General features: G+C 39.1%; 1 protein-coding gene across 4 annotated transcripts; it reads right to left on the bottom strand.

Moving 5' to 3' along the window:
* Positions 1–124,142: 124,142 nt before the first annotated feature.
* Positions 124,143–273,515, bottom strand: MPDZ (multiple PDZ domain crumbs cell polarity complex component). 4 transcript variants are annotated; one of them, XM_015242682.3, is made up of 49 exons: positions 270,522–270,689; positions 268,308–268,441; positions 267,877–268,006; positions 247,855–247,927; positions 245,513–245,679; positions 222,545–222,754; positions 221,928–222,067; positions 220,896–221,109; positions 220,091–220,219; positions 218,298–218,507; positions 215,586–215,700; positions 215,155–215,243; positions 209,862–210,045; positions 208,945–209,034; positions 206,243–206,352; positions 203,651–203,797; positions 202,602–202,766; positions 200,522–200,707; positions 199,211–199,420; positions 197,066–197,182; positions 195,952–196,119; positions 189,718–190,002; positions 189,334–189,457; positions 180,937–181,135; positions 174,379–174,483; positions 171,315–171,407; positions 164,859–165,036; positions 161,951–162,061; positions 157,355–157,453; positions 154,129–154,291; positions 152,194–152,390; positions 150,869–150,960; positions 150,563–150,653; positions 148,452–148,532; positions 141,394–141,486; positions 141,233–141,307; positions 139,905–140,079; positions 138,546–138,691; positions 137,747–137,830; positions 137,380–137,573; positions 135,836–135,983; positions 133,224–133,310; positions 132,241–132,331; positions 131,310–131,353; positions 130,389–130,511; positions 129,022–129,126; positions 128,342–128,454; positions 127,418–127,541; positions 124,143–125,536 (listed from the first exon to the last, which is right to left on the bottom strand). In XM_015242682.3, exons 4-49 carry the CDS (start codon positions 247,868–247,870, stop codon positions 125,390–125,392), a joined length of 6,234 nt encoding a protein of 2,077 aa, XP_015098168.1. In that variant the 5' UTR covers positions 247,871–247,927; positions 267,877–268,006; positions 268,308–268,441; positions 270,522–270,689; the 3' UTR covers positions 124,143–125,389. The 4 variants fall into 4 exon arrangements, with proteins under 4 accessions (XP_015098168.1, XP_072815526.1, XP_072815527.1 ...); XM_072959425.1 differs by lacking the exon at positions 157,355–157,453 and having other exon boundaries at positions 270,522–270,697; XM_072959426.1 differs by lacking the exons at positions 157,355–157,453; positions 267,877–268,006; positions 268,308–268,441; positions 270,522–270,689 and adding an exon at positions 273,365–273,515.
* Between the last annotated feature and the right edge of the window lie 14,843 nt (positions 273,516–288,358).

The raw sequence follows: 288,358 nt of genomic DNA, 5'->3' as shown, positions 1-288,358 counted from the left end.
TTGGCATAGAAATGACAAATGGAAAATGAGGCGATAAATGGAAAACACCCTGTGAAGTTATGAAGCTAATGACAAGGTGGTCATTGGAGATCTTAACAATAAACACTGAAGCTATGGGATGTGGCACCAGTAAAGCCAGGGGAGAGATAATGATTCATAATGATTTCTTTTAGATCTTGGCCTTTGGTATTAAATGTCTCTAAAAAGACTACTAAATGGATCACGTTACCAATGATAATGTGCCCATGACAGAAATTGATCATAAAATTAAATCTGACATATTTGACTTATACTGTTAATAAGAGCTTATTTACTTATAAAAATAACTTTATTGATAGTAAAATGATTAATATCATGAAATTAATGAAGTACAAATATAACAGAAAAGGACAGACAAGTTGAAACAAATAGTAACATCATTAAAGTAATAAATATGTATGTGATACCACAATAATTAGATTTGAACGATAAACACTGGTACTAGTTAGATATTCTATCAAAATGAGAATTTATTTTCCATTAGTCATGACAGCAAAGGCAGAGATCTGCCATGGTTATCATAGAAACAGAATAGTTCTATTATAATAATAAACTGTAAATAACCTATAATCTTTTGAGACAAGATTTGTCTGAGAAATAGTGGTAATTCTCTTCCCAAGATTCCTGTAAAATACTGAGTGCCCGAATAAATTACTGCTTGTCAAACTGAATATGGTTATGTTATTAAATACAACGAGCTGTCACAGTACATCTGTTTTTCTGTCTGACTTTTCTAGGGCATTTGAGTTCCAGAACTGACCAGTAAGAGAATAACAATCCTGAGTTCATTTTATTGTCACAGAATAGGCTATGCAATATTGAACTACAAAAGAATGAAATCGCCTAGTTGTCTTGTTTTCCCTCTTCCACATAAAGAGCTTATGTGATTAATGCTAATAAGCCTTGGCTCTAACCCTAGGTCATAATAGACCAAAAATATGAGTTATTTTTCCCCAAGAAAACATCACCTAAACTCTAATTTCCCAGAGGAATCCTCACAGTAATTCATCTGAGTCCCATGCTCAACCCAAAAATGAGGCTGTAAACTCAAGGTTGAATGAGATTTACGAGCACTTCAACTACGCTTATAAATAAGCCTAGGTCACTAATTTCCTAGCGGTTCTAAGTTGACAGAATTACAGCAGTCTCTTCACATTGTCTAACTTTGATGTTCTATTTTCTCTTTTCTTGGCATGATTATTGATTGCCCAGGTGTTTTAAAGTTATTACCAACTTTAGATTTACAGTTACAGCGGATGGTTGAAAAAGAAAAGATAAATTCAACAGTTCTACCAATCTGACGTCTTAGACCACTTGTTTAAACTATCAAACTGAAGCTACTCCCCCAGTATCTACCCCTGGTCACATGTAATCCATCTAGCAGTGGCTCTACCCATAATGAACCGATTATTAACAACTCCGGCTAGCATTAAAGGCCATAAAGTCCAGCTCACCTCATGTTCAAGCCTGAGCTTTCATTTCTCCTGTTGTGTGTACATTTCCCTCCATGTAACTGGCTAACTCATTCTCTGATCTTGCTTCATGATTTCCTCCTTACATGGACCTTTGTTCATTCAGTCGTTATTCATTTTTTTAAGTACCAAGTATTGTGTTCATTGCTGGAGCAGCAGTAAGGAGCAAGGAATGTAACCGAGTAGGACCCTATTGTCCTCGGTGACCACCTGATGTCTGCAATGGTGTTTCTAACTGCCTAACTGCATAATGGTTTAAAGGGTTTTTCTCATGCTCCTGCTGACCAGGGTTAGGCTGGAGAAGAGGGAGGCTCGAGTGGCCCCCCGAATCCCCTTGTGGTGCTGTGTGAGGGGATCATGCTCAGTGTCCTTCCTTTGATCCCAGTGATCTCCTCTTGACCCCAACACCTTAGAAAAGGCAGTTGGGTGTTCTGCACATCTTGTTGTTCATAACTTGCCCCAACTGCACATGTCTGCAGTTGTTTTTGGCCCGTTGTGGTTTCCTTGTGTTCTGTCTGAGCTGCAGGCCTCAGCCTGCAGCAGGAGGTGCCAGACCTCAGCCTGCTTTAAAGGCTAAAAGCATTTATCAATCTGACTTTAAACTGCACAAGTCTTTCTGTAGAGCTCTTTTTCACAGGCCCCCTTCCTATGCACCCTTTGCTCTAGGAACAAGAATATTAAGAGAGTCCCAAAGCCAGAGGTGAACTTCATACTCAGCAGAAGGAAAGGGACCATTGCACCTGAAAAACAATTTGCTAGCCTGTATATGATCTCTATGGAACGAGCTCCTTGAACTCTTGAACTTTTACTATAAAACCCCCTGCCTTCTCTCCCCAGCAGGCTCACAGATCTGGAGGCATTAGCCCACTGTGACCTCCCTCCTTTGTTTAGCAAAGAAATAAAGCTGCCTTTTCTACTTCATCCAAAACTCTGTCCTCGAGTCTCAATTCAGTAAGCCGGGTACAGAGGCTGTGTTTCAGCATCAGGAATTCAAAAATTTTACTCTAATATTTTAGTGGAAATTTCAAACAAAGAAGAAGCAAGTTGCAACATAATGTGATACATTTTTTCTCTCTTCCAAGTAGCCCTCCCTTGCCCCATTTCAGCAACAAAAATATTAAACATTTCTCAAAATCAACTTCTAAAGGAACTTATACATAAAGCCTGGCCATGTAATCCATTCTATTATTATTAATTTGTTGAATTATTTTGTCATAGGGCATTCAGTACTAGATTTTGCATCCCAAGCAATGTCCCAGTATACTGTCCTGAACTTGAAAACATTCGACAACATTCGAATACTTGTATGGCCTTTTTTTTTTTAATGTTGCAATAGCGAGGAACAGATTTCAGCAGTCTTCCCCTTAGAAATGTTGGTACGCTTGCATTTTAATATGCTTGCTATTTGATTTTAGGACAAAGCAGGGTATTTTACAAAATTTAAGTCAGGGTTTAAAGTATTTTTGCAGGTAAATTAAAAAATTCACCTGTCTCATAAAATGTGTAGTGGTCTAGAATATTTGTGCCTGTTTTACTTTTCTTCCAATTCAAACCGCATTGATTGTGTTCTTTGAGTCCAGTCTTTCCCTCCATTTATAGTATTTGTGCTGCCACTTCTTAGACAATCCGTCTGAGCACAGGCAACAATGTACTACTTTTTATCTTGGAATTCTTCATCTTGTACAAGTGACTTGTACTCCTTGAGTGTAATACAAGTCACTGCTCAAAAAGTACTAGGGCTTCAATCCTGTTTCAGTCTACCACCATGAGGACACTGAATCTTCTGGTTCAGGTCCTGATTAAGCACTTTAAGAAATACTGATACTTCATTAAGTCTTGCCACCACATGAATGAGTTATAACCTTAGCCATCTGCTCTTAGGTGGTTCTACAGAATTTCTTCAGTTTCTTGACAACATGAGTAACTTTGAATTATCAGTCACTTAAAAGCGAGATGTGTTATTCCTGGAAGATTTTCTAAAGAATATGTAATTATCTAGTACTGATTTTTATCCTTGGGAAAGCCAAACAGAACTCTAAAATGTCCTTTATGTGAACTATGCTTTATCATTGGCCTCACTTAATAGGAAAATTGGAGAGACTGCCTTTTAACATGCTTTATAGATAACATGGAAGGTTGGACACTGTTCTACTATCTTTTATGAGGACAGAAGGCAGCAGTATCCCATCTATCAGTAAATCTGTGTTTCTTCTAAGGAGCAAATGTTATCACTCAGAGGCAGGAAGTCCAATGGTCAAGGGTAGATGCTTTGCAATTGACAGCCTGGGTCCAAATCTTGTGGCCAATACAGATATGCTGATGTCTTTTTTGCCTCCTTTGTCAAACAAGTGGAAAGGTAGGTCTTACCTGATAGGATTATTGAAAATGTTAAATTATATTAAACACAAAAGGCATTTACAAAAATATAAGAGTAGGCACTTCCTGTTAGCTACGATTCTTAGGAGAATAACATATTTTGTAATTGATTCTGTTTTCTCTTTATTGACTTCTAAGAAGAGTAAAGCCAAATGCATTGCCTTTCTGACATTTTGTGACTGGATATAAAACTTTCTACTTATTCTTCTGCCTTTAGTCTCACTTCATCTATAACTCTTTGTCTAATTTTGTTCTCTGTTTGTGGTAGTGCATAAAATTCCATGTAACTGTATGCTCCCAGAGTTTCTGATAGAATTAGGGACTATAAAAATACGTGTATACATAATATAATTTCATTTGGAATCTTTTGCTACTTTAAAAATATTCTTCAGAATAGAGACTGGAATAGACAGCGACAGGAAGAAGGAGTAAGTTTTCTGGGAATGTTCTTCTCCTTGACTTGCATGGTTTCCCTGTGATTATCCATTAAGCGGTAATTTTTGTTCATTTTTCTGTATTGAGTCATACTGTGCATTAAAAAGGTTTAAAAAGATGTTGATATTACATATTCCTTATTCTTTTGCGCTGAGTTTTCTTCAAACCTAATAAAGGACCGTGCATTTTCTCCCTTCACATTCAGGTCAGCTGCCTCATTTTGCTTCAGGCCAGTTCAAAGGCTGATTTCATCATTTAAAACATTTTCAGTTGCAAGTAACAAAAAAGCAACTCCAACAGACTTAAACGATGAAGGGAATTTTTCTGTTCACCTAACTTTAAAATCCAGAGGTGGATATCACGTTTCCAACAAGGTGTTAACCAGGGCTTCTGCTGCTGCTCCCTGCAGTTATTTTTCAGTCTGCTTTTGTGGACTGTGGTTTACCTTCTACCTGGTTTCCCTACTGACTGCAAAGTGGTTCCCAGCAGCTACCAAGGCCACATGCTGTTTCAAGTTCATTCCCAAGCAGTATGAAAAAGCAGCATTCCTGACTTTCTCTCTGATTGGAACCACTTAGATAATGTAACCCCTAAAGTAATCACAGTGTCAAGGAAGATAGCTTTACATTGATTGAATCAACAAACCAACGTCATCTCAGAAGCTAAGCCAGCAGCAACTCCACTTAAAGGGCATGGGGGTTTTACAGTGAAGACCATGAAATGGTCATAGGGTGGCAAATCAATTTACACAACACTACTTTTAAATTTCTTGCACTTGTGACATAAAACCATTTATAGTGACAGATAATGCCCTTATTAGCTGTTAGAACCAAGAGCAAATTACTTGAATATGTGACTAAGTCATTCATTCCTTTATACAGCACAATTTTGCTTGAAACCTCTAGGTAGACAGCTATTAGTATCTGAGTCTTTGGGACACAAAAAGCCCAATAACTGGCTATGGTAGAGTGGTGGCAATGGTGAGCAAGCGGAAAAAACCCAAAACTAGAATGCACATCCATGTTTGCCCAGTGGTATCAAAACAAAACTTGTGGAACTCCCCCTGTGCAAAGCATCAAAGAAATTTCCCCTTTCTTTACAATTGGCCCTTGAATTAGCTCTGAATCATGTGGCCTCTGTTATAATTCAAGCACAGCTTTAGTAACTTTTAACTCAGAACAAATTCTTAAGCCATTTTACGTACTTTCTCTGGATCCAAATAAACATGATCACAAAATATGTTACAGATCAACAACCTCCTAATAGCCTTTACTAATTACAAAAGAAGTAACTATTAGAAATCAGGCATCTTTTAATACCAAGTTAACGGATGATATTTCAACAAATGATTGTTTCTATTTTCATACGTTAACTTCTAGATAAACTCAAGTATCAATCAAAATAAGTATTCCCCTCAAAGGAAAACTGCAGTTTATATCCTTGCCTACACACAATCTCCTGCAGGTTTGAGCTTAATTACATGAAGGCAATAAATTAACGTTTGATGAATCAGCATTGTTAGAAGTTCTGAGTTTTTCTAAACAACTCATTTTTATAAAATCTCAGCATTAATGACCCATGGATCTTAATCGGTAGTATAGATATTGTCAGAGATTTTTATGTCAAAGTAAAATAGAATGATTATTCACTGATACTTAATAAGAGGAAAATATAGTTTTTAAAAATACTCATCTTAAGTTGGTTAGTTTTTTAAAAGTTACTTTCTTTTCCTTTAAACTAATGAATTATTTGTTCTCAAGAAGATGCCATCTCTATATGCTGCTATAGTACACAATACTGTATTCTGAGTGTTTTTTCAGTTTCTCTAAGTAACCACCAATGAACAAAATCATCTCTGGCAAATACTATCAAACTTTTCACTGCTTGCTCAAGTCAGTGTTCAGATCAAAGTTCACTACCAATTAAACATACAGATATCAGTATCTCTACCTACCCCTACCTACTTTCAACTTTAAATCCAATCCTGGAATAAAGATATTAACCATGGAATTATTTTCTCTTGACATCACTGATTAAATGGCACATATGTTGAAAGTTTTATATTTTTTCTCTTTTCACAACAGCTACTTTATCATGCAGTGGCAGTACGTGGTAGAGTATTTTCAATAAATGGCCTGTTTCACAGAATTTCATAATACAGAAAAAGCTTTGGTGACTAGTGATAATTTTAATCCTCCTTTTCTATTTGCTTGATTGCATTATTGCATTTTAAGTATAATTGGATCAGTATGGCAAGGGGTGGCTAAGAGTAAGTTTTTTAAATTGGAGTCAATTTTGTACAATATTTGTAGCACAAATTTTGGCCAAAGAATGAATTATTATTCATCTTTGTCAATGTGATAAGACTTGAACTTCTTTGTATTTCTACTGAGATTTCCTTCTCATTTTTTAAATAACTAAAAGTGATCAATCAAATGGGATTTTAAAACATGGAACATCATAGGGTAGACTATTACATTTATCAAAAATTTTCAACAGTGATCCTATTCTCAGAGCTTCTTTTTTCTAATTAATTGGAGTGAGTTATTTTTGATTATTCTAGTCACAATTTCCTTTTTGGCTTATAACTTTTCCTCTGCCTCACGAAGTTACCTGAATTTGTACAAAATTAATTTCATGTTAAAAATATTTATTTCACATAAGTAAACAATATGATATAAACAGACTTTTTTGGAACTTAAGCACCTAGGCACAAGCATATCAGCTTATAGAATTTACTCATATCTTATTCAAAGGCCCTGCTCCTCTACAGTGTTCCCCTGCTCTGTAAATGGCACCAACCCTCACCCAGTGGCTCAGGCCTACAGATTTGGAAGCACTACCAGTGCATCTCTTGCTCAAAGTCCTTATTAAAATGTGACTGTTATTATTATTAAGGCAATGCCCAACCTTTGTCCCAGATTGCTTCCTCCGATGCATTCTTGATTGACAACACAGCAAGCTTATTATAAAAGCAAATCTGGTGATGTTAACTCCACCCCCTTATTAACTGAATATTCTTACATAGCTCCCTATAACCTACAGAATAAATTGGTCCATTCTTCCTAGAGTAACATAAAGGACCTTTCATGAAGCCTGTCTCTCCCATCTCATCTCTCATCATAGTGCACTCAAGCTGTTTGTCTCAGCCATCCAGCTATCCTGGGCTCTTTGTATTTCTCTGAATGGACCAAGTTCTCCTGCTTCTAGGCTTTTACATATGAATTTCTCTCTTCTTAGCTTGCTCTTCCCCAACCTTCTCTGCCTCATTCATTTTTATCATTCAAAACCCAAGTACTCCTTCCCAAAATCCTTTTTTGACCTAAGTCTGAGCTAGGTGGTATAGCACACAGTGGCTCTCCTATTAGCATTTTTTACACTGATAACCATCTGTTTACTTGTCCATTTCCATTCTTAACTGCAAGTTTCTTATGAGCAGAAACTGTCTGTTGAACTTCACATACAAATAAATCATCAAGCATAGAACCTGATACATATATAGGCATTCAAATGTTCTGAAAGGAAGAAAAAAAGGAAGGGAGAGAGGAAAAATGAGTTTGTGTAAAGCTCCTGGGTTGTTAAGTATCTGGAGTTATAATCTTGCCCTGCACCTGGGAAAGCCTTGATTTCCTAGGGTGTGAAACAGAAAGGACCCACAGGAATTAATTCTGATATGAAGAGTGGAACGAAGTACTCTTCCTCCAGGCTGGAAGATTCTCTGCAAAATACCACCTCAGACCACCAAATCCAATTCTCCTACCCAATGAAAAGACCACTACCATTCGTAAGTGATGCTAATATAGTCCCTGTTGCAAAGTGCTTCGGAAAAGACAAGGTCTAACGGCAGACCAACACCCCAGGAAAAGAGCCCTGGGCTGGCACAACCCTGCACAACCATGGACTTGCCTGTGCCCCAGCTGTTCCTCTACCAACCACCGTTCTAAAGGGGTACAAGACGCTATTAGGAAAACAGCAGTCAGTATCCCCAAATCTGCCTCATTTCCTTAATAACAAGAATATCAGCCAATCAATTAAGGATAATAACACACAATTTCCCAAAATGATTAAAAAAAGATTTTTCAGGAAAAAAAATGTTCCGGCTAATTATAAACACCCTAACGATGCCCAGAAGTTCCACCTGTATTCTACTTCAATTATTTCTGATTAAATTTACTCTTAAGGACCAGCTTGGATGACAAAAATGTGAAAAAATTTAGTCCGTTATTGTAATATAGTAGATATCCATTGCTCTAAACAACTACCCCAAACTTACAGCTCAAAACAACAAACATTTTTACCATGCGGTTTCTGTGCATTGGAGAATTGGAAGCAGCCTACCTGAGAGGTTCCGGCTCAGCATCTCTCCTGAGGCCGCCCGGCAGCAGTGGCTTGGGCTGCAGGTATCTGAAGGCCTGATTGAGGCTGGAAGGTCCACCACAGAGATGATTCACTCACATGCTTTTGGCAAGAGGCCTCAGTTCTTTGCCACATGGACCTCTTCACGGGGCTGAGTATCCTTACCACACTCCTGAGAGTCAGTGACGCAGGAGAGAGAACAAAGAGGAAACACAAAACCTTTAATGACCAATTTTAGAAAATGGCATATAGTCATTTCTGATAAGAGTCTGTTCATGAGAAGCAGGTCAGTCAGACCATTCTATACACAAAGGGAGAAGAATTAAGCTCCCCATTTTGAAAAGAGGAGTATCAAAGAATTTGTATACATATTTTAAGACCAGCACATATGGTTAATATTAAAGCAATATTGTTTTTTACTTAAGATTAACACACGATATTTCAGTATCATGAAGTCTGCTTTTAGAATGAAACCATCAAGTGATAACATGCATTCTATGGGAAGATAGACTTCAAAATGGCATTTTGAATACACTTCTAAGCATGTTTCTGCCTCTGTTTGCATTGAGTGATAAGGGGGGAAAAAGTACCATAGCTGTTTACTCTTTATCCTCAGACTAAAAACAGCATCAAATCCATTCAATCCTCTATGCTCCTCTCTTACTTTGCAGTTTAAAATATCTGTATGAGATTCAATTACTTGACAGTAAATACACAACAAATAAAAAGTAACCTGAATGAGACTTCCCACTATTTCTGGTTGCAGGGAAGAAGTACGTTCGAAGTAAAGATTTTAAACTATCATTTCCTCCTCCCTCCTTCTCATGTTCTATCTTCTTTCCTTTCCCCTGCTCCTCTCCCTTCCATAGGAACCAAGATTTCAGCTGATATACCCAACAGAAGGGGAGGATGCTAGAATTTCTTGGGCTGCGTTTCAGCTGTCCTTAATTTATTTTGGGCATACAAATTAAGAAACCTGCTTGCTGGCCATGCATTTATCTTGCCCCTGAGGACATTTTTCTTTTAACCATTTCTAAGCTCCCTGCAGGTCGGGATCCCGGTAGAAACTCCGACCTTTGCCACCCATAAGGGCAACTGCACAAGTTCTGCTTTCCACCTATACTCTGTTGTCTCAGGTCTTTCCATCCCCTACAGTATCAGGGAGCTTAGTTCTGAATAGCATCTCCTCCAGACCCTCTGCACAACATAACTGGCTGGTGGCTTTTCTCATCTTGGTGTGGTATCTCCCCTCTAACATGTTAAATTCTCTAAGACGCTCAATCCCTTCCTCCTCTATTTGCCACTGTTTGGGCTTTTCTACTAGGGCTAGCGTAGGCCTTTACTTGTTCCAAGCATCCAAGAACTCCGAGTCTTCCCAGTTCATCGTAACAGCATGTCAGCTGTATTCTTCAGAGTTCTGGTCAGGACATTAAGTCCCATATCACTGTAAAGCGTCTCCACAATGATAAACTCTCTCTAATTTAATTTTGTTTTCCTTGATCCAACATTCTTAAAATTCAGACTCATACACATTCTGAACTCTGGCTTCATGTTAGGTCTCAATCTCCGTCAGCAGAAGAGCCCTTTCCACCCCTTCGCGTCCCCATGGCGTCCCTCGCCAAGTAATTTTTGTGACTTTACCTCAGTTACTGGCGTGGTGGCAGGAGCAGGGCGGAGAGGAGGTCCTGAGGCGTTAGATGTTGTCTCACAAGGCAGAGGCCTCTGCATCCTCTTCAGGTGAGGGAGGAGAATTAGGTTTAATTTGGGAAGGATGGGCTACTTTCGTAGGCCCAGAGGATTCATGGGAAGATGGGGACTTTAACTTTTCAACACATCAACCCAGACAGCTCCATCCCAGCTCTCAGGGGGCCATTCATGCCCAAAAAAGGTCCTGACTATGACAGAACAGACATGAATTCTCTTCATGCTTCACATCTCCTCAAATCTCTTCTCTTTTAAGTAAGTCCTGGGCCAGGTACTTAGCGTTTTCTTCTGGGTTGCAGAAGATGAGAAACTCTTTGTGCGGTCCAAGAGGTCCTCTGGCTTGCACAGCCTTTGCTGATTGGTGATTAATCACCCTCAGGCCATCATTAGCTTCTTTCAGTGCTTGATTGCCTTCAGCCACAACTGTGCACCCTCACAGTCCTTATAACTACCACTGACCCCAAACCTATCACAGGTAAGACATCCCACCTGCCAGTGCATTCACTGACACTTGTATCCCGTCACTCTGCGGCACTGAGGAGAGCTGGTGCAGCACAGGGGCTGTGATTCTGACTTTCATCCAACCAGTGGGCAACCCAGCCCCAGTATGCTTTTATAATGTGCTTCTTCAGACAACCTCTGGTGCCAAGTGTCTTGTGTCAAGGTCCCCTCAGAAACCGACTCTGAAACAGAGAAGTGGATACATGTGGTTTCTTGGAGTTCTGTCAGGAACACTACCTGCAAGGGAATGAGAGAAGCAGGACTGAGCAGAGGGAAGTTTGAACTGCAAGGCAATTGCAACAGAGACTGTGTCTACCCCACCAGGAAGCTCTGGAGCTGGAATAGGTGTTTCTAAATTGTTCTGAACTGAGGCAAGAGAGCCCAGTCTGCACCCCTGTTTCAAAGAGTCATTGCTGTGGGCTGACCTGTCTCTGCAAGGGGCGCAACCATGGGCTTAGGGGGTTCCTTAAGGAGAGAATTCCTGAAGAGGGAATCACCTGTGTTCTGTCTTTAGCCAATACAGCAAGCAGGTGCGTGAATGAGAGCCCTTTGGCGGGAGGAGGGAGGAGACAGATCTGGGTAAACTATGCTGAGCTCCCTGTAATGGACACAATTTAAGTATCATAGAAGTTAAGAAGGGAATAAGGAAGCTTTGTAAATAAAGGATAATGTAGCATAGATGTAGAAAAGCTACATAGAAAAGTTTTTTGGTAAGAATGAATAGTTCATTTAGACTGGAATTTAAAAAGCAATTGAAGCCATAGGGCCAAGATGGCAGAGTAAAAAGAAGCTCCTAGCTCACCCTCTCCAACAAGAGTGATCTCCACGGACCGCCCCCATCCACTCAGAACACCTGCTGAACTTTGACAGAACATCACCCTCTTCAAAAGACAAAATTTGCCACAAATCTGGTAGGAGAAAAGGAAAAAAGAAAGAAGAAAAAGGAAAATAGTGCAGGACCAGTCCCGCAGGGAGGGAGCAGCAAGAGAGGAACAGAGCTTGTTTGCTGGGTCTCCCTCCTCCAACGCAGGGGCCAATGGGAAGGAGGGGGAGCCTCTAAGGCTCAGATCTGCCCCTAGCACCCCTTGACTGACAGAACTGAGTTAAATGGGCACAAAGGGTCCCCGCAACACCCAGCCCTAGACGCGAGCCAGGAGCCAGGACAGGCCACCGGAGCCCGGCATAGGCTGCCCTGAGGCGGCCCTGGGTGACTGCAGGGTGCTGCGCATTGTGGCTGGGACGGGATACGGAACAGAACAACCTCGGTCCCCCATAAATTACAGAAAAAACAAAAAAAGCAAAGCAATACTGATGGTGTGCCCTGGGGGGAGGGGCGCTGTAGCCTTTGTCTCCTCAGACCCTCGGCGCCATTACTGGCGCTTCTCAGGAGAAGAGAGTTGGGGCGCAGCCACAGCTGACACATTCTCTGGTGCGCGGCTCCCAGGCGGAGGTGGGGTCGAAACCTGAATCCTTACCTAGGGGCTCCGCAACCTCACAGGCGGGACTGAAATTTGTTACAGCCCCGGTCTGCCCGGGTGCCTCTATGAACCCATGCCGCTAAGACAAATGAACGAAGAGCGGAGTTCTGGAACACGGCAGGGGCGAGGGCAGATGCGGCCCTTTTCTGCGAGCCCGCCTACAGAGCACAGACCTGATGCAGCGAGGGAGCAGCACTGAACGGGGGAGTGCCCCGCCCACCTACCACGCAGGACGGCACCGAGACGCTGCGACGTCAGGGGGCGTGACCCGCCTGCCTACCACTGCCTGAGAGGCGGCTTTGGGAGGGGGCGCGACCCGCCCGCCTATGGGCGCTGGGAGCAGCACAGACTGGGGGCGTGACTGGAGGGCCTCTGGAACCATCCAGTGGAGTTCACGCAGCAGAGTGAGGGCAGGAGCAGCGACAACCACAGAACAGAAAGGAGGCCCCGCTCAACAGCGAGGGCAGGCTCTGGCCACCACACCACCAGTCACACCCCCAACCAAAGGGATAACAGACAAAAGGCACAGAAGGAAGACTTGGCAACCACCCATGCTTAAAAAGGACCTCTCAAAAAAATTAAGAATGCAGTGTCTCCATGGGAACACATCCACCTTTTTCTTTTTTTATAAATTCATTTTTATTTTAAATTTTTTTATTAATTTTTAAAAATTTGTCTGAATTTGATTATTTCTTTCTTCTGTTCTTCTGTTATTGATTATACTGTTTTCAAATATTTTTTCTTTAATTTTTTTATAATTTGTCTCAATTTGATTTTTTGTTTCTCTTCATTTTTTTCTTCTGATATTGATTATACTGTTTTCAAATCTTTTTTCTTTTAATTTTTTTTAACTTTTAGTTCTGCATCTGCTTTAGATAGATAGATAGACAGACAGACAGACCAACCAACCCCTTCAGGACCACAGTAGTAACTAATACTCCATAATCCACAGTGCCAGAGAGATATAAGCAAAATGAAGAAGAGGAACCACTCCCAGTTAAAAGAACAAGAGAAATCCTCTGAAAGAATGATCAATGAAATAGACCTTGATAATCTACTAGATCATGATTTCAAAAAAGGAGTGATCAAAATACTGAAGGAACTAAAAGAGATTGTGAATAGACAGAGAACAAGTCAAAAAGGAAACTGAAACTATTAAGAGGAGCCAATTAAAATTGGAAAACTCATTTGCTGAGATGAGAGCTGAGCTTAAAGGCTGTAAAAGCAGACTAGATAATGGGAGGAACAAATAAGTGACTTAGAAGACAGTACAACAGAAATCATCCAATCAGAACAGCTGAGAGGAAAACAAATAAAAAACAATGAAAACAGCACAAGCAACCTATGGGATAATATAAAGTGTGCCAACCTATGCATAATAGGGGTCCCAGAAGGAGAAGAAAGAGCAAAGGGGATTGAAAAGGTATTTGAAGAAATGATGACTGAAAACTTCTCTGGATGTTTTGAATGGCCCTGGAGATCATCATTCTAAATGAAGTAAGCCAGAAAGAGAAAAACAAATACCATATGATATCACTCATATGTGGAATGTAAAAGAAGACAAATGAACTTATTTACAAAACAGAAACAGACTCAGAGACATAGAAAACAAACTATGGTTACCAGATGGAAGAGGGTGGGAAGGGATAAACTGGGAGTTCAAGATTTGTATATACTGACTAATATATATAAAATAGATAAACAAATTTATATATTCTATAGCACAGGAAACTGTATTCAATATCTTGTAGTAGCTTCCGGTGAAAAAGAATATGAAAATGAATATACGTATATTCACAAATGACTGAAGCATTATGCTGTACACCAGAAACTGACACAACATTGTAAACTGACTATACCTCAAAAAAAAAAAACAATTAAAGGGTATATGTGAAATATACCAGAAGTTTAGTGTGTATAGTTAGAAATAAGGCAATTGGACCAACTTGTGAAGGGCTATGGTTATCAGAGGAAAGAGTCTGGGCTCTATTTAGCTGTCAATAGGAAATGTTTTTGAGTTAAAGATGACATAAAACATTTTTCTGATATTTTCAAATTTAGTCTAATGATGGCTCAATTTCAGTTGATAACACATCATTATATATTTTAAAGATGTTTCCAATACTTTTACCTTCTCTATTTCCTCTTCCCCTGTACGTTATGTACATTGCACACTTCTTTAATAGCAGCAAAAAAAGAGCTGAGCGTCTGGCTGCCTTGTAAGAAAGGGATTTGCATAGAAATAGCCTTCTAGGAACAATATATTTGACAGTTTGGAATAAGCAATAAGATGTGATGATTTTCATATTGTTCCTCAATTATCTGAGAAGTAGAAAAACCATTACTTGAGTCATTGAAGTTAGAATGAACGTTAGAGAATTCACTCCAGGCAGAAAATGTTTCTGTCGGCAGGATGCTGAAACAGTTGATCTCATAATTATGTAACTCCTCATTTCTATTTAGCTAAACTTTATTTAAATTAATATGACTTTTGCCTGTTCCCTTGGAAGACCAACCTCTAAAGACATTTGGTAGCTACGCAGTGTAATCTTACAGAGCACTTAATGAATTCTTCCGTCTCCTGATTCTGCTTTTAGTCCAGGATGTGCTGACATAACTTCCTATAACTCCATCTCTGCTTTACTTCGAAATGCTGTGATACTCAGCAATCTTTAAAAACTGCTTTCTAAATGGTAAGAAATGGGGTATTTCAACATTCTGAGCAAAAAAGTAACAATGCCAGCAAGTTTACTTTCTCAGACTTTTTCTCATAACTTGAACCAAAGCATGACCCTAGTTGGAATATCTTGACAAATGACCTGCTTGCTTTACATTTATTAATAATAATACCGTACATGTCAGAACAAGGTTCTTAGGTTTGTTCCTCTCCAGATTTACGATTTGTTAACATCACTGACCTCAAAGTTATACTATGCGAAGCTGTCTGTATTGGTTTATGAGCAGGACTGTAATTTGTCTTAGAGTATTGCATTCTGAAGCTACAATGTGCCAAGGAAAGAGAACTTGCACACATAACTTCAAAAAATGGAAGACTATCAGAAGGGGAGTGGTGTGGGCAGTCAGTCAAGGACATAGGCAAGTCTTTGATTGCAAGGCAGCCAGAAATGAATAGGAAGAAATATTTGCATGATCTTCTGAAGCACTGAGTGTATTCCTGGTCAACTACCAGGAAATCAAGGTCCTTTCTGGAGATGTTTTTCATCACATGGGCATAAAGGCAGAGCCACGCTTATATGCATGGTGCTTTACAGCCCGTGAGGCACTTTCACATATTTATCTCCTTTGGCCATTATGATAACCCCATGGGACAGGAAGACTAGGGATAATTCCAGCAGATACAGACAGAGAAAGTGAACCCACACCAAGTTATCCAAGATGAAATAATGACTAAGTGGCAGAAGAATCTATACCTCGCTCAAGACACCTCTTCTCAAACTGTGCTAATTTCATTCTCCCGGGCCCTCTCTGATCCTGAGGGTTTAGTTACTTGCTTGGCTTAAATTGTAAGTTAGTAGAAAGGGCATATCTCAGATTTCTTCCTCCTTATCCTTTGAGAAATAACCCTTTAAGTAATAATTTCGTGTTTTGATTACATCACTCATTTCAAGATCAGAGACGCAAAAACTAAATCAAAATTCTCAACTTAAAATGAAAACCACCATAAAGCACCACATCTTATGCACTGTTCTTTCCTAACTGTGACTCATAATCGTAAGTTTTCAAAACAGCTGGCCTGGATGCATCAAAACTGTCAGTGTCATTAAAGATTCCAAGAGGAGGTGAATGTTTTGGATTAATAAAGGAAAAGAAATATGGCAACTTAAATGCAATGCATGTCTAGGCCCTGAATTAGGTAGGAAGAAAACACTGTTGGAACAACTGGGAGACATTTGAATAGGGACTTCACATTTGACACTGCAGTGATGTAAATTTGCTTGAGAGTGACGATGAAAAGTAGCAGAAGGCCCTTAAAAGCCAGATGATGAAGTATATAGAAGTGAAGCTTCACGATATCTGCAAATTACTTACAATGGTTCATTACAGTGAAAATTATACAAGTATACCCAGATATACAGACAGACGTAAGTGTGTGTGTGTGTGCGCGCACGGGGAGAGAGAGAGAGAAAGCAAATGTGGCAAAAAGGCAGCAAAGGAGTCCAGGTGAAGGATGATTTATGGGTGTTTTTGGTACTACTCTTTCAACTTTTCTGTTGGTTTGAAATCTTTCAACATAAAGAGTATGGTAAAAAGAAAATAGAAACACCACCACAATAAGGTTATTTTATGAACTATTAATTTGATTTGCTTTCTACTAATTTTGTATAAATTATCAATAATACTTGGAAATTTGATGAAGGTGCAACAGTGTTGGGTTTCTGCGCAAATGGGCTAAATTCCCCTATGCCTTGGGGTGGTCTTACTTTATATTGTTATTTATAGCAGGAGTATTAAGCTTTTACTTTAGTAGTAAAAAATAAAGGACGGGAAGAAAGAGGAATAAGAAAAAAAAAAGGAAAAGAGGAAAAGCATATTTCTGTGCTTTCATTTTTCAGTTCTACATCTAGCTAAATTTCAGCCATTTTTCGAAAATCATCACCAACACCATTTACTACAAAACGCCATTAGTAAAAGGCCTCTTCTTCCTGCCTTTCCCTCTTTCTTTCTTCTCCTGGGGTCCTCTGTTATCTCATGACACAGTCCACGTGAGACTGGGCCTGAAGTCAAGTGGTTAAAAACTCTATTGCCAGCTACTGTTACTGAGGAAATTGAAGGATGAGGGCTATAACCAGACATTTCTAGCTAAATGCTGGCAGTATTAGATCACACCTCCTCTTCCAGCAATCCAACCTCCCTTCATAGGTCCTGGAAACTTTTTCTTTTGTAACTGAGAAAAGAAAAAAACAAAAAAAAGGAAAGGCCCAGAAAAAAAGAAAAGGGAGAATGAGTAGAAGGCTCTGTTACCTGTTCCCTCTTCAGCCTCTGGTCAGAGCTTGACAAGTATTAAGTGCTGAAATGCATACGTTTTTGAAACACTTCAATAAAAAATGTGGATTCCCTAGGCATAAAAAGGGAGCAGATGAGATGACTGGCACAGAGAGGGAAGAAGGGCCTCTCTTGTACCTCTGAATGGAAGCAGGAACCCCGTGGGCATCGTGGAGAGAGGAAGTTTGGGAATGTGGAGAAACAGCACTGTGACCTGAACCCTGGCACTGTCATAACTGACAAGGCTTTTCTAAGTAACTTTACAGGTAAAGGACAGGGACTAATGGAAACTGGAGCAAAAGGGAAAGAAGAGGAAGGATACAAGTACATGCCTGCAGCTAACAGAATCATCTGTGCTCACACATTTGTGGCCTCCTCCGCGGAGGTCCTGCGTTCATTTTCAGGAAGGCCAGCTATAGAACAAACATTTGTGCTACACTGATTTCTCATAGGCAAGAACTCTGATCCTGTATAATGGCTGAGTGTTATTTTTAACTCAAGTTCCCGGTGGGGATTTGCTCTTCCCACCCAAATAAGCCCCCATGACCCCATCACCAGAGGATTCAGAGAACAGCAAACCCTGTTGGGAACTCGTCTTCATCCGAAAGCGGAAACACACACAGCTCTCTAATAAGGTTGAGAGGCCAGAGAGCTGCAGCCCCCACCCCACCCCCCAGACATTACTACTAACAAATTTAGCAGGCAGTCACTATTCGGCAGAATGTACTGAAAAGAAGACTATCCTCTAAGAGACATCACTCTTTAAATAAAGCCTTCTTAAATAAAGACTGTACTTAGAGCAGTCGCACAGTCGGAAAAAAAAAAAAGGAACTCCTGGGGTTACAAAGAAGGGTCTAAAGCAAAAGGTTGACATCCCAGAAGAGACAGAAGGTGGAACACTCCACATTAACACAATAACCCAAAGCCAGAAAAGGAACTCTTCCTTGAAAAGTAGTACAGCATATGACCTGGGGGACCCAGGGCTAAGAAAAGAGCCTCTACAGCCAGACAGCCTGGTTTTGAATCCTCGCTCTGCCATCTTTCATCTGAGCGGCCTCAGAGAAGTTATTTAAGCTTTCAGTGCCTCAGCTTTCTATGTACTACAAAAATGTGAAACTGATTTATTAAATTTGAGTCTCCATTTCACGTTTGGTAGGATTTGGTGTAGACTTGAAAAATTACCCTTTCCTGACACTAAGCTGTTTTGGCTGGATAGAAGATTAAATTATATGCCTAAATGTCTACAGTGTGTGGCAATACATGGAAATTACCACGGAGAAGGGGAATACTATGCCGGAACTTCTGGCGATCCCCTTCTCTCTTCCCAGGGCCTTCATTTAGACCTTTCCAAGGTTGGGATGTGCCTGAGACAAGGGTCAGATGCATTTGGGTGCATATGAGTTAGTCTCTGTCTCTTTAGACCTTTCCTATTTTCAACCATATTTGGCTTTGCTTTCATTACATAAATTAAATAGATCTATTCTCCCAATCTTCAGAAAGGATGGAAGAGAAAATTAGCACAGTGAGATTCTGAGTACACGCTAAGTAGAATCAGATACCTGCTGACTGAGTTTAATACAAAGTCAAATATCCTACTGTTACAGTTACGTCCAGCTGCACAGCAAACCAACCCAAAAGTTAGTGGCATAGAACAGCGACAGTCATTTATTAGTATTCTCTTCCACAGATACGAAAGTGGACTCAGCAAAGCAGCTTCCCATCACGTAGTTGCTGTCATATAGCGGTGAGGCCGAATTCATCTAAATGGCTTCTCTCACTCCCCTGTCTGGGGACTGAGGCTGGCTGCTGCTGTGCCTTCAGCTGGCGCATACACCTCAGCACCTCCACGTGGCCCTCCACGTGGTCTGGGCTTTGCAACGTGGAGGCTAGATCCCAGGAGCAAGAGTCTCAAGAGGCTGAGAACCAGGCAGACATTATATTGTCTATTTTTTTCTCTACCCCCAAAACTCACAGTCACTTTCACTTCATTTTACAAAGACCAACAACCCCTTTCCATGATGAGGAAAACAGACTCCATAAAACCACCACAAGGACAAATACGGCATTTAAACTTTTCAATGGATGGGATTTTAACAACACAAATGTGAGGAAATAAAGAACCACCAAGACATCTAAGAAAACAGGAAATTTGGGATCTTTAGAAAACTAACAGGGCTTACACAGTGTACGTGTGCACGTGTGTATAAACTGCCGACAGAGTTATGCATAAACTTGGGCCGATTATTGTTATTGCTATGCAGCTTCATGAAAGGACATATTTTGGCCAGATGATCTTCCCTTTCCTCTGTATTAAGTGAAAAAGGATGAATTTGCCCAAGGCAAACAACTTTTTGAAGAATATACCATTTCTATAAATGGAAAAATATATGATTCTGGGACTTCTGGAAAACAGTGGCAAGAGAAGCATCAAGAAACCCTTGTAAACTTTTAAAGAAATCGAACCAATTTGCTAAGAAATAGCAGGGAGGAAAAAAATAGTAAAATGCCAAATTTTGATAGGAATAGATATGATGCTACACATTATGGATAAGGTTTATGAATCATTCTTTTCTGAGGCCTTCTCCATCATTTTCATTTGGCCATCTCTTTGGAGGCATTTAGACCCTCCCTAAGCACTGGATTTGGAATTTTAGTTCTGTGGACTGTGTTGGGCCCAATTCACATTTTACGGCCCAAACGCCAAAGAAAAATTCTCCCCTAGGTAGCCTTGTTTTTCAGTGTTGAAAGCCTCAGATGCAGTAACCACTGAAATGAGTCACTGGACTCCTGTATGGCCTGGAGAACCTATTCAAGAACACACCTAGAAGCAAGTCCCCAAATCTGCTAAAAACTTGTTATGCAGGATCTCTGTTAAGCTTGTCACATGACAACCCAGCTCCAGGTCTAGGAGACAGCAGTCAGGGCAATTACAAGGAAGTTTGATGTAAATCCTCAAAAACTGTCTTGCTCAAACTATTGGAATAGAATATTTTGCATTCAAAAACCCACAAGGGCGTTAAAAAAATGTAGCAATGCAGGAGAAATGGAGCCAAGTGCTGAGATGAAACCCTTTCCACCCAAACATGCTAACTTTTAGAAAAGGCAGGAAAATATCTACTTTGGATACAAATAAGACTAAAAACAGATATTGGAATAAATAAGAGAAAAACAAAGCAATCCAAAAACAATAAAACAAAATTACAGTTAACAGAACTTAAAATCAGTGTTGAAAACAGTAAATAACCTGAGACTGTGAAACTTCAAATGGAGATTGAAGAGGATAAGAAGAAAGAGAACACAGAGAAGGGCGATGCTATTAGTACAGACTGATAAAGACGACAGCCAATCTACAAGTAGCAGGTGCGTGCCCCAGAAAGGAAGAAATAATGAAAATCTAATAAGGAAAACTCCCAATTTGAGAAAGAGACCTCAAATTGGAAATTGAGAGGGCTCACAATATTTAAGAAAAATAACCAAATAGAGATTAATTCCAACACACAATCTAATGAAAGTTTACATTTTGAGGATTACGAATACATCCTGAAATCATTCATTTGTATTAAAGAAAAAGAGACTATATTTTCACTTCAATAATAAAATTAGAACAAATATTTATCTTCCAAACCACTGAGAAAAATAAAAGCAGATAAAGCATTTTCTAGCAAGATACATATTAAGTAAATTTACATGACAACAATAAAATAAATTACAACATAGGTTGACAAAAATAAGACCGGCTAGGTCAGACAGGCTTAAAACTGCATCCAGTAATTTGAAACAGAGGGACCCTCAGAACATAATGACACTAAAAGGCTTGCACTAACAGAAGAATAGATAAGGTCAAGCAAGCATGGATATATTATTATCAAAGTAGAATTACAATAAAAAAGCTTAAACCTGGAAAAATCTGTTTTATGTTGATAAAGTCCCTTGAAACTTAAAGCAAAGGGAAATAAACAGGAATACAGCAGAATTTTATCATGTTAAAATCACAGTAAGTCATACAGGTAAAATACATAGAATATCAGGATGTTTAAATAATGGAGTGATATCAAATTGTTTATCTTGCAGACAATATTCCTCTTTTTGGAAATATTTTGTATCATCTACAAATACTGATTATATAAGATACTATAAAATATGTTTTAAAATTTATCTCCAAATAATTTATTTATGACATTCTCATATCACAACTAATAATGATGGCAGTCAGTAATGCACATAAAAGAGGAAAAAGACAGAATTTTGCTAAAGACTGAACACTCGTAAATAATCTCCAGAAGATAACTCAAGAAGATTAGAAAATAATCAAAAGGAATATTACAATGCAAACCAGGGCTATTGTTGACTATATCCACAAACAAATTTATGCCCTGAAATGCTTTTATTACAAAAATAAAGAAATTCCTTTTTATTGTCCGACTTAGACCAAAAGACAGAGACTTACACAAAGGACAAAAGGTCAACCTGAGAAAAATGTGAAAAAGGCAATAATAAAAGATAAAAAGAGAAAGAAATCAATTACCAAAAAAGTAGAAGCGGGATTTATAAATTAATCTAGGAACTGGGGAGAACACTAACATAATAAATAAAGTCCTAGTAAAACTAACCTAAAAGAAAACCAAGAATTTATAAAAGACACAAAAGGAGAACTGAAGAGTAAAAAGAACAATTTTAAAGTTATAAGAAAATACTAATATAAGAATCTGTCATAAAAGAGATAGAAGAATCTCATGTGGGAAAAGTACATATGGAAAAAATAAAATAAAATAAAATGGGTATTCACAATATCCAGGGCATGTATCAGTTAAACCTCAAAAGTCCATATAAAGTGAAACAGGAAAATAATTTATAGGCTAATAAGGAAAAAAAGCAGACTTGTGTAAATAAAAATTCCATTCACAAGAGTCAAGATCCATTCCTAATAATACTATTAAAAATTGGGATAGGTTATTTTCTCAACATCAAAAATCTATTCAAAATAACATTATATGTATAAAATTTATTAGACTTATTCCCCATATAATAAGAAATAGAATAGATATGTTCTCTATATCTTTTGTAGATAATACTGCTTTGATGATATGATTAACAAGGCATGATACAAAATTAAAAAGCATAAATTATTGAGAGGGAGAAATATAATTATATGTAAACATCTGCATATGGTTTGACTACATCTCTAGAAAACCCAAAGATAATAACTAAAATCTGTTAGAATTAAATAAACAAATTCAGCAAGGAGACAGAGCAGTCCTTTCCAAACTTAAAAAAACTCCAATACATTTCTGCTTTAAATTTTCTCCTTTCAACAGGGCCTGCTTATTAAAATATGCATAGATGTGGGGGAGGCTACAACAAATTGTTGCCTGGGACACATACAAAAATTAGGAAACTTGATTAGTTTCCTAGAGCTGCCATACAAATACTACATAGTTGGTGACTTAACACAACACAGATTTATTCTCTTACAGTTCAGGAGGCTAAAAGTCTGAAGCAGGACCTTGCTCCCCATCAAGTCTCTAGGGAAGACTCCTTCCTTCCTCCTCTAGCTTCTGGGATTCTGCCAGTAATCCTTGGCATTCATTGGCCTTTAGTGGCTTCACTCCAGTTTCTGCCTTCATCTTCACGTGGCTTTCTTCCCTCTTGTGTGTGTCTGTGTCTCTACACCTCCCCTTATAAGGACACCTGTCTTTTGGGTTTAAGGCCCTTCCCAATTTAGTATGATTCCCATCTTAACATGATTGCATCTGCAAAGACCCTATTTCCAAATAAGGTCCCATCCATAGGTTTTTGGTGAATCTGAATTTGGCAGGGGAACAGTATGCAACCCAGTACAGAAAGCATTCCTAGGTGGTGGTCAAAAAGGCACACATTTCCAGTTATAAGATAAATAAGTCCTGGGGATGTAATGTACAGCATGGTGACTATAGTTAACAATATTGTATATTTAAAAGTTGCTGGGAATAGATCTTAAAAGTTTGTATCACAAGAAAAAAATTCTTGTAACTATGTGTGGTAATGAATGTTAACTGAATGTACTGAGGTAATCATTTGACAATATATACATATATCAAATCATTAATTTATACACCTAAACAAATATGATATTATATGTCAATTATCTCAATTTAAAAAAAAATCCCTAGCCTGCTTCAATTCCACCTATTTTCATGTATATCAATCAAATCTCTTGTCTTTGAAACTTGCTCTCAGTTTCCATCTAACCTCAACTTATTCAGTAAGATCACCTACACTTGTATTATTTACAACAGCCTGGATTGTGACCCTATATCTGGATGGAAGTTCTCACATTTGCATATCAGGGTCAGAAAAATGCCACTTTAAGAAAGAGACAACACTCTTTTTTTTTTTTTTTAACTAGTGAGTCTTATCGCTCACCATGCATCAGAATTAACCTGGTGATATTTTAAGAACACAGTTGCCTGCTTCACTCTGACCTCCCAGACTCTGATTCTGTCGGGTGGAGATGGGGCCTAGGAATCTTCAAGAGCCCACCACCCTATTTGATTCTAATGTACAGCTGAGGTTAAAAGCCACTATCCAATACTTTAATTGTGTCTCCAATACAAATGAACAGAATTATCATTCAGGAAATGTGGTCAATGTAGATTCACAACAGTAAGAAAACACATAAACTTAGTCCATATAATTAACATATAAAATACATTCTATGAGTATATAAAAAGTACTAATAACTGTATACTTCGTTATATATATAGGACACATTATACTATATATAGTATACATTATACTATATATAGAGAGAGAGAGTATACAAAATATATAAACCCATATGCATATGTATGGCATTAGACTGATGGCCCCAAATTGCTGATCATCTATTCTAAATAAAAATTCAATATAACAAAGATGTTAACAATCAGCCAAGGTTATAGGGTTGGATTTAACAAATCAATGATCTGTGACATACTCTAGGAAATGCTGGTACTGAGGGAGGGTGGAAATCAATGATAGCTTCAGTCCTATGGAAGGTGTTTAGCATTAAGATGGACTGTAAGAGGGCAGGGAAGGAAAAACATAGTCATGTTAATATGGCCTAATAGTCAAATCTTTTATTTGCAGAATAAAAAGAATTAAGTATTTATAGCTAACAACACTGATATATCCCTGTCCTCTAGGAATTCAGTCTAGCGAAGGAAGCAGTCATGCAAAACAAAATAAATATTAAAATGTAATGTATTATATAAAAGTAACATTTCAGAATATATTAACGCTTAAAATGTGCAAACCTTCTGATCTAGAAATCTCAGTTAGGGAACTCTAACGAAATACAGTTCTGTGTAAAGATAGTTGTACAAAAATGACTGTGTGAACATTACTAATGGGGAGTGGGGAGGCAAAGAATAGAAAAGAGAAAAATGAAAATCACTGGTAAGGGGCAGATTGAATAAGTTATGGAACATTCATCCATAGAAAGACTGAGTAAAAGTCATGAAAATAAAGCATATTGCATGACCATAAATTTGTTACAAATATGAAAACATTTTAACTCATTAAAAGACGGAAGAGTTCAAAGCAAGCTGCATTGTGTATAATGCATTACCTTTTCCCAAGTACACATTTTTGTTTGCTTCTGACAAAAGATATATGTATTGCTTTTGCAATTTAAATATTTAATAAGGTAAATTTAAATAAGAGCACACACTGTGATAGAAAGGGACGCTTACTGAGGCACGTATTATGAAAGCAATTATGTTATGCAGTTATATTTCTATTTCAAATTGATTGGGACTGTTGTGTAGATACCAACAGAATCTTCAACTGTTTTTATATCAGTATCAGCTGAGATAGACAATAAAAATATAAAACACCATTTTCCAAGGGAATTTGCATAGGAGGGGAGATGGAAACCTGCTTGAAAATACTTTATTTGGTAAATTGGTGATTTTTACCCAAGATTGAAATCATATGGGTCTCATTGTTCTTTCTTCCAAAATATACTGTTGTATCTGCCTTTTTCATCAGGACTAAACCACTAGATTTACCATTGCTGTGATTATAATGCATTGAGAGTCAAACACATGAGCAATTTACAAAAACCCATGAGGGATTTACACACATATGCTAATAATCTCCCTTATTCCAGAAGCTTCAGTCCCTCCTCAGTCCTGAAAGCCAGCAGTGGGCCAAAGAGATTCACCTGAGAGCATTAAGCAGAGAAAGAAACAGAGAAGAACCCCAGTAATTGCTCTATGACAGGTGCTTATTCGATCAGAGGTTTTGCCCAGCGAGTGCTTAAGTGCACGTACATTAGCACCTCACCAGCTTTCTTCAAGGCGTGGCCATTTTATCACAGAATTCCAGTAACAAATTCGAACAGTCCATTGTTGCTTCCATAAAACAACTTAACATTTTATACAATTTTGGAAGCTGATTATTTAGTTTTAAATTTGTAACATTAACTCATTATTAATGTGGGAAATATAATTTAATCAGTATAAATTATTTCCCATGTATTATCCTATCAAACAATTTTTAATGGACATGCACGAACAGACCCCTCCACAGGTGGTTTCTGTTGTTTTTGTTGTTGATAATGCTGTTGCATGCTTTCTACTGGATCAGTTCTTAAAAATCAGAAATCAGTTATAAGTCCTAAAATCAGAACTAGGTTTTATAAATATGCCTTATTACAAGACAGTGTCTTTTTTTTTTTTTTACAGTAGCAATCTTTCCATTTTTAACAATCAAATTACATTGCCTTCAGAGAAATTCCAGCCGGTAAGCAGAATAGAATATTTCCAGGGAAATGAGGAACTTGCATAAATATGGGCTTGGCTTCCAAGTTAAAGCTAATTCCAGTTTCATAAATTCAATTTTTGTTCTCTGAGGTCATGAACTTACAGTAAAACCAAAGGCTAACTTTAAAGCAATATTAAGCCTATATATGAATTTGGATAAAATCTATGCAAACATGAGTGATTTCCACTGAATTATACTATATTTGCAAGATAGGGTTAAAATCGCTATTTTGGCACCCATTTCAATGGGTTTGTACCCATGAGGGCTACATCAAATAAAAACCTCTGCCCAAATTCACTCTGGAGTGAGGCTGTCAGATTTCATACAGTTTTCATTGCCAATAGCAAGGACTTCTCAGAGTAGACCACAAAGTTAGCATTTTTCAGAGCTGAAGCTTACTCTTAAAAGATATTCAACATTGGAACAAAAAGTCAAACACCTATGTCCAAATCAGCTCAAATATATAAATTTCATATATAGAATACATTGGTTAATTATATTTGAAGACAATTTTAAAAAGGTTTACATTGTTTTTTCTAGTACTACTTAAGAAGAGCCCAGGACTTTCCAAGTAGCTTATCTTGTGAATCACACAACAGTATTATGAAATAGCTCTAATTCTATCTTATAGTTAAACCAAAACAATTATTAGTCAAAGGGTACAAAATTTCGGTTATAGGAATTGAGTATGTCCTAAATCTAATATACAGCATGGTGTCTATCTTAACAATCCTGCACTGAATACTCAAAAAATCTACTGACAGGGTAGATCTTATCTTAAATGCTATTATCACAAAATAATGATAATAAAAAGAAAGAAATTTCTGGACACGATGGACATGTTTATGGCATAGATTGTAATGATGGTTTCATGAATGTATACTTATCTCCAAATTCATCAAATTATATACATTAAATATATACAGCTTTTTGACTGTCATTCGTGTCCTTATACTTCAATAAAAATATACATACAAAAAATAATAAATAATAATAATAATAAAGCAGGACAATTTCAGGAACCTTTGTAAGAAACACAGCAAATCTGAGTTGTAAAATGCAGAACCACAACTTGAGAATCTGTTTCTATTAGCTTTTAACTTTCTTTTAATAAGTCTATGATTCCATTCCTTAACCTAAAAGAAATGGAATTCTGAAAACACCAGCCTATGCCAAGTATACATGTTTTTGATCCACTTTAAATGAGGTAGTGTTTGGATGGAACACAGAGCCAACCTTAAGGAACAAATAGATAAGAAGAGAGTGAACATTAAAAATCTAATTAAAATATTGCATAAAATGTTAGCGCAAATACCCACAGGGAGGGACTGTTCAGAAGAGAAAAATTCAGTTTTGGAAGAGATGGCCTAGGCTGCTTTGTGTAAAATGTGATGTTTCCGTAACTATACGGCTCTCCCAGATTAAGAGAGCCCAATTCTAAGATCATCCCTCAAAGTGTGCCTTCCCTCTCTCTGTTCTTCAGTGTGACGGTCCTCTCCCTCCACAGTTCTTGGGGAATTTAAAATCTAAGTAGTTGATTCACCACCTGACAAATGTGTCTCTACTCTGCCTGCTCCAAAATGAAGTTCTGCAGAAGAAATGCGATTCAAAACCCTGAGCAGGGGATGGAATAACTATCAACTTGAGGTCTAATCCTCAACTTGGACTTGAATTTCCAGAGGAAAATATTCAACCAGTCTGGACTTGAACTTGTTGGTCTGGTTCCTGCTATAAGGTAACTCCAATATCTGAGTCAGCCTAAAGGAGCTACAAAAGCATGGGCATTAAGTAGAATCTGGTTACCCCAGACAGAATCCCCATTCATTTGAGCTGTCTGGAGTCAAAAGCAACATCCAAATCCAAAAAACACATACACAGTTCAGATTCAATAATTCTACAGATGTGGTTACAAAGTCGAGTTAAAATTTTAATTTTTTTTTCTTTCCTGTCTAGGAGGAAGGGAAGTTGTTCAAGAAGTTTAATGAAACAAAACAGAGAACTAAATTCACAGGCCCTAGGCATTTTATTTACATACATACATGCACACACACACACACATACACACATATATATACATGCACATATATAACCTGGGAATTCCTTGCACCCAAGTAAACTATGATCATCCAGGCTGAATGCACTCTGACTGATATCCAGTGCACCACATGCTCAGCAGACTTTCAGACCTCAGAGAAAACATGAGTACTCAGGACATTTATCTCCTGAATCTGGGTGGCTTCCACATTGGCAAGAACTCAGTCTCAATCTGCTAAGAGAACGAATAAAGCACGTAAGACTTGACTTTTTAAATAGCTATACCAGCCAACACCTTTGTTTGACATCCAACTTAGAGTGGAGCCTGTGGCCTTAACATTTGGCTGTATAAAGAGAAAGAATCCTTTTCTCTCTGAACTCTCTAATTCATCATTATGGCTCCTCTGTCAAGGCAAGCATTTTTTTTTTTCAGGCCATTTTTAAAGAACTGTTTCACTTGGTTTCCCCTCCCATCTCTCCCCTCCATTATCTTCACTTTCCACTCTCTACTTCCAAACTCTTGTTACAATTCTCAAAATATCATACTAAATCAAGGAAATATTTTGGGGACAATCTGAGGGGACAGTTATACAAAAACAGTGAACATGTGATTTCTGTAAATGACTAGATTATTTACATCATCTTCCAAAACCACTTGTGGTAGTTCCACAAAGAGTTTGGAAAATGCAACCTACTGTGTCATCTCTATCCAGTGCTGTATCTCTGTTCATTCTATATTGGGGCATCTTCAAGGTGCTCATGGTCCTCTGTTCTCTGTATATCAGGCAAAATGGGAGTGAAGTATTTCCTGCCTAATTCATTATGTGAGCTATTCTATGTGTTTAGAGCAATCAAAATTTGCTAAGGGAAATTACTAACATTCTCCAAAGATTGATAAGTGTATAGAAACATTTCCAGAGTCATTTTCTCTTTGGGGATTTAGTTTTATCTTGCTTTTCATTCGCATGTGTATAGAAAGTGAGAAACAATTCTACGTGTATCACTGGAAATACTGTTAAAGGTGAAAAAAGTTTATAGAGGATGTACAAGATGGATCAAACATTTAATGAGCACTTTCCTCACATCTTTCAACTTACTATAGGTTTCTTGACAAATTCAGTAGATGTCTCTGGACAGGATTCTTTTCTTAAAAAAAAATACACTTGTGGGAAATGTCCAGATAGATCTTAAGAACTCAGGTATGTAATATAGAGATGCACTGTAGTACACAGGAAAGAATATCCTGTGTAAGAGTTAAAAATTTATACAAAGCACCTTGTAGATGGTCTACCTTACATGGCATCTATTATTTTTTAATTGAAGGATAATTGATATACAATATTACATGGATTCAGATGTACAACACAGTGATTCAGTATTTACATATGTTACAAAATGATCACCACAATAAACCTAGTTACCTTCTGTCACCATTTATTATGATTACCAGCTCTCTCTTAGTTTTTAAAACTAGATACAATCTATTTAGATTTTTGAATTACTTAGCTACAGCTGAATAACTAATCACTCCAAAACTCAGTGACTTAAAATACCAGTCATTTCTTATTTTCCATGAGTCTGTGGCCCAGATGTGCTGTTCTGCTAACCTACGCTGGGCCCAGCTGATCTCAACTTGTTGCTGAATGCAAGTTAATGTGTTTGAGGCACCATGAGGCTGAACAAACCTAACTGTCGAAGTCTGGAGCAGAGAAAGGTTTATTGCAAGGCCAAGCAAGGAGGACAGGGTGGTTTATGCCCAAGAAAACCCCAAACTCCGTGAAGATTTCCAGCAAAGCATATTTAAAGGCCAGGTAAGGATAAAGAAGTTGTGGAATATATACACAGTGGAATAAAAAATAATAAAAAAAATGCCATTTGCAGCAATATGGATGGACCTAGAGAATGTCATTCTAAGCGAAGTATGCCAGAAAGAGAAAGAAAAATACCGTATGATATCATTTATATGTGGAAACTAAAAAAAAAATAAATAAAAGAAAGAAAGAAAAAGAAAGACAAATGAACTTAGTCACAAAACAGAAACAGTTCACAGACATAGAAAACAATGGGGTGAAAGGAGGTGGGAAGGGATAAACTGGGAGTTTGAGATTTGCAGATACTAATATAAACATAATAGATCAACAAGGTCCTACTGTATAGCACAGAGAACTATATTCAATAGCTTGTAATAACCTACAATGATAAAGAATATGAAAATGAATATATGTATGTAAATACATGACTGAACTATTATGCTGTACACTAGAAACTGCCACAACATTGTGACTGACTATACTTCAATAAAAAAAAAAGAGAACAAAACCAAAAATAACGGCCAGGTGAGGCAAGAGGGGGTTGCAAGTTAGGTGCCCAGCTGGTGCACAATTCTCTGACTGATTGATAGTGAGGGAACAGGGCAGTCAACACTAGCAACCCCTAGGTGCCAGAAGGTCTGGGGCCACCTGCTCAAGTAGTCAACTTCCTCCCTTTGATGGTGGATTTTAGCATCTGGAAAACTCAGGGACTATACATGAGATACTATTAGCTGGGTACTTCAGAGAGAAGCTTCAGCAAAGGATATGAGGGAAGGGTCTGTTCGGGGAAGGTCCCACAGGGTCCTGCTCGTTTATAAGCTGGGCTTGTCCCTGCATCGGCATTCAGCTCACAGGTTAGCTGGAGGCTCAGTGCTCTAAGATGGCATAAGCCATGTGACGAGACTCTGCTCCACCATGGCAGTCTCTCTCATGGCAAAAGCAAGGGTCGAAGAGATTGAGTAGAAACTTGGAAGACCTCTTGAGGCCTCAATTTAGAGTTGACATGCCAACTTCTCCACCATCTGCTTTGGCCTAAGGAAATGTTAAGACTGGCCTAGATTCAAGTGATGCGGAACGAGACCTCACCTTTGTGTAGAAGAGCTGCGAAGTTAAACTCCAAATAGCAAAGATACAGAGAGGGGCAGACTGTCAGGGTCATTTTTGCAATCGACCTACTAGTTGTTCTAGTAACAACGGACACAAAAATTTGTAATAAAATTTGTGAAGCTTCCATATGCTATTTGAAATAGTGTTCTTTCTTACCAAATGTCAAGATTCCTCAAGCTTGAGCGCTCTAGATAGAAGTCAAAGCAACTTAGCAGTTCAAGCCCATTAAGTTTGCTTTCTTATGGCTGGTTCTTTTTTTTTTAAGGAAAAAATGTTTCTGAAAATGTATTACTATAATTTAGCCTCCATATATAATTTACTATATACTTTTTGGTGAAAATTCTCTGCAGTGTCTCATTTGTTGGGTTTTGGGGCAGTTATTACCTATAATGGAGCTACTGACTGCTAGAAGGTACCTGACAAACCAAAAATGTGTTGGTTAGAGATGAAATTTTATCTCTAAATAGGAACAGAAATTTCAAAGTATAGCATGGGCTTTTGCATGGAAATATGTATACTATCCTTTATATAATCCTTTACATTCTTTTAATACTGTCTTTTAAATGGATGCCCACAAGTCCTCAGTTTCTGGACCCACAAAAGGATGTTGAGAGCAAAGAAAAGTGCATCTCCTACAGTTCACTTTATAATGTAAGGAAGCCTAAGTCAAGGGACTCCAGAATTCTTCAAAACCATTGAACTACATTTGTTTCCTTTGGCCTCAAAATACTGAGGCAAGGCCACTGCATACAGATGGTTGAGCACAGTGAACTTGCAATGAAGTCCTTCACGACATCCACCTCTTCAAAGTTTACTGTATCAATGATGAAAGAATGAAAATCCTTATTTTGAACCTCAGGTCTTCTCGGCAGGTGTAAATCTCAAGTGTGATGGCTATTTCTAGAGGTCTGCTGATTGCTATAGGCAAAGAAATTGCCAAGGCAGTGTCGCTGTCTGAGCCAGCCAGCCAAGGAAGTACGTTCTCAGCCCTGGAAATCCCACACAATGGTCTTATAATCCCTTTTCTCAAAATGTCAGTCAGCTAAAAGAGATCTGAGTGTTTCAGCAACATCCATAACACTGACTGTAGGGCCTTGAAATAAGAGATTTATCTCCTTATCTCTTTATTCATAAAAATACATTGAATGAATGCATTCATGAGGCCAAATCTGCACATACACCACATTATGAATGAAATAATTCTTGTCAAATTATTCAGAGGCATTTTGTGGGATTCAAAGAGGGAAACGTCTACCCAAAGATCAGTGAAACATCAAGGCATGACCTATAAAAAGTCAGTAAACTTCTGTGCATTAGATAAGAACTGTTTATTTTGTTCCTTCGTTGACAAGATGATGATTTATGGCCCCAGTTCTCACATCGTCAGCAACTTTCATGGAAGGAGAAGAGGGCTATTTCAGGATTGCAGTCAGTATTATTTTTATTACAATGTATCCCGATGTAGAAAAGTCTTAAATCACAATGGTGAGTAAAGCTTTTTTCTTCACGGAAATCATGAAGAATAAAGGCTGGCCAGTTCTCAAGATGCTACACCACACACAAAATACCAAGTGTTTTATCCAGACAAAATTTTGCTTGGCAAAGAAATTTTATACCATTTGAAGACCTTTGAATATTCCCAAAGAGATGTACAAAAATAGGAATTCCTCCTTAATGACATTAGTGTGCACAGAGCAGATGAAAACCAGAAGCTGGCTTGACTCAGAGACAAGAGCAATCTCTTTCAATTGTTGCCAATTCTTCTATGACCTTCTTCTAAGTTACAAAAGAAATGTCACTAACTCGAGTTCATGACACTGGTGACCAAGGCACTGCTTCTTATTTTTCTCTTGCTCCTGGTTACAAATTATCCACTACTTCACCAATTTCTTTCAGATTGTGGCTTCCTTTATTAAGCGGTGCTCTGAGCTGCATTCAAAAAAGTTTTTTCCCCCAAAATAAAACGAACTTATTTACAAAACAGAGACAGACTCACAGACATAGAAAACAGACTTTATGGTTACCAGGGGGAAGGGAGGGAGGGAGGGATAAACTGGGAGTTCAGGATTTGCAGATACTAACTACTGTATATAAATTACATAAACAACAAGGTCCTATTGTATACCACAGGGAACTATATTCAATGTACTATAATGGTTTATAATGAAAAAGAATATGGAAAAGTATTTATGTATAAATGAATCACTATGCTGTACACCAGAAATTAACACAATATTGTATATCAACTATACTTCAATTAAAAACAGAAAAAAAAGTTTTAATGTGGCAACCCACGATTTTTTCAAATTTCATGCATTTCAAGTTGAAAATTCGCCTCACGGGGAAGACATGTAGAAGTCAATATACCTTCAAGGTGGGAAAATGTCATATGTAGGCAAGTCCATTGGCTTCTTTTTTCCATTGTCAAGAAACTTACCATCTGTGAGTGGTACCTCACAACAGTGCTTCAGGAATAGGATATGTAAGTTTCTTCCCCATTTCTCCTTTTAACACTTTCTAATTAAGCTGACCAAATGCAAATGAAGACAGATGTCCCCTAGCATAATGTCAGGATATGTATAATTCCTATAAACGGAAATCTATTGTACCACATTGTAACATCATAAAATGATGATTACAACTGTATCCAAATTATAGAGTAGCTTCTCCTACCATAGGATGATTGTTTGGATAAAAAGTTGCTTCCATAGCATGATTTGATACAAAAGTAATTTATTTCAAAAAATAATTTTCACTGAAACAAGAAAGATATCAAAAGAAAAAAATATGTATAAGTGAATGGAGCTTGTGGACCACTAATTAAAAACCTCTGTTCTAAAACAGGACCTCTATTCTTGCATTATATTTTCAAAGTTTTTGAAGCAAAAAGGGGCTTAAATTCTCATTTTAATAAGCTCCCCCCTCTGTATTTGGCAGCAGAACACACCCTCTATTAACTATCAGGAAAAGAATAATCCTTTCATTTTAACCTGGCTTACATCCACATCTAAGGAACTCTTCAGTCCTTTATTAGCTAAAGCACAGTATTAGCTGGATGTTTCCAGGACACTGCTCTATACTAATAATTGATAACCATGATAATGACTATGTGGTTCATAAAATTTATAAAAGATCAGTGAATCATTTAAAAAAAAAAAACCACCCTGAATTATGCACAATGTATTTTTAGCTTGGAAACCCTTGTGATTTTAAATACTCTAGCATCCTCTACCAGCTAATGTCTTAACCAGCCAGTGCAACTTAACCCTTTCTCCTCTAAGGATTACTTCTGGGAAAAAGCACCTAGCACATACTAGCTTCTTTTTGGATATCCTGCAGATAAGCATTCTGCAAACATCTTAACCATGACCTCGAGTAAGGAATGCATTTTATTTATGTATCTGAAACACTCATGTGCATATGTGTATAATTTAACTACATTAGCCATAAAACCATTCTTATCATTATTAAGTGAAATACACTCTAATATTTTCTATTAAATGCTTGTCTATTACATTATGCTTCATCTATTATATTTCATGTTAATGACAGTAAATTTATTTAACCCACCAATGGGCTGCAACCTACAGTTCAGATGATACCAGCCTAACCCCAGAAGAACATGTTTTTTCCCTGCAAGAATTTACTTGTTCATATGCATCTCTAGAGCTTGTCCTTTGAAAAGGAGGCATCTTAATTTTCCTGAAAATTTACAATTCTCAATTAACAGGAACATTCTACTATCCAGGGCACATTATTCTTTAGACAGTCAACCTTGACAGAATAATTATTATTATTATTGCTAGGAAATTTGTATATTTCATTCTAATATTTACAATAAGCCTGGCATGTAGGATGTTTGATACCCACTTTGCATCTGAGGAAACCAAGGCTCAAACAAGTAAAGTAACTTGTAAAATAAATGACGGTGCCAGGGCGTGACCTCAAATTCCTCTGACCCCAATGCCTCAAGTGGTCATTGCCCTCACTGCCTGGCCTCTGACTTGGCTGTAACAAATAGGCAACTGCCATTTTCATGGACACCCACGAAATAAATCTTTCAAACACACAGGTTAAAGAAATAGGATTTCTCCTCTGTTTTGCTATTCATTTGCTCAAGACCCTTTTATTGAAAATTCTGTTATGCACAATGATGATACACAGAACACAAACATAGGGACCCTTCCACCAAGAGTGTTAAAATCTTCTAGTTAAGCCCCATGATGAAAAGACCAGGCAAGTGACCTGGGAGCACAGAGAATGACTGACTTGTGGATGAATTAAATTTTTCAAACATTTGTGACTATGACACATAGTGAAAGGAATGACACTGGGTCTGAGCCATGAATGATACAAAGGATTTCAATGGGAGAAAAAGAGGCAAGACTATTTCCCTATAGAAAGAGCTTCAGACAAAGTATGAAGTCTCAAGCAGGGAAGTGGGAGAGACCACTGAGTGTTTAGGGCCTCTGAGCAGGCAGCCCCGTACGGGAAGAGAATCAGAGAGAAGGATGGTAAAGTGGAAAATGAATTCGGAAATTCAGGAATCAACCACATTCTTCAAAGGACTGTCTAAGAAGCTTGTGCTTATCATTCTCTGTTCCTTACTTTTTCTTTTTGTCTTTTCTTATTTTACAAACTTCACATAAAAATAGGTTTCCAAAACAAATGACAACCTACTGAAAGGGAGAAAATATTTGCAAATGATGAGACTAACAAAGGCTTAGTTTTCAGAATATATAAACAGCTCATACAACTTAATAACAAAAAAACAAACAACCCAATCCAGAAATGGGCAGAAGACCTAACCAAGCAATTTTGTAATGAAGACATACAAATAGCCAATAGGCTTATGAAAAATTGCTCAATATCACTAATCATCAGAGAAATGCAAATCAAAACTACAATGAGGTATCACCTTACACCAGTCAGAATGGCCATCATTCAAAAGTCCACAAATGATAAATGCTGGAGAGGCTGTGGAGAAAAGGGAACCCACCTACACTGTTGGTGGGAATGTAGTTTGGTGCAGCTATTATGGAAAACAGTATGGAGATGCCTCAAAAACTAAAAGTAGAGTTATCATATGATCCAGCAATCCCACTTCTGGGTACATTTCCAGAGGTAACTCTAATTCAAAAAGATACATTCACCCCAATGTTCATAGCAGCACTATATACAATACCCAAGACATAGTATGTGTTGAAATGCACTGTGAGTAAGCCTGTATATGTGTGTGTACACCGTTACATATATTCACCTATGTTTCCAGGTTTTACAGCCACTCTGTATAATGGTTCAAGTTTAATTATTTGAATATAGCTGTATTTGTTGGACTATGCTTTTTTTTTTTTTTACTAGTTGAAGACTGATGGAAGTAGAGTCAAAAGCTATTTTTTTTTACAGAGGAAACTTTTTTTTAATCTATTTTTATATATAGTAACTAACATTTGCAAATCTCAAACTCCCAAATTTATCCCTTCCCACCAACCGGGTATGAACTTTATGAAATCAGGCATTATTTTGTCAATGATATCCCTACCACCCAACGCTCTGTAAGCATGTAGCAGACAGTTAGGATTTGCTGGATAAAGGACTACTTGAATTAGTATAGGTTTCAGCTGGGATAGCTCTTTTAATAGTCTTCAGAAGTGTGAACAACTGTAAACCTCTCAAAGGGATAAAAGAGACCGAGAGAGAGACAGGATTAATTACGTGTGCTTTCATTTTTCCGTATTTTAGCAAACCAATTAATAATTTAAAGCTAACAGATGACCCACCACAGAGATGCTTACTATTGTGAAAATTACAGAATTTGTAAAATAGGATTCTCTGTTCTTTCCACCTGCAGTGATTCTACTGTCTTTATCTTTGCTGCCCTCCTCTGGAATCTTTATATCACCTGGTTCTCCTTTTCAAAGGATATGTACTTTATACTTACTGGCCTTTAGAATAGAACTATAGGAAGAAATTCAAACTTTTAAATTTCTATTTCACAGTGTATTTTAATCCAATTTTATAGCTCAGCTTGGGGGGAAACAGCAATGTAAATAGTCACATAGGCTATGATGTTAAGTAATGTGCACGTAGGTCTATATTAACTTCAGACCAGCCATTTGAAAATAAGTCTGTCTTATTCCAAAGCTGATTCTACCAGCTTCCAGGAATCTGCTCTTTGCTTTGTTTGGAATTCCTTTCTTCATTATCTCCATATACGCAAATCCCATCCATCCTCTGAATCCAAGTATCACCTTTCCATGACGTGTTTCCTCACTTTCCCAGCTGGAATTAATTTTTCATATCTCTACTTGAAAGCCCATAACAACTGTATCTCAGTCATTTAAAATACAACCTACAGCTTTCTAACTTATCTTGTAATTATCACAGCATCTCTTAATGAACTATAAGCTATTGAATATAGAGTTTATATCTGATTTATGTTTTAAATTACTGCAAGATCTACCTAAACATAGTATGTAATGTATAAATATGAATGGATGAAAAAGTTAATGTAATTAGCATTACATGCAGCATCACATCAGACAGAGCCAAAAGAAGACTAATTTAAAAGCTGGTAAGAGTTTAACAAATTACTTAAGGTGCTTGCTGTCTACTTTTAGACACTTGAAAAATCAAGTGAATGAATGGATAAGTTAGAGACTTTGGAATAGCTTCTCAGTAACTTCCTGCAAATAACAACTGCATCTTCATTTTTGAACTGGGAATATTAATTTCAGCAAGTAGACTTTTGCAACTGTTTGTCATTTAAGTAGAGTTGTTGATTCTCTGATTCCTAACAGTTCATTTAAATTATCTGAACATTGCAGCAGCTGAACGTAGAAAGGTTTTTAGACTTGAGCCAATTGCAACACACAAAGAGATACAGAAAAATGCTGAAAATGAACACGCAAAACACTGAGTATAATGCCTCCCACATAAAAACTTGCTCTTCTTTTCTCACTTTTGTAATAAAATATATTCCAAAGCATTAATTGTAGAAATCAATCTCAAATAATTCTTCAAGGCCACCAATAGCTGCTTAATCATAAAAATGCCTCTAAAAAGAGAAGGTATCATTACAGAAAAATGCCCCAATTCAGTTATACAACAAACTAGTCTTTAAGAGAAATGAATCATGTGTATGTTACGTATTGGAGTAATTAGGTGGGACATCCTTGAGGGACAATAAAATTGGCAACTGTAAGCTACAGAGACCAGCATTGTTTATACCTCTGTTATATACACTCCTCTTTCAGAAGAACTATAAAATACTTATGAGACAGTGACAAGCACACATTCTCCCAAACACATGGGCCTATAGGTCCCCGAAAACTTGAAAACCAGCTCTTTTAGAAGACGATTCAGTGGTCTGTTTTCTGACTGTCTAAAGATGGGTACCAGCCTTTCAAGAAGACTGTGTAAAAAGAGAAGGGGCACAGGTGTTCCTATTTTGAACAAGATAAAACCCAAACCAATGACCTGAACAGCAGACTGTGAGGTCAAAGCAGTGTTTGAAATGCAATGAGATGAGAACAGGTCATCTAAAGACCAGGGAGAGCAGTCCCTGGGCAGGAGAAGGGCAGGGACGGAAGGACAAAGGGGCGGGAGACCTGAAGCTGCCAGGAGATGTCAATCTTTCTTTATCTCCTGAAACTGCGGTAAATTCCTAGAGACCAGTTGAGGGCTAGATTGACAGTCCAGGATCTCTGGGAACCCCAGATACAAACAATGTCTATATCCACTAGTGTAATCTTTTCCAAGGGCCTCCATCTGTAACTGAGCAGGACCCTGTGGGGCCTTCCCGAGGACAGACCCCCTCCCCCATAGCCTCTGCTGTAGCTCCTCTCTGAAGTACCCAGAGAATGGTATCTCATGCATATTTCTTGAGTTTTTCAGATGCTAAAAACCACCACCAAAGGGAAGAAATTAACTACTTGATGATGGAGAGCACGTGGCCCTCAGACCCTCTGGAGCCTAGGAGGTGATAGTGTTGACTGCCCTTTTCTCTCAACATCAACCAGAGAATTGTGCACCAGCTGATCAAACTCCCTGGGACCCCTGCTCCCTTACCTGGCCTTTAAACATGCTTTGCTGAAACTCTTCTGAGAGCTCAGGGTTTTCCTGGGCATGAGCCACCCCGTCCTCCTTGCTCAGCCCTGCAATAAACCTTTCTCTGCTTCAAACCCCGACGTTCCGCTTTCTCTGGCCTCAGTGCATCTGGCACACAAACTTGCATCATCAGCACATGCAGCCCTCAGGAGAAGGTCTGGAGGCAGGGCAGAGGACTGGTGCGCCTCCTTCAGTGACACAGTATGCGAGCTTGCTGAATACTGAGAGTGGAGCAGGAGTACCTGCAGGAACCCATCCATTCTCTAGGAACTCTGTGAACGTACAGAGATGACTGGCCGCCACTGGAGACAGGTCCCAAACCTCCTGTGTTTTGAATTGCTTTCAACCATGTATGTAGCAAAAGCCACATGCCATTGGAGACAGGGCAAGAAACACATCCATGTCCCAGAGCTGACCTTTGTTTGCCAGGCAAAGCTGACTTCCTCTGGGGGAGGACAGGAAACACTTCCATCCCCCATCCAGGGCAAAGACCAGCTGTAGCTGGGAAGGAGGTAGAAATCCCACTTGTGCAAAAAATTCTGCCCTTTTCAAGGGCAGTACTCAGCTGCCAAACAGCAAGGGGAAGAAACTTGATCACACCCAAGATCTCCCACCTACAGGTGACAGAATTTAGGTGACATGATGGGGGAAGCAGGCAATCTGCTTGCATCTCTGAGTACACCGGGAGACACGCAGGAATGATGAGAAAACCCTACTCCTGAGGCTCAGATGTACAGGACCTGCCTGAGACTGACTGGGGAGCAGGACAAATGAGAAACCACCCATGTTGCCATCCTAAGTCTTGCACTAAATAATACAAAACATAGTTGTGCAGAAGAGGAGGGTGAGAGCACGGAGGAGGAGCCCTTCCAGGATGCAGGTGTGCAAGGCCCGCTGAAGGTGGGGGTGGAGCAGAAACACTGAGAAACACCCTTCTCTGGGATCCCAAGCCCCACACTAGCTCAACACTGGAGGATATCCATTTGCAAAGTGAATGAACCACAACTCTTAGCTCCACATGTACAAAAATTACCTCAAGATAGATTATACAGCCAAATGAAAGAGCTAAAACTATACAGCTGCTGGGAAAAACATAAATAACTTACAAAATTCAATAAGAAGACAAAGAAATCAAAGAAGATATAAAACTGGTAAACAAGCCCATAAAAGATGCTCCTTTTTAATCATTAGGGAAATGCAATTTTAAAACCACTCTGATACTATTACCCAACTACTAGAATTACTATGTAAGAAAAACTGGTCATACTAAACTTTGGTAAGGGAGTAGAAAAAACTCTCCATCAGTGCTAGAAGGAATGCAAAATGGCAGAGTCACTTTAAAAAACATTTTTGTGTAAACATACATTTACTATATAACCCAGGCATATACCCATGAAAATTGAAAACACGTGTCCATACAACAACCTGTGTGTGACTCATTTGCAGCAGCCTAAGCTCTAAATGCCCCAAACTGTAAACAATCCAACTGGTGAATGGCGAAACTAACTGATTCACCCATAGGTGGAATACTATTCAGTAATAAAAAGGTACAAACTAGTGATAAATGCAACAAAATGGATAATTCCTGAAAGCGCTATAGTAATTTAAAAAGCTAGACCCGCAAGACATAGACTATGTAACAGTGTTATATAACATTGTAGAGACATCAAGACAAGGGGAACAGAAAACAGACCAGTGGTCTGTGGTGGCTGGAGATGAGAAAGGAGCTTGACTGAAAAGGGGCAGAGGACAACTAGAGTGATGAGAATTCTGTATCTTAATTGTGGTGGCCATTTTACACCTGTACACATTTGTCAAACTCATAAATGGACTTTTGTGTGTCAATTATGCCTCAGTAGAGAGAAAAATTAAAACCTTCAGTATTTAACCCTATTCACTCAGGGTTATGATCCACTGCAACAGTAAGCAAAAAAAAAAAAAAAGAAAAAAAGAAAAAAGAAAGAAAAAACTGCACTCTTCCATGTGTAAAAAGTTGCTGACTATCCAGCTGTATCTGAAATTTCTTGGTCAAAGCCTTGTTCTCATTGGAAATGGACCAGGTGCATCCTGATTCCAAAGTCTACTTAACTTGAGGAAGCAGGTGTAACTTAACATAGGTTACTTTTTCCCAGAAGAAGGAATGAAGGAAATTGTCACTCCAGGATGTGCAATTGCTTAGAAAAACTACAGAAATAAAGATTAGCAGAAAAACAGGGAAGCCAGTTGGTAACATTCTCAGCAAGAAAAAAAGTTTAAGATAGAAGTAAACTTCCTTAGCTTTGTTCTTTCCCATTATCCTGGGGCAAAATAAGCTCCACCCAGCCCCTCAGACTAATTTGGTACTGTGCGTGTTTCCTTGAAGGTTTCAGCAAAGCAGTTTTTTAAATGGATGTGCTTTCAAGCCCTGTGAAAGCCCTTAAAAGGGAAAGCAGTTGGCCCTACAGAACAGGTCTTTGATTTTATATTAATTTATGGGGAAAAAGGTAAGCTAAGCTCTTACCCTCACGTTGGCTGCTGCACACAACGCATTTGAGACAGGGAGCTGGGAGGCGGAGCTCTAAGAATCCCTCACAGGGCTCTCTTGAGGCGGGAAGCCCCATAAAAAGACCGGCAGGACCCCTAGGCAGGCCCCCTGCTCTCCTCCCAACACCGTCAGGTTCCCTCGCCAGGAAGCTCTATCTCACTTTCTGCCTCTAAACCGGCTTACACCTAGAATTCTATTGGTTCCCTGAGCTCACTCCTGATTGGTTATTACTCTCACTTCTGATTGGTCCACTTCCATAACTTCTGATTGGTCCATTTGTAGTACTTCATTTGCATGGAGCTCACTCCTGATTGGTCTATTTCTACAAAGCTTGTTCCTGGTTGGTCAACTTCTGTTATACTTTATTTGCATGTGATGTTGCAAAGTGTAAAACTGGCAGCCTATAAAAGGCCTGTGTAAACCTACAGACGGTGTCCAGAGCTTGAAATGTTAATTTCTCTGGGCCCTGGGCCTGCTGGCATAATAAATCTGAGTTCTCCAACTCTCTGCTTGGTCTCTCGCATGGATCCAGGTTGCTGTCACAACTGAGCTGTAACACTGAGATGTAACACATTTTTCTGCAATACTCTAATTAGAGGAAGACCCTTTGGTTTCTTAATTATGAAAGCACCTACACATTTGTGAGCTGTCCGAGTTCCAATCAGAGTTGATCCAAACAGAACGCATTTATCTAGGGACATGATGTGGCTGGATGTGACTGCCAGCAAAAGCTTAGGTGGCAGAATTTATTATGCATGTCCTTTACTGTGAACTCCTTTTCAGTAGTACCTGATGGACTAAAAACATCACTTGCCAAGAAGTGCTGATTTATGCTTATAGATGCCCTTACCGCATCCCAGAGTTAATTCCTTTCTCCTTTGTTACTGGGGAAAAGGAAAATAAGAATTACCTCCGTTCTTAGTCACTCGAAGAAAAGATTTTTGATGAGAGAGAGAAAGCATGATATAAGCAAGATTTTTATTAGTGAAATAAAAAAGTAAAAGATAGTACACTCTCGAGAATTGGGAGTGGGCCAATCCAAGAGAGGAAAAATGGAGCCATTCCCTCGTTTTTCTTGTTTTTATATCCTGGTTTCGTGATTGATGGATTGATTGACAACTCAGGTTCCCTGTGCTCTGGTTGATTGACAGCTCAGGTTCTTTGTGTTCTGGATTGTTCTTTTCCCCTCCCTCTCCCCCTGCCCAGTGCTAATTTCTATCTAAACTATCTGACATTTTAAGATGCCTTCTCAACTTTTTACATCTTTGCTGTTTTTTTTCTTCTGAAAATACCTTATCTGTTTTTCTTGTTGACTTTAATATAAATTAAAACTGTGAAATCACTAAAGAGGCTCCTTCCAGATCGAAGATCCATGAGCATATGAGATAAACTCTAGTAAAATAACTATATTCACCGAGCAGGTATCCAAGTCAGCTGAAGTATTAAGAGCAAATTTTTCTGAAGTAAGTAAAAATAATTTTCAAAAAGGTTTAAAAAACTCTGAATGTAAGTGAAATACACTTTTTTAGATCACCTTGAAAAAGATGATCACCTGAGGGAGATTTTGATACATGTGATGTTTTATTCAGTTCACTCAAGCTATTTGGGGGATTGTTTATCAAAACCAGTAGGTATATATCAGATAATATTTTGTAATATAATGTCTGTCTTATCACAAGATGTATATTTGTGTTTCTCTTTTCTTTGGTGTCTCTAGATTTAGCATAGAAAGAGCTATAATAAGGAAAAGAACTTACTGTATCAGAATTAGTCAAGAAGTCATTACTAATAAATATTACTAACAAGTCATTCCTTATCAATGTCATCAGATGTTCTAAAATGACTTAAAGGTTTCTGACAAACTTGTTTTTAACAAATGATGTATTAAGTGGGACATTTAACTCATCCACATTTGGAAAATACTTCAGTTATGTTATATTCCATTCTCTGAAATCACATGTCATGGGGTTATTGATAAAATAGTCTCTCATTTTTTTTCCCTTTTGATATTTGTCACAGCTTTGTTCATAATGTGCAACATTAAAAACAGATTAAGTGCTTAACATAATAGAGTAGCTTCAAAAGATCTGACACATTCACAAAATAGAATGTTACAAGTATTTTATAGGTCTATAATTAAAGTTACGGATATATGTTTATGATACTTTGCATAGTGAAACAAGCAAGTTACATAGTAGTATTTATAATAAAACACAATTTGGGGAGAAAAATGTGTTGTGCACACATGAGAAGGGGAATTCAGAGGAAGAATATTTAAAAGAACAAACACTAAGTTAACAGCAGCCATCATTTGGTTGTATTCTGGGTGACAGTTTCTCCTTTTATTTAAATTTCCTCATTTTTATGATGAACATATAATACTTATATAGTCAAAACAAATAAAACTGACTAAAACCTTCAAGCTAGACTCTTGGGCAAAAGAAAATAACTGGAAACTAATATCCATTTAAAATAAATACAGAAAGCCATCTTTTAAATCTGTAAATGGTATAAATATGCTGGATGATTTACCAAGAAACGGCAGGCAGTATTTTTTTGTCCACACAGGTAAAACACAAAATCTCTGAGGCAAGAGATACAGTGTAATTGTGTGTGTCTCTGGCTTCCTCGATGCCTTCAATTTCACTTTCTCAAGGTCAATATTCAACAAAGTACTTAGGTTCCAATGTATCAGGAGTAATCTTTATGCCAATGCCTAGGTGGCTTCACTGTTTTCCGCATAAAAGCATCTGAAGTCCTTGAATTCTTTGATAGCCTCTCCCCTGGATGATTGGGCAAACTTGTTGACAAAACAGAATACTTCATTTGAATATCTTACAGACTAAATATAGAACAGATCAACTTTTTAAAAAGGAATGTGCTTTTTAAAGAATGTTTGAAATTTCCTCAATGACAAATACTCTTGGATCTCTGGGGTAGTAGGAATAGTCAGTAAAAAGTAAAAGTAGTTTAATCCACATTGTAAAAGTTCTCCCTCTACTGACCGACTCTGATTCACTTTAGGTAATGATGACAATTACATGATAACCCAAATTTCCCACCTTCCGAGCTGCGCATTTGTCCTAAGGCTGTTGCTGAACAACAGAATTGCCTCAGGTGACTGAGCCCCTATGCATGAAATTATTCTCAACAGCCTGAAGCATAACAGAATGTTTTATGTGACAAGTTTAAGAAATGTTTCTTATCAGACGTCACAAGAGTCACTTTTTATCTCTGTTGCCAATCTGATCTGTCTGGTTTGAGTGTTTGTAAGAAACAAAAAATACTTTCATCATACTTGTTCTGCTTCTTCCAGATAGTGTCAAACCAATACATAAATAAAGTTGCTTTTTAAAGCACAAACACCTTAATTTTCACACCATCCACTGAGTTGTGCCATAGACATTTACTAACACCCCCTTGGATTATTATAAACTTTTGAAGAAATACAGAGTCAGACCTTGTCACAGAACATGAGCTGCACAATTACATTGCAGGTAACTAAAAAAATGACTTTTTGTTAACTCCTGGAGGATATTGATTCAATGCTTGACAAGATTCAGAAACGTAGGAACACAATTTGGAAGAATCGTTTAAGTACTGACTCTGCTCTAGAATTACATAATGCCTTTCTTCAGAAACCTCGGAGTATTTCCAAGTGTAAACCTGTCGAGACTAGAATAACAATGGGGCTAACAACTGAGAATTAACAGAGGCCCACGGGCATGTGCGCTGTTTTCTTCATTATAATTTGCGAGCAGGTGATTTACCTCAGGGACTTTCAACAACATGCAGTCAGGAAGGCAGGAGGCAAACAGCATCTGAAAGAACTCAACTGAGTTTCTTAAGCTCCTAGTTATGACTGGTGTCAACTAAACTATTTTAATCTTGTCAATTTTTCATACATTTATTCAAATGTATACTAGGAAAATATCCATGAAGGGAGAAATCGGGTTGACCTGGTAGTTTTCATTGTCAAAATTTCCCAGTGTGAGCTGGCATGTCAGCTCATGATAGTTAATAATACACTTGCATGAGTTTTTCTAGATGAAGGAAAAGTAGGAGAGAAAAAATAACAAAAGGAAAAGGCAACAATACAAAAAATAAAAGGGAGATGAGTTAGAATGGAAGTTGGTGCCTGTTAAATTTGTGATTGCTAGTTTGGAAACTTATAAAACAGATTTACCTGGTCTCCTCGATGACTTTCAGATTCAAACTCTAATTTGATTTATTCTCTTTTTTCTGTTTCTCTCTCCTCTAATCAATCTTTCCATTTCTGACTATAGGAAGATGTGAGGCATGGAGGTCATTTGAAGTTCGAGGAAGAATGTGGTCAAAGGACTGAAAACAAGGAAGTAAGAACAGATATTTTATATGATGAGCAAAGAGACCTGACTGTAGCAATCAATTCAGGCAGATGAATGGTAGAATATTACATTAGGTAGATATGAGACAGCTCTAGAGCATTCAACCCCTGTATGATGAGGATTTACACCTCATCTACTGTATGAGTTTTCCATTGCTGTTACAATACATGACTACAAATTCAGTGGCCTCCAACAATATCCATTCATTATCTGAAAATTCTGTAGCTCAGACGTCCACATATAGTGTGGCCCAACTGAGTCATCTGCTTAGAGTCTCAATGCATGAACTCAAGGTGTTCAAAAGGCTGTGTTCTTTTTCTGGAGACTCGGGGGGAAAATCCAAGCTCATTTAAGCTATTGGCTGAATTCAGTTCCTTTGTGAGGAACTGAGTCCCTGTCCCTTGCTGGCTGTCAGGAGCCTGTCTTTGCTCCTAAAGTATGCCCCTATTTCTTCTCCTTCCTGCCACGTGGCTCCCCCTAACAGTGGCAGGATAAGTCCTTCCCACTCTTTGGATCCCTCTGACTCTTCCGTCTGACACATTCCTCTGAGTCCAGCCAGAGAAATCTCTCTACTTTTAAGAGCTCATGTGATTAGACTTGGTCAACCCAGATGATCCAGGATCATCTACCTATTTTAAGGTTCATAACCTTAATTGCATGTGTAGATTCCCTTTGCCAGGCAATGTAACATATTCACAGGTTTCAGGGATTTGGCCAGGAGCATCTTTGGAACACCACTATCTAGTCTACCATATGCAGCATTCTCAGATTCCCTTGGCCACCTCCTTCTTTCTCTCTTTGTCAGTGTCCTTCCTATTCCCCATTTGGACTGAAATAAAACATCACACCAAGGCCACCAATGTCAGGCTACCTGAGTGACTCCCAAGGGCCCATGTGACACAACGTGAAATGTGACGAGTACTCCTATACAGTGGATCTTTCTAGGGAAGTCACCGGTGCAGGCTGACCTACCTGCTAAGTGACTCCCTTGGTCCCTACCAGCCTCCTGTGAAAGCAGCGGAATGGTCAGGTATCAAATCACATTGCTTCACATCTTTGTTAGCTTCATATCCTTTTTTCCTGCATCCTCACCACCCTGGGTTTCCACCTCCCAAATAAAATACTAGCCCTCTAATTCTTGTCCAAGGCTCTTCTTCCCACTGGGCACTGACAAAGACTTCCTTTTTTAACTGTCCCCTTCATAGAGGGAGACTTTAGTAAGACAATGTTTGACCAACTGGCCAAACTGACCAGAGGGACCTCTCTCCTAGAAATATAAAACTGGACTGATAAATGCTAATTTCAGTCTCAGCTTATAGACAAAATTAAGGTGATGCAGATTATCACATTCACCAAAAAGCAGAGGAGGCTGGCCTGCTAAGAGAGAAAACGAAATCAGACATACAGAGACAGCGACCAGAGACCAGACCTCAGAGGGAGAGACTGATCCACAGGCAAATGGAAGGCTCACCTTTGTTCCCAAGGAATTTTCAGTGTCTCTTTTCAAGCCGTTGTAGTGAGATGCACTTGTATCCTCGCAAGGATTTCCTCCCCTTGGATGAAGTTAGTTCGAAATGTGGTTCTGCTATTTGTCATTGAAGAGAATATTCCAGTTATTGCTGCTGGGTAATAAACCATCTCGAAACCTAGTGGTATAAAATAGCCATCTTACGGTATTCATAGATTCTATATCCCAGGATGTTAAGACAGGACTCAGGGAAGACGGCTGACCTGTGTTTCACAAAGCCAGGGCCTCGGCTGGGGAGACCTGAAGGCTAGGAATGATTCAACAGATGGAGGCTGGAATCGCTTGCAGGTGTCACCATCACGTGTGTGGAGAAAGGTGCCTGCTGTCAGCTAGGGCCACAGAGGGGCTGTCGGATGGAACGTGCAAACACAGCCTATGAGTGTGTTCCCTCCGCATGGACTGGCTGGGCTTTCTCACCGTGTGGCTTGAACATTCCAACAGAACAAGGAAGTGCATGACATTTTTATGGTCTAACCTCAGGAGTCACATAATGTCAATTCCGCTATTAATATTCTAATGGCCAAATTAGTCACAAAGCTTGACCCAGTTTCCAGGGAGGGGAGTATCGACTTCACCACCTCACAGGGGAGGGGTGCCAAGGTCTAACTGTAAGAATAACACGTGGGATGTGAGATCTTGTTACAGACCTATTGAAAGCTACAATCTGACACGGGAAGTGCCCCTACAACACTAAGAAGGCTAGAGCCAGATGCTGGAGGTTTTGGTGCCAAGAAAGAGGTTAGGAGGACATCTGGGAGTCAGTGAAAAGTGGCGATTTTTGACCAGAGAAGTAAGGTGGGTACAGAAGACCGGCAGAAGGTGGAGATGGAAAGGATACGAACTGTGATCTCCTCAGATTGTTCCATTTAATATGACCAGGACTTTTTTTCCCCCCACATCAAAACCGTACTTTATTTTGTAAATGTTGATCCATTATTACTTCCAAGTTACGGTATTTTTCAGCCTTCACGTGTACAAGCTGAAAAAAAAAATTTAGTTAGATGGGGACTGCACTGCGCCTGGAAAATAAATTTCTTAAACTCCATATATACCTTTTAAGGCTGCTGGGTCCCTAGTCCATCTATGAACTCCAAGGCTGCCAGTTATCGTGTGCAGCATACCGTGCTTTGAAGGCAAGTCAGACTGACATTATCTTGGTCTGCATCAAAAGCATCCCCAGTGATTTTGTGTTACTCCACTCATACTGCTTCGTAATAGATGCAAAAGTTAATCTGACCCTGTATGGCACAGTATGAGTGGAGAGAATCCATCAGTAGGTACCAGGGTTTATGGAATCAATTGAAGGCTTGTTTTATCCTATTGGAAAGATGATTTTCATTATCTGTCATAGCACTGACTGCACACAAAGTAAGGACTACTCCCTCACTCCCACTTAAGCTCTGCATTAAAGGGTTTCCACCCACGGGAAGTTTTGGCAGCAGTGGAAAAAATCTGAATACTTGACATTCTCACACACATACAGTCTACGTGCATTTTCATGTTTAGAACGAAAGCTTAAAAATCAGTAAGGAAAGGCAGTGGCGTAGATTATTACAAAATTCTTCATCAAAGAGAGCAGTCCAAAATCCTTCACCAAGAGCATTACCTCTTGTTTTTCTTTTTGTCAAAAGACAATTTTTACCTTGCTACAGAAATATACATTCTAACAGCACGAACTTATAACATGGTATCTAAAGACTTTTAAAAGAATCTAAAAGAGTAACATGAATTAAAGATACCACATAGATTTTTTTTGTAGCCTAAAAATCTCCTAGTGCATTTACTTCATCCATTTCAAAAGCTGTTTACCCAGGTTTGAATTTACTAGAAACTTCTCTGATTTTTTAAGCCTCTGAATTGTATTTGTCCATTTTTTTGCTTAATAAAAAGGAATAGGGAAAAATTCAGCCTTTCACCTCCCTCCCCAACTATCCCTCTTACAATATCACAGGGAATGAATGATTCTGGAATAAAACAAAGGTTAAACCCACCTTAGATTGTCCTATTCAATATTTATATCAAAAGAGACCTATTGTTCTATGAAAATACATTGGTTAAATGGGCTACATGGAAGTCATATTTCATCTCTTACAATAACTCTCAAGTTTTCATAAGGGTTCCCGTTTCGTACACGTGCGCTGGGGAAACCTGCATAGTCCTCACTTCTTAAGCCACTTCTCAGAGCAGGCACACCGGAGAAGAGCCCCTCCTGTCTGTTTCACATGTTTAAATATTGTCTTTATCTTCTGAGTGTTTTATACTTCTTGGAGTCTGGGACAGCAGCTTCATGAAGGTATTAAAGAAGACCCTGTTGAACTCTTGGTTTTCATAGAGCAAGAAATACCTAAGCTTGTTGCGATCTCTCAGATGGCTATTTACCACACATGCTCCCTCTGATTATTAAACTTTTGAAGACTTGGACAAAAATTACAAGTGTACGTCAAGTTAATAAATGCACAACCTTCAGTAGACACATTAGGAGATGTATGTGTAATCCTCAGTTATGTTAGCAAGAATCAGATATTTGCTTCATCTTTAGCGGACTGTGACGGAGACATTTAATGTCATTAAATCACAAAGCAGGAAACTAAATTGTGAATAAGAATATTGGTATCTTCTTCTTTTCTTATGATTGTTAAGATGTACTATATGTTAACATGTACTACATGGCCCCAAATTCCGTGCCCTGGCTTGAGTTTTCCATTTGTAATTCCTTATAAGCGCCAGACTTTCGAGCACGGTTTTGTAATGGGAAAGAAATGTATAAACAAGCCATTGCCTGCAGTACAGAAGCAGCACGACCTATGGGAAAAGCGTAGTTGGGCTCATCTGTTCTCCTTCCTTGCTGGGTAATCAGAAGCGAACCACTTCCTCTTGCTAAACCCCACTTTTCTCAGCCAAAACAGGGGTATAAGACCCCACATCCCACTGAAGAGTGAGTGTGTGAACTCAGTAATGCCCTCCCCACCTGCAAGGTGCTAGCATAGCGCGTGGATGCTAACAGGGATTCCATAAATGATACGTGAGTTTATGTGATTATGATTGTGTTTACCATGAAGAGATGTTATACATTCATCACAAAAAGCTCACAGATACCTACTGCCTAGGGGATGGGACAGTACCCACATGGAGCTTACATTCCAGAGAACAAGACAGAAAATGGAGAGATAAGTAATCCAACAGGATGGCTTGTGCTGTCTGCTTCCTGCCGTGGCCACCTTCCCAGCCTCGGCCACAGAGCGGCGCTCCTCAGCCTCGGGCCATGGGATTCCCCAGTTTTTCAATTTGTAACGAGGCACCTTGTGTAAAGCTGTGGAAACCAGTCACTCAGGCTCTGGTTCGTGGGGCAAAAATAACACCGACCCATCCGCTACGGCACGCTCTCTAAGGGCTCACGCGTGAAACGCGCCGAAGGATGAGTCACTGGGACAAGAGACAAACTGGAGAGACAGAAGCCACGTCGACCCGCCTGCCAGAAACACGAGACAAATGTTTATGGAAGAACAGATGGAAACGAAGACTGGCAGCTCCTTGTGTCCTCAGAGGGGTCTCTGTGCCTCTGAGTGTTTGTGCCACTTTGCACAAACCGATTACAGATGTGGGAGGAACAGGAGGCTTTATTTTCTGTTTCAGACAGTTCAAAAAGTGTAGACATCATGATCTAATTACCATCTTATTTCTGAGGTCACAATGTTAACTCATAATTGTCAAACCTGCGTATTTTTGCTGTGATACTTTGCGGCTACAAATAAATAGCAACAATATTTAGCCTGATCCAGACACACACACAGGAGACAACTTGATTTCTCTCATCACTGCCTTCAGGGCGCTCTGCAGGCTCCCCCTCTACACTCCTTACAGACAACCCCTCTGTCCGTGACACATTTGGGTATTAAAACGCCCAGTCTCAGGGGGAGGGTACAGCTCAAGTGGTAGAGCACATGCTTAGCATGCACAAGGTCCTGGGTTCAATCCCTAGTACCTCCATTTAAAAAACAAAAACAAAAAACTACTAATAAATAAATAAATAGACCTAATGGCCTCCCCCCTAAAATTTTTTTTAAAATATAAACAAACAAACAAAACACACCCAGTCTGTTCCAATTTCACTCAAGGCAGAGTCTGTTCATACGTTCGTTCTCCATCTGTTTTCCTGTGGAGAACGAGGAAAGAGGGCAATATCCCAGACATTAAGGCTGGGATAACGGGGCACCTGGGTGGGTGGGCTCTTTTGCATCTCTGACATGGGCAGTGTGCTCAGTGGCTGACCGCTTCAAATCCTTTCTCCACTTGGGTACATCTCTGGCCACTTACAGCTAAGGACGTGCAGGCAGGACCCTCTCAGTGGCTCAAACGCCCAAAGCATCTTTGCCACACCTAATACGGATCTACGGTTTACCCTACTATGAGTCCCTCACTCTCCACGTACGCCTGTTTCAGCCAGGTACCACTTCTCCAGCTAACAGCAGACACCAATTTCAAATATGCTCCAAATTCCTGGATATACTTGTCAGATTCTTCTGAGAGAACTCTCACCAAGCTCTACCCCAGTGGCTTCACAGAGGCTGGACGGTGAGATGCTAAAGCTTACTCCTTCCCCCCGGCAGGAAAAAGTCAGATTCTACCTTTTACGGACACGATCATTTCTACACTGTATTCTCTTAGAGCTTCCCTGATTTTAGCCTGGATGGGAGTGGGGACCAAGCCAAACGATCTGATCATGTGATCAGTCCAAACCTCTTCCATTCCCTACCCCTACAAGCAGAAGAGAAAGGTCAAGGCTCTCTCTACTCCTGAACACTCCTTTCAAGGGATCCGCCTCTTGGATTTCTAGACGTGGACAGTAGTCCCTAGACCAGTTCTTCTCTTATTAATAAGCTCTGGATGCTTGCATCTAGCAGCTAGCTCTTTCCAGAATATGGATATGTTACCATCTATTGTTCTAAATCTGAGGCTTAGCTGAAACTCCAAAATAGCAAAATAATTCCACTCCATATCCTATTACACATCACTGAGTTTATCTGCACTATGATCTATGTTCAGATACCAATCAAGGATTCTAAATGTGGAACTCTAGTACAGGTGCTCAGAAGACCTACCTGTATTAACATTTCTTTAAAAAGGAATTTTCTGAATAAAAGTCTGCTTGCAGATCTTCTTGGCAATGGATTCCCATTTTCTTCTGTAGTTTCTTTATTTTTAACATCAGACAGAGAAGCAGAGGCTCACGGAAGAAAAGTAAGAAAAGCCAAAGCAGAGAATGTGAATGAGAGATTCAGAATTTTTACACGATCATGTTAGCCTGTTATTCTGAATTCATCACACCATTTCCCACCCCCCGGCTGATGTATGATGTTTCTTTCTTTTCATGACATGGCCTACATCCTCCTTCAGTGGGTGTGTGTTTTACGAGTATTTGGGGAGGAACATACGTGCATTTATCCTGAATAACAGCAGAAATAATCTTCTCGGGGCTGCATCCTTCTGTTCTGATACAGCAGGTTGTTCCCAGCTGAGCCTCAACTGGTTTGAGATGCAGACCCTGGCTGACTGCTGACTGCTTGGGATGATGGCCTTCAGGCATCACTTTGCAAAGGTTGACAAGCCTGGGGACAAGAGAATCTTCTAAGATTTGTGCCAGGTGCTTGGAGATTTTCAAAATACTCGACACTAAAGGGTAAAAGGCATCAATCTCTCAGCCTAGTGGCTAGGTCAGACTCCCATCAGAGAGGTCTGAATTTCTTAGGGGATTTTCCTAACCAGTTTGTAATTTCCTTAAACCTGCTAACCTTGAATCAGACAACATGTTTGCTTTATGCATGGCTGTCTAACACCATAGGCTCTGCAGTTGAGTTGGAAAGGCTATAAATAATGTTTCCTTATCTTGAGCCAAGTATCTTGCCTTCCGTGGATAACTAAAGGTATTTAAAACAACAACAAAACACGTTTCTGTACTTGATTATGACATATGGACAATGGCTTGTGAAAACTCTTACCCTATTAATACAGGAATTCTGTTGTACTTGTTTTATGAACCAGGCCCTAAATAAGGGGAACTGAAAGGGTTAAACATGCATTAGCTGCAGAATTTGTTTTCATCCACAAGGAATAACAGTGATCACAGGGCTTAAAAAAACTGTAACTAATTCCGTGTCTAAGAACAAAAATCTCTACTTATGTTGGGGGGAAGCTCAAATGACCCATATGTCCTCAGACCCCACCAACCATGAGGCAAAATGAGTGAAAACTAGATAATATTAAAAATCATTACCTAAGTCTCACTACTTCTTGGTCTTTTCTTGTCCAAGTGCACAGCCTCAGCTCCCCCCGCAGCCCCCTCCCACCTGCGTCCAGTGTCCTTTTTCAACTTCTCCCTTGTAATAGCTTCACTATTTTTACAATATAGGCTCTTTTTCCCTCCAGTGTAGCAAACAATAAGGTCACTGAGAACTCCCAAGATTTACACTTTGCAGTTTCAACCACACAGAGAGAGATGAGGCCAACTATCTCTTGAGCCAAAGTACAAAATCTAAAGGCACAGACATACTGGACCAGCTGGGGTCCTAACCAATCCCCGAGCCAGCTTCCTGCTGCCAGGGAGTCAGCCGCCCTGGAGTCTGTTTCCACGGTAGCCTGAGGACTGTGAGTGTGCACAGCATTTCAGTAAAAGTGGGAGATCTTTCCTAATGAAAAAATAAAGACTGAAATTTTCAGTTTTACTTTCATTCACCTACTATTTGCCAGACATTTTACTAGACTCTGGGGCTACTACCATTAAAAAGAAAGACAGCTCTTGTCTAAAAGAACTTACATGTTATGGTAGAGAATGATAAACAAGAAATAAAAATTCAGTGAAATGACAGCTATCATGAACTAAAAAAAACATGCACCGTGCTAAACATTTATATACATTATCACCTCTAACTTTCATAAACCTCAGTAGAATCATTTTACACCTGCAGAAAACTGAGCAGTGTAGCTGACCCCAAGCCACACAACTAAGAAAGCACAGATTGGAGATTTCTGAGAAAGGTGTGCTTGACAACAAATAATGTATTTTCTCCCAGTTCCAGAAGGCTAGAAATCCGAAAGCAAGGAGTGGCAGGGCCATGCTGTCAACAAAGTCTGCAGGAGTGGACGCTTTCTTGCCCCTTCCAGCTTCTCTCAGCCCCAGACATTCCTTGGTCTGTGGCAGCGTAATTCCAGCCTCTGCCTGCATGTTCACATGGCTTCTCCTTGTATCTTGAAATGGCCATCTTTTTAGAAGAACATTATTCATGTTAGATTAGGGCCCCACTTTACTCAAGTACGACATCATCTTAACTTAACCAATCCTACTTCCAAACAAGGTAAAGGGTAAAGACTTCAGCATATCGTTTTGGGGGTAGACACAATTCAACCTGTAGCAGTAAATAACTCCAAATTGCTCTTTAAATTCATTGTACCAATGTTCGCTTCCAGTAACAATGTATTAGAATTCACTTTTTCAACATGCTCACCATTATTTGATTTTATAATTATGTCTAATTTTATGGCTACAAACAAGCGTTTTTCTATTGCATCCCCGTGACCACTAATCAAATTGAACATCTTTTTATACATACAATGGGCATCCTGGTTTCCTCCCCCGTAAATTGCTTGTTTCATGTTCTTTGTCTATTTCTCCGTGGGGTTGTTTGTCATTTTTTATTGATTTGGAGGCGATCTCTATCAGTTTGGGAGAGTAATGGTGGCTACTATAATGCTGTATTTTACATATTTAACAATCAAAACTTAGTATTTAGTGCAACCAACTTACTCTACTAACCTAACAAGGCAGAAATGAAAAGTCGGGGATGGTGAAGTAACACACAGCATTTGTGGTTCACCATCAGACACACACCCCCCCACAGACAACCGCACACTGATTAATTATTCTTACTCCCGAGGTGAAACTGATGCTTCAGGCAAGTAGGAAAGCTTCACATGATGCCAGGTCCGGAACCAGAGGACCCATGGAAGGATTCTCGTGACTTAGAATAAGATTAAGGGGAGGACTAAGACAAGCCTCAATAACTGGTTTCAACAATTTCCTCTAATCTTCATATAAAACAACACTCTAGAGCTAATGAAACAATATGAGTGTCAACATGCTAGAAAATACTACGTGTATTTGAATTAAAGACTGGAATCATTTAAGGAACCACTTGGACGAAGCCACCAATATGAAATCTGAACTTTGGCAATAGATAAAAGTCAGCTTGCCTTTAAAGTATATTCTATTTGCAAACATTTGGGAACCTGACTAGAAGAGAGAATACAAAGGAAAATCTCTAAGAGTAAAAGATGGTTGTCCTCACATTGTGTTCAGCAGGATTTCTGAGATACTGATGCTTTTTAAAGTACAGTCTGTTCATTCATAAAAGTAGTGTGTACACATAGGTATACATACAAGTGAATATGAAACTACACAAATACTAAAAAGTATGTGCAAAGTCACACTCCTTTAAGCCAAGCACGTTTCTCTCTAGTTTTTTCTAAACATAAATTCTTATTTGTCTATTTCTTTATTTGGTTGACAGGTATAGAGTTAGTCAGGATAAATTGCTCATTATACTGCAGTAACAAATTAACTCTGATAGCAAAGTGTCTTAACATAACCAAGGCTATTTCCTGTTAACTCTGTATGTTCAATACAAGAGTACTTTGCTCTACCCCTCAAAGTCTCCTGCTGGCAGAAGCTCATAACAAAAAAATGTAGTTTCAGAACCCCTTTCAGAGTATAGTAGCAATAGTAGAGAATCACACAGAGGCTCTTCTGCTCACATTTCACAGACAAGCATAAGTCAATGGCCCCACCTAATTCCAAGGGATTTGGGAAGGGCACTGTCCCTCACACCCAGGAAGGAGGGAGAACTGGATATTGGTAAGCATTATAAAGTCTACCAGAGCTAATACGCTTTGTGTTCTTTTCTTTCTTTTTCTTTTTTCTTTTCTTTTTTAATTTTTATTTTGGAGTGGTAGTGTTTTTCCTTGGTAATAGTTTCTGAGGAATTTGGCCTTGTATCTTTTTATCTTACGCAACACAAACTTGTCTTAGAATCCTTAGGAATTTCCATGTGTAATGTTTTGTTGACACTTTTTAATCTAAGCATATTACTTCCTTAATTCCTTTCTGGAAAGGATCAGCTTAATACGGTAGGGATGTAACTGACAGATAGGAGCAGAAAGCAGTTCTGGAAGGTAACAAACAAGGGAGTTCTGTGGTCATAACCCGTGTGAGCTTACCTCTTACAGAATTTCAGAACCAACATTCCAATGAAAGTTCCTCAGCCTTGAGATTAGAAAGCAATGCACTTTAATTTATTGTGAATTTGAACTTTATTCCTCCTGCACTAACGTGGTCATTTTCACTTGTTCTTACTTTTCAATAAGTATATAGCCCGCTGTCCTTTCTTGAAAGAAAGAGCAATTAATCAGCCTCAAGAAAAACAGAAAATCAAAAGATATACATGGGCTGGGAAATATCATTTTCAGGTTTGATAATATCAAATGTGCATTTTCACACCTTTGGGAGGAAAAAAGAGGATAAAGGTAAAATCAAATTTTAAAAAGAAATCTGACTTTTGATCTGTTCGATAAATTTTGAGAATTTTTGCTTTGCCATATGTAAATGGAGAAGCTTGACAGAAATTCAGAGCTTTATCACTGGACTCATGAGCCTGCCTAGCATCTTGTAAGGGATGTTTCACTGTAATGTTAATCTCTGATGTATATACATTATTTTTATTTGAGGAGAGGGGAAGATATAATGTATTTATCGTACATTGATGGGCTTTGTCATCTGAAACTTTAAAACATTCTCAGTTCAAACAAGTTGTTTGGCTTCATGGCCCAGTTCTCATGCCATCTCTACCACAGCATCTTAGAACTCACTAGAAAAAATGGTACGTTCATTCTCCTGTCAATTTGAGGCCATTTGCAAACCAACACCTTCAATAAGGACTTTATTATTATTATTATTATTATTAATAATAATAATAATTTTTTTTAGTAAACTAGGTGCTTGATTTTCTCACTATTTGATTTTTAACCAAAAAAGTAGAAAGCATGTTTTATTTCATGGTAAGGAAATCACTGTGTTCGTTTCCTATAGCTATTGTAACAAATACCACAAACTCAGTGTCTTAAACCATCAGAAATCTATTCTAAGTTGTGGAGGCCAGAAGTCTGAAGTCAATTTCATGAGATAAAATCACAGTGTCAGCAGGCCCTACCTCCACTGTAGGCTCTAGGAGAGAATTTATCCCCCAACCCTTTCAGCGTCTAGTAGCTGTCGGCATTCTCTGACTTTGGCCACATCACTCCAATCTGCCTCCCTGGTCACATGGCGTAGTTCCCTGCCTTGTGTGTCTTATTTCCCTCTGCCTCTCTCTTACAAGGGTCCTTATGATGGTATTTAGGACCTACCCAGATAATCCAGGATGCTCTCCCCAACTCAAGATTCTCAGCACATCTGCAAAGACCCAGTTTCCAAATATGGCAGCATTTACAGGTAGCAGGAATTGGGGCTTGGACATATTTTTAGGAGCCTCATCAGCTTACCACAGACCCCAACCCTTGCCCAGCTTGGAGCACAGTCCTGAGGACACAGCGGGTACTTGGGAACACCTTGAGGGCAGTATCTGTCTGTCTCTCTGGTTGCGATGCCCCTTCTCTCTACTTCTCCTGGCGTACTGCCTCTTCTGTGGTCTGACTTCTTTGTACACCATCCAAGTCAACCTAAAATGACAGTCTTTGTCCTCGGGACTATGTAAGTTTCCACCTTGGTCTCCACAGATTACTAATTCATTCCCTCAATGGCCTTATTCCAAAACTCAGGAGAGACCACCCTCCTTTGCATCTGGTACTCACTATTCGTGAAGGCAGCTTAGACCAGGAGGAAGAGCTCAGAACTACAGATTTTGAGATTCTCTCTCAAAGAAGTGGGGGTCAGGGGGAGATGTGACTGGTACCTCAAATATGGTGGAGACACATGATAAGACACTTCTTTCATCTTTGGTGTAGGAGACTAACTTCAGTCTACAGGTGGGCTACTCAGAGTTTTAGGATCTAGATTCGAGGAAATTTCCTGAATAACACCCCTTTCCTTTGTTTCCTACAAGTCACTTCCAGAAATCTGGGAACTCTTTTTTCTGGGTACAATTTGCTGGGCACCACGAGGACTGAACCTGGGGGATACTATGTGCTCAGGGCAAGACATCTGATGTCTATCCCGTTTAATCTCTGTCTCTGATACATGACATCTTTTGACAAAATACGTTCCTTCTAGTTCTAATTTTCTAGTCTCAATAGGAGAATACTGTATCATTCTCCACCAGTTTGAACAGCTCCAAACTAATATAAATATATACTTTTAATGAGTAAGTAAGTAATGATATTAATTTCTAAATGAATGCATTTCATCGTGTCTGCAAAGTACATCACATGATGCATTGTGAAATCCAATAATAGAAACAAACATGAAAAAAAAAAACCCAGAGAAATTCTATTTTGTCACTGCCAACAGCCTGGAAATCCCCTTTAAGAAATATTTTAAAATTGAGATAGCAGCTGGAAGCATTCAGATATTTCAAAATACTTTAACATTCCTTATAGTCTGCCATTTAAATAAGATTTTTAATCATATATTTTAAAAAGAAATAAAGAGTGAATTTCTTAGCAAAGTGATTCTTGGAAAAATTGCCTTCTTATTTCTAAGCAAAGTAGAGATTATAGATATTTGGTTCTGGGAAAGCCTTCTTCTGCATCTTCAAGAAAATCTCTCTGATTTGTGCCTGCTCCTTCCCCCATCCCCACTCCCATGTAAAGGGAGCATCGGCAGGAGATAGAAGGTTATTAATGTCACATATAACGAACCAGTAATTCAGTAAAAAATGTTTATGGCATTTCCGCTTAACATTTTATAAGCATTTTTGCCTGCTATTTTACAATTTGGACTTTGTTCTCCCAAGAGACTCATCAGCCTTTTCCTTAAAATGCTTCCATCCTTTTTGTTTAACTTCTCACAAATTTTCCCAGGACATTCTTCCGCTCCCTAAAAGCAGAGACATTAATTTTAGGGAAGTTGGGTTAGTGCTCCCTGTGAGAGTTGTCCTGGGTATTCAGCACAGAATATCTGCTGTCTAGTCGAGATGGTGCCTCGTTTGAGGTCTGCATTACTTTATGGTCTCTGTTTGCCTGCCTCTAAATTGATCATAAAATATATGTTACACGAAGCTTAATTATCATTAATTAAGTACGTCCACATCCTCACATGAAAGATAATACTTATGATTAAAATTTGACATTTATATGTTAGTTATAAATATACTTTATGAGGAAAGTACCATAAATTCTTTGAGAAGAGATAACTCTCCTGCCAACATTTTCACATTTCTCTCCAATTTGGAAACTTCAACAAAGACTGATCTAAGAACGAGACAGATGACAGTTTAAGGACTCTGACTAAGGAGAAGAAAATCTGGATTTGACAACAGGTATCTTTTTTCTGTTCTGAAAATTCTGAGTTCCTAAACGTGCTTCTCTTTCAAAGATGGAATTAGGTTACTATTGGGAAATCCTACATTTAATGAATAATAATCCATGGCAGTCAAAGTGTGCCTTTGGGCAAGTGGGATTAGGGACGTGATGCCCGACGGTTAGTCCACATCAGGCTGGAAGGCATACGCACTGTAATTCTAACAGCCCCGTTCACACCTGTGTTTCCATTTTGTCCCCCTGGAATAGGCCCTCTTCCCAGGAATCCCAGGTTTGTCTGACTAGGCAGCATAACCCAATGGCCCTTACGTTCCCAGTTTCCACCTGGTTATATTAGTGAAAAATTAAAAGGAGCCTGTGAAAACTTGAAATCAAATATATCATGTATGAATCCTCTCTCTATAAAATGCAAATGTTCCTATCAAATTAAATAGAGCCTTTAAAAAAAAATGCCCTTCAATGGCTTATGCCAGAAACTTGGAGGTAGAATGAGCCTGTATAGACAGGCAGGAAGACTTTACAGTGTCCTTGAAAAACTCTGCCATTTGGCGAGAAAAATAATCCAGAAAAAGTTTTCTATATTTTCAACATTTTATACTAGAGAAGAGATAGGTATTAACTCCTACACTGGTCTCCATTGACTAAGTAACTCCAGCTTTTCAACATTTAGATAAGAGAGGGGGCAGAGGGAAGAGGGAGGGAGAGAGAGAGAGAGAGAGAGAGAAGGGGAGGGAAAAAAGGAGAGGAGGGAAGAGAGGAAGGAAAGACCACAGACTGAGCAGTGCGTCTTATCCTCCGTTCTGTCCTCAAAATCCCAGATTGAATGATCAGGAATAAATCTTAACAGAAACCGATGGAAGGAAAATGTGGTATAAAAATGCTCTGCTAAACAGGACGTCAGTTTACAACTGTTCCAACACTACATGAGAGCCCTCGTTCCTTGACATCATTATGAATTCTATTTTAGCTTTAAAATTGATATACAGAAATATGTTGCATTTCTATACAATAACGAAGTATCAGAAAGAGAAATTAAGGAAACAACCCCGTTTACCATCATATCAAAAAGAACAAAACACCTGGAATAAACCTACCTACAGAGATAAGAGACCTGTGCTTGGAAACCTGTAAGACACTGATGAACAAAACTAAAGAAGACACAGACAGGTGGAAAGATATGCCATGTTCTTGGACTGGAAGAATTCATATTGTTAAAATGACCACACTATCCAAGGCCATCTACAGATTCAGTGCAATCCCTATCAAAATACAAACAGCATTTTTCACAGAACTAGAACAAATGATTACCTATGTTTGTAGCTAATACCAATTTTTGAGGTAAAGAAGCCATTCCAGGTCATGTCTCTGACCTTTCTGAGATTGTTCTGAGTCCAGCAACAGGTTTCCCAGTTATGCAGCTGGGAGACATCCGCAGTCAGCTCACTCCGAAAGATCAGGTCTAAAGATGAGTCCACACCATACAGATGCTAGGAGACCTCCAACCAAATGTATTCATTTAAAATGGGAAATAAGTTCATAAGCAGCTAGTCCATCAGCTGTACACAGCACCCATTCCCTAAAATGAGGGGGTCACAGATGAGTGTAAGAAGTCCCTTGGAGATTTGAGAACTTAAGAAAAAGGAGTTCTGAATGGCCTAGAGCCTCAACGTACTGAGTGGGATACAGTCTGTAATGGGATCTGAACAGATGACTATGATTTAATTATTCTGGCTATGAGCAGACTAACAATATCTTTCTCTTACCATCATCACCACCTTGGAGCACTTTCTATCAGGGAATACTTGGAATACAGAAGAGCTCCTTTTTGCCTTTTCAAAGGCCTCCAAGTCAAATCCAAGATTCACATTCTTCTTGACCTAAATGAATTGACTTGTTAGTTCTGTCATTTATTTGGGGGAGTTTCCCACACATCAAGTAGCCTGTTAAGCAAAATTTCCCCCTAAAGGGCAGCTTTCTGGGGCTGATGGATAGAATACGCAGGTGGGTAGAAATTGCAGAACTAACTGACGGATGACAAATGCTTCGCTGCTCTGCCCTGGGGCCTGATATCAAACAGCAGGTAACACATCTTGGCTCTTCCTTTGTTCCTTTTTTCCACATTTTCTTTGCCAAGAGAGAAATCTGTTTCCCCTATGCCTTTATAGTTTGGTGTTTAAAATTTTTCTCTTATTCATTTCCAAACCCTCTTAAAATTTGTCAGCTTTATTTCAACTTGTTAAAAATACTGGCTTGTGGTTGCAGCTTTACATAAAGCAGTAACTGGCTTCCAACATAGATAAGGACAGTACCTAAACACCAGTCCGAAGCAGAAATCTTCCTGTACTGGCATCAGAAGGCCACATGCATTCTCAGGCCTGGCCATAACTAGGCGATGAATGCAGGTTAAAGCTTCCGGTTTTCAGCATATCCTCCTAATTAATTATCAGAGAACCCAATAGAGCGAACATTATTTTTAGCACTTCCAGAAAAGAAACACAATCTCTGTTTTCAGGATGGTTGTTAACTCTTTGAAAAGGCAAGACATCCACACGTGAAAAGGTGAACAAGAGGAGAGTGAAACAGCCTATTAAGAAGCCAGAATAGATTTCTCCAGGCATTACACATTAATATGATACAGAAATAAATGCTATGGAATCCAGATGACTTCAGGGGAAAACCGTAAGCAAACTCAGACCACGTTCCACTGCTGGTCAGACTTGAAGGGTGGGTAGGATTCAGGAAGGAGAGGACAAGGGTGAACGTGGGGATGGGTGAAAGGATTAAATGGTGTGAAGAGCCGCGTTGGCGATGGACATGTTCTATATAAGGAGGGTGACTTTCTCAGTCCGAATACACATGGAGGTCAAAGTTAGAATGCTGTATCTCATATCTTCTAGCACATTTGAATACTTCTTCCTTTGTGTTCTTGGGAACCTTTTTAACAACCTTACAATGGAGCATATCCTATGGCTCAAAGTTTAGTTTTCTAGGTTTGTTCCTCAGCTCACGTGAGGCTTCCGAGAAGCAGGGGCTGTATTCTTGTCTCCACTCCCACAAGCATCTAGCACAGAACATGGTACGTAAAAGTCATCTACTTAGATGCATGAAAGGAGGTAAAATAAATACTGATAGATTTTTCAATTTGTATAGACCATTATTTTCCTGTAATTACTGGAGTTCACATTCTCAGACAGTCAGGAGATATCTGAAGGGTCTCTAGTTTCGAAGGAAATCTTAACTTGGCTTTCCACTAAAAATGGGATCAATTGAAAACCGTATTTGAAAATGTCGAGTTAAGCAGAGTTAAATGGGTTTTTTTTTATGCGTTCATTCACAAATATTTCTTGAGTACCCACGAAAAGCAGGGCAGAGTTCTAGGTGATAAGGATAAGCAGCTAGCAAAACAGATTTTAAAATTTCTGCCTTTGTGGAGTTTATATTCTAGTAGAGAGAAAATTTTAAAAAATTAATTACAAGTTCACATATGTATGCGAGTTTACAGAAGTAGCCCAAATTATTCACCTCTTTCCCTGTCTACGTCTTTTGCTTTGCAGCACCGCAGCACCTGCCAGCTCTGAGGCTGGGCTTCACCACGTGGCCTTCTTTGGCCAACAGGACATTAGCAAACTGATGTGAGCACACTGCACGTCTCGCCGGCTCTGGCTTCTCTGTGACTGTCAGGAGACTCTGCCTCTGCTAGCTGGCTGGAGGATGAGCGGCCCATGGGACAGAGCTGAGACACTCCCCGGTGTCCTCCTACATCACCCAGCACCCGGGAGACCCACAGGTGTGTGACTGTGCCTACCCGGGCAGTGACAGAGAGACACGGGGGATGAGGGCAGAAAGGCAAAGGGGACAGGACTGACCCAAGCTTGCAGAGTTCTAGGAATCCTCAAAGCCTTGCTAGGCTCATAAGCCTGCGAGATTCCAAAAAGGAGATTCAGAATTCTGCAATTCCTCAAATGTATTTCATGACCCAACACTTTTTTTCTTCACAAAGGATCTCAAAGCACTAGAGCTCTGTTGAATCCACCTGTGGGGAGTTTTAATCTTAAGGTTCCAGGCTAGGCTGAGATGGAACTGCCGGAGACAGGCTGAAACTAGCATCCTGACAACATTCCAGAAGATCCAAACATTTAGGTGGAGTCTGCTCCACATTGTGCCCCTCCCGGCTGTGTAATCTGACATGCAGCAGATATACTGGCTTTTTTCATTAGAAACAGTTTCATATGTGGCATAATACATCAGCATATAAAGGTTCCAAATGAAATGAAGTTCAACCAAGAAAAAAAAATCCAACACTGTGTCAAAATACACAGAAGTTATAAATCACTAAGCCTTACGAGCTTTCCATTAATTTAAAAAATTTTAAAAAACACAAGGGTAGGTTCTCCAGATGCTCCTAATCCATATCACTTGGATGAAGAGCCAACGTTTTAACCTGTCTCCACAAAGAACATCTCATTTCTGAATAAAAGTAATGGAATTGCTGCGATGATTTTAAAGCTGGATTAACATTTGAGTGACTTACATAAAAATGCACCTGGCTATTGATTTGTTACAGGAAGTACCATCTCAGTCCAAAGTCCCTGATGCCAGAGAGGGTTTGCTGTCTCTGTTGAATTTAAGACCATGTGTATCTGCATGAGACAAGAATTTTCACTCATCCTGTATTATATAACCCCAAATGCCCCTCCTTCCCTAACGTCTTCATCAGACCTTTTCACCCCAACTCCTTCCTATCACAGCTACTTCTTCTGCGAATAAGAAATAGTTTTAGAGGCGAGAACGTATCGCATCTCCACCCAAACAGAATCCACTGTGTATATGACATTTAAATTTAAAACCTCTTGGCCCATAGCAAAACCATTTGATCAGTTACATTTTCCATATTTTCCCCTTGTCCCAAGCTATGTGAAATAATGTGTGTAGAAACATCTCGAAATACTGTAAATTAAGCATTTTGGAAGGAAACAAGTTTTCAAAACAGTATATCATACACACTTTTAAAAACCACTGTGTATGTGCACGCTACCTGTTTGCAAACTGAAGTGGCAAATTCTCCTTTGCCCCCTGAAAGGTCCATATTTACCCCCATCCCCCGCCCCGTCCTGTGACGGATCATGCTCCTTCGTGTCCTTTTCGGCAGGCCAGAGGGAGATTTTCCTGCTTCTGTTCCACGAACTACCGGCAGGGAAGACTTACCAAATGTACATAAAATGCCAAAAAGCATGCATAGGAGAGAGGGCCCAAAGCAAGTCCCAGAGACTCTCCTGCTTTCCCACCTTCCCAGCACGGCTTATGTTTCCTGCGAGCATGGAGCCCACCCAGCCGCTCCACGTACCACGTGGCACCGCATCCTTCGAGAGGATAGAACGCGATTATCTACTGAATCGACTAATAGATGTTTACAGATTACCTGAGAAGCCCTGTCTGCTAGATCCTCAGAGATTCCCCAAAGAATGGCACCCATCCTGGTCACAAGACGAATACACTCTAGCTGGGGGAATAAAGTAGTACTTCTATGTAAAAAGTACACATTAACTGTTCAAAATAAATTGGGTTATTCAGATACCAACACTACAGGAGTTCAGTAGAAGAACTATTACTTTGGGACGAGTCAGGCCATCAGGGAAAACCTCAGAGACAAGGAAACTTGCATTTCAACCTTGCAGCATAAGCCTAAATGCAGTTAGGTAGGCAGAGAAACGTGGGGCTGAACATAAGCAAGGCTTTGGAGGAGCATACATTCCTCTGGAAAAAAAAAAAAAGCCTGCATTAAGTGATTAAGTGTATCAGGTGCAGACAATAACAGCTAAGATAAAATGTTTACATCCCAGAGGAAAAAACAACAAACAAGTAACAAGCAATAAGCACCATCACATCAAACTGTGACAAGTATTAACGAAGAAAACAAAAGGAGTGACGGCACGGGGGAGGGCTGGCGGCTCCCACCAGGAGGGTCGGGGAAGGCTGTTCAGCGGGGCCCCTGACCTGGGACAGCGACTGCAGCAGAGAATGAAACGCGCAGGCAGGACTTCCTCACGTCTACGTTGTGCGACTCTGGTGTCCTGGGGAATATCAAAGGGTGACTGAGGAAAACAAAACAAAAACCACCCTTTTCTATAGAGATTCTTTTTGGAGATTCGTAACACACTGTCGTACATTAAAGACATCCGAGAATCCTCCAGGAAGGAGACTCTGTTTGACTCAGTGGTTCCCCAACACGCCTGGAGGTCGCAGTCCTCCCTTTCCTGGTGGCAGCGTGTGCCTTGCAGGGGTTGGTGGAGTGGAGGGGCAGGTTGGAACATAATAGCATTTCTACCATGGACTCTCAAAATACTGCTTAACGCTCAGTGAAGACTCCAGTGGAAGAAAACGGAACAGGGCTGCCTGTAGTGGTGCCACGTGGCGGCCCCTTTGGAGTCTGACCCCGAGTGAACAGGAAGCCACTGTAACTCGTGAGCAGAAAACCGACCAGGTGAAAGTGTGTGTTTTGATACTGCTTCCCTGACAGTAAAGATGCCGAGTGGGTTCAACGAAGGAGAATACAGAACTAGGCAGACTAGTCAGGAAACTATCTTTCTAGCCTAAGCAAGAACGCTTGAACCAAGAAACAGCAATGGGGATGAAGAGAAAGGGACAGACATAACAAATCAGGAAAGAGACTTGGCCAAACAGTGGACATCTCATCTGGGCCACACGAGAGACACTCAATAGTGAGTCAGAAGCCGTGGGTCGGTACTGGGGTGGTGGGACAGGAATAGCTAAAGAAAATGAAATAACAGTCCGTCAGCAAACAAAGGGACAGAAGGAGGAAATGGTGAGAAGGACTGAAACAAAGTACAGGTCATGATATGAATGCGCTAGAGGGGAAGCTGTAGGACTCTGTTATTCATTCTATAGGCTGTAAGCGACCAGGATCTTCTTGGTAGGAACAGTGTGAAGTCTGTTTTAGTAAGTTTCATGGGGGTAAGAGTGTGTGTAGGATTGACTGGAAGAGAGAGAATGAAGAGAGAGCTGCTCAAGGTCAATGTCAAAAGTCCAGGTGAGAGATATGCAGTGCCTAAGAGAGAATGGAGGCTGGGGAGTGGAAAGAGGAAGAGCCAGGAACGCTGTCTCACAGGGACGATAGGAGAGCTGGATGGGACCGAGTGTAGGGGAGGCAAGCACTGATGGGGAAGGAGAGCGGAGCATGACAGCGTCTTCATCAGAACTGGGAAGGTAAGTTAGACAGTGATAGTTACGGGTGGAGGAGATGGCCAAGGTGCTGGAGTAGAAGGACGCATCGCCCACCCTCTCCCGTGAATACATCAAAAACTGCATCTACGTACAGAATGAGTCACACAGACTACCTACTGAACGTGGGCTGAAGATCTTTTACTTTGGAAAAATAAGGAGGATCCTCACAAAAACAGGTAAGAAAAAAGAAAACGGGAAAGGAAAATTAAGGGTGAAGGTAGCAGGTACCTGGCAACAGGTTCCACCTGAAGATGCTGACTTTGACGATCGGTGGGCTATTTGGGACGAGATGTTCTGCAGCCTCATCTGAAGTGGAAGCGGGATCTCAAGCCGAGAGGTAAAGACCGCAGAGAGGATTCCTTTAGCAAGAAGAGCACAGGACAAGACTCTGCCCTGACTCCACCACCCCTACTCCACGTGACTCTGAATGTTCCTTCTCCTTCCTGTGACTCAGAGTCTTCCGCACTAAAATAGGGACAATAATAATACCATCCTCATAACATTGTCATAAGGGTTAAGTAAGTTAGTATACGTGAGACACCTAAGACAGTATCTAGCACACAGCGCTTCCTAGGACCATGGCAATTTTGTTACCTTTATTGTTACTATTATTATTCAATAACATAGATGAGAAACTTTATAAGCAATGAACTAGAGCAATGATCTTAAAATATTCTCTTCCTACTCTCAGTGCCGAGTTGTATGAGCCTCCCCATTCTTCATGAGAATGAGTAAATAATGTTATTGCTCTGGAGTTTATAGTTTGATTTTTAAATCCAGGCTCAGGGAAAAAATTGCCTTGTAAAGTCATGATACACTACATTGCTGCCTTGTGTACCAAACAGTGTTATCTTCTCTGTAATAGCTGACTCACTGGGCCATTATTGTAACCTATGGCTCAGACCTAGATTTTGCAGTCACTTTAAAGACAATTCAAGACAGTTAAATCGGGATAAAACTGGAGGTTCGGAGAGATGTATCAAAAAAGTGTCACTTTACTCCTGAAGATTTGATTCCCATTGTTTACACTGTTGACGATCATCAGACTCAGCTCAGACACCGTAAGTTAGGCTTAGGGAAATTTTAGAGAAATAAGTTCTCCAAAAATATATGACTATGAGAATAGTAACCATTTTTAAATAGAAAATCCCACTTATTTTACGTCAGAATGTTCACCAATTATTGTTGCAATAAAACTGTAGAGATGATTATGGAGTTTAATGAAGCTAGCCATGAACTGCTGCTTTAAAAACGCATGCCCGTTAATCCAGCCTGTCTCTCAAAGTGATCCTCCACAAAGGAAGGGATTATCTCGTCAGTGCATCCTGTTCTGTTGTGCAGTGAGGATGCTTCATCGGTTCAACTGATGATGGTTTTCTGGAAGCAGTTAATACCCTGAAGAGGCATGCCGGGATGGGAACGGTGTAGTTTCTCTTCATAAAGGGAAAATGGTAGGTTCATGTGTCTTATGTGCAAAGACCTCAAAAATGAAATTGCAAGACATGCTTTCGGGTGACTTTTTCGTGTCTGAAATGTTTTAAATATGTACTTTCAATGAGGATTCAGTTCTTTTACTGAACTTGCTTTGTCACCAATAACATCTGTTTAACATTCTGATGAAACACACCTGTTCTATTTGATGTAGATGCATGTAGATTAGATTAACATCTGTAAAGGTCTGAGTCGGAGATACACAGGAGAATTTTTTAATATTTCAACTTTGTTATCAAATGCATGTAGACCATAAATTTTTTAGCAACTATAACCAGGTCATGTAAATAGAGAGAGATTTAGGCAAAGAATATTTTCCATTGTTGACCACAAATTTTTTTTTGCAAAGATCATGCTTCTTTCCTCTTAGCTGGTACCATGAATCAAAAGACCTTTTCCTTGAAATTCATAAAGAGCATAAAGATAGCTTGGTGTTTAATGTTTGAAACATCTGGAGCCAAAAGAAAGTTGCCACAACATAGAATTGACCATACATTTTGTATAATGCATAATCTCTACTGAGCTTCAGTTTTATTTAAAAAAAAAAAAACCTCCCTGCAAAATCTAAATGGAAGATTCTTTTCCAAATCTTCCAAAGATGCTGAATAGGAAACTGATAAGCTTACAGGTACAGGGCGCTGGGCTGACTAATTTGGTGGGGCTAGTAGTTGAGTCTGAAGGGGGGCCTCTGGGCTTCCTGGGCCCCTCCTACAATGAGTTCAGTATGCTTATTCAAATTTCCCCTCATTTCTGGTCACTAGAAGAATCCCTCTTTCGTGCTCTCGCTCCCAAAATTGGAGCAGGTGGACAGATAGCCACCTCTATGTGTGATGAAGGGGCTGAGGTGGCGGTCCTCTCCCCAACGGCTGTGAGCGCTGAGGCACAGGGGCTGGGTCTGGACACAGTGTGCAGCCAGCTTCCTAGGATCTGCTATTAGGATTATGAAATTCTGAGATGATCTGTGTTTATTATATGCATGACCCTGAAGCAGCCAGGAGAAATTGAGATTAGGAAATAAAGCTGACAGACGAAGCAGTTAATTGAGCCGGAACAGAAGTCTTGTCCCCAATTCCAACTTTGTAGCTCAACTAATAAATGAAACCAAAGTGCCCTTCTGAGCAACAGGAAGTTAAGGACACTTCCCAGAACCGTTGAGGAAGAAGTCATGCTGATTTAAAAATCTCACAATAATTTAAAATAGTTTAGAGTAATTGTTTACAAGCTAGTAAGCAGGGAATGGGCAATACGGGTGGGAAATATAAAGACAACAAAAATAAACAGCTTAAAGAAGGGAAAACAACTTATGTTTTATATATATATGTATATGTATGTATGACATATGTAACTTTTTTTTTTCTTGACAGTTCACTTCCCACACATAAGCTTAACAAAAGAAGAAACATTTTCTCTCTTCCTCCCTCTGTATCTGTATCTCCTGTGGTGCCTGGCACATAGCTGGATCTCAATAAATAATTATTGATCAATCAATCATTAAAGCAAGATTTTGAAAAGGGTATGGGCAAGTGATAGTAGTAAAAGAATCAACACAGGCTTCTCAGGGAACAGGATTACAGGACAGAATGGGGAGGGTGGGGCATGATGGCTTCTCTGGCAAATGCTAAACGCTCCCGTTTGGCTCCTTTTAGCAGCAGTGTCCCTGTCACTCCTGCCTTAGAGTATTTATGTGATTGAGCTAACATTTTGTTCACAGGTCTGCCCGCCCCACTAGACCGTGATGCCTGCCTTTTTCTGGCTTAGCACAGTCTGACACAGTGTTTAGTAAACGTCCATGAACGAAGGAACAAATAACAGGTATCTGGCTAGCCAACACGATTCCAGATGTGTTACTAAATAGAATTCCAGATGTATTATCAAATTGGCTTCTAAATGGAAAAGAACTCTAGGAGGATGTCCCTCTCAAGGTTTTTCAGTCCCTTTGGACGACTTTGGTTTATTATTCCCTTCATAGGTCTTGGGCAAAGAACTTCTTTTTTTCCTCTGAAATTTCACCGATGACCACATGGTGGCGCTGGCGCTGCACCATAAATCCAGGAGCAGCTGGGCAGTGTGGATTCCCTAGGCCCCTCCAGGGGCCTCCTTCTCTCCCCTTCCTGCCCCCACTCTTCTGCTGGGTTTCCCCTCAGGTCCTCCTTTCCACCCAGTCAAGCTTGATACATATGATACCTGCCAAGAAGCTGTCAGCCTGGAACTGGATACTGCCCACCTGAAGCCAGTATGTTCTTTGCTCTCCGACAGGCCAGATTCCGTGTGTCCCTCCCGTCTGAAAAAAATGCCCAAGCACATTTTTAATGCTGTCGAACCCTGTGCATGCTTAGTTTGAGGTACAGGTCTTTTTCATTTTGCTCTTGATTGGCAAGTGACCTATTCCTTACAAAATAGCCACCAGAGCAAATTCTGTCCTAAGTTATCAGAATCCTCTCAACTAAGGAAATTGAGACCTAAGGTGCTGCCAACATTTACAAAGAAGTGGACTCTGACAGAGAACATGGTGCATAGAGTCCTACATTCAAGGTAGACTGGAAAACTTCAAGAACAAAAATAAATTACCTGAAAATTACTTTCTAAGGATTCAAAGTGAGTTCAGAAAGCAGATAATTAACGTGGTTTTCAAAAACAGAAGAGGGATTTAAATGTCTTTCATTAAAATAAGTGAGGATTTTGTCTTCTTTTTAAATTGAAGTAAATGTTATATATGGTGAAATGCTCCAAGATTTGTATTTCTCTGTAACAATTTTTCTTGAGATATGACTTACATTTAATAAAATGTATCCACTCAAGTACATTCTCCAGTGATGTTTGACAAATGTATATACACTAATATAAACAACATCACACCTCCACAGCTGAGGTACAGAGCTTTTCCAGGGCCTGAAATAGTTCCTTCAGGGCTTCTCAGGTCAATCCTGCCCCTCACTGGTCTGATTTTTACCACCTGAGAATACTTTTGCGTGACTTTGACCTTCATATAAATGGACATCTATGGTATAAAGACTCTTTTTGTTTCTGGTTTCTTTCAACTGTCCTGTCCTGTTTGATTTGGATTTTTTTGGTATGTTCATCTATGCTGTAGAGTGTATCAGCAGTTTACTTTTTTTTTAATTGCTGAACGGTATTTATAATATGATTATAATACAATTTTTAATTCTTTCCCTTCTTGGACATTTGATTCGTCTCCAGTTTTGGCTATGATAACTAAAGCCACTATGAACATTCATATCCAAGTATTTTTCCAGACATATACTTTCACTTCTTTTGGGTAAATATCAAAGGATGGAACTGCTGAGTCATAAGGTTAAGTTTAAGGTTTTAAGAAACTGATGAAGTTTCTAATGTGGTTGTATTGGTTCCTAGGACTACCATAGCAAAGCACCACAAGCGGAGTACATGACAACAACAGAAATGTCTTCTCTCTGAGTTCTGGAATCCAGAACTCCTGAAATCAGGTAGCGTGATATCAAGGTGCTGTCATGAACAAACCTCCCTCTGCAGGCTCCAGGGAAGAATCCTCACTTGCTTCTTCCAGCTTATGGTGGTCGCTGGCCATCCTTGGCATACCCTGGCTTCTGCCAGCATCACTCCAATCTCTGCTTCTGTCTTCACATGGCCTTCTTCTCTGAATGTCTCCTAAGTCTCTGTGTTTCATTTTCCCTTTTGTTATAAAAACACCAGCCATTGGATTCAGGGTCCTTCTTAATCCACTAGGACCTCATTTTAACTTGAATACACCTGTAGAAACCCTATTTTCAAGTAAGGTCACATTCTGAGGTTCCAGGTAGACATTAATCTGGGGAGACACTATTGAACCCAGTACATTGGTTGGCTGAACAATTTTACACCTCCCACCAAGATGTATGAGAATTCCTGTTGCTCTGCATCCTTGCCAATCCTGGGTCTCATCAAGTGCTTCAATCTTCAGCTATTCTAGTATGTACGTAGCAGCGTCGCATTTTGGTTTTGTTTTGCAGTTCCTTGATGACTACTGATGGTGACCATCTTTTCATACACTTATTGGCCACTTAGGAATCTTTCTTGGTGAAGTTCTCTAAGATATTTTCCTGTTGAAAAGCTAGGTTGTTCCCTTTTTTGATACTTAGGGATTATTTATATCATCTGAATATAAATCACTGTATTGCAAATATTTTCTCCCAGTGTCTGAGGCTTTCCTTTTTATTTTCTACGGTGTCTTTGGATGACTAGAAGTTTAATTTTAACTTTTTATTTTATAGTTAGTATCCTCATTAAGAAACTGCCCAAACACAAGGTCCCAAAGATCTTATATGATCTTCCAAAAGCTTTGTTGTTTTAGCTTTTACGTTTAGGTCTATGATTTTCCTTGAATTAATTTCTGTATAGTTTAAGAGTCAATGTTCATTTTTTCCCACATTTACCTAATTGTTCTGACTCCGCTGTTGAAGACTCTTGTTACTTCACTAAAAAGCTTTGTCTGAAAATTGACTGTATATTTTATGTTGAAAATTGATGGCACATGGTCTGTTCCAATGATCTGTTGGCCTATTCTTGCCACATTGTTTTAATTACTGTGGTTTTATAATAAGTCTTGAAATCAGGGAGTGTATGTCTTCCAACTTTGTTCTTTTCAGGGTAATTCTGACTATTCTAGGTACATTTCTTTTTCATATAACATTTCAAGGTTACCTTTTAAATATCCACCAAGAAAAAAAAAACCTGTTTGGACTTTATTGGGTTGAATTGAATATATAGTAAATAGGATTTTTAATGGCTAATTTGTAAAATCCATTTCTTGCTAAGAAAACCTCAGTTTCTAACTTTTTAACTTTTCCCCCAAATTGTCTTGTCTTTGAAAAATATGTAAAACAGTCTTTAGTCAGATCAGAATTTATTTTGGAAATCTTGGAAATCATCCAATCCCTTTTAAGCTACTCTTCCTTGAGAAAAATAAAATTAAAAAATTCTCAATAACTCAAGTCTGGGAAAGATCTTTTTCTGACATTAGAAATATATATATATTTATATGTATATATTTACAAGTATATATATATTTACAAGTAAAAACCTTAACTTCCAAAATGTTTGGAAGCTTTATATTTTTAAAAATGCACATTAATTTCCATTCCATTTAACTGTTAGCTTCTAAATACATAACCAGACTAGATTTAATAGAAAAGTATACTATCTAGTTATTTTAATTCAGCTTATTCAAATTATTGAAAATTAAAAAATGTATCTATTTCTCGTCACCTCACTCTCTTAGTCCACTATCCACTTTAATTATACATTCACAATACATATGTATAGAATGTTCGAAAAGTCAACCACACAGAAGAAAACACCTGGCAGATTTTACTTTGCAAATGTTTTCAGCCTTAGGTTATTCTCAGTCTTGTTTGTGTTTCTTCCCACATGAACTATCTGAATGATCAGAAAGTAAAAACTCAACAACAAAGTCTTCATTATCACAGCCCTCTATTTTTTTCAGAAATCGTGTTTCCTAGCAGTGATGCAAGGTGAAGGAAGCCATCCAACTTCCATCCCTTCCCAGACATTCCTATTCACTTCATCCCAACCTCTCCTCAATTTCCAGTGCATGACATATCTGGATTTCAGCCCACTGTCCTATTTCCAAATCCCAAGTGACAAGAGCTGAAAAATTAAGGCATTTTTGTCTATGGTATCACAGTGATTCAAACAGACCTGCCGCTCTCACTAGAGTTTGAAACTTAAGTGTCCATGTTGGGGGTGTCATCTGCTGGGACGCTCAGGGATCACAGGACAGAGCTCGCACCCCCCTCACTGCCCAAACCCGTGTGACTCCTATATTCCTTCCATCATGAGTGTAGTGTACCCTCAGTATAATAGCTCCTAGAATCAGGATGTGTTGGAAAATCTATGTTAAAATTAAAACATAGTGACTAGTAACTCCCCCCAATCAAAGAAACATACAACTGAGTTTACTGGAATTAAATCGATTCAGTGCAAAAAGATATCAAAAAGCAAAAAAGCTATCTTGCAAGAGTAGATCTGTTTGGGGAATGGAAACGGAGACTATTTATAAAGAAATCAACTGGAGGAAATATGAAAAATCCCTATCATGAATGTTTCCCAGTTATTAAGGATATTTATGAAAATGTTTAATGAAAACAGAATGATTTATATCATTATAATATGAATGGGGACAGAAAGACAACAAAACCTATGAACCATTTAATCCGAGACCAAGGTGCTGCTGTTTGCTGGTGAAGAATGGACTTATCAGGCCTACCCCTGCCCTTTATTTTCCATATGACAGTGGGAGAGTTAACCCCTCTGAACCTGTTTCCTCAACACAAAATGCTGAAAATTACAAATTTCAGAGGGTTGTGAAAATTAAATGCAGGTGAAGCCCTTAGAATGATTGCTTACACAGACTATACTCTCATGGGAAATATTTATGAGTTAATAGGAAAAATAAAATAATTTAGGCCAAACATTAGAAGTTAGTTTAGGAGAAACCATTTTAATTCTTCATTAAGGATTTTTGCATTTCCTATTTTCTAAAGTAAACCTATTTTGTTTCAAAAAATCAGGGAAATAAAGTAAAAATTAAAACAACAGACACCTATTAAAATTAGTGCCTACAGGCCAGCAGGGCAGTTATAAAAAACAAGAAGACAACAAGCGCTGTCTGGCTCTAAGGCAAGCGTCAGGAGCCGTAGGCCAGCGGTCAGAAAAGCGGCTGCTCACCGGCCAGCCTTACATTAGTCCTAATCGTATCAGAGCTGCCTGTGAAAACCGTAGTGCGCTCCACTGCAAACGCTGGGCAGCTGGGAGCCGTGAGCTGGAGAGACACTGCTTCTGCAACCACCTATACAGAGTTTTGACAAAGCACAAAATAATAATACAAAAAGAGTGACGGGTCCATACCTTCTTCAGCAAGAGATGATGTTCTGGACTTCTGCAGGTACTAAGAATTGCACAAGCCTCGAGTTTCCTAACAGATGCATACCCATCAGGGAGGTCTATTTCCCATGCTGGATCTGTCTCCTTCAGGATCCCATACAAGCAAATAAGCCTTAATTACATTACACAAGGATGAAAGGGAAGGTTACACTGAAGAGATGGTTAGAAAGGTATGAGGAGAATTACAACACTAAACCCCACGCTACGGCAGCCAGGAAAGGCAAAGCATACCAGATTTAACAATATGTAAGTGTTCACGTAAATTGTGGTGGTATAACTCCTAATCGCATAGAAGTCTATTAAACCTACACATAAAGAAGGAATACAATGCTGCAATTTTAGATCCTTAAAACTACTCCAAAACAGAATATGAAAAGGAATATATATATGTAAAACTGAATCACTATGCTGTACACCAGAAATTAACACAACATTGTAAAATGACCGGAGTTCAATAAAAACAATCAAAATAAAATAAAATAAAATAAAATTTTCTTTTAAAATAAAAAACTGGGGGGGGGAAGGGTATAGCTCAGTGGTAGAGTGCATGCTTAGCATGCAGGAGGTCATGGGTTCGATCCCCAGTACATCCAGTTAAATAAAAACTGATAATAAAATAAAATACTCCGATGAGGGAATGTGTTTCTTGGGATGAAGATTATGTCTTCATGTTTCTATCTTCTTAGTGCCAAACAGTGGTTTATATATTTACAGCAGGTCTGAATATGCAACCTTCTATTTAGGTAACAGAAATAGCACACTTGACTTTCTTTAATTAACTGAAGTTTGACTCTAAGCACCCATCCCAAGAGGCTGGCAAGAAATTTAACCTCAGGAGGTATCAGGACTTTGTCTCTTTGGTTCCAAAGTCAAATCCTGGAGGGAAGCTTGGGAGTTAGGTTTGGCGTGGGGCCTGGGGGAAGAGCAAGCACCAGGCATCTGGGTGCAGTGGCAGCTGCTGAGACGCAGACCCCCAGGCTCTCCCGCGCAGCACTGCTTCTGGGTCATTCCCGGGCATGTGATCTTGTGCTCAGCACGGGGGCCTCAGTGCAAGGAGGCTGCCGTCCCCTCAGGCCCCTCTCTGATATCTTGCTCACAATCCTTCAGGCTAGAAATCCTTGGACTTCCTGTACCGTTTACACGACTTTACCTCTATTTTGAGCAAAGAATACAATTTTATTTTTGAATCAGGTAAAGACAGAAGAACATAGATAATTTTTTCCGCTCTCAATAAATCCTGACGCTCCACTGCCTGGATAAGACTTCAAAATTTCCTTACTGAAGGACAGAGACTAAACATTAACTCTTTTATAATAAAAATTCTTGAATCTTGTCTACTCCCCTCATCCCCCCACCCTAGCCTCGCTCGAGTCGGGCAGAGGTTAAGCTGAGGGCACCACAGAAGTCACACCCACAGAAAAGCCAAGAGGAGCAGGACAGTCCTCGTCCTAAGTGTTGGCCCATCTATCAGGATTTCCCTCCTACCACCCCCGCCAGGACCAGTTAAGCAATTTGCAGGGTCCCTTTTTCAAAAATTATTAAAAGTTTCAAGAGAGTGACAACAGAACATTGAACCAAGCAGGGGACCTTTCTCAGATGGGGGGCCTGTGTGATCGCACAGGTCACATCCCTGAAGCTGGCCCCAACCACTGTTCAGTTCAGCTCTTCAACAGCCTCCTAACATGTTCCTTCTTCAGGTGGGCTCCCTTTGGAATCATCCTCTGCACACCCTCCAGAACACCCGGTTCTGTCGTATGCCTGTTTCAACCTTCAATAAATCCCCTACAGGGGATGTCCAACTTAAAACACGTGAACTGCAAGCCACTCCTCCATCTGGCCTCTAACTGACCGGCCATCCCCTATCTCTTTCCACGCCCTGCATCGCACACTATGCTCTACCTTTATGTCATGTTGATAGCAGTTGGTCCTTTTAGAGGACACAGCTTCCTGATGTGTTAATTTGTCACCACAAGAAAGTCCAAGAATCAGAAAAGCAAATGATGTTTTAAATACACCTGAAATTTACAGACACTGTTAAGTGTCATCATTTCTAATCCTGCTATAGGATAAATTCTCAGAGATGTCACCACTTGTGCATCCTTTACTTTGAGCAAATCTCTATCAGACAATTGCTATGTGCCTGGCATGTTGCTAGGTGCTGAGGCCAGAATGAGGGACGAGAGACAAAAAATAAGATTTAACTTCCTTTTTTCAAGCAGGTCACAGTTTAAAGGAGATGAAGAAGACATTTAATGAAGCAAGTACAATATAATATACTGCAGCTGTCCTATCTCAAGCCCTTACGATGAGTCAAGTGTAGCCTTAGGTATCTCAGATATGCTACTGCTGGTCCTCACAAAACGGGGGCATTCTTATTCCTGTTTGACAAGTGGGAAAACTAGGGTTCCAGGAGTGTAAATAATATGCTACAGCAGGTGGTAAGCTACAACCTAAATCCAAGTTTGTTTAATTCCAAAGCTTTGCTCTTTCCACTGTGTTATGATGCTGTGTCTCATACTTACTGTGAATGGTATGTACAGACAGAAGTGACCGGCACACCCGGTCACTTAGCTTATCTAATGTGTCATACAGAGGAGGATAAAAGGTGACTGGCCTCGGGGACAAGAGTGAAGAATGAAGAATGGCGAGACTAAGGAAGGACACATTGCCAGGCCCCAAAGAACGGCATCTTCCAGGAACTGCAAGTCATCTGGAAGCAAAGGACCACGCATGGAGTTAGGCTGGACACACAGGGCCAAAAAGTCAGGCAAGGGGCTCGGCGGGCCACCCAAAGAGCTCGAGCTTTGCTCAGTCAGTGATGAGGGATCGTGGAAAAGATTTAAGTGGGAAATGACACATCAGGTCTGGATTTTAGAAAAACACTGTTACCGATTTGGAGAACAGATCAAAGGGGCAAGAGACCAGAGGCAAAAGGATCATTCAGCAGGCCACTGAAATCGACATAGAAAGGAAAGAGCCTGAACAAAGTCAACGGGAAGGAGAATAAAAACTGGGGCCCCTTCTAAGAGATAAACGATAAGAAGAGAGATCTGGTGGTCAACTAAATCAGGACCTTGCGGTAAGGGTGGAAAAGGAACCCGGGTAGACTCTATGGGTTTCTGACTTAAATACTGGAGTGAATGGTTCTTAACCCAATGCTCATTCAGCTCCACAACTTCAAGTAAGTGGACCTTTGACATTTCATCTTCTGTCATCATCTTCCAACGAAGAAGCCACGATTACCTCGATCTTTTTCTTTTCTTCACAACTGAAACAAACCTTCATTCCCTCTTCCCCAAATCACACGGCTTTGTGGTTGTGTCTCTTCTTAAAGCAAGGTCCTATTTGAGTTCCATGATCCCCAGTGGACGTGACTGCCTGTCTTCTTAGTCATTCTCCAAGAAACCGGCGCTATTCCGGGATAAACTGCTACACAGCGTATGTGTGTGGGAAATCCTTATACTGTCGTAGCACACTGTAGTATACACGGCATTTCCCTGAAAACTTTCTGTTTCATCCCATTTGAGCTGGGGAGGAACTAAATTTCCAATTTTAAAATGTGGAAAAGGAAATCTGTAGAAAGTTTGTGTCGTTCCCATTCAAAGAAGGATATCACTTCTATGTAGAGCCTAAAAAATGAGATAAATGAACTTATTTACAAAAGAGAAACAGACTCACAGACATAGGAAATAAACTTGAAAATACACTTGTGGGTACCAGGGGGGAATGGGGTGTGGAGGGATAAAATGGGAGTTTGTGATTGGCAGATACACACTACTATATATAAAATAAATAAACAACAAGGTCCTACCATACAGCACAGGGAATTACATTCAACACCTTGTAATGGCCAATAATGAAAAAGAATGTGAAAAGGAATATATATATAGATATATCTGAATCACTGTGCTATGCACCAGAAATTAATACATTATAAACCAATTATACTTCAAATAAATAAATAAACAAATATTAAAAAAAAAAACAATTAGGGATAGAACCCAGGGCTATCTGGCTTTCTGGGAGGGTGGGCATTCACCCCCAAGACTCCTTCCTCTAGCAGTCACGTCTGAATCTTACTGACCAGCAACAAACAAACATGTGCACTGTAATTAAACTTGAGGATTTAGTTTTTAAAAAATAAAGAACCAACAACTCTCTCGATCTGGGGGTGCTAAGGCTCAAACCAGTTAATATGAAACAAAGATTTGTCTGGTCACTTGAATTTCCTCCCCACCCTCCCGAGACACTGTGTGTGACTGGATTCAGGCAGTTTGCACGATGCAGCGGATCAGCTAATTGCTCCTCTGCTTACTATAAGCGCAATTGGCTACATTGGTCGGAAAACCGACCAGGGAATAGGCTATGAAATTGGTATGGAAGCTTTGGCAGCAGACTGGCTGATCAGGATACTGAATGAAAAGCTGAAACACAAAGCACAGCTTGTTTAGTGTTTTTTTTTTTTTTTAACAGTAATTTCTAGTGGCGGAGACAGATGTTTCTTGAAGTGGCAAGAGATTTGCAAAGCAGAACGCTATAGCACTTACTGTAATTGCTTTATTAATATTGTATGTGTTTATGGCTTCTATCTTTTGGCTTGTGGCACCTCTTATTTCAAATGACTTTAGGTTTCCTGATGACTGGCAGTTAATCTTTACTTCAGAGATCCTCTGAGTCACATATTCAGCTTGGCTCCCGCAAAGTGAATTATTTCATATGCAGCCGCATTTTCCTTTGCTTTTATTACACTTAGAAGCCCTCAGGGGGCACTGGAACACTGTCAGAGACAGCAGTCCTATATCTGCAATGGAACCTCTAGTTGGCTGAGAAATAAACACCTGGTTACGTGCCCATCCCTGCAGAAGAAATGACCTATTATGTCCCTAGCCACGTCTCAGGACTTAACGCCATCTATCATATCATGAGAAGGACCTAGGAGATTTAATACAAGATCTTGAAAACACTAGATCGCTTTGGGAGAGTCAAACCTGTAAAAGACATATCCTAAATAAAACTCTTCTTTGGTGCCTGGTTTACTTTGCTTCGGAAAGTACAGACCGTATTTTAATTCTCTTCCAAGTTGTTACTAAAGACAGGGAAGAAGGAACTGATAAGGAAATAAACCAACACATGCAAGTTAAATCTGGAGTTGCTATTTTCAGAGCAGGTTGGCTGGTTTGCTCAGGGCTATTGTATTTCCTCCCTTCCGTAGCAGGCCCATCAGAGTGGCTCCGAGCGGTTCCCACATCCTCTCGGTAGGCCCTTGCCCCTCACAGCACTTTGCTGGCCAAGGAGACTAAAGGCAAAGGCGCATCGTTTGGGGAGTTTTAGCCTGAGTGTCACAGCTGACATCATCACTTGTAATTTGCTTCAGGACTGCCCCTAGTGACAGCCTGTGGGTTAAGCACAGGGTCCACCCAACCAAAGGCCATAAAGCGTGCACGGAAAAACCAGCTGAGTCTAGAGAAAGAGTCTGATCACCGAGTCATTTCTGAGAACTGCCAGGACTTCCTTCTGACACCAGTCAGCTGCAGAGGCGGGCGTGATGTCTGCAGTGCCCTGCGCCGTGTCGTGACAGTCAGGTTGCCGTGTGCAGACATCACAACAGGAAGCCCACGCTCACTGGGGAAAAAGCAGCATCTTCCTTTCATTCATGTCTCTCAGAGAACGCCCACTCAATATGTAATTTTAACCCAACAGGTCACACTTTGTCCATGCCAAGAACTCGCCCTCCAGTTAGGCATAATTCATTGTTGTGGAGGAGACCGAGGGCAGCTCTCCTGGAGGGAACGTGGTGAGAGGCCCCTTGGAGCAGGCAGCAAGGTCATCTTCCCAGAGGCATTTGGATTAAGGCATTTTTCAAATCAATCCACATACATCGTTTAGGTATAGGCAGAAATCTTTTGATGGAAGAAAGAAAAATACACTAAAATGGAGTAAAGACATGTAAATTTTCAAATACACCCTGTGCTAGAGGCATAAATAAGGACAGCTTAGAGCTAACCGCAGACAGCCTTACTGTACTCCAGACTCTTCATCTGAGCCAACAGTTCTTCTTTAATAACGTGTGTAAAATGGCTTTTAGAGCAACCAAAGAGAAGGAAACAGGACCACAGATGTATTCCCAAGATGCTCCGTTACAGTTGCCTTTCGTTTGCAAACAGTAAGACACTGAGTCAACCTTCTCATGGTCAAACTATCAAACTGAGAATTACTGGACCTTCCATTCAACCTCGACAGACACATAGGCATCTCTGTTTTTATATTCAACAACCTTATTCCTCTCCCCTGAATCTAACCTAACTTCTCTCCTTAAAAAAAAAGACTGAAATGCTACTTTGCTAATACAAATTAAAAAAACAAGTGGGGATAAACATGTATAGAAGTTACACTTCTGTACTTACGCTAATAGCATCTTGCAGGTAAACAGATTATTTATAAAGGCCAGGTTACCATATAATATTATTAAAATACTGCCATTCCCTCAAGCTGTTCAACAGCACAGCCAATCTGACGCATTAACATACTGCATAGTGAAAAGGCTGCACTTGCTACATTCTCCCCAGATTTTGTTTCATTTAAAATATTGTGTACCAAAGAAAGTCATATTCAAGATATTGCTTATCCACAACATCCCTGAAGTGCTTTGACAGCTATGAGAGTTTTTTTTTCTAGTAACTGAGCCATGTACACGTGCATTTATTCCCCCTTAATGGTTATTATTATTATTATTATTATTATTATTTTTGGTACCACTTACCAGCTTTTAATTTCACTTTTCTTTATGGTTAGTTCTTCCGTTGTGCATCTTTTTGTGTGTGGTAACCAACTTTCCAGATGGATACTGCTGACCGGAAGCTGCCCTAACTTACCTGTAGCTTATATCTGATGCCACCCTGGTCTGCATTTAAATTGTTTCCATTAAAAAAAAGAAGAAGAGGAAGGAGAAGGGTGGTGAGGAGGAGGGAGGGGTGGGGGAGTAGAAGGAGGAAGGAGAGAAGGAAGAAAGGAAGGGAGGGGAGAGAGAAAGAAAGAAACTCAGGGATACTGTCCCTCCAATTTCTCATTTTCTTCACTTCCAAGATGTGCACCTCTCAAGAATATTACGTTCCCTGGGCTGATTAGCATTCTTTTTCAATAAAACCACAGGACATAGCTGTCGGGCACAGAAACTGAATGTCATGAATTCAGTGCCTGGCGACCTGGCAGGAAACTCCGGCCGCATGCTTTTTGTGTAATGTTTCTTTCACCTCCACTCCCTTAGTGTGCTCTTTTTCAACAAAAGTTAGACAGTTATAACTAGCACATTTACACACTGCAGTTAATGATTGTAATAGTATAAGGTAAGAGGATAAATACTTATTAACACAAAAAAAGTACATTATAACCCTACAATGAACAGGAAAAATTATTTCAGCAGTTAATGAAAACACGGATACATTTGACAGAATTACTTTGGGGAAGAAAATCGCTTGCAGGCCTCCTGGGGTCAAATTAACTGGGTGTGTATGTGTGTAATCCTTTCAGGATTGTGAAGTATAATTGCTATAAACTGCCACCCTCCCGGCCTCCTACCCAAGTCTGAGTAGTCACCCCCAATTCTATCTTACCTTTCCATAGTTGATTTGAGTTTCTCTTCCCAAGATGCATCACCATGTCTGCAGGAAAGGACGCTAATAATGCTTTCCTGGGAAATTCTAGATTCTGTTCCCTGGGGTTAATTGTTGATCGAATAATGGACAATCAGAGCAGCAGCCATTTGGATGAAGAAGAAGGAAGGGAGGGGGAGCTGCTGTAAGAACAAGAAAGAAAAGGATACTTTCAAAAACATTCCATAGAGTATCTAAATTCATTTTTCACTATTAATTAACAATTCCATGTCTTTTGATACTGTGCTCTATATTAACTTGCTGCCTCAGACTAATTAGATTAAATATATATTAATTAATGGATTTTCCATGATCATCTTGTTGCTTGCTATTCTAGCCATTGACAAAGATTCCCCAGCATCTATGGAATATACGTCCCCAAAGACAAGGCACTCATCACATATAGAGATAATCTATCAAACCTCAGATGAGTAAAATAATCTTAGTTAAACACATTAGGAAGTAATTTAATAAGATTAGTAAATGAGCAGTCTACAGCTAGGCTCTGACACTTTCTGATTAGAAATGTCATGAACGTGAGGAAATTCTCTTGAGACAATTAACTTATGCAGGAAATTCATTCCATAATTCTTGTAATTTGAGATGAACCACTTAAGTACCCTGGCCCTCAGCTAAATCATAGCATCTATAAAAGAGCAGGGTTGGGCCTGGTGGCTGTAAGTCTAGAATTATTTGATTTAGGTAACATTTAAAACATGTGATTATCAGCAAAAAAAAAAAAAAAAGGATGAAAGACTTCTGAAGATGAGAACATTTATGTCTCGTCCTCGAGTTCTTGATAACATGTACTTTAGCCATGGAGATTCCAGTAAGTTGTATGTAGAAATAGGCGGGATTCTCCTGCCAGAGAATCTAAAAACATCCCTCAGAATGGATGGGAGACATTAAAAGTTTGAAACAATCACAGAGCAGAGGAAAATGGAAACAATTTAGGAAACTATCTTTTGGAAGAGACATGCACAGGGAGTTTGGAGACAAAACATTTATTGGGGGCGAGGAGGTGGCGATGTCTGTGAAAGACAAAGGACGAGGCACTAGGTTTGGCTAAGGAAAGCCATCTGGTGACCGTGCAGATCTGACCCTTGTGAAAGGAAGGCCTGGGCAGGACTGGGCAGGGGAGCTCTGGACAAACTCTTGGCCAACCCAACAGAAACTGCAGAGAGAAGACTGCTGATTAAACGTGTCCTGCTGAAATGGCCGAGTTCTAGAAGCCCCCACACTGGGCTCAGACCTTGGCGGGAGACTTCCCAGAAGGCCTGTGGCCTGGGCCCAAAGCTGAGATGGTGGCGCCACAATGCGGCTTGGATTTGCATTTCCCTGACCAATTCTGATGCTGAGCACCTTTTTATGTACCCATTGGCCATTTGTATGTTTTCCTTGGAGAAGGATGGCTATTACCAAAACACCCAAAAGACAACAAGTGTTGGTGAGGATATGGAGAAAGATCTTTTGAACTCTGTCGATGGGAACAGAAACTGGCGTGGCCACTATGGAAAACAGTATAAGGTTTCTCAGCAAATTAAAAGTAGAATTACTTCTGGGTATATATCCGAGGGAATTGAAATCAGGATCATGAAGAGACATACTCCCACGTTTACTGTAGTGTTATTCACAATAGCCATGGGAACAATCTAAATATCCTTCCATAGACAGTGCAGAGTGTTTTCAATTTAATATCATTTTAGTCTGCAATTTTGCTCTGTTGCATCTTGTAACATCTTGTAACTCTGTTGTACTATGTGTGAGGTGCTGGGACATCTTTTCCAGTATCATATATAAGCACGTGGCTTGACTCCAAGCTAATGGATTAATCCAGTTCAATTTTTTTTCTATGCACCAACACAACACTATAATATGTTTCTTTGAATATCTTAGGAAAATACCACAGGTTATCATGATATTGATGTAAGTTTAACTTATAATTAAATTGAAATGAATGATTTTACAATGATAATATCATTAATCTATTTTCTAGTTCAGCAACATAATTATGGAAAAATTGTAAAATTCAAAATAAAGACATATGAGTTGAAATGATAACTTTAGTATTACAAGAGGAGCAATAAAGAAAGGAATAAAGAAGATTCGTCACAAATATATTAAATGGAAAGTGAAATTTGTTGGGGGAAAAATAGCTGTTTGTTGTATAAAACTAAAAAAAAAAATAAGATACATGACTCTATGCATTTGTTAAAATCTACACAGAGTGGATGTTTTCGGAGAAGATTAACATTTAAATCAGTGCCCTTGCATAAAGCATATTGCCTTCCATAATGCGGGTGGCCCTCATTCAACCACTGAAAGGCCTGAACAGAACAAAAGACTGACCTCCCTGAGCAAGAAGGAATTTTCCAGCAGATGGCCCTCAGCCCTGAACCCCAACATCGGCTCTTCCCTGGTCTCCAGTCTGCCAGCCCAGCCTGTGGATCTTGGACTCGCCAGCCTCCACAGTGATGTGAGTCAAGTCCTTAAAGAAACCTCTCTATCTCTACATCCTATTGGTTCTGTTTCTCTGGAGAACGTGACAGATAACGTCCAGTGCAGTTCACACCACCACCGAGCCGGCAAGCCCCGCTGCCCAGCCCCGTCGTGCTCTTATTCCTATGGATGGTCTGAGAACTGGTTTTAATTCCCCGCTTTGGACCTCCCTTGAAAGGGCCCTATTTCTGAGATGGACTCACTCTAATATCTGACATCCTCGGAGGTTGTCAACCTGGCTCCTGACAGAAAAGAGAGTTTAAGGTTAACCCTTGGAAAGCACAGAGTTGAACGGGCGGAGCCACACCTGTGAGTGTTCCACCTTCCTGTTCATGAGCCCCTTCCTGGCCTGCGGTGATGCTGAAAGACAGAAACAAGAGGAGGAGAGTCTGGGACTTCATTCTCATTCCCCTTCTCTAGACAAGCTGCAGACATTCATGTCGACCAAAATGAAATGCACAACCTAAAAGCTGAGAGCTACGTTTTGTTAGGTGGACATTTCTGAGGACTCGAACCCCTTCCAGCCGGGGATGAGAGCCTCTCAGATCACTCTGAGAGACTGCTCAGAAGAGGCTGGGAGAAGCCAGGATATACAGGAGTTTTTACAACAAAGACTGGGTAGTGGGAACATCAAAGGATTACTGTTAATTAAAGAAAACCAGGTATCTCACGTTAAGGAATTTAGAGCTTTTCTACGTATGGGCAGGTGCAAAGGGACTGGGCTCAATGAAATCATTCCTTTGCTATGCACCTGGCTGTCTAGGGCCAGTATCCACTCTTTGGCAGCCTGAGCCCCTCAGGCTGCGCCGCTGAGGCGGCTGCAGAGGCTGGGCTGCCTGCTTGTCTGCGTCCTGAGTTTCTTCTGCTCAGTGGCGGTCGGGGGTGGCAGTAGCGGCTGGTGATGTGAAGACCACAGCATTCTTTGTTTACCAATATGGCTTGCAATATTTTTTGTTCACATTCATTATTCATGAATGATAAGCTTTCCTGGACTGAGATCATTAAAATCAGTTTTCCATTCCTGCTACTCATTTTTAGAGCGGATAAAAGAATGCTCCATTGTTTCTTCTCTGAAAAGATCAAGTAACAGAGGTTCTCCACGTGAAGTCTGCGGGTGACACGCCCACCAGCAGTCCCTGCTGGAGCAGGACACGGATCCTCATGTCTTTAGAAACACCTCTGCTCCATGCAGTGGGGTCCCGCTCCCTGAGCCCAGATGGGCTAGCATCTGACCAGAGGCTCAGCACTGCCCTCCGGGTCGCCGTCACACAGAGAGGATGGTCCCAGGGAAGCTGGGACAGGAGGCAGCCGAGGAAAAATTTGAGAAACGCTTCTCCTCCCGTGTCTGGAGATGCCTTCAAAGCCCATTTATCACTGCTGAGTAATGGTATTTGGGATTCACCCCAGGAATCCCTCCCACACCCAGGCAGATGGCCTGTGAGTTTTGAAGAGAAGCTCCAGTCTCCACTATGACCTCTGCCCTGCCCAACCTGTTCCCCCAGAAGGACGGAGTCCTACTACTTTCTGAGAGTTTTCAAGCGTCTCTGCTCCAACAGGACTTAGAAAAGTGAGCAGAACAGGATAAAACAAGACTCGGCCTCCTTTGGATCTAGCTCCTATCCTGATTCAGAGCTTCTCCCCCAACACTGATAAAAATGGAAGGAGGAGCCACATCCCCAAAAGGATGTGAAAAATCAAAGCAAAATTCCCAGGAAGTGGAGCTGGGGCTTGCCCATGGCGTGAAAAGCAGCCACAGGACGAAGAGCTCATTCTGCATCATCCGAAGCACACGGCAGCCACAGGTGCCGGGCGCTGACAACGCCCACTCCGGAGGCCGAGGAAACGTGCACCCACTACCCAGAGCCTAGATCCCTCACTCTTCTCTGGCATTACCGTTTTCCACCCCTTAGCCTTCACCATATCACATACACATACATTAGTACAATTCTCTATTTATTCCTCATATAACCCAGATGCTTGCTGGGTCCAGCTTTACCCCTGGAGATGTTGGCTGTGAACCTATCAATTCTCCAGCTTTGAAAGTCTGAAGTTTACCCCAGAATTTTTGCTAATTCAATAAATTTACACTCTTGAAATCTTCATCCTCTGGGTAGCTTCTCCAATAATCTATATTGGTCTTGTATCCACCTGGACACAGAGCTCAGTGTCCTTTTTAAGCATCTCCCAAAGAAGACACTTTCATCAAAAAAAAAAAAAAAGGGAGCAATATACCCTCCACTAACAATGCTATCTGAGTGATGAAGGGTGGGGAGCCCATCCCACTGTGAGCAACTTACATTCTTTGCCTTGTAATTGTTTTCCATCCAAACTGCTTTTTGAACTTTTCTGCCTCAAGGCTCTCAACTCTCCCCCTCTACCTGAGCAGTGCCCCACCCTGCAGCCCCTCCTCCTCTTTTCCAGATCCCCACACCAGCAGCAGCAGCAGCAGCCCACTTCAAATCTCTCTTTATACAAAGTATGTCCACTCTCCCAACTCTCTACCCCAAGCTGGAAAACCAGACATATCCTGATCTGGAGGGTGAATTAGTTTTTTTTTTTTTTTTTTTTTGCACAAATAACTTTTTAAGAGCAGCTGGAGTTATACAGAGCAATACTTTTTTGGTTTGTTTCAAATCACATCTATAGGTTATTCCCATATAAACATTTCCCTAATTTCCCCCAAGTATTTGCTAACTTTTCTCCAAAATCCTCATCAGTCTTTTAACACTTATTAAATACCTATTAAAAATAAATGATGATGGCTACCGGGTCAGGGAGGAGGGGTAAACGGAGGGCTGTGGTTTAACGGGTATAAAGGTTCGCCTCTGGGAGGTAAGTCTAGAGCTCTGAGGTACACCACAGTGCCTGGAGCTAATAACGCTATGTTGTACACTTACATTTTTTTAAAAGGTAGATCTCGAGTTGGGTTCTTACCACAAGTAACAGCAACAAGAACAAAAATCAAAGAGGCAGGAGGCAACTTTTAAGGGTGATGGATATGTTTACTATCTTGATTGTGGTGATGGGTTCACAAGGGTATGCATATGCTTAAACCTGTCAAATTGTATACATTAAGTATATGCAGTTATTTGGCTATTAATGACACTTTCATAAAGTTAAAAATTAGTTATTATCATGGTGTATCTATGTCTGTTTTATCTACCCATGTTAGTGAGACATTTAGGAGATGTACACTACTTACAGCTTCATTCTTAAGACTCTAACAGGGAATCTGAGGAATTCAAGCACTGTCACATCTCATTTCTTTCTTTGATTTTTTCAACTCCTTTGTTCATGCTGATGGAGCTCCATGCCCAAGACCTCTAAACCTTTCCCATCCATGGCACGAAGCTTCACCAGAGCTGACAGCTCCTTTTTTCCCGTTTCTTTCTGCATCAGTAGCATCCCCAGCGTCACCTACCCACAAAGGACTTCCATGTCAAGCTCTGCTCCACCCTTACCTACTCTCCCTTTAGTGCAAAACACATTTCTGTTCAGAAAGGTCTCTCTGTGCATCCTAGTATCTCTGGCATTACTATATAGGGCTAACCGTATCCCTGATGGATTTTAAAGGCCAAAGGACTCCCAGGTCTAAAAACACCCTTCAGTGTTTGAGCAAAAATAAGCTCCAGAATACTATTTCCAGGTGAGAGGAAGGGGCTCTAAATGTGACCCATCGACTGCATTCTTCAAAAATGTCAGAGTCATAAAAGACAAAGCAATCCCGGGAGCTGCTTCAAATTAAAGGAAACGAGAGAAATACAGTAAGGATCCTGTACTGGAGGGAAAACATGCCGGAAAGGACACTGCTGGGTAGATGGATTGACAAAACTGAAATGGAGATGGTGGATAAGTCAGAAGCCCAGTGTTCACGTTAAATTAGTGAAAGTGGTAACTGTAATCTGGATATGTAAGAACACAGTCTCTTTCTTAGGAGATACACACCAAAGTATTTAGAAGCAAAGGGGCATGACGAATGTAACTCATTTCAAAAGCATGGGATAGAGAATAATGTTTATACAGACAGAAAGAGAGCAAGCAGAACAAATAATAACCTGGTGTCTGGGTAAAGGCTATTATTGGGCATTAGTTACTACTCTTGCACATTTTCTATAAGTTTCAAATTGCTTCCTAATAAAGGGTTTTAAGAAATGGTTTGTCGATCAGTCCTGCTGAGTATTAACTCCCTTTGAGATACATACACTATATACCAAAAAAACCCCAAAATGGATTAAAGACCTAAATGTAAGACCAGATACTATAAAACTATTAGAGGAGAACACAGGCAGAAGATTCTTTGACATAAATAGCAGGAATTTTTTTGTTTTGTTTTGTCTCCTAGAATAATGGAAATAAAAGTAAAAATAAACAAATGAGGCCTAATTAAACTTAAAAGCATTTGCACAGCAAAGGAAACCATAAACAAAATAAAAAGGCAACCTATGGACTAGGAGAAAATATTTGCAAATGACATGACTAATGAGGGATTAATTTCCAAAATATACAAACAGCTCATACAACTCAATAAAAACAACAAAAAACCTCACCAAATCAAAAAATAGGCAGAAGACCTAAAATAGACATTTCTCCAAAGAATACATACAGATGGTCAACAAGTGTTGGACATGAAAAGATGCTCAATATTGCTAATTATTAGAGAAATGCAAATCAGAAGTTCGAGGTATAACCTTACCTCAAATGGCCATCATCAAAGAGTCTACAAATAATAAACGCTAGAGAGGGTGTGGAGAAAAGGGAACTTCTTTACACTGTTGGTGGGAATGTAAACTGGTTCAGCCACTATGGAGAATAGTGTGGAGGTTCCTTAAAAAACTAAAAATAGAGTTTGCACATGACCCAGCAATCCCACTCATGGGCATATATATCTGGAAAAAATGAAAACTCAATTTGAAAAGATTCGTGCACAATGGAATACTACTCAGCCATAAAAAAGCCATTTGCAGCAACATGGATAGACTTAAATATTACCATGTTAAGTGAAGTAAGTCAGACAGAGAAAGACAAATATATGATGTCACTTATATGTGGAATCTAAAAATATGATACAAATTAACTTACAAGACAGAAACAGTCTCACAGACATAAAAAAACAAACTTAATGGTTACCAAAGGGGAAAGGGGGGAGGGATAAATTAGAAGTTTGCGGTTATCAGACATATACTACCATATATAAAATAGATAAACAACAAGGACCTACTATATAGCACAGGGAACTATATTCAGTATCTTGTAATAACCTATAATGCAAAATAATCTGAAAAAATATATATGTACAACTGAGTCACTCTGGCATACACCTGAAACTAACACAACATTGTAAAGCAACTACACTTCAATGAAAAGTTGTTTGCCTTGAAAAAAATTAAAAGAATCACATTAATATCATGATTTACAACCTTTGCCCTGTGACATACCAGTGGTGTGACTTGGGAAACATTTTACTTCTTTCTTTTTCAGTTTCTTTCTCTGGAAAGTAGAGATAAAAATCCTTGGTCATATGAGAAAGAATAGTTATGATTAAGAATACTAACAGAACCAACAGGAGCTTTACCAAACCTGAAATGTCTTTATTCAGATCTCAATTTTTTTAGGTGCACTTGGCATAGCTCCCAGCCCAATAATCCATGGGACACAGTCCTACAAGCCTATGGATTCATTCTCCTTGTCAAGATGGAGTGCTCTGTTCTTATTTTGCATGTTGATATCACTGCCCCATAATGTTGATCTGCTGAGGACCAACTCAAGACAGATCTCATCTCATTTCAGCCTTTTTCGCCATCCTCCTGCGAGGTCGTTCATCTGAGACTTTTCTCTTCCACGGACCCCCATTCACAGGATTAGCAGACTTCACTTGAGTTCCATTTCTCTTCAAAGCTTTTTCACGTGGGGACAAAGCTACCACGTGTTTGCTTCACCATGCCTCATGTTGACTTTCGGTACTTCTCCCTTCTTCTTCTTTTCCTCTCTGGAAATCAATTTAGAGTTGTCGTTTTCTACTAACAGAAACATTTTGTTGTCAGCCTCCTACAGACTAGAAACAAGTATTCAGCTATAGGCATCCACTCCTCTGCACTCTGGGCATCGCTGTAAATATCTAGAAAGAAATCAAAAGCTAGAAAGGACTCTATAGTTGCTGGGAGAGAATGAACTGTGTATGAAGACAGCAGACTGCCAAATCTGGGGATGAAGGGTGTGCTTCACTGGATTCTTGACTGTGGCAATAAAAACTCCCGACCTGAAAGCTTAAAGCACTGAAACATAAGGCTCTATCATGTATCCCAGTGCTACATATTACTGGGTATCTTTTATTGAAAAGGAAAGAATGCAAAAGTTTCATCCATAGTTTCAAATACAAATCAAAATACTGACATGTTTTTAGAGACGTTTCTTTGAAAGCAATTTTTTGCCTCATAACCAATTTTTTTCCAGGCGTTACTTTTAAGAAATCCTATCTAGATTTAGCATTTTCGGTTTCATATTACAAAACCACACTTGAGAAACAAGAAAAAATTTTCAAGTCATAACATAACTGGAAAATAATATGATAACCAATATTTCTGCTCTCTGCCTACCTTCCCCTCATAAGAAAATATTTAATCAGCTTTATTTCCAGGGAGTCAGACAAGGGATTTCAAGAATGAAACATAAGATTATAAAAATGTACATTAGACCTTGGAAAGGATCTAAGGGGTAAATTAGTTTAATTCTCTATTTCGTATGACAGACTGAGGCCTCCACATTTGTCCAGCACCTCACGGCCAGAGACCCCATGTCCAGGTCTCCCTTGGTCTCCTCGCTTCTGGTCTTGCCCTACTTCATGGCCCTACACATTCCACCGACTCTACAGTCTTGTCTCCAACGTCCCTCCCCTTCATCCAGGCCTCCTCCGGGCTTCCTAGACAAGCTGCTTCAGAATAGCATCTTTGAAGTCATTATCTTCATTCTAGTTGTTTTCCTTCTGTGATATTAAGATTCCTTTCAATTCTAATGGGAATATCCCATTCTTGTTCATTGAAATGCAATGTGATAGCATTTACTTCTAGGGGTCCTTCCATCTTTCTTTCCTTTTACCTCCATTTATCCAACATTACTGAACTACTACTGAATGAGAGGAACTGTGATAGAAGCTGGGGATATAAAGTAAAGGAAGATAAAGTTTCTGCCAGTAAGAACTACGAGTGTTCCTTGAGTTATTTCTACTGTCATCACTGAGGCAATCTACCAAATTGCAGTTCTCTTGGTTCTTCACGCTTTTTTCTATCTGACATGAACAGGACCCAGCTAATACTGGGTGATACTTGTTTACAGGAATACTAACATTGTCTGCCCATCCATCCAGCAGTTCATTCTTCCATCTGTCCATCCATCTATGCATCCAAACAGATGAAGTTACCATTCTGCTGCCTGTGGTGCCAACTTGCCTGATTTATACTTGGCCTAGCATAGGCATGTTTAATTATATTACCTACTTCTCACGATTCATGGTCTTTTGTCCTTGGGGTAAATAATTTGGAGTTACGTCAAATGAAAATCCAGCATTCAGTGGCTTTTACTCTTGTCCCCTCGGGATAATCGTTCTGGTAAGGCGCCTCCTCTATCATTTTTTAAAGCTACAAAATGACATTTAAAAATAGTACCATATAATCACATCTTCTCAAAATACCAGAAAAGAATCAGCGAGCCTCTAGAAACTTCAATCTTCATGGTTCTTAATGGTTAGTCTCTTAATGAAGAGCTTAGAGATCCCACCTGCTGTCAAACTAGCTTTTTGCCACCTTCTACTTCATTTTCACATGACGTCAAAAGACTCCCAGTTTTTTTTCCCCCCTTCTTGGGGATTTACTTTACTTCTCCACATACTTTTTTTCATAGTTTCCATACACGTTTTAAGTCAAGGGAAAACTCAACAGAGTGTCTCCTTTGTTAAAATACAAGACCCTTCTTGACAGGGAGGGGCTCTGGAAGAAAGGCAGCAGCCTTGTTAAAGCACTGAGCTGTGCTTGAACACATCCTAAAATGTTTAAATTGTCTGTTCCGGTTATAAATTATAAGCCTGGTAGTTGAAAGCCAACTCCCATTGACTAATAAAGTGGAAAATACTGGAGTTGGCCAGATACTAGTTTTCTGTGAACAGCTTCTTTATGAATTGCAATGAGAAATGTTCAGTAGAAGTGACAGTAAACAAAAGTTAGAATAAAAAAAAATGCCTGGAGGATATGTGATTCATGAGAATTATGGAATCCATTTCTGCTTCCAGATAAAGACTAATAAATTATAAGCACATCAAATTGTAGCTGCTGATACAATAATAAATATTGATAGAAAACAAAACCCGGAATACATTCTTTTGCAGCAGGAATCTTGCAATCCAGTCTGGCAGCGCAATGTTACTCAGAATTTCCTAAAGGAAAACTTTAATTTTTTTTAGATTAAGCAGCAATAACAGAAAACATCAGGTCTATCTAATAGGAAGGCACTACTGATCACATGAGAGAGATTCTTGGGTAGACAAGATTTTATATAAACTAAGTCCCCCCAAATGTGAAATAATTGATACCTCTCAAAGAAGCAATCAGATCACAAAAGCAATAAAAAGGGTGACCTTAGATGCCTGCATTCTTGGTGTTTCATGTAAGCCACAAAATTTAAGAATCCACTTCCACTTTTTTCACAAAATACAAATAGGTGATCTTTTGTTTTCAGCTGGTGATCTGCATTTCTGCTCTTTGCTTTCGTCCTCAAGTAGCCCCACTTTGAAAACCTTCATGAAGAAGCTATTTTTGTGGGTGGTGGGCTTTGATTTTCACTATATACTAAAATCTGGAAAGCGGTATGTAATAAAAGGACCCCCAGGCTGGAAACTGGAAAACCGAGGCTCCAGGTCAGCAGCTGCCTCGCGTTAGCTGCAGGACCACAGCCAATTCACGTACCATCTCTGTAACTCTAGGTTTCCATTTATGACATGAGAAGATTGGCTTGGACGGTCAGCGTAACCCCTCCTAACTGTAAACTATGACTCTGGATGCTCTAGCTTTGCACTTCCAAGACAACTGACAAGCTTAAAACCATCATCCTTTTGACTTTTCAAAAGCTTGACTTAGTTTCTGTGTGGCTTCCCAGAGAAAACCAGAAATGGAGCGAAGTGTGCTCCAGCTAACTGAACTAGGGCTTCATTTCTCCCTATTTCTTCCTGAGGCTGGTACAAAAGAGGATGTTTTTGAGTCAGCTTTGCAAACTCCAGTTCATCTTTCCTCCATTCATCCTGAATTATGCCAGACCATTTTCTTTTATCACCTTTATCATTTACCTTTTATCACTCCCCTACACCTGACCTTTCCATACTCAGTTTCCTGTCACTTCAAATCCCATCTGACGGAGGGACCCTTACTACCGCCATCGTCTACCACCCACTTTGTGTACATTTCCCCCACATCCCCACTGCTAATGCCTTTTCCTAACACTGTCTTCGCTCATGATTATTATTCTCTCTTCTTGATCCATCTAATTCATATCCCAATAGAATTTTTGGCAAAGATGGAAATGTCCTGTGCTGTCCAATGTGGTAACCATTAGGCACACATGATTATTGAGCACATGAAATGTGGCAAGGCAACTGAGAACTTGAATTTCATTTCATTTTAATTAAGTTCTAATAGCTACTTGTGGCCAGCGGGTAACATATGGACAGCATAGCTCTAGATTATATCGTCATTTGACATCCTAGCTCAAATCCAACTTCTTACAAGATAGGGCTTATTAAAAGTACCTCAAGAACTTAAAGCAAGAGAGATCTAAGCCCCATGCCTAGATTTGCTAATTAATTGATTTGGGGTGGATCTTGGCCATGAATAGTTTTCACTGGCACCCAGATGATGCCAGGGGCCTGGCAGGGTTTGACAGCCGCTGCTCCGTGAAGCCCACTCAGGCTTCCCTTGTCTCAGTACTTGCTCAGTGTCTCCGAAACAATGCACAGCAGTCTGCATCATCCAAGTTAGCCCCTCTTTTCAGTGCTACCTCCAGTTTTCTTGGCCAGATTGGAACTTCTTTTCCTTGTTTTGTCCACTGAGTTTACTGCCACTCATGGCAAGTTCTGGAGACATTTTTGATTACTGAACAGTTTTCACTTATTACACATAGACTTCAAGTGCAAAATATGTATAGCTTTTGATTTTATAAACCCTAAATGAGGTTCGGCTTCCTTGGGTTTCTATCTTATCTTAACATCATGACCATTTATTGTGGTTAGTCTCTTAATGAGATTTCAGCGCTACACCGAAGGGGCCATCGCCATTCACCAGTGTACCCCTTCTACCCATTACGTAGTCTGACACTCAGGGGCCCTGAATAAATCATTGCTGCACGAATCATTTGACGAAATAACAAGTACGTGAATAAATGCATTTAAAGTCATACCAGTATGCTGTCTTATTCATGGGAAGTGAGCATACAGGCATGTGTACCTTGAGGTGGTGTGTGCGTACGTGTGTGCGTGTGCATGGGTGTATGTCCATGCCTGTGTGCCTATGCGTATGCTGCATGTACGCTTCAGATGCACAATCGCTGTGCGCATCCTTAAGAGGGTCCCAAAGTTGCTGAGTATTCCAAAGGCTCCCTCAGCACCTCTTGGTGCTGCACAGCTGCTAGCTCTGCTCTCCGGAGCTATCGTCCTAGGAAATATGGTATCAATCCTGAGTGAACAGATGGTGTAGGGTGTGTTACTTAAGACAGTTTTGCCAGGAGGTAAATTTATGCTTTATAAATGTACTTCAAAACTATGCTACTTGATTTAATCACTTAATGCAAAGACAGCTGCATACTATATTTTCCTTAACTGCAGTTATATGGGTTATCTGCCAATCTGTTAATTATAGTATTTTGAAAGGCTTCAGGAAAAAAACAGTAATTATACAGATTGGGGTGGGGGGGAGGAACATTTTTGAAGCCTAAATTCAGACACTCATTCCTAACTAACACAAACTTACTGAAGATTTAGAAAACCTGTTAAGAAAGTGGGAGTAGATGTGACAGTTTTCCTTTCAAAGGGACTTGTGTGTGTGTGTTCTCGCTCTGCATCCGTTACTGCAGGAAACAGCTGAGGAGACAGGACTGCAGTGATGCTCCGACGGGACAGAGCCCCAGCCCACTCTCTAAGGTTTCTGAGCAACTGCTCAATTCTTTGAAATTAAAAAGAGGAGGAGGAAGAGGAGGAGCAGGGAGGGAAGGGTGGGGGGAAGAAGGGAAGATGGGGAAGGAGGAGGGGAGGAGGGGAGGGAGGAGGGAGAGAAGGGGGAGGAGGTTCCACTTTAATTATAAACATGACTCTGCCCTGGCTGTTCTCATACGTCCCCATAATCTGCTTGCTCCCTGAGCTCACCGTGCCTAAGCTTTTTCTGCTAAACAGTTGCAGTAATGATTAAGCAGATTTAATTAATACTGTGTCAGGGAAGAGGAATATTTTAGGCTTAGTCTGACAACTTCCTTTTCTTGCCAAGGACTGGATGCCCCGTATTGGTAGGAGAAGTCTGGCCCATTTCCCCTACCCTCTGGGAATTCACATTCAATGAATTTCTTTGTCATTTTAAGAACAAGATTTCCTCTCCGAGGGCAACTGTACCAGGATGAAAGGATTGAACGAGACCCAGGTTGTAAATCAAAGAATTTTGGAAAGAGCGTTATAGATGATCTGGTCCAACTCTCTCTCTTCACAGATGAGGAAACTGCGGACCCGCGTCATAAACTGATTCACATTCCCAAATTAGTTAAGGGCTTTGACTGGGGACCCTGTTCTGTCGGCTTAGGCCCTTTTCACATACATCACACTGTCTATAAGGCTATAAAGTAACAAGAAGTAAATAGAAAGAGCAAAGAATGCATTTTCCTATGGTAGTCCAATACATGACTGGCCGGGGCTGCCTTCAGACAAAGTAAGAAGCCAGCAATGATAGCAGTTCTCTTGACTGACTGCCGAGGGCCTCCACACTGAGAACAGTGCCCTGCGGAATTGCGCATCACAGCCTGGGTGCCACCGACTATGTGCTAGGTCCTTTCCAGACATTTCAGTTAAAACTTCCAACAACCTATGATGCAAACATCATTTTAAGCTTCACAGACAGGGAAACTTGCTCTCAGAGTTTGAATAATTTGCTTAAAGTCACACAACTGATTTCAAGTAGAATCTCATATTCAGAGTTGGACTTACTGGATCCAAAGATATTTGTCTGCCCAAGAAAATAAGTTTGTTTCTTGGCAACCTCCTTCCATAATGGACGAAAAATACTTCCTCCAGTTCTCTGGGGCCTTCTCCTGTGTCTGCTCTCTGTCGCTAGTCTAGCACCATCTTGTGGCTTGCTACTCCTACGTTACCCTCTGGACCACAATTCATCCGACCAACATCTCATCTTCATAGTCCGGCTCTATGCAACACTGACCAAGCCTCAAGTAATAAACTGACACGGGCTTAGACAAGGCCACCAAAGCGGCCATTTAGAGCTCATCTCCTTTTTTGCAGTTAGCGTCTGTTTCCATACAGTCTTGGTTATGCTGGTACACACGTGCCCATCTGACCTAGCGGAGTGTAATTACTTGAACTCCTTGTGCTAGGCAGAGGGAGAGATTAATGCCAAAGCTGGCAGGGGAAGAGAAAGGAAAGGGGGCAGGCCTGACTTTCGGCATTTCACAAATCACATTCAAGTGAGCATCACACCTCATCTACGAAGTAGTTAGGAAGTACTTCTTTCCTTGGTGGTCCCAAGTATTTCCATGTTTTTGAGGCTATTTAGATCAAAATTATAAACATGGCAATCGCTCTGCTTTTTTCGTATCTCCGTTTTGAGTCCTTTGTATATATTTAAAAAAAAGTGTTTTATTAAAATTTTTAAACGCATGCCTATAATCAGAATTTTCACATATTTTAGGACAATATAATTCTCAATATCCTTGGACTGTTGCTTTCTCTATTTCTTTTCTGACTTTTTATAATATTCCAAAATAAAAAAAAATTAGTCATCTTTGAATGAGACAAGTTTATCCTCAGCCTCTATCATTAATTAAAGGAAGTTCATGCATGAGGGACCAGCATTCAAAATTGGAGAAAGTCTTTCTGGTTTATATTGAAGTGCTTTATGGCACAGGGTTGCGTGTGTTTGGGTGTGTGTGTGTGTGTGCATGCGCATGTATGTGCACATGTGTGTGGGTACACGTGTGTGCTCCCTTATGGTATAAAATAGCTTTCTGGAGAGTCCTGCACAGCCCCATTACCCATCTCTGTTCTTCTAAAGAAGGCACTGTTCCTAGGAAGTATGATGGCTCTGGGGGAATTCCAGCTGTTTAGAGATTCAATGCTTCACATAGGAAATCTAGATGCCTCTTGGCATCCTCACTTAACCAGCGCAACATTTGACAACTCTTTTCTTAGATACTGTGATTTAGAGTTTAAAAAAAACCAAAAAACTCCTACTGTCATCAAAGATAAAATCTGCATCTGTGTCTGCCATTATCCTTGTTGCTCTGGAGTAATTTCTGAAACAAAGCAGCAAAACCAACTTTATTCCATCATCTAACAAACAGAAGCCCTCTCTTTAAAGATCATTTGTGTTTTTCTCATTTATATTTCATTTTATTTCTTGAAATCTATTAAGTGTAATTTTTGAAAATAGAGAAAAATCCCACCAGACCGACTCATATATAATCAACTGATCTTTGTCAAAAAAAACCCAAACAAACAAACAAAAAAACAATGCAAAGACAAATAAATAGAAAGAAGACAGTCTTTTCAATAAGTTGCACTAGAACAACTGGACATTCATATACAAAAATATCAATTTAGACACAGACTTTACATCTTTCACAAAATGTAACTCAAAATGAATCATAATCCTGAATGTAAGTTGCAAAACTATTAAACCTAGAAGAAAACAGGAGAACCTCTAGGTGACCCAGCTTTTGGCAATGAGTTTATAGATGCGACACCAAAACTATGAGAAAATATAAGAAAAAAACGGTAAGTCGGACTATATTAAAATTAAAAACTTTTGCTCTGTAAAAGAGAACGAAAGACAAGTCAAAGGCTGGGAGAAAATATTTACGAAACACGTATCTGATGAGTGCCTTGTATCCAAAATAGAGAAAGAACCCTTAAAAACTCAACAATAAGAAAATAAGCAACACAATTTAAAAGTGGGCAAAAAACCTGGACAGACATCTCACCAAAGATATACAGGTAGAAACACATATGAAAATACTCTCAACGTTGTATTTCACAAGGCAAATTGAAAATCAGAGATAACAGTGACGCACCACCGCCTACTTAGAAAATGCTAACAACACCAAACGCTAACGAGGATATAGAGCCACGAGAACTCTCGCTCACTGCTGGCGGGGCTGCAGAAGAGCACAGCCATTTTGGAAGAAAGTTTGGTAACTTCTTACAAAACGAAACATACTGTTACCACATGCCCCAGCATTTGTACTCCTAGGTACAATTTACTCTACTGAGTTGAAAACTTATGCCCACACAAAAACCTGCACAGGAGTGTTAGGTAGCTTTATTCATAATCATCAGAAACTGGAAGAAAACCAAGATGCCCCTCCACTGGTGGGTGGATAAACAAACGGTGGTACACTCTTATAATGGAATATATCTAGCAATGCAGCTGAGCCATCAAAACCATGGAGGAATCTTAAACACCTATTGCTAAGACAGAGCAGTCTAAAAAGGCCACGTCCTGTAGGATTCCAGTTATGTGACATGCTGGAAAAGACAAAATACTAGAAACAGCAAAAAGACCAGTAGTTGCCAGAGGGAAGGGGAAAAGACGTGCAGCTGAAGCTCAGGGGACTTTTAGGACGATGAAACTATTTTTTGTGATACTGTAATGGGAGATAAAAGGCACGATTGATTGTCAAAATCCACAGAGCTGTCCAATATAAAGCGTGAACCTTAATGTAAACTGGATTTTGGTTAAGAACAGTGTGTCAGCACAGGTTCATTAACTATAGCAAATGTAGCACACCAATGCACGGTATTAACAAGATGGAAAACGATACCACTTGTAGGTCAGGGGAGGCAATCAGGGGAATTCTATGCTGTCTACTCAAGTAAAAGATATGTTTAAAACATCACATTTGTTTTGAGATGCCAGAGCTTTGGGTGACGATGTTATCATTCATGAAGTTCTTTGGAAAATCCTTTTTCAGACTGCCATCAGAGGCTATGGTGCATCTTTCGGAGCATCTTCCATGCTAGCAAGCATTATCTTCTTGAGTTTCTGAAAAAAATCTAAAGTCATTAAAAGATACTGTAAGTGAAAACTTTTGTTTATGAATCTACAAAATGTAATTTTGGTTTAAAAACACAAAGTTAAATATGTTTATGGATAGCCTATCTGTGCAAAATGGATTCTACAGAGGTGATGTGTGGTGACAATTTTACTAGCATACTGTATTGTTTCCCAGATAACTATTGTGGAAGACTGCCTTTGGGCAGATACTGATTTTAATACTTTAAAAAATAAAATCTGCCAGAAATATTAACCCAGTCCTTCATGCATACCCATCAAAGGAAAGAATGGAAAAGGGAGATGAGGGGCCAGGAATCAGAAACTTGACAGAAAAGACAAGGGTGGCAAGAAAAGAAATGCATGAGGTCACAGGGGAAGTAAGGAAAAGGGCAGTAATGCCTGTTTATTTATTAGACATTTTATTCCTGGTGAAATAAATAGTGTTGTAAATAGGTTATAATTAAGTTTATAGTACTTATACTAACATTTTCTTACAGAATACAAATGATACTTTGCTTATTATAGGAAAACAAATTACAGGTATAAAACAAATTTGGAGTGATCCTCTCTACTCTTTAGTATGGCCCAAGGGCCAAGCTTACACATCCTTTGTTCATAAGCTTCTCTTTCTCACAGTTTCTGTTCATGTAGAGCCACACCTTCTAGAGAGCTCTTAAGTCTTTAAGTTGCCCTTGAGAGCCTCTCAAGTCGTCATACAGGAAGACCTCAGATAAGTGATTTAGAAATGGATTAACTGAACAAAGGGTGTTACCCAACGCATGCCCATGGCCCTCTGAAGCACAAGCTAGGACAGAGAGTTTAGGATGTAGCTTCTGTCTGACTGTCTCTCTTTCCCCACGAATAGCAGACAGGATGCCACTGAGAAGAACAACACTCCTTTCTGAAGAATGAGAATGGCATTCAGAGCGGGTGATTTTGGATATCATGCTTTGTGTTGTTTAAGGTCCTGAGAAGGTCCTAGCATAGCTGACTCCCACTGGGTCCCTGTAGACATGGTGCATGTTAATAATTTTGAGTTCTCTGCCAACTACAGAGACTAAGGTATACTATTAATACTTACACTCATTTGTCACTGTCTGCCTTTTCTTTTGTCTTATTTTGCTAACCAAATAGTACATTTCTTGAAGTCAGGACATATTATGTCTTCTTTTTTTTAACTCACAACACCACACTTTCTTGAATATAAGCTATGTTGAAAGAATGCTTCCTTTTTTTAATATTTTAAAACTTTCACTTAGATTTAATTTAAATATAAGTAAATATTCAAAAGCACATGTGGTGTAGGATGTAAATTTGTTGTTTCTCTTTTTCCTTCCCAAATATATTACTCTTATCTTAAATTCATTTCCAAACCATACCTTAAAATAAACATAACTTGCTTTTTCTTTTTCTTTTCTTCAAGATTTCTACAAATCCTCTCACATTAATGTCATCTGTTATTTAGTGTACACTTTACATACATGTTCAGGTATGTGTTCAAATGGCTATTATAATACGTAGCCATGTGGAGTTTCTAGAACTTAGGCATGTCTAAATGAATACTTAAGTGTACTTTTTAAATTTCAGCACTGATTCCTATTTTGATGAATTTTGATATCTAGAAATAAAACATGAAATCTGACAAAACTATAAGACAGACTTTTATAGAATTGTTGCCCTTCCACAACACAATTTAAATATAAATTTTAAAAAACTGAATCCTAGTTGCAAGCTCTCAACTTCTGGCCCTATTGAAGTAACTGGTACTAGACTTGCCATCTTGCTGTTGAAGAAAAAAATAAAAAAGAAAACAACTAGGAAACTGGACAAAGAGACAGCTCTATTCAGACAGTAGAAAATGAGTAGTGCAGAACTGTGATTCAGGAGGAAAAAAAAAATCAAGATGATGCCTACTCTCACCCTGGTGACAAGAACCTTAAGATCTTTGCTGAACCACGGTGCAGGGCAACAGAACACAGACAACAAATGTCAGAATTCAGGGAGTTATCAGGCACATAATGAGGGAAATGGGAAATATGCAGACACTATCTCCAGAGGTTTGAACAGAAGTCTACTTAAGTATGTTCTCAAATATTACATTGCATGTGCCTAGGATGAAACATCATAAGGGAGCCACAAGAGCCCTGTAAAATGAAAAGCTCCCAGATCTCACACAGGTCTGGGAGATAAGTTACAGTCAGCCAAAGTGGAGAGTACTTATTGAAAACTCAGGGTATTCAGTACTGACCCTAAAAAAAATGTACGCCCTTGGACTACATTTAAACTAGCTATGGAGTAAAAGTAAAAACAAAAAAACAACAACAAAAAAAACCCCACAAAAACCCCCACCAACTCAATAGTGCTTAAAAGCAAGACTCTCAAAGATCAAGTTGATGGGTAACTATCTGTCAAAATCAAGTTCACCACTGATTTAAAGAAAAACAATAAAATCAAATATTCAATTATATGTAAAAATAATCTATGTCAAACTTCTAGAAATGAAAACCACAATGTTGAGATGTCCAATATACAATAAAAATTACTAAACACACAAAAAAGCAAAACGATATAGCCTCGTTAAGAGGACACAGCAATCTTAAATTTTCTTGTACCTAATAATATGACTTCAAAATACACGATGCAAAAACTGATAAAACTACAAAGAAAAATAGACAAATCTACAATTTCAGTAAGAGACTGCAATGTCCTTCTCTCAAAATTAGTAGAACATGTAAACAGAACATCACTAAGGATACAGAGGATCTGAACAACATTATCAACCAACTTGACCTAACTGACATTGATAGACCACTCTGCCCTATAACAAAGAAGTGCAACTTAATTTGTAGTTAATGGCCCAGACATTTCACAAAGAAGACTTTCCAGGCCCAGATCACTTCACAGATAAATATTCCCAGGAAACCAGAAAAAAGGAACTTTCTCAACCCAATAAAGAGCATAAATAAAAAACGCACAGCAAATTTCATACTACATAGTGAAAAACTAAATGCTTTGGAATAAGACAAGGATATAAAGTCTCACCACTTCTATTCAATATTATACTGGAGGTTCTAGCTAATGCAATAAAGCATGAAAAAAAATTAAAGTTATCCAGGTTGGAAAGAAAAAAAAATAAAACTCTTTTATTCATAGATGACATGATTTTCTAGATAGAAAAGTTAATGGAATCTGCAAAGAAGCTACTAGAACTAATATGTGTCTTAGTAAATTTGCAGGACACAAGATCAATATACAAAACCAACTGTATTGCTGTATACCAGCAACAAACCACCAAAAAGTGAAATTTAGAAAACAACACCAATCACAATAGCATAAGAACTGAGGAAAGCTAAATCTACCAAAGACGCCAAAGACCTGTACTCTGAAAATTACAAAGGACTGCTTAGAGAGACCAAAGAGACCTAAATAAAGAAGCAACTTACTTTGTTCATGGGTCAAAAGACTCAGTGTGGTTAAGGGATTACTTCACCCCAAACTGATTTATATATTCAACATAATCTCATTAAAAATCTTCAAAGGATTATTTTTTAGAAATTAAAAATTTGATTCTAAAACTCATATGGAAAGATAAAGTGCCCAAAATAACCAAAAGCATTTTGAAAATTAAGAACAAATTTGGAGGATTAATGCTATCGTATTTGGAAGCTTAGTTTAAAGTTAGAATAATAAAAAGGGTGATATAAATGTAGAGCCAGCAAATAGACCAAGAGAACAGAAAAAAACTCACACAAAAATGGACAACTGATTTTTCTAAAAAGTGTAAAGATAATTCAGTGGAGAATGGACAGTCTTTTTACAAAGGTGCTGAATCAACTGAATATATGCAAACGAATGAATTTAGATTCATACCTCACACAATATGTAAAAGTTAACTCAAAATAAATCACAGACCTTAACATAAACCTAAAATTATGAAACATTTAGAAAATAAGACAAAAGAAAACCTTTGTGACTTCGAGTAAGGCAAAGATTTTTAGAGACACATCAAATGTATGATCCACAGAACAACAAATTAATAACCAGATTTCATCAAAATGAAAATTCCTGCTCTTTGAAAGACACTGGGAAGAGAATGAAGAGGAAATCACAAACCTGGAAGGAAATATATATATATTTGTGTGTGTGTATGTGTGTGTGTATATATATGTATGTATGTGTTTGTGTACATGTGTGTGTGTATACATACATACACGCGCACACACACACATATATTATAAAATAAAAGACTTGCATCCAAAAGTATAAGGAACTCTCAAAACTCAATAATAAGAAAAACAAACAAGCCAATTTTTTTTTAATGTGCATAAGGGATGTGGGCAAACACTTCACCTAAGAAGACACACAAATAGCAAATAAGCACATGAAAAGTTGCTCGACATAATTTTTCATTTGGGTAAACCACAATGTAAAATCACCTTACATCTATTAGGATCACTACAATTAAAAACACTGATCATACCAAGTGTTCGTGAGGATATCAAGAAACTAAAAGACTCATATTTAGATGGTGGAAATACAAAATGGTACAAGCTGGAAGTTACTTATAATATATATGTCTATGTATACATATATATACACACACATACATATATATATGTATATATTTTTTTTTTCCTTATGACTCACAAATTCTAATTATAGGTTTTACCCAAGAGATCTAAAGGTGTGATATGGGCACAAAAACCTTTTCAGGCATCTTCTTAGTATCTTTATTCATAATAGTTGAAAACTTGAAACAAACGTCTGTCTACTGTAGTGGCATGAAGAAGCAAACTGGGTATCCAAACAATGCAATGAATGCTACTCAGAAATAAAATACTGAAACATAAAACACAGATCTCAGAAACAGGCTGAGGAAAAGAAGCCAATACAAAGAGAATACAAACTTTATGTCATTCTACTCATATGAAATTCTAATAAAAGAAAAACTAAGCTGTAGTGACAGAAAGCAGGTTAGTGGTTGCCTGTGACCAGGTGCGGTAGACGGGGAAGGGAAACTTGACTGACAAGAGTTACACAACTGAACTTCTGGGGATACTGGAAATAACTGGCATACATGTTTATCAAAGCATATTAAGATCTACAGTTAAAATCTGGTACATTTTGCTGAATATAAACCATGCCTTATTAAAGGTGACTTTGGCTATAGTTTATCTAACTCCACAAAACACCCTGACCAGAATACCCATTCAATAGTGAGATCTACATCATTTTCTATACTTCATGTAGTTTAATTCATCTTTTATTCAAAAAAAAAAAAGAAAAGAACTAATGGGCATCAAAGGAAGATTTCTTTTTAAAAAAGCTTCTAGAGATGTACCAGCTTGTTTTCAAAACAACCATTTATATAACTGATATTAAAATGTAACTGGCCTTATCAGTTGAAGATGATAAAGATCTGGGTTGCTGAAACTTGCTCTGCTGCTCTGTAAAAGAGCTGCAGTATCATTGGCAATTACTAGGCATGAATCGTGACGCAACCTTCCTGGTTAAAGACTTCAGCAGAACAGCTGCATCCTAAGCCATAATAATGTGGTTGAGGGCAGTGTTGAGTCTGTAGGTGCGAGAAGGCTTGGGGGTTCATGCAATTGTTTCCATTAATAACAATGACTCATCACTTCACCTGCATATTCAAACCCTGATTTAGTCCAGTTTATACCACTGCCCTTCCTTGGGATGCAACTAAAGCTAAAGTTGTGGCAAAAGCAAGAGTGGACATGAAGTCAAAAGATGTAGCTTTGATTCTCACTCTGCCCCCTTTTAAACTGGGAGAACTTAGACCAAGTATGTATCTCTCTGACCTTTATTTTCCTCATCTGTGAAATGGAGCTTATTGCTACCATCACATGAGGGTGTTAAGTATTTAATTTTATAATGTAATGAGGGAATCAGTCAACGTCAGCTCTGAGTAAATAACGGTTGGATAGGATATCAGAGTCTGTCGTGAAAAGCTACCGAGTTGGAGGCCACCCAGAAATAACGCTACTGATACCACAGGATGACTGAACCACTGAACCACTACTCTCCAGGGCAGGCTGGCTCTCAAGTCCAACAGAGGAAATCCTGGCAAAGTAGTACAAGTTGGAATGTTAGCTGAACTGGATTAAACGCTGGGCTAACTAAGGTCATCCTCTTTCCAGCTAAACGATATGAAGTATCTCATTTAAGTGTAATCTGATCCATAGAAAGGAAGAAAAGGACCTCTCCTCGCCTCAAAAAAACCTCCCTCAGTAATAGCTGCCAAATAGAAATGCTCTACACCAGAAATCAACACAACATTGTAAGTCCATTACACTTTAATTTTTAAAAATTTTAAAAATAAGTAAAAAATATCTTATTCAAATTGGGTAACTTCATGAGATAAACAGGACTTCTGACAGGTTATAATTTCCAGAAAAGTCACTTGACAAATTCAGGTCTTCATACCTGAAATACCTATGTTCTGCATTAGGGTCTAAGGATTTCTCTCCTGCTTAAAGAGATAAAAGTAACATATTTGAGGTTAAGTTGTTTCCATTTGTTTGTTTGTTTTTAAGAAAGAAGTGTCAGAATCCATGGTGGCTGTCTCCCAAGGAGTCTCTTTAAAAAATATTATGACTGGATTGCTTTGATATGCCCACACTCTCCCCTTAAAATCATGCCCTTGCAGTTCCCTAAGAAGGGCCAATGTAAACTGAACCTACATGAGTAATAACCGACTGACACACCAAGGAGAAACTTAAACTGAGCCAGGACGACTTTTGTCTACAAAGCTCTTGTTGCAAAGCCTTTCCAGGAAGTTGCTTGTCAAGCCCTAGGCCACATCCAGAATTAAATCCTTTGCAAATATCCAAAGTGAATTTGTGCAGGAGGGGCAGAGTACAAAAATTATGTGTGGGAATCACTAAAAAAAAGAAAAAAGGAAAAGAAAAAAGAAAAAATCCTGGTGGCAACATACAGGGAATTTGGAGAAAATGCATCACCTAGACCAGTAATTGATAATACTGTCTTTGAGACACTGCACTTCTCTTGCAATCATCTCAAAGTCTGTTTAAAAACTCTATTCCAAAATACTTCAGTTCACTTTAATTGGGGAAAAAAATTGTGTCATGGAGCACTTTTCTGAGCAGAGTAGGAAACTTCAACAAAAATTAGCAAATACCAGTGTTAAAGTGAACTTACCTTAAAGTTAACAATACTGAACATTTATTACTCTAGAGACTTTTAACTCCCATAAGGAAGTGCTAAGAGTTCCCCACATAGTGTCTGGAATTCAGATACATCCAGACGTTAATTTTTGTTGAACAAATTGAGTATCTGTTCTATGCTCAGCACTGTTTTGGGAAAGAGTTACTCAGAAGCATAGGTGAAGGTTTAACCATATCTAATCCAGTTTTCTAAGGAAAGCTCATATTTCTTCGGAATGTTTCTCTATAGGATTCCATTCTTCAGCAAGTAGAATGACCAGCAGTCTAAGTATGTTAATAGAAAAATTTAATTTTAAGTATTGTAACATCAAAGATCCCAGCTAAGTTTGCTTTTTTTTCTTCTTCCCTACAGAGGAAATGTTGATATGCACAAAATGTTGACAGCAGTCACGAACACTGACAGGGATGGAAGCAGAAACCAGAAAAATGATTTACTTTTATCAGTGATGTATGACAATACAGTATTTCTTTACTGGATAAAGCACAAAATAAGCACCCACAAAATCAGTTTCAAATTAAGTCAAAGAAAAGTTTCAACCAAATCTTTCATTTTACCAGAATAAAAGTTTTTGTCAGAGAAGAGACAAAGGAAAGTGAAAAAAATTACATGAAAAAGTTATTATTCTCTTTCAAATTCTAGCAGTTAAATGCAATAATAACATCAAGGAAAATCTAGGCTTCTAAGTTTCAAGTATTTCTTCTGGGTATTATTTTATGTTCTTCATACAGAGTTTCTTCTTAAGAATACAAAGAGCTTGGCTTTGTCACTTTAAAATTTTCTCACTTTAAGTTAGATTTTTCAGAAATGGAAGATTTTCTTAAAAATTGACTTAAGAATTGATTTAGAACATGATATTATTTTTTTCAATAACCACAGAAAAGCCTGTGGATATACCCACCTTTTTTGTTCCTAAGCATTTACTTCAAAACAGAGCTCATTTTAATAGAAACAAAAAGAATATAATCACACTCCTAAATCTGGAAAAAGGTGTTTGTCATGTTCCCTTTGTACTGCTTTGTATCTCAGGTATGTTTCTAGAAAACGTAATGTTCTGGTATTTTAGGAATAAGAAACAGCCCCTTTTCTGAAGAGTCCATTCATTCAGTCAGAATCAGAAGGATGGGCTGAAGACAGAGTGGGGGGTGGCGGGGGATGGGGTGGCGGGGGTGGGGGGTAATGCAGAACAAAGCCAGAGTAACATGGAGTCTCCTGCCCTCTAGTGGTTGGACTCCGGAAAAAAATTAAACTGTTCCATGCATTTCTTTTATTCTCCAGTGAGTTTCTTTTCTCTTTGAGAATTTAAGCTAAACGGAAAGGTCTCTAACCAACTGACAACATTTCTTGGAGTATCAGTAACAGTCGTTATACTTCATCAGTCATAGTGATCCCCCAGTCCTTTATTTTTTTAGGTCATTGAGGAAGCACACAACAGACTCAGCAATCCAAAGGCACTGCTGCAAAGTCTCCCGACCCCACGCCCCCCAAATTCAGTAGCCTAGTTTCATAACCATATACACATTTTCCCCAATTGCCCCCATTTCTCATACACATCTAACTTTCTTTTTACCGGGACGCTCAGGAGCTAAGTTAAATCCGGCCCACTGGTGTCACTGTTGCACTGCATGTGCACACGGGAGGCAGCAATGGCTGCTGGAACCCGAATACCTGATGCTCCTGGCGTGAGCCACACATTTCAATGTGGGTGTAAGGTTACTTCATCTGTGACATACACTTATTTAGGGTATCTCTAGAAGTTGTAGGCTAATTTTCAATGTATTTATTCTTTAATTTTCCCTTTACATGAGATTTGTCCTTTTAAAACCTTCCACTGAAACATCTTAATAGTGTTCACTGCTAATCCAAAATTATCAATTTGCAATGCATTTCCATTTATGGAATGAGCGTTATAATCACATCTATTCCCACTGACTATACAGGCACAAATGTTTTTTATGCTCATCAACATATTAAATTACCACACCGTGTCTTTGTCTTATAACCTAACATTGCAGTCGCTACCATACAAACAGACTTCTAATCAAGCTTATACAGGGAACTTGTATCCAACAGTAACCACAATAATAATCAAAATATCATTTTGTTTAGTTTTGTTTTTATGGAACTGTCCCAAGACGCAGTAGCTGGAATGATATCAGACCAATGGGGGAGCCGCTTTGTGTTGCCATGGGGAAGGCAGGCGAAAGTTAAATTCACTCCACCTCACAGATACAATCTGAGAAACGGTGACTCTAATAACTGCCAAAAGCGGACCCCACATTTCCCTCTCCAGCTCCACGCTCCCTGCAGCTTCCTCCTCTATCAAAGAAAGAGCTGAATCTGAAAATTCTTCCAGGTAGCATCCTGCTGGAAACATGTATACTGTGATGAATATGAACCCTAATGGCTTAACGCCTGAACTTTTGAGACTATAGTTCAATGAATGAATGATAATACTCAGCTATTCTCCATTCATCTCCTTTGCTCCAACTTCAAATGTGCAACTTGAATGCTTGGCTAATTTCCTTCAATTAAGTTAATATAGTTAAGATACTATTGTTATAAGTTATTTAAGTATTGTATTCTTTTTTTTTTTAAGTACTGAATTCTTTTCAGAAGAATTCACGTCACTTTTAAATACTTCTGTTAAATTAAAAGAGTCACCCATTGTCAGGAAACCTGAGTTCTAGTCCCAGTTTTACCATGGATTGTTGGTAACTTTGAAGATGGCTCCTGTGTAACACTAGTGGATTAAATTCTTTCATAAATTAACATGTTTTAATCCTATGGAAAGCCCTCTTATATAGTGTTGGCTTTGGAATGATACCATGCCAGGCCCATAATATGTGGTCAAGGTTTTGGTCAAATTTAACAAGCAAGAGAGATGGTGAATAATTGGAATACCAAAACAGACCCACGCACAACAATTTACCAAGAACAGCTGCCTTGGAAACACATTTTCCTAAGAAAGGACTGCCTTGTACTCTACACCCTAATCTTCCTGTATCAACGACACTACTTTGTTACAACCTCGTGGGCATGCCAAAAGCGGACCCCACATTTCCCTCTCCAGCTCCACGCTCTCTGCACGTTGGACAACACACAGGGGGTTTTCTTTTTACCACTCACAACTTTCTAATTCCTTAAAAATAATATACACATTCTCTCTACCTTCCTTGCTTTCAACTCCCTTTCTAGTTCTTTTAGGGGAAAAAAAAATCTTTCTCTTTCAAAAGGAAAAAGAAATATATTATGGCCTGCTATGCGATATACGTTCTAGTTTATGGGGGTAAAAAGCTGACTCAGAGACTCAACCTGGCCAGAAGCTCACCATCTGCCGGGGAAGAGAATGTACAGCCAAATGACTTTATCAGATCAAAGACTAGAGTGGTGGAGATGTGCTTCCTTAAAATGTATTCTTTGGAACTTGAGTCTCACCGGATATTTTTGGCCAATTTGGTTTGGAAAATGGTATTCTACACTCAGGGAAGATTTACAATATATTGCTAGGTTTGACATTCTGAGAAGTCTGACATAAATCTCTTTGACTGAGCTTAACCCATGTTCCAACAGTTTATTTTTGGACCATAGAAGATTTTTGTTTTTAATAAGTAATACAGAACATTTGAAAAACACTATGCCAGAGATAAAATTTTATGAGCATGAGAAGAAGAAAGATGAGATCAACAACAGTGTTCCAGGTAATTTCTATGAGAAGCACTTTAACGCGTTACATAGAAAACTTTATGAAGAATGCACAGTTTGAGCTAGGTCTTGAAGGATGGATAACACAGGGACAACCTGAGGAAAAGGTCATTTCAGAAAAAGGTGAGTGCAAACAGAAACATGGAGGCAAGGATACACCAAATGTGTTTGGAAAATTATAAAAAGAATTGTAGAATGAGACTCTTCTTCAGAACAGAGCTGAGGAATTAGACTGGAAAATGTGGGGCCAAGTTGTAGTTGCCTCAAATACTGGGCAAAGTATGGACATATTTTTCTCCACGGTGGGAAGCCTATGACACATTTTGTAAGGAGCTTCTTGCAGCACAGAGCTGTCTGCAGGAGGCCCCTTCGTCTTGTCACTGTAGCAAAACTATACAGTGACTTTGTAACTAACCTTAAACCAGGTGCCCCCATGCTCACGCAACTCATCTCTGGCCCAAGTACAGCTTTCACATCTTTTCATCACACAGCACCTTGCCTAACCTGTTGGTTCTTTCTTTAGATCAAAGGAAACAGAAATGAAGAATAAGTAATTAACAGATGGCCAGATCCTTTCCCCAGCTTCCCCTTCAGTAATTTTCAGAACAAACTGTGAACAAGATCGCATCTGAAGAAAGAACACAAGAAGCTGACAAGCCTGCACCCACAGGGAGATGGGGACAAGTCTGACCCCTATCTCAATGGTTAACTGAGCTTACTTCCCCTTTGCCCTTTCAGAACTTTCGTGCTGAAGCAGAATCTTCGGAGTTGACTTGGGGACACAAGTCTGCCTTCTCCCCAAGTTGCCAGCTTTCTGATTAAAGCAATGTTCCCACTCCTACCAACACTTGTCTCCTGTATCAACTTCTGAGCAGCGAGCAGCCAGATCTGAGTTCACGAAGAGTTAGTGACATAAATAGATCAAAGAAAGTAGAAGCCTCCCATTTGGAAGCAAAATCAAGACTCATAAAGAACCAGTTCTTTTCACGTCTAGAGTTCTTGAATATACCCAACAGTTTTCTTCAAAATCTCCACAAAAAATGTTTCACTCATCCTCTTCCTCTAATGAAGTCTGGTTTTCCTCAAATGCCAATATTCAACACATCCCAAACACGAGGTTTTCTATGCCAATTATTTAAAATTTTAACAAAATACATTAGTAGACAATCAAGACCAAGGACAAAGACAATAACAGTAAAAGGTCTTAGTAAATGAGATCAGGAACGTGAAATGGGGCTCTGAGTTAAATGGTCAAACATCAAAGTGGCTGACCTGCAGACTGCAGAATGACAGTAAACTCTTTCCCTTCTTATCTCTGCTCAGGACACTCCCTGAAAACAGGGCTAGACCCCTGGCAGTGATCACATAGCACAGTCTTGGGGAGGAGAGCATTACTGAACCAACTATGCAGTTCAAGTAAGGGAAGTTTAACAAACCAGCCTGCATCCAGTCTAACCGCCGGCTAGAGCAGCGGTAAAATACGTTCCAAATTCTATCAACCACCACCACCCTCTTCATCACCAACTATTCACCGCCCACAAAATCTCTGAAACACTAGCCACTGGGGAGTGAGAGACAGCCTCTGTATGGGGACTCAAATGACGGCATGTGGGAAACCGAAGTGCAGTGGTCCTTGCAGCCCTGACTCACACAGAACATCTCAGCTGGTAGGAAAACGCACTCCCCTTCACCAGCAAGTGAGATTTTTCCTCCATGTCACCAAACCCATCCCAGTCATCCAGCGCCCCCTCCTTCAGCTGGAAGACTTGGGGAGTGTCTAGTTCTGTCAGATGGTGGGTTGTCCACAGGCGAGGGGTGGGGAAGGGGGCTGGAGTCAGGGCACTGCTGCTCAACTCAAGTGAGCTGTCAACGGGGGATCATCACTCAAGGACAGCAGGGCACCCAGTCCCCTTCCCTTCAGCTTCCGGGTCCTTACGGTGAGTGACCCCTCCCCCTCTTCCCACGTGAAGGCCTTTCATTGCTCCTATTCCTTCATTCCTTCTCCCTCACCATGCATATTTTGACAGTTTGGGGGAACGAAAACACCGTGCATTAAGAACCTTAACTTTTTCCTCTAACACTTTTGCCAGAAGCTACATTGAGAGTTTGCTTACATTTTACTGTGGGTTGGGGAGAGGGGAAACGGTTTTCTTGATTAGGAGAAAGAAGGACAGGTGGGGTGGCAGACAGGGTGGGGAGAGAGCCATGCAACGCATAGAAAACACGTATCTTCACAGTTCCAGAGACGGTCCTGTTATGTGTTTGTGCACTACCCTATACACACTCACATACACCCGCCTCACCACCTTCCCTACACATTCTCCCTAGCATACAGATTTTTTTTTCTTTTTGGCTTGCTATCATTTATTTATGTGTTGAAATCAGGTAATGGGATGGTAATTTTGCCAAGAAAAGTGGTCATAGCTAGGGATGAAATCTACTTCCTACGGGCTGCTCTGTGCTGCTCTCCACGCCAGTGAAGGGGCGTACGGAGTTCCTGGGTGCCTAGGTCAGCCTGACACGCCGGCAGACGCACGTGGCCATTCCAGGCTGAAGATGGAGGAAAGAAATAGGGCAGCGCATAGTGTGTGGAAACTACTGGGAAATGAGCAAGGGAGGAGATGTCATTTTAATCCCTTAATGGAAAGTGGAAGATGAGGATAAGATAGAGATCAATCAAGAGATTTTAAAGGTTTCATGAACTTTTATAAAAACCAAGGTTTCATAAGTAAAATAAACACTTAGACTACTTTTAGTTATACTTTTTGGTGGCTACTCGGTGCTTCTTTGAATAAAGCCCATTTATCTTTGGGGTACATATAAATGATGGCTCACCCACTGATTGCACCATTATGAAAATCAGTTTTAGATTTCAAGCCTACACTATAATATGCATTGGTAATTTGGAGAGGGCCCACAAGAAAGCAAAGGAGATAGAAAAGTCGACAAGCAAGCTACGGACAGAAAAGTCTGAGGCATCCGGGGCGTCCTGTTTAGCTATGGAAGACTGGGGAGTGGGTAAGAAAGCAAGACTTCATCAAACTCTCCAATCACTTCACTCCCATCAATTCTGTTTTCTCCATCTGTCAAGAAGGTGCTGCAAGTACCTCTTCTGGATGAAATGTGACAAAAAATCTGAGAATGAGCTGTGGTCCTTCAGCCTCTGAAGTAAAACAGTGGGTTGGAACTGAGGCCCCCCAGCTGACTGTGGCAATCAGATCCCTCTTCCCTCTCAGCTGGACCTTAGGCAATGGGCTCTCTTAGTCTATGCGCATCTCAGCCAGAGTCCTTAATGTCCTGACGCTCCCTGAGGAAATGCTTGCCATCACTGAGGCTTCCCACTTTCTTATTCCAAGGATTTCTTAATCCTTTCGTTTGCAGGAATTTAGCTCTTACCTATTTCTCTGAGAGATGCAACAACTCATCTTTCTACTGCAGTGAATGACAGTGAAGATAATTATAAGGATTGAAACAACGCAAGAATTGCAAGGGAAGCGCCCTAATGGGGCACAAACACTTTTACTAACGGGGGAGAGTGGTTTGGTGCGGGGAGAAGAGAAGGTTGGCGAGGATCTTACAGAAGATGTCCCTCCAGTCCCTGAGCTTCTAATCAACCATCTATTCATAGGAAACATTCAGTGTCTAGAGAGTTCATGCAGAATACAGGTGAAAAAATATTTCCCGACCAAAGAGTGCTCTGGTTATCAACTCCTATTTATCAAAAATAAAGTGTATAGCTCCATGTGTTCAGTTTTTTATTACCTTATTTTGATTATACTGCAAGCCAAATCGACACTAGAGAAGCTGAAATATCTAGATTATGGCTTTACCTCACTTCTCCATCATACCACCTGTCATGATGCTTCTCAGAGGACTTCAGACGGTTACAGACTGGAGGACAGAGGAAATACTCCTTTCTTGGCATGGTATCAAGGGGTACCACGGGGATGGACTATTAAGATCATCACTAACATGACCTAAGGGAGAAGTCACGGAGATAACAAGGCCTAAGTGCTAATGTTTATGAAGAGTTATTGTTTGTATAGTAGATGCTGCATGCAGCTTGATACGCTGTGAGAAGTGGCTTTCATTAAATAAGATACACATAATGTATATTTCTTATAATGACTAACTTGGGGAGTAACTCCATTCTGCCACCATCTACCGAGATACCAAGTGTTTCCACGGAAACCATCCACTGGCCCCAGGCTTTGGCGACGTCTGGAGAAAAAAATGACAGCTGCATTCTGCCCTTCAACCTTCTGAGATCTTCTGTACTTGTCCTACTTCCTCAGAGAGCAAAAAATATCTATGGCTTATCACCATTCTCTTAGCCTCATCTTCTCAAAGTGAAAGAAAATGTTTGAGAAGAAAAGACAAAAGATACAGAAGATGAAAACCAGCACTGGTCACACTGGCCTTCCTCCCACTTCCTTCTTTCCCTCCCTCACCCTTCTCCATGTTGTTGACCTAATACTATTTTCAGTAGAAAAATAGAGCCCATAACATAGGCAAAATAAAGCAACATAGTGCAACCATCTGCTATAAAACGGGTATGTTCGAGACATATAATAATAAAAAGGATGGAGAGATCATACTTGGGAATGACTGTGGGTTCTTTAATGGATCTGTTGCTAATTTTTTTTAGACTATGTAACACAAGGTTAAAAATATGTATACCACCTCATACTTTTGGAAAAAAGAGTGGGATATATTTCATTCATTAATAAAGTGCCGTAATCAGTATGGAATATTTCATTTCTAGAGCTATGTAACAGGAACATGACAGAATACATATTTAGCCAGGTTTGGTCAATTCGATAACTTTTAATCAAAACAGCCATACATGTGTGGTTACGCTAACATATAATAACAATGATCTGTGCTTTAAAACTTTAAAAACACTTCCATATCCATTAGGTATTGTGACTTTCAAAAACCCAGGTGGAAGATATTATCCCCAGTAAGAAATATATTTGGAGAAACTAAGTACCTGGCCTTAGTAAAGATTTCTGGCTCTCATCTCACTCTTTTTCTTCTTCAAATTGGGAACATTTTCCACAATCCCATTCGAATTCTTTAGCAGCTAAATTTCTATGCTTTATAGTAGTCAGAATCCTCTTGTTCAGGTATTTAAATAACTGTTTCATGTTTTTCTTTGAAAGTTAAGAACAGATAAGCTTTCAAAGTAGCAACATCATGGTAAATAGAAAAAGAAAATCTTGATTTATGGTCATAAAGGAAAACTTACCAGAGATTTTCACAATTTAGGACTTCTCATCATAACTCTCACATGAGCTCATCTATCTGCAAATGATCCACTCTGTACAGGGGGCTATAAACACATACATTCTTCTGGGATCTCAGTTCTTTATCAAGGTTTAGGGGTGATTCTTGGTCCTTCATGGGCTTACAATATTCAGGCAATTGAAAAGTATAATTTTTTAAAATAAATATCTAGAAGTTATTTTATTCATGAGTGGGGATTAAGAATGTTTTATACTCTTAGCCCCTCCAATGTACAAACCTCGAAATTAGGTTCGTGTGTTCTAGTTATCTGCTCTCCAGCACACACAAACTCACCCTCCACCACACCCAAAGAGACGCGTCTATTCTCTCAACCCTCATCTTAATCTTAAACAAGACAAACAGTCAGGGCCAGGTCTTCACAGACCTTGAAGCTTATTTTATAGTCAAATGTGATGACCAGCTGGGAGACGTCCTCTTTAAAAGCTAATTTTCTTTCCTGGACAAAAAAAATTTTTTTTTTAATTTAACCCCTAGTAGTGCATACAATTTCCACCTTACATTTCCCCAACATATTTAGTATCAGCCACTTGAGAAATAATATCTAACGTGGAAAAAAGGAGCAACCAGCAGACAGTCTGATCTTACCAACTTCCTTCTAGAAGACTGTTTAGTCTAACGAGCTAATTGTTTTCATGTCCTTCCTTCTGGAAAGAGACTGTACCTAAGAAGGAAGAGGAAGGCACAATTTATTTATCCTGATTAACTGAACACAGAGGATTGGGGAGGAGAGATTATATGAGTGACGGCTATTCTTCAATTTCCCATTTACTGTTAAAACGTGATACTTGGCTTATTATGCAAGTGATGGGGCTCAGATTGACGCTAAAACCTCTCACTAGGTTTAAACAACTCTATCCCAGCTCTATCTTATTTAAAACATTAAAGAGTGACTCACCCGCTTCACCAACAATGAGACCATGCGGGTCTCAGTTCTCCTGGAATCACTTCTGCTTTTGCTTCCCATTCTAGTAGAAATGATGAGGATATTTCTAGAATAAATAACTAGGAGGGCACTTTATAAGTTTATTTTTAAAGTCGGGATATAAGGGAATATGAGTGACAGCACAGTCTACTCCAGGTGACCCCCAGACTTCCACGACAGGGACCACCCAGCCCTGAAGTTACAGGGACTTGAGACACACGAGCTATTTCTATCATTTATCAAGTGCCACCATGTGCAGACACTTCTTCTTATCTGACGCTAACAGAGCTGTGAGGAAGACGTTATTATTCCCACTTTGCAGTCAAGGAGGCTGAGGCTCAGAGAGGCCGGCTGCCTTCCACTCGGGCACCACGCCAGCATAGGAACCCAGGGCCTTGTGGCCCAGAGGCCCCTGCTCTCTACACTGCATTTCAGACAAATCTAGAGCTCCATCAGCACAAGACATGGATCAGCTATGACTTACATCCATTCAAGGCGGTCAAACTGGGTGCTGAGACACTGATGACTTCATTACATAAATACCTGCAAGGTACAGAAAGGAAAAGCTTTACGGAAAAAAATCAACTACTGAACAGAAAGACTAACAGTCAGGTACTTATAAATAATTGTAGACGAATGGGTTGAACATAATTCCCATAATTTTAGTTACCCAAATGGCAATGTATATTTTAAAACGCACAGTTCCTTTATTTATTAACCCTTAAATTAAAGAGTTAAAGATGAAGACATTATATTCTCCCTAGCCTTAAAGAAAAAAACACCTTTTCCTTCAAGTGAGCCAGCATCCTTTATTGTAAAATCAATAGCTGGCACTAGCTCTCCTATTTTGATGAAAAGTATGCATGAAAAGAGTATCTTACCTGTCTGTCCTTTTTATTTTTAAAATATAGGCTATAAACATATATCTAAGGATAAGAAAAATAATGTGTGTATAATAAATATCATAAAAGCATTTAAAAAATCATTCTGAAGCTAAAAACCTAGAAGTTGTTGGTTGTGCTTTTAACTGCATTGGTATGCAACTGCAACAAAATGAAGTTTATGAGAATTCATATGCCATACAGGAAGAAAATACACGGTAAGTTTTACAAAGTTCAGTGACATCTCTGAAATATCTGTAGTAAAATGTATTATCTCTATGCTTAATGACACTGGCATATTTTCTACAGTAGCTACTTGTTAAAGAATTGAGCAAGTTTATAAACATCTGCTGATACCTGGTCAATCCAATTTTTACCTAGAGTGAGAAATCAAATCAACTTATTTAGGATTTTCTTCATAAGTTTATCTTTTTAATGAAGGCATAGTAAGTAAAAATGTAGACAAATTTAAGCACGTCCTTACTGGCTTGAGAAAAATCTTTCGTAATGACTGACACATATTTTAATGTTCAGACAAAGGACAAAAACCATGACTTTAATAATGACTTATTTTTAAAATGAGGTTACTATTTAATTATTCATTTAACTTATAGAATTTCATACTTTCATCAAAAAAAAAGAAAAAAAGTACATTAAGGCTGTGTTTTTTGTGTGTCGTATTCCTTACTCAAACTTGTCTGGAGTCAGTGAACGAACATATTTTACACTCAGCTGAGAGATTTTTATCAGTGCACTTAAAGGCAGCAGGGTGCATAATTAGGTATGCCTGCCATCTGCATCGCCCTCCAGGTGCAGGAGACATTAGCTTTATTTAATATCACCACAACATTAATTTTACTCCATTAATTTATGTCATTTGTCCTTTATTTCAAACCGAGATTGCCAGAACTAAAGCAGTGGAGGCGATGACCCAATTCTGGTCTCAGTGAAAGTCTTATAAACAAAATCTTGAACAACCTCATTAGCTAAGAATACTCTAAAGGACTGGCTTGCTTTTACACTTTCAAAAAAAGGGGTCTATTACAATGTGTCCATTTCTGGCATTGTAACTGACTGTACCTCAATAAAAAATAAAAATAAAAATAAATAAGGGGTCTATAAATAAGACCTTTCTGATTTTGGTATAATAGAGATTTTCCAAAGAGGGAGATTATCATGAGATCATCTTTGTAAGCAGCACTGACCTAGTACCAGAAAATTCTAAATCACATCATGAAAAAGGTATTCTCTTTCAGTTCTTTTAAGTCCAGGAAAGAGTTTCCATTGAGTCATTAACACCATTCTAGTGTTTGCAACTCCCTTTCTCATAAAGAGAGCAGGCTTCAAGTTCTGATCCCTGGTAGGCAATGGGATTTTGATAGAATTTAAAAATATTGCTTTTGCTCATCGTTACCCTAAATTTATGGCAAATGATACTGGCTTTCCAATTAAAGTAGTGAGATACAGCTCCTCTTTTAAGCACACTTAAGTTAAACAGTAGTCCACTTTAAAGATAAATATTTAGTAATTTATAGTAGTTATATGAGGATGTGGGACACATCATGCAGGTTGTATGCAAAACCACTGAAATTCTGGTGTAAGTTGATTTGCATCCAATTTCAGAAGAAAAAGATATGATATACAGAAATGGAAAATGAAAGCTATTTAAAGAAAGCTATTGAATTTACAATTACGCTATGTCTTCCAGGATGTAACACATACAATAACTATTACCATTTTGTGACAGCTTATCCTGTGCATGGTATTAGTGCTTTATATATAGTTATCTCATTTAATTTTCCAAAGCAAGGTAAATCTGTAAGTTTTATTGAATGGAACAAAGTAACTTCAGGTACACGAAATTTAGGGAGTGGAACTTTGAATGCCAAATATTTCAAGGTAGACTCAGTTGAAAAAATCACAATTTCCAATGCATTAATAAGAAAAGAAGCGAGAAAAAGTAGGTTTTTCCAATGATAACTATTTTCTGGAAATTCATACATAGGAGGAGGATTGGGGAGTGAGGTGGAAAGGGTCACAGAGTATCAGCAAACAATACAACTTTCTGAAAAATGTCCAGTGTTAAGCAAATAAGTTAAGGCTCCCTCTTAGAACTTGCCCAGTCTTTTTAATTTCTGAAACTTCAAGAAACATTTTCAGTGACACAATTCTGAGATCATTACCATCGATTTGCCTCCTCGACAGAATTCCTTTGAAGGGTCTACTACTGAACTTTCAGTACCTGAATGGGAAGTAAAATTCCAAGACAAGTAATACAATTTTTTTTCTAATTTGCATAAAAGGAAGTGCTGGTGTTTTGAAGGGAAAAAGGAGCCGCAATGCCAAGTATACAAAAACCACTCTAGCAACATTTGCTTTGCTTAGTTTTCATGCTCTTTATTTAGACATGTTCTTGCTGCCAACAATGTTTTCCTTCCTCTCGAGGTAACAGAAGCCAATCCCACCTTACAAATAACTCCCTTTAGAAAGGGGAAAGTTAATTCCTGGTAGACAAAGTTGAGGGACATCTTTGCACAAATCAAATGCATTCCAGACTAGTTGTCACAGACATGAAGCAACACACCAGGGCTGCTGAAATCAGGTGATGACAGTTCCGCCATTCCCACACCTGGACCCAAAGAGAGACTATTTATTCCTGTCTCCCTGCAGGCATCCTTTCGTCATCCCTAGTCACTCTGATGGAGATCTGAGGAAAGGCATTAAACCACGGCCTGGCATTCTCAGACGATCAGCTGGATGACCAGATCTAAGGCAGCTTGGCACAGAACATCTCAGAGTAGGGGAGAGCTTCTTTCAGTTCTTCAAATCTACCAAATTCTGCTTTATCAAGATTCTTAAAAATGAAAAAAAAATCCCTTCCCTTGTCTTTCATTGAATTTTAATATTTTATGCTTCCATCACTGTTCTGATGTATGGGTTCTGCTGACTTGCTACACTGCATCGCTACTCCTGCTGGTACGTATCAGTAAGGGTTGAAATTAAACACATCCTCCTCCTCCTCCTCCTTTTGGAGGGTCACAAAGAACAAAAGAAATGTGTGGTACTCACCAACGTGATTCCATCACACAAGCAATCATACTGAATCTACTGCAGGCAATCCACAGATTTGAGTTACACATGGTCTTGAGTCACACATGGCATTAACACTATAATGTTCAAGTCTTCAAACTCCTTGCACACTTTCCTCCTTCCCCATGGAGAACTCTCATATTCCAGAAGAGAGTAATATAGTAAGCATAAGCCTTTGCCACTCCCTCCAGTCCTGATGAGTCTATATTCTTTTCCTTCCTTCCTTCCCTCTTTTCACTTAATAGCAATTCAGGAGGGGAGTTTTTCCGTATTTTTGTACCTGTACTGTGGCAGTCCCATCGCTTTTCTGCAGCATGGAGGCTACAGCTAGCTTAACTAAGACAAGGTCATACCACGAAATTAATCATGACTTATAATTAAATCATCTATGTGCTCAACAAACATGTACAGAGTGGAGCCTCTCCTACTATCCAGGCAGAACGATAGTAGCTAAGGATGTAAAAACATCTAAGATTACTATGTTTGTCTGTCCCAGGGCTCCAATAACAAAGTACTACAAACTAGGTGGTTTACAACAACAGAAATTTATTCTCACGGTTCAGGAGGCCAGATGTCTGAAATTAAGGTGTCACTAGGGACAAGCTCCCTCTGAAGACCCCAGGGGAAAGGCCTTCCTTGCCTCTGCCTCTTCCAGCTTCTGGTGGCTCCAGAGGTTCCGTTTGTTTGTCTGTCTGTCTGTCTGTTTTTGCCCCCATCTCTACATGGCCTTCCTTTAATGATGGAGGGCCTATGGTAATCCAGCATGACCTCATTTTAACTAAACTGATGACATTGACAAAGACCCAATTTCCGAATAAGGTTCCTGGTAGACCCTGGGGAGGATGCTACACAGGCTGTTCTCACTGGAGTACTTGCACAGATTTACTCAGACTTCAATTTGGGTGGTTCCCTCGCCTCCCTAGGGCCGGCCATCAAGTGGCCTCCATACAATCTTCGCTAGTTACAACTTACGGAAGAGGGCGGCTCAGCTGCCAGCAGCCAGCCACGAGAGGATCTCGGCAGGCCTTCCTGACGGAGGGCCATTAACTGGTGACTAGGAAGCTGGACGTGTCACTGGGAGACCAAAATGTATTTTATTACGTCAAGTACCTCAGTTTACAGCAGTTGGTTGGGGAGAATATCTCCCGAGTTGTTGCACCGTGCGGTTTTGTCCATTCATTTTGTACGTCTAAGAATCCCAGAAGTCTTCTATTTTATAACTTGATACAAGCTTTGAGATAAAATAACCTATCCCTTCACAGACAAGATGAATCAGAGGGCACGCATGTGCTCAATCAGCTAATTAGGGGGAAGACTGGCAGAACAAAGGCTCCCCACTTCTTTGCTCAGTGTTCAAACTGGATTTTTCAAGACTATTATAAGTAATTTTCATCATGACTTCTTCTCCCTGCACACACGTTAGCTCTTGACTACTCTAAAGAACAACTTCTCACACTGCTTCACTAACCGCATCTCAGAAAAGCACGTTCAAGCAGGACGCGTCTCTTTCTTCAGTGTTGTTTTCCTTCCTCTGCTCTATGTGAGGAGTCTGTGAATCTTTAGCATTAGTAAAAATGCTGGGCGTGAAAAACATCGAGCTTTTCATAATGATGCTGTCCAAAGTTCCTCTAACTGTAACTATGGACACCGTATGTGCAGTTAGACATGATACAGACCAATTTTAGACTGTAAATCTTGAACAATGTAATAAAGCTTTTCCTCAGTAAAATGAACAACAAAAAAAAAAACGCCTGCTTCTTTTTTGTGCACCATGAAACATCTTATTTATTCACTTCAATTCTGCATTTACACAAAAGTGCTGTAATAAAATATCTGTACACTACTTTCGTTACAAATATAGATAATACTTAGAGTGCCTTTATATATTCTAATGTAGGAGTTTCACGCTCTAAAATGGGAATGAACACATGATAATTCCTCACCAGTTGTCTCAATAAACAGCTCCATCTGTTTCCCTTAGTCTTAAACTATTGTATTATAAGATGTTAATACAGGGCAATAAAATGAAGCTATGTTAATCCCCTTAATTTTTCTATCAATTTACTAATGGCATACAACCAAAATAATTACTAACACGTTGCTTTTTTCTCTGTCATTAAGATTAATACTAATTGAAAACCAACTGCACAGCACGGTGACACATCTTGAGTGTTGCACGCCTCACAACAAGCACTGAAGACTCGGAGAGCTACACTCGCCCACGGTTAACACAGCTGCTTTCTAGGGAAACCACAGTCAATATGGGGCAGCAGCAGCATTTTACTTATAGGAAGGTGAAAATATTTTATAGCAGGTGAAAATGAACATCAATATGGTGCAGTAAATGCTTCTTTACAAACTTGGGGACACCGCTTCCTGCATTTGCTTTTCTACTCAATCTCAGAAGCCCCTCTTAGGAGGAAACTAAGTATGTGTATACTGGAGCTGAGGAGATGGAACTTTTTAATAATATTCAAAATTTTTAAAGACTGAAAGTATTTTTAAAGATTTTCAGTCAATGTTTTTTCTTTTCTGTTTTAGAAGCAGGGAGAAGGGGATTAAAATATATGTTTATAACATTTGAGATTTTCTTCTTTATTTTATATTTTCACTTTTCACCTTAATGTCAGGCAGCCATTTCTCTTTGGTTAGCTTTTGAATTCATTTTTTCTTTATCTACTAATCAGCAGGATTAATTTCTGCCCACGTGACTACAAAACGTCAGTATCTTCAGGAAGAAAAGACGGGATTTGCCAACGCAGAGTCGTTCTCTTTGAGTTTACATCACAAAATGCAAGGAGAATGGGAAGGTGATGCTAGGCTGTCAGTAAGAAAATCATTTCCATATGAGAAAAACAAACTTAAATATTACTTTTCTCCCCCTACAGTTTTAAAGAGCCCGATGAAGACAGCATGGGAAAAGTTATCCACAGGACCAGTTTCATTCTCTTTACAGTATGGGATGTGAGCAAGGAGTTTAGGATGGCTCGATTCTGGCAGCAAGTTCAGGAGAGAACCGTCAAAGTGACAGTGCCTTTTGTCCGCTTAAGGATGGCAACAGCCTCTTCATGAGTGACCCCTTCTAGACTCTGGCCGTTGACAGCAATGATCTGATCACCCCTCTTGAGACGCCCATCTTCGGCAGCTGCTCCCTGCAATTATAAAGTGGGCTTGTTTACTCCTCAAAAAACGCTGCCTTGCAGCTACACAACAGATGAAAAGATCCAAACAAGAATGTGAGTTGCCCTGCATGGACACACACGGTGCTCTCAGTGCGCCACGGGTGCTCCACGGCCAGTGAGCAGTGATGAACACACACAAAGGAATCCTTTCTCCTAAATGGCTTTAGCATTGAGATTCCAATTGGAGAGAGAATTTAGCAGTCAATAGATTAGTTGGATGATTTTTTGGCTGTTCAGCACAGCAGTTGGTGGGAACTCAAATTAATAAAGAATATTTGGGAATATGCCTAGTAGAAATGATTTCACAGAATCCAAGATTTTTTTTATCCTGTAAAGAAGACCTACAGACAGAAGACAAAGGATTAACCGTTTCATAGGACAAAAGCCGTTTTATAGGACAAGGACACGAAGGCCACCAAACCCAAAGGTTTGCAGAAGCACGAAAGCCCACATGCATGTTGACGAGGGCAGGAGGATAAGGCACAAGTCCTGCTAATTCTCGTTCTTTCTGTGGTTTTGAAAAGGCTGCTTAAGCTGCTTGATTCTTTGCTTCCCAAGGGTAGATGGAGTCTTCATATTCCTTATGGACCCTAAATGATTAAGACTAAACACAAACACTGCTGTTTGTACAAGAACCCCATCTTAAGGCATACTTACAGTAGGCAATTATGTAATTAAATATATGATTAAAAATCTGGAAAAGTTAATGAGGAATCCATAATGATGAAATTCTTAAAATATGTTCTAACTAGCATGCCTTAAATAAATTGTTCTAAGGCTGAGGAAGAGGACTGCGTGACTCTTCTATTTACTGGCAAATGCAGTTTGTATTTTTGGACATACCAGTAGCTTAAAAAAAAATCTCATAAATTAAGCCTAAAGCTGGACTGCTGTAGATACAGCACTTTAAACTCATTAAAAATAATAATTAAAAAAAATAGAATGAAACCTCCACAGGTTTGCCCTTTAAAGGACCACAGCACAAATCTAAAGCCCCCATATCAAATCTTTCATAGGTTTAATATGGTTTTGGCTCCTTCACACTTAAAATTTGAGAATCTAGATTCTCTGCTCCAGGAAGTTTTGTCTAATTTTGTAGTTTCTAAAAAATTATCTTAACAATGAATTAACAATAATTATACAAATTTAAATGATTATAATAGCTTCACCAATGTTGTAATCACTTTATTTGTACTTTAAACATCTCATCATGGAAAGGATTGCTACATGATTACAACTATATGCCAACGGTTTTCCTTTCTTTAAGGAATCCCTCGACTGCAAATAGCTGATTCATGGCAGGTGACAGAGTTGCTGGACAGTCTTAAATTTTTTTAGTGGTTGTTATTCTATTCCATTCAATGAAATGAAACTTGCAGAATAAATGCCCTATTAGTTATTCTGCGTATGTGTTTTATGTACTTTTCTGTGCCTATTTTACATTTCACAACAAAAAATGCAGAGAAAAAGAAATGCCAGGGCTCTACAGCATACACACATTTAACGTGTCCTATTTTCAAAAGACATTCAATCATATGCGACTTGTTTCCACAGGGAAATAAAAAAATCAGGGCTTACTGTCTAACTGAAATTCATTAATAGTTTTATATATATTGTCAAGAGTGCCCATGAAATTTCAGTTTGAGCCTATTTCCCTTTAAAGACAACTAAACCTCGTATTGGATAAAAAAAAAAACATTGAATGACCTGTTCCTGTAGGGAGTTCCCAAAGAAAATGATCAACCGTTAACCATTTGGCGTTACCTCGGGCCATAAAATAATAAGCCAGCTGCTGACCACCATTAATTAATGTTTAGGGGGAAAGAGGGTGGTTAAAATTTGCAAGCTTACCTTTGCAAACACTGTTTTAACGTAAATGGGTAAGTCTCCGTGAGGGCTGCCGTATCCTCCGACTATACTGAAGCCTAAGCCATCTGGTCCTCGGTCTAGCGTGATAGACTTACACTGAGGAGGTCTACAGCAAAGAGAAGGAAAAAGCGGTTTTTACATTTATATATATATATGGTATCTATATATGTATCTCCAGAATCTGTACGTCATGTATTATCTGACATCCACCTAGAACTGGTATAATTTTCTGTGTTACAGAAAGCGAGTGTATCACGGGTATTTGGGGATGTTTAAATTGTCAGTGCGTGCTGTGCTAAGTATTTTATATTTACATAATCTAATGAAATCCTACTTAACACCCTAATTCTATTACTCACTTATAGTACCCTTAACCTAACATACTCATGGCGTGTTCTCATTGCATAGATTAGCTGGGTGTTTTTCCAGTTTATCTAAAGTGAGAGGCTACAGGTGGAGTAAGTCATAAATGTCAGCACTCCCAAGCTCAGAGACAAAATCAAGGATAAGCAATATAAAAGCTGCATCAAATTACTTGAAAAATTCTAATAAGCTCCTCTCTTCTCTCTCTGTCATCTGACTCTTTTGTGCTCAAGTTCTGGGTAACTGTGAAGTTTTTAAATCAGAAGGATGATTTAATAAATGAGTAGGCAATGCTGGAATTTTTTTAAATGATAGATTGATCCCCAGAAACTCAAAAAGCTCAGAGCTGAAAATGCAGGAATAGTGGCATGCACGCATGCACGTCCGTCTAGCTAGCTGCATACCTAGCTTTGATAAACTAAACCCATGCCATAATTATTGAAGAGAAAGAAACACTTGGTTTTCCTATTTTGTACCTCACTTCCTATTATTTCTGTCTTATGTGAGTGGTAGGGACATACAAACCATTATATATGAGCTCACCCTAAATCATCCTGAAATATACCACTTGACGTCAGCCCCGTGAAAGAAAGACTAGAACTGGCAGGCTCCTGCTGATGACCTGTGACCACACTCACGTCTCCTCCAGCAACCACCTGCACACCCGAGAAATATACAAAGAAAAACACGTGTTCATGTGGCTGGGAAGATATCAGTAATTTTCTTTCAAAAAGAGCATTTGGACTAAAATGTGTATTTTATTGTTCACAGCATCATTACTACTAACATAATATATGCAACCAAAGAGGAGGGAATTTCACAAGGTCCAGAGGCCTCTCTTCAACTGACAGTAAGAATATTCTCCTAATTCAATTTCTACCAAGTTCTCTAATGCTTTTCAAACTTGGTCTCCAATGCAGTTGTTTTTAAAACATCTTCAGAATTCAAGAATATGCTTAAAATTTCAGCAATTAATCACTTCCTGCTAAGACCACAAATTCTTTCCCTTAGATATGAAGTATGAAATAATAGATGCATCAGGATAAAACGTGACAGCACGTGTTTGCTACGCACTTTCCTGGAACTCTCAATGTAATCGTTTGTTTCAGGGAAGCAGTAAATGAAACAATAGCAGGAGATTTAATCATTTTCACAGCTTTAACATGGAAGCGCATGTGTTGTCAAGCTACTCATATTCTGAACAGCTGGGACAAAAGTCTTACCTGCATTTCAATGGAGCCAGAGGCATTTTTCAGCAAGTTAACTGCTTGGGTGTGAGTCATCCCATCGGTGGACGTGCCACAGATAGTGACAATCCTATCCCCTACCTGCAAGAGAGAGAAACAGCCATCTGCTCCAACAGCCACAGACGGTGGCACAATTTCCTTCCCCACTTTCCAAGTCACATATACACGGCTAATCAGCAACCAAAACAGAGCCCAAGGAAACCTCGCATTCCAAGCAGCAGCAACCACAGAGAGACACCGCGTACAACAGCTTAGTTGTATCATCTCTGGGGCAAGGGGCAGGGAACCACTCTTCCCCCTTCTCTTCATTTCTCCTGGGTAAGACAGTACTTCCTATTAAAAGAGTAATGTATCTATTACCATTCGGAAACCAGACTTTCTCTAGACAACATTATTATACACATTAGCTATGACTCTAAGTCAAGGGTTTGCAGATTATGACTCGCACGTCAAGAAGGGCCCACTGCTTATTCTGGTTAATAAAATTTGGTTGAAGACAATACGACTCTTGGGCTACTTTCACAGGGCAGAGTTGAGTAGCTGCAGCAAAGACACGTATGTCCCACAAAGCCTCAAGCATTCATCTGCTCCTTCACAGAACAGTTTTCTGATCCCTGTGCTGTGTGTCCAATCAGTTTTTAAGTGTCAGTCCTAAACTTACAAATCAAAAGGAGACTGAATCATTACTGATTCAGACAATAGTTAAATAGCAGTTATGATACGAGACAATTTTTAAGGCACGAGGCCGTACGGATTTTACTTTATAGAGATTGAGTTCCCTTAATGGAATATTCACATAATTTCAGAACTGGGCAGTTAGCATAAATTCTATCATAGAGTTCCACATATGCATAATCCCCTTAATACTGAAGCCAAGTCTTGTATAATTTCACAATATAAATCATATTTACATTAAACTTCTGCAAACTTGGTCACCAAATGCAACATAAATGATAATTACCAATTTAAGAAAGTTAAATTAGCATTTAAACCAATAAAACGTGCAAAGGAAAAAAATTCACTTCAGCCTGGCAATACTTTCCGAAATGACTTTGTTTCCTTTGAACTTCTTCCACAAGGTTTCAAACAAGTGAAATATGTTAAGCAGCAGCCGTAAATCTCCCCATTCCAACTAGCTGCAAATCTGCACACCAACAGCTAATTCTCCTCCTTTTCATCTTCCTCATCTTTTACTCAAAGCAAGCCCTGCTGTGGCTGCATTAGCCGATTTAAAAGTTGATACAGATAATTCAAACTGCCTACAACGGGTGGCCGGATTCAAAGAGTCTGTAAAACCTTTCCACAGATTTGCTAGGGCTACCAGGGCGATGAGTGAAACTTACTCTGAGTTTCTGGGTCTGAGCTGCAACTCCATTCGGATGCATCATTGCAATAAATATAGGAACATCGCCCAGCGGGCTGCCCACTCCTCCAGCAATGCTGATTCCCAGCGAGTCAGAAGGCCCCTGCCGTCGAACAGACGGGACATTTTGGTCAAAGGGATATTTTTAATTGGCTTTGGTTTCTTTGGCACAGTATTCTACAGGTAACTCTGATCTTCTAGATGTGAGGATGGAGAACGAGGCCCAGGAAAACCACATTACTTTATCTGATACAGGTCCTTAATGTGATTTAGAAACATAAGCATGTGTTCAGGAAGTTAAAAAAAAAAAAAGTCAAAACAGGCTAAATGAAAATCAGGATATAGGGACTGAGGGAAAGCAAGTACAAACTGATGAAGTGAGAAGGAACCAGAGAGACCCATGTCCAAAGGCAGAAACCCTCACTCAGGAGCGCTGGGACTTGGGACAGGTCCACTGCTCTCAGTGAATCCCTAGATCTTCACAGGCAAAATGGAGATCGCAGCGCCTCTCACAGAGAAAGGGCTGCAGTGACAGGTAAAATGACAGCGGTATGAAGGGTCTACGAGAGCTTTCAGCCCGTAAATCCGCTCAGATTTTCTCTCCTGTGCACGGCTGTTTCAGGAGAATAGGAAATTTCTGTTGAAGACAAAGGCTTACGTATCAGTGTGATAAGTGTTGCTTTGTCTGGGGCTGGGTTAATAGTTCTGGCAATAAAGGATATACCAACAGTGATTTTTCAAATAAGGGACTATGACCAGGAAAGTCAGCAAAGACTGTGCTGTGCTATTTCCCTGAATATATTATGTATTTTATCAGACGCTACTATAACATAGGAAGGCAGCTTAACAGGAAAACACACAAGCAGACAGAGTTTATGTCGTTTTCTCTCTCCTAAGTTACCTTTTTAATTTCAACTGTTCTCAATCCCTGTATTTCTGATGCCACTGTAAAGGGAAAAAAAATAAAATATGGTTGGTAAAACATTTTAATGTTAGTTTACGCTTTAGTTGATGTCCAGAGCTATATGAGACTGAATGAGATACTCTAACTTTATTGAAAGAGGTGCTCAAATGTACTAGCACACATGATTAAATCTGTCCTTCACTGCGACTCCCAGCTGGGAGAGTGCACACACACCATGCCATTTCTTCCTTCTTATTTCGAGCACCGCTTATACAACTGCATAATCCACTTTGAATGAATCAAGGACAGGATGTGCTTTAGATAGAAAGATGCATGTGCGCAGCTGAGAGAAATAAAGTCATGGAAGCATTAAAAAGAATCCATGGACTTAAGTGCCTAAATTTCTAGAATATTAGTCACATTGCAAACAGAGACTGCCATATGGTTGGTTTCTTCAATCTGAACAACTTTCAACCAGTGCTCCAAGCCAAAAACCCCTCTGCATCATGATTTCATGTAAGGAAAACACAGGAGGATCAGATTAATTTTCTCAATCAGACTTTTTGCAATCTTCATGGAAAAAGAAGGCTTCACGTAATGTCATCTGATTTATCGGTGTTACATTAAACAGAAAAAGGGAGTAAAAATCAAATACACCAATCTGCTTCGTAAGAAAAAAATTACAGAATCCTGCTTCTAATGTTCAGTGTGTCTCATAGGGAAAATATCACATGGGAAATGCAGCCCTAGATCCTCCTCCATGCTGTTCTGAGTCTCTGCTGGCCCTCATTTTTGCACCTCTCTTAGGGTGTGGGATGATCTAGAGGAAAGAGCACTTCAGAGGTAAATTAAAACAGGGAAAAAAAATCAGTGTTGATGGCCAAAATTCAAACCAATAAATCATGCTTAAAACTTCAAACCATCTTACATGCATTCTTCTTTGAGTGACTTTCCAGTGACTCAGATGTACTGGATCCCGAGAGTGGAAAAGTGAATGACGAAAGGCTGCCTTCGCTCATCTGCAAACACAAAACAGCTGTTTTAGAAAGTTTGGGAAGTATTGGTACTCCCTAAAACCTACTTATTTCAGAATTCTTTTAATGTACCTAGAAATACCTGTTAAGCAACAGTGGTGTCTGATAATTTGAAAGGCAATATAAACAGTTTCTACTGAGTTTTTTTTTTTCCTTTTCTCCTTGAAGGAAAAATTTGCACAGTGACATGAATAAACTGAAGCTAAAAGAATGGATGCAATTGATTCCAACCTAGCTAAAATTTTAGTGGATTTTCCTAATCTCATTCAAGCTAATCTTCTCTAAACTGAACCTCATGCTGTACGTAGATGGGGACTTAACTGTAGAACTAAGGCCAGTCAACAGGAAACTAATGGTAGTCATTCAGGTGGGACTAAGGGGTCGTTAAGGACAGGCAGACAGAAATGGGCTTCTGTCAGCAGAAGACAAGGCTGAGGACAGGGGCTTGCCAACAGACTCCAATTACCTCACTCCATGTTTTCACACGTGGCGGTGAGCTTCTCCAGTTCCCCTACATGGGATTTTTCTAGTTGAATACCGATTGATAAATGTTTGTTACAAAGTACTTTAAAAATATACTGTTTTGGTAGGCTTTACATATAGTAATGGGTTCACTATTGAGATTATGGAATAAGAATTATGCCAGAAAAGGAAAGTGTCTGGAATTAAATTCCTCTGAATGACTCCCAAACTACTCAAGAGTCACACCACGCTCACACGCCCACCCCCAACCCTCACCCGGCACCTTGGCCGCTCTGCCAAGGGTCAGGGAGCCGGGTCTGTGTGCACCACCCTGGGCAGACCCACAGTCAGGCCACCTCTGGGTTCCTTTTGGCACGTGGGCTGCACTGCCCCGATGAACCCCACGGCTACCCACCTGGCTGCTTTGAGAAGGCCTCCTCTCTGAATGGAACGGCCCAGCTTTGACTCTTCCGACTTCCAAGGTCACTGTGCCCAGGGAGCACTGCAGGAGAGGTGGTTTTACGGAAACGTTTAAACGAAATGCTACAGTCAGCTCTAGGAATATATTTTACTCGTCAAGACTGAGTTTTCGAAAGGCATCTTCCCTCTGGACTTTCCATAGGCAAGGCTGCCACCAATCCTTTGTGGAAAGAGGTTCTTCTAAAACATTAAAACTAGTTTAAAAAAAATTACCAAGCAGCAGCACCACTAGCGCCTGTCTCACCACCTCATGATTCACACGGAGCCTGTTTCTGCCAAAGCAAAGAGACACTGAGAATTGAGCAATTAGCTCATAAAGCGCACTAATTTAGACAGGCCAAACAAACTAAATCACTCAGATTGCAACGAACGAAACAAAAACAATAAAACTACCACTACGGCACTGATCCGTCCTGCCCTCCACAGCGGAGGTCCTCAGGTAGACTGGGTACGCGCTCTCTCGCCACGCTGTACCCACATGGAGCGACCGTACGTACTTCGATGAGCCACACGGCTGCACGCACAGACCAAGGATTGAACACGATTTCCCTGTGGCTCTTCACAAACAAATCAGAGGCACACAAGGAACGCTGCACAGTCTCAGACAGGAGGAACACAACGAGGCGTTTGAGGACCCGGGCTCTGGAGTCAAACACACGGGTTTAAGTCCAGACTATGTGACTTGCTAGCAGTGTGACCTTACCAGATGCGTCTACACTGATAAGTCTTCTACTCTGCATTTTACAAATGGAGACTGTTACAGGCCGTTGTGATAAAATAACCCACATGCAATGCTTACGAATGTGCCTAGCACAAAGCAGCAACTGTGTTGCTTCCAGTTTTTCTATTATTACAAAGCATACTGCAATGAACCTTCTGTGCATAAAGTCTTTTTGTGTAATGAGGATTATTTACACAAGATTTTCAAGGGAACACTTACTAAATCAAAACAACAACAGGCAGCAGCGGCTACAAACAGCGAAGTTATACAATTATTTAAGGCTCTCATAAGAGACCGCCAAACAGGGTTTTTCAATGGTGGTTTAACTGGTTCTAAAATTATTTATGTTCTTTTATGGATGTTTCCTTCTTTATCTCTGAGAGGTATCTATCTTACAGGGTTAACTGTTGCATTTATCTCCAAAAGGAAGTTACTTCTCCTTAAGGAATTGTAATCATTTCATTTTTTGAAAATTGCTAACTCTAAGACGAAAGGACAGCTTTTAAGTGTGACTTTACGAATAACTACATTTATATGTATATACCAGGTCTTATGCAAATCACAGAGGTTAATAACAAGATGCTCCCTTGAAAATCGCTCCGTGGAGTTTAGCCACTGAAGAGGCTCCCATGAGCACGCGAGAAATGTGTAATTTTTACTGCTGGGGGGCACTGCCCTGAAGGCTAATGTTACTTAACATGTGCCACATGGCATGGGTACTGATGGTGGCTAGTCTCTCTGTAAAACACTTCTACACTTCGGGTCATAAAAACACATGCCTGGTAAGGGCAAACGAGGAGGCAATAAGCACTGCTCTATTTTCTTGTAGGAAGACACATCCTCTCTAGAAACTGGAATATTCCCTGGAAATATGCCTCAAGCTCCAAGAGTTGCATTTTTAACTGACTATTCTGTATTTTACAATTTATTTTTACAATGAGACTGGCTCTCCTTTCCAATCAGAAGATGATTCTTCATGGAGCATTTACTTGGGAGGGAGGAAGTAGATTTCATAATGCAAAATGTACTTAAGCCTAGCAGTGATACCTTGGGATGGGGGCCTTATAATGGCTGAAAAAAACAACAAGGATAATCGCTGACGGTACTGGGGGTAAATCTGCACTAAATCACCTTCATAAGGATGACCCGTCCAACTATGATTTTAAATGCCAAACTTTAAATAGTTCAGTAGTTTTGAATCAGAGTAAGATGTGAACCAAACATCCTCTTCTCTGGTTCAATAAGGGTAAAATCTTTCTTCCACACTCTTCATCTCTGGGGAAGTCTAAAGATGTCCAATTCAGCACAGCCAGACAGGGGATAAGGAAGGGCTGGGACAGGACAGCCCAGGAAGCATGACTTCCAGAGGTGCCCTTCTTGCCTCGTATGACCTGCCTCTCCGCCGAGTCCCCGTCAAAGAGCACCCGTGCCAGGGATGGTCTTCACTTAAACCAGAGGTCATAAGAATAAATCCAAATATAATTGTGGGGGACTGAGGTTACGTTTTTTTGGTTTCTCCTTTGTGGCCTGAATATGTGTCCTTTTTTCAAGAGATTCATTTTTATGGTAAGAAGATTTACTAAGATCACAGATGTTCAGTTCAAAATTCTAATTACTGCTAAATAAATATATACCAATATAATAAACAGCTAATCATAGATTTGTTACTTAGACAGCAATCGCTGAAACACAGCATCTAATGCATAAATGCATCTTTGAGATAACACACTAAATGCAGAGCAGTCAGGACTTATCTGACGTGGCAGCTCCCTGTTAAACTCTCTTTCCTCTCCTACACCATTACACACGGGGCACTTGACTTTTACCTTGAGCAGCGCCGCGACGGCTTCCTGGGTGGCATGACGGACGTCTTCTCCGTTTACCATCAGTATCTGGTCTCCCTGCATGAGTCTTCCGTCAGCATCTGCAATTCCTCCCTTGACAATGTCAGATACAAATACTCCAGTATCATTTCTGCAAATGGAATTTTGAATTTCAACATTAGTACTTTTTCTCAACTGTAGTGCAATGCTTATTTAACCAAAGGCTAACATTTATCAAGTGAAAATTTTACTTCTATTTTTATGACTTTAAAAGTTTTACTGTTTTCAGCAACAGTGGGGCAACTAGGAGAATAATTTTTTAATATAATCTTATGTCTTTATCATATTTCACAGATTAGACGTATCTTTCATAAGCATACTTATTCAACAGTTACACACTGTGAGCAGAAGTGGCTACTATTATCCTCACTTTATGGGCCACACAGCTACCACGTAGCAAAAATGAGACTTGAGCCAGTCATTGAGAGCTCAATGTCTTGTTCTTCCTACACCATAATAAAGACTTGATATTGATCTGTGCCTACATAAATATGTCGCTATTATCATCAATGTCATTAACATTGCTGACAATAAATAACAAATATGTATCTTAAGCCGAAACTATTTGTTATTCAAAATTTAAATGTCATTGCTGTGAAGCCTCTTATTTTAAATCGTTACAGATCTAACTTTCATACAATAATAGGTTTACACAAAATGAGTAAGTAGTAATCTCACTCCAATCTTCCTTCGATGGAACTATAAATAACCCAACAACTTCTTGTTGAGATTGAAAGATAACTGTAAACAGAAACATTCAGTGAAAGTTGAACATCTTGCTGTGGTCACAACCTCAAACGAGTCTTTCCACCATCTCACACTCTGCTTTCTCATCTTTAGAATAGAGGTGTTGGAACTTACTGGAGCATATATTTCTAACATTACCTATATACACACACTGAAGTAACTTAGATACTTAACTTATGTACATTCATCTATCTACCACCCTGGCCTCTTAATGTACACTTTCTGTTCCCTGTGACGGTGTGCTCTTGTTCACGCTGATCCTCCTCTCGAGAATGCCCTCCACCCCATAGTGGGACCAACTCTCATACGTCACTTTTAGCTTCGTCTTGCACACCTCTTTTGAAGGACACTTTCCTAACCTGCTTCCCTTAATGCAGTCACGTGGTCCCTTTCTCGCAGGTTCCCCCCAATGAGTTTCTCATTTACCAAACTGAGTTTTTTGAGGTCAGGATCCATGTCTTATTCAGCTCTATTCCCCAGAAGCTCATGTATTTCCTGGCACACAGCAGGTACTCATTGTATCAAATTGCTATTTGTCTGGAACCTTCACTATCCCTCAAAACACTGACGGAAAAAGTGCACAACCACTGTCTTCTGATGTTCTACCACTGCGCGGGCCGACAACAGCTACCTACAGAACAGGAGCGGCTGAGAAGGCTTCTGCGATTGCTAGGACTATTAAAGGAATTTAAATTCAGTCATTTCCAAGAGGTCGCCGCCTGTGCCCTGTTCAGTCATACCTTTTACCAACAATGCTCAAGCCCAGGCCCTTCCCCGGCTTCTTCTGCAGCTCGACAGTGAGGGTGTCATACACGTCCTCCTCTTTGTATGGGGCCTCATCTCGGTAGAGCGTCAGGCGCACCCTCTGTGGTGTCTGTCTCAGGACATTGATGGCTTCATCATGCGTGGCCTTTCTCAGGTCAATTCCATTCACCTGCACAGAACCAGACAGTGAGGGACCAGGTGAGCTGAGTAAAGTGAAGGGAGAAGGGGGGAGGAGGGAGAGAGGGGGAGGGAGAGAGAGGGAGGGAGGAGGGAGGGAGGGAAAAGGACACACACACACACACACACACCACCCTCCCAGGCCAAACGCACAGCATGCTGTACCTCTAAAATCTGATCACCAGCCCAGAGTCTTCCATCTTTACATGCTGCTCCCTCTTCGTAAACTTCATGGATAATGATGGCTCCCTAAGGGCTCAAACGAAACACACCAATGCTTGATCCCATTCTCTCCACGAACGGTGAACAGAAAGTCAAAACACACCGCACTTTTATAGGCAGTGCTAAGAGTTACACACGCACTGCATCCGTACGTGAGTCACGTATCCCAAGTCAAAGAGAAGTGTAACAAGACACCTTTTCCTAAAAGACTCAAAGAAGCTGATACCTCGTTCTTATGACAGGTAAGTCTAAAGAAAGAAATTATAAAATATATAAATCACCCACACACACATATGTAAGAGACAAACGTCAACTCATCACCTTTCCTATCCGCAAATGGAATGATTAGACTTTAAAAGCATTTTTGACATTGTGTAAAATTTTGTCTACAAATTATCCAATTTTTCAGATTCCTTTCAGGGTGGGTCTAACCCATGGGTATCCAGTCAGTAGGAAGGAAATTAAAAGATGGAAAGACCTGGTAAACTAATGAAATATTCTGAACCTAAAGGTCACAATCACATGAATAAATGAATATTAAATTAATATTAGCTTACTCAAAATAAAAATCCCAGTACCCAGCTGAGTTATCTGCCCTACAAATTAAAATAAGAATGAGCAATACATTTTTCTAAGCCTTTGTACTTCATTTCATAAAAGGGACAGAAGCCTCCCTAATAATGCTCTCTCAGGGCTCACGAAGGGGGCTCTCTGTGTGAAGCACCTCCGGCTGTGTCCTCACCAGCAGTGTGTCGGACCCCCCCACGATGCTCAGGCCCAGCCCTGTTCGGCCTTTGGAAATCTCGATTGTTGTTTCACAGCCTGGGATAATGGGGCAGGTGGCGGGATCGGAAGCGAAGATCGCTGGTGTGGACGACCTGCTTGTACCTAAAAGTAAGTTGAAAATGAAGTGAAATACAAATAAAAATTGATTTGAAGGCATATATATTACACTCACCATAGATGGGGTAGAGAATGGGATAGAAAGATGGGCCCATCTGGGGACAAAGAAGACTGCAGTTCGGCCCCAGTCTTTCAGTTGTGTTTAAAACTATCAAGTGGGTAATTAAATCACCATTGCTAATTTAAGGTCATGGACACAAAACTCCCTGTTAAATTATTTTCTGCACTATTTTGTACTTTTTTAAATTAAGGAGATAATATGTAAAAGGAATGAGAGCAGAGAGTTGAAATGAACCTCTAGTTTCACTTTGGTATTTTGCATGTCGTTGGAACCAAACAAACTTATGAAATGACGATTTGTAAAACTCAGAACAGTGAGATGCGCTGGGAACCTCACATTCAGGAAAGACCATAAAACACAAAGGACATCAGCAACTCGGATTATGGCGCCCGCCTTTCAGGGCTTCTTCTGGTTGATCTGGCTTTCCTTTTCACCCCGTCCTAAAATTTCTCTTCTTGTGTAATCAAATCTGAGCATACGTGCACCTGGATTTAACACCTGAGCTTCTAAGACATCAAGCGAGACCCACCTGCAGTGTCTCTCCTTGTGTCTTGCTCAATGTTTTATAAAATTGGATACGAAAACCTGGTGCATCTACGCTCAGAATTAAATGAATAAGATTAGATTATAAGAAAATAAGGAGGCTGTACTTTCACACCTTGTTTTGTGACAGTCTTCATATCACACGTTCTCTGATAGACCAAAGTGCACACAGCAAATAGCGTATTTTGGGAAAGCTGGGATACTTGATAGATTAGGTTTAGGGAAGATGCTCTCTTTTTAGGAATTAGAGGCACACTATTTTCTTGCTCCTGAAATGGTAAGAGCAGGTGTAAGATATTTTCTTTCATGTTATGCTTCCATTTACCAATTTATAGTTTTTATAGACAATGTTATTTAGGGACCAAGTTAAAATTGAAAAACGAGAAAATTTCCATAAGTGGTTTTAACCTCCCTAACTGTCCAGTATTCTTTCTTCAGGAGACCCTCTCTTTATACCATCCTTTCACCAAAGGATTCCCTGACTATGGCCTTTCAAACAGTGGGCTATCTACAGGCAGGTGGCCCCGAAGTAGGGACCCGCTACTGCGTGTGAATGTGCCATACATGCAGGACCAGCGAGCGACCAGCCCTTACTTCGGACGGTCTCCGGCTCTGGGGAGACGGATGGTGCGACCATTGGAGACTGGGAGCTGTTCTTTTTCTCTCCGTTGGCTGTAGCAGCTACTGGAGCAATGGCCTGGGAGTCTGGATTCTCAGCACGAATAGAAAGTTTCACTGTCGTCTTCGCTGTTTTCAAAAGGCTAATAAACTGGCAGAAGGTTGGTGCAGAGGGTAAATAAAATTTAAAGGCAAATTAGTAGACTTGTACAAATAGCCACAATCATAGCTGGAATCTGTAACTATCTGTGGCTGAGAGAAGAGTCAGAGGTACATTCTTTCCTTGTCAGGATCTGCGATTAAGAGGTCAAGAAAGAATGGTGGCCGTTTCTTCCTAGTTTCTCCAATTCCCTAATATTAAGGCCACAGTTAATTTCTACTGTAAGTCTAGTTCAGACCACATTCTTCCTTACATAAGTAAAAGGCTTTCAACATTTTATATTTCTAATTAATACCATCCACTTTTTTCCTAGATCCCCACAACCTTAGAAGAAATATGGGGTGATTCACCCACTTCTGATTCCAGAGAGAACATGACGTGGCTTATAGAAACATCTTTAAAAAATGGAAACACTTATATTACAAGCAAGATAAGAAAACTATGTAACAGAAGAATCAAACCAAAAGGAAAGCTAAAACATGCACGTGTGGGGTAAAGGATCAAACCCACACAATGACTAAAGCCAAATTTAATAAATGGTTTAAGCGTCTTGCTGGCCAGTGTAGAAGTGGAAATGCTGGCACACCAAACCTCAAGAGGAAAACAGCCTTTTCCCTAGCCCTTACAAAGGGATTCAAGTGAGACTCCTAGTCAGTGCAGTATTAAGATCGCTTTTGAGGAGGGAGAAACTCAGGCACAAGTAACTGTTTAACTCCAGTAAGAGTTTACATTTAATGGCTGACTCTCAAAATCTGTTTATAAAGATATATATGTATATGGGATATTTATGGGAGCAAACATTTATTAAAAAAAATTCCTTTAGTTTTGATACTAAGTTGACCTTTGTTTAGAAGCTCCAAGTTTTCCTAAGGGAAAATTGCAATGATATTTATCAAAAATGCCCACTGAATGCTGAATTTATCAGGTAAGAAAATAACTTAACATCACCTTATTGGAAAACAGAAAAAAGAAATTAAACAACTTCCACATAATCTCCTCTCTTCCTTACAGATATCTAATACAGCTACACAGCTTTGATTCCCTATAGTGATCAGACACACACACACATACACATATACATGCACAATTTAGCCATGACCAAGGATGGGTTCACAGTACCATCTGCTTTCTTGTGGGAAAGTACCTTTTCAACAGGATAGCCAACAACAACTTCATCGTCGACAGCCAAGATCTGATCTCCAACTTTGAGCCGTCCATCCTGGGTGGAAACATGGAAGAGTTAAAGTGATTTAACAGAAATATTTCCCTCCCCCGACTTCCTGACAGTGAGCGGGGGAGCCTCACCTTGGCTGCTGCCCCGTGCTCTGTGAGGCTCTTTATGACGACCCCGCTGAGTGTGTCTTCTTCACTGATGGCGATGCCCAGACCCCCCTGGTCCTAGACAGGCAAACAGAGGGGCACTCAGAAAACACCAAACAGACTAAATTTATCCAATTGTAAAGGCGTGTGGCCGAGACTTCTGAACATCACCTTCTTACCTAAGGGCTAGAAAAGTAACTAAAACTATTCTAAAATCCACTATTAAAAATCTCTTTCCTTAAGCAAACTTTCCAAATTTTAAATGGGATTAAATTCTCCTCCATCAAATATTAAATGTTCTCATTCCTCCCATATGTCTACTACCTCCAGTATCTTCAGCATATCTATCCAGTAGCATATCTCTAGTTTAACAAAATATCCAGTGAACAAAAATGCATCCAGCAATTCAGTGAATACACAACATCTGAGAATTTAGTTGTGTGTAACTGACTAATCAAAACCAATCAAAGGGCTCCAAAGCGCTCCTGCTTCCTCTTTCTGGCTTGCAGCTTAGAGACAATCACCAGCCCGGGCCCCTGCATGCCTTTCTCTTGCCCCTCCTCCTCCAAGGACTGCCTTGATGGCTCACGCTCTGTCCCTTCTGGGGCTAAACATTAGGACTGGTTTCTCCAAAGATTCATGTTTTGATTTGGTACAGAGAGAAAATGCTCTCAACTCTGAGACCAAAGACCTGCATGGAAAAGCTGCTAAGGCCAGTGAGCTACACCTACTTTGTCTATATTATCCACACTTTCTTTCATCAAAAACAAATATTCCGTATATCAGCTTTTACCTTTCCTTAATGTTTATGTAAGTAAAATTACCATAGTGTTTTAAACATTTTCATTTTGGTTAGAGCTAGCAACCTTTTTCATTATCGTTTCCATCCAGGGAGACAGAAAGCAAGAAAGAAAAGGGAACTTCGTCATGGTTTCTGTGAAATGTACATACATGAGAGCCAAGCTTGCCACTGGACATTTAGGATCATGACATCAAGGTAAAGCTGCACTGCGGCTTTGCTGAGAAAGGTGACCAATGCCTGACGACTTTCTCACTGTCACTGTGTGTCCTCTCTACCCCTGCTCTTTCCAGGCAATCAGTCATGTGCATAAGACAGAAAAAGCCAGGTGCATGTAGGGTAAGCAGAGCTCAGCTGTAACTTCCTTCCTGCCTAGCTGTATAAATTTGGATATGCTACCAAACATCTCAACCTCAATTTTCCTGTCTTGGAAAAAAAAAAAAAGAAATAATACAACTTGCCAACCATGAGTTTGCCATGAGGATCAAGTGTAGTAAGAAAAGGCTGAAAAGTCTAATGCAGTAGACCAAAGTGTTGTTATCACACATGCATTCCCTGCACTTATAACTCAACAGGATATAATCAATTTTACTTCAGATAAAGACTCAAAACCTGCCAGGATTTCAAACCCCAAACCTTGATCTACTGGTCAAAGAGTCAGGCATAACAAATAGGAAGGTCAATGTGCTAACAAACTGACAAATGCCAATGCCAATAATCCAGTTACCCTCTATTTGGAATACCCACACCAATGCTTTCCCAGTACCACAGAGAAGTATTTGTTTAATAAGTAACACTCCACATCTGCCATGATCGTGTGGATCGTGTGTACTCCATTCTGAGATGTGATTCTATTATCATCTAGTCACACAACGGTAGTGAGAAAAGCGCTTTACTGAGTGCAGGGGGCACCTGCTGGTTGTTCACCTAACATCCATTTTCATCTCACTCCTTTACACAAACTCTCAGATTTTCATTAGACTGTCCAGTCTCCCCGCCCCGTGCTGCCTCAAAGAGCTCTCTCTTTTGCTCTCGTTCCCACTCTGTGCCTCCACTTTGGGTGGTGATTTTAAAATGTGTTCATAAACTCTGTAATATCCCTTCCTTCAAGAAGGGGATCCTGAGTGTGGCCTGGACCTGGTGATATGATTAATAACAAACAAATGGTGACATGCAATTTCACAAGCAGGTCCGAAGAAGGCACTGGGGCTTCCTCCTTGCTCTTTCTCTTGATCACTCACTCTGAGGGAAGTCAGCTACCATGTCATGAGGATATACACGCAGCCCAGTGAAGAGGCAATAAACCCTCCTGCCAACAGCCATCTGGGTAAAGCATCTTGGACGTGCATCCTCCAGCCCCGGTCAAGCCTTTAGATGACCGCAGCCCTCACAGGCAGTTTGCTGGCAACTGCACAAGGGTCTGAGCTAGACCACCCAGCTAAACGGCTCCCAAATTCCTGACCCAAGGAAACTGTGAGATAATAAATGTCTATTACGTTGCTAAGTTTTGTGGTAATTTGTAATGTTGCAATGAATGAGTAGTTTCAACAATGGGGTCTGAATGACTCAAATCCGGTACAACTCTACCCCTGTGGCCACAGTCCCTAGCTCAGGAGTAGGCACATGATCTGCACTGGTTCATTCAGGAAGAATCTCAGGACTTCTGTTTGGGGTTTTCAGACAGCTGACTCCCAACGGCATGTGAAGGAAGTGGTGTGTGACCCCAGCTGTGGTCAGCGGTCATTCCCGAACTATGAGGAATAGGAGTGGTGGGGAAAAGCTGACACGGTGGATGGACGTGCAGGGAGAAAGGACTGGCTTTCATGGCGCTGTTGAGGACGAACTGTCCTCGAAGACTGGGGACCAGTTCCCTGAGCCTGCAAGTCCCCTTCTTTCATCAAGCCTGACAAAGTAAGATGTTTGTTATTTGCAACAGGTCCTAAAAGGAACCATAAGCTACACACACATCTGCATGTATAATATGTCCCCACCCCACTTAGAATAGTACAAAAATAGGTGTATACACACTTACAGACAATTCATTAACAGCAGAAAAGCAGGATGACATGTAAGTGAGGGGAGCAGGGTGTGAACGGCGACTTCTTACCCAACTGCTCAACTTTCCTCCTCACGTCTGCCACAGCAGACACAGTCCTCAACAGAAGGAGATCTGAGAGACCTGTCCTGAGCTAGTTACTCAGACTTCACCACACGGGGAATGAGAAACAGCTGTGCAGTTAAACAGCTAGAAAGGAGTACACAAGAACTAAAAGCGGGACTAAGCTGAACAAACTACTATTACCATCAGGAAACCTAGCTGGACGCTTCCCTAAAATTCTGAAGAAGGGAAAACTCTCAACTATATCTGAAGCCTGTCGTCATATAAAATTGTATGGATAAGAAACGTATCTCTGACAAGCAGGCAAGACTGTAATCTGCTTTCATGTGTAAGTACTTTTCCTAGGGCAACATGTGCTAAATCTTTAGTCACAATATTTTGTCTGATAAATCGAATTACCATTTAATTCAGCCATTCAGGGTTCAGATTACATACATCAAAAACTTCCTGTTCACACCTCCATTGTCCTTTTAAAAAGAAAAATAGATAATCGACCTGTTAAGACAGTTTCCCAGGAGTCAAAACAGAACTGGAAGTGATGGTTCTCATTGTGAAACAGAATAAAAGTTATTCTCTCCTTCCTGACGTTGACATCTTTTTTCCCTTGTGTACACATGGACGGCATGTAATCATTCATTCATTGTTCCCCCCCCAAACACTTAGTATGAGCCACGGAACACACCACTATAATGAGAGAAAGTATAAGAGGTTCTTCTCTCAACATGTGTGTAATTAAGATGTACAGAAAACACACCCACACGAAAGTGTACTGCAAAGGACGTGCCTCTGGGCCAGGCCGGGTTAAATGAAGACAGTAACAGTGAGCATTATACAGGCCAGGATGATGAAAGAATATTTCAAAATAAAGAGAAGTGAGGTTAACCTAAGTCGTGAGTTACGTGGGACTGAAATAAACTACAAGAAAGCAGGACATCCCAAGTGACATAAACAGGCAAGGGGGGATGGATTCTTAAAGCCATTTCCATGGGCTCTTGATTCAAGTCAGTTTGAGGGAAGCAGTAGCGGATTTTTATAAGGAGCATATCAGGGTTCTGAAGAGGTAAATGGGGCCCAGCCACAAACTGAAACAGGGAATAGAAAACAGGACTTGAAGACAGAAGACCAGATTTTAAGTTCCAACTTCACCTCTGTGAGTTTGGGGAACTGTTAAAAGTGGGGGGAAAATCAGCAATCCCACAGGGTTGCTGAGAAATAGATGAACATAACGTACAGATATGACTTTACCATGAAATTATTTTTTCAAACAATCATAATTTTAAAAAATAGCGGATAGTATAAATGACAACAGATTTCAGATGAGGATGAACATTGTTATAAGGCTGGTTAATTCTTCCTTCCTTGCTTTCTTGTGTTTTGTTCCCAAAGTCGACTATTAATGGGGTTCAAAGTGTACAGGCCTGTAGTATGATTTGTCACTTAGCAAGTCATTTTAGCAACGGCTTCCTCAAAGGATGTTTTCAGGGACAAATGCTGAGAAGCATTCAAACCTCATGGTTAAGAGTAGTGATGAAGATAACCACCTGCACAGTGCCAAATGCTTTATGTTAACTATCTCATTGAATCTTTACAAAAATATCTCTAATATAAAGGCATTATTATTCACCTCATCTTACCGATGAGGAAACTGAGGCCCAGAAGTTAACTGGCTCCAAAACCCCACACTTAAAAAGTCATGGCTGATTGCTGCTTCTGTCGGTTGGTTTGAAAAGGTTCTTGACTACTTCCCCTAGTCATTTTGGCTTTCATCAGTAAACACACTTCAGTTACCCAACCTTCAGACTGCAATCTATGTATAGATTTCTAAGGGCAATGAAATCTGAAGTTCTTGGATTCCCCTATAGCCACTGACTCAGAAACGGAAGTGCACATAATAGACACCTGCTGAAAAAACCAGGGGGAGGTTAAAGGCAGAGACCAGCTTTTATACTGTAGGAGGAAGGAACCTTGCTCATGAGCTCAAACAATCCCAGCAACAGCCCCTGACCCAGGCAGCCCCTGCTACAGAGGAGCAAGCGGGGACCAGAGGGATTAAGTGACCAAAGGATTTACTGGAGAGCCCTCATGGTGGGAGAAGGGCTTCCACAGATAAAGCAGGCTTCTGTCCACCCACAGCTAACTGCCAGGCCAAGGACCCTGAGTTCATCTGTTTGAAAATGGAAGTCCTGGGAAGACTGTGAGTAACGATTAGGATGAGGTAAACATCTCCGGAAGAAGTAAATCAGGCAGCCTAATGCAAAGAGAGAACCTCAAGAAAAAAATCAGTGTCCACAGCAGTCAGACATCTCTCTGCCCGCTTCTTCTCTCCTGTTCATTATGACAGTAATGAAAACAACAGGCAACACATAACATGTGTGTGCCTGGTACTGGGCTCCACACACACGTATACTCAATTCTCATAATACATATGTGACTCTCACTCCAACCCTATAGGTAAGTGCTATTATTACTTCCATTCATCGAGGAGAAACTAGGCACAGATTATAAAACTTGCAAGGGTCACAGGCAACAGCCTGAAAGATGCAAAGAGAAGGCTCCGACCCAGGTGGTCTGGCTCGCAGTCCGTGCAGCCAACCACTACAGCTCCTTAGTCACTCGTCTAACAAGCTCACTCCCCCAGCATCTCCTGGGCGCTTACTATATCCCAGGATGGACCACAGCCTAGGTAAATAAATTAGATCAATGCCATGGAAGGATACATGTGAAATAAATTATGTTATTTTGGAGTTTTCTAAAGATACACACAAACCAGGACTGGAAAAAAAATCATTTATCATCATTAACTCAGCATATATTTAAATTTTTAACAGAACATACGGACATTATTACACTGTTAAATACTATAAACTTTGACTTCAGGATTTAGGAGAAAAAAAAAACTTCAACCCTAAAATCAGCAGGGAAGAAAGAAAGGTATTCTCTCTCTTAAAGGGCAAAAGAATGAGGGACTCTTGAATGGAAGTGTGTGGACTTCTTGGCAGAAGACGCTTTAATGGCTTCTGCTCTTTTCCCTCTCCTCACAACAAACACTGCCCACGACGACTTTTTAAAAATATATGTGGTAAGTCCAGAGCAATCCATTTTTGTACAGTGTTATCTATTATAAAAAAAGAAACCAAATCCAGTAGAGTCACAGTATTTTTTTCCACTAAATGATGAACAAAGTCTGACCACGTGCCAGGCATGATGTGCACAGCTTTATAAAGAACTCATTTCATCTTTAGAATGACCTACATCTAAGGTACTATTATCACCTCCAATTTATAGGTGACAAAACAGAGGTGAAGGAAGACCACACAGCACATGAAGTCTGTACCTGATGAAGCAAGGACTCACCCCAGACAGACTGACCACAGCACCCAGGCCCTCCCGCACCCTGCGGCACTGCCTCAGAGCTGCAGAGCCCTGGGGGAGCGCTCCTCTGCCTCCTGCCTGCAGCATTCTGTGTAAACGCCCCTCTGTCCTTCTCCTCCCTTCCTCTCCTCTTCCCGCGCACTTCACTGCTCTTTCTGCTGACACCCTGGTTCATCCACTGTCCACCCGCATTCCAGCAGGAGCCTGCAGCACATGAAAGCATTTATGGGGTTCTGTTCAACAAACCACTTCTTTCAAGTGGTCACTTGAACCTAAGGTTCAGATCTCTGCAAAAGTAAATACTTCACTGATGCCCATCAGGGAGACTTCCAGTTATGTGAGCTTTTGGTTTCATGAAGGACAAGACTGTAACTTTTGTTTATTTATTCTTTTTATTTCCTCCATAGCAGGTCCTTGGTAAAAGAATCAAAGGACAGACCACTAAATGCCACACCTTGGGATAATCACAGAGGCAAGAAAAGCTGGGTCAATGCCAAAGTATCGATGAGCACAGTGGTTCTCAAACTTGAGTGCACACTGGGCTCATGGAGAAGACTTGTTAGAACAAACTGCAGGACCACCCCCAGAGCCACTCATTCCTCACGTCAGGTGGGCCCATGGGCCTGTATTTCTAACAAGCTTTCAGGTGATGCGGATGCTGCCGACCCGGAGACCACAGTTTTGCAAAACAGTGAAATTAGGACACTGGAGTGAAGGAACCCACATCATTTCCCTCCAAATCAAAGCAGTTACCTTGGGAAGCTCCAGATGTTGCACGTTTTTAAATGAACTGAGGTCCACAGCTGCATCAGAAGTAGTAACATTCGGTTCAGCCTGATGGAGGGAAAGAAATGACAGGTGAGACAAGTGAGTCTTATGCAGACGGGCCACTTAATCAAAATTATTTCATGCATTGTAATTCATTATTCCTCATTTTAATATTTCATGATATTTATGAGCATTATATTTTCTTCAAAATACAAATGAGGAGTGATTAGACAGTAATTATTTTAGAGCACAGAGACACAAAGTGCTTCTCAAGACTGCCTAGATTAACTCTACAGTGACATCTAATAGCAACACAGCTACCAAACGATGCAATGCACTCAACCCAGGACACCAGCAGCGGCACCATTCACTGCGCTTCACCGCGCTGGCCACCACGTGAATGCAGGAGCTACTCCTGTCTGACTTGAAAACTATTAAAGTCCATTTTCTCAACGGACATATTTGCTACAATTCATATGAAAATAAAATTTTCTTCTTTGTAATCTTGAAAAAAACCCACTTAACTCAGCCTACTATTATGACCCATGAAGTCAGTTCATTAGCATGAGAAAATAATTTGTAAACCTCATGTGCAGGAAAGCCCCATGTTTAGACATTAATTTAGGGAACAGTGTTTCTGTTTCTACACCTTGACCCACCCATAGACATTCACTGCTCCTTTAATTTTAAGCTTTGCACTCTCTCCTACCTCCTTATAATACTCATCCTAAACATGTATCCAAAGCTTTTCCAAATCTAAACAAAACTCCCACAAAGACTCTTATAATTTTCAGTGACTCTCTAGCCACTGCCTTCTCTTTCCTAATTTCTTATCCATCATTTGCTTTCTCAAAATCACTAATAACCTCCTAATCGGCAAATCCAATAAACCCTCCTTATTCACCCTCTTACTTGACCTCCACGCAGTAGTCACGGTTGTGGAATACACCCTTTCTCAAGGGCGCTCTCCTCGGCTGCTGCACAGCGCGCCCACCGTTCTCCTCTTCATCTCCAATATCCTTACTGTTGATACTACATAATCCTGACCTTGGCCCTCATCTCCTCTGAATGTCCTCCGTAGGCAAGAGCCTTGGTTCCCACAGTTAACAAAACCTAAGTTGGCATCTGCGGGAATTCATCTCTGAACTCTAGACCAAGTGTCCCCATGGATACTTCTACCAGGCTTTCCAGCAGGCACTCCATTCTCCAGCTGCCTTAGAGGGAATGCGTTCTGTTTTTACGAATACCTGCTCCTCTTTCTAATTTTATTTTGGTGAAAGTTAGCCACCTATCAAGTCACCAGGTCAGACACCTGGAAGCCAGGTACCTCTCGTGTTTCATCTGCCAGCTTATTCTCAGCCTAGAGAACAGTACCTGGTACGAGGCAGACACCCAATAAACACCTGTCGGATAAAAAGACTCTCAACCACTCACCCTTCCTTGCTGAGAATACTCAGTTAGGGATGAAGTAATGTCAGTTTTGCTTCTAAACACCTGAGGTAACCATTTCCTTCTTTTTTCTTTTTTTCATTAGTTGAGGCGCCATCATCCAACCCCTACACTTCTCCAGTCATTTTCTTAATCCCTTTAACTTCTGTCTTGCAACGTCTGATTCTTCTCTGTGCTATTTCCAAAAATGTTTTTAAGAATACAGATCTCGGTCTTTGAGTTCACCATGAAAGGGCCTCAAAGACAAAGTCTGCATCATGATTCCCATGACCTGACCCTCCCATTCCCTGCCTCCCTCTGTTTGGTAAAACTCTGCAATTTTCAATTTTCTGTGTTGGCCAGAGCCTCGAGGCCATTCCTCAACCCATGCCCTCTGCTTGCAAAGTCTATGCCCCCAAGTCATCCACTTCCAACATACACTTCAGGCTCACCTCCCCTATGAAGTCTTATTCTAGCTCTCTGCAGAGGCAAGACTTTCAACTCCTCTTATGCAGCTCTGCTAGTATTTCTTGCACTAGGCTGTAAACTCCTTGGAGGCCAGGGCTATAACTTATCTATCTTAATATCCCTGGCAAGAGTTCTATAATTGTTAGCTGAATTAGTAATTGGTGTATAAATCAACTCTTCCCAGAGAAACAATCACATACCTCCTTATTTTGAAGATTCTCTGAGGCGGTAGGCAAAGGTTCCATTGTATGCCCAGGACATACAGCCATCTGACTCAATGCATCTTTATTTCTAAAATAAAAAAAACAATGACCAATCATTTCATAACAATTCATACTTTCATTCTTCAGCTTGAAGACTCAGATTATTAGAGAAAATTCTGTAGCTCCAAAGACCTGGAACTACAACATTCACACATTTATAAATGCTTTATGTTCATTCAAAAGAACTCAGAATTGAAAGGTTAAGAAAAAACATTTAATACACCAGAAAAAGAAAATGCTCACCTGATGAAAATTATTTTTACTTTAGAAGGAGCACATTTAATGATTGATGAAGCATTCTGATGACTTCTTCCATATAAAATTTGACCATTGATCTATGAGAAATAAGTATCGTTAATTGGGCCTAGATTTTAATTTCATAAATTTTTATCATTCGACCTAATGAAAAGCACATTTTTTCTCCCTTTAAGATATTATACATATTTTCCTATGTAAGTTTAAAATCTAAAGCTCTAAACTGTTCTTAGAAATAATGAACAGTACACATATGTAAACTAAAAAATTCATGTGTGGTCTATTACATATATGTATTTACATTCAATATATCATACTTGTGCAGTCAAATTGTAACAAATCTACCTAATAAAACTGGAAACTGAAAAAAAAAACAAATAAAAATATTTTCCTTTGCAGAATGTGAACCTGACTTTGCTGATGAATAAAGAAAAGCTCCTGTTTAAAGCGAACACCGGTCTGGTCTCCATGGACTAAAGAGGCACCACTTGGACTGACTGCAGGACAGCAGAGAGTCAACTTCCGGGCAGGGGTGAGCTGGTACAGAGCAAGGGCTCTGCGGAATCACATGTGACCTGCACAGGTCATCCTGGGAAGGCTCTACTGCCACAGGTCCCAGTAAATCTCAAAACTCAAGCCCTGGGAAGAGGCCACTGGGAGAAGCCACGCTGGTGGATTCAGGGTCTGGGCAGCGGAATGTGCTGGGGTAGCACAGTACGAACTGGAGAGTGCCCGTCACCCTGCCATTCAGCCACTGCTCACTGAACCGCCCCAGCCAACAGGAGGCAAGGATGCACAAATCAAGCAAACACGACTCTAGAAACACTATCAAGTATGGCCCACAGATTTATTCTGTTTGGCCGCCGGAATTACTCTGTTATTTTAGCCTTGACCTTGACCCTGCCGCTCACCACTCCCATCATTTCTACCATTAGGGATTCAACTCTCAGGAAGGACCAGTGGATCAGTTTCATTACCAGGGAGAGAGCGGTCATTTGGTTTGTCAAAAGCTCCCAGTAAAAATGCAGCACACAAAGAAGTGTTTTTGAAGTGTGATCTTTATTGCTGTCTTGGGGCAAAAATTGTTTCTGGTGCTCCACAGTCACAAGCTTTTAATGGAAGTTAATGGGAACATGGGCTGTACTTAGTAGAGATTTGGTTTCGAGCCAAATTTGCTACAATGCATCTATTTTATTAGGCGAGCGATAGTTTTCTCAGTCACCGTATGAGACCCGGGTGGATTTTCCGGAAACTGATGGCTCCACTGTACCAATTCAGCGAGAGTAAATTCAGTGTTTTCTGCGAGAACTTACTTCGAGAAGCTCGTCTGCAATCTGCAGTCGCCCATCTTTCCCAGCTGCTCCGTTTGGATCAATCCCCACTATAAAGACACTCATCCTGGATCGGTCTTTGTTTCCAGCAAGACTCAGGCCCAAACCACTGCGACCTTTCTCCAGCTCAATCACATGCAGCTCGCCCGTCAGGGTTCCGTAACGCTCTCTGATATTTTCTACACACAGCAAGAACAGAAAGCCCACAGGTAAGTGCTAACTCACAGCCCTGCGCTTTATTGTGGAAGGCTGTTTAGAATGGCATCTTGAGGGCATTATTTGTACCGAAATGTAATCCCTGGCAGTTAGAAAAGCTAAACAAACCAGCCATCAAGATGGGTTTCCTGGAGCAGCCAAACTCTGAGGGATTTCTTTCTATCCACAATGCAGAGAGTGCAGGGTCTGATTCATCAGATCACTTGGGGCAAAGAGGCCCAAAGAAGTCATTCCCATTAACAAACTCTCAAAAGACTGTGATTACAACAGGAAGTCACTCTATCATTTGCAGAGAACAGAACATCCAGAGGATTTGTCCTCACTGGTCAGTGGGAGCTCTTCTCCCACGGCGAAGTCTACACTGCGTATCACATCACGTTGGAGAGTGGTTGGTACACAGGTCCAGAAGAAAGGAAAGGGGCTTTCTTGTCGCACAGGCCAGGACAAATTACTGTACCAGTTCTAGTAGTTAGCTGAGACCATTCATATCTCCCACCCCACATGTTCCAGTGGTAGAAGGGATTCTTTAATCTGAGGGCAAGGCCACATGCAGGTGCCCCAGGCCCAGATGAACAACCAGCCATGTGAGTGAGCCACCTCGGAGGCCCAGCCCAGCCGAGCCCACTCAGCCGCAGCACCTTGACAGGCTAGTAATAACATGTTTCGTTAAGCCATTAAGTTTTGGGGTGGCTTGTGACATGACAAAAGATAACTGAAACCTTCCATTTCATGTTTTTCTCAGAGTACATTCTGGCCACCTTGATGGACTAATAAAATATTTTAATTTCATTGGAAACAGACTGAGAAAACTACGAACTTTATAAATGATCCCTTAGAAAATGTTACTGCATGACTGACGTCCTGCATTTGCTATTAATTCTTAACTGCATCGATGTCACGAACTGTCATTTCCTGGTTCTAGAATCTAGCAACAGAAATTTTACACTCTGTACTTCCTAAAAGCATATACCACAGTGTTCTTAAGGAAAATACTTGCATTTTTTAATGAAACTTTTTTTTATAAGCATTGATACATAACTTTGGGCTAAATTTTTAATGTTTCCCTATAAAATGGCTGATTTCCTTAGGAAACAGAGGCACCCCACTCATCCTATTAACAGCTTTGACTGCTTCCTGTGCACCAGGCTTCATGCTTAGTGCTTCTCAGACTAACTCATTGTTAGCAACCCGAGGAGGAATTGTATCTTAAAAGGGGGAAAAAACCACCAGGCTAAAACTCAGGGGCAGTTACATAGCTTGTCAAATGCCCCAAGTTTTTATCTCAACAATTATACTATGTTACCATCCTAGTACAGAAAAATACCAAAGTTCAAAGCTGTTCTAACAGCAACAACAGGTTTTACAATGAGGAACATGAGGCCTAGAGAGGGGCTAGGACTTGTTCAAGACAGCTGATCTAGTACCAGCTTCTGGGAGAGTGCCCTGGCCCCTTTAATTCTTATACAAATGGCAAAGTGGGCTTGAATACGAATGCAGGATTAAAGGAAAGGAAGATGATCTCATATCCTGGAAATGTGTGCTGCATTCAAGCACAACAGACAGTAGTTATTTCCACACAGAACTGCAGTATGTGTAACTGAAGGTGAAACATACTTATTCATCCAGAGTGTAAGCCTTGGGAAGCCCAGAGCTACTTTAAAGACCTCTTATAATTCAGTGCATTTCAAAAAGACAACTTACTCCAGCTGTAACCAAACTCATCCTCTTTGTCCACATCCTCTGACATTTTGCTTGCAGATGACTGTGTATGATCCCCACTTGTTTCTGCACATGCGGAGAAAGGGGGCGGGGGCACAGTGCACGGCGGAGCCTTTTCCGGCTCGGGTTCTGACTGACTGGGCACCTGTGGGTGACAAGAAGAACGCAGTGGGTATGCGCAGCCCAGGAAGTAAAACCTAAGGAAAAGAAGTAAGACTGTAGTGTCAAAAACAAAAAACTAGCTTTAAAATCTCTGAGATATTAAATAATGGGGAAATACGCATATATAAAAATGGTAGGCAGGATTCAGGTAAAGTTTAAATATACTAAACAAAACAGTATGCTCAGAGCACAATCCACTGAACTTATTCTATGATATTTTAAGGTGAACAATATTTGATTTGAAGGCTTAAATAACTTAAGATAAAAAGTTGCATGAGCTTCCCTTTTTTTTTTGGAAAAAAAAGGACTCATTCAAAAGTTATCTGGGTAAGATGTTGGGGGTCTAGAAAAGCCTTCCAATAATATCAAACAAAACAGCTTGAATCTAGTTAGTGAGGTTATATATAAAGAATTTTTATTACTCCCTGAATCCTCTCTCCAAAAGACTCTCACCAAATTCATGAAAACGAGTATTGCACATGCAGGTTCATCTACCAGGGAGACAGTCTGTTAGCAAAGAGCACACAAATTCAGATCTGGGGGGCTGGTTTTGTGGCACAACATCACCATCCCCTTCACAAAGCAGCCCAAAAGGTCAATGAATAAAGAGGGGTGAAGACTTCATACAAACTCAAAGTATGGCTGGTATATTTGCTGTTCCTTAGGGCTACAGGTCCTATTTCAAAAAAAAAAGGACTTGGTATCATCAAGTTCTTTTTTTTTTTCTCTTTTGATTAAAACATAGGTGAACAAGCTCTTACAGATTATCAAGTAGAGTATCAGAGTTAGAAAGGCCCTTATGTCACTGAGTTCATATTTTTCATTTGGCAGAATAATAACTCAAGGCTGTGAGAAGTCCGATTTTGTTTAGAATCACACAGTGAAACCAGTTTTCTTTTCATTTAATTCTTAACCTAATCCAATGCACTTTCCATTGTATCATGCTGTCTTCTCCAATATCTGTAGTAAGACAAAGGGTATCTAATTCAAGGGTTAGAGATACCCAGCTGAAGCTCCAGCCTGGTGTGAGGCTGTCCCTGAAGCCTTGAGCCTACGTGTGTTCCTTCCTTATTTTACCTTTCCTCCATAGGAAAATCCCTGATACATCTCATTTTATTTCACATGTATGTATCTGGGAAAAGACAGTGATTCTATATATATAATCTATAATCCATAATATAATAAAATATATCTTTCACAGAACACACTAAGTGACAAGCATGCACAAATACTCAGGAATTATTAATTAGTGTCAAGAATCAAAATATACCTAAAACTAAAGCTATATGGCACTGAATGTGATCTCTGATGGTTCAGAAAGCATTTCAGGTTTCTAAGCGACCTCAAAAATGATTCTAATAAACATGAATTACTATTTTTCTGGCAAACACAGGTGAGCTGACTGATAGACACTTAAAGGAAACAGATTCTCAAGTCACAGAATCCGTTGTATTAGAATGTTCGGTCTACACATCACTGGCCAAACAAAAATCACTAGTGTAGACAAAATCCGGGTTATCTTCCCAAGTGCTGTGCCATAAAACTCTCAAATAACCAATGTACAAATAAATATGAACAAACAGAAAACTTCATCTGATCCGATGGAGATTCATCACACATACTAAGGTAGGGAGCAACACGTAACTCAGAATTTTTCTTTAACTACTTCTCTAATAATGGAAAATGTGAGGATGCAAGAATTTAGCCCATTTCATTTCTTAAAAAGCGGAACAAAATCTAATTTAAACTCGCCATAATTTCAATAAATTTTTGCATGCAAATTTTACAGATCTTACTTGCTGCATAACTTTTCTGACTGCTTTTTCCTTTGTTTCCTTAAAACGAACAAAACCTGTCAGTCCAAAAACTATTTAGGATCTCAGTCTGAGCACATTTTCCACACTGTGAGGAAACACAAATAGCTCCCTAACATAACTGATTAATCACAAAGCCAATACAAGCCTCTATTTACTGAAGGGGCAATCAGGTGTTCTGTTTTATTATTACTGAAACGCTCATTCTTACTGAGACTGGGTAACTGAGCTTGCTGCCGACATCTCTTACAATTATCAGTGAAGACACAGCTCTTTAACAGAGACCACTTAGCCTTCATGGGCAAAAATGCAAAGTGTACTTGAAGTCACTCCATGCCATGTCTGCACACAAGTGTTAACGTACACACACAGCACACTGGAACACACCCACTTACTCGGGGATACGTCACACTACAAACCTTCAACGGTGTGGGAGCAAAAGGGTTAGTTGGGGAACAACGGAAGGTAACTCTACTTGGATTCTGTAATTCCTACAGTAACAGAAAACACATTCCTTCAGATACAGCGTCTTTGGTTAACCACATTACAATAACATAAAAATCCAATGAATATTCATAAAATGCTTCCTGAAAGAAATTGTTCACAGCTTTCTTCCTTTCATAATCAAATTATAGTATACACGTTCTCGTAAGTTTTTGTCTCAATTTTGGATTTATAATTTCATCAGAGTATGAGAATGTCCAAGCATAGATTTATAAAATTTGAAACAGTTCCATGTTTCCTGATCAGGCATGTACGTGGACACACTTTATAAATATTCAACAGACTCCTGCACATACACAATTATGTGCAGAGTAATTAACAGAAGAGCTTTTAGGACCACCTTGCATAAGTCTGAGAAGGATTTAAACCATCACAAGGTTTTAAAGAAATTATGTGTGAAACTAGCTCAAACATTTGGCAACCAACAAAAATTTAAATACCCGAAAATTCAACTCACACCAAAATAAAGGAAAGTAATTGGACTCACGATTCTCCCTTACTCTTCAGAAGGGCCATCTAATTTTGTCTATCAAAATGAACAGCTTCTGGCAAGAAAATGTGCTTAAGAAAGGATGTGCACGCCCACTTCAAACACACAGTTGTTGGTGGTGTTGTTTGCCCAAATTTAGTAAACAGCGAGCTGGGACAAAGGCACGGTAGGAACAAAGAACAAGACATTGGCAAAAGGCAACAGCAAGGCAACGGCAAGGCAACGGGCGTTATCCAACCTGGTCAGCGTTGAACTGAAGAGAATCGGCAAATGGGTTAGTGCTGCTCAAGTTGTACTTAGGGTAAAGGTTGTGCGGCAGGGAAGGCAAAGGGGATTTCTAAAAGGAAACATAAGAGGCGCTGAGCGCAAAAGAAACACAGGTAAAATAACTCAGTTATAAGGACAAAGTACTTACTGATTTCAGTAACTCTGTGACACCAGACCCTGTCAGACCTCATAATTAATGACAATGTCTTATCAAACTGCCTAGAACGAAGAGTTTACCTCTAGCAACCTGAATCCACACCCTGATCTAAATGCGGCCAGAGAACACGTAGGAACAAAGTCTGTCAAACTGATCCCAAATTTCTTTTCCTTTCACTGTGTATCTTCACTGTCGCTGACAGATAGGCTCATACATTTCACCCACTTATATTAATATATCTTCCATGCGTATCAGTAAACATGCTTCAACATTAAAACTGAAGAGGCTTTTTATTTACCTTTAAAAGCAAATGATGCTTTTCTGGTTTAAAAAAAAAAAAGCAGTCTGTTTCAGGAGGAAATGAAGCATTTGTCTGCTAGTTCATTGGTAACCTTCAGTATTCTTTATCTTGTTTCCCAGTAAGGAAACTTTTCAGACGTTGACTAGATACGAAGATTGCTTCAGATCAAGAGCATTTTTTTAATTTTAAAAATGAAATTAACAATGTTTAAAATGAACCGAGGTACAGTGGTGTTCTCTATTTCTGCCCACTTTCTGTGGAACTAGGAACACTGATATTTGAGTTTTTTAATTTCCTATAAAAGCTCCCATCTTATTGGGGGATTTATGAGGCTATGGGTAATATTTGAAGTCCTGCCTTCGAGTTCTTACAGATTTTGTGGCTTGCCTGTGATATGCCCTGAGCTGGACTATTGGAGTTGAATATACATATTACAGGCAGGATGACTGCCAAAGAGAATGTAGCATTTTCATAGTTTTTTAAAAAAAAGAGAAGTAATTTCCTTAGCACAATAAATCCTTCTCTTTTTCACACTGCTATCTTTTTCTTTTATTGACTATATCTTTCAGGGGAAATTGCAGACGTTTAGAATTCATTTTGGCTCTAATGAAATGTTTGTGTTACTTCTCTCTATAAAAAAGCCCTATTGGCAAGCACCAAGAGGAGGGAGAGGTTGTCATGTGACGCCACCCTGCACGGGGGAGCACTCTGGAGAGACTACGCTCGCTCAGTGCGCCTGCACTAAAGCTTATGCCACAGTACCCTTTCAATCTGCTCTTCCTGCAATGTTTTTCCTACAGAAGGAAGGCGGGTAAAAGAAATGGGCACGGTGACATTTCTGCTCATCTCAACTTTCTCTCGGCTTTTCAGTTTAAAATGTCAACTCCTGTTTTACAAAGGAGAAGATCACAAATGCCAGAAAAACATGACCATTTATTAAGGCAGAAGAACGGATGTGGCAAAGATTAAGAACACATCCTAGGCAACGTAACTTAATGCTGCGGAAGGTGGAGATTGTCCCTAATTCTCGTACACGGAGCTTTTAGGTTTCATGTTTCCCTTTACAATTCTGTACAACGATATGAAACAAAACCGTAATGGCAAGAAATGGAATATTTAAAGAGAGCTCTGGCTTTTTGCTTGGCTTTGCCTTTTGTGTTTTCAATGTGCAGCTCTTATAGGATTAGAATTTGGCCCTGAGAGAAGAGTACAAGTCCAGGGTAAGCACAGCAAAGGAAACAGTAGGTCACTCTGCTATTAGGGAAAGATTTATAGAAACAGGCTGTATTTCTTCTTAAAAAAAATCAATGATGAAACTTGTGTTTATAGTCCCAAAGGCTAATAAAAATAGAAATGTGATTAGCTAAGAAGCAGCACAGGGAAGACAAAATCATCCTCTGGCCCGTGTTAGTGGGGCCCACGCTTCGCTGTGACAGTGTGGTCAGACTGAACTGTGAAGGGTCGTACTGACGGAATTACCAGGGCTAGTTCTGGGAAGTTCTAACTCCAGAGCGGTTTAAGAGCCAAAGAGGCCGACTGGCTTTTCAGCCTATGTGTAAGATTTTCTTGAAGCTCTATTATATCCACAAATAAAACGTTCACCATTAACAGACTCTCGCGTATCTGTCATGTTTTTTCTTTTGGATTACTGGGGACATGATTATTTCCATAGGGCAGTAAACCACAGAAAACAAGGTAAATCTCATTTTAAATGCAAAAGTGATTCTCATTTCCCCAAACAGAATATGTATGTAGAGGAGGAAAAACATCTTTACTCTGCCCACCTTAGATCCTGGGCTGGATCTGTGTCACAAAAATCAAACTAGCGAAAGGAAAGCACACGTACCGATTTGAATGTGAGTTCTGCCTGACATGGAGCTTTCATAGGGAAATGAAGACCAGGAAAAATGGTTAAACCTGAGTATGTTTGCGGCAGGTCTGATGAAGGATAGAAAGTGGGAAACGTGACAGGATGAAATTAACAGGCACTAAGTGCAGTTCACCAGGGACCCTGAGCAAGGCCCGTGCATTCGGATGCCCCTCAGGCCTCCTCCTCCCCTGCAGACAAGGATGCTCCCTTCCTCCAGGTGCGGGGAGGGCACTTCTCAGGAGAGGCTAATGACCTGCTGGGGGTGTCAAAATCCTTCCAGCACCTGCCTTTACTCTAACTTCAGTTTAAATATTCAGCATGCCACGGTGTCGTATTTTAGCATAGGGTACCCTAATCCCTGTCAAATATAATTTTACTACACATGTCATTCTAAGCAAGATTTATTCTGGAGTAACTGCTGTAAAACCAGGTGTCATTATACCTCAGATAATAAAACAGGAACATTTTCCAGGTGCATGAGAAACTATCTTCCCAGCACATTAGAAAGTGCAACCGGCATTGAAAGAAATGTTTGTAGTTTAAGTTTTTAAAAGTAATACTGAGAATCCTATTCAGCAGTTTATTGTACTGCCCTAAATGATACAAAAGCTGGAAATTAAAAATAAAAAAAGGAATAAAACCCATACCCTCCACACAAAAAACCCAGCTTTAACTTAACTTCAACAGCCATTTACCAACATTATCATGCTGTGTCTCTGTTTAACACAAAAAATGGAAACAAAGGCAGAAAGATCTGTAGTTATTTAAACAAACTCAACAGCATCTGAAAAGAATGCAGCGTGATACAGCCCTAGCATTTGGCATATTTTCTCATCTGAATGGATAATTATTACCTAACAATACACAACTGAATGATTAAAACCTGCAGATGTGAGGATAACTGCTTACATCAAGAACTACTAATTCATTTTTTTTTAACAGTGAACTCAGACCAGAGCTACACCTGTCTTGACAACAAAAGGAAAAACCGATAGGATAAATTTGGTCACTTTGTTTTCTGTGGCACAGAATGCTGACAAATTCCTTTGACTGATCTCATCCACAGAGCTGTTTGCTAAACTCCTTCCATCATTTAAGTATAGCTGTCTTAAATTCTTCATTTTAAAGTTTAAAATTAAATGTAGTTTATGTATAAAATTACGTAAGGTTTAGGTAACTCTTTTCACTTCCCTCACATGTATGAACAATTTCCTTCTAAAGACAATGAACCCTGAAAGCTAATAAGCAGGTATTTCAAAAAGAATCAGTATGACAAGGGTTCTCAAATCCAGGGGTAGACTCTCTCTGAGACTCAGGACATCTGGGGAACTCCTAAGAGATGCAATGCAAACCTTGCAGTAAACTTGAAGAACTTTCAAAGGGGTATGTAGCCCCAATATATTTAAGAACTGCTGCATAGGAAATTTTTTTTTAATAAGGCACAAAGAAGAAATAGAAAAAAATAGTTTTAAATTCTTGGCACAATTTTCATCTTCAGCAACATTAGGGCTTATCAATTACACAAAGCCTCACTTAGCATCTTCTCCACCAACAACATTCACTGACTGCACTCAGACTTTCTAAAACATTTTTTAAAGCCACTTCCCCTGTGATGACTGATGGTAAAATGGGTTAACAGATCTCTGTCCATCAGGCGCTACACAGCGATGAGAGCTATGCAGTGACTGTGACTGGGAAACAGCAGTTATGGGATCGTTAGCACATAAACATAGGACTTAAACAAAATCCACCATGTGGAAATTTAATATTCGGTGGGACAGACAAATACGCTAAAGATCGTTCACAAGAGATCATGGGATTGCATAAGCTGGAAATCCTGTCTAGAGAATAAACTTATAAAGAAAACGTAATCACTCTGGCTCCTAAGAGACTTGCCTAGAGGTCAGACTATTAACCTGAATGACTACATCCCTCTTAACTCACATGCTTCATGACTGTAATGAATACGAGTAATTATCCATCTAGATGTCTATGGTGACCAACAAATCCTACTTCTGTGTGTTTTCAGCCGGATTCAAGTGTTTGTTAAACATGGTAGAAGAGATTTTCAGGGCAACTCAATTTTAAAAGAAAAAAAGGCAAAACAAACTTTTAAAAAGTCTCCTGAGATTTCAAGACTCCATCTCCTTGGTCCTAGAGACAACTTGGCCCTGGATACATTAGATTCCAAGTTGAACACTGTTTGGATATGCCTACCTTGCCCTTTGTGTTCGCTTACCCTCGGTCTGTTTATAATGCTCTGTACCATAAAGACTACAGGGTTGCCTGCTTTCCGAATGGCTTCCACAGCTTGTTCATGGCTTGCATCTCTGAGGTCCATTCCATCCACCTGCAATGGAAGGCCTCAGCTTAACATTTTAAGAAGCTACAGAACAACAGAACAATGCGTGGATCTGGAGTTTCGAGGATCCTAGTTGAGGTTCCTGGAAAATCTGTTTCAGAGTCAAAGATATTGGAGACAACTTTTGAGCCTCCAGAACTTTTCATCTGTCCAGCAGACTTGTGGTCCCTTGTTTTGGACACAGATTTCTGTCCCCAGTAATCAACTGAAATAAGAATCAATTGGAATGAAGGCTCTACTTCTGCTCCCTTACACTGTCCAACTGTTTCTTTAAATTAATGAATCAGCATCATTAAAGAAATAATACACAGGAACTGCCTAGCAGCACTGTCTTCATCATGGGAGTCACTGTGCAAATTTTCTTCCAATTCATTACAGAGCAGTTTGGGAAGTGGGTGGGTGATGCCTTGTATATTTCTCCCAATACAGGGAAGCCTGAAGTTGAAAACAAAATTCTGATGTTTAGAAAAATCAGGTTATGGGAAGGTTAGTTTTGCAAAAGAATCTTTGCAGTACACATGACAGGAGCTGGAAGCCAAGAAATTGTGCTTACTTGTTAGTAATTCTTATATAAATAGCTTGAAAATGAAAGTTATTTTGTAACTTTTTAATTGACCGTGGCTCGCCTGGGTGATGATCAGCTCAGCTTATGCACTATACCAATAGGAAGGAAAATAGTTTGAAAGGCCAAATGCTAATCCTGCCAGAAAACCACAGGATGCTATTATAATTTTATCATTTCCAATTACCACAGAATGGTCTATATAACAAAATAGCAAAATCAGAGTGGACACAATTCTGAAAAAGAAACAGAACATTATCACCTTTAAAAGAATTATATGCTACATTTAATTGAAAACCTCAGTCAAGTTGAGATTCAGATGTCATGACATCTCTTTCAGTGCATATGAAAAACAGCTCCTAATTTTCTGTAGAATAAAAGTAAATTATTTATTCTTACTATATATTTCAATAGTGGAAAAATTTAGCAGGACATTAAATATCTTTGCTCAAGTCCAAAGAACTCTATACTTAGAATGGAGTATTTTGTAGATCTCTACTCATCTAGCCAATAAGCATTTTCAGAAGCTCTTAGCAGACGTGTTCTAGAATTCCCAGGATTACAGAAGCCTAAAGTTCTCTTATTTACTGAAAAAGCCCCTGAACATAACAGCACTCAAAAAACCACTGCTAAGCAGCATACAGTATGTTACCATATGCAAAAAATTCTGTTCAATTTGAAACCACTGCTTTAACTTTCTTAATACATTTAAGCAGCATTTTGGTGCAAACTATGATTAATCCTTTCGTGAAATAATTATAAACATTTCTTACTTTTTCTGCTTGGGCCAAAGGTATTTAATAGTGAAGTATCCATAAAATAAATTACTTCGAGACAATCTTAAATAAGGAATTTTATGTAGTACTCTAAAAAAGAATTCTTTAAAGGGGGGGTGCTAAAATATCATCTAATGAAAGGTAAAGATGCAGAAAAAGAGAACAAAAGCCCATCATTCTTCCTTATAAATGGTCAGAAGGTTAAAAAAAAAAAAAGTACCAGACATGGCCCTTGCTTTTTCTCAAGTCTCAATCTTCTTCCCTTTTCAATTCTCAGGGACAATCAATAAAGGAATAAACAGATCAATGCCCAAAACGTTCACTTGACAGTTATGGTTGATACAGCTAACCTCCCTCTACACAATTAAGGCATTCTGGTGTTTGAGGTATATGGATTTATAACATGAGAGACAACCATGTGTATAAAATAAAAATGATGGCTGTGATAGTGACCAAATGAGCAGTTTCTACCTGGAATTTGTCTCTTGTAGTCTACTCTATAAGTCCTGACAATTCAACAAATTTGGGTCAGACCCCCTCCCCCTTTCCTCTACCCTCTTAACTAAAACTATGCTTATGCTGGTCAAATGCTTCATCACACTGTTCTGCAGTGACCTGACTACTTGACAGGCAGGGACAATGTTTTATTGACTGTGGGATGCCCAGAGCCTGTTACAGCACCTGGAATGCAACGCAATATCCAGGAATATTTGTGGACTAAATCAGTGAGGGACTCAGGGTCTATTTAAAATGTAAATTTCACTTTGAATTAAGGGATTAGGTACAATTTGACCAAATGCTTCTCTCTCACACATAACAAAGTATTCATACACGTGTACACAAGCATACGAACGCATACACACACAGAGCCCTCAGTGATGAACGGGGAATGGGCACAGCACTGAGATGGAGGAAAACCCAAGCCTGGACTGGCAGGGGTGGGAGTGGGGGGACATTGATATAAGAGGCAATGAGGATCCTGGTATAGAACATTTTACCAAAAAGACTCACTTGGGGAAAAAAAATCTCATGCAACACTGTTTAAGTATTTCCTGAAATAAAATCTCATTTGAGGGCTTAATTATGTACAAATTTTTGTGCATATATACACATTTTTAAACAATTCAATTATTTTCTCAAGAAATTTGCTTTGTCCTTTTAATTAAATAATAATAATTTTTAAAAATAATTACTTCATCTCAGGGCCAATATTGTTAACTATGATTGATTATACCTTCAAAACATTAGTCTCTACTTCAAGATATAGAATCTGTCACCATATACTGAAGAGAAAAATTATGGACAAAAATAAGTAAGAAAGAAATACTTTAACGACAAACACATTTTACTCAATGTTGGGTCGAGCAACCAGCATAAAAATGACTCCCTTGGTATAAAGGACGGACTGTGTGGTTAATTTCAGCACAGAAAGCTCACTGGAGGGTACCTCTACTATTCTGTCCCCGGGTTTCAAGGTTCCGTTTTTGCCAGCTGGACTGTCTTCAAGAACATGTTTGATGAAAATGCCCCGCATCACTTCACCGCTGCTCAGACGGCTCCCCATCCCTCGTCCACCAACAATGCTGATGCCCAAGGATTTGCTCGGTTCTCGCCAAAGTTCAACCCTATAAAAAAGTGAATAAAAGTTTAAACTCTCCTAAAAAAATACAGGGAGAAAAGCCTCATAACTTTGGGTTTGGCAATGATTTCTTGGACATGACACTGAAGGCACAGGCAACAACCAGAAAAACACACACACTGGACTTCAAAATTAAAAGCTGTTGTTCATCAGAATGTACTATCAATGGAGTCAAATGGCAGCCCACAGAATGGGGGAAATATTTGCAAACCATGTATCTGATAAAGGATTAATATCTAGACTATATAGAGAACCCCTAAAACTCAACAACAACAACAAAAGAAACAACCCAATCAAAAAAAGGGCAAAGGACTTGAACAGATATTTCTCTGGAGACGATATACAAGTAGCCCATAAGTGCGTGAAAAGATACTCAACGTCACCAATCATTAGGGAAATGCAAATCAAAACTGCTATGAAATACCACCTCACACTCAGTAGGAAGGCTACTATCAAAAAAACAGAAAATAAGTGTTGGCAAAGAGAAATCATGGAGAAATTAGAACCCTTGTGCACTGACGGCAGTGATGTAAAACACTGCAGCTGCACTGGAAAAATGTATGGAAGTTTCTCAAAAAATTAGAAAAAGAATTACCATACGATCTGGCAATTCCATTCTTGGGTGTATGCCCAAAAGAATTCAAACTGAGGACTTGAAGACATGTGTGTACAGCCATGTTCATAGAAATATTATTCATAACAGCCAAAAGGTGGAAGCAATCCAAGCGTCCACGGACAGATGAATGAATAACAGAACAGTATATAAATACAATAGAATGTTGTTCAGCCTTAAAAAAGAAGGAAATTCTGACACCTGCTATGACGTAGATGAACTTTGAGAACATTATGCTTCACGAAATAAGCCAGCTAAGCGAATAAAGGACAAATCCTATATGATCCCATTTCTATGAAGTACTGAGAGTAGTCAAACCCATGGAGACATGAAGTAGAGTGCTGGTTACCAGAAGATGCAGGGGGAGGGAAGTCAGGAGTTATTATTTAACTGGTACAGAGTTTCAGTGTTGCAAGATGAGGAAGTTCCGGAGACGCATGGCAGTGATGGTTACAGAGCAATGCAAACATACTTAACGCCACTGACCTGTACACTTAAAAATGGTTCAAATGGTTAAAAAATAATGACAGGTACAGTTCTAAAAATTCAAAGGAATAAAATGTTATATACATTAATTTCTGCAAATAATATTTGCTCAATTTATTACGGTTTTACCAGCAGTACAACAAGACCACTTTAAGTGCTTTTCCAATTATGTGTTTTATAGGGTCTGATAAATACTAATGCATTTCTGAAGCTGACTTGTTACAAGTAAATACTGAACTCATACTCCAAGCTGGGACACAGAGGAATGTAAAAGTACGGTTTATCCAGAAGCTCTAATATGGCGGACGTTAAGAAATTCTGCTACCCTTGAACAGATGGTGGCTTCTAAGCTCAGCAAGCCAACCAAGAGACAACATTTCTGCACACACTCTCAGAAGCTTCCCTCTGTAGGTCTATCTGCCAAAGGAGATCATGCAAGTACCCAGGGCGTGAAGACCAGTTGCCGACAAGACCGTACGTGATCTGGTCCCACCACCGCCTCCTAACCCATCTCCCACAGCTCTCCACTCTCCTCTCTCCACTCCAGCTGCCACATCGTCTTCCTGCTGTTCCACAAGTTCATCAGACACGCCTTCCCGCCGTGGGGCCCTGGTGCGTGCTACTGCCTCTGCTTTGGATGTACTACTTTCTACTCACACGATAAACCCACGAACTTCTATCGAGTAACTGCAGAGAGCTGCCAGAGCTATGGACGAACTGAAAAGACATGTCTTAGGAAAAGACTGGGGCATAAGAACAAGGTGATGCGCAGCAAGGTGTCCGGGCAAGATGAGGCAGCGGCTCCGGGGAAGGGAAGCCGACAGAGACACCGAGCAGAGCTCTGAGAGCGGCAGGAGACTGCAGTCTGCCCCAGGCTGCAGGAAGGGAGACGACGTGGACAGCGAGAGAGAAGAAAGCGTGGTCCAAGATGCCCTCAATCTTGGCATGTGAGGTGCTCCCAGAGGAAAGGAAAGTTTGGCTTCCAATGAAATGGGAGAAGCCCAGTCAGAACAGACCGGGGATAAAAGAGCAGCCCAGGTGGAGTGAGGGGATGGGCAGCTGGCCAGACGAAGGCAGGTGATGACGTGTCTTTTCTGTGGTCAGCAATCTTCGCTCTATGAGAAATCCATGATCCTGTTTAGTTTAAAAGGATCTCACCGTGATTCCCCATTTCAAAATTGGTGTGTGACTAGCTTGAACTAGTCAAAATCCTAGTCATAATTTTCTTCCACTCTAGGAATTCTGTGAAAGACAAGAACCAGCTTCTCCCAGTTCCTAAGGTAAAGTGGCAAAGTACAGAGGTCAGCAGAGGTAACCACTGTCTTTAATAGTTAGGAATCCACAAAATATGCAGGTGGGACTCCTTCAGTCCTCTCTTAGAAAGGAAAAATAAAATAAAAGAACAAACGAAGGAAAATGTCTCCTGGGATTCTTTGTGGTTGATGTAAATTAAATTAGAAAGTGGTTCTTATGATTTCCTGAACATTAAAAATAGCAGCAGCTGCAAACTCTTACTAAGGGCTTATCATGCACTCAGCATTACCTTCTAAGTGAGTTCCACATACTTCGATTTAATTCTCAAATCATCCCTACGAGGTGGATACTCCTGTCAGCCCCATTTTACCAAGGGACAAGGCACAGAGAAGTTACACAGCCTTTGGATACTGGCACAGTATGCAGTCTTAGGATCTGGCACAGGCAGTGAAGTGTTTTCAGATACACTTCCCAGCGGAAACATCAGAGAAGATAACCAAAGATGGAGCTGCCAAAACGACCACAGCGCTGAGTAACTGGACTCAGTATCCACGGAACAGAATGTGGTAAACATTCCCAAGGAAAGAAAAAGAGTCCTATGAAGGAAAAATTTTACAGAACACGAGCAGAGCTAGTTTTTACAGAAAAATGGCAGGCTTTCTGAGAACAGAGGTTTAAAAAGAGTGGAGTTCAGAAAAGCAAAGGTAAATCAGAGCTCTGAGGGGGCTGCCTGAACTCTGAACCAAGAGGGACTGGGCTCAAGTCCTGCTCTTTGGCTTCTTAACACTTGTGCGACCCTCTGCAACTACTTTAGTCTCTCTTTTACCTTCCTCAGCTGGGAAATAGAGCCAGTTAAGAGTCTGGACATCAGAGAGTTGCTATGAGGATTAAAGTAATGAATACAGGTGACACACAAAACAAAGTCTTGGTACATAGCAAGCAATTAGTAAATCTCTTATTACGATGATTGTAATTATGATTACTGAAGTGATGGGAGCAAGATAAAACATTCAATCCATATGACAAATGTGCACCCCAGCACCTCAACTCTGTCACACTTATACTTTGTTTACTAAGATAACGTACCATTTTCTACCCATTAGGTTAACAAAAACTTTTTTTACGTGATCATATGATGTGGTAACAAGGATATGGGGAAAAGGGAACTCTCATATATTGGAAAAAGAAGTAAAAATTGGTACAGCCACCTTACAAAGCAATTTGACAAAACTTCTAATAGATAATCCAGTTAAATCTATGAGCCAGCAATTCCACTTTTGGATGTATACTTAGATAAATTCTCACACATATGTATAAGAAAACATATATATATATATATATACACACACACACACACACACACACACACTGCACAGACTATTACAATAGTAAATAACTTTTTACTACTCATGTATCAATCTGGGAGTGAATTGTGGTATATTCCATATTAAAATGCACTGCAACAAGGAAACTGAAGGAATTAGCTATTGAAGTATCCACATGGTAGATCTCCAAGACACTAGCTTGAGAGAGGAGGAGGCGAGCTGGAAAATGATACACACAGTCTGACACAATCTTGTACATGAAAATCAGGAGCAAGATAAAAATGTAACACAGGTTATTTAGTCTTAAAATTCACACTTTGCTAAAACTTATTTTCTGTTTCCACACAAAGCAGGTTTTTCTCCACTGCCTGAAACAATGTCCCAGCAGGTTACCAATGTTGTAAAGCACATTCATGACATTTGCTCCTCATTTACTAAAAGCTCTGGTTCTTTTGGTAAGCTTCCTCTTGAACGTCTATGAACTTTCCCCCAAAAGTACCTTAGTGCTTCTGTATAGGTTAGTGACGGCTGAGCACCTTCTGTAAGATTTACAGGAGCACCAGACATAGTCTCTCTGTAAATCAGTTACCACCCTTGGAGACATCTCCCAGGCTGACGTGAAGGTTACAATCCAGGATAAAAGTATAGAAGTCCTCCAGTCCAGATGTCATAACCCAATTTCTCCCCAAAAGAAACTTTCGTAACGATCCCTGTGCTCCACACGTTTTATTTGCTTTGTTGTGAGTCATGATGATGAAGATGATGATGACGGAAAAGACTGACAGTGACTAAATGCGCACCCTGTACCCGGCACCACACCAAGGACCTTAATGCGTGACGCTGTGACACTGAATTCTCCCCCAAATGTAAAAGGTTCTATTATTTTTTTATTCTAAATAAAAATTTTTAATTATTATTTCAAAAATGTTTCTTTTATATTGAATTATAGTTGATTTAACGTATTATATTAATTTCAGGTGTACAGAACAGTGATTCAGTATTTTCACAGATTATACTCCATTAAAAGCTATTACAAGATAATGGCCATAATTTCCTGTGCTGTTCAATATATCCATGCTGCTTGTCTATTTTATACGTAGCAGTTTGTGTCTCTTAACCCCTTACTTGTAAGTTGCCCCTCCCAACTTCCCGCTGCCTTTTGGCAACTACCAGTTTGTTTTTCTATCTCTGAGTCTGTTTATGTTTCGCATATACATTTGTTTATTTTTTTAGAGCCTATATACAAATGACATAATACAGTAGTTGTCTTTATCTGACTTATTTCACTAAGCATAATAGAGAATAGGTCCACCCATGTGCCAAATGGCAGAATTTCATTATTTTTATGGTGAGTAATATTCTACAGTATATATATAATTCCATCTAACTTAACTTCTGCCTCTATTTTCAAATAAGTAAGAAACTTAACAGCGTATAATGTATTTTCTTTCACTGACCTAGCACTTAACATTCTCAGTGCGGGTAATAATGTAGAAAGGCCTTCATTTCTTTGAGCAGCCTAAACAGCTTTTAAAGAAATCAAACCATAATTCATTTTAGATGGCTGGAAATAATTCATTTTAGATACCTTTTTTTTTTTCTGTGAAAGCAACATAAAATGTTTCCTACACTTTAAACATGACTCAATCTAGAAAATGCTTAAATATGATGGCTGCAGCCTCAAGTTCATTTGTGAGCAAGGAAAATCATCAAACTATATTATACATCTGCAGAGTAGAAATTTTTCTCTCTTGAGAATTTTGTTTATTCACTATAGAACAAATATTAAGTATGTGCTAAGTAAAAGGCATCTTTGTCATGGTCACCTTAAGATCTATCTAGAGAAAGTGCCCAATGATTACTTATCTTTGGGGATTAAAGCAAAGTCCTTCCAATTTACTGTAATTATTCTGTGTGTCTCTACCTCTTGCCTACCCAAACACGTAACAGCTTCCTTAAGGGCAGGATTTATGTCTTACACTTCCCTGTTGTTCACAAAATAATCTGCCTCTCATCTGGGTCCATAATCAGGACTCAATGAGTTTCTATTAAACTGAATTTGATTCTACTCAGGGTGAAGGTGAACATATACCCTAGGGATACAGAGTGGTTTATCTGGGCGTGTTTAGGAAAGTCACCTTTTCTGTTACATATAAATTTCATTCTAGACAGAGCATGGGTTAGAATATCTGCAGCCTACAATAAGATGCTTACACACACACATTCTAAATACATATGCTTGAATGTCTAGTGTCTACAGCGCTAGAAAAAAATTTAAATGAACACTTGGCGGTATACCTAAGACCAAACTCCACGGAAAATATTATCCATTCCAACTACCTACGCATAATTTTCTCCAGTTAATTTTATTTAGTCCCTACTGTCTTTTGCCAAATCCTCCAACAATGTTAATTTTAACCCTGTGTGATACACATCATCTTCCCTACTATGCAGGTGAAGAAATGGAGGGTAAAGGATACTAAACAACACACCCAAAGTCACAGCAGCAAGCTGGAATCCAGTGCTTGAAACCACGCCTCTCTATCTTTAAACACTGAGTAGGCAGAAGACAGAAACAGTCCTTACCGCCTGGGCTGATTCCAGTTGCTGTATGCTGCGTTTTGAAGTTCACTTTCTTCCCCCTCTCCTTCTTCTCGCTCTGGTAGTTCTGGAATGTCGCTGTTAAAAGATTCGTACAGTGAGTACTTTGAAGTCCAAGTAAAACCATGCAGGACTGTCTTCTATGCACTTTACCGTCAGTCTGGCTAAAATTGCAGAAGTGCTTGATATTTTCACCATACTTGGCATGTAAGTATATCATATTTCACATTAAGGGGAAATGAAAATCTGATTCAAGCCTTACATTAGAACCAATCTACTATCACTTAGTCTGCAGATACAGCAGAACACAAAGAGCCTTGTCTAGGCTGTTTCTTTCCTCATGAAACATGGATAAATAAAGAACAGGAATGAAAAGAAGGGAACAAGTAGCAGAATTTTAAGGAACAACTATTCACCAAGTATTTCTTAAATGCCTGCCATGTGCAAGCAGGTAGAAGCATCAGGAAGGTGATCTGTGGGCACAGTCCTCATCGACCCCTGGCCTGAAAGAACTTCTCATCAAGCACATCAGGAGTGTAGCATCACTGCTTCGTAGGATGGACCAGTGCTTTCCCTTCAACTTTTGAAGACAGATGGGAAATGCTTATGGTCCAGCTTCAGCCCATCCAAAGGAGCCAGACACAGAATTCTCCTTACAGGAAGCAGTTTACAATGTACCTGTGTTCAAGGTCGGGTTTCAGTTTCTGTAGGAATTCAGAGTTTGCCAAATGTCAGGCCTGTAACAAAGTATGCCCAGTCTGGTAACTGACTCTAAATAAAACTGTAAAATAATAACCTTGTCAAGAAATACCTTGTTTTTCCAAAAGTATACCTTGCATCAATAAATGACATCCTAAGGGCAATAGAGAATGCTAAATCAAATAAGGTGTGGCCTTATGCTATCGGTAAAAACTGTTATTTCTGACAAAATACATCCACATATTCTTCTGAAAACACTGAAGGCTTTAAAAACTCTAATTCAATAAATGTTTGCAGTCGAGTTTTATGGGAAGTGAAAAAAAGGCTAAAGAAAGTATGTGCTCAAATTATATCCATTCTCCCTTGACAAGAATACTGAATTCTGTCAAATTATATTATCTTTAGACTTTGAGATCAGAAATCATCCAATTCAAAATTCACCTGCGTTTGAATATGTTTCCCAACCTTTTTGCCAAACAACTGTCCGAGTTCTCCTTGAATATCTCATTCTTCCTTGACCTGAATGTGAGCTGTTTGTTTTTCCTCTGTGAAAAGGAAGTCCACTGGCCTGTGGTTCCTATCCCTCAGGGGTGTGACTGAATTCCCCTTCTGTGGAGACTGGGGAAGGAGGCTGAGTGAGGTTGGGTTTCCAGAGCCTAAGCCTAAGAGTGGGACAGGACTGCTGGGAACAGATCTAAAAAAGGATTTTTTAAACGATATTAAGAAGCTGATTGAGGACTAAATAGTCTGAGTAAAGCTCAATCCAGAAGATGCAAAGCAGAGAGGTGAGACACAGGCCTAACCCCCTGGAAACACCTTGGAGAGAAGATGATAGAAAAAGCAGGTATGGAATCCAGACAAGAATGAGAAGTTAGAAAGAGTCCCTAAAACACTCAGCTCCTACCCCTGAAGCCTAAGCTGGGGGGGCTACTCAGACACGCACACACACTGCATCACACGCTCCTGCCGCGTGAGCTACAAGAAGTCTTCTGACACAAAAACCCCATTCTTTTCAAATGGCTCTACACTCTCAAATAATTTCACTAACCCAGATATGCGCCCACAAATGTGCTGATTCTTCTCTATCCATCTCAGAGTGGAGTTTAAGGGAGTTGTGCCGTGTGCTCCAAAGAGCAGAGTGAACCAGTTCTGTGCCTCCTGCACTCACTCAGTCACGAATGAACTTGACTTCTTTGCATCTGTGTTGGACTTCTGAATACCAATGAAATTTCTGCCAACTATAATAACTCTCTTTACATCTGCATTAAGGTGCCAGAAACGGACACCAGGTCCCACAGTACAGGAGCAGAGGTGAGGCTGGAATTGAGGCCATCTTACTTCAAACCTGCACTCTTTACCTCTATCCTAGGCTGCCCCATATTTATATACTGGGCTTGCACAATTCTTTCTTTGGATCCAGTGGTTAAGAACATGGAGCCTGACCACTTGCATTCTAACTTTGGTTCTGCCTCTTATTAGCTAAGAAACTTGGGCAAGTAACTGAACCTCCCTGGTACAGAGTCCTCCTGTGGAGGATGTGGACCGTTTTGTTTTGCATCAATAAATGGCATTATAAGGGCAAGACAGAATGTTAAATCAATCATGGTGTGGCTTTAAGTTATCGGTAAAAACTGGATTTCTAAAGAAATGTATCCACATATTATATTAATAGCAAATACATTTTTTCTGCAGTGAAGAAGCTCGTCACAGCATTAGACAATTCTCACCACACTCCCTTCTGCGCTGGGAAGGAAGCACACTGCTGACTGAAAGTGGCTCTTTCTCTCTAACGTTAAACATTAATTCACTGTGTATCAAGAGGCCTTTAAAAGCCATACACTTTATTTCCTAACGTGTATGTACGTTTGTATAGACATACATAAAGACATTCAACTCAGCATTCTCCAAGAGTAAAAGATAACTATTAAAATGTTTCTACATCTGTATGTATGTTAATAAAGAAATAAAACTTCTGAAAAGGTTTGAAAATGTTTATAAAAGAGGAAAAAAAGACGTAGTACCATACAAATTGCAGGTTCCGGGGAGTTAATAAAATCATTTTCACATTGGGAATGAATTCCCAAAACTCAGTACGTTCAAAGTGCTATACTGAGTGGTACAATTAAAGATGGTTTTATTTTCTTGATTTAAATTTTCATATTTTTTCTAAATTTTCCGCACTGCTTAAGTATTACGGGGGAAAATAATGAATACTGTTTAAAATCTTGAGAAAGAAGACAGGAATTCAGTCTTTTTCACTGCTAGTCCTCTGTGGCTCCAGATTCAAAACTCTTCTTTATAGATTCGCAGTATCATTCGTTCACTGTAGCAGATTTGCTGTTTCACCTACCTGCCGGCATATGAAGAAAAAATATCCAGTGCCATTATTCCTCCAGACTGTTGTCCCAAGCTGACTTTGAACTCTTCTAAATGCTCCGCAGGCACGTAAGTAATTCTGGAACAAGACACAATCCATGAACGCAAAGGGAAGCAAAGTCTTGCCTGTTAGGAAAAGCTTACAACACATGAAATAAAAATACATTGTCACTTCGTCCCTACGTTTTCACACAATTCATGTGAATCAGCTTAGTCAGTAGAGAATCTAAACTTCAAAGGGATAAAGTATCCCACAGGCCAGAATAACAACAGAAATTACAATTTAAAATGCTACGTGCTGACAAAAACAATTAATAAACAATCGGTGACAAGAAGTAAAAGATTTTTATTTGAGCCAAACTGAGGACTAGCCCAGAAGCCTGCTTCCTACCTTCCCAGATTACTCTGAGGTTCTGCTCCAGACAAGTGTGGTTTTCAGCACAGTTTTATATATTGTCAGAACAAAGAAACATTTACAAGTCAGGAATATATTTCTTTAAGGTTATAAAAAATAAAAGAGCAGACCAGCCCATACACGGAGAGTCAGTATGGCCTTGGCACCTGGGAAGGGAGTCTTATCATCAAGGGAGGACCAGCATCGGCAGCCTGGGAAGAGAGGCCCTGAATCTTTATTTTAACATGGACATTCTTTACTTCTGGCCAATGTGCCCTTTTCTTTAATAATTAAAGCAGATGCACAATGGATGTTTGATAGGCCACAAACAGGCTATTTTAGTTAAAATAAAATCCAACTTAACTCGTGGATAAGCCAGAATAATTTCCCTCCATCTCAGTATGTGAAAATTTCTTTTATCATATGTTTTTATCAATAATTATATGGAGGAGGAGAACAGCATTATATCTATTTCCCAATGAGAAGAATAACATCAATTTTTTTGAATTTAGAAAGATCTATAAATCCTTAGAAAAATAATTGTCAGTAATAGCATTAATTTTCTCCAAAGATTTTTGGGTTCCTTAGCAGAAACAAATTAGGCGTACGCCACTAAAACACTGCATATCCCAAATTACTTTACATTCTCCCATAATACAAAATTAATTATGGACATTAACAAGCATTATCAATAATTATATCCTAGCTTTATTAAATTATATTCTCTCAAGTCTGAAGTTAAACCATTATAAGTTTATGGAAACACGCTCTTACTAATTTGTAGCAACTTCTTATAAGTTCATTTTGGTTTCAGAGAAAAGCCTACTGTTCATACTTGAATGATCACTTACTAATTCAACAAGTACTGGCTGAATGCCTATAATGTGGAAGGCAATGAGCAAGATGCTGAATATAGCTATAATGTTTAGGAACTGACTTTGGAAAATTCACATTTACTGCTGTCTTATAATGCTACATAACTGATACATTTGCGTTATGTCACCTGTTTCAAAATCCTCAAATTAATGAAGAGTAATATGGTAAGAGAAATAATGCTTTTGAAGCCAGTTCAGCATATTTGTGCAAGGAAACAAAAGTGTGGATCAAAAATGCACAATATAAAAATCATGAAGACTATTAAACCAGCTAACCGTAACTTACCTATGAAAACAGTAAGTTTTAAAACCATAGCACTGGAGGGCAAGGATAAAGGACTGTCTTGCATGTTACAATAAAATAAGAATTATACTAATGGCATAATTTATTCAGTGGGGAAGATATGTGATTTCAGATATATCGGTTATTCCATAAAAAGCACTCACTCTGCGTGGTCGCTTAGGTTTGGAGTCAGAGGATACAGCTCTGTTCCGCCCCGGGAGTGTACTGGGTGGGGGGCGTAAATCATCAGCAACGAATCCCCATATTCTCAGTCACAAACAGGATGTCACTTTTTATGAGGCTATTGTAAGCCAAGCAGCATAACAGATACAGTGCAGTGCTCTAACAGGGCATCAGCCAGCCAGCCCCACCTGGTCCCTCCAGCAGAAGCCGCAGACCCTTGGGACCCTTCCTGACACTTCTACCTCAAGGATCAAACTAAAGCAGGAAGCACGGGGCTGTGGGTTTAGGATTCAGCTGGCTGAGAGAGTTGCATTCTAATTCTGGCCCTGCTTAATGTATTCATCTATAGAAACACCTTCTCTACAGTGTTACAAAAATACACTGAAGAGCAAATTTGCATCTATCACTTCAAAAATGATGAGTCAAAAATGTATAACATATTATGTTGGGACAGAAGACTGACTGTCTTTTCCACAAAGGAAAATAAACATAAAACACAAAACCTGAAAAGCCTATTCAAGAAATAGGATACTATTTCTGAAGGTTCAGTAAAGGTAAAATTCATATAAACAAAATCTTAAAAAAAAAAAAAGCCAGGAAGAGGTAAGGAGAGAAAGCTAGAACACAACAGTAAAAGTAATAATAATTTAATTTTTAAACTGGTTTAAGAAGGAAAAGATGTTTCTATTCCAAACACTGCTGAAAACGATTTTTCTTCTATATTTGTTCAACACTGTTTACCCTTTTACCAAGGGTGGAGGAGGAGGAGGAGCTTTACAAATATTTTTCTGATATTTTAGGGAGCCGTGAGAAAGAAGAAAGCAAGCAGTTTTCATGAATACCTCACCCAATACAGACAGCAAGGCCACCAGAACAAGCATCCGACAAAACACTAGCACATGCAGAGCAACTGTGATGCACGCCTGGTCACACGGCCACACAAAACCTCCAGGCACCAACAAGGAACACCAAACTACGTCATGAACTGCATAAGCACACTGAAACAGCTAATTTGAGAGCTATATTAAACATTCTTGAACACAAACTAACCTTAGGAAAAAAGAATAGCATTAGTGACGCTGCAGTGTGACACAGCTATTAATCCAGAGGCTGCATCTGCACATGCAGACAGGATCATTCCCTGACCACACAGCTGGAAAGCTTAGCAGTTGGAAAATACAATTTTTAAATGAGGTCACAGTCACCAGTGCAATACGAAAATGTAACAACCTCATAGCTCTGTCGGAATGCATGTTCTTATATAAAGGGGGGAAAAAAGCCAGAATGCATATACACTCAGTCTATATCTGGATCTATCCCTGCATGGGGACGTTACGAAAGCATGAAATTATTTTCACAGACAAGTTGTAACACAGCCATAATGAGCTTTTGAATCACCGATACTCACACATAAAAGGGGGCTCGATCGTCAGCAGGTGCTGCAGAAAATCTAGAATGTGAAGCATACGCCGCGGCATCTTTTTACAATGGTGTTAACAAATGTCAGTGTCTTGTGCTGTGTGTGAGATGCATACATATGTACTTAAAAGTGGGTGCTCCTGTTTTTTCCCCTTGCTACCTCCCTCCTATCTACACCTCCCCCAGAAAAGCATCTGCTCTTCACTCGTGTCTATAGCAGTGATTATTAACAAGCATAGAAAAATGTAACTGCAATCAATCTTTTATTCCTTGATCAGGAATTCATCCCACACTTTAGGTTAAGGCAGGTGAATTCTGATTCAGCTCAGTAATTATCTGGCAGATGTTACAAGCAGCTGCTGCTAAGCACAAAACCATGGCTATTATTACAGGAGTATAAGCACTCCTGGCAAGGTGGAGGGTGAAGTGAGACAGCACGCATTCTGGTGAGGCTTCACATCTGGTTTTCCATAGAAAATAATGAAACCTGAAACTTAAACTGGCTGTTCTTGAACTCTTGAAACTCACAATTACCTGAACCCAGGCACGCATGAACGCGCACACGTGAAGTTCCTAGCCATCTCTGGTAAACGGCAAAAAAGAAAGCCAGGGCATTGTCTCAATAAGCAATGCTTTTCCTAAAACCAATCAGTTATGTAACTGAACCAGTAAGAGTCTTTTTTTAAAGTCCCTACAATACATTCCTCTACCACCACTCCAGATTAAGCTAGCATTGTTAATACTGAACTATAATGCTGTACACCGGAAATTGACACATTGTAAACAGACCATACCTCATTAAAAAAAAATAAAAATTAAATTAAAAGTTTTAAAAAATGAAGAGGAAGAGACACACATGAAGCCTAGATCCAATGACTGTAACACTTAACTGGTCTGAGGAAACGCGACAGTTTCATTCAAAGGAAGGACTAAACTTCCCTTTTGGGAGGATTACTCACACAGCTTTCAAGGGAATTCTAAACCTTCTCCTCCACGAAAGCAAGTGACAGGGAAGAGACAGGGCCAAAAAAACTTCACGTAAAATGCACGGAACACACCGCTTAGCCCTGGTCGAGCTAACTGGCTATTTGTTTCATCACTTGAAACATTTTTTCAAAAAAGGACTCTGGTTCACATTTGTTTCTATCACTTATCCAACTAGTCAAAACTACAGTCATCTGAGTCACACTTTTAACAGAGCACTTAAGAAGAAATCAATGTGATTTGGGGGTGGGTTTGTGAATGTGTGTATCCACACACACATGAGCAAGGGAGAGAGTGACTGACGGACCCACTGACTTCATTGATTTCCAGAGGACGGAAGGCTGCAGTTTTATTTTCTTTTTTAATGTCAAATGCTACAGTACATTTTGCTTCCTGGGATTCTAAAGCAACTTCTATGAAACTAGCTCTCCAGATATCCTTCGGGGTCATAATACAGCTGCTGAAAGGGCAGATTCTGGTGCTCAGTCAGAGGGTGGGAAAACAAACGAACACCAAGAAAAATCAAAACAAAACAAAAAAGGAAAGCAGGAAAAAAGACTTTAGAGCCGGAAAATGTACCTGACAGCTCTTCTAGAGATGACGAGATGCATGATTTACGCTAAATCAACGTCACGATGGTCGTATTTGGGGGCCAGTTTTTAAGTTCTGCAGTACATTAGAACTGAGAGGTAAGGTTAAAACCAAGCGCTAATTCCAGTGCTCAGAGTGCCAGGAAGTGGACAGGAAACCTGCATCAGGGCTCATGACGTGGCGTGTGCACTACCACACAACAAATCAGATGACTGGTTACAAGGCCATCCGTATTTTATACTCCATTTACACTACGTAAGCTGAAACCCCAGCAGCAAAAAGTCTCCATGTAGATCCACAGCATCTCCTTTTAAGCCAAAGGAACGGACACTACCCTGCAAGGGATGAGGAAAGCACCTAAAGTTTCTCCTCTTATTTAGTGTAAAGGCACTGGCATTTTGAATGATCTTCACTTTTACTTGCATGATTAATAAGATAATTAAGGAACTGTCCCATAATGTGATGGGATGATCTGTTCCATTATAAAAGTCAAAAAGGCAAGCAAGAATAGGAAAGCCCACTAGTTGACATTCTGCCCAGAAAGAATACCTCCTTTTCTATGAGACAGCCACTATAAACAGCATACATTTTTCTTTTTATTGATGGAAAATGAAAAACAGACTGTGACTAACGTTTTTCTTACCTAAGCTCTCCCAATATGTACTTCACAAAATAATAATACAAATGCAGTCAGTAGCATAATATAAATACAAAATATCTCCCATACTAGTATTCATCATATCAATTTAAAGTAAACAACCCTTCCCTGAGCTCTTATTTTACTATTTTATCCCTTATATATTAAACACAAATATTCAGTTATTAATGCTAGAGAAAAAAGGCAAGCTATTAACACTGTTTGAGGTGTGACAACAAAGTTACGAACTCATTTTTATGTTGCCTCAAGAAATGTTTAGTGACTTAAAAACCAAACCATATATATGGAATGCTTTTAGCACACTGTGGGATGATGAGATATTTAAACATTTCCCGCTAAAACATCCTACATGACCTACCCTCAGACTGCGTCAACATACTGGCAAATTCTCCTGTATCACAAGGTAGTTAAAAAAGGGCAAACTGTAGGTCAGACTGGTACTGTTTTATACGATCTTTTCCATGCCTGGCCCTTGAAGAACTGGCTTACTTGGAGGATTCATACAAATCATTGGGGAGTGCACAGTTCCCCACATTGAAGCCAATCCAAACTTCTCTGTCAGTTCCTAAAAGTGGACAGTCCTGCCCTATGAAAGGTATCTCATACCTTTCACATTTAAGGTTTTTGCAGAAATCAATGGAGAAGTAAAAATACAAATAGAAAGCAGCATTGTTATGGAATATAGTCATCCCTAGGTATCTGCAGGGGACTGGTTCCAGATGCCCCCATGGATACCCAAATGCCACGGTACAGCTGGCCCTCCACATCTTGTATCTGCTGATTCAACCAACCTCTGATGGAAATTCTGATCCAAGGTGGGTTGCATGTGAGGATGTGAAACCCATGAATACAGAAGGCCAACTGTGTATTTATTGAAAAATTCCATGTATAAGTGGACAGGCGCAGTTCAAACCCGTGTTGTTCAGGGGCCAGCTGTATTTCAATACTGTTACAGTCTTGAGGAACCTACGTATACAATCAAGAACTTTTTCAGGAATAGACAAATTCTTCACTGATTTATATTAAATATATATATGATAATATTTTTCTATCAAACAGAAGTACGTACTGAGAAAAAAATTTCTGAGTAATGAATTGAAATTCCTGAATTTCCCAAGCCAAATCAGGGTCCACATGACACCTACTTTATGTCAGGCCCGATGAGAGAATGTCTTCTCAGCATGGCTCGTGCCTGGGCATTGGTTAAACTGATAGTAGATTCTTCGTTGACTGACAGGATGCAGTCCCCAACGGCAATCCGGCCATCTCGACTAATGGCACCTCCATGAATGATGCTTCGAACGATCATCCCCAAGCCATCTTTATTAGCACTTACGGTCATTCCTACGGAAAAGGAGGAACACATACTAAATGCATGACTTTCAAATTCATTTTAATTTGAATTTAATGAACACTGTGGATTCATAGATCAAAGAACAGAGGTAATTTTTTGGCCAGTAAAAAACAATCAGAAGGAAAGGAAAACATTAGTTTCTAACATAAAAATATTTTTAAAGTAAATTTAGAAATGTTTGTGAAATTATATCTAAAGACATCCCATGCTGAATACACCAGAGATGAAACAGGGTCTATACAGTGGAGCGAATGTAGCTTAGGCTATTTGACGTGTTGCCACTTACATGGCAAGCTCTCCCAGGGTCAGTATTTTGAAAGTACCAAACCAATTTTATAATAAAAGTTTATCTCTTACATATACAAAAGAATAAAGAGCAGGACTACTAACAGAAAATTAGTTCTGTAAATTAAGGAACTCTGTCATTATCTTATTCCTAGATCATCTGTTCATTTGGTATATATTTATTACATGCTTATTAAGTGCTGCAAGCATCATGCTGGTGGCTTGAGATCAAAAAGCGTAACAGAACCTTAACATCAGGAAGTTTGTATTTAAGTCTAACCCCCAGTGCTTATCACAGTGCCCGAATGCACGGTAGTCTGTTGAACTAAACCGATGTGAATTTAATTCTGATCTATTCCCATTTTATTTCCAAATCTGAACTTCAATGAGCTCCAGATGTGGATATTCAGCTACAATCTGGACATACTTCCTGGATGATTCACAGGAAATACAACCCTAGTAAGTATAAAATTAAATTTCCTAGTTCCTGTCTCCCCTTATTTCCCCATCTGTCTTCCCCTTTTCGGTAAGGGCACCACCATCCTAGTCTCCACTGCTCAAAGCAGAAACGCTGGAGTCATTCTTGATTCCTCCCTCTCCCTCCCTAACTCCCTATATTTAATCCATCACCAAGTCCTTTTTTTTATCTTCAAAACTTATCTTGAATTCATTCACCTTTCTCCATTTCCACACTAGATCTAGACCAAGCCAGCACCTCTCCTGCCTCACTTTTTCAAATAGCCTCCTAACTGGTCTCCTGACTTACAAAGTTGTCCCCTCTGATGCATTCTTCTCATGGCAGACAGAGTAACCATTCAAACAACACAAGTCACACCACATCACTCTCTTTGCTAACAACAGTTTCCTATTGCACAGACATATGACATACCTACGTGGCACTGTCTATATGAAACTCATTTCCTAGCCCTTCCAACATGTGCCCGTCCTTTTTGCCATGTCCTCCCTGGTCCCCATGTTCCAGCAACAAGCCTTCTTTCAGAAATACACCTAGTCTCCCGTTTCAGAGTCTTTGCCTGACACCCCCATCTGCAGCTCTTGCACAGCTAACAACTTCCCATCCATCAATATTACTTCCTCAAACTCTTAACAAACTCCAACTGAATTAACGTTCTCTGCTCACCCTACCCTCACTATATTCCTTCAAACATATCAAACCTGCTGAAATTAAATTTAAAACTTTACAGAAAATAACATAAATTAACTTAAACCCAAGTAATACAAGTTCCTTCTAAAACAAGATCATAGAATTAAACAATGTAAGGAGAGAGAGAAATCTATAAGGGTTTTTATAAAAACTTTGAGAGAAATCACAAATCCCTTTTTAGGTTTTTGCATTTTTTTTAAAGAAAGAAATTCTTTCTAAATATTAATTCTAATTATACTACATTAAACATCATATTTCAAATGTTTTTTTAAGAACGATCCTGACTACAATACGTTTCCAGCCTGATGTCTCACGCCTGGATGTGGGCCACCCAGGCCCCCAGTTGTCACTTCCTGACAGAAATGAACCATTAATCAAAAACACTTAAAATAACCTGTGAAGACTTACACTAATGATTTTTGAGTTTACTGCTATTAAGGAAACACTTACGCTTGTCATTAACCGACCAACAAGTTTAGACACTAAGGTGGGTTTCTTACGAGCAAAGAGGCCAGTTCCTAAATGTTACAACACATACCCTAGTTCACCCTGATCCTGCCACCTTTGCCACCAAGACCCACCAGACAAAATGTGACTGACTACAAAACACAATGTAACCCAGCAGCCCACCCTGGCAATCTAACCCAGCATCCTGTTCTCATTAGTACCATGCACTCTGCAGTCAAGCGAGCCACAGACATGGGACCAGTCTTCACGAGCTACGGTTGACAGGACCTTTAAATTCACTCTTAACAGCACGTTTAGCTCCTGTCTCGATCAGGTATTAAGGCTGCCAGGTCACGCCAACCACGTGAACAAAGAGGTCGGCATCGGTGAGCTCGGCTTATACTTTCCTTTCACCAAGTGGTAATTTTCAGGGTTCAGCAACTTTGAGGAATGTCTACTTGACTAGATTTTGGTTGTAACTTACAAGATCTCTCACGTGTTTCCTGAAAGGGAAAAGCCCAAACCAAGTAGGACAGCCCAAACCTTGTACTGCAGCACCAGGGTGAGTTCCAGATCTGAGTTTCACCACTTTTAATCAGTGTAGCTTTGGGCAACGGACTTCACCTAGTACTGGGTTTTATTTTACTCATCTGTAAAATGGGGATATGTACATTTATAGGGCTGTTTAAGGAATTACATGAGTCGTATTTCTCTAATAATTAGCAATGTTGAACATGTCTTCATGCCCCTGCTGGCCATCTGTACGTCTTCTTTGGAGAAATGTCTATTTAGGTCTTCTTTTTGATTTTTTTTTTTGATATTGAGCTATATGAGCTGTTTGTATATTTTGGAAGTTAATCCCTTGTTGGTCACATCACTTGCAAATATTTTCTCCCATTTTGCAGGTTGTCTTTTCATTTTCTTTATTACTTATTTTGCTGTGCAAAAGCCTTTAAATTTAATTAGGCTCCATTTGTTTATTTTTTCTTTTGTTTCCATTATTCTAGGAGACCAATAAAAAAAATACTGCTATGATTTATGCCAGAGTGTTCTGCCTATGTTTTCCTCTAGGAGTTTTATAGTATCCAGTCTTACATTTAGGTCTTTAATCCATTTTGAGTTTATTTTTGAATATGACGTCAGAGAATGTTCTAATTTCATTCTTCTACATGTAGCTGACCATATTACTCAAGGCAATCTACAGATTCATTGCAATCCCTATCAAATTACCAAAGGCAATTTTTATAGGATTAGAATGAAATTTTTAAAAATTTGCAGGGAAACACAAAAGATCCTGAATAGCCAAGACAATCTTGAGAAAGAGGAATGGAGCCGGAGGAATCAAGCTCCTTGACTTCAGACTAAACTACAAAGCTATGGTAAACAAAACTGTAGGGTACAGGCACAATTGAAACTACAATGAGGTATCATCTCACACCAGTCAGAATGGCCATCAAAACAGCTATAAATAATAAATGCTAGAGAGGGTGTGGAGAGAAGGGAAACCTCTTACCCTGCTGGTGGGAAATAAATTGGTGCAGATACTATGGAGAACAGCATAGATGTTCCCTAAAAAACTAAAAACAGAGTTGCCATATGATCCAGCAATCCCACTCCTAGGTACGTATCTGGAGAAAAGTCTAATTTGAAAAGGTACATGCACCCTAATATTCACAGCAGTACTATTTACAATTGCCAAGACATGGAAGCAACCAAGAAGTCCACTGACAGATGACTGGATAAAGAAGATGCAGGATATAGTGTATATAATGGAATATTACTCAGTCATAAAAAAGAATAAAATAATGCCATTTGCCGCAACATGGATGGACCCAGAGATTATCATACTAAGTGAAGTAAGTCAGACAGAGACAGACAAATATCATATCACTTATATGTGGAATCTAAACAAATGATACAAAGCAGAAAAAGACTCAAGGACATAGAAAACAAACTTATGGCCACCAAAGGGGAAAGTGGTGGAGGGGGCTAACGTAGGAGTTTGGGATTAACAGACACTCACTACTATATATAAAATAAACAACAAGGACCTACTGTATAGCTATATTCAGTATTTTGTAATAACCTATAATGGACAAGAATCTGAAAAAGAATGTGTGTATATACGTGTGTGTGTGTATGTGTATGTATAAATGAATCATTTTCTGCACACTTGAAACTAACACAGCATTGTAAATCAACTATATTTCAATAAAAAAATAAAGCTCATGAAAAAGGACTTAAACCTAAAAAAAAATTATGTGAGTAAAGCACATATAGAGTACCTGTCAAGGTGCTCAATAAAGTACAAAAGAAAACTCACAGAATATATTTCACAGGCATCTCTACCCAATCCAAAGCTATACTGCCTTCTGAAGGCTAAATGCAATCGTAACTCAGCTTCAAAATGAAGCCTGTTATTGTAGAAATCTTCATGCACCTTGCGTGACTCAGGGATGGTAGTGCCTTGTGTGGTATGTGAAAACGGGAGACAGACTCAGGTTTGAGTCCTGGTTCCACCCTCCAAGGGCTGAGTCCTTTCAGAGAAATTCCTGAGTCTGTCTATGTTTCTGTACTTCCTCGGTGAAGTGAAGATAGTATCTTCTTTCCCTTCTTACCTTTTTACCTTTCCCTTTGACCTTCAAGACCTAACACAACGTAATTAGGTAACGGATCACAGACGTATCAAAAATCATCAAGGTTAAAATTTTCGAAGGTCACCATATGCATGTATACATGTGTGTATATCTACAGACAACATCCTCCCAAGTAAATTTAACAGAGTTAAAAGAAAACCCAAGTTATTCATGAAATTAAAGCTACTGGGTGATGACAGCTTTTACAGAAACCTATCATCTATTAATATTTTCATCTGATGATCACTAGAGAAAGAAACAAGTTACCCAGGAAGACAAAACTGCCAACAACCTCACACAGATTGAGACTAAATCAAAGAAAACACGTTCAGTGATTGGCACTCTCATGACATACTCTCCTGCCAGCACGAGGCCAGTCTCTGTTTAGATTTTTCTAAAATATGACACTTTTTGTTCCTTCAAGTTGTAAAGGCAACACCTTCCTACATTAAAAGCTTAAATAGATGCTTTAATTATTTTAATGTTTCACACAGATTTTTTAAAATAGCTCTTTTCCACTATTCCTTTACACTGAGTTACTCTGAGCATCATGTAAATGTGAATACTGAAATCTGATGTCAGGTAAGATAACAGAGAAGTGTCCTCCCTTTGGCATATGGAATTTCAACTCCAAAATGCGAGGGAACCCTCACTGGGTCCCAGGAAATCAAATAGCTAGGGACAAAGCCCTATAAATGCTGTGGGTGTGTACATTATTCAAATAACGGAAATGAAGCAGAAAAATAAAACTAAAAGATATATATTATTATATATATGTTAACACTTTTATATTACAGTTTGGTTGCTAAACTAACAATGCTGTATTTTCACACTTGTAAGTAAGTGGTTTAGTCTCATAAAGCAAATGGAAGAGCTCTTTTATACTTTCTTTTTAAAATCAAACTATGAAGATATAAATGGATTTCCTGGTATCAAAGAAAACAAAGACACTTCACCTTATCCTGTTTTTTTTTTTCCTCCAAGAGCTTAACCATTTCGGTGTATTTTTTTTTTTTTAATCAAAACTTAAAAGCTAAAGTGGAAACAACCCAAGTCTCCAACAACAGATGAGCAGGTATACAAAATTTGGTGTGTGTGTGTGTGCGCGCACACTGGAATATTATTCCACCTCAATAAGGAAGGAAATTCTGACACATGCTACAACATGCCACAACCTTGAAGACACTGTGCAAAGTGAAATAAGCCAGCCCCAAAGGGACAAATATTGCATGACTCCATTTACATGAGGTACTAGAGCAGTCAAAACTTAGAGACATAGCATAGAAAGCGGAGGTTGCGAGGAGCTAGTAAGTGTTTAATGGGTAGAAAAGATGAAAAAGTTCTGGAGGACAGATGGTGGTGATGGGTGCAAAACAATGTGATGTACTTAATGTCATAGAAATATACACTTAAAAATGATTAAAATGATCAATTGCATGTTATGTATCTTGTATTAAACTAAAAAATTACATATCCTGACATTATAACAGAATAAACAAAAAAACCCATATGACTCTCTCAATAGATGAAGGAAAAGATTTCACAAAACTCAACATTCTCTCCGCAAACTGAAAACAGGTGAGCAATCCAAAGGGTCAGATCATAACATCAGGCATACTCAAACCGTAACTCTTACAACAGCCTCCCAACTGCTTTCAACCTAATTCATCGACCCGTGCCAGAATGACGTGAAAACACAAATCCGGTCATGTCACCGCTCTGCCCCTAACTCCCACTGACTTCGGAGCTTGGCAGGAGGTGTCATGACGGATGTCCTGTGTCCTGCACGTGAACACGCCCGGCAGCGTCTCCACCTACCAACTCCTTTAGCGTCAGCTCTCACTCTGCCCGCCATCACTTCACACCACATTTCATCCACACAAGTAAACCTCAGTGACATTTCACAGTTCTCTGCCTTGGCTCTGGCAGCTTCCAGCTTTCCCAATGTCTCAAACTATGTGGCAAAAACGTACTCCTTTTTCAAGAACTAAATCAAACATCTTTTCTTTGAAACTTTTCTAAACTCTTCCACACTCAGAGAGCAGGGATCAACTATTCTGTCTCATAAGCCCTCAGTGTTCTCTGTGTGAGTGTCTGTCGCAGCGTGTATGAGATCTGAACGCACTGAGGATCTTACAAGGCAGTTAGCTGACTCTTTTAAACTCATGCTCCTTGAGGAGAATGATTATACCATGGTGTCCGTGCAGAGTGGCCAGAATATGGAAAATAATTGGTATTTGAGAGTTGATTAAATAAATATATCAGAATAGGGATCTAAGATCTCTGTCTTAAGAGTTCATTAAAAAATGGGCTCTATAGCCAATGTAATGTGACAAGTCATGCATTCTGTAACATTTTCTTAGAGAATCCACAATGTACATCTGAGTATCAAAGATACTGAGTAGCACAAACAGAAACACCTATCTCCTTAAGTTTATCACATCCTAAACTTTTGTGCTTTGACCCATTTATAACTTCCATTAACATCCTATAAAACTACTATTCTAAGTGACATGCTTCCAGAAACACGGCATCAGCAGACGAAATATTTCTGACATGCTTAGGAATCTGTAGTATCTATCCCATAATTAACAAATTACAGAACATTCTCTAGCTTAAGTTTTATATTATTCTATTAGAGGTAATACATAGGAAATAAAACTAAGTAGAAATTCTCTGTTGTAATTCCCCATTGAACTGCTGTTGTTAGGACCCAGCTGCCACCAAACAGAACAAAATCTAGCAGACAGAGACTGGAATCCCACACAACAAGCAAGCACTGCCGGTCCCCTCTGCCCAGCTTCAAATTTAACAAGGAACAAGACCAACCATAGGTATCAGCGTAAAGTGTGCTGGCTGGTTACATCCGAGAAGAAACGAGACCTCTGAGGCAGAGCTAACCAGACGGTCCTGGGCTGCAGTCGGGCTCCCAGAGTGACTGATGTACGAACCTCGTTATCCCCACCAAGCACTGAAGACAGGGCTGAGTCACGCCACTGCTTAACTCGAAGAACAAGTGTGCTCTGCCTTGATGTAATTTTAGCTACCGCAGTCGGCACTTAATTTCTACAGGAAGTCTTCCTGCCCAATTCAGAAGATTCAGGATTATTACTCAGCCGCAACCCAGCATGCATAGAAGAGGACACAAAAATCCTGTCACCTGGACAGGGCCATTGAATAACTCCATTTATATTTTGGTGGTGGGACACCTGGCTGTCTTTTTAGTCTTTATTTCAGTGAATGAAAGAAATTAAATATAAACTGACTTACGCATAAGCGGTAACATTCAAAGAAACTAATAATTTACTATTCCAAAGAATTCAGATTTCCAAATCGCTGACTTTCCATTTTCTAAGAATTCCTTTTCCGATGTGCTCTTTCATACACAAACAATCTGTGTATCTTTTTCTTGAATGCAAATGAGACTCGTGCATACTTTAGGGAGTGAGGGATTTAAGCGAGTCTGAAGTAAACAAACGTATCAAGCATTTCAGATAAAATAATGAGTACATAAAAAGAGTAACCATAAAAACTGCCAGATATTTTACAGCATCTATTTTCAAATCTACCTTCAAAAACACTGAAACTATGTTCAATATTTCCTCTTGACAAGGAGGTTGGGAAGGAAGGTAAATGTGGAAAGTAAGAAACTTACCTAGGCTAGAATTGCCTTTTGCTATAGAAATAGTCCTCTCAAAAGATTCTTTGGATATATTTTGGAACATGACACACTCAGCAGCAGAGGCCAGGGAACCCTGTTGCATTAAGAACTTGGAGCCCTGACAGAAAACAAACATAAGTCACATGGAAAGGAAAACTAGACTTTGGAGTATGATTTCAACACCACCCATATTCTCTATTGGCTGTGCTTTATCTAGCAAGAACCTATAAACACAACAAGTTCATAGGTTCTCTTCTGAAAAAAATCTCAAGCTTCAGGAGAGCACTGGCTCCAATTAGGAAGGTTAGCCAGAATAATGTGACCCTTCATTGTCTCCCAATTTTATCATAATACACAAACCTTATCTTTAAAATATACCTTTCCAGGTGAATCAGTTAGCACAGGAGAACTCAGTTCTGCACTTGCTATAACTTCATTTGGTAGGTGAGATTCAGTCCATCTTCTTGTGTTTTCACATTCGTACTGCTGTTCAACAGCATTCGCAGGTGTATAATCGTTTACAGTAAAGCCAGAAGCAGTCCCCATGTTCAGGTCTACGGAAGGCGAACTCTCATCCTGTCTTTGTAGGAGATTCTGGGCGTACAGCTCCTCCAAGGACATATGGAGATCAAGAATTGGATCTGAAGAACTTTCAGTAACATCCTGGTAATTAAAGAACAAAAATAAAAATTATGGCCAGAATTGCATCAATGTATTTCATAAGATCCTAATGAACAACTAGTGAGTGAAAAACAAAAGACAATATAATTATTCATTGGTCAAAAAGCATTAGCAAACACAAATTCTTTGCTTAGCTGATATTCTGCATATACTTATTTTTGTAAATACTTTTGAATACATTTCCTGCAAATCATACATCTCATACTGAGTCACACTAGTACAATATGCTGGTACCTGAGACCATTTAGATAGAATATTATGTTCTGTTCACAAATAAAATTACTCAGAGTTCAATATACATAGGAGAGCAAGTAATTTCTATTTCCACATCTCATTTAAAAAGTAGTTCATTTACTATCAGGTTGAAGCTTCTATTTATTATAAGATTAAGAGCATGAAGAGTATGATATTAATTGATTCAGATTCATAAGAACCTCCAAGAAAAAATTATTTTGATAGGCATTTTTTGGTATTTATGGAACCAAAGAGAAAGCCGTACAATTCACATCCTTATAGGGAATTTTTTCTTAAATATTCTGCAAGATGTAGCAGAAGGACTAGTATTAAGAACACTGTCCTAAGACGTGTGGATGTTCTAAAGCAGGCTCTCTTAACAATCTGCACATCACAGAATCTCTCCTGGCTTTCTGTTAGATAATTTTTAAAATTCCCTGAAACTCTAAAATTTGACAGTCCTACATAAATATATGTATCTACTTACAACACATGTATTTTATCATGGGCAAGCAATGCTCCATGAACTGCTATTGAATAAAAGTATCAATTGTATCTACAATTCTTTTACTGATGTTTTTAAAGTAGAAGAGCAGTGTACGTATCATCAGAAAAGATTCAGGCCATACAGATCTATATTATGTATGCATGAAGAGTGCGACAGGGAAGCCTTCCCTTGTGGCTCATACTTCCAGGCCTTTCCCCAGTAAAAACAAGTGGCTGGCATCCCTTGGGTATTTATTCACCAAATTTTTAATGTATCCATATAATACATATGCACAAGAACACAGGCACACATTCACAGATATATGTCTATGTTTAAAACCTAAACCAAACTAAACGCTAAGTAGCATATTTCTACTTGCTTTTTGGAAGTATCTTTATATCTTAACATGAGAGATCGTCATGCCAGTAAATATGCTGTCATTGACACAGGCTGAATACAAAGTCTGTGATGTATACTGCAAATATTTTCCAAGCTTGTGACTTGTCTTTCAAGTTGTATAAGTTATATACATATACATGCAGAAGTTAAATCCTTTATGTAATCAAGAAATTTTTATGTAATTCTTTATGTAACTAAATTTGTCTTTTTTTAATGCTTCTGGGTTTTACATGTTGCTTCATAAGTCCTTCCACTGCAGAGAGTAAATAAAATGCGTTTTAGCATTTTTCTTCTATTTTATAAATGGTCTGTTTTCAGATTCAGTTTTAATTCACTTAGAATTTATGTTAGGGTGTAGTGTGAAATATGGGTCTCTTTCCATTTTTTTCTACACTGGAAATCAATCGCTCCAACACAATTTATTATACTCCTCTAATTCAATCAAGTTTCGTCTCTCTGGAATTATCAAATATTCCTGGCACAAAGAATTGAGGTAAGTGGGAATACCATATAAACAAATAACCCCTTTAAAATCCTCAGGAACAAATGATAGGAAAGCATTATCCTCCACACTCCTAGAACTTAAATAATAATCTGTTGGCTCATTCAGCCAACTTTATTTTTGTCTTATGAAAAAAACAAATCTACTTACTAGAGAGCTGGTTAGCTGCTGTATTACTAAATTAATTATAATAATTAGCAGTAAATCATCTCTACCACTCTTCAAATAAAGATGACAATCAAAACTGCTCTTCATCAGAAGAGGTCAAGCTGCCCTTGTTAGCTGGGGTTTACTACAAATCACGTAACAGAAACCACCATGCGTTATTCACATGGGAGTTAACACAGACACACAGAAAAGAAAGAGCTAATCAACACAGCAGACAACATACGCCTACTGTAGAAACATTTCTGGTTGCTGAACAACCGACTGAGTTTTATTTTTAAAAGTCTTATGGATCTAAAAGAAAAGCAGTTCTTCCCTCATAAGATGTGCAAAAATAACTCTACAATTTCCCACTGCAACTTGGTGTCTAAACGGAAGTCTTTCAAAAATCCGTATTAACATGAGCCTCCATTTGATACATTCTTGTTCTTAGGAAAAAATGAGAGAAAGGTTAAATTAAAATGTTGGTTATACTTGAAAACAGCTCTACTTCTTAAGTGCAATGCATATAAGGTTACACCTGGGCACCTTATTCACCCAGAGAATGTATTTATATAGACTAGCTAAGTATTTAAGCATTCACTGGACACAACCTGCTTTTCTTCAATAATCGGTCAACCACACAAGTCTTCTTACACTTTTGAAAAATATACCATAAGCCCAGCTGCTCTAACTTACAGCGTCTTCTGAGATAAGATGCACTTTCTTTATTATCAGTACTCTTACCCTCCTGAGGGAAAAGGCAGCATCTCTCATACCTTTGCAAGCTTGCTGTTTTATCACTAAGATTTCCACAATCACTAGCATCACCTTGGCTAGAGTGATCTAGTTAGTTTGTGATACTAACTCTCTTCAAAATATAAAAATAAAAAATGGTATCAACATTTTAAACACAAATCGGAAGGCAGCAATATTTTACGCTATAGAATGACACTCAGTGGAGATCTTTTCCTTCAAATACATAGATTGAAGAAACATTAGTTTTGTTTCGTGTGCAAGGTGTGAAGAGGAGTTTGTATTTTGACAAACATAAAGTTCAACTTGCACCAGAACCAACAGCATTTCCTAGAGGGACCAGTATTCAGAAATGCAGGATGTGCACCAAACTGGGAATCACTTCATTTCTGGAACAAAAGTGAGAATCTGGGGGTGTGAGGAAGTGCAGGGCATGGGCGTGGGGGAAGAAGCAGAGGAGGAAATCCACCACCGAGCTACAGAATCTTTACTGGGCTTTTAAGCCAAAATAAGGAAAAATAAATGAAAGCATCGTCTCCTCAGAAGCTATATTGAGCTCTGAAACAAAAGTCTACAAGCATTTAGTAAGTTTAGAAAACAATTATTTCTGCATTCTGTTATGTCTTTGGAGGTGACAAAGAAAAGGGGATAAAAAGATTAATCAAAAAATTGAAACCTAGAACAATGAGAAAACCCACTGGCTTTTTGCCTTTAAAAACCACATTTCAGTGACCTGATTCTATTAATCCAAATACCATGGAAGTGGTCAAATTTTTTTAAATTTGTGAGTAATGGTTGTTTCCCTTAAATCCTTAAACGATAATTAATCAAATTAAGCAAAAGCAACTCACAAAAAAAAAAAAAAAAGGCAGACTGGTCCCCTAAATGGGAGAATTTTGTGCAAAGGAGCTCAAACATATGCCTACAGCCCCTTCCTGTCTAAGCAACTGTCCAGGCCCAGGCTCTGCCCTCTGGGAGTAAGGCCTCCCTCTACAACAGGTCCAGGCTCTGGGGCATTAGCTTTTAGAACTTCCACAGCACACCTGGCAAAGGCCAAAAGACTTCTCATCAAGGTAAAGAAGAGAGGTAAAATTATTTGTGCATTTCCAACCACCATTTAAGGCTACAAGATTATTTCATAATTAGCAAAGTCAAACATCTGAGGAATCACTAGGATCCTCACATCCTATTTTACCCATCCTTCAGATCAATATGCAGGCTTCTCTGTCTTCCTTAAATATCATGTATCATACGACTTTATCAATTAAAGAATCCTAAAGTGAGCTCACTTTTCTTTAAGAAAAATGGTTGACTCTAAATTCTGTAACAAGCTGCCATTTAGTCTTTCTAAAATAAATTCAGTGCAAAGATAAAGGAAGATGAATGAATCATCTACTTTTGTTCTTATTTACATACAATTTTCCAGTAAAATATCTAGGTACTAAAAAGATGCCACAAAACAAATACAAAAACAAACAAGCCAAAGAAATAAAACAATGTTGCAGAGATTTACCATGATAGGGAAACAGTCCTACATTCTAAGAGAAACTGAAAGCACACAGGAGTTTCACAATGTGTTTTAAAACACTCTCATTAATGTCTCCTTTGTTGTTTTGTAGTTTAAATATTTCAGTTGATAGGCCAGCTTGCCAAAATTTGCTTCAACAAAAGAGTAAACTGCTTGTGAAAAAAACAGAAAAAGAGGCAAACAGACTTCAGTAAGCCAATATGTTGTGCTGCATACAGCCAGCATTTGCCCTGTAAAATATATGCTTCTCAGTATGCAGATTGTGTAATCCCTTTAAGTAACAATTACTAAATTAAACAATGCAATCTGTCCCACTGGCATGAAGTGTGCTGTGCAGCGGATTAGGAGATTCCATCAGGAGATGAACTCAGCTTCCAGCCCTGGGGCCAGCAAAGACTGAGTATGTTCCAGACAGGACTCAGTCAGACAGACAGTCTCAGGTGTGAGAGGCGAGCAGCTGCTCCATTCACAATTATACCTTGCAAACCAATTCAAGGAGATTGCCCAGCATCATTTGCAAGGATAACAGGTGCACCCTGAACACAAAAGAAAATGCTCTGAAAATGTTCTGGCCAAAAAACTACTTGTTTATCAGAAAAGAGGAAAATTGTGTTAGGCTTGTAGAAATTCTACTTTCCAACTTTTTCATAAATACAGATTCCCTCCCTACTGAATTTATGTGAAAAATATACATTTCATATATTTAAGAAAGAACTATTATTCAGTCTTTTATTTCAATGTTGAATGTTTTGTTTATGAAATGTTCCCAACATAGAAAAATAAAGAAAATATATCCACATATGAACTCTTTCCTCAGATTTAACAGACCTTAATATTTTGGTGTCTTTTCTTCAATCTCTCTTTCTTCTTAAAAGTTTGTAATGTATTATAGATACAGCTAAATTCCCATGATTTCTTTTTTCTCCAAGAATAACATCTTCCCAGAAGTTGAGAGGAACATTCCCACACATTTTCAGATTTTTAAAATACACACACACATACTTAGAGAAACACACTGAATTGCCCTGCACATCAATTTCTAGATAATATAAACAACTCCAACAAATCAATAGAAAGACAACAAATCCCATACAAAAATGATCAAAAGATATGAAGAGGCCACTGGTGGAGGAGAATGTATTCAACCTCACTAATAGTCAGGAACTCCAAACTAAAACAGTAAGATACCATTTCACGCCCAAAAGACTGAACAGGTTTTAAACTATTACTTATTAAACATTATAGAGTATATCATCAAGATAATGCATAGAGCTGGGTGGGGCATTTATACCAATAGTCTATTTCTAAAATACAGATGGCACAGTTATGTCAATCAGTAGCTAAATTCTTCATTCACATCCAGTGACTTAAACATACTTAGCCATTCACTGGGAGTTTTACATATTCTTTGGCATCGTTTTATATGAAAACATATGACAACACTAAGTTTGACTTAGCTAATAAATATTAAATTCATGCAAGGAACACTCTACTTTCCAACTCTGCATGAAAGTCCGTTTTAAAGCCATTAAGAAAATAAAGTTACTCTTGTAATTCTCCCAAAGTACACACAGCTAAAAACACAATTTGAGAAAAACTTCACTAAAGTTTTTCTTTCCAACATGCAAATCCTAATCAAAGTTTTGAACCCTGTGTCTATCACTCTGTATCACAGAACTGAGATTTAAACAGAACCCAAGAGTCTACAAAACATCCAATTAACACCATCTAAATGAACCTGCACTTTAACCTGATAATGAAGCCATGACTGAAGAAATATGATGTCTCCAACGAGCCACTCCCCCAGCACCCCATGAACAGTGATCTCTGGTTACTGACATACAGGGTTCCCCCATGAAGAAAACGGCATTGCCTTCGTACCTTGGGAGGAGAAGACGGAAGGGAGGGACCGTAATTCAGGCTATCACTGCAAGCACTGCCATGAAGGGATAAAACAGAGGTCTGAGTGGAGTAGATACTGTCATGATCAGGAGAGTAGTGAGACTCGAATGCAGACTCGTCTGCTAAGTCAGCATCGTCCGTGTCCACCTAGGGATAAAAATAAAAATGTCAGCTGGCAGTTCTGTTCTGTTACACACACGACGAAGCCTCCACCTGAGACCAACAGGCATACAGGTATCACTCTCTGTCTATTCTTTCTCCTACACGACCTCCTCACCCTCTTCAACATGTCAAAGGCTAACCACTGCGACAGAACACGGACAAATCGGTGCTAGTGATAAAAGATCTAAAGGTAACAATTAAAAAAGGGCCTGGAGCAGTGTGCTATATTTAGTTTTGCACTTTAGTTATTAAGTATTAACACAGCATCGGCTCTTCTACCAGACGATCAGGTTCTTAGGATCAAAAACTATGTATTCACTCATCCAAGTGGCCTCCAGTGATTCCTAAGTATACATATTACAATGAATGATTTTACATAGATGAAGTAAAATAAAACTTTAAGATTTTCTAGTAAATCAGTAATGTTAACATACATGTATTTATAAAAAAAACATGGGTTTTACCTCTTTTGGAAGCTTCTGTGGTCTTAGTAACCAAATCAATTCATGTGACTTTCACATTATTAATATCTAATGAAAAAACATACCTATTACCTTATTAAAAGGAAGCAAAAACAACTGACTTATGACTGAGTACTACAAACAGTTTAAGACTGCCTAGAGATACGCAAGTGTGAAACTGGAGCAGACAAGAGCTCCAGCGACTTTCGGTATGATGTAAAGGCTTATTCTACATGGTGACGTAATGCACTGCTAACTGAGTATCTCCTACAGATTCAACGGTTTTCACAAATACTATGGTTTGTTTTCCTTCCCATTTTGAACTATGAGAACTACTAGAGTTGAAAGGAAAATGTTTAGTTTCCCAAAACATAATGATCAAAGAATATAGTAAGACTTTAGAATATTTTGAAAAGCAAATCTAAGACACAAGATTGTGAAAGAAAGCTTGGTAAGTCGTGGCCACTAACCAGAGCCCAGTCGGCCCTGAAGAGGGCTTTGTCAGGCAGCCCTTCCTCCTCGCGGGAGTGTGGTGGGTAGAGAAGGGAGTCCTCCTTAGCGGAAACATAACCTTCTTCTGGGGAAAGCTGCAGGGAGAATGAAGCTCGGTGTGTGAGGATGAGTTCACCAACGAGAGAGAACAGGAAAGAAGGAAGGAAAGGTAGGGCAGAGGGCGAGGGGAGAAAAAGAAAGGGGAGGAGAGGAAAAAACGGGGAAGTTTTCAAATTATAAAGTCATAATAAACATATGACTTTAACACAGAATGGTGAGCATGAAATATGATAAATATTCATATTTAACAGTTTCATCTGGTAGCACATAATGAGGTTGCTTATTCCAATACCAACATCATCTGATGAGAATCCCTTTCTATGAATTTCTTCTTTCTTCTTATAAAAGATTATCAAAATCAACAAGTTTTTTACATTACTATAATTTTCTAGTCATTCTGCCAAATATTTGGGTTAAAAAATGACTTCTTAATATAGAAATAAGGCCACCTTTAGGTGTTAAGACACAAAAGAAGTTGCAAAAGACTGAACCATTAAAAAGAAGGATCAACTTCTCTGTCATCCTTTACTAGAATACTATTTTAAAGAATGTAATTTCCTTGACAAGGACTGTCAGGGAACCCAACAAGGAAGTCCCTTAATTTGGCCTGGCTTAAACAACCACCACCACCAACTCTGCATGTTCACAATCAGCTTAAATTGCAGTCCTGTGATATCATGTTGTAACCACGATCACAGAGACAGAAAACACAGCATTCTCACTGCAATCTCAGATAAAATAAGCTAAAGTACTTAGACTGTCTTGCCTACATCACTCTGTGTGAGCAGTACATGCAGGTGTATTTTAGAGAAAAATTGTTTATCTTCTTTTCCCACACCTATGAATTTAATGGTTAATAAAGCTCACTTTATGCAAAAGAGGTAGTTAACATATATTGCAATGCATACTAAATGTGAAATATTAAACAGTTTTATGAAAGAAATTTATTTTGGAACCAACTAGGAAAAAGAAAAGATTGCTTCTGAGTAACTGGCATAGTTTCCGGTTAAGGGCAGTAAAAAACATACACTCAGCCACGTTTGCCATTTTTCTTTATATAACAGAGAGACCAGAATCAGATATATGGTCAGTCTTAAATACGGAGAGTCCAGAATGGCCTGTCTTCATTCTTACATTCCCCGTTGTACTGATCTCTTGCTCTGATTTCTACAATCCTGGTTCGATCTGAGGTTTGCTTAACACATTCTTCCTTCTTCCCTTCCTCTTCCCCTCCCTTTCTTTCTATTCTCATAAATAATTTTCATAGGTTATGGAATTCTTTGTGGAATAAGAAGTAGAGCATGAAAAATTTAACCAGTGTTTTAAATATATTAACAAATTTACGATTTGAATAAACTCTCACGAAGTCAACAAATCTTTATTTGATGTTTATGCAAATATATCTATGTGCTTTCCTAAGAGAAGGTATATTTATCTTGCCACTTAACAATGTATCTATAACAGAAAAAACCCACAAAAATTGAGACTGTCTCTAATACGTAATTGCAATTCAGTGGTAAGTGCTATGTTGCAATCACTATACCTAACAAATATTTTTACATTACATAGCATGAATTCATTAGTTGTTTTATATCATAGTAACTAAAACATGAAGTCTGTTCCCTCCCAGGAGGAGAGTCACCACCTGATGAATCCACATTGGAAAGTTCAAATTCTTGCTCTGCAGTAATTAGACAACAAATACGCTGAACAGAAACAGGAACTTAGGCCACTGTAACCTGGCATAGAGATTTTGAGGTCTAATTCCTTGAAAACATTTGATTCTATATTGATCATGACCTTAATTTTGAATAAAAAAGGTCAAAAGTGAACCATAGAACAGTAAGTTATAAATTTATTTTTGAACTTTCTGGCTATTTTCTTTGCTTTATTCTTTTAAAAAACATTACTCAAAATTCAATCTTCACACTCATGGTGTCAAATAACCATATCGATGAAAAGTACCAAAAGCCATGACTAGATCATGAGAACACCTGAAGCTAAAAGCTTGAAAGCCATTTTGTTTGCAAATAAAAAGAAATGAATAAAATCTAAATTCTTACAGGCAAAGGCTTGGCAACGCCTATTCTCACAGTTCCTGAGGGTGCACCTTTCAGTGCCTGTACAGCTTCTTCAAGACTGCTGTTTTCCAAGTTAACGTCGTTGACAAACATGAGTCGATCCCCAGGGAGAAGCCGTCCATCCTTTTCGGCAACACCACCAGGCACCAAAGAACGAATTACAATCACAGTGCTTGCTGGATCAACTGGATCCTGATAGAACAGAAATGGAAAGAGAAGGCAGCTCTTTCGACACTTAAAAATGCTGTTACAGGTTGTCCACTCTGAATTGTACAGGATGGGTAATTATTTCAAGTGTCTTTTTAAAAATGCACACGATACTCCCAATGAATTCTCTAGGTAAAGGCGGTGGCCTCTTTAAAGAGTTTAGGAAGAGTCCCTCCTAAACAATGGCAGCCTCACTTTCTGCGGTACCTGAGTAGACCTCTTACACCATACAGACAACTTTAACGTTATGACTTTAAATTCTGATAAACGGTCCTATTTTATAACTGTCATCTGCAACACATGAATTAACGGTTTATTAACAGGAAGTTACAGCTGTGGAACTTCTGTAGCTGTGAGTGTACTGACAGCAGGGCCTGTCTCTGAGATGCAGAAGTTCAGAAGGAGCCTGTAGAGTATTTGGTGATGCAGCGTTTTCACATACACAGCAACCTGAGTATGAGAACCAGACTCCAGAACCAGGACCAAAGAAGAACACAGTTTCCTGGCTCAGTACTAACTGATGAAGAGGAGCAGCTGCTCCTTCTCAGACCCGCTTTAGCATTCCCTCAGTCACTCAGCACAGAACACAAAAGAAGGACGCAGGCCACACGTGACCAACTGAAGCTAACTCGTAAGTTTGGTCAAATCATAACAATATATTAGAATTCACAATATATCCAATTATAAGTTTATCATTCACTTTAGATGAAAGAAATGAGTAGCTAACACTTTCTGTCTTACCATTTGAATATGAACTATCAATTAAGGGCAAAGGAGTAAGAGTAATTCAGGCATAACCTTCAAACGAGCAAACAACTACATTTCTCTAGGATTCCTAAAAAGTATTTAGCATTATTCTTCAAATTTCCAAGAGACAAAATATAAAAGAGCACAATGAATTCAGTGTTGAAAGAAATGCTTTATGACAGCCAATTAATCATGAAGTTATTATTTTCAACCTCAGTAAAACAAGAATACATCTCTGATGATTCTACAATATTATCTGCTGCTTCTCGGCTGTGAACAATATACCCCTAGTTTCTCTCATCATTTCTTAAAGAATTATTAAAAGTAGGATGTATTTACCTGATAATCTAAAATGCTGAAACCAAGTCCTCTGCTCCCCTTTTCCAGCTCTATGTTCTGAACGTCAGCCTCCCACATGGCCAAAGGTCCCTGAGCCTCCTCTCCATCCTGACCCACATCCGTCATCGCCAGCACGGGCTCCTCTGTCTCCGAGGACCCGATGAGCTCACCGAGGTCTACGTGAGGCTGGGTAACAGACCAGACAGCTCTTATTTCAGAGGCACCAGATCAGCAGATACGCACACCCACACCACAAGGGAAAGGGGGAGGCCCAGCACCTGTCCAAGATCAAAGACTCACGGACGGGAGCACCCATGGCTCACCGCAAAACCTCCACGCAGCAGGATGGCGATTGTCAAAAAGTGTTAAAGAGGAAGACACACCTAACTTGCAAGGGGCATTAAAAATACATGGTTCAAAGATCTATAAAAAGATATAATGATTGTATTTCAGCATCATGGCTGTGGGTGACTTTCACTTTTTTCATCAGTGTCTGAATCACGTCTGTGGTTAGGAAAAAAATGTAAAGAAAAAGGATTCCTATGACAAATAAGAACAATTCAAGAGAAAATAGCTATATATTAAAGTCGTGCACTCTAGGCAGACAAGGGTTACAAAACGCTGTGACTCGTGCACATGATTGTTTCCTTAATAAATGATCATGCACAGTGGCAAGGCAAGACCTGAAGTCAGACTGCCCTGGGCTTGAGGACTGTCTCTGTGATCTCTTAATCCATGTTGCCTTGAGCAGCAGTCTTAACCTGGGCTTCACGGTCACCTCTCACAGAACGTGTCACTGAGATGTAAGTGAGGTAGCATTTAAAAAGTACTTTGCAGAAAAACAGGGATTCAAAACGTTAGCTTCTTTCAGTAAAAATATATTAAAGTGAATCTAGGTTAATTCAGCTCTGTTCATCTGCATGAACCCATTAAATGGGAAAAACATGTTTTTGATAATGAAATTCTAGTTCAAATACTATCGTTGCTTTTTATCAATTACTGCACACAGGACCATGGATACAAATCTGTCCGCCTTCTTTACTGTAATAATCCCATTTATACCACATAAATATGCAGTTGGATATGTACAGTGCTAGACTTCAGTTTCTACACAATCTGGAGTTACGCTTCTTATTCTACCCTATTCTAATCACCCATCTGAATACTGAACTATGCACTTTATTCTTCAAAGTTTTCAAAATTATTCCACTGTACTGATTCCTACAGTATGTGAATCAAATCCTACAATCATCTCTCACTGTACCCTAAGTGAGATCTGAATAGGCTATAAATTATGGAAAGTCCAAATGTTAACTTTAGATATCCACCATGAGTCCTCAGAAAAGCTAATGAGCTCTATCTCTTGACATTGTGATGTGAATGGAAAAGAATAAGCGAACAGGAAAATGGAATTTTCTCAGTATCATGGAGTATTATGTGACATGCAGAATCATGAGCTCAAATCTTCATATTTTAAAAGTATAGACAGTGTGCAAAGTAGATCTATGCCCAGAGAAATGATGGCCCATCCATATTTAAGCCGTTCCCTGAGCAGTAACCATGTGCCAGGCACTGAGCTGGGGAGGTTATGCAAAAGTGTCTTTTACCACATGCGTACTATATACTCACTAATTTCACACTTCAATTTTCTCTCCTTTTAAGGGGGGAAAAAACGAGTGTCTATTTCATAGGAACACTGTGAATATTATTATAATATTATTATTATATATAATATTATTATATATTATTAGTCACACAGGTATTATGTAATAATATCTAGTATTACATTATCTCATATATCGCATAGAGCAACCCTCCAGGACAGTCATCATGACTTAGGTTTTAAAAAGGAGAAAAGTGAGATTCAGAAAGGTGAAGGACTCGCCCAGCGACACAGAGCAAGTTATGTGCCAAGCCTGGTTCAAACCCAGGTCTGTCTGACCCCAAGATATACCCTACAAGCCATGGGTTGTGAGTAAATCAAATATCAAGTAAGAGAAGAGAGGCTTAAAAATGTTTTAATGCCATTTAGCCTTTCCATTACATATTCAGATCAGTCTCACATCTGCAGATCTCATACCTGTTCTGTTAGTTCAATGTCACATAAGTCCAGGCTCTCCAGTCCTGCCCGGGCGGTGGCTGGCACAGTTCGACGGCAGCACACCATTGTCACCTCTATAGGCAGCTCTTTTAAAATAGTCACCACATCTTGGTGACTCTCCCCAAGCAAAGTTATGCCATTCACCTGTGCAAAAAGAGTCGTCATCCAAGAAAGAACATTTCACAGCATGACTAGTCTCTATAAAGCAACTATTAATTAAATAAATATAAATTGTACTATGGGGATTTCCACAGCTCTGCTGTGCTCAGCATCATAGTTGGACCCGTGGGAGAAGTGTTATCTAAAACCACTGACATGCAGCTTTAGAGTCTTTTTGGAACTGGACCTTCTAAAGCACTCACAGGAAAATCACTAGCTTTCACCCACATTGCATATGCCAGTGTAATAGTTCAGAAAGGAAGAGTTAATAACATCATTCCCAAAGGGGGAAGGGAAAAGGAGAAGTTTATGTTTAATGATACTTTATATCATTATTAAGTGAAAAAAAATGGAAATGGCACATGTTATATGCTACCATGTTTTTAAAAGTAGGAGAAATGAACATACTCAAATTTTCTTACTTATTAAAAATATCTGCAAACTGCATAGAATCAACTGTAACAGTAGTTACACCTAAGAAGGGGTGATGAAAATTACGTGGAGTGGGAGAGAAGAGAGACTTTGTGCTGAAGTGTATCGCTGTGTTCTTTTGAGATTCTGAAATATGTGATTTTATTACCCACTCTAAAAACTGAATGTTCAAAAATTTTGAAGAAAGCTTTTATAGTCCTCTAGATCAAAAAAAACCAACAAATTAAAAAACACACACATACACACGGAGTTAGGTGTGAAACTCAATATACATATAGATTGGAAATTTCACTTTGGGTGAATTTTTATTTGTGTATCTCTCTCAAGTTCTCGTCAGAGGAGAAATTTAAAAGAAGAGCTACTTATTCACCACGTTAAGCTTCCCGCAGCCTTTTCAGAATTTTAGTTACAGAGGGGAGAACAAGGTAACTCCTTACCTCCAGTAGCTCATCTCCACTGAAAAGCTTCCTGCTGTGTCCAACAGGACCTTCTGGTAGAACAGATCGGATAAAATGATGTCCCACTGTTGCTTCCAGACTTATCCCCAACCCACTGTTCTCACTGAACTTGCTCACGTGGGCCACCTGGAAGGAGAAAAACCATCCCAATTCTAATGTTCTTTCATTTGTTAGTTTGTTTTTCTTCTCATGTATTTTATCTTCACCCTCAAGGTCAAGTTTCTCACAACTTCGCAAAAACTTGTAAAGCTGCAAACCTCTGGAGCTTTGCCTTGGAAAGAGTACTGACATCTGTCGGTTTCTTAAACCAACACAAACCAAAAGGAAGCAGTCACTTGCAAGCACCCAAGATGCTCTGCAGGAATGCTGATAACAGATGGTGGTTACCAGAGACAAAATCGAAAGTCTGAGCTCAAACGACAGTATGGAAAACACATACCCTTAGCACTTCCCATGGGCTGGGGACTGTGCTAACCCCATTACACAGATCACCTCACTTACCTCTCATAAATAGGTACAATGTCTGTCCTTGTTCTTCCCAAATTAGGAAAAAGAGGTTCTGAGAAGTCACCTTCAATTGAGTCCCAAAGCTAGAAAAGTGCTTTGCACCTAAGCACTCTGGTCCTATAGCCCTCAACCTCTGGACCTTACATGTATCAGGGGATAACACGTGTCTTTAAAAGTGAATCAAAGCTTAAAACAGAAAGAAAAAACTTCCTATTTCCTACTGTTACACTAATATGCAAATAATGAAGAACGTTGGGACATCACCATTTTCACAAAGAGTCCAATAATTACAGTATTAAAATCAGAAGGTATACTAAAAATGATTTATTTCATCCCCTTTATTTTATAGCTAAGGGAACTGAGGGATAGAGGGGCTAAGAAAAATACTGTTTAATTATAATAGACATTTTCAGATCTTCATGGTAACGAGCACAGGGTCAATGCTAGAAGCTACATTATCTGACTCTGAAATCTAAAGCTGGATGAAATCCTTCTACCCCTTAAAATCCAATTTAGGTATCACTCCCTCCGAGCAGCCCTCCAGGATTCCATTCACCACGCCCATCAATCCTTCTCTCTACTACATACTCCTCCTATGATTTCACGTGTGCTGTGTAACTATGGAGCAAACTACTGAAGTCCACAATATGTCGTATTTACCTTTGTCTGATGAAAACTAATAAATAGCTTAGTTCTTTCTTACTTATAGTAACATTCCACCCTCAACAGATGACGGGAAGTGCCACCAGGAGAGCATGCGCACAAAGGACAGTTAAAAGTTCACAGCCTCCCATCTGACATGTGCGACAAAAGGCCTAGGGAAAGGGTGCTCTTTACCATTCAATTACCACCTGAAGAGGCGCAGCCGCCGGCCACGCCACCCCTACCCCGGAGAAGGAATCCTCCAACTCTCTTTTCATGTTAAATTAACCACAGTTAAGCTGGACCTTGTTGTATGGTTCCTTGATTCAATTTAAAATGGTCATAGCAGCTGAACTTGCTCAAATACTATCTAACTATTAACTAACTTGATCACTTAAAAAAAAATCCTTGTTCTGAGGATATAAAAAACACTAAGAACACTGCCTGGCACAAAGTACTCAATAAATGCTGGTTATTATTAATCTTAAATCATTATCTGTTGTCTTTTATCTCTTCTTACCTAGAGTTACTTGAATATTACAAGAAATATGAAAAATTCTACCTAACCTAGTATTTTATTTTTCCATTTGAAATCCCTGAAATCTGTTGATATATATCTAAAGATTTGTAATTTATGTCAATTTTGTTAAACATCTTTTTAGGACAGCAGATTACAATTGCTACATTAGGTGTGCAAACCGTTAATAAACATAAAACACTCACGATGGCGTAAGTGCTATGAAAAAAGCATGCAGAATAAAATGCCTTCCGGAGAGAAATGCAGAAGAGTGACAAAGAGGGAGTGGGAAAAAGCCCTTTCACAAGTCTGTACACAGGTCATGACAATTTCAGTTTTATTTTTAACAAAATTCTGTCATTCTATTCTGCCTCCTTCCACCGGACTCCCCAGGTACAAGAATCAGAAAAACCCTTCCCAGTGTCTATATAATATACACCACTGCCAGAGATACTGATGGATTGTAAGTTCTACAACTTTCATCCAATTTATTTTAGTTCCTTGGTTAATCCGACTTTCTCCAACTTGGATTTATTAACATCTGAATCAGCACATTTAGGTATTTGAAAAAAACCCTGGGCACGTGCTACATTCTCGAGGACTCTTTATGACAGTCACCTTTATTACTGTCATGAACTTCCTGCTCAAATACAGTTAAAAAGTTACACAGGATTAAACTGTATAGCACAGGGAAATATACACAAGATCTTACGTTAGCTCACAGAGAAAAAAATGTGACAATGAATATATGCCCATGTATGACTGAAAAATTGTGCTCTACACTGGAATTTGACACAACATTGCAAAATGATTATAAATCAATAAAAAATGTTAATAAATAAATAAATAAACTCATCAAAAAAAAAGTTACACAGCTAACTTTTTAGAAGGGTAAGCTGACCTACCACTATTTCATAATTAATCCCCATAATCCTTTGCCACTTTGTCAGCAGGGCCGCTTCCTGTTGCCGCACGTCTTGTATTTCTCCCATCTCAGCTGACAGTAACGGATACCCTGAAAGAGTCAACACGATTAAGTCAGTGACGTTCGACAAAAGCCTCCGTGTCTTAATGTTCTGTATCAGGGACCCTGTGATCAGAACCTGTTTGCCACATCAAGTCTGACTCTCCAACCAATATATGAGTTACTCTTATTTCTCTACACATTTTAATCATTCAGTTTAGAACTCTATCATCTATACATTCCAACACTGTTCTCTTTTAAGAGAGATCTTTTCGGTCTTAACTATATTTCCATTGAAGTATCCATACATTACCTAACTTTTATTTAAAAGAACGAGGACTCTAAGCTCCAGAATTCACTCGGTTGTCCCTCAGTGATTCTACAGTAAAAAGCCATGCTGTCTTCTATGTTAATCTCTTTCATTTCCACTTGGTTCTACACAGTAAAGAAGGGAGCAGGCTACACCTTAGCAATAACAAACAAGGAATTAACAAATAATATATGTGACTGCATGTACAATAAGAAAATATAAATAATAAGAAACAATGAAAAACAGAAAACATGTATTAAAATCCTATAATTGCAATCCTACTAATTGGCCAAAGGGAAATGAAAAAAATAGAAAAGAAAATCACTAAGCAAATTATGCAAACAATATTGATTTAAAACGGTTTAGCTAAAATAAACTGATTGAGAAAAATTTCCAAGTCATATTCAAAGATTCCCATGTCATCATAGCTTTACTCATAAAGGTTGTCTTCTAAAGAAAAAAAAAACAAACCTCTACAAGACGCTACTCTCTAAATGTGATTTTCAGTATCACTTTTAGCATTCAAATTTCAAATTTAAAGAGTATTCCAAAATTTGATTTCTCATTTGCTGCCTCCTCATTAGTGAAATGAATGAGCTTTTCCTCCAGGCTTATTTTTCAGGTTTGTTATGCTTTAAATTAATAAAATGATTTTTTTTTCTCCTTGAGAAACTGGAAACAATAAAATACATATTTTTTGAAAAATCTGGAGACTAGCTTCCTAAATGAGTGTTTTCTCTTCAAAGGTGTGTTCAGTTCAAAGAGGGATAACTGTGCAGGGGTGAACACAGATGACAGGAAACCTTCAACCTGATGAGGGTTAGAAAGAGGAGGGTCAGCCGAGTCCACCTCTTCCCACAGCCCCTTTCTCTGCATCTGCTGTGTTTACACAGGTGGGCAGTGGTTCACGCAGGGTGGGATTTGGATTTGAGGAAGCAGGGAATCTGTCAGCGGCTGGTAACAACAGTCTAAGATTTGGATTCATACACACAGCCTACAATAACACAACCCTCAAGTCGACCTCTTTCCCAGCTGCCTCAAAACTAGACTTCAGGTATATCCCCCACATCATCAAGCCCAGTCTTCTGATGTTACTGAGAAGTCAAATGATTTGTCCAGGTTCACACAGTGAGTCAAATTTTGTGGAAGAGGTAACAATGTTTCATGCTCTGTCTGAGGACCAGCATTAAGATAGATGCATTAAGAACATTAAGAAATTTTCCTTATTTTTGTTTTAAAAAGAATGTGGGAACCCTGATTACAAGCCTACACGCTCTCCAACCACCCCGCCACAGGCATATGCACATTCACCACAGCAACACAGATGGCTGAGCCTTCAAGATGATTCCCCACACTCATCCCCTCTTACTATCTCAAGTTTCATGGTTTGAAACATTTTTATCCTTTCCCACTACTTCTGATATTGAGTTAATCCTAAATAATTTCTACTACACCTATTAGTGTAAAAATGGCAGAATCTGACTAACATCTGTGAATCCTACACATTTCACTCCTGGGAATCACTGCAAACATAAATATTTCTTTAAAATATAAGGGTAAATCGCAATTTTCAGCAGAAAAATAAAACCTTTAATAATAAAGGAGTAAATATCTTAAAGAACATCAAGGTCTCAATATAAATATTTAGTAAAGGGCAGAATTCACGTAAGGAAGATGAGCCTTGGATTTTTTCCAGCAGATTTAATTATCAAACACCTATAGCAACAGGACAGGTGAGGGAAGGACATAACAGTTTCAGACTAAAAAGACGGCAGCAAGATTCTGGCATCACTACATCGAACACAATGCCGCTCTAAACAATTTTTTAAAAGTTTGATGAATTCTAGGTTTATAATGAGAGAAATCTCAGAAAGATGTAATCATTTCTCTGTATAACTCCTTTCAAAATTTTGAAAAATTTAGAAGAAAAAGACCCCCAAATATGGAGAGTTTCATTCCTAAGGGCTTTTGCTTTAAAGATTCTCTTGTGTTTATTTTAAAAACACTTTATAACTTTATCATGACTTGCTCAAGAGACATGTTGGCTCTATCTTAAGAACTAAGGGGATTGGAACAAAACCATGTATGTAACTGAATGATTCCTAAAGGTCTCGTTAAAAAGTAGAAGGAAAAAAAAGACTGGCTCAGCAAGAAAATCTGCCAGCTATACACAAACTATTTTAAACTACTAGAATAATTAATCACATCTATAAATAAGGACTTACAATAATCTCTTTTCTGAAAGTTTTTTTTAGTAATTTACAATGTATCTAGAGTCAGAATCACATTTATAAAAATCATTTCTCTAAAAAAATAGTAAAGAATATAATAACCTGGCTCCAGGTGTTTGCCTTCTTCTTCAGTTTGTAATGTACTGGCACCTCTCACTGAAGATAAAGAACCTTCATCTTCTTCATAATTTTCTTAAAGATAAGATTTTAGGAGTTAATGTCTGTAATATAATAGAGCACTTGAATTTTTCAAACCCCATTTTATTTATCTGAACATCTAGATGGGAGTTTGCTTTTTGTAGGTAAACGCTTCAACAACCGCGTGTACTTAAAGGAAAGTGCTCCTGTTAATGCGACATGCCTCCCTGTCTCGCAGACGGCATAAATACCAGGATGGTCAACAGTCAGAAATGAATAAATACCAGGATGGTCAACAGTCAGAAATGAAACAGCACCTGCAAACCAACAGCCTGACTTCTACCAATGAACCCTTACCTCAGTGAGCTGCAGGGGGATTTCAGGAATTTTCAGATACTCATGTACAAACAGCTTAAGAAGGACATTTCTGAACATGTAACTACGCGTCTCACGCTGTCCCATCCCAGCTAGCCAAGCCTAAACGTGGAACTGAAGCTGATTCCTTCGAGGAAAGGCTGGGCGTGTAGAAACGTCCTGGGGCTCACACACATCATCTAGGCAGAACAGTTCACCTCTGAAGGGAAAACGTGGCAATGACACCCAAAAGTAAGGCGAGGGCAGAAAGGTAAACTGCACATGTTTCCAAATGAGAAGTGGTGGCTGCATGAACGGGAGAGAAATCCGCTTTACTCAGAGCCCATTCCACAGCCAACGGACGCGTCACTGGTCTAGTTAATCCCAACTTGATTAAACTCCCTTTTTACTTGGTTCATAACGAATAGTTAAGACTAAAAACTATCCTTTAAATAATTTCAGAATTAGAAGAAAAAAATCAAAATGATGTCAGAATCTAACCGAAAACCAGGTTACTGTGGCCTCACCTTTGCTTACACTGGCATTAATGGGAGACGCGACCGTGCTTTTTGTGACGTCCTCCCCCGCGGTGAGCTCAGCTTCCTGCTTCGCTCCTCTCCTCATTAGTGTCAGGTGCACAGTCTGTCCTGTGTGTCGCAACACCTCTACTGCTTGCTGATTGGTAAAACCCTGAAGGTTTGTGCCATCTACCTATGATAGGAAGATGATGTGTTGAGAAATAAACTGAGAAATAAATGGATATTTGTATTACCAACTCATCAAATGCATGGTTACTGCTTGTCAGTGAGAAGGGAACTGGGAATGAGTAGTCCCCTGACTGGGGAAGGCGCTAACACCTGTCTGGGGACCAGCACTCGCTCAGATGCACTGGAATCACTAGGGAGTGTTTCGTTTGTTTTAGTACCAAATAAAGGGTCTCACGTCTAGAAATGAGCCAGCAGTTCTACGGTGGGGCCAAGGATATACCATTTAAAATATGTTTGTATGTTTCTCAGGTGACCCTAATGCACAGCCAGGTTTGGAAAGCAGGACTTGCCGGATAGAGAGGTACTAGGGAAGACAGGGAAGAAAGTGGTCACTGAGAGTGCTGACCAATTCCAGAATCATATTTAGACTGGCTTTCAAGAAAGAAAGAAGACAAAACCATCTTCCTTCTTATTTCTTGGCCTCTTCAAAAAATATATGTGCTTTTCCCTTTTTCTAGTTCACAAATGTCAAAATACTTGAAGATGCCCCTGTGATCTCTCCAAACCACAGACATGATCCTGTCACCCAACAGTGCCTCCCATAGAACACTCCTTAGGACAATGCTCCAAATTCTCAACATGGCTTAGAATGGTGTCAACTGTCCCCACCGCCTATCACTGACCTCATCCTGCACAATGCCCATTGTGCCCTCCAGCCCCAGACGACCATTTCCATTCCCCTGACCTACAGCTCCCCCTTCAGCCAGGAGGTCTGTGCAAGTCCTGTTCCCTCAGTCTAGGCTCTCGACAGTCCACTCCAGCCAACGTGCTTTCTCATCTGTTCACTTAGAAAACACCTACAATTGCTTTACGTCTCAGTTCAACAGCTACTTCCACAATTAAACTATCTCCATGTCCCTGACTATAGTCAAAGTCCTGCTCACCATTTCTCCTTCATAGCACTTAACAGAAATTTCATTTTACATTCTCTGTCATTACATGGTTTATGACTGCAATCTCCAAGAGGACAGGCAGTGTGTCATCTAAATACGGTGCTGTTCACATAGGAGCTATTCACAGATGGGAACTGGCTCACATGTCAAAGATTTATTTGTAAATCAAATTCTATTGTGGAATAAATAAATGAAGATTATAACACCTTATTTTTAAATTCATAAAATTACACTGAAAACATTTTGGAAAAGTGGAACAATAAATTAAATGTTGAAATTCAAAGCCATTGATATTCCTTTCAAACTGCAATGGCTAGAATGGCTGTGTAAGTGTCATGCTTTTCTAAGCACAGTGCTGACCACATTAGGCATTCAAATATTTACTCAGTGAATGGGGATTACACTAGACCTAGATCAGTGGTCTCCCAGATGAAGTACCCTCACTGCAGAGGCTTCTGGAAGATTATAATAAAATTTTAAATCAAACATATTTTGAAATCTCACTTGTTTTATATATAAACATATATACATTAATATGAGACAATACATTTATTAATACATATATAAAACAAAACATAATATATATAAAATATGTCATGTAAGAATATACAGAGGAGAGAAAAGAGGAAGGAGAAAGGAAGAGTATATATATATATATATATATATATATATATATATATATATAAAAACTGATGGAGGTATTGAGTCAAAAAATCTAGAGACCTCTGATCTAAATGATCCACTTTATGCTTTGCAAGTTATGTAATCTCGTATGATACTTCTGAGCTAAATGGCAACTTACACACAGGTATCTCTCTCCTCTTTCCTCCCACCTCTACCTTGTTGATACCCTTTTGGACAGAATAATAAAAATATAATAACAGAAAAAATAGTGTAATAAAACTGGAAACCATGGAAGAAGACAACTCCTCACACCAGTAACCTGGAGAAACTTCTACTCGGAATGAGCATGTAATTTTATCTAATGACCAGTTTAGTTAACTTGAAAAAGAAAAACAGAGTCCTTTTACTAAATAATTCTTACATAGAATACCAACATATAATGTGCCAAAAAAAAGAAAAAAAGTCCCATTTGCTCTCTCTCCTCTCCTGTAATGTCTACAGTGAAACCCTAGGGGTCAACAGAGTACAATTTGTAAAGCAGGAATCTTATAACAAAAGTTTCATGTTTTAAAACAATACTTCCTCAGATAGTAAGGAACAATTTCTTAATTTTCTTACCATCTCAACAATTACAAAATTAAAACAGAGCATAGTTTCAACAGCTGCTGCCAAGACAAAATTGAAAAAAAAAAAAAAAAAGACAGCAGTTGTGAAAATGCAACTAGTGTGAAGACCTTTATTACTCAAATCTCCAAAGCCCACAAGATGGTGGTGTGTTGCACAAAATGAATGCATGATCAAAAGTACTGCATGATTTTCTCTGGGAGTCTGAGACGCCTCTAACTTTGAAGTAAGAGAGGGCAGCTAAAACCTGAAAATCAGAACACTGATGAGAGCAAAGACAAGTGATTTTATTGAAAACAAGAAAAGACTTCAGAAGAACGGAGCTTCCACTTCTGAGCCAACAATTTCCTTCAGTACTGACCAGGCCTTGGCAAAATTACATTTGAGACTCCATTTATATCAGAATGAAAACAACAAGCTTGAAAGGAAGTTTCTATGAGACACTTTAAATGTGCATCATTTCAGGCTCTCAATAAATACCTGCTTCATTATTTAAAATGTACTTACATGCCAAGTATACTAGGTATCTTAAATAAATTACTCATTCGATTGTCCTAAAAATCACACAAGGGATGTTACCTTATCCCAGTTTTGTAGGTAAAGGAATCCCGGTTCTTGCTGAATGGTTAAACATAGAGTTATATGATCCAGCAATTCCATACTCCTAAGTATATACTCGAGAGAAATGAAAATATACATCCACCAAAAACTTGCATATGAATATTGATAGTGGCATTGTCCATAATAGCCCAAAAGTGGAAACAATCCAAATGTCTATCAACTGATGAATGGATAAATAAAATGTAGTATGCCTACACAATGGAATATTATTCAGCTATAAAAAGATATTAAGAACTGATACATGCTGCAACACAGATGAAGCTTGAAAACCTTATGCTAAACATAAGAGCAAATCACAAAGAACCACCTACTGAATGATTCAATTTATAAGAAATGTCCAGAACAGGCAAGTCTACAGAGACAGAAAGTAGGCTGATGTTTGTCTAGGGCTGGGAGGATGGGGGAATGAAGGCGTAACTGCTAATGGGTGTGGGTCTCTTTAAAAGATAAAGAAAATGTTCCAAAGTTGGTTGTGATAATGGATGCACAGCTGTGAGGATGCTAAAAGCTTCTGAATTACATACTTTAAATGGATGAACTGTATTTTCTGTGAGTTCTATCTCAATAAAGCTGAGTTTTTAAAAAAGCTTTCTACTGGATTAAAATACATAGCATGGGGGAGGGAGTACATTACCTATGTTTTCAATATGTAATTCTTTATCAGATATGGATTCATTCCCTCTCTCTACCTCCTTTTCCTCCAAAATAAAAATGCAGTTAATTTTCATTGTATGTTAAAATGGAGATACAACAGGGAAAGCTCTTTTCCAGAACACAGCCACCTTAGGTGGCAGGCACATGTGGTCTTCAGAGCAGATTTCAGGAGCTGAACAGATGTAGTTAGGAGTTTTCTAGAACTAAGCCCAAGAAGAGTCAGGGAATTACAATGGAGAAGCAAAGGGCAGAGATAAAGTACATCTCTACCTTTTTTTAAATGATGTAGAAAACATGTAACATAGAATTAACCACCTTACCCATTTGGAGTAGTGTTAAGTACATTCACACTGCTATACAACAGACCTCCAGAACATTATCATCTTGCAAAACTGAAACTCTACACCCACTGAGCAGTTCATTTCCCCCTCTATCCAGTCACTCACAGTAACTGTTCTACTTTCTGTTTCTGTAAGTTTGACTACTTCAGATGCCTCATCTAGGTGGAAACACATAGTATTTGTCTTTCTGTGCCCGGCTTTTTTTTTTTACTGGGCATAATGTTCTCAAGGCTTATCTATGCAGGTTTTGTTTATCCACTCGTCCCTAGGTGGACATCGGGGTCACCTTCTCATCTTAGCTGCTGTGAGTAAAGCTGCAATGCACGAGGACTCTTCTATCGTAACATTCTACATCCTTACTATGATGCCAAAGGAAACAACAGAGATTAAGTACACACAAACAAATACATACTAAGATAAATCAGCATTCCCCAAAATGTATTCCAAAGAATATTAGTATATGTTTGAGGAAAGAAATAATCCATGATTACAAAAGTTTTAGAAACTGTGAAGCGAAAGAGTTAAACAAGTTTCTTTATTGCAGAACTCGTCAGTCTTTGATTTTTCAACGTGCAATGTGAATTCTTAAGGAACCATTATCACATGCAGTTTTTCCTAAACTTACTTCATCAGAAAGCCCTTGATGCAGGGTCTCTTGGATGTGTGCTCCGAGAAGCACTTAGGGTAGTCCGGTTTCTACTGAATACTGAAATGAGAGCTGGATTTTTTTACACTACCTTGAATAGCCACATGGTCAAAACATACTAATGTTACTAGGATAACAATGATGAGCTTGATCTAAGTAAGAGAAGAGAGGTTGGATTTTTTTTTAATTACTATTCTTTATACTCTTACAGCTAAAACAAGCCCTGGTCATGGTGACAACCATCAGAGTATCATTCTGCTGATGTAAAAAACAAAAATGCACACATCCCAAATTCAGATTCAAGTATACTAACGGTTGTAACATTTGGTCTTTAGCTTTGGAGCATCTGCAACTAAAATATAAATATGATTATTAATGTAACAACCTCATTAAAACCAGAAATCAGATATATCAGAATTTATTCAAGAAAGAGTCCCACCTTTAGAATTGAGATCAGTATATGTTCTATCCAATGCTCTTACTGCCACAAAATAATAAAATGAGTAACTGGAATGACAGCCTTAAATCACCAAAGCAAGCTTAAATTAGTACAGAGCTACCTGCAGTTCTCAAAACCAAGTAAACTAGGAGAATGCATTTCTGACCATGAAAATTAACGAAGCTGTCATTAAATAACACGTGTTACTTACTGCTATAATTTGGTCTCCAATTTGGATTCTTCCATCATGTTCAACAGCACTGCTCTTTGTAATGCTCTTTACAAAGATTCCTGAAGGTTCTAAGATTAGAAGTAATAGAAATGTTTTGTTTTACTATTCATAAAGCACACTCAAAAGAGTATCCATCCTCCATTCTCCAAATTTAAAGTCCTAACTTTAAATAGACACAAGTCAACAAACCACACAAACAAAACCACTAGGAGAAATATCACCTACAGAGTAAGACAATGGTTTTGTCTGAAAAATAGTATTAGTCACTAGCATTAAATTATTCCTAAGGAAGTTTTCAGTTTATCCAAAAATCAGAAAATACATTATGTTGATTCAACATTTCATAAGACAATGATATTTGAGGTAATTGCCAAGATAAAAGAAATAAAATACTCATGTTTAAAAACTACCTAATTTTTTATCTCCAATGTAACCAGCAATGGTAATTCCTAATCCTTGGACGTTTTTCGTGAGTTCTACATCAAATGTCTCATTTTCTTCACTTTTCTGAGTAGAAGCATCAACCTGAAATAAAATTTATAAATAAATATACAGAGAAATAAACATGTAAACAAACAAGATAAGCTTTTTAAAGCCACAACCTTTGTTTAGGAATAATATGATACAGCTGAGTGTCAGAAAACTCTTTTAGAGAATTATAACAGGAGTTACTCCTTCAATCTTGACCAGATGATTGAGCATGACATTTTTACTAAAAATGAATGTCAGCAGTAAAGCTGAACCCCACCCTCTTCAGATAAATACGTAACTGTTTGTGTACACAAAATGTAAAAACTCATATAGTTTCTTATTGACAAATTCTACTTTCAGAGATGGCTCATCTTCATTTTTGAAGGAGTCAGGATGTAATACAGTTGAAATAACTCATGTTTTGAATTCACATCAACAAGTTCAAACCTAGCTTTGCCACTGAATTTTTCTAAGCATCACTTTACTAAGCTGTCCATCAGGGATACAAACAAGTCCAGCTAACATTTACGGAGCAGTTTTTATATAACAGGTACTTGACATGTCCCAACTCATTTACTCTTTAGAATAAGCCTAGGAGGTGGGTACAATTACTGTCAATTTTTCTCTGGGGAAACCGAGCAACATAAACTTTCCCAAGAACAAACAGGAAGCAATCTAGCACAGGCAGAATTCAGATGCAGACGAGCTGGTTGCAGAGTCCTTGCATTAAATGCTGCACAGTATGTCAATCCCTCCTAGAGTGTAGGGGCCACAGTGTCCACTCAGGACATGTTGTTATTACCAACTTAAGTTGGTAGCTGATTCTAACACCATGAATATGAATCTGTCTTCTAGATATATGACTAGCAGACTGATGATTATTTTCAAAACCAGTGAAATGTACCAAAGAGCTAATTAAAATTGTATTTGCTTTATAAATTCAGAATTTAACATGAAAAGCTTTTTTTAAGGAAAGCATGCCTTCCACAATTGATTTCCTTCATTCGTAGAATGATAGCTGAAAGCATGTTTCTCTAATATGCATCACTGTTATTATATATTGGACCGTAGGGTTCTGAATTAAGCATGAGTGGACTAATGTAATAAGTCAGCAACAAGCTGTTGGCATTATATACTAGCATGGTGTCAGCAGATTCCACAGGAACCCCTGGAAGATCACAACAGAACGAATCCTGTGGTTCAAAAGGACATGCAGGTTGGGGTTGGCTGGTAACACTTTCTGATCTAGTTTAAGCACACTCTGACTATGTCTCACTGATAGTCCACCTAAATGAGATTTAATTCTATAGTAAAGTTTGATTTTTTTCTTTCATTGCATATAATTATCTGTGCAAACTTAGCAAAAGTTTAAAGTTTAGATAATTACAAGAAAATGACAGGATGAAATCTGCTTCAATTGAAACAAATGTGTTTTCTATTTTTAATAAGACTTATGCGAGTGCTATTTTAGAGGGTGGCAATTTGACTATCGAATGGTTTTAAAAGGGGCACAAGCTTCAGAAATGATGATATGCACAGAATAGATATTCTTCTAAGCTTTCAATTACATCAAGTGGTTTTCGGTATTGCATTCATTTATATATTGCTGAATAAAATGTTTTGTTTACCACAAAAGAATGCCATTTAAATACTTTCATAAACAGGCTTTCTTTCTTTCCTTCTTTCTCCCTGTAAAAAATAGCAACCAAACTCAACCCTAAAAACAACAGAATCATGGAAATTTTAAGTGTTCTAATAGAGTTTTCAAGGGTTTGTGGAGGAGGTTAGGATATTAAAAAAAGAATTTGTAGCAACTGTGTTAGGAAAAAAAACTGTAATAGAAAAAAGCACAGAGATGTTTTTAGATCTATGAGAAAGGAATGCAAAACTTGCATTTGCTATAAAGCTCGTCTAGAAATTGAGTGTAATTCTCTTCTTAAATATTTAAGAAATTTCTGGGGAAAATCATTTTGTTGATATTTCATACACTATAGTCCTGTGACCTGAGCTATTTGAGATAATCATCACATTCTAATAATTTTGAAATGTTCCAGTTTTTCATATCAAGTTAAGAACAAAGATGGACTGCTATGCCTATGAATAAAGCTTCTGTTACAAACCTCAAAGTATAACTTTGGTTTAAAAAATTATATAACTGGGTCAAGAATAGCGACTTCTCATTACAAATCTGATAACAGTTCTACCTTAAAACAATAACACTGATAGTATGCTTTATTCATCCATTCCCACCACAAAAAAGACACTAAAAAAAGAAAGTCGTTGAAAGAGAATGACTGGAATTTACAGCCCACCTTACAGAGACGCTTCCAAATGAGAGAAACAACTAAACATTTCAGGTATTAGTAGCAAATAATTCTTTAAAATTTTATCCATATTTCAAAACATTATCCTCATAAAAGTGCTGCTTAGAGAAAAATGTAAAATAGTGAACAAGGATTTTTAAGCAACCTTTCACCTGTTAAACACTTGTTCCTAATTAATAATTAGTGCTGAAACATCTGTACATTTGAATTTTGTTTCATTCTTTAGCATTAATATACGAACATTAATAAGTCTAGTTTATAAATAAACATCACTGTCATCTAAGTGCTACAGTCTGACTTCCCCATTAACTGTTTTTATTGACTTACTCGCATCTCTGGCGTCGAAGAGGAGGATGAGGACAGCGTGACACCCAGAGAGGTGGATGCTGTAGGCTCTTCTATGGCACCTCGTGCGATCATCAGCTTGACTCTATTTCCACACTGTCGGAGGACTTGGGCTACTTGCTCGCTGCTCATTCCTGCTAGATCTGTGTCACCAATCTTTAGAATGTGGTCACCACTGCACAATCGCCCATGCTAAGTAAAAAGGGTCTGATTAATCAGGCTTCTACTATTATTAACTTCATCAGAAAAATCCTAAATGAGGGAACGGGAATAATAACCAAATAAAGCCATGATATGAATTACCAATCATGGTACAGTAAACATGTGGTTGTAATGTTAACTGTCTTTTGAAGCATCCTAACATCATTCAATGTGACAGAAGTCAAGGAAATTCACAAATATTCTTAAACTCAATAGTCAATATGAGCTTTTCAGATTGTTTTCTACCCACTTAACGCAAAAAAATATTAGCCTTTCTATGAAATTTTTGAGATATACAAAAAAAGAGAAACTGCCATTTAGGAGAGATGAAGTATAACTCACCATACAAATATGTATTACTCAGAATATGGTATGAACCACAAAAAAGCACTGAGTGAATACCACAATCTTCTGCCTTGCCATTTCGATTATAAATATCCCTGAAGAACTCATTTGCAGATGAAATCCTTGTGAGATGTAAATTTAGACAGATTGAGGGAAGTGAACAGCATTCTTACAAGCCTCCATACAAACACTGTCCACTAGAACCTTCTGCAATGATGAAAATGTTCTGCACTGTCCAACATGGCAGCTACAAGGAACATGTGACTGTAGAGCACTTGAAATACAGCTAGCCAAACTGAGGAACTGAGTTGGTAATTTTATTCCATTTTAATTAATTCAAATTTGAATTTTAAAAAGTGACATATGGCAAGTACCTACAGTAATGTACCGTACAGCTCTATATAGAAGATTAAGCTTATTTATTGCAAGCTGGTCAATTAGAGAAATTTCACTGGATACTGCTTGATACGGGCATATCATGGAAGGAAGAAACTGTGCATACTATGGTATTATGTCATATATACCTCTGTGGATAAGGTTGCCCATAAATCTGCCTTTCACTTATGAATATGAAAAATACTTGATAAACCTGGCTTTCTAAGTAAGTTCAAATATAAATGCAAAAGCAAACAGTTTTATAAATAAAATGTTATAACCAAAGCAAAAAAGAGACTAGCAGAACTTGTCAAATTAAAATATAAACCATAATCAGTAATTTTACATTTTCTCACATATATTCTAACAATGTTACACAGCATAAATGGCAATGCTTTAATGAACTTCTCTACATAAAAACAGGCTGTGCTCCATATAAAAGGTGACACCAGTGACCCATCACTAAAGGGATAGATAAGATGAATCTTGCTTTTTCCTCCAGTGATGATGTATTCTTTTCCCCATGATGCCTTGTGGCTATACAACAGCTACCGAGGCTTACAAATCTGATATAGGATCATAAAATAAGGGATAGCTACCTCTACGATGATCAAAACAACCCCCTGGGCTTTGATCTGTGATCACTGTCTGTATCTGTAATTGAAGTCAAAGTCTCTTTTCAAATGTTTTTCTCCCCATGTCTAAGAAAAAACACTTTACAAACAGCCCAGCAAAACAGAATGTTCCAATGTCAGCTTCTTTGACATTATCTAAGGCCCGATTCTTCTAACACGTAAAGGATGAAGCCGAATTTTGTAACAAAACAGCATAAAAGACCTGCTGGAGCAGCTTACTTGATCAGCCACTCCTCCAGGCAGGATGGTCTTCACAATCACGCCAGTTGCTTTTCCTCCTACGATGCCAAATCCCAGACCAGAACCGTCATTCACCAATTCAATAGTTTCCACATGCTGCCAGTGAACCTGAAAACAAAGCTCCCATATGAATCTGAAGGAAAACTGAAATTTTTCTCAGTTGAAATTCTTGTGAATATTATTTTGTGACTAGTATTAAATAATTAAAGAGCTGAGACATAATACTGAGCCTTAACAGTGTCCCTTTCATTTGGTGCACTTCCCTTTCAACAGACCGTCACTGCTAATGGTATCATCATTCCTGAAATTACCAATTTGCCGCATTTAACCAGGTAAAGGCAGACAGCAATTTGCAAGATTCTTTACAGAACTTAAAAAAAAAAAGATCAAGGAAAAAGGAAAAAAAAGCCTACTAGCTATTAAGAATTTTTTCTGCATAAATCCTGATACACAGGATTCCTAATGAGATGACTTAAAGTCCCTGACAGCTAACTGTTAACAACTTAACGAAGCAAAATCGAGATTACATTTGTTTACAGATAGAGTCAATTTTTAAGGAACTAATTTTCTTTTAAGGAATGATGTCAAGTTAAAAAAAATAAAGAAAGAAAAAGCTTTTTTAGAAGTCAGAAACTTAATCATAATAACATAAAAAAGTATTCTAGGCTAAGGAGAGAGAAAAGAACAAAAAAGCAAAAATCCAAGAAGTACAAAGAACCTGTACAAAACCAAAGAGACCTAGAAAAATATGTTCTGCTCCTCTTTAAAAATCTAATGTACTCACCGGATTCGAGTGAGCTGAAATTGTGCTGGCCACAGATGGAGAACGGGAAACTATGGGGCTGACCAGCTGCGGCAATGAGCCTCTGGCGATAACCAGCTGGACATTATCCTTGGCTTTCTGCAGGATGCTGATGGCCTGCTGATGTGTAATTGTCTGATCAAGTGCCTGTCCATTAATAGCAAGGATCTGATCAGTTTCCTTCAACCTTCCATCTCTAAGATTGAAAAAGGAGGTAAAAGATAACTGACAGCTCTCAAGAAAATGACAGCTTCTTTGGCGTGCATTTCACGGTTTTTTTCATTCTGTTTTCTGACACCCACACTTGGTAACTGTTCTCCTGTTCTACTTTTTAAAATGTTTTTTCTATTTATTTCATTTTGTATCTATATGAGATGATGTTCACTAAGCCTATTGTGATAATCATTCCACGATGTTAAGCCCAATCATTATGCTGTACACCTTGGACTTACACAGTGCTGTATGTTGGTTATATCTCAATAAAACCGGAAGAGACAATGTATGTGGACTGGATCCAGTTGACCCACCCCTAATCAACCCCTCCCAGGTAAAAGTCTACTTTTCAGCTACCCACTCAATCTATACAACAACATATGTGAGGTGTCCTTATCTTCCACAAATGAAAGCAGAGATGCATATACTTACTTGCTGCTTTGAGTACATTAATAAAACATAGCTCAAATTATCATAGGTCATGTGTATACTTTTCTACACTGTAATTTAAAATCAAATCAAAAGAGCACATTTAATAACAGTGAGAATAAAGTCCTGCTCAAATTTTTCTTTCCTTATTAAAAAATGTTTAGTTATAACATTTAAAAAGGACTCTCCTTTCAAAGGACTTTCTTTTTTTTACCATAATAATGTTAATGATTTCATGATTTCTAAAAACTAGTTAACAGCAGGTTACATTCAGTTTTTTGTCTGTTTTTATTCATTTTTGTTTCTCGAAATTCTCCCAAGCTAATCAACACCTTCTGACTGTGGTGTCAGAAGCAGAGGAGACAGCCTCACCTGTGAGCCACACTGCCCTCCTGGATCTCCTGCACAAATATTCCCAGTTCTCCCCGGTTCTCACTCCTTAGTCCCACAACACTAAACCCAAGGCCTCCACAGGGAGGTTTGAGGAGTTCGAAAACTTCAATGTGGCGACCCTGCTCAGGAAAAGAAGCAAAAATGGTCATTAAATGCCAATCACTGCACTCACAGTCATCTTATTAGTGGCATTATTCTGTCTTTAAAAATAGACAAAAATAAAAATATTTTTCTTAAGATAATCTTTGTCACTCATCACCCAGAATGAGACATTTTATTTATCCTCAAGAATATTTCTGGAACATAATATATAAAGCTCAGTGTAAAATGATATACTATAAAAAAGGAATAGAAAAATCTCGGAACCACCCAAGCTCATACAAAATTTATGTCTTTTTCATTCCATTTTTTTCAGATATTATGTCTTCATAAACAAAGTACTTTAAAATATATTTAACATAATATATAATATCTGATGTGTATATTTAACATATATAAAGTAAATATATAAATAGTCTTCAAATTATCCAGGACCAGATTACACTCTTAAGATATAATACCTTCTTATCACAACTAACATGAAGAAATGCTCTTACCTGGGCCATATTTTTGATCAGTTGATCAAATTCATCACAAGCAGGTTTCCCATTGATGTGTGAAGTACCCAACCCTGTAAGAACTTCCAGATTCCCATTATTTGGAGACAATAAAAACGACTCATTTTGCAGCGTAGGAATTAAAGTTGGGCTGAGATGTGGAATATGGGCACATTCGACGTTTGAAATTGCTGAAGTTGCAATGTTTACCTAAGAGTAATGGAGATTAACAATTTTGACATTCCATAAACTAATTCACAAAAACCATCCCAAGAGGGGTAATAATGAAGTACATACAAAATTTCAAAATGTCCATACCCTTTTATTTAGCAACTCTATTTCAAAAGATTTATTTCAAGGAGAAAAATTAGAAAAATACACAAAAATATACGTACTAAGATGTTCGAAGCAGCAGTATATTTAGGTGAAAAAAGTTTTAAAGATTAATTATCTCCTGTGTTCAACTTCAGGGTACTCATTAAAACACACAAAAACACGCACATCCATGCACACTCTCTTAAGCGAAAAAGCCTAGTTATTGAACAATAAGTATAGTATAATTCATTGTACATTCAAAATATGCTGACATGTGCGTTAAACATCTGGAACATACGAACCAACCAACAGAATACTAGGTGTCCTCAAGGGATGGGATTCCAGGGGGCCATTTACATAATTTCTACAATGCTTGAATTTTTGTAACAATTTACACAGTAAAGAATTCAATCTCTCCCAAAGAGAGGCCTGGCCTCTGTCCTTAGCTCCTAGGAAGTAATTTCTAAACCTTCGGAATTTCCCAGACGATAGAAATGTCTTTGTCATTCTTGGTGGGCCCTGAGGCCAAGTGGTCTCAGCACAGATGCTGACACTAAGTTAAATCACATGGGCAATCAGTCATGCCCATGAAATCATGTCCCAATAAAAACTCCGAAAGTCAAGCTCAGGTGAGCTTTCTGGGCTGGCAACACCACACGCATACTGTCACAGCAGGACCTGGGGAAGGGAACACTTCCAGAGGAAAATGGAAGCTTCACATTTGGAATCCTCCCAGATAGCACTGTGCGGCTCTTTCTTCGGCTAATTTTTAACCTGTATCCTATCCCTGCTAAAGACCATAACCAATAGTATAATGGCTTTCAGTAAGTTCCACTGGTCCTTCTAGTGAACTGTTGAACCTGACGGTGGTTTTGGAGACCTCCCTAAATGCACAGCTGGTATCAGAAGAGAGGGTGGTCTTATGTGGACTCTTTCTTCCAACTCTGTATTTGGAGCTTAACTCCTGGCTGTTGGTGGCACAAGTCCTGGGCAGAGCTCCCAGTCTGAAGGACTGTGCCCTCAAACCTCACAGTACGGTTAGCTCCAGGTACGATGATATTAGTAAACAACAACAAAAAAAAGGTCTTTCCATTTTTGAAAAGTATTCTATAATTACTTGTGCCTGTTATACAGAGAAAAATAATCTAATAATAATATATAAATATTTATTATTAAATAATACATTAAATATCAATGTTTATATGTAATACCATTATAATTTATTAATACATGAATAATAAGAAATATAACAATTAACAATATTTAGTTAGAGCTAAATAATCATTAAAACAGTATAAACAGTCAATCCTAATTTCAAATTTCTATAAGGTCTCTGGAATATAGCTTTTTATTTACAATTAATCATAAGTAAGGTTACACCAATGATGTTTTTGGATCACTCTCTGAACTCACCTCCCAGCACTTCATCCTTCGCTCACACAGCTCCAGCTACACTGCCCACTTCACTGTTCCTCAAACTGCCCAGCTGCCCTCTCTAGCAGCCACGTCCATCCTTCCCCTAAGTGTTCACATGCTTATGTCTTCACTTCTTTACTTCTTCCCAGGGCACTCAGCGCCACCTCAAGGAAGCCCTCCCTGACTACTCTAACCAAGACAGCACCCCACCATTAGCTGCGTGAGCTTACCCTGCCCTGTTCTCCTTCATGGTGCTTATTATCACCTGCATGCATGCTGCTGTCACAGAGCTTCCATCCCTATCAGTGGAGACAGGCTAGAACGCAGACTTCTTCAGTGGAGGAAACTGACCTTTCATTCTCTGTTATATTCTCATTCTCCAGGACTGTTTTGCACAGAGGTGGCATTTAATATACATTTGCAGAATAAATGTGTATTCATTTTTGAAGGACCTACTTTGATCTAATTTCCCCAACAACTCTCCAAGAATCACTATTTCCATTCTAAAGATAACAAAATTACACACTCACACATGTAGTACGTAGATTATGACCTAGCTTTTTTTCATCATGGTGTTCCTATAATCTTTGTGTTACACACAGAGCAAACAAACGCTTAGTATCAACTCCAGTAAATGGCTTCCACTGACAGAAGCAATCAAAATATTTCACAATATGTCACCAATCTAGGCCTAAGAGTTTGTTACCTGTCTGTAAAAATAAAACAGAAAATTTAGTAAGTTACCAAGGTTACCAATAATTCACCATCATATTGGCTATCTACAACCACAGATGAAAAAGAGATCAGTGTGTCTGAGGAAGAGGCTTTAGGGAATCCTTTCAAATGCTTATTTTAAAATCTAAAGCAGGCACGATCAATTATTATTTTTTCAAAAGCAAGTTTCTTATGCCAAACTTGATTTTTTTTTTTAACCTGAGCATGACAACTTAAATAAGTCTGCCAGCAGAAGATACACTGTTTCAGGTTGAAGCAGATGGCGTAATTGTGAAAGTTGTGACAGGTTGAAGATCCCACACACCAGGACCTAATGCCTATGGTATGTCTGCACAGGGAAAAAATATTTCGAGTTTTGCTACAGTAAGCCAGAATGAAGAAATAACATTGTAAGAACAAAGAGTCTATTCATAAGAAGTAGAAGCTCCGATATTATGTAAGATAAGGCATGAAGGCATTTCAAGAGTAAAGTTATATATACATATGAAGTTATATGACATTGAATATCAATTATCTTCTCCAAATATGTTAAAGGTTTCACCAATGACTCCTCCTATCTCTTCCCGGCCACTGAGGTCTACATACATGTAAACGAGGAGATCACAATGTAAAAACTAATTTAATTACATCATCATACAAAAGGCTAGTTTTTAAATCTTAAATTTTATACCCATCGGAAAAAGCACAAAGGCACTTTCTGATTCTGCCACAGCTTTATTAAAATGCCCTTTTAGACTATAATCTTGAAGAATGGGAATAAATCTTCTTGCCTTGGTAGGTCTGTTCATAGCAGACACAGTATAAATGTTTAATAAAAAGAACCTGACTCCCGTCTTGGTTTACAGAATATAAAATAAACAGAAGAAAACACCACTATCTAGTGATTTTTATATACAGATAAACAATCTGCATAATTTATGGAAGCTGCTAGTAAATGAGCAAGAGTCACAAAATAATTATCTGTTTTCTGTTTAACTTCTGGCTATTTCATTCTAGAAAGTTTTTTTATGTTCTCAGTAACAAACATATATTCACTTACTAATTTATGGATTTTACTGAAAACATATATAGTCATTCACAAATATTTTGATGTACAGGAGGTCCCTACCTTCTTTCTTCTATAAACCACATTCATATAATATGGAATTCTTTTTCAAATTTAGCCTCTTTAAAAGGTGGAGCAAGAATCTGGACACTTGAGGGACAATTTCATTACAGAAACCTACTACATTTTTATGAGGTCTTTCCTCAATGTTTCAGTTTCACCTAACACAACCAACTCACCAATAATGACTTTATCAATTCACTTATGTAGTCTCTGTAAAGAATTTAAGTAAGTTTTCATACAAAAATACCTTTTGCCATAAATTTTATATAACACAATAAAGCGATATAAATATAAAGATAAATTCGATCAGCATAAATAGCTCTAAGATGACTTTTTGATAAATGTACACTTAAAGAAGCAAACAGACCAAAAAAATCTGAATAAACAAGCGTTAAGTGCTCTGGGCATCAGTCAACAGCATTACAGGAGAAAAGAATGGCATCCTTTTATCCAGCAAGTAACTCACTTGGAGGTGTACTAAGAGAACTGCTGCTTCTGTAACAGCTTCCCAAGAAAACAAAAATTCTCTTTAGCTCTATATACAGTTATGCTCACTCTGTGGAAACAGCTGTATCAGAGTAGCCCTTCCACTGAGATCAATTAGAAAATTTGCTTAAAAAGCTGTTTCAAAAAAACTTTAAAAGATCAAAAGGAAACCCTAACTTCTGCCATGTTATATTCATAAGTAAATCAGTACGCCCAGCCCACATTCAAGAAGGTATCACACTAGAGCGTGAATATCAGAAAGCAGAGATTATTGGTGTCGACCCTGGAGGTCGACTACCACAGCGTAGCACAGCAGAGCAGCAGAAAGCCAAGACAGAGGGAAGATCTTACAAGGCACCAGAGCAAGAAGGGACTTCATCTTCAAACAAGGATGAAGCTGGCATCTGACTTCTCAAGTGAATCAATGAAAGACGGACAATAACAGAATTTTAAAATTCAAATCAAAAAACCCCAACAACCTAGCATTTTCAAAACACCTCTCCCACACAAATCCTCCCACACAAGGCTCTGTCTCAGATTTGTGCAAAAGAGATTCCAAAATAAAATTTTAGGCAGAAAGGAAAGGATCCCTGATGGATTTTCCCTAATGCAGAAAAAGAAAAAACTGAAGAGCACAAAAGAGTTTGAAAATGTAAGTAAATCAATAGAAATTGCTTAAAACACTTATTCTAAAATTTTGAAGTTTTAAATATGTGTAGAATTAAGCTACATTAGTAACTACACAAAAGACAGGAGTAGGGTAAATGCAGTTGAAACGTATTAAGTTCCTTTCATTTTCCAGGAAGTAGTGAAAGTACTAATTAAAGTAGAATCAAGTAAGTTAAGGTTATATATTTCTGACAAAGGACTCACATCTAGAATATAGAAAGAAAATTCAAAACTCAATAGTTAAAAAACAATCCAATTAAAAAAACTGAACAAAAGACACACAGAGACATTTCACCAAAGAAGACACATGGATAGCAAGAACATAAAAAGTGTTCAGCACTATTGTTCATTTGAGAAACGCAAATTAACAGCACAAAGAGGTATCACTGCATACCTTTCAGAATAACTAAATAAAAAAAACAGTGACAAGAGCAAATGCTGATAAGGATATGGAGAAAATGAATTGCTCATACACTGCTGGTAGGAATGTAAAATGATAGAGCTCTTCTGGAAAACAGTTTGGCAGTATCTGAAAAAAACTATATGTATATTCACCATCTAATCTAGCAATTGCACTCCTGGACACTTTGCATAGAGAAATGAAAACCTATGTCCACACAAAAACATGCACATCATTGCCCATAGCAGCTTCATCTATAAGAGCAAAACAATGAAAACAAACAAAACATCCCTCAGTAATAAGCACATTTATAATATGGAGCAATATTCAGCAATAAGAAGCAAAATATTAATATATACAACAACCTGAAGGGGATTGCAAAAGGATTATGCTGAGTGAAAAAAAGATAATCTCAAAAGGTCACATATGTTGTGCTGATATTTTTATAATAGTCTTAAATTGATTCAATTAAAGACATGGAAACGGCTGCTGGGGTTAGGGATGGTGTGGAATAGGGAGTTGGATATGAATGTAAAAGGAGATCTTTGTGGTGATGGATAGGTCAGTATGTAGATTGTGGTGGCAGTTACATAAATCTATACAAGTGAAAAAATGACAAAAATTGAAAAAACTGACACATGTACCAGTATGTTTTGTGGCATGATATTTTACTTAAATTAAGATGTACCCACTGAAAGAAATTTGGTAAAAGTACACACAACTATACTGAAAACTTCCTGTGAATCTATGAGTAATTCAAAATAAAACTATTTTTAAGTTAAATAGGTCAAGGATACTCACTGTAATCTTCAGGGCTATAATAAAAAATAATGAAATTAAGTATAAATAACATGCTAATAGAGGAAGAAGATGAAATAAAAAGTTAACTGATACAAGAAAGGCAAAAATGAGTAAGTAAGAAAACAATGGTAAAATAAAATTTATCAATACTTACATTAAATATGAAGGGGTTAAATACTCAAAGTAAAAGACTAAAACTGTTCGGTTAGACAATCCAATAAAACCCACATGCATGTTGTTTACCAAAGATGTAAGTTAATAATAATAAAAGAGATACAGAAAAAACGAAAGTAGAAAGATGGAAAGAAGATAAGCCACATTTCCATTAACCAAAAGAAACCCGGTAAAGCTAAACTAGTTTGAGAGAAGTAGATTTTAAGGCAGGAAGCATTACTAGAGGTAAAAAGGAACAATTCACAAAGATAAAGGGTCAATTCAGTAAAAAGATAAAACAATCTTGGTAATCTAAAAAAAGAATCTCAAAACAGGTAGGGCAAAAGGACTCAGAATCCAAATGAGAAACAGGCAAATCCATAATCATAATTACAGATTAAAACACATCTCTCTCACTAACTGACAGAATGAAAAAAAAATCAATAAGAATAGATCTGAACAACATGCTAAATAAAGTTGCTCTAAATGACAAATATAGAACACTGCACTCAGTAACTGCTGAATGCTGAATTCTTTTCAAATACAAAATAAACATTCATCCAAACAGACTATAGGTAGTTCAAAAAGCAAGTATCAACAAATATCAAAGAACTGATAACAGATGACCTCTGATTACAGTAAATTAAGCTAAAAATCAGTAACAGAAAGGTAACAAGAAAACTAACATATGTTAGTCAATTAAGTAATACATTTCTAAATAAATCATGGGTCAAAAAACTTTTATTAAAAATGAGACAGTTTGAATTGAACAATAATGAAGATACAACATACCAAAATTGTGGGATGCAGCTAAAGACATACTTAGAAATAAATTTATAGACCTAAATGAATATATTAGAAAAAAATGAAAGATTAAAAATCAATGAGCTAAGCATCTGTATCCAAAAGTTAAAATAACATACCAAACCCAAAAAAAGAATAAAGTAATATAGGTGAGACCAATAGAAAAAAAATACAATAAATTCAATAAAGCCAGAAGTTTGTATTTTGGAAGAAAAAGGATTAATAAAACAGATAACCCTCCAGCAATGTTTCAGAAATTGGACTTTATTATAATTTTTTAAAATTTCCAGTCATCAAAAGATGCTATTATGGGAATCAAAAGGCAAAACACAAAGCAGAAAAAGAGTTGCAATACAAATGTCCAAAAAAAATCTGTATTCACAATGGAGAAAAAGACACTGTCTTCAGCAAGTGGTATCAGGAAAGCTATACAGCTGCATGTGAATCAATATTAGAACACTCCCTCATACCATATACAAAAATAAATTCAAAATCGATTGAAGACTGAAATATAAGACAAGACACTGAACATCTCCTAAAAGAAAACAAAGGCAAAAGCATTCTTTGACATAAATCATAGCAACATTTTCTTACATCAGTCTCCCAAGGCAACAGAAATAAAAGCAAAAAACAAAACAAACCACACACACACACACACACACACACACACACACACACACACACACACACAAACAATGTGACCTAATCAAATTTAATAAGCTTTTCCACACCAAAGGAAACCATAAACAAGATGGAAAGACAAGCTACAGACTGGGAGAAAATGTTTATAAACAATGTGATCAACAAGGGCTTAATTTCAAAAATCTACAAAAAAGATCATACAATTCAATGACAAAAACACAAATAACCCAGTCAAAAAATGGGAAGAAGACCTAAATGGACATTTCTCAAAAGAAGACACACAGATGGCCAATAGGTACATGAAAAGATGCTCAATATCACTAATTAACAGAGAAATGCAAATCAAAACTACAATGAGGTATCAACGTGCACCAGTCAGAATGGCCATTATTAAAAAGTCTAAAAATAGTAAATGTTGGAGAGGGTGTGGAGAAAAGGGAACCCTTCTGCACTGTTAGTGGGAATATAGTTTGGTGCTGCCATTATGGAAAACAGTACAGAGGTTCCTTAAGAAACTAAAAATACAGTTGCCATATGATCCAGCATTCCCACTCCTGGGCATGCATCGAGAGAAAACACTAATTTGGAAAAGATAAAGGCACCCCAATGTTCATAGCAGCCCTATTTACAACAGCCAAGACATGGAAACAACCTAAATGTCCATCGACAGATAAATGGATAAAGATGTAGCATGTATGTATGTGTGTGTGTATGCACACACACACACACACACACACACACACACACACACACACACACAGTGAAGACTATTCAGCCATTAAAAAGAATGCAATAATGCCATTTGCAGCAATATTTATGGACCTAGAGACTATTATACTAAGTGAAGTCAGAAAGAAAAAGACAAGTATCATATGATATCACTTGCATGTGAAATCTAAAATACGATACAAATGAACTTATTTACAAAACAAATACAGACCCATACACTAGAAAACAAACTTGGTTACCAAAGGGGAAATAGGTTAGGGGAGGGATAAATTAGGAGTTTGGAATCAGCAAACACAAACTACTATATATAAAATAGATAAACAACATGGTCCTACTGTAGGGCACAGGGAACTATATTTAATATCCTGTAATAAAGCATAAAGGAAAAGAATATAAAAAAGAAAAAAGTTATATTCATAGCATATAATAAACTCTTACCAATATAATAAACTCCTACCAATCAATAAGAAAAAAGGCTGACAAAACAATAGAAAAATAGGCAAAAGACTTAAGGGGAACTCCACAGAGGAGGACATCCAAATGACCAATGAGCATATGAAAAGGTACTCAGTATCATTTGTCCTCAGGAAAATGCAAATTAAAAGAATCATATTGACTCTACAATATACCCCCAGAGTGGCTAAAATAAGGAGGGGAAAAAAAAAAGAAAGACAGACAATTAAAGCTGACAGTACTAAGCACAAGCAATGATGTGGAGGAAGGAGAATTTTCATACAATATAGTGAGAGCATAGACCTACAACTGCTTTGGGAAACAGTTTGGCAGAATCTACGAATGTTGAATATATATACCTTAAGACTCAGAAATTTCACTCTTAAATAAATATCCAAGAGAAATGCACACTTTATGAACATCAAAAGACATGTATTAGAACTTTCATGGCAGTTTTATTTACAATATAGCCAAAAACTGGAAAAAAATTACAATAAAAAGGTCAAATATATTCTATTATATTCATACAGTGAAAATGAGAACTGCTACTACATAACACAACATAAATGAATTTCACTGACAGAGCAAAGACAAAGATGCCAGGTACGCAGGCAAATATATACTTAGACCGCATCTATACAAAATTCAAATACTAACCTATGGGATCAAAGTCAAAATTGTGTGTTATCTGACATACATATGGAATCTAAAAAGGCCAAACTCATAGAGACGAAGAGTAGACTGGTGGTTGCCAGGGACTTGGCAGCAAGCGGGAGATGCTGGTCAAAGGAAACAAACTTTCAGTTATAAGATGAATAAATTCTGGGAAGCCAACGTACGGCATGGTGACTCTAGTTAACAATACTGTACTGCATACTTGAGAGCTGCTGAGAGAGTAGATTTTAACTGTTTTCACTGCACACATACTTAAAAGTTTAATTATGCGAGGGGACAGAAGTGTTAACTAGCCTTACTTTGGTAATCATTTCACAATGTATACATGTATCAAATTTCACGTTGTACATCTTAAATTTACATAATATCGTATGTCAATTATATCTCAAATAGGCTGGGAAAAAAACAGTGATTCCTTTGGGGGTGGTCAGGACTGACTGAGGGGAGGAAGAGAGCATTATGGAGTGTGGAAACTTTCTATGTCTTAATTTAGGTAATTTAATTTGAGAAAAATCTTTGAGCGTTTCCCTTTTCCCTTGGGAAATCCTTTTCCACTGACCGTGTGTTTTTTCTTAATTTTGCTTAAAGTTTACAAAATAACTGATACAGTCAGAGCAAGAGAACCTAAGGGTACACCAATGAATGATATTAAAAATACACTTCTCTTAAAGAAAGTAGATGGTAGGAACAGCCTCTATGTATCAAGCTAAGTCTTCTCTGACAGAAATTCTGATTATGAAGTTCAAATATCAAGCATTCACATTAAATGAAGAAAAATAAAGAATCGCTATCTGAAGATGAAGCTAAGTCTATTACTGTGACAGATGACCCCTACAGGCTTGATATGGATTCAACCAGTTAGTTTCCATTCCCAGAAAAAATCCCCTAACAAGTGCTCAATCAAGATGAATCCTCAGCAAATGTGTTTTCCTCCTTAACACATCTAGATTCTTCTTCCTCAAAGATTATTAACTTTTAAAACTTGTAATCATTTAGTTGACGTTAAATTCCAAGGAGAAAAGATAATCATTAGGTTCTCTTATACTTTTACACTGAACTATTTTGACCCATTCTGGTACAAGGCTGACATAACTGTAAGATGTTTATAAGCTGTTTTTTTTATCTTTCTTCAATAATAATACCTATTCTTTAATTATTAATGTCACTCCAAAAATACTCCAAAAGATCAACGTCTTAAATATTTTGACCATATAAATATGGTCTATGCACTTAAGCTTAGAACCATAGAAAATTTTCAAATATGTAGACTCACTTAACTAAAACTGCTATCAACAACTGAAATATGGACTTCCTTTGTTTTATTCATCTCTTTCGGGTTGTTTACTAAAAAAGGAAGTTAACATTATTAGTTCTATTTTAACAGCTAACATCAGTCTTTCCAGAAGTACATGTAAAACTATCTACAAAAATTATTGTTCAGGATGAAACTGAATTTCCTAAACCATTTCCATATAGATTATCCAAACCTGATTTGTGGCCCTGTTATTTTGACTTATTCTGAATTCATTTCATAGCAATGAGAATAAAATGACCCAAATGCTTACGCACATTTGAATATTATTTTTCTATCATTTAGAAGTTAAATTACGTACTACCTTAAATTAAGAAAGAAAAATGACCATTGCTTTCGCAACTCCATTTTTGCTAGATTTTAAACAAATTTTGAAACATATATTGCTAGCTCAATTTCACAATTTTTGTTTGTTTGTTATTCCTCACAGAATGAAAAACAAGAGGTAAGGCACTCTCCGGGGAATTTGCCAGAACAGGTGCACCACATAGAAATGCGGATTGGTTTTTTTTTTTAATCTGCACCTTGTCTTTTCTTCTTGCAGAGCAAGAAAAGTGCTTATTTTCTTGTGAATTTACAAAAATGCTGTAAAACATTCTCTGGAACTGATCCAAAATATGAACTGTAAAAAGGGTTAGGATGCTGAGAGTATTCAATGAAATACAGCACCTAAAATGGCAGCAATCATAGGAAAAAAATTTTTACACATAATAGAACTCCATTTCAAGTTTGGAACCAAGAGAGGCCTCCTTTTCCATAAATCTTTCAGTGAAATACTGAGTACAGCACAACTCTGATGCATTATTGAACAGGCAAACCCTGGCACAGTAATTGATGGTGGCACTCTGATTTAATGACCCTTATTTTTAAAGCTAATTAAAGAAATTGAGTTGCATGTTCAAAGCGGATTAGCTTAATGTGACGAGACTATTTTGGACATAAAGTAGCTCATAGCTCTTGAACTAATAAACAAGATACAAAGGGGAGCAGCAAGTTATGGGGGGGCATTTTCAGATGGAATAAGGATAATTTTACATTTTCTAGGAGACCTTCCTTTCATTCATTCAAATACTCAACAGCACCTGAAACACCCAAAACACTGGGCTCCAGCTAATGGGACAATAATTAAAGAGACAAAGTGCCTTCCATAACCATTGGTATGTTAGACATACCATAAAACTAGCCCACCACGCTTAGTTCATCCATCTACTGAAATAGAATGCTTTTCTTTTATAGCTATGAATTCCTGAATAGCAAACTAAGCAGCGGTCTAGAACTCACATTATCATTTGTAGATATCCTTAAAGTTTCCACGGACTATTATTGGCTGGTAAATTATAAAAGATAAGGGTACTTAGTTTAGAAATTAATTACTTAAACCAAGAATGGTTAAGGAGTCCTTCTGAGTAATGAAAATGTAAATTTTCTGCATCTGCCTCGATGGAGATAAAAGTACAAAGTTTCAGTGGCATATTTGTTTTTAAAATTCCCCTGTACTAAAAACTATCAACCAGGAAACTCAAGAAACACTAGAGCCTAAAGAAAGAAATGAATTAGAGAGAACTTAAGACTCCTGTCTTGTCCCTTTTGATATTTGGGAAGGCACATATGGATGATCAATGATCAATAATCTACCCAAAGGAATGCTTACTGCTGTAGCCTATTAAATGGCAAGATCAAGTACAAAGTGTAAGCTCTGGACCCTGATGCAGGCTGTCCACTTAAGGGAATGGCCATGTGGCAAGCATCATGCTATTTTATACTGTTCTAGTTTTCACTCAAAACTGCGTCTATGAAAATTTTATTTTTGAAATTACATCATAAAAGATATTTATTATAACCAATCCGAAGGGCATACTGCACTAAAAATGTTCAGGAAGCGTAATGCAGAGTACTCCATGTGTATGTTGTAAACTAAATTTTAAAAGACGGTCTAAGTTTCACTAAAATCTTTAGAAATACTCTTACACAGAAATATTCAGATTCCCCCCCAACAATTTCCTAAAAATATATATGAACACTTGGGTAAAGACTGGAAAATAACTTGAATTTAAAAGTCATAATTTTGTTTTAAATGTTTTTCATTACTGTTATAAAATAAATTTTAAGTTTACCATTAAAAAATTAGGTTTTACAAAAATAAACTATAACAGGATTCTTTAAACTATCCCCTGAGTTTCCACTGACATTGCAGTTAGTTTCCATTAATTTCAAAAACAATGGTTTCTTTTCCATACTTGTTTGATCTTTTTTGATAGTATCTTTATTTTTTACTATTTTTATTGGCGGAGGCTGTAAAAAAAAAAAAAGGCAACAAATTATTTTCAGTTCCTGCCAGTAAGAACAAGTCTATTTCCCTACCTCTGAATCACATAAAAGTTCAAAAGAAGCAGTAAAAATTATTAGTTTTATTCAATCTTGACTCTTGCATGTACATCTTTTTAATATTCTGTGTTTCAAAAAGGGTAAGTAAACATAAAATACTTCTGCTGTAAGAACAATACAAATGGCAGAAGAAAGGCACTACTGTTGGAGTTGTAAGCTAGACTTGGCTTCTTTTTACATGGGCACCATATTACTTGAAAAAAATGACTTAAAACCAAAAAATGGTTATTCAGACGTGGGTATATGGTAGACAATTTCTCAAAAATAAACAAAGTATGCCAGTGAATTCAAGGAAAACAACTGACAGTAATTGTTGCCAGGAGTATAAATTTTAAGCTTTCAAGTAAAAATCAGAATTTAAGAAAACTTGCATCTGTCACCCTGAGCTTGACACTATTCCATAATTTAAAGGCTCTCTTGATAAGATCAGAAGTGACGTTAGCAAGTGTTATTAGCAACTGTAATTTTCTGATACTACACAATGAAATGTGAAATGTAATTTTTCTATTTTTCAAATTTTCCAGATGACTAAAGTAATATAAAATTATGCATGGGTAAAAAAAGTAAAAATTCAAAGCACAAGATAGATTTTACTGTAATAGAGTAGAAAATGTTCATTGTTTTGGTTTCACATTCCACATTGTAGCTAACCTTTAAGAAACTACCCAGACTTCTGATGCCCTAACAGAGAATACCTACAATTATCTGAAAAGGCCATATACACTCCTCCCCTTTTCCAGGTACGTATTTGCGTGAGAGCACATTTTCTCATATACATCAACTAAAACACCAAATCCAAACACATCTAATGCAGAAGCAGATATGAGAATCGCTGTCTTCTACTGAGCCACATTAAAGACATGTACAAAAATGTAAACCAATGCTACTCTTTTCACTAGTTTTTAAATTTAAGGGGCTTATTACTGCTATTTTAAAATGCATTAATTGATAAATATTTATAATACTTCTCAATTTTCATTTCTGATAAGTATTGATGGATAAAACCACAAAAACAAAAGCTTCTTTGAGGTCCTTAATCATTTTTAAGAATGTAATGAGGTCATTAGACCAAACTGTTTAAGAATTGCTGCCTTAGAATATTAAATTCCAATAGAAGGAGGAAGCAAGAAGCAGGAAACTGATATTTACTGAATGCTTGGTAAGCATTGGGCTTATGCCTTAAGAGTTTTTAGATTCCTGTTAGTTAGTTCCCATTTTATAACTACAGGAGGAAAAATAAGAGGCTTGGAAAATATGTATTTTTTCATTTTAAGAAATAAAGTCATGTTTAAGATCACTTACTTATAAATATCAGTGCCAGAATACAAGTCTGGATTGTGTCTGTCTCCAAACTAGACAACACTGCCAGCATTTGAGATCACATAATCAAAACGAAACCCTCAAAATCACCAGGAAATCCTTAAATTGTGTTCATTATATTGTTTACGAGGACAGTGAGACAGACAAACAAAAATGACAGAGCTCTATGATCAAGACCTGGGGTCTGGAGCCAGCCTGCCTGCATCCAAATACTAACTCCACCACTTAACCTCTCTGCACCTCCATCTCCCCTATGCAAAATGAGGAAAACATCATCTTCTACTTTACAGTGCTGCTGTAATGATGAGGCAGGTTAACTATAGTGGAACAGCTCCTGGCACACAGTAAGAGCTTTATACACGTTAATCACTATGATGATGATGGAGGATGAGTGACACACCTATTCAATACAGCTACTAGGAAAAAAATGAGGCATCTTCAAAGTAACTTCAGTTATTTGGCTAATTTATTTATGTTAAAAATTAGTTCTTTGGCAAGAAAACATAAATGACTAATCCATAACAGTCCTGAATATTCAAGAACATTCTTGTTAATTAAGCAATCATTTCTTGAGTCTGAGTTAAGTGTCATGTCTGGGACAAGGTATTCAAAGGTGAACATGGCATGGATTTTATCCCAAAAGTAGTAAATGGACACCAAACAAACCTGAAACACAATGAATTCTAAAACTCCTTTTCACGCCTGTTAAGAACAAATGGCAAGTGGAGCGCAGCACAGACACCACAGTCTAGGCATGTGTGTTGATGTGTATTTGCAGAATGTCTTTCCTTTATTTAAATCTCAACACTTCTGTGCTTTCTTAACAAAACTTGCAAGGGAAAAATTTTAGAGAATGTAGCTTGACCAAAAATAATACTCTTACCACAGTATACTGAAATTTTCTTCATCAAAGGGGTAAAGGTCTCCAAATTAAGTAAATTTATCTATTTAAAATGCCAAGACAAAGAAATTTAGAAACTGAAAATTTAGACAAACGACACGTTAGAATTTTTGCAGTGTTGTTTTTATAAGTCCCATATTTCCAGGAGATAAAATTGATTCACTGTTCACAGTCTGCTTAGAGACAAATTAAAATAGAACCAAACCTCAGACAAGTATAAATATATGGAAACGGGCACATGGAGACTGATGTTACTTGGCCATATTGCCTCTCCATCTCACATCATCTGTACTCAGTTCATTTATTTTATTCTTTTATTTGTTTAAAAAAATTGTTTTTGTATTATATATATTTTATTTAAGTATAGTCAGTTTACAATGTTGTGTCAATTTCTGGTGTACAGCATAATGTTTCAGTCACACATGAACATACATATATTCGTTTTCATATTCCTTTTCACCGTAAGTTTACTAGTTCATTTACTTTAAAACCTAGCATAGTTATAAATAAAAGCAGAATGAAAGTTCTGGTTTATATTAAAAAGGCCCTCAGATTAAAATTTGGAGGGATAATTCAAGGGAAATGGCAATTCTTAATGAATTTGAATTCACAAAAGGTTTAGTTTCAATGTACTTCTCTTTAGAAATGCCATTAACTGTTTTTTCAACTTACTTGTTTCTTTCTATTAGAGAGGTAAGGATTTAGCAATAAAAGTTTAAAAAGCACTGGGTTCAGGGTCAAAGAGACCTAGATTCTTCCCCTAAATCTACCAATCAACAGTCCAGGGTAAGTTCCATAACCTCTCTAAGCCCCAGTTTCCTCACTGGACAAAATAGGGATAAAACCCACGTCAAAGAGCTGATGGACTGGTTAAATGAGACAAGTCCACAGCGCACAAGGGCTTCCTAAAAGCAACTGTTCTTGTGGTTGCTGCTGCTATACTTCAAATGTAAATCACTCCTCTACTCTTCGAAGCTCTTGGGTTAAAAAACTGATTTAGATTATACCCAGTAAAATTCACATTTTTTCCCTCTTCTCCAAAGACCATTTAACTTTGTCACAAAAACACCATACAATTAGCACCATTTGCTGTTTTAGACACACATGCATACCCAATAGCAAGATGGTGTTGCATTTTAATCCAGCACTGTATAAAAAGCTTGAACAGTGCCTTCTTGCCCAGGATAAAACAAGAATTTTAGTCCCTTCAAAGACTCTATATTTACAAACTTTTAGTTAAAGGAACAAACATTTAAAAGCTGTTATTGTACCAAAAATAAAGTATTTGAAATTCCTACAGTAAATAAACTTTATGGTAAATGTAAAAACATGAGAATCAACTCCTCTTTTAACTTCTAGATAACGTACGTTAAAGTCTCAAGAAACAGACACTTTCCTGTTAGGCGGCTGCAATGCTCTATCATAAAAGCAAAACCATTTCAGAAGTAAGGAAAATATTTTTCATTTTCACAAGCAACATCAACTGAGAAGAATTCCATTCGATTTTTAGATAATTCCTGTTAAAGGGGTCAAGGCATATTTTCTTTCTCTCTGTTCCCCTTCCCCCACACCAAGTCATAATTCAATTTAGGCATTCTTGGGAGACCGCAGTCACTTCCCCTCTACTGATAGCAAGCCTACAGATGAATCATCTTCATTTCAGTCTCGAATTAGAAACCATAGACAGAGGGGTTATGTTTCTGTCATTTATAAAGTAATAAAATAAAGCTGAGGAAACAGGCCTTTCTGCTCTTTGAGACATGAACTGCACAAAACAGCATCTTTCTGACTACCAAAGTCAAAACAGAGCAAAGTTCTCAGTTATCAAAATTCTCAATTCCCATCAATCAAAAAAATATAAATGTAAGAAACTGTCAGAGCTGCTGATGTTACCGCTGAAAAACAGCATAGGTGAACACTTTGGCTGTAAACTCGACTTAGCCATTTTACAAGTATGTTCCTATAGACGAGTGGCTCTCCAGGCAAGCCCAAGGGCCGTGGTGCCCGTCTACCACCTCTGCTTCCATCAGTGTCCCTTGGAGGTACACACTGACTACGTGTTTCTCTAGATTCTATACAGTTTGCTCCTGTTTTAAGACAGAGCATCAGAAAAAAGAATACACAGGGTACGTTACCTTATGTACTCTTTGGCAGGAAAGCCATCAGTAAAGTAGTGTGCATTTTTAGCATATTTCATTCTTAGAAGGATGAAAGAAACAGTCCTCTGAAGAACAATTCATGTATTTTACAATTACAACTGAAGGTCTTAACTTTCAAAATGTCACAAAAACCTTTACCTTAGTTTTATGTTGTGTGTTTTTTACTACAACTTTTTAAATGTGGAGAAATAAAAATAAATAAATAAAATGACTGGTGAAATATTGTATTTAATAGAATGGTTAAAAGATAAAGTTAATACAATTTAAACTTGATAAAACAAAATTCGATGCAGAAGAGCAAAGATACTAAAATAATGTAAAACAGCAAAGATACTGCAAAAAAACCATAAAGCCTTACCTTAATAAATTCTTCACAATCTGGCTCCAAAGTTTCCTCTCTTGCCAATAGCCTACACATATTCCATTTCTCTGATAATATGTGACTGTATGTGATTCTGAATCAGGGTTTCTCCACCTCAGCACTGCATACATTATAAACCCATCAGCTCTGTTGTGAGGGGCTATGCTGTACTCTACTCATTACACACCAGCAGCATTTCACCCCACCACCCACAAGGTGTGACAATCAAAAGTGTCTCTAATCTTTGTTTCCTTCTACTTGCTTTTTTTTTTTTAACAATAAAAATTAGAGGGGAGATGAATGAAATACAGAACAGAAAACCAACAAAGAGAATCAACAAGACCAAAAGTTGGTGCTTTTTATAAAATCAACAAAATTGACAAACCTTTAGCCAGACCAAACAAGAAAAAAAAAAACTCAAATTACTAAAATTAAGAATAAAAAAGAAGTGTCTCTAGATATTGCTAAATGTCCCCTGAAGAGAGAGAGAATGTAAAATGACCACCATTTGAGAACTGCTCTAAACCCTTATAAACACTGTTTCCACTACCTAAAATGTTTCTGTCTGTCTTATACCACTCACCTTCTTGTTTTTCTATTTAATTATGTTAAAATATATATGTTCTATCTTCTCCTCCAGATAGTGAGACATTCCATCTTACTTATTCACTGTTATTTTTATTTATTTTAGATGTTTAACAAAGCTTTACTAATAAATGACTGTCAGCTTTCTATAAAAACATCCATGAGCTAACCCTCCCATTGCCAAAGGAAAATCTGGTTCACTGATGTCTCACACTGAGCAATAGATAATTCTCTAGTTCTTTTCCGCCTTTGTCCTGGGAAGTAGTAATAAAATTATATACTTAATTTTAGCAACCCAAGATCTTAGTTTGTCTAGTTCTCTAATATTTTTATTTGGTCTTTGTTTAGATTTACCTTTGAATCATTCATTAGTCAATGTGTTTTGCCTTCAGGAATTGTTCCAAATTCTTTTTGGAATATGATAAAACTCAGAAACACAGAAACATAAAACCACAATTTTATACCATGAAGACCATATTTTGTAAGAATAAAACTGAAAAAGGACTGAATTATTCTGATCAACACTGAGCACTAATTTTCTACACTGATTCTATGTTAAGTCAGCACCTCTCCAATTACTTCAAGAGATGTCATAAAATTTCCAAAGAAAAAAATTAGAAAAATCTGGCTTACTTCTGTGTACATATACATCATGCATTGAGATGATATGCATGTAGGCCAACACTATTCTGGGAGAAAGGTGAATGAATCAGGAACCTGGAAGTATCAAACTAGAATGACAACACACTCCAAAAGGGCTGGAAATCACTGACAAGGAGAAACCTCCAAAATATTCTGTGCTCTGAGGCTGGTTTTCTATATTAGCAGCTTTTGTAACCTGTACAACCACATTTTTTTCAATCTTAGAATTGGCCTCTGTAGCCACAGCTTTTTAAAAAATCATGGCAATGACAATTATTAAGTATTAGTCCTAAATTTCTAATTTTAATTTGTAGCTTTCCTACAAATTACTCAGAGTAAAAGGGACATTTAATTTAGTGCCCATAGTCAATTCAGAAGGCAAGGTAATTAAGTAACCAGGAGAGAAGCATCCACCTATACTGGACTGAAGAAACGTCACAGAGTAAATATGCAAATCCAATATCCTCATGGCTGACACGTTTCTATTATTAAACTGCTAACGTGTTTATTTCCTCCACAATAGCTGGATTTCTGTCATGAATATGCATTAAGCCCTGCAGTTATTAGTTGTGATGACTAGGTGACAGTGAGGACACTACTTGAGAATTTGCATTTGACAAATCACTGACACAAAGTCACGGTTCCTTTTTTTTCTTCCTCTCTCTCTTCACTTAAACAGGTATCATGCAATGGGAAATGAACTGCAGCTATTAGAGATTATTCAGGTTTAATAGCACACATCCTTTTAGCTGGCGGTTAGAACAATACACAATGTGGCAGAGTTAAACAGAGGCATCAATTATACTCTCAGACCTGTTAATATTTTTGACAATATTTAAATAGCACAATCCCTTCAGGACAAGGCTTTTTTGCCCTCTCAGTTACACACCTGTCAAGTGTTTAATTTGCCGAAGGGAAATAGTTTGATTTCTAAGGGCAGTCTTAATACTGAAGAAGCAAAGTGGAAAAATTAAACATTATTGAATACAGGTAATGAGAAGGATCTGGGGGAAAAAACAGTGGGGTTAATTCAACATGGCATGTCAACATCTGTCATTAATGTAACAGTATGATTATGCTCCCAATATGCTACATGTACCTTGCACTTTTCAGTTATTCACTGACTTTGCTTTTTAAAACACAGAATGATGGCAGAGGAAAATCGAAGGGGTCAAACTTTCCAGTAATACTAAAAATGAGACAGTAAGTGCTCCCATTGTGCATACAGAATTATACATTTGAAAACATAATTTAGGTAGAAGACAACAAACAGAAGTTGACCATTAATCATAAGTGTGTAGCTACTGGATTAAAAGCACAATGTTCACTCCTTAGGTGCATTACTTCAATATTAAATTACGAATAATAATAAATTAGCAGTTGGTAATTTAAATCTAACGTGGTTAATGTCTAGAATATTTATGTTTAAACTTTAAAACAAAATAATACAAGTTTTTGAAAATGTTCTCTAGTCATCTGAGGAAAACAAAGTGGTTCAATAAATAAATGAAACTGACTTGGCAAAGAAAGGAGAGTAAAGTGCAGAGTCACAAAAACCGTGGGAAGTTATCAGTGGTTTCAAGCGACATTAAACCCTTGGAATCTAGGGACTAATTTTCTACCCTTGGGGGTGGCAGGAAGATGTAAGGCAAGCCGCAGACTCGAATAAGGGAGAGGGCTGTGCCTTGGGAGCCAAGAAACCCGAGCTCTAGTCCTGGCTCTACTCTCTAAGCCACTGTAACAAGCAGAGGGGAGAACAGAGGGATTCCTTGGTCCTTTTCAGTATTTGAAGAGGTGACCAATGAGCCAGAAGTCCAAAGGTATGTTAAGACATGCCTACCTAACTCACAAACATCACGGCTTACTTAGTCTTGAAATTCAGTTGACCCTTGAACAACACAGGGGTTAGGGGTGCCGACCCCTGTGCAGTCCAAAATTCAAGGGTAACTTCTGACTCCCCTACAACTTAACTACTGATAGCCTACTGTGCACCAGAAGTCTTACTGATAACATAAACAGTCGATTAGCACATATTCTGTATGGTCATATATATCACATGCTGTGTTCTCACAATAAAGTAAGCCAGAGAAAACAAAGCGTTACTGAGAAAATCATAAGGAAGAGAAAACACATCTATGGTACACAGATGCAGTTACTGAAAAAAAAAAAATCCATGTGTAAGTGGACCTGCATGGTTCAAACCCATGCTGTTCAAGCGTACATTAGGGTCTGTCATGAACAGAGTAAGATCACACTGTACATAGTTCGCAGACTATGAGGCTCGATAATACTGTGCTCAGTAATTTCCAAGGAAATTTCAGCTGAATCACGTGGGACCCAAACAGTTCCAGAGCCCACTTCCTACTTCGATTTGGAAATAATAAAACAAGCCCATCAACAAGCAGGCCCATGTCTCCCCTGCTTTTAGCAGGTGTGCTAAGTACAAACGCTACTCTCTTCCGTGCGGCTGGCTGGAAGGGAGATTTTGACAGTTACCTCGTTGGTCTATTTCCTAACATACTTACTAGTACTTTCGTCAACTTTTCCTCTCATTCTAATCATATTCCACATGATACAATTAGGGGAGAAGACGTCTGTTCAACATCTTCACACTCTCTGTAAAACCAGATAATTCTCCACACCGTAATTATGCTTATATTCATGTTACTGGTTTCTCCAAAAGCTTGCCAGTCCATTCTGAAAATGAGTATTTGAAGTCAGAAAATCTTAATAATTTACAAAGGAAACAAACATAGCTACATACACGAAATATACCTCTTCTCCTTAATTCAGGATTATGACTTTTAAAATCATTAAGTAGAAATCCTCTTGAGAAAAAAATGTTTTAAAGATTCTTCTTGATTTATTTACTTACTTTTTTTGACTTCCAAAATACCTAGATTAAGAAGCTATGTGACATTAAACAAATTCCTTCTCTATTGCTTCTATTTGTTCTTTTTGCATTCGGCACTTTTTTTTTTTTTTTAACTGAAGCTGTACTTTCACTGAATTAAGAAACTAGACTTCAGGTCTCAGTTTAAACTTTTAAGGTAGAATATTTGCTAGCAAGTCATCCATAACCATTAGACTAATGCTAAAAACAGCAGAATCAGAATTAATTCGGAAGGAAGGCATAATGATCTTGACTTCAAACCTTGTGAGAATAAAAACCACTTCAAAAATATTTCTTAAAAATCTGAGAAATAGTGATTAAATTAGGTAAGTTCAAAGAACATCTGACTCCAGTTTTCATTCTGTCATCGTGATATGTTTCAATTTTAATATAAACCCTAGGGCTTTTTAATGCTCATAGTTTTTACAGAAATAAAACACTTACAGTTAGAAGTTCTAATGTTTATCACCATCTGATGCTGTCATGGGAGCAATTGCTACTTACACTCTTTTAAGAAGTGAGAACTGCAATTCCTCTAACTGATGACAATGTAATTATTCCCCTTACTGTCAAAACAGAGGTGATTTCCCTTCCTCACACACATGATTACACATGCAAATCCAGGCTCATCTGAAACCTTGTAAGTGCACTAAATGCCTGAATCGGAATGAGCAAGATCACACGAACAATGAGTCTTAGTGATGATGGAAACCAAGGTTACAGCCATCCACCCTAAACATATTTTTATCATGCTCTTCTCCTGTAGGAACTCATCCTTCTGCATCCACACAGCTGTCAACACAATGTCATCCATCTACAATATACAGCAACAACCACTGCAAAAATAACTGGGGGTTTGGGTGGAGGAGCCACAGTGAATCTGAACGTCTCATTTGGAGGTTTAAATGACTTCATTAATGATCCATTAACACATACAAACATCAGCCTTTCAGAAAAAAACACAAGACTTTCACAAGATGCACGCCACGCCACGGAGGCCTGCTTTGGGCGCTTCACAGCCTACCTGGTCTTTCAGCTGCTGTACAGAAGTCTGAAGGTTCAGAATCTGACTGAAGAGCGGGCTCTGCAGCACTGACTTGAGAAGGTTCAGTCTGTCTTCATTGGCTACATCCCCGCGCTCCCGGAGCTTGGCTTGCAAGCGCTCTGCTGCCTGCAGGGCCCGATTTTTATCTAAACCAAAGAGCAGCATTAGTCAATAACAGGAGTCAAAAGACAGGTATCAAACCACGCTTAGAGAGATCCTACAACTATTCCTTTCAAGAGCTCGAAACTGACACAGGAAAAAAGGAGGGACATGTATCACTATAAATATAGCCTTCAAACCCTGAAGTCTCTAGTAAGAAAGTTTCTTTGGAAGCAGGGAACTGGTTATAGTGTATGCTACATGCAACTAATTGTATAGTACGGACACTCAGATGAGGTATATTTGAGTCCAATACCAGCTATTTCAGCTCTTGTATAAAAACTAATGAAAACTGCACTTTCTGTGACCTTGCAAATGCTGTTATTTTCACTTAAAAATTTTACATACAAGAAAAATTAGAAATTTAGCTAATATGCAGAGGTGAATAATGCCACTGATGAGTTATAACATCCAACATGTGACAAATTCACATTAAGAGGCAAAGCACTGTGTACTTGTGAATTTACTTGAAAATATGTCAGAATAATGCATATCCCTTCAAAAGCACAATTTCTAGTACTTTAAATGCCTTATCCCCAAATTAAACAGCATATGTACATATGTATGCATAAAACTAATACAAGTCAAAAATTTACTAATCACCTTGTATCAGGCACAAAGAGGCAAAAGTCAGTATTTTCCATAAGTTTACCCCTAGTAATCCTAGCATCTTGCATGCACGCTTCCACCAGTGAGTGAGTTTCTACCACAAATAATTGTTAAAAACGTCTCCTCAAAACTCACTCTCTCTCCTTCTCTCCCTTACTTATAAGGGAAGCCAAATTTGCTTTTTTTTAATATAGCAACCATTCAGATACATGTCCTAAAAGATGCATGATGGTAAGAAGTGTTTCCATTAAAATATATTTGCCATATCACTGCAATCAGAAAAGAGAGAGAATTATCACCAGAGACACTTTCTTCAGCACCAAATGTAGAATTATGCAGAGACAGTTTCCCTTAATTAAAATAGTAAGACATGATTTAATGCTGACCATGAGTTCACACACAAACACAAATTTAAACAATATTCACTCTTATGCAGAATTTTTAACGCAAATCATAAAAAAGATATGCATGAGAACTTTATTCTGGGTCGTACTTCCCACGGTATCTCAGAATACAACTCTAGCGTCAATTCCCATGTCGGTTCTTGAAAGATGTACAGCTCAGTAATAACCTACAGAATAATGATTAGAAGGTAATGGTTTAAATAATTCTGTATTCCCCCTTTGCATCCACTTTCTCATGAGGAACTCTGCTGTGTGGACTACCGCCTTTGTGGTATGGGACCCTCAGTACAAAAGAGGTGATGAAAGAAACACACACCCATGCATTGTCATCACGGGCCTACCACCACGAACAAAAGTCACAGTAATGATCCCCAGGACCACGAAAACAGCTCCTTCTCCTTTCCAGCCACCCACCCCTCCCCCCTCAAAGCCTGCAGGGGTCAAGGCACCCGTAATGATCATCAAGGCACCACAGTGAAATCCAGACACCTTCCAATCGCAAAGAGTTCCCTGGAAAAGGTGAGGACTGCAGTGTCAGACGGGGGACAGCTGGGCAGACCATACCTGACACACATGAAACTGGTTCTATAAACTAGTTTCTCTAGAGAGCAGAGTGAAGAAAAGATTAACCCATGAGCCTAGAAAATTTGGATATTTCAACCTAAATTATCTCATGCCGAAATTAAACTGCCTTAAACTGTCAGTCAATTTTGCTGCAGTCAGTGCTCGTTACTAACACTTTTATCAACTTAAAAGCAAAGCTCAAAAAAAGTAAAAATAAGAGCTAGGCAATGATCTTTCAGTATTAAAAATACTGTTAAACTTTCTGGAGCTATTCAGAAACAAATATTAACTGGAACTGCGTTCATAAATCAGAACTGAGTTTACATTAAGCTTTTTTAAGACCCGTAACTGGTAGAATACTTCATATGCTTTTAACTTTTGCCTGTAAATGACATGTTTTCTGTAACACTTCACAGGAAACCATCCAAATATAGAAACACATTATCCTACTACAATGTTAGTGGATTAAATTTTTCAAACTAAATTACTATAGATAGAATCCTGATATGTAGAATATACTACATTTCAAAGATCCCAGTGGAAGGAGTTTCAATTATTATAAAAATAGGAAAAAATAGGTCTTACCTACAGTTTCTAACATTTTTTCCAAAGTTCAGTGTTCTCTACAGTGATTATCAACAGCAACTACAACGGAACTCTAGGGAGAAAGAAAATGGAATGGTTTAATAGAACTTTAAAATTATATTCTAAAACTAAATTCTCTTTGACAATAAAATCTTGTTGACATGACACAGTTTTCCTTACAGGCAAAAAAAAGTAATCATTTTAGGATTATTCAAAATTATCTCATATTTTCAGGTAACAGTCACGTAATAAGGCAGAAGGCATAAAAACTGTTTTAAATAGAACGGTATAAGTATCCAAAATATTTCTGTAAAAGCTTCTCAACACAGACCACTATAACCTTGGATTCACGTACAGATCCTTACCCACAAAGGAAGGATTTACTTGGCTCTGCATGAGAAATTCTGTAGGCAAAAACATTAGAATGTAGAAAGTTGAAGATATGACTCTGCCCTTGAAAGCTCACAGCCTTAAATGGGAAGACAATACAGACACATACTATGACATTCAAGCAGTAAGTGAATCAACGCAAGATAATATAGTAAATCATGAACAAAAAACTGAATAAAAGAGAGCACAATGTTAAAAAGATTTGGGGGAGGGTACAGCTCAGTGGTAGAGTGCATGCTTAGCATGCACGAGTCCTGGTTCAATCTCCAGTAACTCCATTTAAAAAAAAAGAGAGAAAGGGAAAAAAACATTTTTTTTAAACTAGTCAAAATACCCTCCTGTCTATAACATTCTCTTTTTTCCCCTCTCACAAAAACCTTCTCAGTTCCTTCAACTCACAGAGATCTCATCTCTCTCTGGTAATACTCATTTGGACTCTTTGAAGTACTGGATGCAGATCCCCACTGACAATATCCACATCACTAACCCATCTTTAATCTTTGCTGTCCAACAATTCTGCACAACTGACTCCCAGTCACATCGATCCTTCGCCTTGCAGAAAACCCTGAGTCATCAGGAAGTCAGTCAGTCACTCCTTCAAAAGAAAAAAAGTAATGGATGGCCAGAGATCCTCACTGCTCATGTGGAAGATGAGACAGGGGGTTTCTCCAAGAAGGAACAAGTTGCCCCCTGTAATCTCTTTGAGAATGCATTTGGGAAAAGAGAAAGTATGTGATGTGTATGAGCAGATGCACAGATCGTCAACGCCTGCAATTAGCTCTGTGTAATTACTGAGAACAGTACCTATTGATTTTCCTTAACCCAGTTTAGAATACATGATTTAAAACATCGACTCCACTGCAGTCAGATAGCTCGACTACTGGTACTTGTTTTAAAAAGTGCCCTGTTGTCAAGGAAAGAGGGCACTGGCTCTAGCCTGGAACTGAAACCTCATGAGTGGTGTGGCCTTGAGCAAGGGGCCTATCCTCTAAACCTTACTTTCCTAGAAAGCACATTTACTCATTGGGTTATGATAAATGAAATAAATAATACATACCAATTTCTAGCTCACTGCAAAACTCCTAATTCTAAAATATATATATAGGATCACTACTGAGTCCATATAGATTAGCATTCCAAAGCCAGGCACTGCACGTTCTGCAAGGAGTACAAAAAGTACAGGGAGACCTTAGGAGTAAACTAGTCATCTTTTTTATTCTTATTTACAAGGAGAATATAATAATCCTTCATGAAATAGCATACTATTAGGTCCCCCCTCAAAAAACTATTAACTTCTGACAAAAAATAGTAAGAAAGAAACCCCAATATAAGGAAACCCAAGGTCTACAAAGACATATTTAATCAAACCACCCAAGAGGATGCATGATAGCAATGAAAAAGCCTGAATCAGGGCATCTGATGACCAAAGGGAAAAATCTGTTTGACCACTTATTAGCTATATGCCCTTGTTAAGTCACTTATCTACCTTTTCCGAACTTGCCAATCTCTAATTACAAATGAATGATAGTCATAGAGCTTTGAAAGGATAAAATCATATGCATAAGCACTTGGTATACACAATAAAATTTAGTACTACCCTCTTCCCCCCGTGAAAAATTAACTCAGAAAGATACACGGTATTCATGATGTGGAGAGGGGGGCAGCCCATGGATTTAGACGCCCACTGATTTATGAGGAGTCTGCAGAGAAAGTACAGAGTAAGCAGTTCCCAACTGAGAAGAACACTGTCATCCAAAAGTTCACCTACAAGTCAGTTATGCAGAACCAGAATTACTTTTTTATTTTTCCCAGAGAAACCCTTTTCATAAAGGTTTAAGAAAAAATGCTTAATTTAGCTACAAGTCAGTGATATTAATTCCCAGATGAGAGCTCCATTCCTCTGAATTTCACTGATAAAAAAAATAGTTTCAGTTTGTCATCCCTGCTCTGATGCCTCTAAAATACCTGGCTCTTCCGACTTCACCATTAGTAACCATGACAGAGACAAGAGGTTAAAAAAAAAAAAAAAACTGCTCCTTTCTATGACCTATACCCCTACACCGAGTACTCAGATCTAAGTGTGAAACTCATGTGTAATCACAGACTTTCTGAGATGGAGGGATGGCGTCCATCCCCATCAAACTGCAGACATGAACTCTCCTTGTCGCCCTCCCACCACCCCACCATCAAACACCCTTCCCCCTTCACCCGCCTGAACACTATGAAGACAGAAGGGCACCTGGGGGATAATAGTGGGTTGTGGCCAATGGGTAAGATGTGAAGAAAGCTCAATACATGTGAGAAGAATGCTGTCTGGATTTTTCTGGGCAATTCATGCTAGCAGTGATGAATCACACGGGCAGTAAAGAGAAGAAATAAGACACGGATATAGTAACAAAGAGAAGGGTAATAATCCTGGGGCAGAAGCAGTGGTGTAACAGCAACCACTCAGCATCTACTACGTTCAAACTCTGCACCCTTCAAAGCATGTTATCCAATTAAGTCCTTTAACACAATCTCCACACTGTACAAGTGTGGAAACTGAGGCACCAAAAAGTTGGGTAACTTGCCCCACTAGTAGTTAATGAAGCTTAAACTTGAACCCGGATATTCTGGCTCCAGAGTCAATTAATTTAACTTCTACAATCTGCTGCCCCTCGAGAGAAGGAAGATTCACCCTACGTTCTTTTTCCTCTATCCAAGTTCGAAATTGTGTAGACCTTGCTCCACACAGGAGAAACTAAAGAAATAGGGACCCAGAGTGATGAAGTCTGAAATGGACTGGTATAGACAATTCAACACAGCCAACTCTCCGCAGAAAGGCAGGAACAAGTCAGAATTAAGTATTTCATGTATTTATGTTTTTTTGTGAGGGAGGTAATTAGGTTTGTTTGTTTGTTTATTTTCAATAGAGGTACTAGGGATTGAACCCAGGACCTCATGCATGCTAAGCAGGCGCTCTACCACTGAGCTATACCCTCCCCACAGAATTGAGTATTTTAGAAACTACGGGTAGGTACATCAAAGAAAGAGCAATAATATTCACCATTTATATAATGCCCATGTATGTTTAAACAAATCACTATTAAAATGCAGGATTTTCAGTAAAATCCCCAAGAAAAAAATTAAGCTTCCTTATATTAATTAAATTAAAGTATATTTAAAAACATGGCTATTATATTTCAATGTACTAAATCCCTCAACACAGCATATTCCAATACTACAAAAAATACTGGCTTCCATACAGCAGCCCCTCTAGCTGCTGTTCATGTGTTCCGCTTGCAGCCATATCACTGCTGTCTGTTCCCATGGTCAGGGCACTCAGAACTACAAGGCGCACCAACAATGGCTCCGTGAGTTCAGTCCCTATGTGGCACCACAGTGCTATGAGACTGCAGTTACACACATTACATCAGGGAAGCAGCGACCCTGACCACCTTGCTCTCCACAGTATCCTCCACTGCCTGGCACATTATTCTCTTCATTTTCCAGATAAGACAACAGAGGAAAGGAAGAGGCTGAGGTCTTACCCAAGGTCAAAGAGCTAGTAAGTCCGAGAACTTAGATTTGAATCCAACTCTACCCGACTTCAAAACGCCCACTCACTTGATGACACTATCCCTTATTTTCCACATTGTTATAGGAAAAAAGAATGAGCAGGGCAATGTATTAAGTTGCTAGTTTTTATATAAAAGAAGGGGGGGAAGATGTGGGTGTAAGTAAAACTAATTCGTGCATGTTTATAAAAGCATAGACTATTTCTGTAAGCTTTCCAAAGACACACTGGAATGTAGAGAGCTGGAGGACATTAGGAGAAACTTATTTTGAACTGCATTTCTTCTGAGCTTTTAAAAATTTGTGTCAATATAAGGCGGCCAGATTTAGCAAATAAAAATATAAGATGCCTAGTTAAATCCGAAATTCAGATAAATGAATAAATTTTTAGCATAAGTACATCCCATGCCGTACGTGGGGGTATACTAAACACTAACTTGTTGATTTTCTGAAATTCAAATTTAGCCAGGCATCCATTATTTTCTCTGGCAATCCTACTTATGTATCTATTAGCTTAGGAAAAAATCAAATTTTAAAAAGCATTTTTAATTTAAGGACTTTACGCTGCCGGCAGAACTTCAATGTAATGGCAGAGTTGCCAAATCCTCTATAAATCTCTAAAGATTTTAGCTGTAAGCATATGACTCTCCAAAAACTGGTTAATAACACTAGTTTGCAACCAAGGGTAAAAATCAGACAGCTTCTTTGGTTTCTTTTAGAAGCAAAAATGGATTAATTAACAAATCATTTTACTTTTCAACAAGTTGTACTGGTAATATGTAGGCACAGCTTTTGTGTAGTAGAGAATCAGTGTTTGAAACACAAAACAAATCATTCTGCCCAATGCAGGGTATATGGCAACTAAAGAGTGAAAATATGTCTCATGCTAAAAATAACTCTACTAAGCGACACTGCCCCAAATGCATACAATTTCCTAGTTATCTTAAACAACTCTGACTGTAAAAGGAGTACACCATTAAAAGAGCTTGCTGCAACAGTTTGCAGCTTGTCAAAGTCACCCAGCATCTGTCATTGCATTTAAATTTAGCATTCGTCTCCTTCATAGCTGCCTCAGCACCACCTGAAGTCAGCAGACAAATGCAAGACTGCAGTAACCTGCAGGTAGTTTGCAGTAAAGTCAATTGGCCATGACAGCAAAACTGACGCTTGAGGTCAGGATTCACATTCCAGGGTAAGGTTACCGAACCATTGCTCCAAAAGCACAGAAATGTCCCACTACCCACCAACATCATGCAGTCATCCAACAGAAAACAGGCAGCTCTTCTTAGCATCTGTTCGTTAGAACTTCTCCCTCATTTTTACAGGCTTGATCAAAAAAGCACTCGTGAACAAAATCTTTCTTTTCCAGTTGACATTTAAATCTCTCCGAATTCCCTGAATAATAACAGAATTTATCAATTCTTTCTGCTTCCAAAATCAAGAAAAATAAATCAAGTATCAAGGAACCTTGCCTTTACAACATAATTCAAATACTGATTGAATAGTCTTGTCCTCCCTTTACAAAATGGGAAGATACAATACCTGCCCAAGTCGAACACGGCAAGGGGGTCACAGGGTTAGAAAAGAACTCAGATTCTGTTATTTACTGATGCAACAACTCACGGGGCACTGACAGGACTGGCGTGGCATGCTGCTGGGTGGTAGTGAGGACACAGTCTGGGAATTCAGGCACCAAGTGAATGGGACAAAAAACAAGTAAACAGACACTTAAAATATAAGAAGAAAAAAGACGGATGTCATCAAACTGAAGGGAAAGGGAAAGCTTCCTGGAGGCAGAGACCCCTGAACAGAGTCCTAAAGAACAGGCGGGAGTTAGGGCAGGAGTGACAACTGCTCCCCACACAGAGGCAGGAGCGCACAGTCCCTCCTGAGCACTGCCAGTAGGTACTGACGCCTGGGCTGGGGCTGAAGGAAAAGGAAAGACAGAGGTGACAAGGCTAGAGATGTGGACACAGGCTAAACTTCTGAGGGCCCTGCACACCACTCTTGAGGAGTTTAGATATTTAACATGAAGTTTGTTTCAGGACAGTGAGTGACGCGGCCAAAGGAAGAACAACTGGAAACAAGAAGGTCAGGTAAGAGATATTTTCAAGAACAGAGATGAAAGTGAAAAATAAATGAAGATGGGAGACAGAAACGAAGAATTAAGAGCCGTCAGCAACAGCACCTGGTAATGCAGAGGGAAGGCAGCTGAGTCCGGGATGAAGCCCAGCTTTCCTGCCTGAGCTACTGACTGGATGGTTAACACCAACCACCTGGATAGAGAATATAAAAAGAACAGCAGGTCAGTGGTATGATTGTCCTAGAAATAAAGCTCTATCCTGATCAAGGGTTTAAAAGGCTGAGTTACATAGTATCTTACAATGCTGCTATGCACTGGACTGTGTGCCCCCAAAATTCATCTACTGAAGCTGTTCTGTAACCCTTCATGTGACTGTATCATGAGATAGGGCTTTTAGGAAGTATTAAGGTTAAATGAGGTAATAAGGGCGGGGGTCCTAAACCAAGAGGATTAATGGCATTATAAGAGAAACAGGTATCTACCTCCCTCCCCTCTCTTACCCTTCTTCCCTCTCTCCCTCTCACCAAATGCATGCCTCAAAGAAAAACCATGTGAGGACACAGGGAGAAGGTGGCCACCCACAGACCAGGAAGACAGCTCTTATCAGAAACCAAACCCTGCCAGACCTTCACGCTGGAATTTCCAGCCTTCTGAACAGTGAGGAAATAAATTTCTGTTGTTTAAGCCACCCAGTCTATGGCATTTTTAATAGCAGCCTAAACTAACACAGACTTCAACCTTATCACAATCCCTGCTCCATGGAATATGCCATTATACACTATGCTATGCCCCTCTCCTCCAACCATAACCAGGGGAGCACAATCTGAGTGCTGACCTAAAAGACAGAAATGGGCTAGAGTCTCTCTCTTGGAAACTTCAGAAAATACACCAATTAGTGGTGGAGCTAGAGCTGAAAAGATAGACGGAGCATGAGTAGAGAATGAAGAAGCTAAGATGGGGCACATGCAAGCCTGAGTTATGAGAAAGCAAAACAAATCAGTCAATAGAGACAGAATACAGCTGACACTGGGAGAGAGGCAGGTATTCCTTGGGAGACCCAACACAGCCAGCAAGAGGGAAATAGAGTAACTGGTCCCAAAGGTGCATGGTCACTGACACCCTCTCAGTGCACTCCATTTTGCCAGAGGTAATTTGTATGAGGCTCTGTTTGTTCCATGCAAACACTCCTCACTATGAGAGGCTGCTTTGGTGCAGCATCACACCATCACATCCCAAACAAACTAACACACTCAAGCATCCTGCTCAGGAAGTACCCTTCCTCCTTTAACTAATTCACGTGGGTACTTTACTTCCAATAAAGACTTGAGGGAGTTCACATGCAAACATAACTTTAATAGGACCAGTGAGATAATTAAAAATCTTACAGAGGAGATGGACACATGAGAAAAAGTGTGGGAAACTGCTACTATGGTGGGTGAATTAAATATTATGAAGTATTCAGTTTTGATCAGAGCCTGAGGAAAGTCATCAGGTTTCAAGCAAACAAACCAAAAATCCACTACTGAAAAAGGAATGTGAGATTTGACTGACAAGGTTTCATTCTATAAACGAAACCATAGTAACTGTGGAAAACATTCACAAATAATGAAAATATTTCTGGCTAAAATATTCCAGTCATAGGAGAAGAGAAATACTTTCACTTCAAACTCCACTAGAAAAATAAGGCGAATACGTATGTTTAAAATGAAAAGTAACACTACAATGGAATCTATAATTTATAAACCAGGAGGAAAAAAGATGGAACAAGTACTCAAGAAATCTAAAAGAAGACGCCAAAATCCTCACCAAAATTTTAGCAAATAGAATCCAACAACACATAAAAAAGATTATACATCATGACCAAGTGGGGTTCATCCCAGGGACACAAGGCTGGTTCAACATACGCAAATCAATCAATGTAATACATCACATCAACAAGAGAAAGGACAAAAATCACATGATCATCTCAATCGATGCAGAAAAAGCATTTGATAAAATTCAACACCCATTTATGATAAAAACTCTCGCCAAAGTGGGTATAGAGGGAACATATCTCAACATAATAAAAGCTATATATGACAAACCTACAGCCAGCATAGTTCTCAACGGTGAAAAACTCAAAAGCTTCCCACTAAAATCTGGGACAAGACAAGGATGCCCACTATCACCACTCCTATTCAACATAGTCCTGGAAGTCCTAGCCACAGCAATCAGGCAAGAGAAAGAAATAAAAGGGATCCAAATTGGAAAAGAAGAGGTAAAAGTGTCATTATATGTTGATGACATGTTACTATATATAGAAAACCCTAAAAGGTCCACACAAAAGCTACTAGAGCTGATTGAAGAATTCAGCAAGGTAGCAGGTTACAAAATTAATGTTCAAAAATCAGTTGCATTTCTTTACACTAACGATAAATCAACAGAAAAAGAAAGTAAAGAAACAATCCCCTTTAAAATAGCACCCAAAGTAATAAAATATCTGGGAATAAATCTAACCAAGGAGGTGAAAGAATTATACACAGAAAACTATAAACCACTGATGAAGGAAATTAAAGAAGACTTTAAAATATGGAAAGATATTCCATGCTCTTGGATTGGAAGAATCAATACTGTTAAAATGGTCACACTGCCCAAGGCAATCTACAGATTTAATGCAATCCCTATCCAATTACCCAGGACATATTTCACAGAACTAAAACAAATCATAATAAAATTTATCTGGAACCATCAAAGACCTAGAATTGCTAAAGCATTACTGAAGAGAAAGAAAGAGGCTGGAGGAATAACTCTCCCAGACTTCAGACAATACTCTAGAGCTACAGTCATCAAGACAGCATGGTATTGGTACCAAAACAGACATATGGACCAATGGAACAGAATAGAGAGCCCAGAAATGAACCCACAAACCTTTGGTCAACTAATCTTCGACAAAGGAGGCAAGAATATACAATGGAATAAAGACAGTCTCTTCAGCAAATGGTGTTGGGAAAACTGGACAGCAGCATGTAAAACAATGAAGCTAGAACACACCCTTACACCATATACAAAAATCAACTCAAAATGGATTAAAGACTTAAACATAAGACAAGATACAATAAACCTCCTAGAGGAAAACATAGGCAAAACATTATCTGACATACATTTCAAAAATTTTCTCCTAGAAGACATAAAAGCAAGAATAAACAAATGGGACCTAATGAAACTTACAAGCTTCTGCAGAGCAAAGGAAACCAGAAAGAAAACAAGAAGAAAACCTACGGAATGGGAGAAAAATTTTGCAAGTGAAACCGACAAAGGCTTGATCTCCAAAATATATAAGCAGCTCATACGACTCAATAAGAAAAAAATAAACAACCCAATCCAAAAATGGGCAGAAGACCTAAACAAGCAATTCTCCAAGGAAGACATACAAATGATCAAAAAGCACATGAAAAAATGCTCAATATCACTAATTATCAGAGAAATGCAAATCAAAACTACAATGAGGTATCACCTCACACCAGTAAGAATGGCCGTCATTCAAAAATCCACAAGTGACAAATGCTGGAGAGGCTGTGGAGAAAGGGGAACCCTCCTACACTGCTGGTGGGAATGCAGTTTGGTGCAGCCACTATGGAAAACAGTGTGCAGAGTCCTCAAAAGACTAGGAATAGACTTACCATATGACCCAGGAATCCCACTCCTGGGCTTGTATCCAGAAGGAAATCTACTTCAGGATGACACCTGCACCCCAATGTTCATAGCAGCACCATTTACAATAGCCAAAACATGGAAACAGCCTAAATGTCCATCAACAGGTGACTGGATAAAGAAGAGGTGGTATATTTATACAATGGAATACTACTCAGCCATAAAAACCAACAACATAATGCCATTTGCAGCAACATGGATGCTCCTAGAGAATGTCATTCTAAGTGAAGTAAGCCAGAAAGAGAAAGAAAAATACCATATGAGATCACTCATATGTGGAATCTAAAGACTCATGGACAGAGAATACAGACTTGTGGTTACCAGGGGGGTAGAGGGTGGGAAGGGATAAACTGGGATTTCAAAATTGTAGAATAGATGAACAAGATTACACTGTATAGCACAGGGAAATATACACAAAATGTTATGATAAATCACAGAGAAAAAAATGTGACAATGAGTGTGTATATGTCCATGAATGACTGAAAAATTGTGCTGAACACTGGAATTTGACACAACATTGTAAAATGATTATAGATCAATAAAAAATGTTTAAAAAAAATCTAAAAGAGCTTGGGAACAGAGAAAAAAATAAAGAGCACAGTAAACAAAAAACGCAAAACAAGAGGACTAAAATAAATTCATATATCCATACTCACAAAAAATATAAACGGGTTGGACTCACTTAAGAACAGATTCACAATTCAGATCTCAAAAACAAAAATGAGAGTTGCAGAATAAGTAGTTTGGTATCACTTAATCTATAAGTTCTAGAATATATAAAATCATATGCTACATGTAAATGTGTAAAGATGTGCTTTCATCATTTCAGCAATGAATTAAAAGGACACATTATAACATCAATCACAGTTCCAGTTACTTTTAGGGGCAGATGTAAGCGGTAGCTGCAGACCAGAGAGAGGTCAAAAGGAGTACTTCAGCTCCCTCCATTTTTTGCAAGGAAACTATAATTTTAGAATGTTTTAAACGTATATATGTAAAAAGTAATTGGGTTGAAATATTTATGGATAAAATGGTAAACTGTCTGGGATTTGCTTCCAAAAAAAAGGAAAAGGGCACAAGAAACAAGACTGGCCAAGAGACAGTGGCTATTAAAACTGAAAGATGAATACGTGAGGATTCACTGTAATATACACACTGTAAAATGTACATTAAAATTTTTTATAATAAAAATTAGAAAAGTAAGAGGCTGTCAGTAAACATGTGAAAATGTTAATATCTAATTTCGCAGGACAGGACTAGAGATGATAAGTTCCTTCTTTATTCACAATACTTCTCAAATTCTCCCTATTATCCTTCCTCAAAAAAAAAGATTTCACCTCAAACCACTAAATTACTTAGAAAAAATTTTTACCATTGGCAAATTTCTTCAGGCTAGATTGTTTTTAACTCCAACAAATGAAAGGAAGTATTATGTAAAGATTTTTCAAAAATTAGTATCTCAAGAGGAATTTTCATGTTCACAATTAAAAACAAAGCTTTATTCTGATTTTCTAATGGCTACTCTGCTTCTAGTTTTACCAAGCTGTTTTAGATAAGAGCCTTAGAAGCAGACCTCATGGCCTCAGATTAGCCAATTCCATGTGAGAGACTCAGCAGCAAAGCAGGAAGAGATGTTGCTGAGCAACCCCAAATCCCCATCTTTGCAAATGACAGGCGAACCCCAAAGAGTACATAAGGATAAATCTGTTTCAGTTGAAAGAACACTGATCTTTCATGTATGTTCAAATGACGATTCAATCTAATGACGTCACATAGTATACCTAAGCTAATATGGACAAGAGGCATACTGATCCACAATTATGTAGACATACATAAATCACAATAATTACTTAGACCAAGAATCCATATACTCCAAACAAATTTTGGTGAAAATATTTTTATCTCATTACTTTTCCTAGGAATTTCCCAATAGGGAGAAAAAAAACCTACTGAAGAAGAAAATACATATAAAATAGATATTAGGATGTTTACTTATAGATATACTTACCCAACAACGTACTGACACTAACAAACATATTCATTAAATTTATTTTGGTTTTGAAAGCTATTTCCTTTTATTTTTAAGGACTGTCGGCCTGAGGTGAAGGGCTCATTGTCCTTTCAAAAATATATAACATGTTCTCTCCTTAACTGCAGACTCCTTAAAAGCACAAAGACATTAACTTTATAAGGACCTTTTACCAGATTCACATCCACTTCCAGACTTACACATTTATATTTTGTGATGATTTTCAGTCAAGCTCCCTTACTTACTGCTCATACCCAACGATGACGTCAATTTTATGGTTGAAAGGAGCCTCAAAAAACATGTAGGTCACAGACAAGCTAACATTCACTGAGGTTTGGTTCTGTAACAAATCAGTGACGTGTCTGCTATTCAGAATCTCAGGCTGCTATATTAATTAACTATTAAATGGCTGAATTTTAAAAAAAATGTATTAGACAAATCAGTTCTCTTTATATTCCACTGTATAATATTTATTTCTTCTTCCTCAACCATTATCCATGTTCTAAAAAAAAAAAACGCACACACACTCACACACTACCTGAGGACTAGAGGCTCCAACACCTTCTCCCTGCGCGCCCATTCTTACACGTTTTCTATCCATCATATTCTCTCCTTAGCATATCCCTCCCTACATACAGGGACCCTCTCCCAAAAATCAACTCACACCAACTGTGGTGATCAGAAAAAAAGACTGAGATGCTTCTGCGAATGAAGATATAGCCTCCTCTGTCCTGTCACTCCCTGGCTAAACTCAGAGGAACTCAGATTGTTGGGCAGTTTGCCCTGTTTGATACCACATCTTCAGCGTTAAGGGCCAAGATGCAACAGGCTGGGCACGTTTCTTGGACAGAACCAGGCAGGGGAATTCCTCCAAGGGCTGCCCTTGCAGGCAAACGAGTGAATTAACATCAGACTCCAAAGACAGCTAGCTGCTCAGAAAGCGCTTACTCCGGCCACATCATTTCCTTGGGGTAAACCAAAAAATGTACAGAAGGATTAACTCAGTGCCACAGAATTCCCTGGCGTCATTCCTACAGTTGGCAACCAATTCTCCAGAGAAATTACTTCAGGCCCCTGCCTCTTGCCCTTTTGCCTGCCTGGAATGGAGGCAATTCTCCAGTGGGCCGGGCAAACTGTGTCCTTGGTGCTTAGAAAACCCCTAATACTCAAAGCAACCCCACAGGACCCTGAAACGTGGCCGACAGCTGCTCTGTGTTAGGACTGATCAACTGAGGAGGCATGACAGTCAGAAGACCTCTGTCATTCCTGGCCACCCTCCCAATGAGGATGAGCTTGTGAGATCTCAACGATGATACTGGGGCAGAACAAAACAACCACATGTGGCTTTGTCAGTTGTGACTCAATGGTTCCTTAGGGTGAAGCCCTCAACAACAGTGAAGAGAGACAAGCTTTCCAATCCAGATGAAACTGTGGGGCTAGGAGATGGCAGGTGCCCAGAAGAGCACAACCATGTAGCTTCAGCCTACCGTCCCATCCAACTGGCTCGAGCTCATGCTTGGCACTGAAGGTCATTTCTAGGCTTTGTCCCCATAACTTTTACAATAACTCTACTTTCGCCATTTCTAAACGGTTTCTCCCATTCTGGAATCTTTTCTACAAAAATTATGAAGTGTCATCTATCGTATCATTTACTTAGCTATCACTGAGCTGTAAGTACTACACATAATTAGGTATTTTTATCTTTCCCCATCAATCAGTGCTTCCTCAATTCAGTTTGTGGCTTTCATGATTTCCCCCTTGCTGAATATGGATAAGACCAAAGATAATGTTGACAAACTTGACTCAGAAAAGGGCAGCCTCAAATTTCTAACAGGAAACCCACACCATGTCGGAGTGATATTTAATGTGGTTGTTTTCCTCTCCTGTACTAGGCTTGTGGTGCCTGGAGGTCTGCGTCCCTGTTGGTTTAGTTCCAACTCTTTGCACGGAGAAGCACCATGCGTGTACTGAGAAGGGCTCGTGAAAGATCACACTCTTGCTCTGAGCCCATCTTCTGCAATTCTTTTCATGGTGCAATTTAGAACTCTTAAAATTTAGCTGACAGAAGAAACCAACACGCTTTTGCAATTATTGATGCTTAATAACTTCAAACATTTTATTTGAAGACATAAAAAATTTTTTGAGCTTTTGCTCTTCCCGTAACAATTTACTAACACCATATTTTACAGCTATGGAAGTAGAAGGTCAAAGAGATTAGTACTTCCCCAAGCTTACATAACTCAAATCTTTATTAAGCAATCATACTTCTACAGCCATTATTATATGGGGGTCCTAAAATTTAGACAATAAAATATCAACAATTATCTGAATGTTTCAGCAAAAAGTAAATCTTAATTCAGCTTCAAGAGGATTTGAGAACAAAGAGAAAGATATAATAGGCTTAAAAATCTTCAGTCATCTGATTCAGTCTTCAGATTGGGTATCTATCCTGACTAGATTATCTAAACAACAAAGTGTGTAGCTTTCCATGTCATCTTCTTGATCAAAACAAAAAAAGCAACTTTATTCCTCAGGTACAAATTCACCACCAAATACTCTATTCAAGTGGCAAAGGTTTCCAAATATGTATTCACCATTGGAATGTTTAAAACGTTATACAAAACATAAAAAGGCCTGGTTGTAATCCACAAACTAAAGCAACAGCTCATCATTGAAGACTTTTAAAAATGCTATTCAGTAACAACCAATAATAAAACTGCATATAAAAAGCACTGGCTACAGCATATACTATAATAATAACTCTTCCAGGGAATAAGATAGTCTCCACAAATGAGGTTTTTAGACAATGAACCAGCATTATTTTCACTGTTTGAAATGCAACCGTTTTGAAATGGCTTTCACATATCCTAGTTTCCTTTAACAGAGCAGAAGTGCTTCACAAACATGCATTTTCCTTTAATCCTACCAACAGCTCTGCATGAGATATACCCATTTTCAAGTAAGAAAACTGAGGCTCAGAAAGATGAAAGTGTTTCCCCTTACATTCATGAAGCCTGCGAGTAACAGAGCTAACATTAAAAGCCAATCCAGGTTTGAATGGCATCAAAGCCAAGTCCTTTTCACCAAATCGCACTACAGGAAAGAAAATAGTTATTTTCCTTCCGATTAAGTAGCCTCAGGCAGCTATGCTTTCAGAGTTCCCAGGCTACTTTATAAAGTTCCCTTGAAAACACACTCCACCATTTTACCAGTTGCGAAATCCTGGGCAAGTCACTTAACTTCTCAGAGAGCTGCCATGAAGTGAGCATTAACAATGATGTATGCAAAGTGTCTGGAAGCAATGGGCATACAGCAGCTGCTGTGATTATTATTTTGTCTTCTACTAGTGTCTGCTGTTTCCGATTTGCTATGAGGTTTACCAGCTTTATTAAATGGATAACTCCCTAACACAAGGGAAAACCGATCATTTCTGAATTGGGACTTGCAAACTGCACCATGTCTTACCTATGAAGTCGATAAAGTGCATGGCTTTAGGATAGCTTTCCCATGGCTAAAAACCATATGTAGTTTTTGTACTAATGAGTACTATTGAGGATCCCCGAAATCACCCCCTCTAACACACTTCAAAGTAGTAGAAATGAACCCAACAACTGCAAACTCCAAAATTCAGCTTAGTCAAAGAACTGACATTCAAAAAGTATTAAGTTATCAACCAGAGAAAACAAAGGGAGAGGGAATAGGTTTGATGTATGGCAAGACACAAACAGGAGAGGAAGAAGAAATAATCAGGTGATGAAGCTGCAAGGGAGAAGAGATAAAAAGCTGGCGGGCAACAAGGCAATCTGGAAAGCCCAGAAAGTTCCTCAGCATTCCCCAGGCTAACAGGAGATGGAGCAGGCTGCTGACTGAGGTCACAGATGTCCAGAAGAACTGAATCACTTCCCCGTCAAAGTGAAATCTGATTGCAAAGGAAGAACTCCAGCTCTGTCTTCTTTCACCCACCGAAGCAGCAAACACAGTTAAGACTCACTACGTCTGAGTCACTGTTCTTGTGACTCAGCTGACAGAATCCCCTAAGATAAAGTATGTCAGAGTGCTTAGAAAAGGGGAGGTGTTACAGAAGCACTAGGCATTATTATCATTCACAACACTACTAGCATCAAAATGGCTAACTGATATTGCTTCCTAATTTTAAGAGAATCAATGCCAAAGAAATGTTATATATATATATATATATACACAGCAGTATTTTAGCAGGTTTTAAACCAGCACTTACGGTTCCCTAGGCATAAGGCACAGGCAGATTTAGCATGAAGATACTTGTGCAGGGTACCTCCATTCTCATACAAATAAATATGCAATTTCACATTCAATTTCATATTCATAATTTCACGTTTTTTAATTTAAGAAATTAACCCGAAATTCTATAAACTTTCAGCTGCTCTCCCCCCTCCCAATCTGTACTATCTGCCTCCATCACTGAGGCATATGGCAAAGCAGAAGTAAAGACAGGTACCAAGCTTGTGAGGTCTCCACTCAGTAGAAAACAGAAAGTGCACTGCAACATGATGTGCTAATTCTGTGGGCGTACAGAGGAATCCAATGCTGTCAGAATAAGCCAGAAAAAAATCGGAGATACAAATCGTCTGAAGGATGCACAACTTAGGAGAATGTGAGGGACAGCCAGGAGAAGGAAAGGAATCTCTTGCTAAGGGAAGGACCCTGCTAAGGCAATGAAACCAGAGAACTCAATGACAACTGAGTCTCTGTATTACTGGGCTGTCACACTAACTAGAAGCAAGGAAAGCAATGTTTCCACGGTCTCCTTGGAACTTTGCCCCACAGAGGTTCGCAGTGAATTTTAGATACATGGGGCAGGGATGGGGGGAAGGGGGAGGTGTGCCTAAAACTTATTTTCTAGAAAAACAATTCTGGCAATAAGTGAAATAATTCACCAAAAAATGAAAATAACTAATAATAATATAACTAGATATTAGGCTGTTAAAAGAGCCCAGTCAGAAAATGTAAGCCAAGATCAATGCAGGGGCAGGAAAAAAGGAGATACAGGCAGCATTCATTAGAGGGAATTAGAAGAATCAGTGCCCACTAGATGTGTTCTGGGGGCAGGCAGCGTGAGAAAATGAGTCACAGAGGCAGACTTTCAATGCTTCTAATCCAGCAAGCTAGAAATATTGGGACTTCAGGAGCTTAAACAACAGAAAGAGAAAAAGCAAATAACAGAACTTAAGTTCCATGAGGGTCGGAATTTTTTTATTGTTACTGGTTCCTTTTCCACACTGAGCTGTATCACCAGCACCATAAACAGTGGCTGGCCCACAGGAGGCACTCAGTAAATATTTGTTGAAAGGATGAATCAACCACATATGTGAATATAAGGAGAAAAGGACTTGGAGACAGAAAAGCAGGCAATCACTGGCCTCAAGGTGTTGCTGAAGATAAAGGAGACGAATCAGGAAGAAAGCAGAGATGAACAAGAGGGGAGAACTGATGTTGGAATCCTAGGGAACACGAACATTTAAAAATAGAATGTAATGTGTAAGAATTATTTTAGGGGAAAAATCAACTAGAAGTAAAGACTCTTCATGCTTGACCACTCTAAATATGTACTATACTCACAAAATTCCCACTATGGCCAGCAGGCTAGCAAAGTTACCGTTTATTTAGCTGACACTAGAGAAGGCTTATTCGACAACACTTTGTCCTACACCAATGTGAAGACAAATTACTTATGGAGGATAACTTTAACAAGGTCAAATTAAATATAGAGGAAGACCAAAGTATCTTAAACAGACATCAATCACCTGTGAGGATAAATTAAAAATCTTAGTGGAATCAAAAATATTCCAGCAGGCTCCAAGATGAAACAATATCTACATCTACGTTGGAGAATATATCCAAAAATATTAAATCAGCCATGATGATCTCTTATTTACCTCCATACTAAACCAAAACAATTTCACCTTTGGATCTTCCATTAATTGAATACACATACACTCAAGAAGAGATAAGTTTGCCCACAATACTAAAAGCAGTGTTTTTCATAATCTGTATTTAAAACTCACTAGAGAGAGCCCTGTATCCCTCTGACAGCAAAGTGATGTCACTGTCTAAATCAGTGGACAAGCCTGTCAGGCAGTGGTCATCTCTACTGCTGAGGATACACAGAGGAAGGTCAGCCAGAGAGACGACAAGTTACATCTTGCTGGCAAGATTCCAAGTTATTTAGATAATGGAAAATTATATAAAGAAGTCCAAATTAATACTACCCTACCCAAGCACGACAGCCAGATGAGATAAATAAGCATGGGCCAATTCAATCCCCTAATTACTAATTCAGAGATCACTGTAATAGGCCTTACTATTTAGTTACCCTATGTAATTCCATAGGACTCACTAGGGCAATCATGACAACTGGTATTTTCTCTCTGAAAACAATGTAAAAGGTCTTAGCCTCTTTCAATAAACATGCCTATTTGCTTCTTAACTAACTCATCTACTATTTCACTACATTCGTGAACTTTATTCTACTACGGTACTCAAAGGACTAGCTATTAAGATTATACACCAACTTTTACTTTTGTAATAATCTGGAGCACACATCTGCTTTAAATGGCGCTGCTCTGGGGGTTGTGGTTTTTGCTCATTTAGCCACTTAATTTCAATCATGTGATCAGAAAGTAAAGACAAACATACACATGTTAAAAATGCCTGAGAAATCTGAATGATCCCAGAGAGAATAACATGTTTTCACAATGCAATGATCATCTCTCCTCTCCAATTCTTGGTACGTTGCATAATTTTAGGTGTAACAGACACCAAATGACAATTACTTGGATAATTCAGGCACCAAATTACTTCTCTGTTATTCAACTCACTACATGATTGTCATACAAATTTGTCACAAGAAGGGACTGACAAATCTATCAAAAATTACAAGAACAACAAAAAATAATGCACGTGGGTCAGGAGAATTAGACAAGCAGTCTGAACCTAAAGCTTTGGGCTGAAACTGACTTCACAAGGTAGTATACAAAAGCTAGTGGAAAGCCTCAGTGCTCACGTGACTTTTTTTTTTTTACTTAATCACCTGGTATCTTTAAAGATTAGAAAAATTTTAAATCTCTTTACTTTACAATTACCAGAATTTTTTTAAATGTAAGACTTACATACTTTGAAACGTCAAGTAACATTAACTAAGGGTATTTAAATTTTACATGGATCCAAAGAGGGCATGAATTTAACAAGACTGAATAAAACAAATACAAAATATCCGGCACAACATAGGTGAAACCAAGAACAAGTACTCTACAAAACATATGAAGTGCAAGAGAATTCTAAACTATTTAAAAACTCTGAAGGGTAAATTCATAAATGCACTAGCACTCAGCAGTAAGCAGCAATGAACCATTAGCACTGGCAGCACGGGTGAACCCTGAAACGCACAGTGAAAGAAGTCAGGCAAAAAGAGAGGACCATCTTACAATGCCATTCACTTAAAGCTCTACAGAACGCACACTAATCCGTGGTGACAGGAAGGTAGATCAGTAATTACTTCAGAGTGGGTAAGAGGAGAGGCAGGGAAAGGATCACAAAGGGGCATGAGGACACCTGCGGGGCACTGGATACGTTCACCAACTTGACTGTGAGGATGGTTTCACAGGGGCCAAAACGCAACCAACTGTACACTCTGAATACGTGCAGGTTACCGCACGTGAACTATAAATTACACCTCAATGAACATTCCACAGTATGTCCTGGCTCCTGGAGAAAAGGGCAGAGCCTAAATGCCCTGAGTTTAGCACCCAACAGATGTTCACTGAACTTAACCAGAGCTGCCTACGGAGCGGTAATCCAGGCCCAGGGGCTGCTGCTTCTTTTGCTTTCCTACCTCAGCCACAAAACAGATCTAAAAATACCTCGTGACTTAGTCTGATCCTGAATATACATACGTATCTATGTACACATACATACAGCAGATTTTATCAGAATAAATCTGTATTTTTCTAAAAGGGAACAGAATGACTACATTTCACTACTCCCAAGAAAGCCGTGAATGTGATGGAAAAGAGGGGGAGGGTGTCAGGCAAAACTCCACAGGATCCTACAGCTGAGGCCCCTCCAGCGCTACAGTAGGAAACAAATGTTGCCCAGGGGCAGACTTCGCGCTCAACGTATTAAAATGAAAAACACTTAGATGACTGGGCTGGGGGGAACACTGACCATTTTTTACCTTTAAGAGAAACTGGGCACACCTTGCAGAGATCAGAGAGGATCTTCCAAATTGTAGACTAACCTTTGACACTTAGGGCTCTATCCTTGCAGCTTTGCTAGTTCAGTGTTGTCTTCTGCGCACAGACAGGATAACAGACTCCCATGACGTTTTCTAGAGTCAGTTCCCTGAAGCAAGGCACGCTAGGGGCCACCTAATTACATAATGGAAAGTTACTCCAAAATTGACCAGGAGTCTATGGAACACTGAATTTTAAGCAGACATCAAGATTTAAAAATGCAAGCCCCACCAGTGTCCCATGTGCCACATATTATCTTCCTCAAAGAGTCAAGAGACAATGGTTCAAACAGATGCTATTAATGTCAATTCAAATATATGGATGTTTAATAATCTTAGATCATATTATCCTCACTGAGAAAACAGGCAATTAGTGAACTACTGATCAACAGCTCTACTTGTTCATTTGCTTATCAAAATAAGTTAAGCATCCTCACCTGACAAAATATCTGTTTTCTTTGGGGAGGATGATACCTAGGTGCCAGAATTACAGGTTAAGTTCTCCGCTTTCTTGCACTTATCTAGGCCATCCATTGTTTCATTTGTGCTTTCTGTATCATCAAAAAAGTTACTAAAAGAAATAATTATTTTACATATATTACTATAACGATGGTTTTAAAGCAAAAGCAATAGAGTAAATGAAAAGTATCCCAAATGTACTCATACTATCAACATTAAATCATTAGCACAATCTAAATAGGTTTTTCCTTAAGTTTCAGTTTGGTTTTTTTTTTTCCTTTTTGGTAGCTGATGTTTCTGTTTTTCCCTCTCTTACAAATGTTTTCTTTTTCACTTTCCCCTCCTGTGTTTATTTAAAGCACCTCAGATCTGGAAGTAGAATGATTTACAAGAAAACAACAATGAATGTTGATTTGCAGATATAAATAAAACTAAAAAGATGAAGATAACAATTCCCTAGACCAAACAATCTTCACCACCACAGGCAGAAAAAAAAAAAAAAGCAAGAATTTAAGTGGCATTTCAACTTTTTTTTTTTTAACTCAACTGGCCAAATTTGCAAGAAGTTTTAACACTTCTCTAACTCAACAAATATAATTTCAGCATTAAAAAAGGTTTTATAATTTTATGATATAGAATATAAATTACTTTTTAAATTATATTTTTTCCAAAAAGGGGAGAAATTTCTGGGGAAAAAAAGACTATGCCAAATATTTGCCCACAAAGCAAGCATAGGATATGCCTACAGTTTTTAGGTCAATGTAATTTAAGGAATGAATTATGCTGTTGTGGTCAAATTCCAAAACCATTATGAGATGTTTATAACATTTCATCTCTGCTGAATTTAAGGTTTTACTCATTTTCTGACACAGAAGAAAGATTTTAAAATTAATGCTTTTATGAAATATTTAAAAAAGAAAACTAATGCTCTGTCCACAAAAAGGATCAATTTCCCAGTGAACATCAGGAGAAAGAAAACAAGTGGCCTCAGGCCAAAGATAAAATGCCTTTTTTCTCAAATAGCAGTTTCCCTCTCTTTCCAAACATCAAATTATCACAATTATGCTTAGTTATACCACAACAGCCTCCCACATGACCTCCCTCCCTTACCCTGAACCAGTCCAATTCTGCAAGATCTCACCAGTTAACAACCTAACTCTGTAAGAATTTGTCATGAGCTGAATTATGTTGCACTCCAACATTCATACGTTGAAATCCTAATCCCCAGTACCTCAGAACTTGACTATTTGGGGAGACAGGGTCTTTAAAGAGGTAATCAAGGTTAAATGAGGTCAGTGGGGTGGTCCCCAATTTCATATGACTGGTCCCTCTAGGGCACAGACATACACAGGAAGACCTCGTGAAGACACAGGGAGCAGACAGTCATCAAGCTGCCAGCAAGCAATCCTGTGCTGATGGCTCATTTCTTTGAATCTCTGTAACTTTTACTACATGTAAAACCTTTTTATTCTTTCTTCTGTGTGTCTATGTGTCTATGTTTCCAGCTAAGACAGCGAGCTTCTGGAACGGTCTATTTATTTTGTATTCTCCTCTGCACCTAACCCAGTACAACCTACCTCCTAATCCATCTGTTACTATCCACTCAATGAGTAACTACGACAGGTCTTCATGGAAGTGGCTCAGAGGAAGGCAATGGCAGGAGTTTCCTCTATCTACAAACAGTTCTTCCTCTCCTTATTCTTTTCACCCACATGGAACCCCACTAAAATTATTTAAGTGTAGCATATCAGCTTTACCATACTAAACATCATTTACCAACCGTATTTATACTGATGCTCTTTTAACCACGAAGCTAATTTACAAGAGAAAATAATGCCTTTCTTGTTATAAATATGGGGTTGATAATTTATGCAACAATATTAACAACATCAAATGAATTCCTACTTTAGGTCTAACATGTTTTAAAAAGCACTTATAATTGTTTGGGAAATGTAACTGGTGACATATCGTCATTCACATGCACCATCAAGCAGTCCTGAATTCTTTGGGAAGTTGTTTTGCTTCTTTACTTTGGGTCACAGAATCTTTTGCTGTCAGATGTGTCATTTGCTCTAGCATGTATGGGGACATTTCCAGTCCAATATATTAACCTGCCTGAAGACATTAATGAAAAGCACAGAGTACTGGGTGTGTATTATAAATATACAAAATGGAGCCAACCTGCAACTCACCCTGAGTCAAGTCTATGATGTCAGGCTTGGGATGTAATCTGGAGAAAATAATCTGCTTGTAACTCAGGACAGTTATCTTCCAGGCAATTCATTGTTACTTCCTAGCTTCTAAATCCATTAATCTTCACTCTAAACAATAGGTTCACTTCTTTGTAAAGCCAAGATTCCCCACCAGAGCAGCTAAAGGATAAAAGTCTCCATCAATGCAAAATTATATTTCAAGGATTTCCACGAATGTCTCTAAGTACCATATCTTGCAGAGATATAGTTGACCTCTGGGGACAGCCTCTACTCCCTGATCGACAGGACAATGTCTACATGATAGGAATTTGGAGCTCACTAAAAACTGACACCTCTCCCTCCCAAGCAACAAGTCAGGGGACCCAGGCGATAAAATGAAGGGTGTGTTCAAGGGAGAAAGAAAACCAGAAACAAGGGAGGGGAAAAGAAATACTCAAGGAGCCAAGGAAAGAAACACATGCAGAGGTATAGTATACATCTGAGCGATCTGGTAGTAATATGCTGAGACAAACTTCATCACTTTCTTGTTTGTTTTAGCAAATGAGGTCAGTAAGAGGAGTGGTGAAGAGTCAAATGGTCCCCAAACTAGCTTTGCTTAAGTGACAACTTGCCTGTGGAAAGGAACCTATGACATCCCCTAACTCCTGCCTCACTCTACCTATATAGGGAAAGCTGTAATTCTCAAACCTGTTCAAGTAACAGAGGAGCCGGAAGTCATCAGAACCCACTACAGAGCACCCTGAGATATGGCTATCCATATGAAACTTAAATAACTAAATGCACAATTTCTGCTAGTCAGAAACTCCACTTTACCTTAGATTCTCAAAAAGAAAGATACCAAAAGGTTAAGACATTTTCTGAAAGTGAAACATGGAAATGAGAAAATCCAAAACATTAACTGAATTTGTTCACCTACTCAGGAATAGTCTTCCAGTTCACAGGACATCAGAAACAGGACCTAAAGGGCAATGAAATTAAACAATCCACCCATCACAAAAGGGAGTATGGAAGCAGTATTTTTAAAGCCTGGTCTTGATTGGCAACTTTTCCTGTAAAGAGTAAGATAGAAAACTTTTCAGATTTTGAAGGCTCTCCCATCTCTGTCTCAACTCTGCAACTACAGCCACAAACAGTTAAGAATGAGTCACAGACAACAGGAATGAGTGTGGCTGTGCTCCCATGGCCTTTAAGTTTACAGACCCCTGCTTTTAAGGACCTTAATGTGAACTCTGAGGTTGGGGCTGGCGGGAGACACAGCCCAGTCTAGATAGACCCGCCCATATGTACACTGGCCCACTGGCAAGCAGGAAATTTGGGCATCCCAGGTAAGATTATCCCCACCAGCTGGAACCCTTCTCAGCCCCTCCCTCTGGCAAGGGTACAGGTGCATCCATCCGGAGCTTTGCATTATATCAGAATTCAAGACAAGGAACTTCAAGTTTTGTTGGGTTTTTAAATCCAACTGTTTACCTAAATTCTACCAGGGGCTAAAGCATATATTATACCAATTTAAATGACAAAAAGTTCATGGTGGTCACCTATACCCAAATTCAACATGTAATCCCAAAACCCCACACCATCACCTCGTAAATTTTTCAGATTAGGTGTTATTTATTCCATAAAAGGTAACCCAAGTGAGGAATGTCTGAGGAAAAACAAAAGGGATGTTTACGCCACAGCTGTCCAATACTGGATGACAGAGTCTTGTCACTTTTCAGATTATTCCTCTCTTGACATCAAAAGAACATGGAGAGATTTCTTCCCAGGCTGGCGAAGTCAAGGTCCTCTTATCTATGAAACACTAGCCGCCACCCGCACCCACTCTACCCAAGGCACACAGCGCTCATACCCGGCTTCAACCCCAAAGTAGCAACCTCAGGAGCCCCACCCTCCGAGATGGATGGAGACGTCCTGCCGCCCCCGACTCGCCCCCGGTCACTGCGCGACGGCAGCCACCTCCCGCCCTCGCCGGGCCCCTCCTCCTCTCCGCAGTCCCAGCTTGAAATTCCACGCGATCTGCAAGAAAGAATAGCTCAGCCTTTGTGCCTCTGCAAAGAAAACCAGCAAAAATTTACACCAACACCACGGCCGACACACACACACCCCTCCCCGAGACACAAAGCGTTTCCCGAACAGCGCTTCCCTAGAAACATCCGGCATCCCGGGGCTGCGAAATCGCAGACAAAGGCGCCCGTCTGCGCGCAGGGGGGTGCGGGGGATCGAGGGGGAAGCGAGAGCAGAATGCTGCCAACAGGGACAGCGGATGAAAGGGCACAGGCGCCGGGGGAGGGGAGCAGGCGGGGGCGGGTACCAGTAAGCTGCGCGCGCCGGGTGCCCCGGCGCCGCAGCGAGAGACGCCAGGCGGGGGGCGCGTCTCCCCACCCCCTGCCCAGCCCGCAGAGCGCGGCCCCGCACAAAGCGGGAGGGGCGTCCGGCCCGAGGCGCGGCCACCACAGCGGAAAGCAACAGGCGCCCGTGACACGGAGTGCCCGGCCCGGGGTCCCCCTCCTCGGCACGCTGACTATGCCTCTTTAGGCAAAGGAAAAGAAACGAAACTTTTCAACCATTTAGAGTCAACAAGAGCAAATGGGGTGGGGGGTGGAGGTGGCTGAAAGGACCAGGACGATAGCAAAGGAAACTTCCAGACCCCATCCTTTTCAATAGCCAGAGAAGCACTGGCGTCCCGGCAGCGCCGGGCCCCCCGGGGTGGAGCGAGCGCACCCCTCCCGCCTCCCGGGCGCCCGCGTACCTTCCCGGCCGGCGCGCGCGCAGAGCGCGGGGGCGCGCTCCGGTCTCCTGGGCCGGGCCCCGCCGCCGCTTACCCGGCTCGCGGCGGCCTCCCCGGGCGGGGGCGCGAAAGGGGCGGAGGGCTGGGGAGCCGGGGTCGCCGGGGCCTCGGGAAGCCTCGCCTCGCCTCGCCCACGCTCGCTCTCTCTCTTCTGTCCTGAAGTAACGGCCCGACGAGGAGCTTCGGGATAAACGCGCACGGACGCTCCCGCGCAACGGAGAAACTTAATCCCGCCCGGCCGCCGGCGGCCAGACGCCAGCCACGCTCTCCGCCGCGCCCCCTCCCCCTGCGCGCGCCGCACTTGCGCCGACCGGGGCTGCGGCGGCGGGGCCGGGGCCGCCGGGGCTGCGTGACGCCTGCGGCCGGCGGGGCGGCGGGCGCGCCTCGGCCAATCAGGGGGCGCGGCCCAGCCAGTCGCCCGGGGCTTTAAACTAGCTCCGGGGGCGCTCGGCGGAGGGTGTGGGGAGTGGGCTCCGTGAGTTCGCTGGGGAAAAGCCCCGTTAAATGTGAGTGTCAGATGAAAAAGGAAGCATTAATTTGGACAGGTGTGACCCATGCAATGTTTGGCATGTACTTACGCTGAAAAACTATTCGTTGTTTATCTGAAACTCGGATTTGACTGGACAGACTATATTTTTATTTGCTGAATCTGTCAAGCTGGGGGAATGGCAGCCTCTATTCCCAGTTGTGTGGACTTAATTTATATATATATATATATATGTATGTATGTATGTGTATATGTATGTATGTGTATATATATATGTATGTATATATATATAGACTGCTCTCTGGTAGCTTATTAAGGTGGCATGAGATGGTGATGAAAAGCCCTCTAATGAGGATGCATGGCGGCGGGGCTAATCTCACTTCCTAAAAAGTAACTTTTAATACATCAACTTGCATTCTTAGACCGATGATTCGATTCAAAGCCAACAACAACAAAAAAGTGTGGCGAAAAGATTTAGAATTGCATGGTGCCAGGAGAAACATTCATTTCTATTTTGTGCCATTTAAGATTGTCTTTCTGATATCCTCAATCCCAGGAATCTTCCCTGTGGAAGAAAATTGCTCGCTTTTTCAACACATATGTCGGATATGAAAATGTGCATCAAAGGATACTCAGAAGCCCAACTTAGAATATTTAAAACAATTTTTTAAATAATCTGAATTAAAGATCTATTTTTCTTTGGCAGACTCGTAATTTTTTGGTTGTCTTTAAAAATCGATTTGTATGTCTACAATATTCACCAAGTATTTAAGGGAAAACACAATTTATAAAATACAAAGGCTTCGGAGGGAAACTGGTTTTGAGTTTTTAAATGGATATTTTCGGAAAGCTGCAAAATAGAACATTTGCCTGCAAATGACTAGGAGCTGAGTAAAGTGAGCTCAGTGCCTGGGTAGAGAGAGTGTCTTCAGCCCAAGGACCCTTGTGCTTTCACAAACATGCGAATCAATGTAGATTTTCCCACGGGGAAATAAAAACACTGACTAGATGTATCCAGATTCTATGGATATTCATTTCCTCTGGATCTCTGGAAAAGGAAAGTTAAGATAGGATAAAGGGAAAGCTCATCCCACCTGATTTTGCCCTGTCTCTTCAGTGCATCTCTATCTTGTGTAACCTTTCAATCAGCACTCTCAAGTTACTCCAACTTGAAAAAGAAAAAGAAAAAGGGAAGGAGGGAGGGAAAGAGGAAGGAAGGAAGGAAAGAAGGGAAGGAGGAAGGGAGGGAAGAAATAAATAACCTTCCTTCCCAGTCGATCTCTCCCCAATCACCACACTTTCTACCCTTTCCTTCACTGTTAAATTTCTTTAAATCAACCAAGTGTATCTGGCTTCCTGTCCCATCGCAGCACTGAACAGGCTCCTGTGTTGCTAGAGACACCGGTGACCTCCTACAACCTAAGTCCCATGGCTACATTTCTCTCCTATTCCTTGTCTCTGCAGAGGCACTCCACTTTGTAATTCCAGGAATCACTTTCTCTTGGTTTTGTTCCTTCCTCTTAGTTAGGGGCAGATGTGTGGGACCTGAAGCTCATACAGTTGGGGGCTCTGCTTGAAGAAAGGCAAAACAAAAATATCTTTCTCTTGAAAATTCTACAAAAATATATGACCATGTAATTCCATTGCTAGGGCTCCTCCCAGGTAAGAGAAGGACCCAGAAGCTTCACCTTTATTAACTGCAAGGTTGATCTGCCTCTGCTGTCAGACCATTCTTCAATATTCTTTGCCAACTAATCTCTCCCTAATCTTTAAATGGAATTCCTCAAGACTCAGTGATAGGCCCTCTTTTCTTTTTACTGCTATCCCTAAGTAAGTTCGTTTTCACCTCTAGCTTATCGTTTATTGGTTAAAGATTCCTAAGCTGCTATCTTCAATCCAGACTTCTCTGTCTGAGTGTTTATTTGACTTCTCTGTATGCCTGTCTCAAACCTAGATTACATAAAATGGATCCATGACTGTTCTGCTCAAGCCTGCCATCTTTCATGTTTCAGTGAACAGCGTGGGCTTTACTCCAGGATTCCGACAAATTAGGATAAACTCAGGGAGGTACATTCTCATCTACGCATTTGCTTCATAGTATACATCCTACTTTGTAATTATATATTTAGTTTATATACTTATATATGCAATGTTTCTCTTTTCATTTAGAACATAAACTACTCCAGAGCAGGGTCCCCATCACCACTGCATCCTCAGAACCTAGCAAAATGTTTCATACCTAGTGCTCACATAACATAGGATAAATATATGAATTCAAGAATGAGTTCTTCATCTATGTAACTTTTGTGTTCTTGTCGTAGAGTTATCTCCAGGCATCCTGTTCAGAGAGGATTCTCTTATTGCTTAGAAATTTCAAAGAATTCCTCCTCTTTGAACAGCAAAGCACTTCCATTTGTCTTTTTCCAAAACTAGTCATTCAGAAATGCAAAGGAAATAATGTGCATGAAATGCTATCTGTTAGGAAAAGTATAGAAGGAGAATGATTTTGTAACTAGCTACTGAAGATATTCTGAGGATCTTAAAACGTAAAATGACATTTATTCTATTGAACCATAAGGAAAGAGCCCATCACACTGAATTAGAGGCAAGTTTAGGGAATTGATCATCGTGGTTTGTTGCAAGTATGTAAATGAAGCTAAAACAAAGGATTCTACCTTGGTTAAAAAGACACTGTTGTTGTAGTCTCATTTAACAAAGCAAATTGTACATGCCACTTTAAATGATCATGCATCAGAGGACAAATAGGCATTTGGCTTGCACTACTTCTTCCATCAAATTGTCCTTGCACTTGTCCAGCACTGAGGATGATTCTACCCGGGAGCACCTCCTCTTGAAGTAAACTCGTATATTTTGCTCCTCTTCTGCTTGTTCTAACCCAGAGGACCCAAGACTCTCTAGAAGTAACAATGCAGTGTGGTATATTGCACTGGTTTAAAAAATGTTCTTTCCACTGAAGTAAAATCTTACAGAGAAAGCCACAGTATAAAACAGATAAAGTAGACCTGCTCTTTTCAGCGGGGTGTGTTGAAACTCACTCTACATGTGTAGGTTAATAGTTCCTCCTACTTCCTGTCCAACACAGGCTCCGGGATCTAAAGATGAAGGGACCAGGCACGTTATCTGCATCCCAGCTGTCTTCCCAGTGAGGTACTCTGCACCACAATTTACTTTTCTCAAACTGGAGTGACGTTCAGACCCTTTTGCTAAGGGGAAAATGTTTTGAGGACTTCTGGGATTGGCTAGAATTATTTTTATTATAATTTAACAAGTACAAATATCAGTGAAGTACATAATATTATTTGACATTTGTAGCTCCTCTAAAACTCTAAAACTGGTGAAAGGCCCAATTTGTCTACTCAAAACCTTTCATGTCTGCTAGAAAGATAGCTCCTGGAAATTCTGTGTTGGATCCACCAAGATACAGAGTTGCCTCCCAAGGACACAGTCTTTGTTCTGCTTCCCTAACAGTGGGGCAGGCAGTCCCTCCCCATCCCTCGCTGGTAGATGTTACTGCAGCGCTCCTGGGTCGGCACTGTATCACCAGATCCTTTTCCAAGGAGTAAATGACTTTGGAGGAACTCCAGTTGTGGGACAATGGACTATTTCCATACCTTTTACCAGCTGTGACTCATTAATAATACTTTATTTAAATGGAAACTAGTTGACATGTTTGCACTTCCTTCTGCCTATATATTGTTACCTAATATATAACAAATACACATTTTTTATTTGATATAGTTTGCAGAAAGGGTATTATATTCAGTGTGGGCTGACTGGCTTTAAGGTTTCAATAGGCCTCTACTTTCTCAAATAAAAGAAGAGTTGGGACACGATTTTTTCAGCTTCTTCAAAGTTAGAAAAAAAGGAGATCATTTTAAACAATCTTTAACTTCTCTAATCTGTTGGAAACAGACAAGATTTTAAAAAAAGAGGATGAAGAGAAGAGAAAAGAATGTTAGGATAATAAATTTATGCATGTCTACAAGAAATCCATTAGGAGGAAGGAAAGGCTGAGAGAGAATGTCAGGCATGAGAAAAATGTAAAAATTATCTCTCTTGAGAACATGTAGAGTAATCTGTCTCTCTTCATATAACAAACTGTTTATAGAAGAACGGAGGCACTGAAACCTACAGTGTGTCTAATTGGGTCTCATCTCCCTGAGGAAAAAAGAAAGGGCATTGGGAGGTCGTGACCATCTGACCTTGACTTCATCTGCTTTTGTACCCACAGAATTCTGGTGCAGTGAGGAAATCCTGGTAGAAAGCACTGGGACCAGGTTATTTTACAAGTGGAGCACAATCAAATACCGATCCAGAATCTGACTCGTTTATGCAAGCTGTTATGACCTTCTGGAATCTTTCTCCTGCAGAGTGCATACTAGAAGGGTGTAAGTCAATTGTCCAAACAAAAGTCAAGATAAATAAGCAATGATAATGATAATGAGAAGAACTGGTTCAAGTCATACAGTATCTTTTAGGTAATATCCCTCCTTTGTGATGGCAAAAGAATAGAGAAAAGAAACTGAGTTTTTCAGACCATCACTGGGTCACTGGATCACATATCACCTGAAGCCCACCCCATGTCTTATATTTCCATTTATATGAGCCAATAAATCTCCTTTACTTCTTCAAAGTGTTTGATGTGGGTCTTCTGTATTTGCAACTAAAAGCTTTCATAGGTGAAACTCACTGAGAAATGTGACATCTTTCTGGCTATAGCACGAGCACACAGAGAATAATGGAAGAACATTTCAGAGGACATAGCTCTAGAGACCAGGTTTTCTTAGTCTCTGCAATTCTACCATAATTAGGATTCAGCACAGCCCTGTCCCTATTTATCTTGCTTTCCATCTGCTGATAATAGTTGTTTAAATTGGTTCCTTGAAAGTCTGGTGATCCTTAATGTTCTGATCTATCTAATAAAGAGGCAATGAACAGTTGTAGGTTCTGCACACATGGGAAGCCTTGTTGACCCCTGTGCTTAACTTTTGAGGGGGCAGCCTTACACTTAGGAGTCCCTACATTCCAGAATGAGGAAGTCTTGGCTCAGGGTCATTTGATGAGTCTAGAGAGGACTTCTGATGCCAGGCTGCTAGGAGTTCTGTATGGAAGCTGTGTGTGTGTGTGTGCGCGTGCGTGCACGCATGTGCACGTGCTCGTGCGTGCACACGTGCTCGTGTGTGCCTGCGCGCATGTGCTAGTGGTGGTGATGGTGATGGTGATGGTGACGGTGACTACTCCAATCCCTATGTTGTGCACCTGACATTTTACTTCCATTCTCCATCGTGCTAGGTTTTCACTGTCCCCCAGCTTCTCTGCAGATTTAGGAGCTAGTTCAGCTCCCTCCAGCTGCAGCCCCTCTAAGCTCTAGTGCAGGGCTACTCCATCTACCTGAGAAGGGTCAGGTTTTTTGTTTTTTGTTTTTAATTTCCAATATATCACTGACCCATGCACTTCAAATGAATTACCGGTAAAATGATTACATGCGTGGATGTTGTATCAGTGTTAAATTGCTATGAAGATATTCAAAGAAACTTTAAATTTCTTTGAGGATGAGGCTGTGGACCACACTTTGGGGAGCAATTTTGCAGAGCCTTGCTACCTCAACTATGGTCCAGAAACCAGAAACACTGGCATGGCTTGGGAGCTCCTTAGAAATGCAGAATCTCAGGCCTCACCCCAGAACACTGAATCTCAATCTTTATTTTAACCAGATCGCCAGGTGATTTATATGCACATTAAAGTCCTTAAGGAGTTTTCACTCTGTCATCTGTTTTATGTCTTCCGGGAAAGTGCTGCTCTCTCTCTACCTAGAAAGATTTTTATCCAGAGCTTTAGATTGCTCACCTCTCCTCCTCATTCAGGTCACAGATCCAATGTCACCTCTGTGGAGAAGGCTTCTCCAGCTCTCTAGTAAAAGCAGTAGCCTCTTTCTGTATTATTTTGTTTAAGGCGTTCATCACTATCCAAAATGATGTCTGTCCCCCTTCCTGTTTCCCACCCCCAGCTAGACTGTGAGCGCCCTGAGGGCAGAGATCTGTCTGCCCCATTTCCTGTCCTTGACCCCGTGACAGCACAGTGCCTGGGAGGTGCAGGCTCTGCCCACGAGGCCGTGTGCTCTGCTCCTGTTTACGCGTGGCTTCTGTTCACTCTTGGCCCCTACTGCCTCACTGCTTCTGGTTACTGGTTTCTCTATGTGTCTCTCTGAATTTGGAATAGAAAGCCCAACACAAGCTGGCTTTTAAATAAAACAGATGCTCGTTTATGTAATAGAAAGGTCCACAGTAAACACTGTGATCAGACGTAGTTCACGTAGGGCTCTGGGCTCCTTTTTCTCTGATGGTTTCAGCTCTGCCCATCGCCACGTGTCAGCCTCAGGTTCAGGCTGGCAACTAGGTGGCCTGAGCAGTCCTGGCTGTCACATCCACACAGAACGTTGTTCACAGACCATCCATTGTGGTTGCTCGCTTTTAAAAACCAAGTAAACTTCTGTCCCCCAAATCTCCTGCCACATGCCTTCAACTTTCCTTAGAATTAGATCACTCATGTATTCACTGTTCAACATACTTGTACATGTATAGAGTGGTATAATTACCAACAACGAAACATATTGATCTTAAGTGTGCATTTCTGTCCATTCTGATAATAATATACGTCCACATAGACTACCAATGAACCAAGATGTAAAATATTTCCATCACTCCAGAAAGTTGCCTCGTGTCCCTTCCAGTCAATCAGACAACTATCCGTGCCTTGCTCAGCTGTATTGAAGTCGGAGAGAAAAGGAACTTTCTGGAATTCTGACCCTGTCTTTAAAATGCTGATGTTTTATTCATCATTGACCTTAACTTTTATTTTTTAAATGTTGTATTGACATATGATTTACCTTGATGACTCGGGGGTTTTGATGCCCCCCTCCCCGCCTTAAATTCCGTGCCCAGGTGAATGACACTCCTTCACTCACCTGCCACTGATGAGCCCCTCTGTCTCAATGTTTCTCTCCCAGTGCGATCTCTGCACATAGTCTCTCCGCATAATGGCCTCAGCGTAGCCAGACTTCTTCCACGACAGCAGAAGGCTCCCGGAGTAAGTGCCCAGGAGAGGCCAGCAGGCCGGCTGCACTCCCGGACCGCTTTAGCCCTGCAAGTCCCTTAGTGAAACTTCCACCATTTTTCATTCACCGCAGCAGTCACAAAGGCTCACCACGTCCAAGGAGAGAGGACAGAGGCTCTAGCTCTTGATAGGAAGAGAGCCAAAGAATTTGCAGGCACATTTTAAAACCATAATGAATCCCGTTGCTTTTACAGGCAATTTTCGGTATCAGTGAATAGCCCTTATTTTCTAGTCCTAAACGTTTCCATCCAAATGAATTTTTTAAAATTTCACCTTACATTTGATACAAAGTATCTCCTCTTTGCTCCCAGATTTAGTAGGATGGTTTTGGTTTTGTTCACTACCTTCCCTCCATTCACTCACTGCTCTTCCTGGCTCTTCCAAGTTAAGAGTACAAAGGTGGGAATCAGATGAAAAGGAGCAAAACTAGCTTTTTACTTGGCTGGATATTGAAAACTCTCTTCAGTGGCAGTTATCCAAAAGTCAACTACTTCTCTTAAGGAGTGATTTAGTGACTTAGCTGAAGACCTCCTCCACGCTACCTCCCTGGGCCTCTGCCCACTTTAGGGATGATGTGCATTTCCTGCTGATCTTGTAAGAGTCTCCCCTTCAGCTCCTGCTTTCCTGGGAGGGTCCATTAGCCTCTTCCTGCATGCAAGGGTCCACTCTGCCAGACAGGAAGATCTTTGGAGATGTTCTTTCAAAATGGCACTAATCTAGAACCACTACCTTCCAAGTAGTCCTTATGACATCATGGAAAATCCCAGCCCATCCAAGTCTGTAGATTGCTCTTGGACCTGCCATCTCAAGCAATTCAAGACAGCCTGTCACATTCGAACTTTTCTAGGGGAGAATCAGACAACAATCTCTATGCCCCACAAACCCCAAAGGACCCAGGTCAAGTTCCCCTAAAGATTTCCTCACCACACTCTGTTTTAATAGTGGCACCAGGTGAGACCTAAGTTTTCCACAGCTCAGTGGCATCCACCCTGGGTGATGAAATACCTTCTCTCTATCAGATAAATCCAACTGGCTACGTGATTCTCTTGACACTCCCCTCACTTGCCTAGGGAGATGCTGAAGCAGCAAGATTCAGCCCAGTGTGAGAAAAGGAGGAGAAACACATAGTACTCTCTACCAGGCAAACAGTTTTCTCCAAAGAAAGCCTCACTCTGGAAAGCCTTCCTCCCTATTCCTCCTTAATTGCCTGAAAGTGAATGACGGGTGCAGCGTGTCAGGATTTGGGCTGCATTTCTCAGTCAGTGCCGTGGGGAATGTGCTCTTCTGTTGGGACTATGTGGATCAAATGCCCCTCGGGTCCTGAGATGTGAGACTTCATCAAAGTTCAAGACAACAAAAATGTCCCAGTTGACATCAGTACTGATTCTGTTATCCCATAGTAGAGCCACATCTTACAGTGTCTGTTGCTGGATCATGTCCCACTGTCTCATTTCTTGCATCAATATCAATATCAATTGTTCTGACTGTTATAGCTTAATAATGTGTGCCTTCTCACTACTATTTTCCCTCAAAATTCTTATAACTTTTCTCACCTGATAGAAGAATTTTTAAATTATGTACCTTAATTTATGGAAACCAAGAATATTAGTCCAAAAGATAACCAAAATGGAATGTGCAGTTTATTTTTCCTTTTAATAGAATCCTAAGTTATTTGCATCTTTTTTACAAGCAGCAACGAGGGCAGCTTTTATGAAATCTGTATTGTAGAGGCAAATACATAAGAATAATAGCAGCAGCGGCTCTGAGATGGATTTCTCCTTCCCTCCCCCAAGTTCTTTCTAAAAATGAAATCAGTCGGCCAGAGGCCACCTATCGAGTTCATTCATAATAAGGTATTAAGTGAGTTATGAGATCTGCTTTGTCATTTATAGCTTAAAAACACTGCTTACTTAGCGGAAGTTGGAAACTGGCTGAGAAAGAGTAATAAAAAGGAGAATAGAAAAGCGAAACACTTTTCAACTATATGCTACATCTATATTATTATCTGTACCTCTTAAAGTTTTTGCTTTCCCACTGTTAATCTTCCCAGTGTGGCAATGATCACTGAAATTAAAAAATAAAATAAAAAAAAAAATATATATATATATATATATATATATAAATATATATATATATGGGTGGGTAAAGTGAAGGATTTAAATTATCTGTAGACTGGATAATTCACCTCTGAAAGGTCTTATCTTTGTTTCAAGGGGATGATGTATTAATGAACATAGAAATCATATCTTCTAAAAAAGTTTATATAATGAATGAAAATGGAGCACTCTTAGTAATCTTAGTTCAGTAATGAAATCGCAAAATTGACAAGGGCAAGGTGAAAAATGTGGCAAGAGCAAACGAGCACATCAGTAACGTTATCTCAAGGGCATATTTGACGTATTTCTACTTTACGGGGCTTTGTCTCCTCATAATATTCTCCAAATTCTGACTTTTCATCTCAGTGACATATGCCGTGGTCTTTATGAAATAGTTTAATTATTGAAAAAAACCTTGTCCTCGTTTACTCAACAAGTACAAGTTTGCTTATATTTGATGTCATGTCAGTTCAATAAGTTTTTTTCTTTTCTCTTATGTTGTAATTAGATTACCTACAACATAAATGACAACATGTGGAGACAGAGCTTACATGAGAAATATTTAGTATATTTAGTTCAAGACTTAGTATTTTCAGAATGAGATAAAATTTTAAAAGAGATTAATTGGCATATCAGTGGAAATCTATCTAAATATAATCATGCTGGATGATAATTCTGTATGTGCAGCATGCAGTTTCACAGAATTATTATTAAGGATTATTTTTGCTCAGACACATCAGGTAAACTTGGAGAGGGGAAGGAGGAACTAGACTGGCTGGGTGAGAACTGCTCTGTGTTCAAGCTCAAGACCAGTGGGATTTAGAGCTCAGAGAAACCTGGTACTAGATCACCCAACAAGAGCAGAAAGGAGTGTCCTACATCTCGTTTTATTTAAGGCAGATTTAGGCCCTCTCTCTTGCTTCGCTTTCATTAAGTAATGAATACATTTGGACACAGTAGAAGTTGAGTGATAAGGAGACGGTTGCCACTCATTCTTTGGTAAATGATAGTTGAATACCTGATATGACCCAGGCCCTGAGATCCTCACAGAAACTAAGACAGTGAAGGTTCAGCTCCCAAGGCACTCACATGCCGAAGGGGAAGGCAGGTGTCAATGGGCCACAGCCGTGCATTACCTGCTGCTAAGACTTCTATACGCACAAGGCCCTCAACAGCATTATTCTAACGGCAGGAGGGCACTAGTGAGTGCTTTAAGATGGAGAACACCACCAACCGTATAAATCTCAAAGACAAGGAAGGCAGAGGGGGAGTGTCTTTTCAGGACCAGACCTTCTTTCTCCTTACTTTTAATTTATTTTTTTAAAATAAAGCCAACTTTATGGTTGGAAGTGATATATGGGTTAGGAAGCTCAGAGATAGATTTTTTTTTTTAATGGAGGTAGTGAGGATTGAACCCAGGACCTTCTGCATGCTAAGCATGTGCTCTACCACTGAGCTATTTCTGTCCCTCTCTCCCTACTTTTTAAGTCAAGTACAAGATGCTTGAGGCCTTTAACCAGGTCCAAATTTAGGGTTCCGAGACAAAGTAGGGAAGGAGTGAGCCCACCAGAGAGATGACTACAAACCTGGGAGTGATAAGTGCATCAAAAAGTTCAGGAGTATTGTTCCTTCTCTATGGCCATATGTTCATATACAGTTTTCATCCAAAGTATGGTTTCCGCTCATCATATGTCCAGACTCTGTTGTTTGTAAAACTGGCCCAGTTCCTAACTGAAAGCCATCTCTACAACCAGTTCTCTACGACCTCTGATTTCCGGACTTGTCAGGAATCCCGTTGACATATCTCCCGGTACCTATGCATGCTACTTACAACAAGGACCGTGCTGTCCACACTTTCCTACTACCACCACTGCTGCTACCCAAGCCACAACTGTTACAATTTCCACAATCACCTCCACTACCATGCACCGCCCTAATCAGCACCAGCACCACTCCAACAACCACCAGCTCCTACCTGACTCCTTGACTCAGGTCGTGACTGTGTCTGGACAATATTTGAATACCCAGTTCTGAGCTCGCGTTGGAATATTCTGTGCACACAAACCTTCTGTTGTGAACTGGGCTTATGTGCTCCCTAAATCAATGAAGAAGCGTTTCCTTTCCCCTCAGTGAAAACAGAGAAAACTAGTGAAATTGGCTGTAGTGTCTTTGTCGCTTAGCTCTTCCAGTTTGACTTTACTTTTGACTTATTCATCTAGAGATCTTCTTGCTTCTTTCCACATTTTGCATGTAGTGTTTATCTTTCAGATCCAACATCTCTGCAGGGTGATATGTGATCACAGAAAACCCCTAACCCTGACCCACCCACCAAAATTACACTTTTTGAATAACTCTGTGACCATTTTTACCCAACCAATTTCTGTACTAGATTGCCTGCCTTGACCTAGTTCAGATCCAACCCATAGTCTCAGATAATATCTTCCTCCTGAAGTTTTCTCTTCTCTTAGATTTCGTGTAATTCTTCTTTCCTGATCATTTCTTCCCAATCCCAATCTTCTTTCTTTAAAAAAAATGTTTGTTGCTTTTTCAAAATTACTGTCTAATTTGGTATTGCTTTTCTTTGTAGACACAGGTGTCTACAAAGCCTTCACTTGGAAACAAGCTATTTCCATGATTGAAATGACTATAACTTGAAATCTTGGACTTTTGGTTGTAGCTACTTTATCAAAGTAAAGTTTAAATGTATACATTTTGTCATCATGTGGATACCCTGGGAAGCATACATTTTATAGGGGAATGCCTCTGGGATCAACACCTGGGTGAGGGTGTTGTGGAAGAAGAAGGACTGGACAAAGAGAGATGCTGAATGTTATAGTATTACAGCAAAATCCTCAGCAGATCCTAGAGGGGGCTCTGAAACTAAAATGACTCTTTAGAGTTATCCCACCTTGAAGAAAGGGATCTGGCCTCTTATAGGAAATTGCCTAACTGAGACCTTATTCCCAAAGATTGTTTCAACATCATCATCCTTGCCTGTATCTTTGTAGACTTTGCTTAAACAAATTGCTTTTCCAGATATTTTCCTAATTCTGTACTTGTGTTTCAAGTCAGTAAAATAAAATCTAATTATGTCGAGTGAGTTTGCCCACTTGTCCTTCTCTCCCTACACAAGCGTGAAGTGCAACAGATACAGTGCTGAGCGCAAAGAGATGAGAGTACAGCCAGCTCATTAAAGTATTCTCAAATGGAAGGAGACAAAGGCATGACTGATTCAAGCCAGGGAAAGCACGCATAAAGGTCAAGTCCAAAGGCAGAAGCAGGGTAACAAACAGGAAATGCAACTGGGTGTCAGGAACAAGATGGTAACTGGAGCAGGGAAGAAACTGGAACAGAGCAAGAGCAGGTCAGAGGGAAAGCTATTGCTACAAACAGCACCCAGGGAAAACAGTTTGCTTTTATTGGTCATTTAGTCCTGAATTTGTGGTGAATGGAGTTGTGAATGTGACTTAAAAGGACATAAAGAAAGGAGACATTTTAATATTGAGGTTTATTCCTAGGGAAGTGGACCAGGACTGAATCATGAGGAAACAGAGCATCTGAACAGATCAAGTGTCAGTCAAAGGAGATTAAATCAATAATTAAATCGAAAGTCCAAGGCCAGACAGCCTTACTAGTGAATTTTACCAAATATTTAAAGAAAAATTAAAACAATCCTTTTCAAAATCTTTCATAAAATAGGAGAGTAAGGAACATTTCCAAATACATGTTACAGCCCAGCATTTTCCTGATATCAAAACCAAAGACTCCACAAGAAAATTATAGGTCAATACCCCTGATGAACACAGATGGAAAAATCCTCAACAAAATATTAGCAACTGACTTCAGTACATTAAAAGGATCAGAAGTAAAAAAAAAATGTAACTATTTGTAGATGACATATTATGTATTGAAAACTGTACAAACTCCACCAGAAAACTATCAGCACTAAGAAATGAATAAAATAAAGTTTCAGGATACAAAAATCAATACACAAAAATCAGCTGTATTTCTATACGCTAATAATGAGCTTACAGAAAGAGAAATTAAAATAATTTCTTATGATTGCATCAAAAGAACAAAATACCCAGGAAAAAATTTAACCAAGGAGGTGTAAGACCTGTACACTGAAAAATATTAAGACACTGCTGAAAGAAATTGAAGAAGACACAAATAAATGGAAAGATATCCCATACTTATGGATGGAAAAATTACTATTAAAATGTCCAAACCACCCCCAAATAACCTACATATTCAATGCAATCCCTATCAAAATTCCAATGGCATTTTTTCCACAGAAATAGAACACATAATCCTAAAATTTGTATGAAACCACAAAAGATACATTTCTTCCCCATCTCTGCAAACAGCATTTTCAGGTTCCCTGGTGAACTGGATTGCAGATCAATTCTATGATGGAAGGACAGAAAAAAGGGAGAAGTCATTTTTTGGCCCCTTTCTCTTTGCTGTAGGCAGTGCCTTATCTCCCCGGGGATCCCTGAACCCTCTGGATGAACACAGAGGCTCCCTTTCATCCTGCTCCTGAGCTCTGGTAAACACTGCCTTATTCCTCGGTCCCTTCATCCCTAAGGACACTACAGGCTTCCTATTGTAGCTAATATTTGGGAAATCTCACCATCCCCACTTTGGTTTTTCTGCTTTTCCAATACACTTGTAGCTCATTTCCAAGACAAAATCATTTTTATTAAAGGAGCTGGCGTAGGGTCTGCTTTTCTTCCTGGACGTTGATACACCCGCTAGCTTCTTGTGTACCCTTGCACAAAAGGAGGTGTGCACTGACTTCAAAGGCCCTTTCAGCTCTTCTGTGGAGATTACGTTCAACTGACACTTTCCCAGTGATCTCGCACACCTACTCATTCATTTATTCAACAAATACTTATTATGCTACTCCCAAGTGCGCGGCACTGTTCTAATTGCTGAGGATGCATAAAACACCGAAAAACAATCAAAGGCTTGCTTTCACAGAGCTGGCATCCTATGGTGGGATGGGATAAACAAGTGTTGCAGTTTGACTAGGACTGAGGGAGTTCTCCAGATGGGGGACTTTCAGTACTAAAACTGGCAAAATTCCAGGCAAGTTGCAGTAAGTTGGTCACCTGTGTGTGGGGAAGCACTTAAGAAAAAAAAAATGTCTTAAATGTCAGGCGGTAAGAAGTGCAATGAAGAAAAATAAAGCAGGATAAAAGAAAGAAAGGGTAGGATTGTATAAAGTTCCTGTTTTGATAGTGTGGTCTGGAAGACTTTTTGGATGAAATAACATTGAGCAGAGACCTGAATATCCTAAGGAAACAAA

Source organism: Vicugna pacos, chromosome 4 (assembly GCF_048564905.1).
Source record: "Vicugna pacos chromosome 4, VicPac4, whole genome shotgun sequence".
NCBI lineage: Eukaryota > Metazoa > Chordata > Mammalia > Artiodactyla > Camelidae > Vicugna > Vicugna pacos.
This window is presented reverse-complemented; position numbering and strand designations above follow the sequence as displayed.

What these genes read in the sequence shown, in the direction of transcription:
- MPDZ (XM_015242682.3), bottom strand. An exon ending in TGATCAAAAATATGGCCCAG is followed by an intron (nt 222,068 to 222,544) that starts GTAAGAGCATTT and finishes TTTCCTGAGCAG; the next exon opens with GGTCGCCACATTGAAGTTTT. An exon ending in CCGGGGACAGAATAGTAGAG is followed by an intron (nt 162,062 to 164,858) that starts GTACCCTCCAGT and finishes CTTCCATTGCAG; the next exon opens with GTGGATGGAATGGACCTCAG.